We start from the raw sequence: 288358 nt of genomic DNA on the forward strand, positions 1-288358 counted from the left end.
ACATGCCGTCCTCTGAAAGTGACTCCTTAGTTAGAGGAAATTCCTTTAAGCAGACGTACAGTCAGGCTCGAAAGTATCCGAACGACCTGAATAGCATTTCGCCTGATTCCCATGCAACCTACATAACGCATCTGTCTAGCAGGTCCTCCAACCTCCTTGGTACAGTCGTTTCACTATTGAAAATGGTCTCAACAAGTCACCACTAGAAAACACTGCTCTGTATCGCAATAACTCAAAATGTAAAGTAATACCACGATACCACAAATATCACGGAACACCTCATCACAGATAAGACTGTCCTTAAGGCTTGTAAACTCACATTTATTGCAATAAATGACATACCTGAAATGCTAGCACTCTCATTAACACGTCAGATAGGTAATGAACGTAGTAAGTTAGTCGTATTCATGATTTCTCTTCAAAGTAACATACCATACTTGTTATTTAACACAAAATGTCATTAAAAATTTACGTTGTTCACGAGCAGCTAGTTGAGAATATGTATGAACTTAAAATGACGCGACGAACCGCCTCGTTCTGCATATGGATTCACACAAAGGTCATGCAACCTAAGATTTCGTGGCTGACGGAAATTAACAGTCATTACTGACTAGGCATAAAAACAGTGATATACCACATTTTTGGACAGCATCAGTTAATAAATACCAACTTTAAATTACATAACGTAACATTTTTAACGGACGCGATTTCCTACCCAGCATCTATTGTCCCTGTTAACGAACTACGAGAAATGTTAAATATTGCTTCTTCACAAGTAACTTACTTGAAATGCAGTGAGGTAAAGCTTTGAGCTGGACAGGGATTCGAACCCAGAACCTAATCGGATTGTTATCGAAGCACAATCAACTTTGACATATCGGATTTTCTCGGCAGTAGCTAGATGTATTAACTAAAATGACGAGACGAAACATTAATTTTTCCTTCCCAGGACTCCAACACGGCTCGTATCGCGGTTATATTCTAGAGAAAAGGAACGTTAAGTATGGGTTTGTTACACCAGTAGTGACATTTGAGCATGTTTGAACTAGAAATAATATGACGAAGACTTCAGTTCTGACTGAGAATCGAACCCCAAACATATCGTTGTTGACTACACACAAAGAGACGTCAGCTACCGAATTTTTCTCCACCAGCAGCTCGGAATAACATCCTTGAACGTACAGTGATCGCGCAAATAGTTCTGTGTCTCACTAGGAGTCAAAAAAGTCATATATCGTTAGTGTTGACAAGGAATGAAAATGCATTAAAAATAAAAATTGTCATCCACCAGGAGATAGGTATTCACATGCTAGAGCTTAATAATACATAGTGAAAACTTTAGTACTGGGCGACGACTCCAAACCATTCACGCGCAATATGTGGAGATGTTGAGGAATCTGCAGTTTTGAACAAACAACAAGTTGTAGTCGAGCTGTATTGTCACAAAGGGATCAAATTCCGCGTTAAGGGCGTTCTGAATTGCATTCGCAGTTCAGAACCAATTTTATCGACATACAGCAGCTCAAATAAAAGATGTAATAACCTTCCTGTGACCATACACAGGGTTTGTTTCGTCACTAGAAATAAATAACTAGTATAAGAAAAGTTACTGGTGATAGAGTTTCTACATGTCGCCAGTCCTTACTTTATTGTGGTTCCACCTAACGTCTACTTGGTAGAGAAGGAATACCATGTTTAATGTGATTTTCAGACCACAATGCCATTATACTTTCTTCACTTGGAGTAGCCAGAGGAGAATAGAATCTGCCTCTCCCTATATATATATATATGTATATATATATATATATATATATATATATATATATATATATATATATATATATATATATATAAAAATCGGCAGAAGTTGGAAATGAACCCAGACCATCATCATACGAAACTATCATCAGTCCAGCAGACCACCAACCGCTCTTCTCTACTTCCTGGTGTGCACGGAATTAAGCCTCAAAGTACACTTGATTCCTCCTGTCATTTCCATTGCATAACCTGAGTTGTTATCGCTTGAGGTGTGTCGGAAGCTTGTAAATTTACGGTTTTCAGCCCAGCAAAGTCATTGAACGTGGCAATCGCAACTAATCTCGTCCTGTAAATAGCGGTTTAAGAGTTCTAGGCACAATTGGTCGCGTAAGAGGAATGGGCAAACCGTATCTGTCCGCTAGCTCTGTGTTGACGTGCTGACTTGTGGAAAAGCGACTTTTACGATTGGCAGCTCCAGACTCGCTGAATGTAACGCTTTTATCCCTTCTGTTAAAAGCTGCAAGCAGTCAGATCAAACATCGATAAGCAAATCATAAGAAAATACTTTCAGATCATAGTGCAATGGTGAAAATCTTACAATGCTGCACAACAGGTAACGTTTCTTTCAGCTGCTGACAAGAAATTTTTGGTTTTCTAGGAATACATAACTTTATTTATGAAATGCCACATTTGCATACCTGTTGAGTATGAAACAGCGTACCATTTAAACACAGATCCACTCGAAATCTAAGTGAGGAGTATTTTACTAATTCGTGCAGATAGAGGCACGCTTGTGTACAGATATTCAGTTCTGTTAAAACAGACTTCCGTCGTTAAGTTATCGTGGGTAGTTTTATTTCGTTTCTTATAATGCAGTGCACAGTTTTCGTAAGGTTTCTTTTAGTGTTGTTAAAACAAAACTAAACATTGGAGAGAAATTAATCATCAAGGATATATGCGAATTCTATGATTTTATCTATAATAGTCTGACAATGCACATGCAGTTTATTAATTACATGAATGTAGAAAACTTGTTCTGAGTTAAAGCTGTCAAACAAGGTTTGAAGAAGAACAAAATGCCACTACCAGACGATAGCTAATGTAGAAAATACTTTTCTGACTGTTTTGGCACCATGCTCTCTCCCCATACATAATACAAAAGCTTCGAGGCGCATCTGCTGCCTGGCCGTCTATTAAACCTGAAAAGAACAAAATGACGCAGAAGTTAGCCTTTTTTCCACATGCGACTATTTTGGGTTGAGATGTGAAGAGAATTATGTTCGAAGTTCCATTAAATTGATAACTTAAGCAGACAGCAGAATTTCGTTTTAAAAAAATGTTGCAGCGAATGTACTAAAACACGCGACGTCTGATCAACAGCGCGCGACGCATACTGTTACGTTACTAGCTGTGACGTAGCTACAGCAGCTTTGGAAGTGAAGAACAGTTCCTCCAGAACTTCCGCATTCCACAGTGCTGTGAGATAATGCATATGGCTGGATCTAGACTTCTGAGAGACAGACAGCTACAGCATTTTTTTTTTTTTTACACTGCACAACGGTTTCAACAAACAGCTTTTCTTTTGCACTGCACGAAGTTTTCAACAAACAGACAGCGTAAAAGAGTAGCACAAATGGAAAAGGAACACTTCCTATTTAAATTTCTGCATCCTACACTGTTAGCAGTTTTGTGTAGGTGGCAGTTACGTTATTTTATTTCGGTGATTTCGGCGATTCGGTCGTCCAAGTAAATGAATGTCCTGAACATCCTGCAAACCACTACGGGGAGCCTGTGTGTCAGAATTCTCATATTGTGTGCCGCACCGGTGTTATGATAGAGAAATGAGTCGTAGAGAAGAGGGGTTGGTGGTCTGTTGGACTCATGATAGTTTCGTATGATGATGGTGTGGGTTCATTTCCAACTTCTGCAGATTTTTTTTTTTTTATTTATTTATAGGAAGAGGCAGATTCTATTCTCCTCTGGCTACTCCAAGTGAAGAAAGTATAATGGCATTGTGGTCTGAAAATCACATTAAACATGGTATTCCTTCTCTACCAAGTAGACGTTAGGTGGAACCACAATAAAGTAAGGAATGGCGACATGTAGAAACTCTGTCACCAGTAACTTTTCTTATACTAGTTATTTATTTCTAGTGACGAAACAAACTCTGTGTATGGTCACAGGACACTTATTACATCTTTTATTTGAGCTGCTGTATGTCGATAAAATTGTTTCTGAACTGCGAATGCAATTAAGAACGCCCTTAACGCGGAATTTGATCCCTTTGTGACAAGTCAGCTAGACTACAACTTGTTGTTTGTTCAAAACTGCAGATTCCTCAACATCTCCACATATTGCGCATGAATGGGTTGGAATCCTGGCCCATGACTAAAGTTTTTACTATGTATTATCAAGCTCTAGCATGAGAACATCTATCTGCTGGTGGATAATAATTTTTATTTTTAATTCATTTTCATTCGTTGTCAACACTAACGATATATGACGTTTTTGACATCGAGTGAGACACAGAACTACACTCCTGGAAATGGAAAAGAGAACACATTGACACCGGTGTGTCAGACCCACCATACTTGCTCTGGACACTGCGAGAGGGCTGTACAAGCAATGATCACACGCACGGCACAGCGGACACACCAGGTACTGCGGTGTTGGCCGTCGAATGGTGCTAGCTGCGCAGCATTTGTGCACCGCCGCCGTCAGTGTCAGCCAGTTTGACATGGCATACGGAGCTCCATCGCAGTCTTTAACACTGGTAGCATGCCGCGACAGCGTGGACGTGAACCGTATGTGCAGTTGACGGACTTTGAGCGAGGGCGTATAGTGGGCATGCGAGACGCCGGGTGGACGTACCGCCGAATTGCTCAACACGTGGGGCGTGAGGCCTCCATAGTACATCGATGTTGTCGCCAGTGGTCGGCGGAAGGTGCACGTGCCCGTCGACCTGGGACCGGACCGCAGCGACGCACGGATGCACGCCAAGACCGTAGGATCCTACGCAGTGCCGTAGGGGACCGCACCGCCACTTCCCAGCAAATTAGGGACACTGTTGCTCCTGGGGTATCGGCGAGGACCATTCGCAACCGTCTCCATGAAGCTGGGCTACGGTCCCGCACACCGTTAGGCCGTCTTCCGCTCACGCCCCAACATCGTGCAACCCGCCTCCAGTGGTGTCGCGACAGGCGTGAATGGAGGGACGAATGGAGACGTGTCGTCTTCAGCGATGAGAGTCGCTTCTGCTTTGGTGCCAATGATGGTCGTATGCGTGTTTGGCGCCGTGCAGGTGAGCGCCACAATCAGGACTGCATACGACCGAGGTAAACAGGGCCAACACCCGGCATCATGGTGTGGGGAGCGATCTCCTACACTGGCCGTACACCTCTGGTGATCGTCGAGGGGACACTGAATAGTGCACGGTACATCCAAACCGTCATCGAACCCATCGTTCTACCATTCCTAGACCGGCAAGGGAACTTGCTGTTCCAACAGGACAATGCACGTCCGCATGTATCCCGTGCCACCCATCGTGCTCTAGAAGGTGTAAGTCAACTACCCTGGCCAGCAAGATCTCCGGATCTGTCCCCCATTGAGCATGTTTGGGACTGGATGAAGCGTCGTCTCACGCAGTCTGCACGTCCAGCACGAACGCTGGTCCAACTGAGGCGCCAGGTGGAAATGGCATGGCAAGCCGTGAGGCTTGGACGAACGACGTAAGCACACTCACGAATAACGGACCACTCGCCGGCCTGGGTGGCAGAGCGGTTCTAGGAGCTACAGTCTGGAACCGCGCAGCAGCTGCGGTCGCAGTTTCGAATCCTGCCTCGGGCATGGATGTGTGTGATGTCCTTAGGTTAGTTAGGTTTCAGTAGTTCTAAGTTCTAGGGGACTGATGACCACAGATGTTAAGTCCCATAGTGCTCAGAGCCATTTGAACCATTTTGAACAGACCACTCGAGTCTACAACACAGAAAGAAAGAGACTAAGATTAATGAAAATCACTAATAAGTTACTTCTACAGCAAATATCAACATAAATAAACTTTAAAATAAGTAACTAAAGACTAAAACTTCATAAAATATTGACAAGCCGTTTCAACAGCAGTCCAGCAGACGTGACGTGACATCAAAGAAGCCCCTTGAGCGGGACAAGTCCAAGTGTTTCTGCGGCTCGCACCAAAAGCGGAACACCTCTCTCTGTTGCTCAGTCCAGGGAGGCTGCAACAATGGTCGCAGTGCTGAAAGACCCTCCCTAGTGCTCCAGACGTCGTCTCACTCTTTGTATAGGTACCTGTCTTGCAGTAAACAAGCACACTCACTGACTGAAAGTAGATAACGTGTTTTTACGATCCGACATGAGCCAGTGATCAGTAAGTCTATCCTCCAGAGTGCTGTTCGCATGGGGCCGGTGAGGTCCTACATGACGTTGATCCTCCTGGAACCATCGATTCCGCGTTCACATGATACACATGAGATCCTGACCAGTGAGTGCAAAAAAATCACGCAACTATGAACTGAGGTCTTAACAGGCCACACAGTTGTTTCTGTTGAATTCCGACAAATACTGGGCAGATATCGGGTAAACGATTCTCTTTCTTACTTGAGGCCTAACATGGTTCAAATGGCTCTAAGCGTTATGGGACTTAACATCTGAGGTCATCAGTCCCCTAGACTTAGAACTACTTAAACCTAACTAACCTAAGAACATCACACACATCCATGCCTGAGGCAGGATTCGAACCTGCGACCGCAGCTGCCGCGTGGTTCCAGGCTGAAGCGTCTAGAACCACAGGGCCACCGCGGCCGGCTGAGGCCTAACATGGTCGCACAAACAACCAACATCAGAATTTTATACCTCTACGCGTAACCCACTGTGTACTCTTTCATCACATACACCGAGGTGGTAGCAATATGCACATTCACAGACGGTGGTACAGCGTTCAAAAGGTATAAAAGGGCATTGCTTTGGAGGAGCAGTCATTTGTACGAGAACAGATTCCGATGTGATTATGGCCTCACGACGTAAACTGGCAGGCTGTGAACGCTTGATGCTAGTTGGACCTAGGCGCATGGGACATTCCATTTCGAAAATCGTTGTGGAATTCAGTATTCAGAGATACACAGTCTCAAGAGTGTGCCGAGAATACCAGATTTGAGGCATTATCTGTGACCTCGGACAACGCAGTGGCAAATGACCTTGGCTTAATGAGCGAGACCTGCTGCGTTTGCTTAGAGTTGTCAATAGTAACAGACAAGCAACACGGCAGAAAAAACGTCGTGCGATTAGGGCCGCCCGCCGGGTAGACCGCTCGCCTGCTGCAAGTCTTTCGATTTGACGCCACTTCGGTAACTTGCTCGTCGATGGGGATGAAATGACGATGATTAGGACAGCACAACACCCAGTCCCCGAGCGGAGAAAATCTCCAACCCAGCCGGGAATCGAACCCGGGACCTTACGTTTGACAGTCCATCGCGCTGACTACGCAGCTACAGTGGGCGGAAATCAACGCGGGCAGGACGAAGAAAGTATCCGTTTGGACAGTAAGGCGAAATCTGGCGTTAATGAGCTATGTCGGCAGACGAACTACGCGAGTGCCTTTCCCAACAGCACGACATCGAACGCAGCGCCTCTCCTCGGCTAGTGACCATACCTGTTAGACCCTAGACTACTGGGAAGCTGTGGCCTGGTAATATGAGTCCCAATTTCAGTTGCTAAGAGCTGATGGTACGGTTCGAATGTGGCACAGATCTCACGAGGCCGTGGACCCAAGTTGTCAACAGTGCACGGAGCCAGCTCGTACTCGCTGCATAGTGGTGTGGGCTGTGTTTGCATGGAGTGGACTTGGTCCTCTGGTCCAACTGAACTGATCATTGACTGTAAATACGAGGGTAAGTCAAATGAAAACCTTAAATTTGTAATAACAAATCTAAATTTCGCGCCGTTATCCTGTAAGTTGGTAAACGTGTTAGAAACAGCGTGCAGAATGGCCTTTAGGTGGCAGCATAGTGCAGATGCACACATACCGTCGCAGTATCAGTATAAAGATAGCCGCCCGACTTGCGACTTGCACCAGCGAAGAACAGCGTTCCGTTATTCGGTTTTTGCGAAGTGAAGGTGTGAATCTTATTGAAATTCATCTACGAATGGGGCAGGAAGTTCGCAAATGGTGTGACTTCAGTGGAAGACGCTCCTCGTCCAGGTCAGGCACAACTCCACAAAACATTGCAGCTGTTGAAGCCATAGTGAAGGAAAACCGCCGGGTGACACTAAATGACGCTGCAGCATGTTTACAGGTTAGTCATGGGCCAGCACACCACATTGTGCATGATGTGCTCCAGTTTCACAAAGTGTCTGTAAGAGGGGTGCCACGGTAGCTGACTCCTGAAATGAGAGAACTACGTGTTGATGCTTGTGAAGAACTTCTTCGGCGCTTTGAACGAGAAGGTGACGAAGCTGGGGACGAAGCCTGGGTTTACTTCCACCAACCCGAAACGAAGAGAGCGAGAAAGGTATGGCGCCATTCGTCATCACCAAAACCAAAGAAGTTTAGAACAGAACCATCAGCAGGGAAGGTTATGCTCACTCTCTTTTGGGACGAGAAAGGCGCCATTTTGGAGCATTACATACCTAGAGGGACCACTGACACCAGTGCATCATACACAAATCTCCTAAAAAATCATGTGCGGACTGCAATCAAATCAAAGAGACACGCATTGCTGTCAGCAGGTGTCATTTTGCAACATGACAATGCAACGACCCACGCTGCTCGTACAACAGTTGCAACAATCACAGACCTGCATTTTGAGTGTCTTCCTCATCCACCATACTCACCAGACCTTGCCCCAAGTGATTTCCATATGTTTGGACCACTCAAAGACGCAGTGGGAGGAAAGAAGGTCCGTTCTGATGAAGAGGTACGCCACGCGTTGCATGAGTGGTTGCGCGGACTACCAAAAGAATTTTTTTCTGAAGGAATGTATGCACTTTGTAAGAGCTGGAGGACTTGCATTGAGCGTGGGGGAGATTATGTTGAAAAGTGGTACAGCTTTGCACCACTTCTGCACAGTAAATAATATTTTAAAAAATATTTAAGGTTTTCATTTGACTCACCTTCGTAGTTATGTTCGGCTACCGCATACCATTTGCAGCCGTTCATGTTCCCAAACAAGGACGAAATTTTTATGGGTGACAGTGTCCCATTTCACTGGGCCACAGTTGTTCGTGATTTGTCTTAAGAACATTTTGGACAATTTGAGTGAATGATTTGGTGACCCAGATCGCACGAAATTATTCAGATCGAACATTTATGGTACGTAATTGAGATATCAGTTTATGCACAACATCCTGCACCAGGGACACTTTCGCAATTATGGACGGCTATAGAGGCAGCATGACTCAATATACCTGCAGGAGGAATTCCAATGAGTTGTTGAGTCCATGACACTATGTTGGGCCAAAGTAGATCCGATACGGTATGATGAGGTATCCCATGACTTTATTCACCTGAGTGTACATCTACCCCTAAAACTATAATCTTCAAGCCGGCCGCTGTGGACGAGCGGTTCTAGGCGCTTCAGTCCGGAACCGCTCTCCTGGTACGGTCGCAGGTTCGAATCCTGGCTCCGGCATGGATGTGTGTGATGTCCTTAGGTTAGTTAGGTTTATTAAATTCAAAATTAACAGCCACAGTTGCGGAGTTACCTAGATTTACCTAGGTTTCAATTGGGATAACCCAACCGTCTTCATAATTACACTTACTAATGTTTGTCCATAATGGACATTGTCAAACTAAAAATGCAAATACACCAAGTGTCGTCATATTTTATAAACTTAACTGAAGCTGCCTCAGTCCCTCTTCCCGACCGCGATGCGGCAGCCACGAGTGGTTCCAGTACAAACATTAGTAAGTGTAATTCTGAAGAAGGTTGGGTTATCCCAATTGAAACCTAGGTAAATCTAGGCAACTCCGCAACTGAGGCTGTTAATTTTGAATTTAATATTTATACAGTTGCTGACAGGGCCGCGAAATGCTGAAAGTATTGTAGTTAGGTTGAAGTAGTTCTAAGTCTAGGGGACTGATGACCCCATATGTTAAGTCCCATAGTGCTTGGAGCCATTTTTTTATAATCTTCATGCAACCTTATAGTCTACAATGGAGGGTATTTTACCAACCACTATCACTTCCCTTTTTTGCCGACCCCGTCCCTAATGATTCGCGGAAAGAATGGTTGCATGTAAGCCTTCGCGTGAGTTAGAATCTCTTTAGTTATGCTATCATTGTCCTTCCGGAAGATACGATCAATAAATTTCCAGGACCGTGCCTGAAGTTACTTCTACTTCTGTTGATGACTCTTCACCCAAGAAAACGTGCTGCAGTCTCCGCACTTGAAATATTCAATTATTCATCAGTTTTGTTTGATATCCAATAATGACGTCCGTCAATAAACTTTGGCGTGGGACTGAAATAAATGCTTTGCATAACTCAAGAAATACTGTGGCAACCTCGCTACATTCATCCATGGCTTTAAGGATTTCATGTGAAGAAAGCACAAGCTGGGTTTCACATGATCACTGTTTTGCAGTCCATGGTGGTTAGTATAGACGAGGATATTCTGTTCGAGATTCCTTCATTATGTTGGAGCTCAAAATATATTCTAGGTTTCTGCAGAAGATGGCTGTCAATTATAGAATGATATTTGGATGATAGATCTGTGGATCACATATGTTACCCTTCTTGTAGAATAGTGTGACCAAAGCTTTCTTGTAATCACTCTCGGTATAATTGAAAGTTACTTCAGTTGCAAATTAAGTATACAATTTAAAACAATTCCATCAGGTCCTTGATCCTTATGATTTTAGCTGTTCCTAAAGAAATGCAGCTATTTTGTTTGCATTTGCCAAAAACACTAATGCATTTTAAACGCACGCGCACACACACACACACACACACACACACACACACACACACACACACACACACACGCACACGCACGTGTGTTATTTACGGCTCCATTTACACGCCACGCAAACAGATACACACGAGAGCGCGCTCTCGATTGTGTGTGTTTTTGCGTGGTGTCTTAATGGAGCCGTAAATAACTGAAGAGCGCCTAGATGTACTACTGCTTAGTGATGAAACTAAAGAATATAATACAATATTTCTATGAATTGCGAGGCGTCGGCTGAACTATTTAGCGTACCTCTAATATGCTGTATCTTCTACCTCTCGTGGCCTACAGGGATGGGAAGCATCCTACACAATCACGCAGGCTTAAAGGACACAAGGTCACACGGTAGGTAACGTCCTCTTATGAGCAAATGACTAAATCAGACATGAAAGTATGGGCACCGTACCGCAAACAGGCATATTAATTACGGGAGTCACTAGATCATGAAATAAAACTAATAGTCACTACAAAAGATTGGTTTGTTGTAAAAAGACATAAAAAATCATTTATCCGTTGAATCAAGAACACAAACGTGTAACAAGTGGACAAGGATTGCAAACACAAGTTATAGACTTGGCACTCGTTGATGGATACATAAGAGAACGATATAAATTTATGTCATGAATATGGTCAACTACACTCCTGGAAACTGAAATAAGAACACCGTGAATTCATTGTCCCAGGAAGGGGAAACTTTATTGACACATTCCTGGGGTCAGATACATCACATGATCACACTGACAGAACCACAGGCACATAGACACAGGCAACAGAGCATGCACAATGTCGACACTAGTACAGTGTATATCCACCTTTCGCAGCAATGCAGGCTGCTATTCTCCCATGGAGACGATCGTAGAGATGCTGGATGTAGTCCTGTGGAACGGCTTGCCATGCCATTTCCACCTGGCGCCTCAGTTGGAGCAGCGTACGTGCTGGACGTGGAGACCGCGTGAGACGACGCTTCATCCAGTCCCAAACATGCTCAATGGGGGACAGATCCGGAGATCTTGCTGGCCAGGGTAGTTGACTTACACCTTCTAGAGCACATTGGGTGGCACGGGATACATGCGGACGTGCATTGTCCTGTTGGAACAGCAAGTTCCCTTGCCGGTCTAGGAATGGTAGAACGATGGGTTCAATGACGGTTTGGATATACCGTGCACTATTCAGTGTCCCCTCGACGATCACCAGAGGTGTACGGCCAGTGTAGGAGATCGCTCCCCACACCATGATGCCGGGTGTTGGCCCTGTGTGCCTTGGTCGTATGCAGTCCTGATTGTGGCGCTCACCTGCACGGCGCCAAAGACGCATACGACCATCATTGGCACCAAGGCAGAAGCGACTCTCATCGCTGAAGACGACACGTCTCCATTCGTCCCTCCATTCACGCCTGTCGCGACACCACTGGAGGCGGGCTACACGATGTTGGGGCGTGAGCGGAAGACGGCCTAACGGTGTGCGGGACCGTAGCCCAGCTTCATGGAGACGGTTGCGAATGGTCCTCGCCGATACCCCAGGAGCAACAGTGTCCCTAATTTGCTGGGAAGTGGCGGTGCGGTCCCCTACGGCACTGCGTAGGATCCTACGGTCTTGGCGTCGCTGCGGTCCGGTCCCAGGTCGACGGGCACGTGCACCTGCCGCCGACCACTGGCGACAACATCGATGTACTGTGGAGACCTCACGCCCCACGTGTTGAGCAATTCGGCGGTACGTCCGCCCGGCCTCCCGCATGCCCACTATACGCTCTCGCTCAAAGTCCGTCAACTGCACATACGGTTCACGTCCATGCTGTCTCGGCATGCTACCAGTGTTAAAGACTGCGATGGAGCTCCGTATGCCACGGCAAACTGGCTGACACTGACGGCGGCGGTGCACAAATGCTGCGCAGCTAGCGCCATTCGACGGCCAACACCGCGGTTCCTGGTGTGTCCGCTGTGCCGTGCGTGTGATCATTGCTTGTACAGCCCTCTCGCAGTGTCCGGAGCAAGTACGGTGGGTCTGACACACCGGTGTCAATGTGTTCTTTTTTCCATTTCCAGGAGTGTATTTTGTAAAAGGTTAGTGATTTAAAGAATAGTCCCAGAGAAGCAAGGGCGAAGACCAATACATGATGGGTGCAACTGGCTGGCTGTGAAAATTAGATCTACAAAATGAGCAACTGCTGCAAATTAACTGACTTTGGACCCAGTCCTTCTTGTGGGTGCAATGATGGATTATGCTTACCATGCTTAAGCTGTGTGTGAGCAGAAAGTGGCTGCCCTAGGGGTGAAAACACTAAGCCTTTTGTACCCTGCTGTCAGAGACAACTCGTTCTGCAACCCCCTGCAACAACCAGGACCAAATATCATCTACGGCTGCCTCAAAGGAAGCGTTCTTGAGGATATCCCTGAAGCAAGACTGTTCCACCTTTCCACTGCGAAACTAAGCATCTAAATCTCGCTGGCCAATTGCAACAGACCTACAGAGTTACGACGAATGATAATTTAGCGAACAAGTTTAACAATTCACTACTCTTCCAGAGTTTGCCGTGGTTAACCTATAAAATGTATTTCTCCAGTGGCACAGGGAAGAAGGCAGAAAAGTCTCTCCCACTATATGACAGATTCGGAGACGTGAGCAACCAAAGCACTTGCAAGTATGTATACATGGGGACTCGCCCCCTGTTACTCAAATAATTACCACTAGCCAACCGGAGTACCCGTTACTACAATTTTAACCAGCAGGCCGTGCCACGGCTTAACAGCTGCAACGGCAGTAAATGTCTGCTCCTGCAGAGCACCACAACTCTCTTCTCAGCCCCTCTTTCTCCGGCAGAGGCATCTGAGGAATGGATTATTCATGTCGCCCTTTCTGTGAGTGCTCAGCTCTAACTCCCACGCTTTCGGTTCTGCTGAAATTATTAGTACGTTTGTGAGCCAGTACCAGCCAATGAAATGATTAATAATCCGATTGTACATCGTAAACAGTGATCTAATGTAGATATATATCGAAGAAAATTTATAGAATATTAAATGTGTCGTAGCAAAATTATCCCGCCTGACGTTGTATTATTTTAAGTCAGTTCTCTTTGTTTGTAATGGGAACTGGGCTAAGACATCTGCTGAGACTTCTCTGCGTGCTTTATTCACATCCCAAAAATTTCCAGGGTACATTACTGCCGAAAAATCATTAACTATAGTAAAATACGCAGAAGTAACGTAATATACAACAATAGCATACAACTAATTAGGGGAAAATCAGATGCCAATTTGATTTCACTGGAAGAAGTTAAGGAAATACGATTCGTCCACGAAAGAAGTGGCTTACAAAACACTTGTTCGATAACTCCAAATAAATAAAAATGTAAATAATCATTTCGTGGTGTTGTTGTTCTTCTTATGTCTGTGCTTGCTATGAATAGAAGACTATGCAAAACACCTTTTCAGTTTCGCCGGCGAAAACTCTCCCCATGTTTGATATTTCGTTGAAAGCGTGTCGTCAAATCAGCGTATTCATCTCGCCAAAACATATGAGAAAACACTACAACATCAAGGCCGTAAATTACACACACAAAAACAAGAGATATATACTCATTTCCGTTAGTAAATGCATAATAAACAGTAAAATAACAATTACGTTTTGCTGTTTGCAGATGACAAGTTGCAGACTATGTAGCAGACTAGCTACCCAACAGCTTCATGCAAGGTGTGTAAAGTAAGGCATACATCCACTCTTTTCCCAATTAAGCTATAACTAGAACTTTAGACACAATGTAAAAACAACGTACAGTGCATCGTGTCGTTAATACATATCTCAACTGTGAACTGTAAACAAATGATGTGCAATATTTTACAACAATTATTCATTCACAATTGTAAATACTTTGTACCAAATGCTTCTCTAAATGTTAATATGTAACACCAATTTTACAGTGAGAAAATAAAATAACCCACTGAAGATAGAACAAAAAGTGCTGAAACATGTCTGGGTGAAACGTAACTGAAAAGACGTCTTGCATAAGGCGGAATTCGCCCGTCGTTGTAGCCGAGCGGTTCTAGGCGCTTCGTCGTAAACCGGATCCAGCAGGCTTTAAGATGAGTGCATTTCAATTCAAGTAGAGAAACCCCCACCACTGTGATATCTCGCGATTCTCCAGTGACTTGGGTTCGTGTTGATGCTGGTAGCGTCGCCGAGGCTAAGAGCAGGGAGTGGGTGCTTGGGGAAGGCGGATCTGATTAGCTTTCCTCGACTTCTTATTACTACTTTGTATTTACTGCGTTCAACTTGTTACAGTTTGTTAACTTCAACCAGCGGTAATTTTTATTGCCTGGTGGCCGCTAACGTCCCAGTTACCTGCCCTGGGGGTTAGGGTATGTAATGGCAGTGTATGTTTCCTCGCCTTTCGTTGCTGTTCGGTAAGAGGTCTGGTTTTGACAGCTTTCTTGTTGTAGGTCGGTTGGTGATTCTTCTACTCTGGTGGTAGTGATTCCTTTCCCGTTCCGGGCGCTCTAAACACAGTATTCTGGGGACGTAGTGCAGACCGCCGGTTCCGGCTTTGGCGTATTGCTCCATCGTTGCATTTGGTTTATCGGACGTCAGGTAGCTTCAGCTATGATGCACACACTTTCAGACTGGAGAGACAAATGAAAATACGTAGCAAGGCCGGGATTCGAACCCAAGTCTCCTGCACACTAAGCACATGCGCTAACCACCATGCCACCCTGTCACAATGGAGTGCACAGACTGACGTAGCACGCCTCCCTCCTCGGACCAAATTTCCATTCATGCCTCAGACCACTTGCATAATATGTATGCCATATGAAATACCGGACATGAAATTTTTGTTGCTTCCGGAAGGAATCCCGCAACTGGGGCTATTCCAGGCGTTTAGTTCCCGCTGTTTCCCCCGTCAGAGGTTCGAGTCCTCCCTGGCGCATGGGTGTTTGTGTGTCGTCCTTAGTGTGAGTTAGTTTAAGTTAGATTACGTAGTGTGTAAGCGAAGGAACCAATGACCTCGGCAGCTTGGTCCCATAACAACTTGGCGTTGAGTACTATACAGGGTGAATCTTATTAACGTTAAAACCACCGAAGCTACGAAGATGACACTGAGACGAATAATTTAATATAATATACACGAGGCCGCAGATGTCAGGGAATAAAAAAAAATGGATGACAAAAGTTGAACATGTGACGTCACGGGGTGAAGCGCCTCGCCGTACGTGCAGCGGTGGATCCTATCGGTCTGATGCAGCCGATCATCCCAGTCCGACTCAAAAAATGACGTCGGTGAGACGCGGGTCTACGTACGCGACTTTAGTTCTTGAGACTCAGGCTTCGAGCCACGCATCTAGCAGACAGTATTATTTTGCATTGCCCTAGACAATTACCTATTTACGTCGAGGTAATATTCATTATTTAATTTACTAGTCTCGTAGTTTCTGCTGCCTTACCGCAAAGCACAGTACGACAGAAAGCTACCATATTGTGCCACAAGCAAAAAAAAAATAGCCTTCCTAAATAAATCGCTTTGAGTAAATGATCTATATCTTAAAAAAAAGGAAAAAAATACAAATAGAACAGCTTTCGCTTTGTTACAGAGAGGATAATAATTCTTTAACTTATACATTTACCACAAATTATATTTACATAAGTTGCTCGCAGGCGGAGTAGCCGAGCGAAGCGATGTGTAGCACTGCTCCCAACGGGCGAGGGTAGCATCTATACTACTGGCCATTAAAATTGCTTCACCAAGAAGAAAAGCAAATGATAAACGGGTATTCGTTGGCCAAATATATTGTACTAGAATTGACATGTGATTATATTTTCACGCAATTTGGGTGCATAGATCCTGCGAAATCGGTACCCAGAGCAACCACCTCTGGCCGCAATAACGGTCTTGATACGGCTGGGCATTGAGTCAAACAAAGCTTGGATGGCGTGTACAGGTACATCTGCCCATGCAACTTCAACACGGTATCACAGTTCATCAAGAGTAGTGACTGGCGTATTGTAACGAGCCAGTTGCTCGGCCGCCATTGACCAGACGTTTTCAGTTGGTGAGAGATCTGGAGAATGTGTTGGCCAGGCCCGTACAGGGCCTGCAACAACGGTCGTGCATGATGCTGTTGAAATGTACGGTTTCGCAGGGATCGAATGAAGGGTAGCGCCAGGGGTCGTAACACATCTGAAATGTAACGTCCACTGTTCAAAATGCCATCAAAGCCAACAAGAGGTGACCGAGACGTGTAACCAATGGCACCGCATACCATCACGCCGGGTGATACGCTTCCAATGTGCGCTAAGCGCGATGTCGCCAAACACGGATGCGGCCATCATGATGCTGTAAACAAAACCTGAATTCATCCGAAAAAATGACGTTTTGTCATTCGTGCACCCAGGTTCGTCATTGAGTACACCATCGCAGGCGCTCCTCTCTGTGATGCAGCGTCAAGGGTAACCCCAGCCATGGTCTCCGACCTGATAGTCCATGCTGCTGCAAACGTCGTCAAACTGTTCGTGTAGATGGTTGTTGTCTTGCAAACGTCCCCACATGTTGAGACGTGGCTGCACGATCCGTTACAGCCATGCGCATAAGATGCCTGTCATTTCGACTGCTGGCGATACGAGGCCGTTGGGATCCAACACGGCGTTCCGTATTGCCCTCCTGAACCCACCGATTCCATATTCTGCTAACACTCATTGGATCTCGACCAACGCGAGCAGCAATGTCGCGATACGAAAAATCGCAATCGCGATAGGCTACAATCCGACATTTATCGAAGTCGGAAACGTGATGGTGCGCATTTCTCCTCCTTACACGAGGTATAACAACAACGTTTCACCAGGTAACGCCGGTCAACTGCTGTTTGTATATGAGAAATCGGTTGGAAACTTTCCTCATGTCAGCACGTTCTAGGTGTCGCCACCAGCGTCAACCTTGTGTGAATGCTCTGAAAAGTTGATCATTTGCATATCACAGCATCGTCTTCCTGTCGGTTAAATTTCGCGTCCGTAACACGTTATCTTCGTGGTGTAGCAGTTTTAATGGCCAGTAATGTATAAGCGCTGTCACTGCACGTGCGATCAGGTATGTCATCTGGTGTGGTCATATGTTGAACATTTGTCGTCCACCTTTAGGGTGTTTCCCGACATTTGCGGCCCTAAATCACTTGTCTGACCTTCGTCTACACTTCGGAGGTTTTTAAACGTCAATGAGAATGTAGATGGTTAAGCATAAGTATTGGAAACACAAAGACATAAATGCAAAATTTTTCTGATAAATTTGCTTGTGCTGTTACCGTATTGTATTACGTTACTTTACCAAGAGCTTTTGTAGGGACCTTAGACGGTACAACCAGCAAAACTGTGCGTATGTGTGTGTGTGTGTGTGTGTGTGTGTGTGTGTGTGTGTGTGTGTTTGTGGGTGTGTTTGTGTCTGTGTGTGCCGTCGTTTTTTGTGACGTACAGTGAGGTTTGCGACGCCGCCTCATCGCGCTTTGCAGCACGGCAGAAGATGCACTGCCGCGAGGTGGGGGGTTCGGCAGGGGAGTGGTGGTGGGGATAGGGTAGTGGTGGGGGCAGAGCCACGTGCGCGCCGCCGCCGGCCACGTGCGCCCCAGACGGGCGGGCGGGCAGTCCGCCGGCCGCCGCCCCGCGCCGCAGACATGCAGGCTCCAGAGGCGCGCTGCCTGCCACCGCTGCAACCATGGTGACGGCCGCGACGCTGCAGCTGCTGCTGGTGCTCGCGCTGTCCACCCCGCGCTCAGGGTGCAGTCTGCTGCCAACCGCAGGGCGACAAGCCCCGGAGGCACCGCGTAGCTCTCGTGGCGTGAGTACCGCTCATATCCGCACTAAAAATGTTCTGCATGCATACTACGAAAGCCACCTGTCGGTGTGTGGCGGAGGGTACCTTCAGTGCCTCTATCGGTTATCCCTTCTATTCCAGTCTCGTATTGTTCGTGGAAGGATAGATTGTCGGTATGCCTCTGTGTGGGCTCCAATGTCTCTGATTTTATCCTCGTCGTCTCTTCGCGAGATATACGTACGAGGGAGCAATATACTCCTTGACTCCTCGGTGAAGGTATTTTCTCGAAACTTCAACAAATGCCCGTACCGAGCTACTGAGTATCTCTCCTGCAGAGTCTCCCACTGGAGTTTATCTATCATCTCCGTAACGCCTTCGCGATTACTAAATGATCCTGTTACGAAGCGCGCTGCTCTCCGTTGAATCTTCTCTCTCTCTTCTATAAACCCTATCTGGTACGGATCCTACATTGGTCAGCAGTATTCAAGCAATGGGCGAACAAGTGTACTGTAACCTACTTCCTTTGTTTTCGAACTGCATTTCCTTAAGATTCTTCCAATGAATCTCAGTATGGCAAGTTCATATGATCATTCCATTTTAAATCACGCGTTATGCCTACTCGGCAACGGCCTTGTCGCAGTAGATACACCGGTTCGCGTGAGATCACCGAAGTTAACCGCTGTCGGGCGTGCACGGCACTTGGATGGATGACCATCCAGCCGCCATGCGCTGTAGCCTTTTTTGGGGGTGCACGCAGCCTCGTGATGCCAATTGGGGAGCTACATCACCGAATAGTAGCGGCTCCAGTCAAAGAAAACCATCAAAACGACCGGGAGAGTGGTGTGCTGACCACACGCCCCTCCTCTCCGCATCCTCAACTTGAGGATGACACGGCGGTCGGATGGTCCCGATGGGCCACTTGTGGCCTGAAGACGGCTTTAATGCCTTCTCCCAGATAATTTATGGAATTAAATGTTTCCAGTTGCTGACCTGCTATATTGTAGCTAAATGATAAGAGATCTTTCTTTCTGTGTATTCGCATCACATTACACTTGCCTACAATGAGATCCAATTGCCATTCGCTGCACCATGCTTCCATTCGCTGCAGATCCTCCTGCATTTCAGTACAATTTTCCATTGGTACAACCTCTCGATATACCACAGCATCATCCGCGAAAAGCCTCAGTGAACTTCTGATGTTATCCACAAGGCCATTTATGTACATTGTGAATACCAACGGTCCTACGACATTCCCCTGCCGCACACCTGAAATCACTCTTACTACGGAAGACTTCTCTCTACTGAGAATGACATGCTGCGTTCTGCTATCTAGGAACTCTTTAATCCAATCACACAATTGGTCTGATAGTCCATATGCTGTTACTTTGTTCATTAAACGAGTGTGGGGAACTGTATCGAACGCCTTGCGGAAGTCAAGAAACACGGAATCTACCTGAGAACCCGTGTATATGGCCCTCTGAGTCTCGTGGACGAATAGCGCGAGCTGGGTTTCACACGATCGTCTTTTTAGAAACCCATGCTGATGCCCACAGAGTAGATTTCTATTCTCCAGAAAAGTCATTACAATCGAACATAATACGTGTCCCAAAATTCTCTAACTGATCGACGTTAGAGATATAGATCTATAGTTCCGCACATCTGTTCGACGTCCGTTCTTGGAAACGGGGATGACCTGTGCCCTTTTCCAATGTTTTGGAACGCTACGCTCTTCTAGAGACCTACGGTACACCGCTGCAGTATAGTTTTCCGGAATTATTTCAATTGTAATCACATTATAACTCCTAACGTCGTGTCGGACCTGCTTTATCCGGTGTAGTGCAGCTCTAAGTAGCATGGACCCAACAAATCATTGTTCTTCAAACCAATCGAAAAACAAATGTGGCCCGGTCACGTGGAACCTTCTCATCCATAAAAAATCAGTCCTTTTTTGGGATTATGAAGTCCATTAATGGCTAAAAATGTCTCAAAGTAGCCGAACATAGCCATTTTGAGTCACTGCTTGTTTCGCTTGGACCAGGGGACCCAGTCCATTCTATGTAGATACAGCCCACATCATTATGGAGCCACCACCAGCTTTCACAGTGCCTTGTAGACAACTTGGGTCCATGACTTCGTGGGGTCTCCGCCACACTCGAAATGAAATCGGGACTCATCTGAACAGGCCACAGTTTTTCAATCACACAATTGGTCTGATAGTCCATATGCTCTTACTTTGTTCATTAAACGACTGTGGGGAACTGCATCGAACGCCCTGCGGAAGTCAAGAAACCCAGCATCTACCTGGGAACCTGTGTCTATGGCCCTCTGAGTCTCGTGGACGAATAGTGCGAGGTGGGTTCACCATTTGAACAGTCACTCTTGGTCGAAATGATGCTGACACCTCAAATACATAACCTTCGTACATCCATATTTAAACTGGATGAAGGTGGGACACAGTTAGTATAATTTTTATTAAAAATTAAATTCCTCCACCTGTACTAAAGATTTTTTTATTTACTTGCTACTAGTTTCGACGTTGCATCAACGCCATCTTCAGGCCCGTACACTTCGATGAAATCAGTTGTGTGTAGCTCAGTCAAATGAAAACTTTAAATATTATTTAGTGTGCAGAACTGGTGCAAAGCTTTTTCATTACTTTTCAACATAATCTCCCCTACGCTCAATGCAAGTCTCCCGGCGCTTACAAAGTGCATAAATTCATTTAGAAAAATATTCTTTTAGTAATCCGAAAAACCACTCATGCACCGCGTGACGTACCTCTTCATCAGAACGGGACTTCTTTCCTCCCACTGCGTCTTTGAGTGGTCCAAACATATGGAAATCACTGGGGGGCAAGGTCGGATGAGTATGGTGGATGACGAAGACACTCAAAAAGGCAGGTCTGTGATTGTTGCAACTGTTGTACGGGCAGTGTGGGGTCTTGCACTGTCATGATGCAGAAGGACACCTGCTGACAGCAATCCACGTCGCTTTGACTTGATTGCAGGCCGCAGATGATTTTTTAGTAGATCTGTGTATGTTGCACTGGTGGCAGGGTCCATCCAGGCATGTAATGCTCCAAAATGACGCCTTTTTCGACCCAAAAGAGAGTCAGCATAACCTTACTTGCTGACGGTTCTGTTCGAAACTTCTTTGGTTTTCGTGATGAGGAATGGCGCCATCCCTTGCTCGCTCTCTTCGTTTCCGGTTGGTGGAAGTGATACCAGGTGTCGATCTCAGTAACGGTTCTTGCAAGGAAACCTTCTCGTTCAAAACGCCGAAGAAGTTCTTCACAAGCATCAACACGTCGTTCTCTCATTTCAGGAGTCAGCTGACGTGGCACCCATGTTGCAGACATTTTGTGAAACTGGAGCACGTCGTGCACAATGTGGTGTGCTGACCCATGACTAATCTGTAAACATGCTGCAGTGTCATTCAGTGTTACTCGGCGGTTTTCCTCCACTATGGCTTCAACTGCTGCAGTGTTCTGTGGAGTCACAACTCGTTGTGGCTGACTGGACGAGGAGCATCTTACACTGAAGCCACACCATTTGAAAACTTTCTACTCCATTCGTAGACCAGGTGCTGTGACAAACACCGTATCGAACCTTCATTCTTCGATGAATTTCAATAGGTTTCACACCTTCACTACGCAAAATCTGAATAAGAGAACGCTGTTCTTCCCTGTTACAAGTTGCAAGTGGGGCGGCCGTCACTATACTGATACTGCAACGGTATGTGTGCATCTGCACTATGCTGCCACCTACATGCCATTCTTCACGCTGTTTGTAGCACACTTACCAACTTACAGGATAACGGCGCGAAATTTTGATTTGTTATTACAAATTTAAGCTTTTCATTTGACTCACCCTCGTAGAAGTCCGCGGTGAGATTCACGTGCTCCACATTGCTCACCATCCATGTGGAGCACGTGTTGATCTCACCGCGGACTTCTAGACTGAGCCACACGCAACTGATTTCATCAAAGTGTACGGGCCTGAAGATGGCGTTGACGCAACGTCGAAACTAGTAGCGAAGTAAATAAAAAAATCTTAAGTACAGGTGGAGGAATTTCATTATTAACGAAAATATCAAATATATAAGGTACGACCACGGATCTATGGCTGCCGATTTAAGGTTTCAGTCCCACATTCGAGTCACGTGACGGATGGTAAAATCCAATTTCTGCCATTACACAATATGCGACGTGGAGTCGAGAGCTACATTTTCTCTCATTTCTTTATTCACAAAACCATTATAATTATACAATGTAACCCACCACCTCATATCATTAACGGAGTCTTAGTTATTACAAATCATTATAATTGCAGCTAGTTTACATGTTAACAAGTGAATTACAGTCAGTAAGATTTACAATGGGCAACTATAATACTATTGGAATCTACTTTATACAAGGTGAGTTCCATATGTAATGCGACAAAATTCATAAAAAATCATTTATTGAATATATTCGTACAAATAATCAAAAATTTTCAAAATAGCACCCTCTTGTGTCGATAGACTTCTGGAGGCGATGTTTCCATGCCTGGAAGGCATCCTGGATTGCCTTTTCCCGAATGTCCTTTAGAGCTGATGTAACATGCATCTGGATGCTTTCAATCGTGTCCCAATGTTTTCCATTCATGACTCCTTTTCACCGAGGAAACAAAAAAAGTCAGCTGGAGCCGGGTCAGGACTGTAGGGAGGCTGGGGAACCAATTGGTCCTGGCCAGGAGGTCGTTGACAATGAAGGCGCTGTGACTCGGCGCACTGTCGTGGTGAACTTTCAACGTGTCCTGGATGTTGCTTCGGCAGCTCGAGACCCTCCTTTTCAGTCTTTTGAGCACTTCCAAACAGAAAGCTGAGTTCACTGTAGTCCCAGTAGGTACGAATTCGTGGTGGACAATGCCTCTGACGTCAAAGAAGACAAAGACGTCAAAGAAGACAACATGTTTTTCATCCTGGACTTGTTCATGCGTGCCTTCTTGGGGCGGGGCGATGATGGGGTGTGCCACTCTGAACTCTGCCTTTTTGGCTCAGGGTCGTACTCAAAAATCCACGACTGATCACCAGTGACAACTGAGTTTAAAAAAATGAGGATAATTTTCACAAATTTCCAACATTTCTCGGCACCGAAGCACTGCATGTGCTTGTGATCATCGGTCAACATTTTTGGGACAAGTTCGGCACACACCTTTCTCATGTTCAAATCTTCGGTTACAATGCGGAAAAGGTTGTTTTTGACATGTTTAGAGTTTGTACTATCAATTAAAGGCCCAGCCGTCTGTCAGGGTTCAAACAAACGCGCACACGCGTCACATTTTCGTCGACTCGTGCGGTTGATTGCCGTCCACTGCGAGGTTCGTCAGTGATCTCCTCTCGGCCCTCCATGAACGACTTGTGCCGTCGAGAAACTTGTGATCTGGACAAGCAATCATTCCAAAAGGCATGCTGAAGTAATGGAAACATTTCGGCTGCGGACTTCCCAAGCATAACGCAAAATTTGGTAGCGTACCGTTGCTCTGCTGAATGATCCATTGTGCCGTGTTACATAAACTTAAAACTGGGTGTGACGGAAACGCACGCACTGACTATCCGGCAGCTCGCAGGCAAATAAGACAAAGAGCGTTTTGAAGCCAACACCCCCTTCCACTTAGCCCAGCCGATCACAACTCGTTGTAGTGTACCGTTGTGTCAGAAAAAAAATTGGTCGCGTTACTTATGGAACGCACTCTGTAAGCTACAAATATCTAATCACCACTGCCTAGAGCGTCACAGGTGTGTCAGCAAGTACATAAACCTACTATACAGCCTTGCGCATCTAGCTAGCCCAGACGAGCGTGCCCCTGATACTAGGCAAGCCATGGATGTCTAATCGCTGCAAGTACCTATTTTAATTTCCTAATTCTAAGTCCTTCAAACTAAGGTTCTAAACTATGTCATATTTGGTGCATGTCACTATCCGGTGTTATTGTAGCACGCTCCCCCTGGTCCTACACCTGGCGGATTCCAAACAACTGAACGAGTTGTATGAGTACGAGGGCTATTCGTAAAGCAAGAAGCAATCGGGCGCGAAATGGAACTTTGCACAGACGTGTTGGGCAGTGTGCCTAGTATTCCCGTCGACACAGTCTAGTCACTGTTATCAGGTCTGAGAGCACAGCGAGCTTGTAAAGGTGGCTGGAAAATAGTGCTTCCCGCCAAGTATGAGGGCCTGGTGAGAGAATTCGCCTGATGTCACACAGCCCATATCACATAACTGTCATGCGTTTCCTTCAGCATGACAGTTCTCGGCCGCTCTCTGCAAGGACAATGAATACCCTCCTGCAGCGTTTTCGATAGGAAGTGTTTCATCACCCACCATAAAGCCCATAACTGGCTCTCCTTGAGTTTCATCTCTGCTCACCTCAACAGCTGGCTATGAAGACAGAATTTCAGTACGAATAACGAGTTGCAGACAGGCGTAGAGAACTGGCGGAAAGCACAGGTGGCTGCCTTCTCTGAGCAGAGTACTGGAAAGTCGGTACAATGCTAGACAAATGTCGTTAAGTCGCATCGGCAACTATGCAGAGAAGTAGCTGGAAGGTGTATCTAACTGTTGCAGCTAAAACATTTCTGATCTTAGCTCTGGTTTCCATTTCGTGACCGATCGGACCGTATTCTCCAAATAGCCCTCGTATCACACATGTCGCACTACCGCTAAACTAATTTCTCCAAATTTACCATTATTTATGCGAAAGTTAACGTTTTTCCATTTGGCCAGGTGGGAAGGCAACAAACAGTTTGATGCATTGTACTGCGAGTTCTTTCTACAAGTGTCAGAATTATAAATGTTCGGTGAATTCCTGTTTTTGTTCCAGCGACTCATTTAGTTCACTACTTCCACAGGAGTAGAAGATGAAATATCAATTTCGCAAGAATAATTTGGTTTGTAAGAATCTACATCCATTTATATCCATTGTAAGTAGGCTGCTTAGGTATTTACGCGTTTCGCATTAAGGACACCTTTACGTTTTGTGACTTTCGCTTAATCCAGTATAGACGCCGTAGCAATCAAATTAAGAAACGTAATATATTACAAAAAATTCATTAAAGAGAAAACGTTTTTAGTGCGTCAGATATTAACATTCTGTCGTCTCAATGTTTTCGTCATTCATAGAGTTTTAGGTCAGTGGGCCAACGTATTCCTACGAGAGAGAAATGCACGGTCGTCGATTGATGGTGACCGGGCCAAATATCTCACGAAATAAGCGTCAAACGAAAATACTACAAAGAACGAAACTTGTCTAACTGGAAGGGGGAACCAGATGCCGCTATGGTTCGCCCGCTAGATGGCGCTGCCATAGGTCAAACTATATCAACTGCGTTTTTAAAATAGTTACCCCCATTTTTTATTACGTATTCGTGTAGTACGTAAAGATATGTGAATGTTTTAGTGGGGCCACTTTTTTCGCTTTGTGATATATGGCGCTGTAATAGTCACAAACATATGGCTCACAATTTTGGACGAACAGTTGGTAACCGGTAGGGTTTTCAACTGAAAATACAGAACGTACGCTTGAACATTTTATTTCGGTTGTTCCAATGTGATACATGTACCTTTGTGAACTTATCATTTCTGAGAACGCATGCTGTTACAGCGTGATTACCTGTAAATACCACATTAATGCAATAAATGCTCAAAATGATGTCCGTCGACCTCAGCGCATTTGGCAGTACGTATAACGACCTTCCTCTCAATAGCGAGTAGTGTACGTTCGCACATGCACTGACAATGCGCAGACGCATGTTGTCAGGCGTTTTCGGTAGACCACGATAGTAATTATCCTTGTACTTTCCCCATAGAAAGAAATCCGGGAACGTCAGATCCGGTGAACGTGCGCGCCATGGTATGGTGCTTCGACGACCAATCCACCTATCATGAAATATGCTATTCAATACCGCTTCAACCGCACGCGAGCTATGTGCCGGACATCCATCATGTTGGAAGTACATAGCCTTTCTGTCATGTAGTGACACATCTTGTAGTAACATCGGTAGAACATTACGTAGGAAATCAGCATACATAGCACCATTTAGATTTCCATCGATAAAATGGGGGTGAATTATCCTTCCTCCCATGATGCTGGACCATTCATTAACCCGCCAAGATCGCTTATGTTCCACTTGTCGCAGCCATCGTGGACTTACCGTTGCCCAGTAGTGCATATTATGCCGGTTTACTTTACCGCTGTTAGTGAATGACGCTTCGTCGCTAAATAGACCGCGTGCAAAAAATCTGTCATCGTCCCGTAATTTCTCTTGTGCCCACTGTCAGAACTGTACACGACGTTCAAAGTCGTCGCCATGCAATTCCTGGAGCATAGAAACATAGTACGGGTGCAGTCGATGTTGATGTAGCATTCTCAACACCGCCATTATTGAGATTCCCAATTCTCGCGCAATTTGTCTGCTACTGATGTGCTGATTAGCCGCGACAGCAGCTAAAACACCTACTTGGGCATCATCATTTGTTGCAGGTCGTGGTTGACGTTTCACATGTGGCTGAACACCTCCTGTTTCCTTAAATAACGTAACTATCCGGCGACCGGTCCGGACACTTGGATTATGTCGTCCAGGATACCGAGCAGCATTTATAGCACACGCCGGTTGAGCATTTTGATCAGAATAGCCATACCTCAACACTATATCGACCTTTTCCGTAGTTGGTGAACGATCCATTTTAACACGGATAATGTATCACGAAGTAAATACCGTGTGCATTGACGGAGTATTACGTGATACCACGTACTTATACGTTTGTGAACATTACAGCGCCATCTATCACAAAGCGAAAAAAGTGGTCCAACTAAAACATTTGTATTTCTTTACATACTACACGAATATGTAATAAAAAACGGGGGTTACTATTTAAAAAAAAACGCTGTTGATTTCCGTTTGACCTATGGCAGCGCCATCTAGCGGGCGAACCATAGCGGCATCTGGTTTCGGCCTTACAGTTAGACAAGTTTCATTCTTTGTAGTTTTTTCGTTTGACGCTTATTTCGTGAGATATTTGGCCCGGTCACGATCACTGACCACCCTGTAAACGTCCGGAAAAAAAATTGCCGTACCTTCAAACACAATGACGATTTTGATCCGACGACGGCATATGCCACCTGGGGTATGGTAGACATACTGATAATAGCTTCAGCGTCACAGGCCGTCTGTGTCTACGTTTGAGTACGGAGTGCTGACAGCCTGAAGGCTGTGTGTGGTGGAAACGTGTGGAGCAAGCATCCAACCAAGCCACGGAGACGCACTCGTGCTTCCTGCAGCCAACTGAGCGAACATGGAAGGGGTCAGATTGTGGCCTTCCGAGTGGCGGGATGGTCCGTTCGGAGAACTGACACACAAGCTGTGCGTGCTGTTTCAGTTGTGCAGCGATGCTGTTATCAGTGGGCACGTACCTCGTGCGACTCATCAACCAACAACACTTACAAAACTACGTCAGCGGGGCGAGCAGGCGTGGCATCACGTATCCTAGGACGTGATTGGGTATCTGTACGATCGAGTAGATGCTACAGTCAGTGCCTGCACTCTTGCCTGCAGAGGCTACAAAACCGGTTGCACCTGTTTGGTAATGATATCACTCCTTAGCTTCAGCCTTTAGGAAGCTTTAATTGTCGAGTGCTATTAATAGTGTTCCATAGATCTCGTGTTTGTTTTGAATACAGTCAGAGAGAGTCCCTTTAGTCAGCCATAGTGCTAGTAGTGCTAGTGTTTGTTTTGAATACAGTCCAGAGACAGGTAGTGCTATTTTCATTGTTTTCTACAAGAAGTGGTTAGCAATCACAGTTTAGTCAATAATCAACCGCCTTTAGTGAATTAGCAGTCTATTTAAAAGTTTATTAACACTCTATAGTAAATTGATTTCTTAGGATGGATAGGATGTGTGGCTGCTGTGTACGGACGCAGGAGGAGCTGGCCACTCTTCGCGAACAGCTGAGCGTGTTGATGGCCGCGGTCAGCCGTCTTCAGGCTGCTGCCTCGGAGTGTAGCGGCAGTGGGGGGGTCTGGTGCGTCGCAAGGTACACCCCAGGTGTTACATGCTTCACCCACTGTCCCTGCTGTCGAGACATCTTCGCGGGTACCGGGCGCGGTTAGGCCACCCTCTCCCCAAGGGGAGTGGCGTGTTCAGCGGCGTTCACGGCGCACGAGGCGGAGGGTCAATGTGGAGGCTGGCCGTGTGGCATCGCCCGCTCTGCCTGTGAGTGGACATGTGGTTGCTCCTTCAGCAAGGTCCGAGCAGGCACACGGGGGGAGGGGTTTATTAGTTATTGGGAGCTCCAACGTTAGGCGGGTGATGGAGCCCCTTAGGGAAATAGCGGAAAGGTTGGGGAAGAAGGCCAGTGTTCACTCTGTCTGCTTGCCGGGGGGTCTCATCCGAGATGTGGAGGAGGCCCTACCGGCGGCGATAGAGAGCACTGGGTGCACCCGACTGCAAATTGTTTGCTCATCTCGGCACCAGTGACTCCTGCGTCTGGGTTCAGAGGTCATCCTCAGTTCGTACAGGCGGTTGGCGGAGTTGGTGAAGGCGGAAAGCCTCGCTCGCGGGGTGGAATCAGAGCTAACTATTTGTAGTATCGTTCCCAGAACCGATCGCGGTCCTCTGGTTTGGAGCCGAGTGTAAGGCTTAAACCAGAGGCTCAGACGATTCTGCGGAGAGCTGAAGTGCAAATTTCTCGACCTCCGCTATCGGGTGGAGAAATGTAGGGTCCCCATGAATAGGTCAGGCGTGCACTACACGCCGGAAGCGGCTACGAGGGTAGCGGAGTACGTGTGGAGTTCACATGGGTTTTTTTTAGGTTAGAGAATTCCCTCCCTATGCCCGACAAGACGCCGCCTGAGACGCGGCAAGGCAGGACTAGGCAAAATGCAACAGCGAATAACAATATTAATGTGCTAATAGTAAACTGCAGGAGCGTCTATAGAAAGGTCCCAGAACTGCTCTCATTAATAAACGGTCACAACGCCCATATAGTACTAGGGACAGAAAGTTGGCTGAAACCACATGTAAACAGTAATGAAATCCTAAACTCAGATTGGAATGTATACCGCAGAGACAGGCTGGACAGTGAAGGGGGAGGCGTGTTTATAGTGATAAGAAGTGCAATAGTATCGAAGGAAATTGACGGAGATTCGAATTGTGAAATGATTTGGGTGAAGGTCACGGTTAAAGCAGGCTCAGACATGGTAATTGGATGTCTCTATAGGCCCCCGGGTTCAGCAGCTGTTGTGGCTCAGCACCTGAAGAATAATTTGGAAAATATTTCGAGTAGATTTCCCCACCATGTTATAGTTCTGGGTGGAGATTTTAATTTGCCGGATATAGACTGGGAGACTCAAACGTTCATAACGGGTGGCAGGGACAAAGAATCCAGTGAAATATTTTTAAGCGCGTTATCTGAAAACTACCTTGAGCAGTTAAACAGAGAACCGATTCGTGGCGATAACATATTAGACCTTCTGGTAACAAACAGACCCGAACTATTTGAATCAGTTAATGCAGAACAGGGAATCAGCGATCATACAGCGGTTACTGCATCGATGATTTCAGCCGTAAATAGAAATATTGAAAAAGGTAGGAAGATTTTTCTGTTTAGCAAAAGTGACAAAAAGCAGATTACAGAGTACCTGACGGCTCAACACAAAAGTTTTGTCTCAAGTACAGATAGTGTTGAGGATCAGTGGACAAAGTTCAAAACCATCGTACAATATGCGTTAGATGAGTATGTGCCAAGCAAGATCGTACGAGATGGGAAACAGCCACCGTCGTACAACAACCGAGTTAGAAAACTGCTGCGGAAGCAAAGGGAACTTCACAGCAAACATAAACATATCCAAAGCCTTGCAGACAAACAAAAACTACGCGAAGCGAAATGTAGTGTGAGGAGGGCTATGCGAGAGGCTTTCAATGAATTCGAAAGTAAAGTTCTATGTACTGACTTGGCAGAAAATCCTAAGAAATTTTGGTCCTATGTCAAAGCGGTAGTTGGATCAAAACAAAATGTCCAGACGCTCTGTGACCAAAATGGTACTGAAACAGAGGATGACAGACTAATGGCCGAAATACTAAGTGTCTTCTTCCAAAGCTGTTTCACAGAGGAAGACTGCACTGTGCTTCCTTCTCTAGATTGTCGCACAGTTGACAAAATGGTAGATATCGAAATAGACGACAGAGGGATAGAGAAACAATTAAAATCGCTCAAAAGAGGAAAGGCCGCTGGTCCTGATGGGATACCAGTTCGATTTTACACAGAGTACGCGAACGAACTTGCCCTCCTTCTTGCAGCGGTGTATCGTAGGTCTCTAGAAGAGCGATGCGTTCCAAAGGATTGGAAAAGGGCACATGTCACCCCCGTTTTCAAGAAGGGGCGTCGAACAGATGTGCAGAACTATAGACCTATATCTCTAACGTCGATCAGTTGTAGAATTTTGGAACACGTATTATGTTCGAGTATAATGTCTTTTCTGGAGTCTAGAAATCTACTCTGTAGAAATCAGCATGGGTTTCGAAAAAGACGGTCGTGTCAAACCCAGTTCGCGCTATTCGTCCACGAGACTCAGAGGGCCTTAGACACGGGTTCACAGGTAGATGCCGTGTTTCTTGACTTCCGCAAGGCGTTTGAAACAGTTCCTCACAGTCGTTTAATGAACAAAGTAAGAGCATACGGACTATCAGATCAATTGTGTGATTGGATTGAGGAGTTCCTAGATAACAGAACGCAGCATCTCATTCTCAATGGAGAGAAGTCTTCCGAAGTAAGAGTGATTTCAGGTGTGCCGCAGGGGAGTGTCATAGGACCGTTGCTATTCACAATATACATAAATGACCTGGTGGATGACATCGGAAGTTCACTGAGGCTTTTTGCAGATGATGCTGTGGTGTATCGAGAGGTTGCAACAATGGAAAATTGTACTGAAATGCAGGAGGATCTGCAGCGAATTGACGCATGGTGCACGGAATGGCAATTGAATCTCAATGTAGACAAGTGTAATGTATTGCGAATACATAGAAAGTTAGGTCCCTTATCATTTAGCTACAAAATATCAGGTCAGCAACTGGAAGCAGTTAATTCCATAAATTATCTGGGAGTACGCATTAGGAGTGATTTAAAATGGAATGATCATATAAAGTTGATCGTCGGTAAAGCAGATGCCAGACTGAGATTCATTGGAAGAATCCTAAGGAAATGCAATCCAACAACAAAGGAAGTAGGTTACAGTACGCTTGTTCGCCCATTGCTTGAATACTGCTCAGCAGTGTGGGATCCGCACCAGATAGGGATGATAGAAGAGATAGAGAAGATCCAACGGAGAGCAGCGCGCTTCGTTACAGGATCATTTAGTAATCGCGAAAGAGTTACGGAGATGATAGATAAACTCCAGTGGAAGGCTCTGGAGGAGAGACGCTCAGTAGCTCGGTATGGGCTTTTGTTAAAGTTTCGAGAACATACCTTCACCGAAGAGTCAAGCAGTATATTGCTCCTTCCTACGTATTTCTCGCGATGAGACCATGAGGATAAACTCAGAGAGATTAGAGCCCATACAGAAGCATACCGACAATCTTTCTTTCCACGTACAATACGAGACTGGAATAGAAGGGAGAACCGATAGAGGTACTCAGGGTACCCTCCGCCACACACCGTCAGGTGGCTTGCGGAGTATGGATGTAGATGTAGATACATTTACTTGCTTTTTGTGTGTTTTTAAAACACCTTTACCAGATTTTTAGGTGAAATTAGTGTATTGTACATGGTATCACCAACGTAGTAAAGAAACATTTACTAAAAGTTTTACCAATAAGATAGGGCCACTAATCAGCTGATCAAGATGTTGGTGTCAGTATAATTACGTCATGCACCGTTGTATCGTCTACGGCAGTGGTTTCCAACAGGTTGTCCGCGGACCTCCAGGGGCCCGCGAGCTATGCCAGATGGGTCTGCAAGATGCTATTAGAATAAAAATACATTAAATATATTTCGTATGATAACAGATTTTTTGTTTTGGCTGCTTCCTGCATGAGCAGTTTTAAGCTCAATATTTTTTCAATAATGAATATGTCAATGCTTTTTCTAAGTACCAAAAATAGAAAACGTATAAAAAGACTCTTAATTTGGCTTTTTTAGGTACTTGATACTGTGATATGACAAGGTACCAATCGTCCTCGATTAGGGCGTCTTCGAGAAAATTTTGTTGGAAACCCCTGTTCTATGGTCTATGGTCTGAGGTTACAAAAGTCGTGGCCTACCTCCTAAATTCATGTCACACCTCTTTCTGCCCAGCGTAGTGCAGCCTCGTGACGTGGCATGGACTCAAGAAGTCTTTGAAACTCCCTGCAGAAATATGCTGCCATCCTGCTACTACAGCCGTCCATTATTGCGAAAGCGTTGCTAGTGCTCGATTTTACGCGCGAACTGACCTCTCGATTATGGCTCATTAATGTTGGATGATTCACGTCTGGCGATCTGGTTGCCCAAATTATTCGCTGGAACTGTCGAGAATGTCCAGCAAACCAATCGCGAACAGCTGCCAGCCGGTGACATGGCGTATTGTCATCCACAAAAATTCCCTCGTCGTTTGGGAACATCACGTCCATGAATGGCTGCAAATGGTCTCCAAATAGCTGAAAAGGACCATTTTCAGTCAATTATCAGGTCAGTTGGACCGGTGGAGAGAGTTCATGCCTTCTAGACACAGTCCACACCATTACGGAGCCACCATCAGCTCGCACAAAGCCTTGTTGACAAGTAGGGTCCTCGGCTTCATGAGATCTGCGCAAGAGTCGAACCGTGTCAGCAGCTCTTACCAACTGAAATCGGGACTCATCTGACCGGGCCACTGATTTTCAGTCGTTTAGGGTCCAAACAAAGTGGTCAAGAGCCCAGGAAAGGCGCTGCAGGCGATGTCGTTATGTTAGCAAAGGCACTTTCGTCAGTCGTCTGCTGCTATAGCCCATTGACACCAAATTACGCTGTACTAACAGAAACATTCGTCGTACGTTCCACATCGATTTCTGCGGTTATTTCACACAGTGTTGCTTATCTGTTAGCCCTGACAATTCAATGCAAACGCCACTGCTGTAGGTCGCTGCGTCGTCCGTGGTGTGAGGTAATGCCTCAACTTTGGTATTCTCTGCACACTCCAGACACTGTGCATCTCGGAATATTGAATCCTCCAACTATTTCCGAAACAGAGTGTCCTATGCGTCTAGCTCCAACTACCATTCCGCTTTGTCTGTTAATTCTCGTCGTGCGGCCGCAATAAAGTCGAAAAACAGGTACCTTTTCACGTAAATCACATGAGTGCGGATGACAGCTCCGCCAATGTGCTGCCCCATTATACCTTGTGTTCGTGATGCTACCGCTATCTATGTGTATGCTGCCCAACGTCTCTGTCACCTCCGTATATGACACCGTACTGTCTGTACACACTCACTGCCCAATTCATTATACAGTGCTCTCCTGTGGGTACTCCGTACTTCTCCTGGGCACTCTATTCCGTCACGCTGTCGGTATTTGTATTCTTGTTTACTTTAATTATATGGTCATCAGGCACTGGTGCTGGTCGCAGGTTCGAATCCTGTCTTGGGCGTGGATGTGTGTGATGTCCTTAGATTAGTTAGATTTACGTAGTCGAGGGGACTGATGACCTCAGCTGTTAAGTCCCATAGTGCTTAGAGCCATTTGAACCAGGCCGTGCTATAATGCATGGATCTGCGTCTGACGTTCTGTCTATGCTGGAGTAACCGATGCTCTAAAGTATCAGTAACTTCACACTTAAGCAAACTTAGCGAGCCGCCCCGTTTATACGTATCCACGCAAAAGTCGGGGTCGTGATGTTACGACAACCGTTCCCTAAAGCGCTAGCTGAGCGCGCCATGCGGAACTACACTCCTAGAAATGGAAAAAAGAACACATTGACACCGGTGTGTCAGACCCACCATACTTGCTCCGGACACTGCGAGAGGGCTGTACAAGCAATGATCACACGCACGGCACAGCGGACACACCAGGAACCGCGGTGTTGGCCGTCGAATGGAGCTAGCTGCGCAGCATTTGTGCACCGCCGCCGTCAGTGTCAGCCAGTTGTCCGTGGCATACGGAGGTCCATCGCAGTCCTTAACACTGGTAGCATGCCGCGACAGCGTGGACGTGAACAGTATGTGCAGTTGACGGACTTTGAGCGAGGGCGTACAGTGGGCATGCGGGAGGCCAGGTGGACGTACCGCCGAATTGCTCAACACGTGGGGCGTGAGGTCTCCAAGACCGTAGGATCCTACGCAGTGCCGTAGGGGACCGCACCGCCACTTCCCAGCAAATTAGGGACACTGTTGCTCCTGGGGTATCGGCGAGGAGCATTCACAACCGTCTCCATGAAACTCGGCTACGGTCTCGCACACCGTTAGGCCGTCTTCCGCTCACGCCCCAGCATCGTACAGCCCGCCTTCAGTGGTGTCGCGACAGGCGTGAATGAAGGGACGAATGGAGACGTGTCGTCTTCAGCGATGAGAGTCGCTTCTGCCTTGGTGCCAATGATGGTCGTATGCGTGTTTGGCGCGTGAGCGCCACAGTCAGGACTGCATACGACCGAGGCACACAGGGCCAACACCCGGCATCATGGTGTGGGGAGCGATCTCCTACACTGGCCGTACACCTCTGGTGATCGTCGAGGGGGCACTGAATAGTGCACGGTACATCTAAACCGTCATCGAACCCATCGTTCTACCATTCCTAGACCGGCAAGGGAACTTGCTGTTCCAACAGGACAATGCACGTCCGCATGTATCCCGTGCCACCCAACGTGCTCTAGAAGGTGTAAGTCAACTACCCTGGCCAGCAAGATCTCCGGATCTGTCCCCCATTGAGCATGTTTGGGACTGGATGAAGCGTCGTCTCACGCGGTCTGCACGTCCAGCACGAACGCTGGCCCAACTGAGGCGCCAGGTGGAAATGGAATGGCAAGCCGTTCCACAGGACTACATCCAGCATCTCTACGATCGTCTCCATGGGAGAATACCAGCCTGCATTGCTGCGAAAGATGGATATACACTGTACTAGTGCCGACATTGTGCATGCTCTGTTGCCTGTGTCTATGGGCCTGTGGTTCTGTCAGTGTGATCATGTGATGTATTTGACCCCAGGAATGTGTCAATAAAGTTTCCCCTTCCTGGGACAATGAATTCACGGTGTTCTTATTTCAATTTCGAGGAGTGTAGCTTGCAACTCAGTGTTGTTCTCAGATTTAGTCGTGAACAGTTCGTGGAAGCAGACTCAAGTTTCTCGAAATCAGTTGTTGCTATTTATTTTTGTATTTGCTACTGGAAGAAAATGGAGAAGAAGAAGAAATTCTACTCCATTAGATAACGGAAATGGTGAAACACATCCCATGTCGAAGAAAGTTTCTTTACCACATTTATCAATCGTCATTCATTAGATGATGACAGAAAGTTCCGTGAGTTCTTCAGGTTAAATACTTGCCAGTTCAAGTAAATACTAGATCTGGTGACAGATCTGAGGAGGAGTTCACCAAAGTTAGCGAGACTACCAAAGTGAAAAAAGTCCAAATTCGTTTACACGACTGTGATTGTTTTAACATTTATGTTGTTGTGAAACAATGAAAACCGTTCACAATGGAAACCATTTACGTTTGCAGGCGGGGATATTCAGCTGATACATAATTGTTAAAATTTGTGGTGAAACCTTCGGCTGTCCTTTATTTGGCACAATTCGCTATTATTTTCGGTCAATGACCATTATCAAGCTTAGCTGGCATAAATGGCAGGAAAGTTATACAATAATTTGAACAGAAGCAATTTTCTCTTTTGAATCTACCTTAGTAAGTAAAAAAATTCTTACAATAATAACTGTGTATGATAACTGTTGTCTGTAAGCAAGTCATGCTTTCTTAACGAATATTATCGTGCTCAGTTATTATTGTGGGTAATTTTTTATGTTGTTGATTGACGAAAATTAGGGTACACTGTTATTGCTGTGAGAATTATTTGACGTACAATGGTGGGCTTAAAAGAGCAAATTACTTTTTTTCAGATTACTGTGTAATTTTCCTGCCGCTTATGCCAGCTTGACTTGATGGTGGTCAATGACTGAAACTAGTAGCGAATTGCGCAAAGTAAATGACAGCTGAAGGTTTTAACCTTTTGAAACTAACTGAAATGACCGAAAGAACAGACATTATATGTATAATTAAGGCGAGGACAGGCAATGATCTTTCCAGTGCGAAATCACACCAGGCTCGAACTCTTGCGGGAATCGGCGAAATGCCTCGATTAATGAGAATAGTGAGCAAGGGTCACTACATTAGTAGTGTGTGGATAATAAGACGAGGATTTGGGTCTGGCCTGAGGCGTGCTAGGGTAGTCCGTGCAATGTCAAGTGAGTATTAATATTTGGGGATGCTCAACATGCTGACTGAAAAGTCTAGACAAGTTCTTACGATTTTCCAGTTCCAAACCGATCAGCAGTGATATCATTTTCGCTTTTGAGAAGAAGTATGGTCTCTGTGTTTCGAAAGCTTTGAATACAGTTAAATTCTTACCTAATCTCCGGTCAAATTGTCCATCTTTTTCCAGGCACTGTCTTTCGAGTTTTGATATATATACGCACGACTGGCGACATAAAAATACAGGGAAACTTTCGTCTTCTACAGCTATAAAGCGGACCAACACGTTATTGACATGCTCAATCTGTGAAGCTTTTTCTCTCACGTAAATCATCTAGTTTTTCTGAAAGCTTGGTAGCAGACGTTCTCAGTAACTGGTTCAGTAACACCACCATACTACACTACTGGCCATTAAAATTGCTACACCAAGAAGAAATGCAGATGATGAACGGGTATTCATTGGACAAATATATTATGCTAGAACTGACATGTGATTACATTTTCACGCAATTTGGGTGCATAGATCCTGAGAAATCAGTACCCAGAACAACCACCTCTGGCCGTAATAATGGCCTTGATACGCCTGGGCATTCAGTCAAACAGAGCTTGGATAGCGTGTACAAGTACAGCTGCCCATGTAGATTCAACACGATACCACAGTTCATCAAGAGTAGTGACTGGCGTATTGTGACGAGCCAGTTGCTCAGCCACCATTGATCAGACGTTTTCAATTGGTGAGAGATCTGGAGAATGTGCTGGCCAAGGCAGCAGTCGAATATTTTCTGTATCCAGAAAGGCCCGTACAGGACCTGCAACATGCGGTCGTGCATTATCCTGCTGAAAGGTAGGGTTTTCGCAGAGATCGAATGAAGGGTGGAGCCACGGGTCGTAACACATCTGAAATGTTACGTCAACTGTTCAAAGTGCCGTCAATGTGAACAAGAGGTGACCGAGATGTGTAACCAATGGGACTCCATAACATCACGCCTGGTGATACGTCAGTATGGCGATGACGAGTACACGCTTCCAATGTGCGTTTACCGCGATGTCGCCAGACACGGATGCGACCGTCATGATGCTGTAAACAGAACCTGGATTCATTCGAAAACATGACGTTTTGCCATTCGTGCACCCAGGTTCGTCGTTAAGTGCACCATCGTAGGCGCTCATGTCTGCGATGCAGCGTCAAGGGTAACCGCAGCCATGGTCTCCACGCTGATAGTCCATGCTGCTGCAAACGTCGTAGAACTGTTCGTGCAGATGGTTGTTGTCTTGCAAACGTCCCCATCTGTTGACTCAGAAATCGAGACGTGGCTGCACGATCCGTTACAGCCATGCGGATAAGATGCCTGTCATCTCGACTGCTAGTGATACGAGGCCGTCGGGATCCAGCACGGTGTTCCGTATTACCCTCCTGAACCCACCGATTCCACATTCTGCTAATATTGTATCTCGACCAACGCGAGCAGGAACGTCTCTATACGTTAAACCACAATCGCAATAGGCTACAACCCGACCTTTATCAAAATCGGAAACGTGATGGTACGCATTTCTCCTCCTACACGAGGCATCACAGCAACGTTTCACCGGGCAAGACCGGTGAACTGCTGTTTCTGTATGAGAAATCGGTTGGAAAGTTTCCTCATGTCAGCACGTTGTAGGTGTCGCAACCGGCGCCTACCTTGTGTGAATGCTCTGAAAAGTTAATCATTTGCGTATCACAGCATCTTCTTTCTGTCGGTTAAATTTCGAGTCTGTAGCATGTCATCTTCATGGTGTGGCAATTTTAATGGCCAGTAGTGTATAATCTGAGAGTGCACTGATCTCGGAACGTCCCAGCCAACACCGCAGGACGCAGCTAACCAACCACTCCCGATATTTCCAATGGAGAAATTTCGTCGTATTTCTATAACACAACTTGGTTGGTGTCCCAAACACTCGAACTGTATACAAGAGTGGGTCGCATGAATGTCCTGTACGCGATTACTTTTATAGTGCGCTACAGAGTACATTGCCAGAACACCAGAACTTTCCAAACAAACAGTATGTAGAATGAAATATTCACTCTGCACCGGAGAGCTTCTCTAAAGTTTGGAAGGTAGGGGACAAGGTTCCGGTGGAAGTAGAGCTGTGAGAACGGGTCTTGAATCGTGCTTGGGAAGCTCATTGGGCAGCGCACCTGCCTGCGAAAGGCAAAGGTCTCGAGCTCTAGTCTCGATCCGGTACCCAGTTTTAATCTGCCAGGAAATTTCAAACAGCAGGTAATTCACCTTCCCTATAACTGACTTACGTGATACGTCACTTACAATTTCTTTTGGACAGTATGCCTAGTCATTGAATCGAAATGACTTACTGAAGCTGCTTACCAATCGGTTTTCGGTCTCACCAAATAGAAAATCTGTCCAAGCATGAAGGAGTAATCGAATGGGCGGAAATTGGTAGATATTATGTAATGTACAGAAAACAAATATTACAGTTTCAGAAACACTGGATGATTTATTCAAGAGTGTAGGCAACAGAAGTGGGCTGGAGTAGAGATGGACGGTAACTTCAATTGTCTCGCATATGCAGATGACGTAGTACTATTAGGTGAATCAAAGCACGAGTTGAAAGAAATGTACCGGAAAATGGACAGTAATGCGCAGAAAGTAGGGCTCAAAGTGAATCGAGACTAAACAGAGTTCATGCAATTAGGAAGAAGAGAAGAGCACGTAGAATTTCTTGAGATCGATGGCAAGAGGTTCAAGAGAGTAGACCAGTTCAAATACTTTGGATCTTGGTTTACTACGAACGACGTAAAAATGGATATCAAGGAAAGAATAGCGGTGAGCTCGAAATGCATGCATTCCCTCAGAGAGACGCTTGGCTCTAAATCAATCTCAGTGAAGACTAAGATGGAATTCTACAACATAGTGATATGCCCAGCAGTAATGTACGGTTCAGAAATATGGAGCATGACTAAGTGAGAATGGGAAAAAACTATTAATATTTGAAAGAAGAGTAATGAGGAAGATATGGGGACCAGTTCTAAAAAACGGAGAATGGAGGAGGAGGAAAAATGAGGAAATCTACCTTCTGATGTGACAGCCAACTATTCTACAGAAGATAAAGGGGAAAATAATACGATGGCTGGGCCGTGTAGCCCGTATGCCAGATGGAAGACAGGCGAAGATGGCACCAGCGGGGAAGCCAAACAGCAAACGCCCCACTGGACGGCCAAGGCAGCGCTGTATGGACTACCTGGCGAAGGACCTACCAGCCCTGGTAACTGAAGACACCTGGACGAACCGGGCACATAACAGGAAAGAATGGCGGGAGTTTGTGGAAGCAGCGCGTCGTCTGCAGGGCCTATGATCGCCTGTGAAAGCTGAATATCTATCTATCTATATCTTTATTCAAGAGAAAGAGCTTAAAAAATTGAGGAAGCCATTAACGCGTTGGTCCACCTCTGGCCATTATGTAACCAGTCATTCGACTTGGCATTGATTGGTGGACTTGTAAGTCCTCTTAAGAGATATCGTGCCAAATTCTGTCCAACTGATGTGTTAGAACGTAAAAATCCTGAGCTGGTTGGGTGGCCATGCCCATAATACTCCAAACTTTCTCTATTGATGAGAGATCCGGCGACCTTGCTAGCCAAGGTAGTGTTTATCAAGCACAAAGACTAGCAGTAGAAACTCCCGACGTGTGCGGGCGGCCATCATCTTGCTGAAATGTAAGCCTAGGATGGATTCCCATAAGAAGCAATAAATTGAGGCGTAGAATCCGTCGAAGTTCCCCTGTGCAGTACGGGTGCCGCGGACGAGAACCAAAACAGTTGCTGCTATGAAATGAAACGGAATCCCGGACCATCACCCCGGGTTATAGGGCCGTATGGCGGGTGACTGTCAGGTTGGTATCCAACCGCTGTCCAGGACGTCTCCAGACACTTCTTCGCTGGTCATTGGGGTTCACTTCGTAGCAGGACTCATCAGTGATAGCTGTTATACTCCAATCAGTTCCAGGCCGGAGACGTGGCTCGAGACACTGACTGTCGCCCGCCAAACGGCCCGACAACCAGGGAAGCCATGTCCCCGCAACAACCCTTATTCCTTAAGTGCTACTCCTGCAAGGTTCGCTGAAAGGCTTCTCTGAATTTTGGAAGGTAGGAGACGAGGTAATGGCAGAAATGAAGCTGTGAGGGTCGTGAGTCGTACGTGGGTAGCCCAGATGGCAGAGCAATTGACTGCGAAAGGCAAAGGTCCCCAGTTCGAGTCTCGATCCGGCTCACAGTTTTAATCTACCACGAAGTTTCAAGAAGAAGTTCTTTTGCATTTTCCGGCCGGTGTGGCCGAGCGGTTCTAGGCGCCACAGTCTGGAACCGCGCGACCGCTACGGTCGCAGGTTCGAATCCTGCCTCGGGCATGGACGTGTGTGATGCCCTTAGGTTAGTTAGGTTTAAGTAGTTCTAAGTTGTAGGGGACTGATAACCTCAGAAGTTAAGTCCCATAGTGCTCAGAGCCATTTGAACGATATCTTTTGCATTTTGTGGTTCCGAACACGTTCAAATCGTTTCTTCAATTTCCCGAGGATAGCACAATAAGCTTCAGAGCTGATTGTTGCACCAGGACTGAGGGCACTGTACAGAATAAACCCTTCGGTATCCCACGGCGTCCCGATGCTCAGGATGCGACTTTTTATTAGCAGGAGAGGTGGTGTGGCACCAGTCCAAGGATTGCCTTTTTGTCTCCAATTCGAAGTGATGAACCTATGTTTTGTCGCCTGTGAGGAAGTTCGACAAAAAATTGTCACGATCAACCCCATAGCGCACAACCAATTCCACACAGATTCGTTGCTCTTTACGAGGATCCCAACTGGTACACATCTTTCAGTACCTCAATTGCTGTGTGGGCACTGCCGACAGAGACGTCCAGTTGTGCACCGAGGTGTCTGTTTGTAACCAGTCGATCACCTGGAATAAGGGTGTCCGCACGTTCCAGTATTACAGGATTCACAGCCGTGTGTGGCCGGCCTCCACGCGGGAGACCGGACAAGTTTGGGCCGCCTTGATGCTATGGTGACAAACACCTCACACAATTACTCATCGTGCTTTTGTTCACTGCCAGGTCTATATGAATATTCTGCAAGCGCCTATCAATATCTGCGATTCTCTGGTTTTCCGCTAAATGAAACTCAATGACTGCTTTCTGCTTGGAAACCACCTCCGTCATAGAAACCATTCTGAAGGCTATGTACAGGGCCACCACCCATCGTAATGTTATGAGATTATAGCGGACGAGGCAGGCACATTCCATGATGTGCGATAACACATTCTGTATTTTTTTCAACCGAACTTGGACGAGGAAAAAATTGTGTTCTATTATTTAGTGAACAACCCTCATGCAAGGGTCGAGGACAGTAAAAGGTTGAGGGATTAACTCCTCACTCTGCGTACCAGATTTTTTTTTCTTGTAAAAGGCGCAGTGGAGAACTCAAAAGCAGAACGATATGGATAAAAAAATGGTACACATTTTCTTTAACTGTCGGTTATGTACATTTGATAAATACAGAAGTGAATTATACGTTAAGAATAATAAGTTTGTTTATAAATAACTCATTTGCTATCGGTCACGATTTTCTTTATTTTATTTTTCGCACGACGCGTTTAGGGAAATGATTCCCATTTTCAAGTGCGTTTTTTGTGTTTGTTATGCCATTCCTACGTGATGTTGTCGATGTGTGAGATTCTGCTTCAGTTCGTTAACTTCACTGCAATATATAAGAAAACACGCGATATATAGGAAAACACACAATATATAAGTAAACAAGCAATATATAAGAAAGCACGCGATATATTGCAGTAAAGTCAACGAAATGAAGCAGAATCTCACACATCGAAACATCACATAGGAATGACATAACAAACACAGAAAACGGACTTGAAAATGGGAATCATTTCCCCAAACGCGTCGTGCGAAAAATAAAATAAAGAAAATCGTGACTGGTAGCAGATGAGTTACTTATAGTGTTTTCGCAGTCGCAGGATTTCAGAAGCAGTTATAATGGATCAAATGAGCTACAGATAAAAAAAAGATACTGATCTATAAATCAATTAGAGCTGTAGCTGGAAGATGATGGTGCTCCACAGAAACTGGTAGAACGCTTTTCATCTCCCTGGTACGTCATGGTCTGTGTCTTTGGGATGCAAATAGGAGTCTCTTTATTGACTACCTTGCAAAAAGTGAAACAAAACAGCTGGTGAATCCCACTAAGTCTTGTGGACCATCTGGATGGGAAAAAAATGACTAGTTGGGGGCTGTATTGAGAAGGAAAAGTGATAAAACTGGGAGATTGGTATAGTAACGTTGCTACGTTCTCCTGTTCACCAGATTACTCATCTTCTGGCTTTCTCCTGTTCTCACACCTAAAGAAGTCGTGACTGCGTGACGACTTGATTCCTGTAAATACGTCATGACAGCCACAGACAAAATGTTTTGTGAATATTCTAAGACTGTAATTATGGAAGATTCTACTTTGTGTTTGATAGAAAACTGGACTTTGAAGAGAAACGATAACTTTTTTACCTAAAGCTCACAGTTTCACTGCCGGGTCGAGGAGTATTCTGTCTTTTACCATTACACCATTAACAATTGGGGTTGGGGGAGGGCAATTTGCGTAAGCTGCAGATCTAAGAACGTAGAATGCCATATATATAGCGACGGATCATGAGTCGCCATGGGTGCAGGGCTTAGAAACTACGATAGATATACAGTGTGGTGGAAACTGACTTTATGGTTTAGAATTTACTATAGCTCTCCTTTATACACTGACGTGCAAAGCTGAAGGATGAAAGTGGCTTGTGCATGATCTGTCATTGCCAAATAACATTGCTACAATATAGTATAGGAAAGAAACTGAATGACATGCGCAATGATATCAACAGAAATGGAAGTTTCATTCAGACATTAATTGTTCTGAAGCCACGGCGATTAATGATGGCAAGCCTGGACACTAGAAAAGGTGAGACATGGTTGTTAACAGAGATCGTGATAACCACGGACAGAAATTCACGCTCTGCAACGTGCTCCAACATGGTTGGTACGGAGTTCCAGTGGTAGGAGGTTCCATTCTTCCACCAGCGCTGTTGCTGGATGGACGTTGTTACATGTGGACGTGCTGCGAAACGTCTCCCCAATGCGTCCCACTCGCACGTCGATAGGGATTTTGCCATGGGAACGGGCAGATCAGCCCATTCACCGAGCTCTTCGACTTGCGCCGTTTGATGCGACCGCGCAATGTCATCAATAAAAGTGACGTCATGACCGAATACACGCCCGAAAAGACGCACAGGGCGAAGGAGTACAGTGTCACAGTTACGTTGAATGCTGCCGTGTTCAATCATAAGCGGGTTGGAAAGTCATGCAACATTATGCCTCCCCACACCACAACACTTGGACCACCAAAACGATCGTGTTCGACAATGTTCCTTGGTTCATTACGCGTTCACACCTTTCGCCACATGAGGGTACATCCAGAATCACTAGTCAGATTGGATCCTCCCTCATCCGAGAAAAGCACACGATCACACTACCCGTTTGTCAGGCTTCTATAGTCTTGGCACCATCGCAGACGGTGCCAACGATCTGTGGTGTCAATGAAACACAACCTGCCGACCGTCCGGTGAAGTGAGTACTCCTCGCAGTCGCCGTACCACTGTGGAGCTTGCAACTGCATGCAACTGCTTTGCAGTCCTGTTAAATGTGATTGCAATTGCACCCACTGTCTGACGTGAGTACCTTATTGCGTGTTACATAGGTAATTGTCTGTGGTCGACCGCCTCCTGCACTACCGGCAGCAGCGCCTGTGGTTAGGAACGCTCCACATGCGCAAGAAAGAATGCTGTGAAAAATACCGATCCCCTGGGCTACACTCGTCGCATTCTGTCCTCCTTCCAGTGAAGTCATTCAAATGTCTCCTGGCCATACTCTAATGTTGAAAACCACCACAGTGCACCACAACTGCTAGCTGACTGACACACAAACACACAGCCTTTTACCATTCCTTCAAATGCCTCGGGTTGACGCTATAGTCATACTCACGTCACCCCATATTACGTCCAGTTTCCTGTGCGGGATTCACATACTTCCGTCAACGAATTTAAGCAGAATCTCACACATCAACAACATCACAAATAAATGACAAATCAAACACAATAAACGGACTTGAAAATGGGAATCGTTCGAAAAATAAAATAAAGAAAATCGTGACTGGTAACAGATGAGTTATTTATAAACAAACCTATTATTCCAAACGTATAATGGTTCAAATGGCTCTGACCACTATGTGACTTAACTTCTGAGATCATCAGTCCCCTAGAACTTAGAACTACTTAAACGTAACGAACCTAAGGACATCACACACATTCATGCCCGAGGCAGGCTTTGAACCTGCAACCGTAACGGTCGCACGGTTCCGTACTGTAGCGCCTTGAAACGCTCGACCACTTCGGCCGGCTTCCTAACGTATAATTCACTTCTGAATTTATCAAATATACATCAGCGACAGTTTAAGAAGATGTGTACTATTTTTTATCCATGTCGTTCTATTTTTGAGTTCTCCACTCCGCTATCTAAGGAAAAAAAATAGTTACGGAGAGTGTGGAGGTAATCCCGTCAACCTTTTATTGTCTTCGCCTCTTGTGCGAGGGGCGTTCAATGAATAATAGAACACATGTTTTTCCTCGGCCAAGTTCGGTCGAAAAAAATTAGGATTCGTTGTGGTACATCATGGAATGTGCCTGCTTCGTCCGCTATAATTTCATAAAATTACGAGGGCTGGCAGCGCTATACATAACCTTCAAAATGGTTTCTATAGCGGAGGTGCTTTCCAAGCAGAAAGCTGTCATTGAGTTTCTTTTGGCGGAAAACCAGAGAATCGCAGATATTGATAAGCGCTTGCAGAATATCTATGGAGACCTGGCAGTGAACAAAAGCACGGTGAGTCATTATGTGAGTTATTTGTCACCATAGCAACAAGGACGCGCAAACTTGTCCGATCTCCCGCGTGCAGGCCGTTCCCACACAGCCGTGAATCCTGTAATATTGGAACGTGCGGACATCCCTGTTCCAGGTGATCGAGGGGTCTCAAACAAACAACTCGCGGCACAACTGTACGTCTCTGTCGGCAGTGCTCACACACTCGTCCAGCAATTGAGGTACTGAAAGGTGTGTACCAGCTGGGATCCTCGTAAAGAGCAACGAATCTGTGTGGAATTGGCCGAGCGCTACCAGGTTGATCGTGACAATTTTTTGGCGAACATCCTCACAGGCGACAAAACATGGGTTCATCACTTCGAATCGTAAAGAAAACGGCAATCCTTCGACTAGCACCACACCAGCCCTTCTCCTAAGAAAAGTTCAAAGTAGCATCCTCCGCATTGCGACGCTGTGGAATACCGAAGGGTTTATTCTGTGTGGTGTCCTCCCTCATGGTGCAATGATCAGCTCTGAAGCGTACTGGGTGCTACCCTCAGGAAACTGAAGAAACGATTTGAACGTGCTCGGCGCCACAAAAATACAAAAGAACGTCTCTTTGAAACTTCGTGGTAGATTAAAACTGTGTGGGGGATCGAGACTCGAACTCTGGACCTTTGCCTTTCGCTGCCAATTGCTCTACCATCTGAGCTACCCAAGCACAACTCACAACCCGTCCTCACAGCTTCATTTCTGCCATTACCTCGTCTCCTACCTTCCAAAATTCACAGAAGCTCTTCAGCGAACCTTGAAGAACTAGCACTTGTGGAAGAAAGGATAATGCGGAGACGAGGCTTAACCATGGCCTGGGGGGATGTTTCCAGAATTAGATACTCACACTATAGCGGAGTATTCGCCGATGTGAAGCTGTGAGGACGAGCCGTGAGTCGTGCTTGGGTAGCTCAGATGGTAGAGCACTTGCCCACGAAAGGCAAATGTCCCGAGTTCGAGTCTCTGCCCGGAACACAGTTTTCATCTGCCAGGAAGTTTCATATCAGCGCACACTCCGCTGCAGAGTGAACATCTCATTCTGTAACTTCTCCTTCTCCACGACAATGCAAGGCCTCACACAACTCTGCGCACCAGAGAAGAGCTCACAAAAGTTCACTGGACTGTTCTTCCTGGTCTACAGTACAGCCCGGATGTGGCACCTTCCAACTTCCATCTGTAAAACCCAATGAAGGATACAGTCCGCAGGAAGCTGTTCGTGGATGATGGGGACGTTGTCGATGCAATAAGGCGTTGGCTCCGACGTCGAGCAGTAGAATAGTACCATGCGGACGTGGCAGAGCCTCTTAGTAAGACGGAGCAGGGCCGTCACACTGAGCGGAGGTTATTTTGATGAACATGGTTCTGTCGTCAAAAGATTGAGGAATGTTATGGAATTCTAATAAAATCGATCTGCTTTCAGAAATATATATATATATATATATATATATATATATATATATATATATATATATATATATATATATATATATATTTCTCCATGAAACTGATAGGCAGAAGGAGTATTGTTTTTTTTTTTTTTTACATGTCGCAAAGTACTTCTCTGATTCAAATGCCGAAAGAGCAAGGAGACATTGAGTTTAAGGGGACCACACCGTGGTTCAGGTCGAAAAAAATCGATTTTCGGTTTTCATCACATTTCGATAGATTAAAGTTTTATTTAAGTACTCTGAAAAGGATTTCTCTGAAAAATTTTTTTTTCGAGCATTTAAAGAGCATTTTGATACCACGTGTGTTTATGTGCCACGCACACTTTTCTGTTACCCACTGTCAACTCATCCACTGTCAGCACTAAGCCATATGGAGATGCCATTATTAGGAAAGTAGAATGCGTAGGCCATATTCAAAAACGTTTGGGAACAAGACTGAGAAAACTAACTGTTGATATAAGAGGAAAAAATTTAGAATATGGAAAATTGTTGACTGGACAGGGTCGGTTAACTAAAACTGAAATATAAAACTTGCAGGTATACTATGGGCAGGCAATTAGGAGAAATAAAGAAAATCTGTAGGCAATGAAGAGAGATGTTTGGGACATATTCTTCCATAACTCCTCTACTGATGATAAGCCATGTCATTGATTGTGTCCATCAGGAGAAAATTGGTGGTGCAAATAGAATAGGGCTCAGGGAACTGTAGAATCTTATTCTCACCTGTATTCTCTTCCTGCTGCTGTTATTACAGCAATTAAACCTATTTTCAGAGACCTGGCTCATCCTGACCTTGTAAAGAAATGTCTGCATGGGCAGACACAGATCCCAGATGAATGTTCCAACAGCATAATTTGGAACCGCCTTTCTAAAACTGTATTTGTAGGCACGCATACAATGAGTTCATGAGGCTGTTATTACATTCAGTTGTGGTAATATTGGAGAGTGTTGTGTACTGAAAAAGTTCGGAATTAATCCGGGTAAAATATGGTCACTGGGCTGCAACACTTGCGATAAAATGAGGATAGCCGATGCAGAAAACTCTGCATCAAATATGGCCAAGAAACGGTTCAAATGGCTCTGAGAACTATGGAACTTAACTTCTGAGGTCATCAGTCCCCTAGAACGTAGAACTACTTACACCTAACTAACCTAAGGACATCACACACATCCATGCCCGAGGCAGGATTCGAACCTGCTACCGTAGCGGTCACGCGGTTCCAAACTGTAGCACCTAGAACCGCTCGACCTGGCCAAAAAAGCAAGACAAACATCGATGAAGGTGAAAAAGAAGCTGGAAGACCTGCTAGAGGCCAAAGAAGGGCCATCATATGCAGCAGGTCAGATTTAATTAACTGTAAGTAACAAATTTCAAAAGTTTTTTCCTTTAAAGTCATTTTACCGCAAACTAAAATTTTCAGTACATATGCCCCATTATATCAGAAACTATCAGAGATAAATGAAAGAAATTTTCTAAGTCTCTGAAAAGCCATCTCTGGTACTAAATTGATTAATATTTCCCCATTAGGAAGTTCACAAAAAATATTTTCTGCAGAAAGAAGTTAATATTTTTGTTGATAAATTTAAAAATGTTGGGTTGTTTGGGGGCAGAGACCAAACAGCGAGGTCATCGGTCTCATCTGATTAGGGAAGGACGTGGAAGGAAGTCGGCCGTGCCCTTTCAAGGGAACCATCCCGGCATTTGCCTGGAGCGATTTATTGAAATCACGGAAAACCTAAATCAGGATGGCTAGGCGCGGGATTGAACCGTCATCCTCCCGAATGCGAGTCCAGTGTGCTAGCCACTGCGCCACTTCGGTCGGTTTTAAAAAAAAAGATTTCTTAATAGTTATAAAATGGATAAAGTAGATTTTAGTACATTTGGCTCTATTAGCATCATGTAACATACAGTAAAAACATTAAGGTCCTGCATTAAATAGTTTTTTTCAGAAATGTGTCAAATACTTGTCTAAATTAACATGGGTTAGATAGGCAGTGTGTGGTCCCCTTGATAACATAACGGAAACCCCTTGTTTCTCGCCAAAGACTCGTCTGCTGTAGATTCTACGTGCAGATCGAGACGTAGATTCGTTACGTCCGTCGGCTGATCGACCGGCTCTCAGCCTAACTGCGCTGCGCGGGTGATGCGAACGGTAGAGCGCCGAGAACGGCCGGCGCTCATAGCCGCCCTTAAAAGCCGCCCGCACAGTGGAGAACCAGAGAGACGGGGGGCCACTTAAGGCTGCCGGCGACGCCCACTCGTAAACACGCGTCTCCCGCCGTGCGGCGGCGTCACGTCAGCTCTGTCCTCGCAGAACAACACACCACTCCAAGCAGAGCCGTCAGTCCCATTCCTGACAGCAGTCATCCGTCTCCTCCCGGCTTATTCTAATCTGGGCGTATCTGCTGTTGCTGGCGTCCTCCTTGATCAGAAGTACTGGCCATTAAAACCGCAACACCAGGAAGTATAACCAAATAGAAAATTTTTCTTACTGTGGCTATACAGTACAATAAAAAAGAGTACATGATTAAAGTTATAACTGCTTTGGCGGAACTCAGATCGCAAAATTTAGCATTGAGAGCTGCTCGCTCTGGCAAAGACAATACCTGTAACTAGAGCTGTTGATACAGGGTGTTTCAAAAATGACCGGTATATTTGAAACGGCAATACAAACTAAACGAGCAGCGATAGAAATACACCGTTTGTTGCAATATGCTTGGGACAACAGTACATTTTCAGGCGGACAAACTTTCGAAATTACAGTAGTTACAATTGTCAACAACAGATGGCGCTGCGGTCTGGGAAACTCTATAGTACGATATTTTCCACATATCCACCATGCGTAGCAATAATATGGCGTAGTCTCTGAATGAAATTACCCGAAACCTTTGACAACGTCTCTGGCGGAATGGCTTCACATGCAGATGAGATGTACTGCTTCAGCTGTTAAATTGTTTCTGGATTCTGGCGGTACACCTGGTCTTTCATGTGTCCCCACAGAAAGAAGTCACAGGGGTTCATGTCTGGCGAATAGGGAGGCCAATCCACGCCGCCTCCTGTATGTTTCAGATAGCCCAAAGCAATCACACGAACATCGAAATATTCATTCAGGAAATTAAAGACGTCGGCCGTGCGATGTGGCCGGGCACCATCTCGCATAAACCACGAGGTGTTCGCAGTGTCGTCCAAGGCAGATTGTACCACCACAAATTCACGAAGAATATCCAGATAGCGTGATGCAGTAATCGTTTCGGATCGGAAAAATGGGCCAATGATTCCTTTGGAAGAAATGGCCGTCCAGACCAGTACTTTTTGAGGATGCAGGGACGATGGGACTGCAACATGGGGCTTTTCGGTTCCCCATATGCGCCAGTTCTGTTTATTGACGAAGTCGTCCTGGTAAAAATAAGCTTCGTCAGTAAACCAAATGCTGCCCACATGCATATCGCCGTCATCAATCCTGTGCACTATATCGTTAGCGAATGTCTCTCGTGCAGCAATGGTAGCGGCGCTGAGGGGTTGCCACATTTGAATTTTGTATGGATAGAGGTGTAAACTCTGGCGCATGAGACGATACGTGAACGTTGGCGTCATTTGGACCGCAGCTACAACACGGCGAACGGAAACCCGAGGCCGCTGTTGGATCACCTGCTGCACTAGCTGCGCGTTGCCCTCTGTGGTTGCCGTACGTGGTCGCCCTACCTTTCCAGCACGTTCATCTGTCACGTTCCCAGTCCGTTGAAAATTTTCAAACAGATCCTTTATTGTATCGCTTTTCGGTCCTTTGGTTACATTAAACCTCCGTTGCAAACTTCGTCTCGTTGCAACAACACTGTGTTCTAGGCGCTGGAATTCCAACACCAGAAAAATCCTCTATTCTAAGGAATAAACCATGTTGTCCACAGCACACTTGCACGTTGTGAATAGCACACGCTTACAGCAGAAAGACGACGTATAGAATGGCGCACCCACAGACTGCGTTGTCTTCTATATCTTTCACATCACTTGCAGTGCCATCTGTTGTTGAAAATTGTTACTACTGTAATTTCGAAAGTTTGTCCGCCTGAAAATGTACTGTTGTCCCAAGCATATTGCAACAAACGGTGTATTTCTATCGCTGCTCGTATAATTTGTATTGCCGTTTCTAATATACCGGTCATTTTTGAAACACCCTGTATTTTTATTATATTTACAATACTGGCCATAAAAATTGCTACACCAAAAAGAAATGCAGATGATTAACGGGTATTCATTGGACAAATATATTACACTAGAACTGACATGTGATTACATTTTCACGCAATGTGCGTGCTTAGATCCTGAGAAATCAGTACCCAGAACAACCACCTCTGGCCGTAATAACGGCCTTGATACGCCTGGGCATTGAGTCAAACAAAGCTTGGATGGCGTGTACAGGTACAGCTGATCGTGCAGCTTCAACACGATACCACAGTTCATCAAGAGTAGTATTGTGACGAGCCGGTTGGTTGGCCACCATTGATCAGACGTTTTCAATTGGTGAGAGATCTGGAGAATGTGCTGGCCAGGTGTGGTGTGCGTAATGTAAGACCTTCAGTACACATACGATCAGATAATTTGACTTGTCGCTCTAACGAAGTAGGCGAGTGTCAGCAATATGTCTTGTGGTCTTATCGTGGCGTGTTTATCTTCTGCCGTTAGGTGAGACGATAGAAATGCCACTTGCACGATTAGGGTAACAGATTCACGGTGACCAACTTTAAACAGAACTTGATTAATTTTAACACACATTTATTAAAATAATAAATAACATAGACATTACGTAACTTGGATCTGGATGCTGTTTACAATTGTCAATCTGAAGTTCCTTTGGTCTTGGTACGTTAATCTTATTCTCACATATCTCTGATACTTGACAAAAGTGTCTATACATTTCTCTTCATGGCTTTGTATAGGAATATGATAATCTTATTAGGAACAAAGTGAAACATGACTACAGACTAATGCAGACTGATGCAGACTGACTACTCGGAGGTCAGTACACTCGTTATAATGCCTCGCGCGTTCAGGTATCACTGGGTGAGTGTGATCCACGAGGAGAAAAGTTTATACGTTAGCAGCAATCTCATTGGCTGCTTTACATATTAAACACGCGGATCGGCGGAAGCAGAATTTGGTCCGTCTCTAAGACAGCGCCATCTCGTAGTGTGGAGACGGACGAGAGCTGCGCCTGCGCTGTTGTGCATATCGGGGCGCGGTCTAGTGGAAAAGTTGTGTACGCGCTGAATACGCGAAACTATATACACAACACCAGGGCATCAGTCGAACATTTTCCCTATCCAGAAAGACCTGTACAGGACCTGCAACATGCGGTCGTGCATTATCCTGCTGAAAGGTAGGATAGAGCCAGGGTCGTAACACATCTGAAATGTAACTGCCGTTAATACGAACAAGAGGTGAACGAGAAGTGCAACCAGCGGCACCCCATACCATCACTCCAGGTATTACGCTAGTATGGAGATGACGAAAACACGCTCTCAATGTGCGTTCACCGCGATGTCGCCAAACACGGATGCGACCATCATGATGCTGTAAACAGAACGTGGATTCATGACGTTTTGCCATTCGTGCACCCAGGTTCGTCATTGAGTACACCATCGCAGGCGCTCCTCTCTGTCATGCAGCCATGGTCTCCGAGCTGATAGTCCATGCTGCTGCAAACGTCGTTTAACTGTTCGTGCACATGGTTGTTGTCTTGCAAACGTCTCCGTCTGTTGACTCAGGGATTGAGACGTGGCTGCACGATCCGTTACAGAAATGCGGATAAGATGCCTGTCATCTCGACTGCTAGTGATACGAGGCCGTTGGGATCCAGCACAGCGTTCTGTATCACCCTCCTGAACCCAACGAATCCATATTCTGCTAACAGTCATTGGATCTCGGCCAACGCGAGTAGCAATGTCGTGATACGATAAACCGTAATCGCGATAGGGTACAATCCTATCTTTATCAACGTCGGAAACGTGATGGTACGCATTTCTCCTCCTTACACGAGGTATCACAACAACGTTTCACCAAGCAACGCCGGTCAACTGCTGTTTGTGCTTGAGAAATCGGTTGGGAACTTTCCCCATGTCAGCACGTTGTAGGTGTCGCCACCGGCGCCAACCGTGTGTGAATGCTCTCAAAAGCTAATTATTTGCATATCACAGCATATTTTTCCTCTCGGTTAAATTTCGCGTCTGTAGCACGTCATCTTCGTGGTGTAGCAATTTTAATGGACAGTAGTGTATATTTCTTTTCCCATGTGCAGAACTCCAGTACGAAGTTGCAGAATTGTCACGCACTTATCGAGACACATCAAGAACTATACCATCGAGCTAATGCTGTAAGTTTCTGAATGGGCATGATGCACGTTGTGAGCGCATTTTAGCGCAACCTAATCGTGTGTGCCCAACTTGGGGGCACTCCGAAATCGTCTTGGCGCATGGGTTTATCACGTGGTCCCACGCTAATCGTTTACCGTAAGAGCCTCAATCTGATGGTATCACGAGGTCAGAGTCAACCGTCATAACCAATAAAGTGTATATGTCAGTTATTGTGAATGGGGAAACGCATCTTTAGCTGTAATGTACTGTCCTCTAAGATCCACCTTTACTTTCTTAAAAGTGGCGAACATAAAGTACGTGTGTTGTTAGTGCATGACATGGAGAGCTCTGAGTCTTGGAATGCAGCTTTGAGGCATGATGTCGTAAGTAACAAATTATTTGATGCAGACGGTGTCAGTTGTACCGGGTGATCAAAAAGTCAATATAAATTTGAAAACGTAATAAACCACGGGATAATGTAGATAGACAGGTAAAAATTGACACACATGCTTGGAATGACATGGGGTTTTATTAGAACCAAAGAAAAAAAACAAAGTGCACAAAATGTGCGACTGATGGCGCTGGACATCAAAACGTCAGAGAATGCGCATTACAATTGTGTATAATGAGAGAGAGAATCAGATGAGCCAGCTGTCGCAGCATGTTGACGTTACCTGAAAAGGCGCTTTTAGTGAAGCTGTATTATCAGAATGGAGAATGTGGTAGTTCAGCGTTACGATCCGACCGCCATAGGAAGGGGATTCGAACGGGTAACGGTCCGTTGACAAATGCAGCTGTGGTGAGAATGATTTCTAAGTTCCAAGCCACGGGTTGTTTAGACGATAGACCCCGTACTGGCCGACCGAGAACAAGGCTTAATGCTGCTGAGACAGTTCAGGAAGAAATGGAGACAGTATCGGATTCGTCTATTCACGGGGAAGACAGCGCTCGTGCAGTCGCACGAGGCACCGGCATTCCATACACTACTGTTTGGTTGGCACTGAGGCGTATCCTCCGATGCTATCCGTACAAAATCCATCGGCATCCTGAACTGTTACCTGGCGATTTAGTGAAGCGGAGGGCATTTGCGGAGCGGGCATTTCAAAAGATGGCGGAAGATGACGATTGGTTGAGCAACATGTTGTGGACCGACGAAGCTCATTTCAAGCTCAGAGGGTCTGTCAACACCCACAACTGCAGAATTTGGGCTACCTAAAATCCTAGAACTGTCGAGGAAACTCCATTGTACAACGAGAAAGTCACGGTATTGGTTGAATTTACCACATCTACCGTTATCGGCCCTTTTTTCTTCGAGGAAATGCGTGATTCTGGTTTTGTAACTGCTACCGTGACGGGTGAGAGGTACGCCGATATGTTACAGAATCGCATCATCCCCAGCCTGGCTGATAAACACCGGCTGGAACGTACGATGTCTATGCAGGATGGCGCTCCACCCCATATTGCTGGACGCGTGAAAGATGTCTAGCGCGCGTCGTTTGGTGATGATCGTGTGCTCAGCCGCCACTTTCGTCATGCTTGGCCTCCCAGGTCCCCAGACCTCAGTCCGTGCGATTATTGGCTTTGGGGTTACCTGAAGTCGCAAGTGTATCGTGATCGACCGACATCTCCAGGGATGCAGAAAGACAACATCCGACGCTAATGCCTCACCATAACTCCTGACATGCTTTACAGTGCTGTTCACAACATTATTCCTCGACTACAGCTATTGTTGAGGAATGAGGGTGGACATATTGTGCATTTCCTGTAAAGAACATCATCTTTGCTTTGTCTTACTTTGTTACGCTAATTATTGCTATTCTGATCAGATGAAGCGCCATGCCACACTTTGCTTATACAACTGCTGGGCATGGTACCGCTCGGTGTGTGCAGCAACGAACGCTTCCTCCAAGATGGAGTCTCAAATCAACTCATTGTTAATGCGCGAAAACAGCGAGCGGACAACAACTTTGGGAAACATTGGACAGGTTGTATAAGACCTTTCCGAGAACAGCTACACTTCGGTCGTGATGAAGAAGTCAGTGACAGTTGAAATACAGGGGGTGGACAAAAATAACGAAGCAAGAAAAACACAACACATTACCACTCCTAATACGGTGTTGGAAAATCTTTTGGCATTCAAAACAGCTTCCAGTCCTCTCGGAATGGATAGAAACAGGTCCTGTATTGTTTGTAAGGGAACTTTATACTGTTTTCCCCAGAAAATGGTGGATAGCGATTAAGCATCCTTTCCAAGATGATACTCCAGGCGGGTGTAAAAATAAATGTGCGCAAAGCAAAATAACGAACGCTAAAATGAAGATTTAGCCCTGTCTGACTACCCCCTGAAGCAGATCTTAGCATCTCTTAATGGACTTTAACATACAAATTACAACCTAAACATAAGTGAATGATTAAAGGCAACTAATATTACTAAATGATAAACGTTGTTCCTGCTTGTATATTTATTGTAGATTTAAAAAAACTTTTATATTACAAAATTTACATTTCCTAAATAAAATTACTAATCAGTTGCCAAATTCTGCTGTAGCAGAACATGCTCTGGAAAACGAACACCGAATTCCATTCTATGAGACGTCTGTTATTAAACGGACTAATGGCTTCTGGGATAGCGTGACAAACGAGGCCATAGAGATTACAATTTCTGACAACACCTTCAGTAGAGACGGTGGATTGGAGCTGAGTACAGTGTGGGATCCGGTGTCGAGGGAGTTGAAGCGGACCCGGCGGTCGCGCGGCCAAAACAAACAGGCATATAGGCGGTCGTTTTTCCCTCGTTTTGTTTAGGAGTGGAACGGGGAGAGAAGATGCTAGTGTGGTACGAGGTACCCTCCGCCACGCACCGTATGGTGGATTGCGGACTATGTATGTAGATGTGCCATATATGGTGCAGGACCGAGCACCAGTGACGTCACGAGCGACGTCGCGGCTATGTAAGCACGGCAATGACAACCACACGACAGTCATCCACTTGACAATGGCAGACGAGATCGCTGCCGAAAGCTCGTGGACGGTAAACCACTTGACGCCGCTTGAAACCAGAGAATGTTTTATTAACGAATATCGCCCTGAAAGCATGCATTCGTACATCCAGCAACCCAGTCAACCAGTGTCAAGCCGAATAACTGCTCGCAAAAGGACCAGATGTGACCCAAAGCGTTATTGACTTACTCCATTACTGAGGCTATTTCTCCTGACTAAATCATCCATTTTTCTGACATCATAACCTTTTGTTTTGTATGCGCATGTACGAGTACGCAACATCTACCGATTTCCGGCCGATTAGAGATATTCATTCTTGATGTGACTATTTTTATCTTAGAGTGTATGTTCGAAAGGCATTTTAACTGGTGCCCAGATCTCTGTCTTGCCCTCTGTACATCCTTTATGTCTCAGAATCTTACAACGGTTGTTTACTTTCTTAATATAGCGAAGTAATTTTCACAATATTCAGAAAAGGTATCTAATTATCAGCTTCCGTTAGTCTTACGAAATCTTTTACACTACTGGCCATTAAAATTGCTACACCACTAAGATGAAATTTAATCGGCAGGAAGACGATGCTGTGATATGCAAATGATTAGCTTTTCAGAGCATTCACACAAGGTTGGCGCCGGTGGCGACACCTACAACATGCTGACATGAGGAAAGTTTCCAACCGATTTCTCATACACAGAAAACAGTTGACCTGCTTTGCCTAGTGAAACGTTATTGTGATGCTTCGTGTAAGGAGGAGAAATGCGTACCATCACGTTACCGACTCTGGTAAAGGTCGGATTGTAGCCGGTGGTGATTGGGTTCATCGTATCGCGACATTGTTGCTCGCTTTTGTCGACATCCAATGAGTGTTAGAAGAATATGGAATCGGTGGGTTTAGGATGGTTATACGGAACGCCGTGCTGGATCCCAACGGCCTCGTATCACTAGCAGTCGACAAGACAGACATCATATCCGCATGGCTAAAACGGATTGTGCAGCCACATCTCGATCCCTGAGTCAACAGATGGGGACGCTTGCAAGACAACAACCATCTGCACGAACATTTCGACGACGTTTGCTGCAGCATGGACTATCAGCTTGGAGACGATGGCTGCGGTTACCCTTGACGCTGCATCACAGACAGGAGCGCTTGCGATGTTGTACTCAACGACGAACCTGGGTGCACGAATGGCAAAATCATTTATCCGGATGAATCCAGGTTCTGTTTACAGCATCATGATGGTCGCATCCCTGTTTGGTGACATCGCGGTGAACGCTCATTGGACGCGTGTATTCGTTATCGCCATACATGCCAATCACCCGGCCTGATGGTATGGAGTGCCATTGGTGACACGTCTCTGTCACCTCTTGTTTGCATTGACGGCTCTTTGAACAGTGGACGTTACATTTCAGATATGTTACGACCCGTGCCTCTACCCTTCATTCTATCCCTGCGAAACCCTACATTTCAGCAGGATAATGCACGAGCGCATGTTGCAGGTCCTATACTGGCATTTCTGGATACAGAAAATGTTCGACTGCTGCCCTGGCCAGCACATTCGTCAGATCTCTCACCAATTGAAAACGTCTGGTCAATGGTGGCCGAGCAACTGGCTCGTCACAATACGCCAGTCACTACTCTTGATGAACTGTGGTATCGTGTTGATGCAGCATGGGCAGCTGTACCTGTACACACCATCCAAGCTCTGTTTCACTCAGTGCCCTGGCGTGTCAAGACCGTTATTACGGCCAGAGGTGGTTGTTCTGGGTGCTGATTTCTCAGGATCAGGATCACGCAAATTACGTGAAAATGTAATCACATGTCAGTTCTAGTACAATATATTTGTCCAATGTATACCCGTTTATCATCTCCTTTTTTCTTGGTGTAGCAATTTTAATGGCCAGTAGTGTAGATGCCTTTTTGTGACACTGTGATAGCGATTTTTCGTCTTGGTATTCCTGCTTGAGCCTTCAACCAATCAGAAACGCTGGCATCTTGGTGCCCTGTGTGTTTGAAGAGGCACCGTGTTCGAAGCGAGGCACTCCAGAGATGATACCGTCCACGGTGAAGCTTTGTGTGAGATTCACTTATTCTGCCGCTCTTATTAGTAGGAGACCGAGCATTTCAACTGTGTGACGCTAACATTTGTACAAATATTTTGTAATCATGCCGCATGCAAAACTTGTAATGAACAGTTCTGTGATTTAGTATTCAAGTACATGGAACCACAAAGGCTTAGAGAGAACTCTTTGTTTGCAACCTTGAAGCTCATTATTTACTCCATCTAATACATTTTGTAGTCCGTCTCATCATTCTCTCCTATAGTAAGATTAATTTATTACTTTACTGGTAAAAAAATAGCTCAAATGGCTCTGAGCGCTATGGGACTTAACATCTGTGGTCATCAGTCTCCTAGAACTTAGAACTACTTAATCCTACCTAACCTAAGGACATCACACACATCAATGCCCGAGGCAGGACTCGAACCTGCGACCGTAGCAGTCGCGCGGGTCCGGACTGAAACGCCTAGAACCAATCGGCCACCGCGGCCGGCTCTTTACTGGAAGACGTGTAAAAGCAAATTATGTTTTCACGGCTTTTACTAAACCTTCGATTCATGTCGAGTGCATTGAGAATCGATCTACTGTATATTATCCATGTTCACAACTTCACAGTAATACAGTAACTATATTCAGAAGTCCTGTGAATTATTTTTGCTGTTCCCAAACCATTCAGTTATTACTAAAAGGTCCCTTTGAAGGACATTAAGGAGTTGGTATCTGGTTCCTGGTTCATGCCAGATGAAAACCCGGCGAGAGTCACTGTTCAGACTATACTGTTCCAATGACCAAGCACTGTGTTCTTGACACCAGGCTTTACGGGCTCTCCTGTAACTATGTGTCAGTAAAATCCACTTTGCAGGTTTCCGGGCGAATAACCCATGTCTGTTCAGTCGTCTTTAGACTGTGTGTCTGGAGACAACTGTTCCAGTGGCTGCGTACGGTGCCTAGCAAGGCTACCTGCAGTACTCCGTGGCCGTCTGCGGTCATTGATGGTGAGATATCGGTCATCTTGTGGTGTTGTACACTGTGGGCGTCCCACACTGTAGCGCCTGGACACGTTTCCTGTTTGCTGGAATCGTTGCCATAATCGTGAGATCACACTTTGTGGCACACGAAGGGCCCGTGCTACGACCTGCTGTATTTGACCAGCCTGTAGTCGCGCTAGTATTCTACTCCTCATAACGTCACCATTAGCACGTCTGAAAACGTCTGCACACTTACTAGCTGCACCGTACTCTGACGTGCACGAACACACCTCTGCGTATGTGGACTGATGCCAGCGCCATCTTGCGACGACCGCAGGTGAAATGCACCGCATAGTCATACCCCGAGGTGATTTAAAGCCGCAAACCGCCCACCAGAGCGTTGTTTCACCATGTATCAGCATTATCCTTAATTTATGAACATGAGTGTAGTACACAGCTTTCCACTTCAGTAATAGTAAATATCCTGTTCTGTGCATGACTGCTTTGTAGGTGTATTAAGGCGAGTTTGGAACGCTGTATCCGAACTGCTGTTTGATGGAGTACACTACGCGGTTTGTATGTTCATATCGGCACGAGATATTTTGAGAAGTATTATTCTATATTTTATGCATATTTTGTCTTTGAGATTCTTTACGATTGTGTAGGTTTGATGAAGTACCTCAGTGATAGTCCTTTAGGAACTATGTTCAATGATTAGGTTCATGAAGAAACATTCTCATTGCACGAATATATTAACTGAACATAAGGACATTACATAATTCAGGGCTTTATGCAGACGTAACTACTGCTTAATGTTCTAGCAAACAACGATGCAAATTTCATTTAGCGTTGTGTAAATTTAATTAAATGCGTGTGCATTTTACGACTAATTTCTTGAATTAGATGTGGTCGTACGGAGTTTTCATTTAAATATTGGGCTGCGAACGTTCATACATTACAGCATACCTCCATAAATCAGGCCTTTACTTAACTACTCGTGGTAGTTGCTCAATTTAATACTTACCACACACCTTAATAATCAACACACACGAGACAGAGAATCTTCGAGCTAATAATTGTCCATATCCTTCGAGCATAACATTATTTCGTTGTAAATCGTCGAATGCACCACTGACTTGGACAATCAGCGCAGATTTAGTGGCAATTTAATTATTAGGTGCCATATTTTACACATGGCAAAGAATAAGGCAACGCGATTCACATCATGAGAGCGCAGTGACCCAGCATTAAGTGTTAAGTATTTTATTTAAAAAAGATAGTTACAGTCACACGTTATTTCAACAAAATACTACAGGTTTCGATCGTTATCAGCCGTCTCCCGATCATAAGGAAGAGGAAGTCTGCTAGAATTTCTTGCGGCAGCGAACACGTTTCCTCCATATCCTGGAGCTGGAAGCGCCTTTCCTCGGACGGACCTCCATCCCGGCTCCCAATGCATCACTGACTGGGCGCGTCTCCAACAACCCGTTGATGTATTGGAGTGCGGCGCGAACACAATTTTACTGCCGCAGAAGACAAAAGCAATTTAGGAGACAACCAGCAAGCCGTTGAGCTATTCGGACTAGTCTGTGGAACGAATTTAATCAGTATTTCTGTAACCAAGTGGCAACTTCGCGTCTGGGTGTAAAAGTTAATAAGAACAACTTCCTACGGCTGTCGTCCTTGAAGACTTGAGATTAAAAACAAGAATGCGAGTGGAGTTTCTTGTGATAAATTCAGAGTAGCAGATCCTCCGTATAGCTGTTCTTCGAGAATGACTCACCCAGACATTAGACTTTAACCCGTGGTGTGAAAAAAAGAAATGTGCACTGACGATACTCTCCACAATTTTTCCGCTGATAATATGTCCACAATATGAAATTACAGCAAATAAAACTACTATAATCTTTATTTTAATGAAAGAGAAATAAGGCACGAGTAGTATCTACAATACACGTCCGTAAATAGATAACACGTGGTAAACAGAGTTACATAGACATTAATGTATGGCGTTCAATCGGTTAACACATTCAATTAATAGTAACATTGATAAGGTGAAGCAAATTTTTCATTCTCATTGTTTCCCTTTCGCAAGTAGCCTTACGTTAACCATAACACAGAAGGGCTAATACATTTTATTTTCGCATCTCGTCTTATGGTAGGATGCTACGATTTTCTAGTGTAACACAGTAAAAGTCAACGAAGTATTCCTGTGTTTTCTAGAGTTCATAAGTGAGGAGCTACAGAAGCCTCTCGATTACTCCTGACAGGTAACTTAGTTTCCGATGAACATCAATGACGAAGGACAACTCTTAGGAACAAGAGTTACCCGCATAGCAGCGCGCTTTAACACGCCTCCAAAAGACACGGGGAGGCGCACCGGCCTCGAATAGAATCCGCTCGGACGATTAACGATATTGGCCGCTGTGTTGGCCAGGCTGATTGTGACTTTTAGGCGGTTTTCCACAACCGACGAGAGTAATACAGAGTATGAGAGGCAACACTATTGCTGCAAAAAGTCTTCGTAACGAACCGTTCTTTGTATTTGTTGTACAAGTATTTTGATACACGCGTTTTTGTACATCTGCGGTATAATGCAGTAGAGAAACAGCAGTTAAATGATATGATCTGAAAAAGAAACACTGCCCCATAAACCTTTTTCGCTGGTGTAAACAGAATGTCTCTCCTAACAGAAGTCAGGCGCATTTTCTCTGATGTTTCTGCAGATATTTGCAATTTTGTTTTTCATTTTTAGAGGGATTTTACGTGCTGACTGTTACTGCCAAGCATGCAGCGCTACTGAGTTGCTCCTGGAGCAGAAGTTATTCTTCGTATTTTACTGTCCTTGTTAATACAAATCGATAAAACTAAAACCGCATAAGGTTAATTTGGGACCACTTTATCGAACAGGCACGTAAAATTTCGCTTTCTAAAATTATTTTTTTCGTAACGGGGAACAAACTGACGCTTTCCGTCCACTCCGAGCGTCTCATGAAAGACTTGGTGAGTAGCATTCGTTTCCTTGACTCCAGTTACACAGTGCATAAACAGAAGTGCAAATATCTGCTGGAACACCACAGTGAAATCGCCTAACGATTCTTAGGAGACACCCTGTGTAAGGACAAGACAAATTCCGCATTGCACCCCTTTCGGATATAATGAAAAAACAGTCCATTGGATAGCCCGTCAGCAGGCCTTTGTGACAGAGCGGTTCTAGGCGCTTCAGTCTGGAACCGCGCGACCGCTATGGTCGCAGGTTCGAATCCTGCCTCGGGCATCGATGTGTGATGTCTTTAGGTTAGTTAGGCTTAAGTAGTTCTAAGTTCTAGGGGACTGATGACCTCAGATGTTAAGTCCGACAGTGCTCAGAGATATTTCAACCACATTTGATAGCCCGTCAACAACTGAACATGGATCAAGCGTGAAAACAGGAAGAAGGTGTACTGAATTGCGGAAAAAAGAAACAAAATAGAAACAGTGAATGGTCCAAGATCAAGATGTGCAACATCGAGTGAATTGCCAGTGTCACAGCGGCGTGATTGTGTGCTTACGGTGTTGCGGAAAATTCGTATCCAAACCCCTCTCGTGATCGATTTTTCACAAAATTATGAATTTCCTGTCCAGTCATTGACGTATCTGTTGTCCTTCTGTAGCCTTGGCAATTGACTTACTATTAACTGGTTACAGCGTATGAGTCACGTGGTGAGAATATACGAGGCTTGGAACTTCAATAGTGGCAACTATTTAGTTACAGCTCGCACAAAATAGATACGTGTTTCAAAGTTTTACTGACCTTCAAAGTAGTCACCAGCATTGTGTATAACTCGTTGCCAGGGATGTGAAAGTCGTGGGGTATTCTTAACAGTGCCAGTTTTGTTGACAGTTCGAGCGGCGCGGTCTACTGCCCGACGAATCTGTAGCAGTTCTGAAGCGAATGCCGTGAAGTGTTTCCTTCAGTTTAGAAATCGAGCTGAACTCACGAGAGCTTAAGTCAGGGGAGTGCAGTAGGTGGTATAGCACTTAGCAACCCCATCAGTCAAACAAATCAGTAACAGCTTGCACTGTACGTGCTTGAGCATTGTCCTGCAAAATGATGGTCAGGTCATACAGAAAGTGTCATCACTTCTGTCTCTATGCCGTTCATTTTTGGAACAGAACCTACTACCAGCTTCGAGACAGAAGTGATGACACTTTCTGCAGGACCTTACCGTCATTTTTCAGGACAATGCTCAAACACGTACAGCGCAAGCTGTTATCGATTTGGCCGGCCGCGGTGGTCTCGCGGTTCTAGGCGCGCAGTCCGGAACCGTGCGACTGCTACGGTCGCAGGTTCGAATCCTGCCTCGGGCATGGATGTGTGTGATGTCCTTAGGTTAGCTAGGTTTAATTAGTTCTAAGTTCTAAGGGAAAGATAACCACAGCAGTTGAGTCCCATAGTGCTCAGAGCCATTTTGTTATTGATTTGTTTGACTGATGGGGCTGCTAAGTATTATACCACCTACTGCACTGCATACTTCTTTATGTCGAATCTGATTCTGCAATAAAAATTGGGGGTTCCCATTTGAAATGTTAAAGTTGCCTCCCGCCACGTACCCAGGGGGCTGGGGTGGCGGGCTAATTTTAGCACCAGCAGATGTCCCCCTCGAAATTGATCATCGTTGAATACTACAAATTTTTTCGTGTGAAGCTTATTTTTCGAGTTATTCTGGTTTGTCAACTGAAAATTTCCACACTGTATAATAAGCTGTTCCAGAGCATTCATTTTTTGTTGCTTTGTTTGCTTCGATTGCTTTGCTTCTTTGCTGCCTTGCTGTTCGAACTGTTATACAGATCAATGTTCAATTTGTTAGCAACATCAGACGATAGTATTGATTACGTTGCTGATGCTATGATATTGGCAAGCTTAGTCTTACTGGTATTTACTGTATACGAATGATATGCTAGCCGATGGACAAAAACTGTCAGAGGCGTGTAACTTCTGCTCAATGTAAATATACGTTTCACTGTCTTACATACTTTCATTTCAGTAGTAAATAGAGAGAATCTTCCTAGTGGTCGACAGAAACTAACCTGATAAATAACGGATAGAAGCCATGGTGAAAGACAATCAGTGGTATTTTAACTGTAGTGATTTCGAATGGACTTAACGATTTTTCGAAGCAGTTAAGAATGCTGAAGGACTACTTTTCAGAGTGAGATTGATTACTAATCAGAGATGATATTCAAACTGTTGAAGAAGCAAAGCCAGAGTTGTTACTGTAGTGCTCTGGAGGAACTCCATGGTCTGCTTCTAAGGAGATAACGAAGCATTTTCTAAGTAGATTAGTTAACAGAATCATATCTAGGTTCAGGATTATTGAATGAGTAGCTATTTTACCTTTGCATCATCGTAATATTTACCAGATGTGGCAATACAAATAATTAAAGAGTTTATGCCTCTTCATTCATAATCAAATACAAAACCAAAGAGGAGGCTACGTCGTGTTAATATTCACTAGGTGTAACGAGACGGCATAGTAACTGTTTGACCTTATGTAGTCTTTTGCGAGTTTTTTTTTTTTTTTTTCATTCTGGAATCTATTCAAGAAAGTGAGTCTGTTCATATGCGCACGCATGTATCAATCTACAGCACTCAAATTGCTGCAGTTAACAGAATGCGCCTGAGAAACATTGTTAAAACACAGGAAACGATTTTCATTTGTCACAGACATACCCGCCAGTGTAGAAATAGCTGTACAGTGAATGGAGGATAGCCCTCTGGCATGACTGCAAAGAATAATTTGTTAATATAAAAGAAACTGTTAGCTGATGAAAGACCGTGGATATAAGATTTCCGTTGATTAGGGATTTCTCACGTTTGGTAGTGGTGAGTGGTGAAGATTCATTGAAACGGAGAGTGCCAGATGACGTCAAGTTTCTTCTTTCCGTTTTGCACAGCTCGAGCTTTATAGCTGTCTGCACGTGATAGACGTCATTTACTTGCATTTGTATTTCCTGTGTATTTGAACAAATTCTCTTCTGTTACCGGCGACGCCATCATAGCCTAAACGTGGCTGAGAGGTTTCCGTGTGCAGAATTTGAAACTACTAGACGTATTAGTACACGCAACCTGCAGGATATAAGCGCCCAAACAAAAACAACAGCAAGACGAGTGTAACTTTCTATCTCGAATGTTCGTGTGAGTAAAGCTTTGCGTGTGTGTGTGTTTTTGTGTGTACATGAGGGAAAGAGATTGAGAGAGAGGGAGACAGTGATGGAAGGAGGGAGTATTGCCACATATATATGATGCACTGATCACTTAACAGAAAAACTCATTAAGCCAACCCCTCTGACACACGTTAATACTCCCACTATTAGAGCGGTTCTGACATCACACAGAATTTTGAAATGGACCCACACTCCCCCCATCACTGCCCAGCATAGAAGTCAGTTATCCTGGTTTAAGCATTAACGAGGGCTGTCGAATTTTGGGAGGTGCAGCGGAGCAGTAGGTGGGGAACGATTCACTTTTTTATTTATCCATCGCTCCCATAATCTTGTTGGATTACTTTGCGAAGTCTCGTTTACAGGGAAGCAAATGAAAGCAAACATAAGTGAACGAGTCTTTGCGCTCAATTCGCCACTGTTGACTACCATTCGTTTTTATCTGTGAACAAGCTACAAACTCCCCCCCCCCCCCCCTCCCCTCCATGTATTAGCAAGTTACGTGTCTCAGTGTCTGGTTTTAACAGACAAACCGCACACGCGAGGCTTGTGTTTGAAGATGAGTGAATCGGTTAAACTTGGCGAAGTTTCTGTAGAGAACACCTGCCTGGTGACTTCTAAAAGTATCCCTTTCGCTGCAGATGACAGCCCCAAGATGTGGCCACGCTGAGATGTTGTAGAGCTGTCCAAACGGTAGGAAACTGAGGAGCTAATCTGTAGTGAAGAGGACACTATGTATTTCAAGTGATGCCATCTTTTATTATGATCGTGTGTTGGTACATCTACATTTATGCTCCGCAAGCCACCCAACGGTGTGTGGCGTAGGCCACTTTACGTGTCACTGCATTACCTCCCTTCCCTGTTCCAGTTGCGTATGGTTCGCGGGAAGAACGACTGCCGGAAAGCCCTCGTGCGCCCTCGAATCTCTCTAATTTTACATAGGGCGAAGCAATATATTCGATACCTCATGCAGAAACCCTCTCGAAACCTGGCGAGCGAGCAAGGTACACCGCGATGCAGAGCGCCTCTCTTGCAGAGTCTGCCACTTGAGTTTGCTAAACATCTCCGTAACGCTATCAGGCTTACCAAACAAACCTGTGACGAAAAGCGCCGCTCTTCTTTGGATCTTCTCTCTCTCCTCTGTCAACCCGACCTGGTACGGATCCCACACTGATGAGCAATACTCAAGTATAGGTCGAACGAGTGTTTTGTAAGCCACCTCCCTTGTTGACGGATTGCATTTTCTAAGGACTCTCCCAATGAATCTCAACCTGGCACCCTCCTTACCAACAATTAATTTTATATGATCATTACACTTCAAATCGTTCCGCACGAATACTCACATATACTTTACAGAAGTAACTGCTACCAGTGTTTGTTGTGCTATCATATAATCATACAATAAAGGATCCTTCTTTCTACGTATTCGCAATACGTTACATTTGTCTATGTTAAGAGTCAGTTGCCACTCCGTGCACCAAGTGCCTATCCGCTGCAGATCTTCCTGCATTTCGCTACAATTTTCTAATGCTGCAACTTCTCTGTATACTACAGCAGCGTCCGCGAAAAGCCGCATGGAACTTCCGACACTATCTACTAGGTCATTTATATATATTGTGAAAAGCAATGGTCCCATAACACTCCCCTGTGGCACGCCAGAGGTTACTTTAACGTCTGTAGACGTCTCTCCGTTGAGAACAACATCCTGTGTTCTGTTTGCTAAAAACTCGTCAATCCACCCACACAGCTGGTCTGATATTCCGTAGGCTCTTACTTCGTTTATCAGGCGACAGTGCGGAACTGTATCGAACGCCTTCCGGAAGTCAAGGAAAATGGCGTCTACCTGGGAGGCTGTATCTAATATTTTCTGGGTCTCATGAACAAATAAAGCGAGTTGGGTATCACACGATCGCTGTTTCCGGAATCCATGTTGATTCCTACAGAGTATATTCTGGGTTTCCATAAATGACATGATACGCTAGCAAAAAACATGTTCTAAAATTCTACAACAGATCGATGTCAGAGATTTAGGCCTACAGTTTTGCACATCTGCTCGACGACCCTTGTTGAAAACTGGAACTACCTGTGCTCTTTTACAATCATTTGGAACCTTCTGTTCCTCTAGAAACTTGCCGTACACGGCTGTTAGAAGGGGGGCAAGTTCTTTCGCGTACTCTGTGTAGAATCGAATTAGTATCCCGTCAGGTCCAGTGGACTTTCTTCTGTTGAGCGATTTCAGTTGCTTTTCTATTCCTTGGACACTTATTTCGATGTCGTTCGAGCGAGGATTTAGAGAACGTAACTATTTCCAGTCAATGATCGGCTCTATTGGACCAGAGGACCCAGTCCATTCCATGCAAACACAGGCCATACCACTATGGAGTCACCATCAGATTGCACAGTGCCTTGTTGAGAACCTAGGTGCATAGCTTCGCGGCGTCTGCGCCACGCTAGAACCCTACCATCAGCTTTTACCAACAGAAAATCCGGACTCATCTTACCAGGCCACAGTTTTCCAGTCGACTAGGGTATAACAGGAATGGTGACTAACTCACGAGAGGCACTCCAGGCGATGTCGTTGTGTTGGCAAAGGCTCCCGCGTCTGTCACCTGCTGCCATGGTCGCAGCACTGTCCCGTCGGGTACGTTCGTCGTACGTCGCACATTGATTTCTGCGGCTACAGTACGCAGTGTTGCTTGTCTGTTAGTTCTGACAACTGTGTGGAAATGCCGGTGTTCTCGGTCGTTAAGTAAAGGCCGACAGCCACTGCATTGTCTCGCAGCGCTAAGACGTCCGCCCTATTCTCTCTCAAAATTTTAGATAGTTTTTCGCACTTATTTCTGGACAGTCCCTCAACATTCAGTTGCAATATTCTGAGCACGTTCAAGGTTGGTTCTGAACAGTGTCGTTTGTATAGGGTTTCATATTGTTAATTTCGTAATCGCTGTTGGAATTATCTCTAAATCGCCTTCTGCGGGAGTTAGCCTAATTGAAAAGGACCAACTAGTCGCCCAGGGAGCACCAGCAGTGACGAAGGCACATGAAGATGCATTCCAAGGTGCTCACATGGATGTCTCTGGCGACTGAGACCAACTGTTTCTAAAACCGAGGTAAGCCTTTTCCACCTCTCTAATCGCCTTTCATCAGCAAAGAGCAGTTCGGCCCTCTTGGCACAGTTAGATACAATGAAAGCCAGAGAACTTTAATATACAAAAAACACGTTTCCAACTTGACCAAGAAGACACAAACACGAGTGAACCTTGTGAGAAAGCTGGCAGGCAGTACATAGGGAGCAACCGTATCAGTTCTCCGAAGAGCATCCCTTGCACTGGTATACTCTGCAGCAGAATACTGTGCACCAGTTTGGCTCCGAAGAGCCCACGTAGCGAAAGTAGACGTCCAACTGAACTCAGTTATGAGAGTAATTAGTGGTACAGTCCGGTCTACAGCTACTCGCTGGCTACCAATGCTTTCAGACATCTGTCCACCAGACTTCCGTCGAAAGGGTGCTCTTTACAACCTCTGTCAGCAAGTTTCTGAAAACAACTCGAATCCTCTTCATGACGATTTGATATCACTGCCCAGGAAACGCCTCAAATCTAGAAGAGCAGCATATGAAATGGGAGTCCAAATGCTATCCACAGGATTCGCCCAGGACGCAGAGTGGAAACGTGAGTGTCGAGCTACAAGAACCCGAAACCACGAACTTGTAGACAATCCAACAGTTCCAGTTCCAGGCTTCCACCAACCGAGGGAGCTGTGGGTGCAGTTAAACAGATATCGGACTGAAGAGGGTAGGTGCAAATACAACAGGCACAAGTGGGGCTTATCAAGCGACAGTGTGTGTGAATGTGGTGAAACCCAAACAATGAGCCACATTGGGAATGGCTGTCCAATGAGACACTTCCCTGGTGGCATTGAGAAGCTCCATCAAGCATCCCACGAGGCACTCTGCTGGATCGAGTTCATCAACATCCGAGTGTAAGTCTGAGCCGTTTGAAAACTTGTGTACTGTATATAATTTCACATGTTCATTTTTATATCTGTTTCTTTGTTTTGCTAAATGTGTATTACCGTAATTGATGCATACGACAATAATAATAATAATAACTGCCGTGTGTGTGGTGAGAGGTAATACCTGAAATTTGGTATACTTGCCACGCTCTTGAGACTGTGGATCGCAGAATACTGAATTCCCTGATGATCCCGGAACAGAATGTCCCATGCGACCAGTTCTAGCTACCATTCCGCGTTCAAAGTATGTTAATTCCTATCGTGTGGCCATAATTACGTTGGATACCTTTTCACATGATTCCCCTGAATACAAATGATAGCTCCACCGATGCACTGCCCTTTTACAACTTGTGTATGTGAAGTTTCCGCCATCTGTAAATGTGCATGTCACTATCCCACTAATCTTGCCGCCTCAGTGTAATCCAATAGTGGCGAGCCGTCCTTGACAGTAATATGGTCGTCATCGGCGATTAGTGAAAATTTCCTATGCGTGGCGTCGATTAGCTGTGGCCATCACATTCTAGTCAGATCATGACACGTTTAATAATATGATTATCCATAACAATTGTCTACTGTCATCGGTACCGCGACCGTTTACATTGCCCAACACCCAGATATTTTCGTCAATAAACAATTAGTACTATTTTACAACAACTATCAATTTCTACACCGTGGCTATCCACACATGACCGGTCACTGTGGACCCTCCCCCTGCACTGACAATGGTATTCCCGCCTGGCTCGAGCGTTTCCACCAATCACAGTAATGGAGTCTTTGTGCTACTGCAAACAGTGGAGCCTTGCTTAGCCAATAGCAAGCAAGGACGTTGTTTCCAGGTGGTTGAGGTGGGTGACTCTGTGCCACATCAGCAAAATGTCATGCTCAAACTGCCACGTGTCCTGTCCAAACCGTGGGTCTCGTGAAATATTGCACCATGTTACTAATAATCGATATCCACTTTAACATAAGCGTTACAAACAGTTTACACTAGAGGGAACGGAAGATAACACGAGATAAGGAGCCTGTGAACGCTGATTTATGTTTTTCTCTGACGCTAATAAACAACACACAGGATACTAGAGTCACGATGTTAAACTTTGATATTCAGACAGGACTACTTGGCGTGGCAGGTTTTTGACGAAGTAAGCAAAATGGGAAGTGCAAGAATAATGTGGGTGTCTGAATTTGTAGGTAAGTGTGAAACGCGTGGAGGCAGCCACTTATCAGTGAACAGCAGCTTCAGATTTCCTAAGCAGCTGTCGAAAACTTGGCACAATTGTCGGTTCGAACTTTTTGCCGCATCCTAATTACAAATGAAGAGGAAATTTAGAAGCAGGACAGTAATTACTGACGTCCAACATAATCTGAAGAAAGGCTAGCATTGAAACTTTGGTTATTGGTAACTGGAGACGTATAAGTTACTGTAGTGCTTTTTTCGCTTTTCAGCAGCTTCTGTATCTTAGACAGTTTGTGGTATCCGCAGTGAGATATACAAAGCATCTTGAGGATTTTGTTAAGATACGTGTAATGAAGGTAATATACATAAAATAAGATTAGTGAGGTGTGAAATATATATAGCTACTACTTATCACGTGTAGCCTATTGTTGTTGTTGTTGTCGTGGTGTTTAGTCGAGAGACTGGTTTGATTCAGCTCTCCCTGCTACTCTATACTGTGCAAGCTTCTTCATTTCCAAGTGAGTACTACATCCTATATCCTTCCGAATCTTCGTAGTGTAGTCATCTCTTCGTCTCCCTCTACGATTTTTACCCTCCACGCTGCCCCCAACACTAAATTGGTGATCGCTTGATGCCTCAGAACATGTCCTACCAACCGATATCTTCTTGTAGACAAGTTGTTTACCTATCTTTAATCTATCTTCTAAGATAAGTCATAGGGTCAGTACTGCCTCACATATTCCAACACTGCTACGGAATCCAAACTGATCTTCCCCAATGTCGCCTTCTACTAGTTTTTCCATTCAGCTGTAAATTGGTGTCAGTAAATTGCACCCGTGACTTATTAAACTGATAGTTCGGTCATTTTCACATCTGTAAACACCTGCTTTCTTTGGGATTGAAATTATTATATTCTTCTTGAAGTCTAAGGGTATTTCGCCTGTCTCATACATCTTGCTCACCAGATTGTAGAGTTTTGTCAGGACTGGCTTTTCCAAGGCTATTAATAGTTCTAATGGATTGTTTTCTACTCCCGGAGCCTGTTCCGACTTAGGTCTTCCAGTGCTCTGTCAAATTCTTCTTATCTCCCAATTTATCTTCACCTATGTCTGCTTCCATTTCCATAATATTGCCCTCAGGTACATCGCCCTTGTATATAGTCCTTCCACCTTTCTGCTTTCCCTTCTTTGCTTAGAACTGGTTTTTCATCTGAGCTTTTGATATTCATACAAGTGGTTTTCTTTTCTCCAAAGGCCTCTTTAATTTTCCTGTAGGCCGTATCTATCTTACCCCTAGTGATATGCCTCTCCATCCTTATATTTGTCAGCTAGCCATCTCTGCTTAGCCATTTTGCACGTCCTGTCGATCTCATTTTTGAGACGTGTATATTGCTTTCTGCTGCCTGCATCATTTACTCAATTTTTATATTTTCTCCTTTTAATTAAATATATCTTCTTTTACCCAGGGATTTCTACTAGCCCTCGTCGTTTTACCTGCTTGATCCTCTGCTGCTTTCACTATTTCATCTCTCAAATCTACCCATTCTTCTTATATTGTATTTCTTTCCCCTGTTCTTGTCAATTATTCCCTAATGCTCTCTCTGAAACTGTCTACAACCTCTGGTTCTTTCAGCTTATCCAGTTCCCATCTCCTTAAATTCCCACCTTTTTGCAGGTACTCCAGTTTCAATCTACGACTCATAACCAATAGATTGTGGTCAGAATCCACATCTGCCCCTGGAAATGTCTTACAATTTAAAACTGGTTCCTAAATCTCTATCTTGGCATTATATAATCTATCTGAAACCATTCAGTGTTTCCAGACCTCTTCCACGTACGCAACATTATTTCATGATTCTTAAACCAAGTGTTAGCTATGTTTAAGTAATGTTCTGTGCGAAATACTACCAGGCGGCTTCCTTTTTTAATCCTTACCCCAATTCCATATTCACCTACTACGTTTCCTCCTCTTCCTTTTCCTACTATCGAATTCCAGTCTCCCACGACTATTAAATTTTCGTCTCCCTTCACTATTTGAATAATTTCTTTTATCTCATCATTCATTTCTTCAATCTCATCGTCATCTGAGAATCTAGTAGCACATAAACTTGTACTACTGTGATAGGCGTGGGCTTAATGTCTATCTTGGCTACAATAATGCTTCCACTACGCTGTTTGCAGTAGCTTACCCATGGTCCTATTACCCCTATTTGATTTTGTTTTAATTCGCCTGACCAGAAGTCTTGTTCCTCCTGCCACCAAACTTCACAAAATCCCACTGTATGTAGCTTTAACCTATGCATTTCCCTTTTTAAATTTTCTAACCTACTTGCCCGATAAAGGAACCTGACATTCAACTCTCCAACCCGTAGAACGCCAATTTTGTTTCTCCTGAGTAGCGCAGCATGCACTAAGGCAATATCACGGCTGTACATTCCTCTTGCTTTCAGCCGTTCGCAGTGCCAGCACAGCAAGACCATTTGGTTGATGTTACAACGCCACATCGATCATGATCCAGACTGTTGCCCCTGCAGCTATTAAAAAGGCTGCTGCCTCTCTTCAGGAACCATACGTTTGTCTGGCCTCTCAACAGATACCCCCCTGTTGTACGGCACGGCTGGCTTATCTGTATCGCTGAGGCACGCAAGCCTCCCCACCACCGGCAAGATCCGTGGTTCACGGAATTACTGCTGTCGGTATATATAAAAGTCAAAGTACTGACTGGCTGATCATCATCACCCAGGCCAAACTACTAAGGAGAGAAATATGAAATCTGGAGAGAATGCTGATCTTATACTGTAGGCATCGTTTCAGAAGGGATTTTCGAAATTACACTCCTAAGGGGGCGAAATAGAGGATGAAAGGCTTTTTGAAAATATGTCTATATTAAAACAATTCTGAAGCTACAACTACGAAGATTAGCTAGTATTTGGTTTCCCAAAAATAAGACAAAATATCTGTTTCAGGAATTTCGGAATTTCACCTGCTGAGAGGATAAAATAGTGGATGGTTTTTCTTTTGAAAATTACTCGTTATTAAACAATTACTGCAGTATTTTTAAAGCTACGTCTATGAAAATTGGTATTTGACTTCTTGGTTAGAAATTTAAAAATTCGTGTTTCACTGTTTTTGGAAATATATTCCTGCAAAGGAGTAAAATAAGGAACGAGAAGTTGTATGCAAATATTTCATTACGAAAGCATTTTCAAAGCTAAAACTATGAAAATTTGTATTTGGATTCTCTCTTAGAAATAAAATGTGTTTCACTTTTCTTGGAAATTCAACTCGTAAGGGACGAAAGTTTATACCGTTTTTTGGAAATTCAGTCCCTAATGAGATGAAAGATTTTAAGAAAATATTTCGTTTTATTAAAAAAATTAAAACTAAATATATAAAACTCCTACAGTATTTTAGTTCTTCGTGAGATACAAAGAAATATGTTTTAAACGATAAAACGTCGCAATGAAATATCAGTACAAGAATGCAAAAAGTAATCATTAATAAAAACCTTAGTCTCCACCTATCAGAATGACTTTTTGGTCGGATGGACATCCGCAAAAGACCATGCTTCTAAAGGCTTAATTAGCCTGAAAAGTTTAGAAGGTGTTGCAATTCGTGAACAATGAAAAAATTCAGTTAAGGGAAAAGAAAAGACAAAACAAATCTGTGAAGACCAGACAGTCTACGTGATCGAAGCAACGGGCGCTAAGCTAGGCTGCTGTAAACAGAGTGGCGCAGCGAAAAGTAAACTATCTCCCCTTTGCTTGACTGATTGATTAATTGAGAGGGTTATGGGACTAAACAGTGAGGTTATCAATCCCACATCGCCTTTGAATGCGACAGCAGTAGGCCTATTTCGACTTCTGAAATAAACAGTTATAACAATGAACAGTTTTATGCAATAATCGATTGTTAGCATTCTTCTTTCGGCGTTTCAGTTTATTTTGTCAGTGAAGTCAGACGTTCTTCCCTGCGGTTTGCAAAATGACTTTCTTGACAGAAGAAGGAATTGAAATCGTGTAGGCATACGTGCAAATAAGTTCGATTAAGGAAACTCGCGAAATTTTCGAGGTCAAGTATTCGTTTAGAGGACAACCAAACGAGACAGCAATACACAGGCTGTATAAACTTGGAGCACCTACGAACATGTGCGAAATGTAACACGACAAAGGATTCCTTCATTTAGCGCACAAGAGGTTATTGCAGACATTCGCCACTGATTTATTTAGAGTCCAAAGAAGACACGTAAACTGGGCGCATGTAATAGGATGAATTGCCAGCGGATATTGAAAGTCTTGATCTGAAGCAATGCCGTGTGACCGTTGTGCAGCAATTAACGGAGGATGGCAGTCAGAAACGTGTAGATTACTGTACGTTGCATTTGAATACCAGCGATAGCTTGTTAGACCCTTTCTATTACATCACGATTGATGAAGCGTGGTTTCATGTTTCCGGTCATATAAATTCACAGAATACGAGATATTGGTCAACGGAGAACCCTAAAATTGAATGTCAGTAACCACTGCACGATGAAGAAATTGGCGTTTGGTGCGGTGCAACAGGAACGTACGTCATTGGACCGACATTTTTTGACACTGCGCTCAACGCGCGATTGCATGTATGGAAATTTTTTATGCATTTCGTGCTATACTCACTCGATATGAAAAACAATACTGCTTTTCCAACAATATGGGTCGCGTGCCACACGTCTGGGATACCCCTGGAACGAATCCACTATGTCTTCACTGAGGAAATAGCTGTCGACAAATATTAATGGCCACCACGTTCGCCTCATCTAACATGTGGTTTTTATCTGTGAGGACAATGCAAGGTCTATGAAACAAAGCCACACACAATACGGGAACTAAACGGCAACATCAGCCGCGAAGTTGCTGCCATTGACGTCCGAACTTTACGCTGGGTGTATCTGAATATCCTTAGAAGCGCACAGCTGTGTGTTGGTGTTGCAGAGGATCACTTTCAACGTTTATGAATTTATTTTTCACTGAATTTTTCATTGCAAATAAATGGTAGGTTCCATTTCAGCTCCACTCACTCCATTTTCTTTATACTTACACGGGCTACTTTTATCTGCTACTCCCTGTAGTTTGCTGTAGGGTAGACTATGTGATCGGGAGTAAACCACTTTTATTTCTCATCAAAAGATCTGTAACATGGAGGGGACACATCAGCGATGTAGTTACAACTAATACAAAGGTAGCGAACGAGAATAACCAGTTCTATCATATATATTTTTATTTTAACAAGCATAATGCACTGCAAAATTTTAAACACCTGCATTATTTTCTCAGCAATGTTTGGAGTGAAACAGACGTCTGTTCTGCAAAATGAATAATTTATTTAAAAGAAATATACGTACTCTGATGAGCCAGAACATTATGACCACCTGCTTAATAGATTGTTTGTCCGTCTATGGAACGAAATACATCACTGATTCTGCATACTAACGGTCCGACAGCTTGTTGGTAGCTTTTTGGAGGCATGTGCTACTAGATGTCTACGTACGGGTCATGTAATTCGCGTAAATAACGGACCGCTCAATTGCTTACGCGATGATGGTGTCCGATACGGACCCATAGCATTTACATGAGGCGAATCTGGTCGCCAGGAGATCATCGCGAGTTGACTACAATTCTCTTCAATTACTGTAGCGCTGTTTTTGCTCCGAGAGGGACAATTATACTGCTGAAAGATGACATTGCCGTTGGGGAAGACATCAAACATGGAGGGCTGCAGGTGGTTCGCAGCTGTTAGCGTGTCTTCGATTACTACCAAAGGCCCCACGCAAGTGCAGGAGAATATCTCCCATAACATACAAGGGGCGTTTGAAAAGTCCGTGCAAAAATAAAAACCACTTACGTGTTTGGGGTAAACCTTTTCTATTTTTCGACATAGTCTCCTTATAGACTTATAAACTTCGTCCAACGCTATTCTAATTTGTTGATCTCTTCCAAACAATAGGAATTGTCCAAGTTTGCAAAATAGCTATTAGTTGCTGCAATCACCTCCTCGTTTGAATAAAATCTCTGTACTGCCAGCCATTTCGTCAAATTTGGGAACAAATAGTAATCTGGGAGAGCCAAGTCTGGAGAACAGGGGATGGTGGGGAACGAGTTGGAATCCTATTTAATTAATTTTGCAACTACAACTGCTTAGGTGTGTGCTAGTGCATTGTCGTGATGCAAAAGAACTTTTTTGCGGTCCAATCGCCGGCGTTTTTCTTGCAGCTCGGTTTTCAGACGGTCCAATAACGATGAATAATAGGTACCTCTAATAGTTTTACCCTTTTCCAGATATTCGATGAGGATTATCCCTTGCGAATCCCAAAAGACAGTCGCCATAACCTTTCCAGCCGAAGGAATGGTCATCGCCTTTTTTGGTGCAGATTCTCCCTTGGTAACCCATTGTTTAGATTATTGTTTCGTCGCAGGAGTATAGTAATGTAGCCAAGTTTCATCCAAAGTGACGAAACGACGCTTAATGTCCTGCAGATTCTTCCTGAACAGCTGCAAACCATCCTTGCAACACTTCACACGATTCCGTTTTTGGTCAACCGTGAGCAATCTCCGAACCCATCTTGAGGATAGCTTTCTCATGTCCAAATGTTTATGCAAAATATTATGTACCCGTTCATTCGAGATGCCCTCAGCGCTAGAATCTCTGTCATCTGCGTTCTCTGTCATCCATCAGCCTATCCACAGGGCGTCCAGAACGTTCAGCATCACTTGTGCCTATATGGCCACTCTGAAAATTTTGGAACCACTTCTAAACTCTTCAGAATCGAAGGTGCAGAGTCACCATAATGTGTATCAAGCTTCTCTTTAGTCTCCTGAGGCGTTTTGTCTTTCATAAAGTAATGTTTGATCACCACACGAAATTCTTCTACGCCCAATTTTATGACAGTCACTCGACTTCCTTGATTCACACGAATGCCAAACACAAAGAAATATACCAATATGGCAGCAACTTGGCGTGTGTTCTTTCCAAAGATGCTACTAACTAAACATGACCTCGATACTCGCCAGTGGTGCCATCTCTCGGACTTTGCAAGGACCTTCCAAACGCCCCTCGCAATACTATTCCCACCAGCCAGCACGCTCCACGTTTCGAGCCGCCGTTCACCTCGATGACTAGCGAATGTGAGCCGAATACGACCGACTGCAGCTGGCTCGCTCTCGGCTGTCATTTAGTCCAGAGAACTCTCGTCCGCTATTGAATGTTCGTTCGCTTCTGTTCGCGTTGGTGTATACCAGAACTGTAGACAAGATCTGCGTTCAACCGGAACGAATGCTTTTAATTGTTAGTATTTCTCCGTTTATAAATTCCATTACACATGACTGATGTTTTCAGACATAAAAATAACTTCTGTCATTTATTGGCCCATTTCTGTTTACAATATACGCAGGGCGTCTCACCTAAGAGTCATCACACGCATGTTCTCTGTTTTTCTGCAGATGTCTACAACTTCAGTTTTGCAATGGGTGGATGCAGTTGGCCCTAACAGATACTGCTCAATACGAGTGTCATCCAACGCCCTTTGCGACTCAAAGCGTCGGTTCGTTTACCGTTACACACAAAATTATTTTTAAAACGGAATTTTACGTGCCCTTCGATAGAGCGGTTCCAGAGTACTCTAGAGCGGTAGCCGTTTTATGGACAGGTATTAACAGAGACCGTAAAACATGTAGAATAACCATTACCCCAGCGGTGACATCACTGCCCTGGCCTGCTGTGACTGCTACCGTTATGAAGTACCGCTACTCACTCATTGCTGGAGCACTGTTCGTTCTTCGCGTTTTACTGCCTCCCTTACTACCTATCGACAAAACAAATATCGTTCTAGACTAATTTGGGACCGCTCTATCGAATGCGCACTTAAAATCCAGCTTAAAAAATCATTTCCTTTGTGAAGGCAAACAAAACGATGCTATTTGTTGAGACAGAGCGTCGCATGAAACGCGTGCGGAACAACATTTATTACGATCAGCTACATCTACGCATTGCAATAACGGAAGTGCAAGTATCTACAGAAACAGAGAAAAAGTGCCTGATGGCTACTGGTAAGGAGGACTGGTATCAGTGCTGTACCGAAATTTAGGAAGAACTGCTGAGGGTCGTCACTTGGTGCAGTGATTGGCAGCTGACTCTCATCACAAGTATAGAGCATAAACCCCTTGGAATACATGATATCGTTTGATTTCACGAAACAGTCATATCCACAGAAAATTTTGGAATGTGTTTATGAGTGATTATAAGTGCAATGATCACATAAAACCGTTCGTAAAAAAAGGAAGATACCACACTGAGGCTCATTCGCAGATTCCTCTCTAGCTCACCTAGAAGGAGATAACGAAGAGAATTCCCATTTGACGGTTACTTTAGTATTTCTTGCTCCTCATTATTGGACCCTATGCAGGTAGGTTTTATAGAGGAAACACGATTCACAGAAGAGCACCGCATTTTTCCACACATTCGCTTGGTAAATGCGAAAGCATTACATAGACCCTCATGCGACTCCAGGGTTTTATGTTACAAGGCAGCCATTGTGCAACACAATGTGATTTACTGTTGAAGTTTGGAGGACAGGCGTTCCCCAGAAGCGACGTGCAACATATTGATTCCTCTCGTGTATAATTCCTTAAAAGACTATCAAGGAACAATTAGAGAGGTTTGATCTCATATAGAGGGTCCCTAACAGGTGTTCTCCGCACACACTGTTTGCGGATGGATCTGGAAAGAAGGACAGTGGCAATGCTGAACACAGTACCCCATTAGGAACTGTATCAGAACAGGGGGATACGGGCAGTGTTATACACACCACCCCATTAGCCACTGGATCAGGAAAGAGGTGAAGTGGAAGTGCTACACACAGTACCCCATTAGTGACTGGGATCAGGAAAGACGGGAAGTGCCAGTGCCATATGCAGTACCGAATTAGTGACTGGTTCAGGAAATAAGGCAAATGGCAGTGCTACACACAGTACCTCATTAGTGACTGAATTAGGAGAAGGGGATAGCAGCAGTGCTACACACAGTACCCCATTAGCAACTGGATCAAGAAAGACGTGAAGTGAAAGTGCTACACACAGTACCCCATTAGTGATCCGAATCAGGAATGAGGGGAAGTACCAGTGCCATATGCAGTAACCCACTAGTGACTGTATTAGGAAAGAGGGAAGACCAGGTGCTACATGCAGTACTCCATTAGTGGCTGGATCAGGAAAGAGGGATAGTGGTAGTGCTACATGCAGTACCCCATTAGTGACTAGATCGGGAAATAAGAGAATTGGCAGTGCTACACACAGTACCTCATTAGTGACTGAATTAGGAGAAGGGGATAGCACCAGTACTACACACAGTACCCCATTAGCAACTGGATCAAGAAAGAGGTGAAGTGGAAATGCTACACACACTACCCCATTAGCGATACGAATTGGGAAAAGGTGAAGTGCCAGTGCCATATGCAGTACCCCATTAGTGACTGGACCAGGAAAGAAGGGGTGTGGAAGTGCTACACACAATACTCAATTAGTGACTGGAACTGGAAAGAGGGGAAGTGGCAGTGCTACACACAGTACGCCATTAGTGATGTGAATCAGGAAAGAGGGGAAGTGCCAGTAACATATGCAGTACCCCATCAGTGACTGGATTAGGAAAGAGGGGAAGTGTCGGTGCTACATGCAGTAATAAATTAGTGACAGGATCAGGAAAGAGGGATAGTGGCAGTGCTGCATGCAGTACCCCATTAGTGACTGGATAAGGAAAGAGGGAAAGTGGCAGTGCTGCACACAGAACCCCCTTAGTAACTGGATCAGGAGATGGGGATAGCATCAGTGTTACACGCAGTACCCCATTGGTCACTGGATCAGGAAAGAAACGAAGTGGTAGTGCTACGCACAGTACCCCATTAGTGAGTGTATCAGGAAAGAAGTTAAGTGGCAGTGCTGTACACAGTACCACATTAGTGACTGGATCAGGAAAGAAGGGGATGGCAGAGCTATATCCAGTATGCCTCTCCCCCATATACATATGGCATCTGTATGCAAAGATGCATATACGTATGCTATCTGTATTCAAAGACAATATTGCACAAGTATTTATGGTAGTCCCCTGGCGATTACAAAAGGTGGAACTAGTTTCTTAATAGGATTTGTGGTCACCATGAATTTTAAGGCATTGTCTGCAACATGCTCCCATTTAGACCACAAGGTTGGTAAAGAGTTCTTGTGGTATAGCGTTAAATTCCTTAGTCAGCACAGTTGATAATTGCAGGATGGTTCATGGATAATAGATGCAGATGTATACAAGGTACCTGAAACCTTTTGGGACAAACTGAAATATGTGATAGTGGGTCAACAACCAATTATATTGAGATAGCGACTCAATGGTAGAAGATGCGTATTTATTGTGTTATGGACATGAAGAGTCTACACCGCAATAAGAACAACGTAGATCATATCAATCGTTCAAAGGGACGACCACCAGTTTCAATGCATATACTGCAACACTGCATCGAGTTCTGCCACACTCTACCAAAGATCCTGGGTGCTTGTTGCACACTGGAACAGGCATTGCGTGATGAACAGCCAACACCTCTGACCAGTTGGTACTGTTCACAGACTAGGTCTCATTGATCCATGTTGGTGTTTACAACAGCTGTGTCTGGAGTGAGGACAATCCCCACGCCACCCTCATGTCAGTGACCACCAGCAAAGATTCCATGTCAATGCATGGGTGGGCAATGTCCAAGATCACCTAATAGGATACAATTTGCTAACGTCCCATACTAGACGATGTTATTTTCTTTATAACCACTTCAACGCAATAATACTGCTGGTGGCAAAACGTGTTTCACTTATAGACTGATGCTTAAGTCTCCAATGATCTGGAAGATTCACGAAGCTTTGAGTTAATTTATCTGTCGTAGTTATCGCGAGAAAGACTCACAGGTTTGTTAAATCAGTCGAATAGATTTCAAGAACTAACCATTGGAGTCATATTGTTATGACAACGTATTGGTACGCAGAATAACTGCCGTTAGTAGTACACATAACAGGTAGACTATATCGAACTGACTCAGTTACGAAGTATTTACTTCTTGGACTACATTCTGCAACTGTTAAAGGATGTGTGACGATGGACTCTCAACAACCAGGACGGGCCAGATGGCTTAACAGATGTTAATAATGGTTAGAATTGTACACTGCGATGGCTATGGCAAGATATTCAGTTTCATAGAAAGATTCCATCGTCATCTTGGATGATAATAGCCATGAAGCGTAAAGAGGTGACACTGTCCACGAAGGATCGATCTGTAATGCAATAGCTACACAGCGTTTCACACGAACGGTCCTAAAAAAGTGCAAAGTGAATGTTCCCTAGACTGTAACAATGTCACCTTTACCTTAAATACTTCTAAAATGGGTGAATCTCTGCCTTTCTCGATAGAGTTTCATGGGGTTCACACTGATAACCACCCTGTTATAATTCAACCGTCGTGGTAAGACATTAGTACAGCTAAGAACGACTAGCGCTTGGGATCTCGCATGGAGCTGGTCTGGAGCTGCCCAGAAACGTGTCGTCACTGTTCGTGGAACATTGTTGTCCTTGTTAACCGCAGTACTGGTCTCTGACTATTACAGAGACCAGAGTGCGACTGGAGCTAAGTAAAAGGTGCCGTCGCCGCTACTGTTCAAGGAAGCACTCCTAGCACTATTTTCACAATAGGTACACAGTAAGCACGCCGGATAAAAATAATTATTCATCCCCAGCGCACGCCTCTAGCATTAGTCTGGAATCACTCTGGTTTGACGAATTAAACAAAGAAGAACCTTTTCCCTGGTTTAATAATGCTCGTAGGACTTTTTAATGCTCCGAGTGGCATAAGGCGTAGATGCAGATAATACAACGAGTGGAAATATCTCTTCCTCGATGCAGTAAATATACAATGGAAGGAACGACGCACGCAACACGATCGAATTATCCGAACGGGAAGTGAAGCATTACATGGACAGACCCACGTAATTTTATGAAAATTTCGTGTCGCAAAAGCCACGGCACGGAAAGAAAAAAAAAAAAAAAAAAAAAGAAAAGAAAGAAAAGAAAAAAAAAGCGCACGTCTCTATTTATTTATTGTAAATAACTTCAAATATAATATCTTATGTAAATTGATTTTGTGAGATGTAATTATTACTTCATAAATAATATAAATAATATTTCAAAGATATAGCGCCATTCAGCCTGTGGCTGATTGCGATCGATTGTAAAACGTTTTTCTTTTGTTTTAGAAAGTAAGTGAAGAGCGTTGCTGCTCGTATGTGTCTCTCTTGTTGGTTAGCGTTTGTACTGATAGGGCGCACTATAGCTGCGTTTCTTGCGTGTCAGTAACTAATCTTTCTTTTGTGTAGAACCATTTGCGACTAAATTAACGTAAATTAGTTATGTTTCAAGTGTTCTCATTTTAACAGTTCTCCTAACAGATATGTTTTAGTGGTTACAGCCAGCGACCTAACGGATCGTGGCTTGGGGAACCAGAGGCCAAATACAATTAGTATTCTGCCATTTATTCATTTGCAACTTACTACAGCGTTCCCGAGGTTAACTGTTGATTATCACTAAGCGTTTTGCAAACTTGAATGCAAGCGTGGAACCTTACATGACATGGCCACCGTCTCCCAGCTATGATTATAATAACAGATACCGGCCCGCGAAATTGTTGCAGATATTAAAAGATGTAATTTTTTCTAAATTTTACAGCGTTTTTCTAGAAGTCAGCTTGGTCACTACCAAAAATACATCCACCATCATCAATGGCCGTCTGCTCCAGTTAATTTTAACAGTATTCTTTACAGTGACTAATTTCAATTCATACTTAAAAACATAATTTTAACAATCTTGTGTGAGAGGACGAGTCAGACGAAAATGGTAGATACGATTTACATGTACAACGAAAACAAATTATTAGAATTTCAGAAAATTCGGATTTATTATTCAAGAGTAAGAGTCTCACAATTTGAACAAGTCAATAACGCGTTACTCCACCTCTGGCCCTTACGCAAGCAGTTATGCCACTTGTCACTGATTGATATGGTTGTTGGATGTCCACTTGAGGTATATCGTGACAAATTCTTTACAACGTGCGCGTCGGATCTTCAAAACCCCAAGATGATTGGAAGGTGCTGCCAGTAACACTCCAAATGCTCTGAATTGGGGAGACATCAACAACCTTGCTAGCCAAGGTAAGACTTGGCCAGCACGAAGACAAGCAATAGAAACTCTCGCTATGCTGAAATGTAAGCCCAGGATGGCTCGCCATGAAGGACAACAAAACGGGGCGTTAAGTAACGTCGAAGAACCGCTGTGCTCAAAGGGTGCCTCGGATGACAACCAAAGGCCTGTGAAAACGAATAGCATCCAGGACCACCCCTCTTGATTGAATGTATGGGGAGTGACAGTGAGGTTGGTCTCTCGGCGCTGTCCGAGCCGTCTGGAGACACGTCCTCGCTGGTCATTGGGCTCAAGTCCAAGCGGGACTCATCATGGAAGACAGTTCTCTTCCAGTGAATGGGATTCCAGGTCGAAGGCGGGTCTGGAGACTCCCTGGTGCTTGTCGCCCGCCATACGAGCCGACAACCAAGAATCGAGGAATGATCGTCTGGGGTGCCACTTGTTTTCATAGCAGGACCCCTTCGGTTGTAATCTGAGCCACTTTTACAGCATAGCGGTACACCGATGGTATTCTACGCCCTGATTTGTTGCCCTTCATGGCAAACCATCCTGGGCTTACACTTCACCAGGATAACGCCAGCCCGCATACGACGAGAGTTTCTAGGGCTTGTCTTTGTGCTGGCCAAACGCTATCTTGGTCAGTAGGATCGCGCGATACTATTCACAATTGAGAACGTTTGGAGAATAATGAGCAGGGGACGCCAACAACCTCAGGATTTTGACCATTTAAACCCCAAAGAAAGATGTGAAAATTACCGAACTATCAGTTTAATAAGTCACGGCTGCAAAATACTAACTCGAATTCTTTACAGACGAATTGAAAAACTGGTAGAAGCCGACCTCGGGGAATATCAGTTTGTATTCCGTAGAAATGTTGGAACACGCGAGGCAATACTGGCCCCACGACTTATCTTAGAAGCTAGATTAAGAAAAGGCAAACCTACGTTTCTAGCATTTGTAGAGAGAGAAAGCTTTTGACAGTGTTGACTGGAATACTCTCTTTCAAATTATGAAGGTGGTAGGGGTAAAATATAGGCAACGAAAGGCTATTTACAATTTGTACAGAAACCAAATGGCAGTTATAAGAGTCGAGGGACATGGAAGGGAAGCAGTGGTTGGGAAGGGAGTGAACCAGGGTTGTAGTCTCTCCCCGATGTTATTCAATCTTTATATTGAGCAAGCAGTGAAGGAAACAAAAGAAAAATTCAGAGTAGGTATTAAAAATCATGGAGAAGAAATAAAAACTTTGAAGTTCGCCGATGACATTGTAATTCTGTCAGAGACAGCAAAGGACTTGGAAGAGCAATTGAACGGAATGGATAGTGTCTTGAAAGAAGGATATAAGATGAACATCAACAAAAGCAAAACGAGGATAATGGAATGTAGTCGAATTAAGTCGGGTGATGGAGGGTATTAGATTAGGAAACGGGACACTTAAAGTAGTAAAGAAGATTTGCTATTTGGGGAGAAAGATAACAGATGATGGTCGAAGTAGACAGGATATAAAATGTACTGGGAATTGCAAGGAAAGCGTTTCTGGAGAGGAGAAATTTATTAACATCGAGTATAGATTTAAGTGTCAGGAAGTCGTTTTTGAAAGTATTTTTATGGAGTGTAGCGATGTATGGAAGTGAAACATGAACGATAATGGTTTGGACAGCAAGAGAATAAAAGCTTTCGAAATGTGGTGCTACAGAAGAATGCTGAAGATTAGATGGGTAGATCACATAAGTAATGAGGAGGTATTGTACAGAATTGGGGACAAGAGGAGATTGTGGCACTACTTGACTAGAAGAAGGGATCGGTTGGTAGGACATCTACTGAAGCATCAAGCGTTCACCAATTTATAGTATTGGAGGGCAGCGTGGAGGGCAAAAATCGTAGAGGGAGACCAAGAGATGAATACACTAAGCAGATTCAGAAGTATATAGGCTGCAGTACCGAAAGATGAAGCAACTTGCACAGGATAGAGTACCGTGGAGAGCTGCATCAAACCAGTCTCAGGACTGAAGACCACAATAACAACAACCCACTAATTGGGCAGAATCTAGCGAGATATCGTTCAGGAGGACATCCAACAACTCTATGAATCACAGTCAAGCTCCAAGCCGAGAAACTATTTGCATAAAAGCCAGAAGTGGACCAACGCGTCACTCACTTGCTCACTTTGTGAACCTTTGTAATTATTTGTTTGACTGTACATACACATCATAAACTGCCGGTTTCCGTTTCAATCAGATAATTCCATCGTGGTGCATCGGTTTCTTTTCTTTTCCGTTTTTGTTTGAGTTTTGTTTCAATAAAACGAAAAGATGTCCCTCATGGAACACACAGAGAATTAAATCAGAAAATTGCAGGATTAAAGTAGTACCCCTCCTCAGGGTATTAAACCTAGTTTCAGAACGTTGTTGAATAAAATAAGAGTGTATTTTGTAATTGCGATTTTGAAAATTGTAGGTAATTCTACGGTTAGTGTATTGAAACGGGGACCGGAGCTTAACGCTATAGCAACTTGGCGGTACTGGAAACGTAGTTGATGCCTAGTGGGTGATGATATGCATGGAAATTTATCCCATCCCGGAAGGCAAGGTAATGAATGTAGTGGCGCATTAGCAAGGCACTGCCATCATGTTTTTGGGGATGCGCTAATGCAGACACTCTCAGGACTTATATTGCATGCCCGAATACCTGTCGTCCTCGAAGGTCGCTCCTTTGCAGATCCCCCGGAACTGCTTCGCACCTCGACACTTTGAGATACAAACACAGAGGCAGAACCTATTTGGCAGTTAACCTGCTTAGCGGTGATACATTGCTTATGTGGCAAGAACGAGTAGTGTTGGTGCGAATTTTTTAAATATCACAGAAGTTGCACTTGTACTACAAAAATGAAGGGTTGAGCGCTAGTCGAAGTCTCGCCTCATACACGTTCGACTTACAAAACTCGAACGGTAACCACTTCACCGCCATAAATTCTGAAGGATGGGCGTACTCACAGACACATCAATCACACTACTGGCCATTAAAATTACTACACCACTAAGATGACGTGCTACAGACGCGAAATTTAACCGACAGGAAGACGATGCTGTGATATGCAAATGATTAGTTTTTCAGAGCATTCACACAAGGTTGTCGCCGGTGGCGACACCTACAACGTGCTGACATTAGGAAAGTTTCCAACCGATTTCTCATATACAAACACCAGTTGACCGGCGTTGCCTGGTAAAACGTTGGAGTGATGCCTCGTGTAAGGAGGAGAAATGTTTTCCATCACGTTTCCGACTTTGATAAAGGTCGGATTGTATCCTATCGCCATTGCCGTTTATCGTATCGCGCCATTGTTGCTCGTGTTTGTCGACATCCAATGAGTGTTAGAAGAATATGGAATCGGTGGGTTTAGGATGGTTATACGGGACGTCGCGCTGGATCACAACGGCCTCGTATGACTAGCAGTCGAGATGACAGGCATCTTATCCGCATGGCTGTAACGGACCGTGCAGCCTCGTCTTGATCCCTGAGTCAATAAATGGGGGCGTTTGCAAGACAACAACCATCTGCACGAACAGTTCGACGACGTTTGCAGTAGCATGGACTATCATCTCGGAGACCAAGGCTGCGGTTACCCTTGGCGCTGCATCACAGACAGGACCATCTGCGATGGTGTACTCAACGACGAACCTGGGTGCACGAATGGCAAAACGTCATTTTCTCGGATGAATCTGTTTACAGCATCATGATGGTCGCATCCGTGTTTGGCGACATAAGGGTGAACGCACATTGGAAGCGTGTATTCGTCATCGCTATACTGTCGTATCACCCGCCGTAATGGTTATAGGTTGCCATTGGTTACACATTCGATCACCTCTAGTTCCCACTGACGGCACTTTGAACAGTGGACGTTACATTTCAGATGTGTTACGACCCGTGCCTCTACCCTTCATTCTATCCCTGCGAAACCCTACATTTCAGCAGGACACTGCACGAGCGCATGTTGCAGGTCCTGTACGGGCATTTCTGGCTACAGAAAATGTTCGACTACTGCCCTGGCCAGCACATTCGCCAGATCTCTCACCAATTGAAAACGTCTGGTCAATGGTGGCCGAGCAACTGGCTCGTACAATACGCCAGTCACTACTCTTGATGAACAGTGGTATCGTGTTGAAGCTGCATCGGCAGCTTTACCTTTACACGCCATCCTAGTTTTGTTTGACTCAATGCCCAGGCGTATCAAGGCCGTAATTACGGCCAGGGGTGGTTGTTCTGGGTACTGGTTTCTCAGGATCTATGCACCCAAATTGCGTGAAAATGTAATCACATGTCAGTTATAGTATAATACATTTACCCAATGTATACCCGTTTATCATCTGCATTTCTTCTTGGTGTAGCAATTTTAATGGCCAGTAGTGTACATAAAAGACGCGTAATACTTCGCTTGGGTTTCTCTCGGAATTGCCAGAGTAGTAGACCTTAGTACTTGCACGTTGTTTTAATGGCCTAGTAAAGGTGTACAAAATTTGAAGTGAATCCGTGGTCCCAAAGTTGTGACCTCTCCTAGTAAGTAATGATGCAATAAATGGTATGTCGCAATAGAAAGCTCAAGGCAGCCGTGTGTTGTTACCTTGTATGTACTCGCGTAGCTCCTTGATGTGAAGCCAGCATCTAGGGGCGCTTGTCTCTTCCAGTTCATTGACACGAAGATGTGCACGTCTCAGTGGCAACGCCTCAGTGTTACTGAAGCTATGTCGATAGACATTGGTTTGCCCATGTTGCCGATTCGTCTGGCAATACATGATGTGTACAACGTGCACAGCTGTGAGGTACGAACGACATTTGTTTTGGTACAGGAATGCTATGTTGGGTGATTTACAAGATCGTTGTCTATCAAACGCGCGGGTCGCAAACTATGTACATTGAAACTGGTGTAGGCATGCGTATTCAAATACAGAGATATTTAAACAATCAGAACACGGCGCTGGGGTCGGCAACGCCTATACAAGACAACAACTGTCTGAGTCAGTTTTAGATTGGTTACTGCTGCTGTAATATAATGTTATTGAGCTGTGGTAAAATTTGCTGTTTTGAAGAGCGCGCCGCAGCGCGTAGTGTGAAACAGTCGCCCGCCGTTTCTGGCGGTGGCTCCGCTGTGGCAATCGCAGATTTGGTGTCTCCCTCTGATGGGAAAGGGGAAAGGTTGCCTGTTCACGTGCATTTAAGGGGCGCTATGAGGCGAGTCTGGGCGGTTGATAAGCCGGGTCAGTGTGGGTCAGTCAGTGTCTGTCTGTCGTCCGGGGTGCTAGTATGTGTTAGGCTGCCAGTTTGCTCAAGTTTGTTCAGGCAATGATCATTGCGGTTGGATAGATCGGTTGGTCGTTCGCGCACTGAGACACAAGATGACTTGTCCGTCTTGAGTGTCGGCTCATGTGAGGTCGCCACTTCAGTCCAGTGGGCTGCGCCGTATAGCGAGGGGTAGTGGCTTCTTGGCCAACACGAGAACAGCAGGAGTCAACCCACGACATCTGTCTGGCCGGCTCGAGCTGCAACGCCGAAAGACGGGAGATCGGCGCGCCTTCCTGCGTCCGTTGAAGCGGCTGGCAGCGGACGGTTTGGGAGAGCGTTTTGGGGGTGCTGCGCCAGATATTCGCCAGAAATAGCAGTTTAATATAAGTTAAGTGACTGGAGATATGTTGTTTCATTTACTTGTTAAATTCTACTTGTTTTCTTGGTCAGTCTCTCGTTCCCAGGTTGCTCGTCTTTCTCTCGTCCACATTTGTCAGGCAGTTAGGGTCTGTCTGTCTGTCGGTCGGTCTGCCACACGTTAATAGCTACCTCTGTCATGTGTGTCGGATTCGGTGTTAACGAATTTATTGCTTAAGGTGTAAAGACCAAATTCCTGAAATATGCTCTTATCTTGCCTATCACCTTGAGAGGCGGTATATGTGTAATGTAGAGCATGTTTGTATAGTTTATGGAAGACTGTATTTCATGGGTTTTTATTTAAACGGTCATTTTAGTAAAGCTGCCACCCTTCCACCGTAAGAGTTTTCTTTTAAAAACAAGTTGCACTTTTAGTGGCAAGTATTTTTTTATGTGAGTGTTTTGTACCATTTAGATCCCTCCCACTGGGTGCATAGTTTGTGTTCGTGTGAGTTGTTAAAATTTTTAGTTTAAAGTAATCTGGTGTGCTGCAGATTTGCACCAGTGTACTCTTTCATAGGTTGTTGTGAGAGGTCGTGACTACGGCAGTGTTAAAAGGGAGCGGCAAGCTTCTTAGCCCGAAAGCTCATACTGTCAAAAAAATTTTTGTTATTTCTGCCTTTGGATAAATTGTCACTTGGTATTTAGAGGGTGGTTTCTGATTATAATTTTAAATTTCGTTTTTTTTAAGGGAAAGAATGTTGTTGTTGTTGTTGTCTTCAGTCCTGAGACTGGTTTGATGCAGCTCTCCATGCTACTCTATCCTGTGCAAGCTGCTTCATCTCCCAGTACCTACTGCAACCTACATCCTTCTGAATCTGCTTAGTGTACTCATCTCTCGGTCTCCCTCTACGATTTTTACCCTCCACGCTGCCCTCCAATGCTAAATTTGTGATCCCTTGATGCCTCAAAACATGTCCTACCAACCGATCCCTTCTTCTAGTCAAGTTGTGCCACAAACTTCTCTTCTCCCCAATCCTATTCAATACCTCCTCATTAGTTACGTGATCTATCCACCTTATCTTCAGTATTCTTCTGTAGCACCACATTTCGAAAGCTTCTATTCTCTTCTTGTCCAAACTAGTTATCGTCCATGTTTCACTTCCATACATGGCTACATTCCAAACAAATACTTTCAGAAACGACTTCCTGATACATAAATCTATATTCGATGTTAACAAATTTCTCTTCTTCAGAAACGCTTTCCTTGCCATTGCCAGTCTACATTTTATATCCTCTCTACTTCGACCATCATCAGTTATTTTACTTCCTAAATAGCAAAACTCCTTTACTACTTTAAGTGTCTCATTTCCTAATCTAATTCCCTCAGCATCACCCGATTTAATTTGACTACATTCCATTATCCTCGTTTTGCTTTTGTTAATGTTCATCTTATATCCTCCTTTCAAGACACTGTCCATTCCGTTCAACTGCTCTTCCAAGTCCTTTGCTGTCTCTGACAGAATTACAATGTCATCGGCGAACCTCAAGGTTTTTACTTCGTCTCCATGAATTTTAATACCTACTCCAAATTTTTCTTTTGTTTCCTTTACTGCTTGCTCAATATACAGATTGAATAACATCGGGGAGAGGCTACAACCCTGTCTCACTCCTTTCCCAACCACTGCTTCCCTTTCATGCACCTCGACTCTTATGACTGCCATCTGGTTTCTGTACAAATTATAAATAGCCTTTCGCTCCCTGTATTTTACCCCTGCCACATTTAGAATTTGAAAAAGAGTATTCCAGTCAACATTGTCAAAAGCTTTGTCTAAGTCTACAAATGCTAGAAACGTAGGTTTGCCTTTTCTTCATCTTTCTTCTAAGATAAGTCGTAAGGTCAGTATTGCCTCACGTGTTCCAACATTTCGACGGAATCCAAACTGATCCTCCCCGAGGTCTGCATCTACCAGTTTTTCCATTCGTCTGTAAAGAATTCGCGTTAGTAATTTTCACATCTGTCAGCACCTGCTTTCTTTGGGATTGGAATTATTATATTCTTCTTGAAGTCGGAGGGTATTTCGCCTGTCTCATACATCTTGCTCACCAACTGGTAGAGTTTTGTCATGACTGGCTCTCCCAAGGCCGTCAGTAGTTCTAATGGAATGTTGTCTACTCCGGGGGCCTTGTTTCGACTCAGGTCTTTCAGTGTTCTGTCAAACTCTTCACGCAGTATCGTATCTCCCATTTCGTCTTCATCTACATCCTCTTCTATTTCCATAATATTGTCCTCAATATTATGAATGTTAGGAATAAAATTTCCATTTCTTGAAAGAAATTTGTGTCCATCAGTTACCCACTGACAACTACTTCCACGCTCACATAGTCTGATTAAATGTGTTAATGTTCTTGATGAATAGCTAGTAAATAAAGTAAATTCTTTAAAACAAAGATTTTGAAAGTAAATCCACGATTCAGTTACCAGGATTTAAGTGAGTTTGAACGTTTTGTTATAGTCGACGCACGAACGATGGGACATAGCATCTCCGAGGTAGCGATGAAGTGGGAATTTTCCCTACGACCATTTCACGAGTGTACCGTGAATATTAGGAATCCGGTAAAACATCAAATCTCCGACATCGCTGCAGCCGGAAAAAGGTGCTGCAAGAATCGGACCAACGACGACTGAAGAGAAACGTTTAGCATGAGAGAAGTGCAAGGCCTCCGGAAATTGCTGCAGATTTCAATGCTGGGCCCTCAACAAGTGTCAGGATGTGGACCATTCAATGGAACCTCACCAGCATGGACTGTTGCAGTCGAGGACCCACTCGTGTATCCTTGATGACTGCACGACACACAGATTTACTCCTAGCCTGGGCCCATCAGGATCGACATTGCACTGTTGATGACTGAAAACATACTGCCCGGTCGGACTAGTCTAGTTTCAAATTGTATCGAGCGGATGGACGTGTACGGGTATGCAGACAACCCTTTGAATCCATGGACCTAGCATGTCAGCAGGACAACGCGATATCCCACACGTCCAGAATTGCTACAGAGTGACTCCAGGAACACTCTTCTGAGTTTAAACACTTCCGCTTGTCAACAAACTCCCCACACATGAACGTTATTCATCCTACATCTACATCTACATTTATACTCCGCAAGCCACCCAACGGTGTGTGGCGGAGGGCACTTTACGTGCCACTGTCATTACCTCCCTTTCCTGTCCCAGTCGCGTATGGTTCGCGGGAAGAACGACTGTCTGAAAGCCTCCGTGCGCGCACGAATCTCTCTAATTTTACATTCGTGATCTCCTCGGGAGGTATAAGTAGGGGGAAGCAATATATTCGATACCTCATCCAGAAACGCACCCGAGCAAGCTACACCGCGATGCAGAGCGCCTCTCTTGCAGAGTCTCCGTGGGAGATACTATGATCCTATGATCTGTTCAGAAGAGATCTTCACCCCCTCGTACTCTTACGGATTTATGGACAGCCCTGCAGGATCCATAGTGTCAATTCCCTCCAGGACTACTACAGACATTAGCCGAGACCATGCCACGTCGTGTCGCGGCACTTCTGCCTGCTCGCGGGAGCCTTACACGATACTAGACAGGTGTACCAGTTTCTTTTGCTCTTCAATGTATATCAAAAGTGCGACTCCATGTCGATCAAATGAGTCGTCGGTACGAGATATGGGTACCGTTTACAGCGGTCACTAGAGCAACGACAAAAAAGGACGTTCACTAAGTTAATAAACTACAAATTAAAGTAGAAACTTTGCTTACTTTACCCGTCAACCACATTTTCTTCATGCACTCTTTCTCGTGTTGTGTAAGCCACCTGCAGCAATGTTTTTCCCATAACGTGGGTACGCTTCAGCTGTGTGAGTGAGAAATATCGAAAGAGTATCACGAAGGCCAGTTTTTCCAAGCAACCTCAAGTTGTGGATATATAGGTGTTGGAGGAGGTAGAGTTCATCCCTTTCTCCTGGACGCCCCTCTCTTTCTATCGACGATTTAACAGCGTTCCAAAAGCTTTCGATGTTGTGTGTAAGGACAGATGGAACGTCCGATGAAACGAATTCGACAGAATGAATCACAAATTCACGTTGTAATCCTTCTTTCTTTGTGGTGCTGTATGACTTAATGCTGTCTGTTATCACTTCTGTGCCTGCCAATACAAAGAGCTTTATCAGAGAGACTGAAGTTTTTCTCTCATTTGAATGGCGTCTGACTATATAGCACTTGAGGAGGGATTCTTCTTCAATGCCACCAAATACTGAGCCCAGTCAACAATCGTAATAATCTAATATACAAGAAACTATCAGCCTCGATTGCGGTAATGAAACCAACATTTACCTAGGTTTCAGCCCAAGTAATTGAGCCTTCTTCAGAAGATATACCTGATACTATAATATGTCTACGAAGGCATGGTCTAGAAATAAAACTAAAACAGCCTAAATGGGCGTAGTTACATTTTAAAAATGCGGTACATAGGTAAACTTAAGTTACGTCTTAGTACCTATGGTGACTTAGTACCTATGTACCGCATTTCTGAAATGTGACTACGCCAATTCAGGTTGTTTTAGTTTTATTTCTAGACCATGCTCTCGTAGACATATTATAGTATCATGTATGTCTGAAGAAGGCTCAATTACTTGGGCTGAAACCTAGGTAAAGGTTGGTTCATTACCGCAATCGAAGCTGATAGTTTCTTATATATTAGAAACCATAGTAGTCGCAAGTGGTGTTGGTGAACAATTGTGGTTCAGAAGCTGTAGCTTGAAGCATATAGTCTCTCATCCAAAAAGAAACTAAAATGCTCTTCTCCATGGATTTACTCTCATTTGGAAGCAATCCGAAGTCCCAGCAAAATTGCAAACAATTTTTTACGCTATATAACCGATGAATTAGATTTCGCCATGTGAGACTATCGATGCTCAAAACTACAACACTTTCACTCATTGCTATTCTCAGCCGAAAACGATAACTATTTTCCTTTGGCAACGTAATATTTAGCACAATCCACACCATCAGATTCGTGTGATAGACGTTCAGTCGCACGTTCGATGCATATCAATATGTATCGTTAGAGGACCGCGCGTTCGGTAGGCAATCATTCTTGGAAATTACCCTATATGGTTACAAATAAGAGAAATTTATTCGTTTGTTATCACCTTACACGTAATCGTATTGTCGCGCCGTGAGATGAGTACGTACAGATGCAGTGTCCAGGCAGGGCATCTCTGCCTTGCGACATCTGATGAGGCGAAGTTATAAGCGTCCCTATGCAAAGGCCTTAGTGTTGCTGGTGTCATGTTGACGTTTCTATGGCAACTCCTCAGTGTTTCTGGTGCTATGTTGACTGACGTCGTTTTGATTTTGTAGTCGACAGCGCTTGGCCATTGAAGACTTTCCGAAGGACTTTCCTTACGTCGTATCGACTATTGGGGTGTCTTGTCGCCATGGTATAGATACCCGTGATCCATTTAATACAGATATGACCTGTCAATCCACGTCTTGCACCCACGTCTCTCTATCCACCTCCACCATCTCTCTATGTCCTTCACCCCGCCTCTTCTAAGTGGGTAATTTCCGAGAATGATTACCTATCGAAGTTGGAGGGCTCCAGACGGTACATATCCAACGTGCGATTATAAATCGATTACGGAAGTCTCGTGGCGCGCATTATGATCAATTATTTGTGATGGTCATTTTTATTAGTTTTCCAAATTTTCTTCGGTTCGTGTACATTACGTTCCCGCCGTAATTATGTGTGATTCCATTGGCAAATTGATACGATTTCTGTTGTTAGAGAGTGTAATGTCTGTTGCTTCTCGCATTACTTCTGGGGATTGCCTGTCATGTTGTTGTTGTTGTTGCTGTTACGGTCTTCAGTCCTGAGACTGGTTTGATGCAGCTCTGCCTGACATGGAAAACTCTAATTCCATGCATATCCAGCACAGACAAATGTTTGGCTTTTTGCCGCAAATATGGACTTCTGCCGGACGAGGAAAGGAGGGACTGCGTTGACTGTGTTGCTGGGAAGTCTGTAAAACTTTGTAAGAGGAGTGTGGACACTGAGATTCCGATGAAATTTCATTGCGGACTTTGCAGAAAGCGAACCAGCATCAGGAGAAATACGTGGTTCTAGTCCTCCAAATTACCGATTCAGACGAGTGTAATTCTTTTGTCGTGCTGGATTCGAGATTGTACGTTGCAAGCGACAGCATCAGAAACTGAGTTATCGGCAAATACCGTGTGTGACTACTTCGGGTTTTGCCGAGAAGTGTGCTACGTGCTGGTGACAAATGACAGTATGCCAATTCGTGGACCGAATAAAACAGTAGAAGTAGACGAATCTCATGTTGCTAGACGAAAGAATCACAGAGGACGACCTTCTAAAAGTGAAGTAGATCGTATTTGAGTTTTCGGTGGAATAGAAAGAGAGTCCCGGAAGGGTTTCGTTGTGAGGGTATTGTCCCGAGACAGGGTGACTTTAGTGGATCTCATAAAACATTTCATACTGCCTGGAACAAAAGTCATCACAGACAGGTTTCAGTCGTATCAGACTCTAAAAGCTGAAGGGTTCGACCACGAATTCGTGAACCACTCTGTGGAGTTCGTCTCTTCAGATGACGCCAGTGTCCATACCCAGCATATAGAACGGCTGTGGAAGTCTGCCAAGTCTATCATAAAAAGAGAAGGGCGTCCAGGACAGAGGGACGAACTGTACTTGTTCCGGTACCAATACTTCCACAACTTACGTTTGCAGGGGAAATTCGACGCATCCGACACTCTGCCGATATTCCATCTACACATCTACATGACTACTCTGCAATTCACATTTAAGTGCTTGGCAGATGGTTCATCGAACCACAATCATACTATCTCTCTACCATTCCACTCCCTAACAGCGCGCGGGAAAAACGAACACTTAAACCTTTCTGTTCGAGCTCTGATTTCTCGTATTTTATTTTTCCTACCTGTGTAGGTTGGGCTCAACAAAATATTTTCGCATTCGGAAGAGAAAGTTGGTGACTGATATTTCGTAAAAAATTCCTCTGCGGTATTGGCAGAGTTTACCCTGGGTACGGGAAAAAAGGAATTGTCCCTGCAGCTTATACATCACACGGACTGTCACAAGACGATAACACCGACGACGAGGAAGGTAAGTCGTCGTCTTTGAATTTACAAGTACTTCTCTAACGCTTTTCTTTTGTCGTTGATGTAGTGACAACTTGAAACATACTCGTAACGCGCCACGAGACTTCCATAATCGATTTACTATCACACTTTCAATATGTATCGTTTGGAGCCCTCCAACTTCGATAGGTAATCATTCTTGGAAATTACCTCTAAGTCAACTAAATACAGGAAATAAATACCAGTAGGTTGTTTTTGGACTTTTTCACGTCACCCCTTCATATCCACACCCCAGGCCCTAGTGGTAGAGGTGAATCTTACTCTCACGCTATGTTTAAATCAAATACAAGTCGTGTATCTAAGAAATTTTGTTGAAGACGCTCCATGTGTTTATGAGCTATGGTTGACTGTCACCTCTTTTTCATTCCCACATCTACGGGCCGTCCACACAATGCAGCTTTCCAGGCGGTAAGTAACCAACAATCCCTAGATTCATAAAGACTAGAAATCCCTTGTATAAATCCGCTTTAAACTGATGATTGCTTTAAAAAAAGGGTTAATGTGTTAAATATTTGACATTAAGCACATAAACGAGAGAAAAAATGTGGAAAAAGTTAGAAGCCATGTTTAAAGTTCATTGAACGTCGCTAAATGCGCTCATTATCAAACACTGGCTGAGTATAGTCTCGAAAATTTGGGGTCCGCTTTGGGAGAAACTAGTTTTTCACGCATCTCAGTTATTATGACGTCATATCTCGTGAACTATGTGCTGTACAACGATATAAATTTGCAGGTACATTCAGTGTTAAATTACGCCACTGTCTGCGAAATGTGTTGCGAATAGAGTTGGTAATGAAGAAGTAATAAATTAAAACGCCATCCCTGATGCGGCAGTTTTACTCCATCAGCAAGGAAAATGTTGTAAGCGATAAACTTTACGCCTTTCATAATTTTGTGAAGGATTTCAGGGAGAAAAAGTTAGTGAAGGTATAAAATTACGTTTCAAACTTATTGCAAGTGGTGAAGTGTTCTCATTCTCACATACTGAATGGGTATGGTTTGGGTATTCATGCATGGTGAATAACGTTCCTTTTTCACTCCCACTCCCTTCGAGAGGTAGATTCTTAGCACCACACAGATTCTTTCTAGACAGCAAGTGATAAGTCTAGCAAGTTTGATTGAAATTGATCCATCAGGTTAGGAGGAGATGTTGAACACACATGCATACCAGCCGATACATACATAAATAAGTACATCCATTTTTATACAATATAGAGACACAGAAATATTCAAAGATTCCGCAGCAAACAGTCGTTAAACATATTGGTCTGTAATTCAGCAGTGCGATCTTCTTCCCTTCTTATATGAGGCAGACAACTGCGTTTTTCCAGAATGAGATTTTCACTTTGCAGCGGAGTGTGCGCTGATATGAAACTGGCAGATTGAAACTGTGTGCCGGATCGAGACTCGAACTCGGGACCTTTGCCTTTCGCGGGCAAGTGCTCTACCAACTGAGCTACCCAAGCGCGACTCACGCTCTGTCCTCACAGCTTTACTTCCGCCAGTACCTTGCCTCCTACCTTTCAAACTTTACAGAAGCTCTCCTGCGAAGAAAGGAATGCTAGTTCTGTAAGCATTCGTAGAAGAGCTTCTCCGAAGTTTGGAAGGCAAGAGACGAGGTACTGGCAGAAGTAAAGCTGTGAGGAGGGCGCGTGAGTCGTGCTTCGGTAGCCCAGATGGTAGAGCACTTTCCTACGGAAAGCAAATGTCCCGAGTTCAAGCCTCGGTCCGGCACACAGTTTCAATCTGCCAGGAAGGTTCAGGGATCATGTTGACCATTCGAACACGTCTTTAGGAAGTTGTATGTTTCAATTGCCAAGGATTAACTGCTGTCAGGTATTGATACTAGATTTTCGAACTTCATGTGGGGTTGTTGCGAGGTGTTTTGGGTCCAGACTTCCTATTGATGGACAATGCTCGACTTCATAGAGCACGGGCAGCTGATATTTCTTGGAAACGGAAGAATCTGCACACATAACATGCCCCGCTCGCTCTCCCGATTTGAATCCCATAGAGCAAGTCTGGGATACTCTACGGACACAGGTTGCATCATGTCATCGTCCACCAATCATTCTGCACGACTTGCGAGCAGCTCTGCTGGAAGAATGGCCGTTATTGATCAACATGAGATTCATGACACCATTCACAGCGTGCCCCAATGTTGTCAGACCCGTGTTGCTGTCAGAGGTGTTCTCACACCATGCTGAGTACATTAACCAGTTGTTGGAATTTGTGTCCAGATCTGTTAAGTTGGACAAAACGAAGATCATTTTTGTCTATCGTTATACATGTTGCAGTTGTTCACGTGCTGTATTCTTTACATTGTTCCTACTTTACTATCACCTGTTTATACTGTTTAGTGGAAAAGTAAACGCAACTTTGCAAAATTTCTGTTTACTGCCGTAATTATGGACACCAGTATACTAGCGACAGTGTGAACACCATATTTAATTTCAACTCTCTACAGTAACTACAAATGAAATTCCAGAATTCCTAAAACTCTTCGCTCTTGATGAGTAGCATTTTCTGCATTATGAACAACAAAATATTTTGAGGTAGTGATAAGTACAGATGTAGCTTTGCTCCCAAAGACGTCTGGCACACTTATAACAATGATAAATCTTTGTAGTAAGGTGATATGTAAATATAATTATTTTATTTCAGAATTTTTCGGGTATGATTTCCTTTTCGTTACCTTTCCAGGTTTGTTAAGAAAACTTTATTGCGAGTGATATGATTCTCCAAAGCACTGCAGTTGACTGGAAAACGCTTCCTCTGGAGAAACCAAGGTTGAAAGAAAATGCAGTATCAAGTTTACTAACAAACGGTTCCATTAATTTGAGTTCAAGATGTTCGATGAGAAATGCTAAGTCAAAGAAGACAGAGGCTGTAAGCAGACGCTTTGAGAAGAGCTGTATGCGAGAGCGTACAAACACCTTCTGCACAAACGAACAGAAATGCTTTCAAGGTTATCGGGTGTACTGCTACATCCATTCATCGAAGGTCCACGACATTTCGACGAATAACCGTTTCGCCATAATCATGTGGTACTGATCAATATACAAGGTGAAAGCCTCAGACCACATACGATAAAAACAAGTCCGCAAAATTATGACGAATTCGTGAGAAAAAGTGAAAACCTTACAGGCAGTGAACCTTAAATTAAAGTTGTGAGATAAGATTATGTACTGCTCCTGCAATCTAATTTTGAGAACACATTATGTGTCTATAACAGTTTGCAGAAACTTCAGTCTTAAATTGTATATCAAGGGTGCAGAGATTGCTGGCGACACACTTCTCAAGACAGGTAGCAAAGTAGTTGTAAATGAAAATCTGCTCAAATTACGTTCAGGCTTAATTAGTGGCAGAGAGAGAGATTTACGCATGCCAGTTCTGCACTCCTTTCTCCAAACGTTACCACTTAACGAAGAAGGTTGTTTCATTTATGAAGCCACAGACTGCATTGTCTCTTCGATTCAAGGGTCATAATAAATATTTAATCCGTAGCTTTTGATTCTTTGTACTGTATCGTTTACTATGTCCCCACATACTTATAAGTGTTTGTGATCAACTGGTTTTGTCGTTCTACCCAATCCATATTCATTATGGAAGCTTAGCTACAATACACATGTGAATCCAAGTAATCCTAATTTAATAAGCCACTTCAAGCTTATAGTTTCATGTTTGTAAGTACATGAACAGGGCGCGGTCTTGTAAAACCCCTTGTGAATTAGAATGTGAAGTCTGACTTAATCAAGCACGACCTTGAGTTCCAATACTAAATTCAATGTACACGCACGGAATTAGTACCGCTTTAATCTATTGGCACTAGCAATGAATCAGAAGGTGGGAAACTGACATTAAATTTGTCATTTAAAGGAAATAGTTGTGGTAATAAACTCTAAATTTAAGAAACAGTATGGTTTATTATAAAAGGTACATGAATAAGAATGTAGCAAAACGCAATTTTGTTGACAATAACTTTACAAAGATGCAAATGACTATGAGTACTGCAAAGTAAAGCTCCTAGCTGGTCAAGGTACTGAAAGAAATGGACCTGCATAAAAGATCACGTCTAATTCTGTGAAATAGATACGGTAACCAGCCTCAGACGATCACACCCAAGAACTCTACAGATCTGAAGAAGCACTGATGAGTATGAGCCAGTAGCAGCTACCTTGCAATTCAATGACGCTACTCTTATTTGCCCTAACGTGCTGGAACTGTAAGTGATGCTTACCATGACTTTAAATAACTCAAAGTCGACTCAGCGTCTCTGTGACTTGAGAGTGCATCCACGAGTTAGCCTCCGTCACATGTCCATGACTTCTGCCTCAGAACTCCTCCAACTTCCGCCTCTCTTCAAGCTCTGTGACAAACTACACGCATCTCTTCTGTTCTCAAGTATCTTCCCTGAAGCTGGCTCTTGTCTTCTCCCAACAAACTGCGACCACCAATCCTCTTAAAATTTGCTACAGCCCACCTGTGGTTGAGTGTTTCTGTGACAATATTTCGCTCCCAGAGACGGTGAAATGAGAACAAGCAAATCAACCGAATCCCTTCCCATTTTTTTTTATAAAAAGCCCCCCACCGAATGTTATATCCTTACGATTTCACTAGTAACACTCCAATCAGTGCTCATTCAGCCACCAGATAGCCTCGCATTATAGATCCCGTGAAATGTTAAAAAGCTTGGTACGAGGCTACTAGTTGACTTTAATCCAGTGTCCGTCCGTTAAGTAGATCAGTTCTGCCTCGCCATTTTTTTAAGAAAGCCAGGAGATGTTTATCTGGCCAAGTTAATCACTTAACAAGCTCCTAGCGCCCACCAACCTACTAGCAGAGTTCTGTCTTCTGGAACACAGGCGCTATACTTATATCAGCCGCCCACAGACCGTAATATAAATGGTCTGCTTGCTCCCCGTGCAGCAAAAGCGACTTCCATCCCCTGGAATGTATGCAGCCACCGCGCGTGTAATTCTTCTCGCTCTGTTTCTGTGAATATCGCCACACCCACAGACCCTGTGGGTCGTTCCGTCAGACCTCGCAACACGTAGCCAGTCTCACATTCGCAGTGCTCCTCACTGCCAAAGTTAATACATAAAGCAAGTGAATGCACCCAGAACCACCTTAGACTATGAAAGTTTAAGTAGAGGTAGGAAAATCACCTTATACGATCACTATGATATCATGACTCACATTAAACTAATTCAGGTCCCCCCCCCACCCCCACCCCTTCATTTGTATAATTATGTTGTTGCGGTCTTCAGTCCTGACACTGATTTGATGCAGCTCTCCATGCTACTCTATCCTGTGCATTTTCTTCATCTCCCAGTAACTGCAGCCTACATCCATCTGAATCTGCTTAGTGAATTCATCTCTTGGTCTCCCTCTACGATTTTTACCGTCCATGCTGCCCTCCAATACTAAATTGGTGATCCCTGGATGTCTCAGAACATGTTCTACCAACCGATCCTTTCTTCTACTCAAGCTCCTCTTCTCCCCAATTCTATTCACTGCCTCCTCATTAGTTATGTGATCTACCCATCTAATCTTCAACATTCTTCCTGACATTTAAATCTATACTCGATGTAAACAACTTTTTCTTCTTCAGAAACGCTTTCCTTGCCATTGCCAGTCTACATTTTATATCCTCCTTACTTCTACCATCATCAGTTATTTTGCTCCCCAGATAGCAAAACTCCTTTACTATTTTAAGTGTCTCATTTCCTAATCTAATTCCCTCAGCGTCACCCGACTTAATTCGATTACATTCCATTATCTTCGTTTTGCTTTTGTTGATGTTCATCTTATACCCTCCTTTCAAGACACTGTCATCGGCGAACTTCAAAGTTTTTATTTCTTTCCCATGGATTTTAATACCTACTCCGAATTTTTCTTTTGTTTCATTTACTGCTTGCTCAATATAAGAATTAAATAACATCTGGGATAGGCTACAACCCTGTCTCACTTCCCTTTCATACCCATCGACTCTTATGACTGACATCTAGTTTCTGTACAAATTGTAAATAGCCTTTCGCTCCTTGTATTTTACCCTGCCACCTTCAGAATTTGAAAGACATTATTCCAATCAACATTACCAAAAGCTTTCTCTAAGTCTAGAAACGTAGGTTTGCCTTTTCTTAATCTAAGATAAGTCGTAGAGTCAGTTTGCCTCACGTGTTCCCATATTTCTACGGAATCCAAACTGATCTTCCCCGAGGTCGCCTTCTACCTGTTTTTCCATTCGCCTGAAAAGAACTCGCGTTAGTATTTTGCAGCTGTGACTTATTAAACTGATAATTCCGTAATTTTCACATCTGTCAACACCTGCTTTCTTTGGGATTAGAATTATTATATTCTTCTTGAAGTCTAAGGGTATTTCGCCTGTCTCATACATCTTGCTCACCGGATTGTAGAGTTTTGTCAGGGCTGGCTCTTCCAAGACTGTCAGTAGTTCTAATGGAATGTTGTCTACTCCGGGGGCCTTGTTTCGACTCAGGTCTTTCAGTGCTCTGTCAAACTCTTTACGCAATATCATACCTCCCATTTCATCTTCATCTACATCCTCTTCCATTTCCATAATATTGTCCTCAAGAACATCGCCCCTGTATACACCCTCTATACAGGGTGTTACAAAAAGGTACTGCCAAACTTTCAGGAAACATTCCTCACACACAAAGAAAGAAAATATGTTACGTGGACATGTGTCCGGATACGCTTACTTTCCATGTTAGAGTTCATTTTATTACTTCTCTTCAAATCAGATTAATCATGGAATGGAAACACAGAGCAACAGAACGTACCAGCGTGACTTCAAACACTTTGTTACAGGAAATGTTCAAAATGTCCTCCGTTAGCGAGGATATATGCATCCACCCTCCGTCGCATGGAATCCCTGATGCGCTGATGCAGCCCTGGAGAATGGCGTATTGTATCACAGCCGTCCACAATACGTGCACGAAGAGTCTCTACATTTGGTACTGGGGTTGCGTAGACAAGAGCTTTCAAATACCCCCATAAATGAAAGTCAAGAGAGTTGAGGTCAGAAGAGCGTGGAGGTCATGGAATTGGTCCGCCTCTACCAATCCATCTGTCACCCAATCTGTTGTGGAGAACCGTACGAACACTTCGATTGAAATGTGCAGGAGCTCCATCGTGCATGAACCACATGTTGTGTCGTACTTGTAAAGGCACGTGTTCTAGCAGCACAGGTAGAGTATCTCGTATGAAACCATGATAACGTGCTCCATTGAGCGTAGGTGGAAGAACATGGGGTCCAACCAAGACATCACCAACAATGCCTGCCCAAACGTTCACAGAAAATCTGTGTTGACGACGTGATTGCACAATTGCGTGCGGATTCTCGTCAGCCCACACACGTTGATTGTGAAAATTTACAATTTGATCACGTTGGAATGAAGCCTCATCCGTAAAGAGAACATTTGCACTGAAATGAGGATTGACACATTGTTGGATGAACCATTCGCCGAAGTGTACACGTGGATGCCAATCAGCTGCTGATAATGCGTGCACACGCTGTGCATGGTACGGAAACAACTGGTTCTCCCGTAGCACTCTCCATATAGTGACGTGGCCAACGTTACCTTGTACAGTAGCAACTTCTCTGACGCTGACATTAGGGTTATCGTCAACTGCACGAAGAATTGCCTCGTCCTTTCCAGGTGTCCTCGTCGTTCTAGGTCTTCCCCAGTCACGAGTCATAGGCTGGAACGTTCCGTGCTCCCTAAGACGTCGATCAATTGCTTCGAAGGTCTTCCTGTCGGGACACGTTCGTTCTGGAAATCTGTCTCGATACAAACGTACCGCGCCACGGCTATTGCCCCGTGCTAATCCATGCATCAAATGAGCATCTGGCAACTCCGTATTTGTAAACATTGCACTAACTGCAAAACCAAGTTCGTGATGTAGAGCAATGAGTCGCATGTCAACACAACCACCGAAGTCAACATTACCATCCTTCAATTGGGCCAACTGGCGGTGAATTGAGGAAGTACAGTACATACTGACGAAACTAAAATGAGCTCTAACATGGAAATTAAGCGTTTCCGGACACATGTCCACATAACATCTTTTCTTTATTTGTGTTTAAGGAATGTTTCCTGAAAGTTTGGCCGTACCTTTTTGTAACAAATTTTCCTGTAGGCAGTATCTTACTCCTACTGATATAAACCTCTACATCCTTACATTTGCCCTCTAGCTCTCCCTGCTTAGCCATTTTGTACTTCCTGTCGATATCATTTTTGAGACGTTTGTATTCCTTTTTGCCTTCCTCATTTACTGCATTTTTATATTTTCTCCTTTCATCAAGGTTTCTACTAGCCCTCGTCTTTTTACCTATTTGATCCTCTGCTGCCTTCACTATTTCATCCCTCAAAGCTACCCATTTTTCTTCTAGTGCATTTCTTTCCCCCATTCCTGTCAATTGTCCCCTTATGGTCTCCCTGAAACTCTGTACAACCTCTGGTTCTTTCAGTTTATCCAGGTCCCATCTCCTTAAATTCCCACCTTTTTGTAGTTTTTTCAGTGTTAATCTACAGTTCATAACCAATAGATTGTGGTCAGAGTCCACATCTGTCACTGGAAATGTCTTACAATTTAATACTTGGATCCTAAATCTCTGTCTTACCATTATATAATAATATTTGTATAATTTATTGTATAATTAAATGTGAACAAAAATGAAACTAACTCAGGGGCTTGCTACCTCCAAACCTTTGTGCTAGATGAGATCCACATCAAGCCGTATGTAGATTGTAAAGGAGGAAATAATACTGGAATGACCTCGAATACCGCTTATATGTTCGAGTATAATGACTTTTCTGGAGACTAGAAATCTACTCCGCAGGAATCAGCTGTGTTTCTGAAAAGACGATCGTGTAAAACCCAGATCGCGCTATTCGTCCACAAGACTCCGAGGGCCATAGCACAGGTTCCCAGGTAGACGCCGTGTTTCTTGACTTCCGCAAGACATTTGATACAATTCCCCATAGTAGTGTAATGAACAAAGTTAGAGCATATGGACTATCAGACCAATTGTGTGATTGGATTGAGGAGTTCCTAGATAACAGAACGCAGCATGTCATTCTCAATGGAGAGAAGTCTTCAGAAATAAGAGTGATTTCAAGTGTGTCGCATGGGAGTATCGTAGGACCGATGCTGTTCACAATATACATAAATGGCCTTGTGGATAGCATTGGAAGTTCACTGAAGCTTTTTGCGGATGATGCTGTAGTGTATCGAGAGGTTGTAGCAATGGAAAATTGTACTGAAATGCAGGAGGATCTGCAAATAATTCACGCATGGTGCAGGGAATCGCAATTGAATCTCAATGTAGACAAGTGTAATGTGGTGCGAATACATAGAAAGTAAGATCCTTTATCATTTAGCTATAATATAGTAGGTCAGCAACTGGAAGCAGTTAATTTCATAAATTATCTGGGACTAGGCATTAGGAGTGATTTAAAATGGAATGACCATATAAAATTAATCCTCGGATTAGCAGATGCCAGACTGAGATTCATTGGAAGAATGCCAAGGAAATGCAATCCGAAAACAAAGGAAGTAGGTTACAGTACACTTGTTCGCCCACTGATTGAACACTGCTCACCCGTCTGGAATCCGTACCAGATACGGTTGATAGAAGAGATAGAGAAGATCCAACGGAGTGCAGCGCGCTTCGTTTCAGTATTATTCAGCAATTGCGAAAACGTTACGGAGATGGTAGATAAACTCCAGTGGAAGACTGTGCAAGAGAGACGCTCAGTAGCTCGCTACAGGGATTTGTTGATGTTTCGAGAACATACCTTCACCGAGTATACTGCTCCCTCCTACGTATAACTCGCGAAGACACCATGAGGATAAAACCAGAGACATTAGAGCCCACACAGAGGCATACCGACGATCTTTCTTTCCACGTGCAGTACGAGACTGGAATAGAAGGGAGAACCGATAGAGATAATCAAAGCACCCTCCGCGACACGTCAGGTGGCTTGCGGAGTATAGGTGTAGATGTAGAATAGGCACCAGTGCACATGTATTCGTGATTCAGAGTATTATTTCAAAAAGGTTGCACATGTAGACCGTAAAGACACTGAATGCATTAGGCTTGTTTAATGTAGTAAGAACATTAGTAGGCGTAGAAGCCATTGGCTTTCAGATTGTTTCATTTGTTGCAGACAAGAGTGTCATCAATATAAGATTTTGTTAAATATTTTGTAAATCAACCACAAGCCAGTTTTGGGTACCCCTCTTCTACAGATAGTAAAAGACCTTTGTATTTTCTGCATGACACTGTTCAGATCTTTAAGCGCATAAGGATCAACTGGATAAATCTGAGGAACAATAGGAGAACATTTCGTTACTATAGTAATGTAGTATTAATGGCGGTGCGCCTAAATACGTCCAATCTGGACAATACCTACAAAACGAAAGCTGACTCTTAGTCTAATGATATGACGATCACAAAAATCTTCAAATGTTTCCAGCGGCTGCATGCAATATTTATAAAGCCGTGGACTATATCTACGGCGCAAATTTTTCTTTATTTCATTACTTATAATTACGTTTCTTTTGCTAATAAAAGCTCAGGACGCAAATGTGCCTTTAAAAACCGCGTGGAGGTTATGTGTTCTCAGTGTTGGACTGCGAAGCGAGGGACCCGTCTTCGAATCTCCCAAGCGCCCTACTTTCAGAGAATTATGAACTGTCCATTCGATCATTGACTTGTGTGTTCGCTTTGTTCAAATTTATGTCTGTGTCCGTTTGCAACAGTCCTCGAGACGTACGTACATCCTCATCTGTGTACACAAGTCCATATGTTATGATACTTGCGTTCCGTTTTGGAAGTTTTGATTCTTGAATTCCTTTGTTATAACGTAGTTCACAGCCATTTATCTGTAGTTTTTATTTTCATGAGAGGTATATGCGGCACGGCACCTGCTCTCTTTGTTCATCACATTTACTTGCGACGGTAATATATTCTTTCCACATGACTCTTATTTATAACCATTGCACAGTATGACAATTGCCAAGACTACACAAGGAGAACGGACACATCAATAACCGGACGGAGAGTACATAATTTTCTGAAGGAAAAAACAATGAGGGGGCACGAGTGAGATTTAAACGCGAATCTCCTGCGCTGTTGTCAAACACCGTGACGACACAACCACGACATCATTCTTATCTAAGTTTGCTCGATGTTGCACATCTTGAGCTTGCACTGTTCACTGTCTGTATTTTGCTTCTTTTTTCACAGTTAATTACTCCTTCTTCCTGTTTTCATGCTTGATCTGTGCTCAGTTTTCGAGGGGCTATCCACTGGGTCATTTTACCACTGAATCTGAGGATAATGTGATGGTGAGTTTCCCTTGTTAGAAGTAAACGTGCTTCCACAAAAGAGATGCATAGTTGTGATTAAAAGTACTGAAGGGCATGTAATATTAGTGATTCATTTGCTAATTTCCAATGATATTTGATTATATCAAAAGTGTTGAATGTTATCTACCAGTGTTTACATACATCGCTCATTGATAAGGAAACTTCAGTGTACAGAGTTCACATATTTTTTGGCACTTGATAGGTATATGACAGGTGACAAGCAGTTTAATATAATTAGACAGTTGGACAAAGGCAGCTTGAAATTCTCACGTAAATTTCCTGTCACAGTAGTTACATATTGTTATTTGACGGTGTAAAGGTTATTCATAACAACTTCCTTCATGAAGCTGCTGAAACAGAGGGCAGTACCAGCTTAATTCATTCTGAAAATAGTTTTTGGCTAATGATGTGATGTGTAAAAATTATTCTATTCAACACACTACACCAGAAATAAAGAAGAAATTTATCTGGATAACAGTTAATAGCTTTTGCAAAATCAAAAATAATGAAACTCGCGTGCAGTCTCTTGAAGGTTCTAATAAGAGGAAACTTCAAAGACTGTGTCATAATTTTAAATATTTTTTTTCAATTTTCTGTTTAATTTGTGTTGCTCATTACTGACTTCTACATGCCTCCACATATCTCCAGTGACAAATGGTCGTACCCTTTGATGCAGTGATTATGTACTCAGTGATTAGTGTAAAATCAAACGTAAGTCTTGTATAATGTCTTGGAAAAGCTAACAAATAAAAATCTAAATTTTTGGCACAGTTTGACTACATACTTTTAATTACTTAATATGCTACTAACCTCTCACTATTTTCCAGGTGAGCCCACGATAAAAAGCACTTGCACTTTAAAAATTAAATGATTGATGAAGCACGTTCTGTGATCAGTGATAAGCGTAAAATCAAACGTATGTACTGCACAGTCTTTATGAGTACATTCTGATATAAACATTGCTTACTACATGCCAAATATTTGTGCTTCCAGATATACTCAAAAGAAACTACAGTTTTTCTTGAATTTCATGCTGACACGTCCAGGCCAACTTACCGCAGGAGTTTTTTTGAATCTGCATCTACTTCTACATTTACGTGGACACTCTGCAAACCACATTTAAGTGCCTGGCAGAGGGTTTGTCGAACCACCTTCACAATTCTCTATTATTCCAATCTCGTATAGCGCGGAAAGAACGAACACCTATATCTTTCTGTACGAGATCTGATTTCCTTTATTTTAACATGGTAATCGTTCCTCTCTACGTAGGTCGGTGTAAAAAAATATTTTCGCATTCGGAATTTCGTGAGAAGATTCCGTCGCAAGAAAAAACGCCTTTCTTTTAATGATTTCCAGCCCAAATCCTGTATCATTTCTGTGACACTTTCTCCCATATTTCGCGATAATACAAAACGTGCTGCCTTCCTTTTAACTTTTTCGATGTATTCCGTCAATTCTATGTGGTAAGGATCTCACACCGTGCAGCAGTATTCTAAAAGAGGACGGACAAGCGTAGTGTAGGCAGTCTCCTTAGTAGGTCTGTTACATTTTCTAAGTGTCCTGCCAATAAAACGCAGCCTTTGGTTACCCTCCCCACAACATTTTCTATCTGTTATTTCCAATTTAAGTTGTTCGTAATTATAATACCTAGGTATTTATTTGAATTTATGGCTTTTAGATTAGACTGATTTATCGTGTAACCGAAGTTTAACGAGTTCCTTTAAGCACTCATGTAAATAGCTTCACACTTTTCGTTATTGGGGGTCAACTGCCACATTTTGTACCATTCATATACTTTTTCTAAATCGTTTTTCAATTTGTTTTGATCTTCTGATTACTTGACTAGTGCATAAACGACAATGTCATCTGCAAAGAATCGAAGACAGCTGCTCAGATTGGCTCCCGAATCGTTTATAAAGATAAGGAACTGCAATGGGCCTATAACGCTACCCTGGGCAACGCCTGAAATCACTTCTGTTTTACTCGATGACTTTCCATCAGTTACTACGAACTGTGACCTCACTGACATGAAATCGCAAAACCTGTCACATAACTGAGACGATATTCCATAAGCACGCACTTTCACTATGAGCCGCTTGTGTGGTACAGTGCCAAAAGCCTTCCGGAAATCTAGGAATGCGGAATCGATCTGAAATCCCTTGTCAATAGCACTCAGCACTTCATGTGAATAAAGAGATAGTTGTTGTTCACAGGAACGATGTTTTCTAAATCCATGTTGACTTTGTGTCAATACACCGTTTCCTTCGAGGTAATTCATAGTGTTCAAACACCATATATGTTAAAAATCCTGCTGCATATCGACGTTAACGAGATGGGCCTGTAATTTAGTGGAATAGTGAAATAGTGGAATAATTGCCGCACTTATGGTTCCCGTTTTAAATGATTAATGCATCCCGGTCCTCAGAAACATTAGCTGTGTCAGAAAACAGAAAATTTTTCTGTGTTCATCTTTTCTTCCCCTCTCTGATTGCATAGCTAGTGCCTAAAACCTGTAGGGTATTATCGATATCTCTCATTAACAAACAACACTCCATATATGTGAAGTAATTTTCGTAAACCACCAAGTTCATCCCGAAGCAGGGTCATTAAGTATAATTTTTCACTGCTAAATGTAGACTAAAAGCCCAGCGGTCGCGCCCTCCAGTAGCGATTTATTTGCAGAGTTCTGCGACTGAGTAACGAGCGCCAGAAGGCCTCGACATGTACAGTACTGGCCATTAAAATTGCTACACCACGAAGATGACGTGCTACAGACGCGAAATTTAACCTACAGGAAGAAAATGCTGTGATATGCAAATGATTAGGTTTTCAGAGCATTCAAACAAGATTGGCGCCGGTGGCGACACCTACAACGTAATGACATCAGGAGAGTTTCCAACCGAAATTCTCCTACACAAACAGCAGTTGACCGGCGTTGCCTGCTGAAACGCTGTTGTGATGCCTCGTGTAGGGAGGAGAAGTGCGTACCATCACATTTCTGACTTTGATAAAGGTCGGACTGTAGCCTATCGCGATGCGGTTTATCGTATCGCTATATTGCTGCTCGCATTGGTCGAGATCCAATGACTGTTAGCAGAATATGGTATCTGTGGGTTCAGGAGGGTAATACGGAACACCGTTCTGGATCCCAACGGCGTCGTATCACTAGCACTCGAGATGACAGGCATCGAATTCGCATGTCTGTAACGGGTCGTGCACCCACGTCTCGATCCCGAGTCAACAGATGAGGACGTTTGCAAGACAACAACCATCTTCACGAACATGGACTATCAGCTCAGAGACCATGGCTGCGGTTACCCTTGACGCTGCATCACAGACAGGAGCGCTTGCCGTGGTGTACTCAACGACGAACCTGGGTGCACGAATGGCAGAACGTCATTTTTTCGGATGAATCCAGGTTCTGTTTACAGCATCATGATGGTCTCATCCGTGTTTGGCGACATCTCGGTGAACGCACGTTGGAAGCGTGTATTCTTCATCGGCATACTGGCGTATCACCCGGCGAGATAGTATGGGGTGCCACTGGTTACACGTCTCGGTCACCTCTTGTTCGCATTGACGGCACTTTGAATAGTATACTTTCCATTTCAGATGTGTTACGACCCGTGGCTCTACCCTTCATTCGATCCCTGCGAAACCCTACATTTTAGCAGGGTAATGCACGACCGCATGTTGCAGGTCCCGTACGGGCCTTTCTGGGTACAGAAAATGTTCGACTGCTGCTCTGGCCAGCACATTCTCCAGATCTCTCACCAATTGAAAACGTCTGGTCAATGGTTCCCGAGCAACTGGCTCGTCACAATACGCCATTCACTACTCTGGATGAATTGTGGTACTGTGTTGTAGCTGCATGGGCAACTGTACCTGTGCCCGGCATCCAAGCCCTGTTTGACTCAATGCTCAGGCGTGTAAGGCCGTTATTACGGCCAGACGTGGTTGTTCTGGGTACTCATTTCTCAGGATGTATGCACCCAAATTGGGTGAAAATATAATCACATGTCAGTTCTAGTATAAGATATTTGTCCAATGAATATCCGTTTATCATCTGCATCTCTTCTTGGTGCAGCAGTTTTAATGGTGTAACGGCAGAATTGAACGACCGTAGCGGAGTGCTGGCGGGAAATGCAATCTGAGTCGCGCGCCGTGGCGTGTACACAGCCACTGGTTACGAAGAACAAGCAGTCTGAGACGGGCCATTTGCGAACATGTATCCCTCTCGACACAGTGATGACGGGTTACCAGACGCGCGTAATGCATTGTCGCACCGTCTTTATTAATAAATGGTTAAACTAAGTTGTCCGTGTTTCGCATTCTGAACTACCCGGAACTACCGGCCACGCATCCAATCCTAACAGCAAATGGACGCAATAGCATTTTACTCGGCCGTCCAAAAGACCCTGTTGGAATGGCCACTAGTGTAGCAGTTTACGTGAGCTTCCAAGTTGTTAGTAGACCTCGTATTTTTTAAAGTGTCGGCTGGACTGTCTGCTCTGAAACACTCGCGCATTTTACTCTCTGGTCAGATCTGCCACAGATCACCGCCTTCAACAACAGCAGGTTGCATTCTGTCTTGTGGTGGCCAGTAGTCACAATGTCTTGGATCCCCAGTGTTTATTCCCAACAATTAGGGATCTGGCAGGAAATTATCTCCACGTATTCGAGCCTCCACGTCTACCTCAGTCCTCCTACCTTTTCACCTCACACTGTCCTAACCACGCCTTCCTTACCAGTTTCGCGTGCACTTGTCCACTAAGGTGAAGCAGAAAATCGCCTACAGTTGTAGGAGTTACGATCCCCTAAACGGTCTCGAGCATCTTTTGCGACGCCGCTAACGGCGTGCGGTTATTAATTACTCGGACGTAAGCGGAGGCGAGAGTGCGTAGTCTTAAACGCGGACTTTGGAGCGGGTGGGAAGCCCGGCCTCGGGGCTTTAACGGCCGGCTGCGGTGCAACATGCGACTCCCTCCCCGTCCATCAATTATCTCCTTGTCAGCGCTTTTGTCCCGGCGCTGCGGTTTACGGCGATCGTCCCGTGAAAGCCCATTAGCCAGAGCACCGGCCCGCGGCGCTCTGCCAATAAAATGCAGCCGCCGCTTGTCGCTATTAACGCGGACATGGACGCCGCCCGGCCGCGACAAAGCGCCTCTCCTCTCCTCTCCTCTCCCCTCACCTCCGCTGCCCGCGGACGCAGAAAGGGCCGGCAGGAAGCGACGGCGCACGCACGCACGTGCGTACGGACCGTTACGCGCTCCCCAAATACACCCCTTGACCCTTTCGCCGGCTAATGTAAGCTGCGGCGACGGAGAGTCCTCGACGACTAAAGACAAAGCCGTGCCTCGGGGGCGATGTCAAAAAATAGGCGTTCGACACGCTAATAGTGCTGCTGCTCGCCGAGAACCCTTGAATCGTCATTATTGCTTACAGCTTTCTATATACTCAGACTGACTGTACGAGGGGGGCACAGCGTTACAAAACCAAGTCAGGAACTTGTAGGCCGAACATCCGAAATCTGAAGCTACTGAAGTCAAAGTCTTCTGGGTTATTACGCCGCCACATGTTTCCTCTAAAATGTTCTTCGTTTCGACCCCTCTGCTGGGATCGTCCTCAGGATCTCTCTTTTTTTTTTCTTATTCATTTTCAATTCCCCCTCCCCCCCCCCCCCCCCCGAAGGAGGCGGGCTGGCAGCAGCTTAGTACGCTGCTCTACAGATTACAGACTTTTTTTTAAAAACGGAAGAAGAAAGGAAATAAGAAAAACAGGCGATAAAACGGTGACTTAAAGTGTAAAATGGCGGAAAAATTCGGAAAGTTAAAACAGAAAGCAAAAGTGGTTGGCAATGTTAATGAAATACACAACTATCAGACAAGTAACATAGTAGACACCATTAAAAAACATGGCGACAGTCTGGTTTCTGTTCGCAATAGATAAAAAGTCACACCCAGCGACAGTATGATGGCCGTTCGCAACACTTCCCAAAAGACACAACACGGAGCACTCACTGTAAAACACTGCACGAAAATGGCGGCACAAAGATGACACTCCCAAGCCAAAGGCATATGTGAGGGGGGGGGGGGGAGGGAAGGGACCTTGACCTTGAGGAGGGGGAAAAACAAGGAGGGAGGAGAGGAAAAAACGAAAGGGCTGGGGGAATGAAGGAGGAAGAGAGCTCATAAGGGGCGAGAGGGGTAGGGCAGACGCGAGAGGGAATGAGACGAGACAGAGGACGGAAATGCAAAAGGACTTGGGGGAGAGAAGGGGGCAGAGAGAGGGAGGTGGGGGAAAAGGAGGATGGAAGAGGGGAGAGAGGGAGCCTAGTAAAAGGTCAGAGGAAAGGAGGGGGAGCGAGGATCAGATAGGAGGGATAAATGGAGGGACAGACGGCATCATCTGGGAAGGGGAGTTGATGGAAGCTACCTTGGGAAAAGAGATGAAGGGTGTAGAGATGGAGGGTGGGGGGGACACAACAGTGAAGATGTGGCAGGGGGTATCTTTTGGTGTCCATTACTGTTAGAACACTGTCAGAGGCGAGTGTCGCATCCACTTATAAAGGGGGAGTTTTCTGGCATTCATGCTGGAGAAGTGGTAGTATTGGTTAAAATGCATATGGCTGCCATTGGTGGGCCATAGTCATAGGCTAATATTCACGGTCTGATGCAGAAGAAGGGGCGTTGGCTTCTCATCTCCTGTGGGTACCATTGGCGGTCCATCGTCATTGGATAGAAAGGCACTATTCCACACTCATGCTGGATAAGGGTTATTGGTTGAAATGCCTGTTACCGCTATTGGTTGGTCGTCTTCAGTGGCTAGATTCGAAACGGGCACAGCAAGAGAGGTGGAATGTTTACCCAAAATATTATTGTCCACCGAGGTGACCTGCAGCGCGTTGCTTATGCCGCTCACACACCGCGACCGCATATTTACTTCCTTGATGCTGGAAACCTATAGCCGTCCTCTCTATTGAAATTAGGTGCATTCTTAGAAGTTTCAATCACTTCTCGGACCTTTCTTCTATAGATGTTTGTTTTTTTAGCCAGTACAAGTACGTTATTAATATCGATGCCAGAGCCACCGATCTCGTGATGTTCCGCTACTGCCGATTTTGCACTTTGTTTTTGCCGCATGTGCTGTTTACGTTCCTTAATGTGTTCTTTAACAGTGCTTCCTGTTTCGCCTATACACACTTTGCTGCAGCCACATGACACTTGTTAGACGCCGGTATTGTGGACGTAATCCGGTGCATCCGTTTTTCGTCGGAGAAAGACTTTTATTTTGTTTTGAATATAGAAAGATGTCTGAATACCATTTTTCTTTAAAATTCTGCTTATGCAGTCAGTGACCCCAGAAACGAACGGTAACCTGACGCAGTGAGAAGGAGGCTCTTCGTCATTCTTATTAGCAATATAAATATTCTTTGTTGATTGAATAACTATCACACCCATTTGCCTTCAACGTCCTCTTTAAAAAATCGAACTCCGATTCCAAGTTGTCGTCATCGCTGATACGGAAGGCAGGTGAAGACAGAGTGTTGAGTACTGCTCGCTTCTGAACTGGGTGGTGGTGCAAAGTGGCATCTAAATACCTGTTTGTGTTAGTCAGCTTTCTGAACACTCTGTGACCTGGAGTGTTATCAGATCTTCTGTATACCAACACATCTAGGAACGGGAGACCGACCTCACTCTCAACCTCCAAGGTGAATTCGATTTTGGAGTGAATCCCATTTAAGAAACTGTGGAACGCATGAAGTTCTTCTTCGCCTTGTGGCCATATAACAAATGTATCATCCTCATAGCGGAGCCAGCAAGAAGGCTTCAAAGGAGCACTACTTAACGCTTGTTGTTCAAAATGTTCCATAAAAAATTCAGCTGCAACTGGCGAAATGGGTGAGCCCATAGCAAGGCCGTCAGCCTGTTCATAGAATTCACCATTGTATTTAAAATAGTTCGAACGAAGACATAATTCAATTAAGACAGAAACATCTGGAGCAACATTCTCTCTCATCATCTCCATTGTATCTGATACTGGGACGTTAGAAAATAACGATGTCACATCGAAGGTAACAAGAATATCACCTGCAGATATCCTCAGTGTGCGTATAATTTCTAAAAAAATGTTTCGAATCTTTTATAAAAGTATTTGTTTTACCAACTAGATGTCTCAGTTTGCCAGATAAATGACGTACTAGGAAATAAGACGACGAGTTAATCCCACTGCCTATAGGCCTCAAAGGAACCGATCCTTTATATATTTTCGGTAGTCCGTACATTCTGGGTGAGAACAATGAATCTGGTCAGCCGGCCGGAGTGGTCTAGGCGCTTCAGTCCGGAACCGCGCTGCTGCTACAGTCGCATGTTCGAGTCCTGCCTCAGTCATGAATGTGTGTGATGTCCTTAGGTTAATTTGGTTTCAGTAGTTCTAAGTCTAGGGGATTCATGACCTCACATGTTAAGTCAGACAGTGCTTAGAGACATTTGAACCATTTGAGCATCTGGTTAAAAACATTCTTTCGGCTGCTTGTAAAAATTAGTCTGCAAAATTGGGGAGCTGGGGGAAACAAAATTCCAAAATTGTCATTTCTGATGTTACTGATTCAGTAAATTGGAAGCTATGCTGACTCAAGAAATAAATTTTATAAGCAATACACTAAACTTATTATACACTCAAACAGCGAGAATTACCCGCGGAATATATTTTTCAACATAAAATACCCTGAAGAGCCAAAGAAACTGGTGCACCTTCTTAATATCGTGTAGGGCCTCCGCGAGCACGCAGAACTGCCGCAACACGACGTGGCATGGAGTGGACTAAAGCCTGAAGTAGTGCTGGAAGTAACTGACTGCTAATCCTGCAGAGCTGTCCACAAATCCGTAAGAGTACGAGGGGGGGGGGGGGGGGGGGGAGATCTCTTCTGAACAGCACGTTGCAAAGAATCCCGGATGCGCTTAATAACGTTCATGTCTGGCAAGCCTGGTGGCCAGTCAAAGTGTTTAAACTCAAGACACTCTGCAGCAAATTCTGAACGTGTGGGGTGTCGCATTGTCCTGCAGGAATTTCCCAAGCGCGTCGGAATGCACAGTTAACGTGAATGGATGCAGGTGATCAGACAGGATGCTCGAGTACGTGTCACCTGTGAGAATCGTGTCTAGACGTATCACTCCAACTGCACATGACCCACACCATTACAGAGCCTCCACCATGTTGAACAGTCTCCTGTTGACATACAGGGTCCGTGGATTCATGAGGTTGTCTTCATACCCGTACACAGCCATTTGCTCGACACAATTAGAAACGGCCAGCCGCAGTGGCCGAGGGGTTGTAGGTGCTTCAGTCCGGAACCGGGCTGCTGCTACAGGTGGCAGATTCGAATCCTGCCTCGGGCATGGATGTGTGTGATGTCCTTAGGTTAGTTAGGTTAAGTAGTTCTAAGTTCTAGGGGACTGATGACTCCAGATGTTAAGTCCCATAGTGCTCAGAGCCATTTGAACCATTCTGAATAATATGAAACGAGTCGTCCGGTCTGCAACATGTTTCCAGTCACCAACAGTCGAATGTCGATGTTGACGGGCGCAGGTGAGGTGTAAAGCTTTGTGTGGTGCAGCCATCAAGGGTACAGGAGTGAACCTTCGGCTCCGAAAGCTCACATCTAAGATGTTTCGTTGAATGGTTCACACGCTGACACGTGTTGATGTCTCAGCATTGAAATCTGCAGCAATTTTCGGAAGGGCTGCACTTTTGTCATGTAGAACGATTCTCTTCAGTCGTCGTTTGTCCCTTTCCTGCAGGATCTTTTTCCGGCTGCATGTAGACCGGAGATTTGATGTTTTACCGGATTCCTGATATTCACGGTACACTGGAGAAATGGCCGTACGGGGAAGTCCCACTTCACCGCTACCTCGGAGATGCTGTGTCCCATCGCTTGTGCGCCAACTATAACACCACGTTCAAACTCAATTAAATCTTGATAACCTGACAACGTAGCAACAGCAACCGATCAAACAACTGCACCAGACACTTGCAGTCTTATATAGGCGTTACCGACCGCACGGGTCGTGTCTACCTGTTTACGTATCTCTGTATTTGAATAAGCATGCCTATACCAGTTTCTTTGGCGCTTCAGTGTATGATCTGTTGGGAAACTACCGTAGAAGTGTCGAAACCACGTATATTTATTTTAAGGAATATAAAATATGCCTCTAAAACTATAAACTAACGAAATGATACAGTCTGTCGATAAACTGAAGAGCTAGCAGGCCAGCCCACACTCTCGCTAACAAACTATCTCCAGGATACGTTCAAGGACCAAGCGACGCACGTTGACGCTTGGAACGGCTAGCAGAGAGGTGCGCCAGGGGCTTCTAGTTGCAAGTTTTATATCTGTGTGCTTCACAGTTAGTACCGAAAACTGGCACGGGTGAAAGTGTGTGAGGGAGAAAGGAGGAGACGGTGGGCGCCAAATGATAGGGGAAGTGCATCTAAGAGTGCGTAGTTAAGGAATAAGCGCAAATATCTGGGTTATTATAAATAGGGAAACAAAATCATTTTAGGTTTATATTTATTGACACAAAATATGCATGTTCAGAAATCTACAGCAGCACAGTCGTAAGACTTCCATTGAACTTTGACCGAGCGAGGTGGCGCAGTGGTTAGCACACTGGACTCGCATTCGGGAGGACGACGGTTCAATCCTGCGTCCAGCCATCCTGATTTAGGTTTTCCGTGATTTCCCTAACTCGTTCCAGGCAAATGCTGGGATGGTTCCTTAGAAAGGGCACGGCCGAATTCCTTCCCCGTCCTTCCTTAATTCGATGAGACCTCGCAGTTTGGTCTCTTCCCTCAAGCAATCCAATCCATTGAACTTTCCAAAAATACAGTAAACGAGAAATGCGCTCTCTTTCGTTCACGTGTGCCTAAGAATATACAAAACATGCCCGAAGAGCACGTTTTTAGCAAAACCACATATCTACGTCTACATATATACTCCGCTAGCCACCAAACGGTGTGTGGCGGAGGGCACAATTCGCGCCAAAGTCGTATTCACCCACCTCTGTTCCACTCGCGGACCGCGCGAGTGAAAAACGACTGTCTGAACGCCTCAGTACGACCTCTTATTTCCCTTATCTTTGATTGGTGATCATTGCGCGATTTGAAAGTTGGTGGTAATTTAGTGAGCAGCCCTTTCCGTTTAGCGCGCTGTCTACCTGCAAGTGTTCCCACTTCAAACATTCTACGAGATTTGTAACGCTCTCGCGATGGCTAAATGTACCAGTCACGAATCTTGCCGCTCTTCTTTGGGCCTTCTCAATCTCTTGAATAAGACCCAACTGGTGAGGGTCCCATACAGACGAACAGTACTCCAAGACTGGACGAACTAAGTATTGTAAGCTTTTTCCTTTGTTGAAGGACTGCATCGCTTCAGGATTCTACCAATAAACCGCAATCTAGTTCGCCGTACCCGTCACTTGTGTAATCTGATCATTCTATTTGAGATCATTTCGAATAGTCACACCCAGATACTTGACTGATGTTACCGCTTCCAAAGACTGGGCATTTATTTTGTACTCGTACATTAATGGGGATTCTCGCCTTGTTACACGCAGCAGGTTACACTTACTAATATTGAGAAATAACTGCCAGTCATTACACCAAGCATTTATTTTCTGCAAATCCTCATTGATTTGTTCACCACTTTCGTGTGATACTACTTTCCTGTAGACTACAGCATCATTGGCAAACAGTCTAATGCCGCTGTCAATACCATCAACCAGATCGTTAATGTAAATCGTAAAAAGCAGCGGACCTATTACGCTCCCCTGGAGCACATCTGGAGTTACGCTTGTCTCTGTTGAAGTCACCCGTTCAGGACGACATACTGCTCCCTGTCTGTTAGAAAATTTTCTATACAACCGCATATGTCACCGGATAGACAGTAAGCGCGCACTTTTTGTAGCAAGCGACTCTGCGGAACTGAGTCGAACGCCTTTCGAAAGTCGAGAAATATGGCATCAACCTGTGAACAGGTATCTAGAGCCTGTTGTACATCATACACAAATAGGGCCAGCTGTGTCTCGCACGACCGCTGTTTCCTAAAATCGTGTTGGTTTCTGCAGATGAGCTTCTCAGAGTCTAGAAAGGTCATAATGTCTGAACACAAAATATGTTCCACGATTCTGCAACAAATCGATGTCAGTGGAATTGGCCGGTAATTATGTGCATCCAATTTTCTACCCTTTATATAGACTGCTATGACCTGGGCCTTCTTCCATTCCCGTGGAACTTTCCGCTGTTCCAATGATCTCTGATAGATGAATGGATAAGAGTGGTGCTATATTTTTAGCATAACATAAAATCTTACGGGGATACCGTCTGGGCATGATGCCTTCCAGGCTTCTAAGGATCTTAACTGTTTTACAATCCCAGTTGCACTGAACACTACGTCAGCCATCCTTGCGTTTGTTCGATACTTGAAAGGGGGAATGGTGCTGCAGTCCTATACCGTAAACGATGGTTTGTAAGTTGCTTATCATCAAAAGTTACATTACCCGTAATGTCAGCAAGAGAAGAGACTGAATTATTTGCAGTATTCATAGATTTTACGTACGACCAAAATTTTTTGAGGTTAGTATCTCCAGATAAAATGGCACAAATGAACGCAGTGTCACCCTCAATGGAAGACAGCTGTTGGTGCTGCCATCTTACACACTCAGTGCACTGGATACGGTCCTCTGGAAACGCCAAAATCTGTGTTCTCTACTCACAGCTTTCAGTCTTTTCGTTAAAGCAGAGTCTTTCGTACCAAGAGCAGCGGCAACCGTTGTTCGCTTCCTCCACTTTCATATCGTTGTCTGCCTTCACTGAACGGCTCTTCAGTTTAGATGAGCTTCCTGTCCGATTTTCATACTTAATCTGAAGTCAATCGGAAATAAAACCTATCCTTAGAACGCAACCTCGCAAATTTCCAGGTCTACCCTAAAGAAAGACCGAACGAGCTGGCGCAGTGGTTAGCACACTGTAGTTGCATTCGGAAAGACGACGGTTCAAACCCGCGTCCGGCCACACAGATTTAGATTTTCCGTGATTTTCCTAAACTGCTTCAGGCAAATGCCGGGATGGTTCCTTTAAAAGGGTACGGCCGACTTCCTTCCCCATCCTTCCCTAATCCGATGGGACCTCTCTGTTTGGTCCCCTTCCACAAATCAACAAACCTGTCCTAAAGAAACGTAGACACTCTTTGGGGACGTTCGTTATACGCGCGCTCTTTCGTACAGAAACAATGATTCCAAGCGATGTCAACAGACGGAAGCAGACGTCACAATTGCCAAACATGTGGATGAAGTACGGTAGTTTGCAAGCGGATCTATAGAAATACAATCAGGATTTAAAGGCTATTTCTCGTGTGTTTTGTGTACGTCTTGTGCAACGCAGTACCAGAACTATTTCAAGAAAGCTGAAAGGTGGTCTTCACCTGTTTCAGTTCGGAAGCATTGGATTTCTTTAGACAACTTCTACGACATGTTTTTGATGCCAGTCTGAAAATAACTACGTCAGTGGCGAGCTGATCAGTTTAGTCAACCCTGAGGAACATAAGCTGCGCTCTCTTTTGGACTGCGCACACTTTGGTACAGCTACCCTACGTCTCTTGTATGGAAACATGTTCTCGAACTTGGCCTGCATATTTCAACTGAACGCTGTTTCACAAAACTGGCCCTTCTAATGCGCGCCTTTTTGTATGTTTGGCAACACGTTCTTCAGATACACCTGGGAGTGTACATTTTCCATTAAATAATATTATATTATGCGTAGTAAATTTAATATGCGGAATACAAAAATTGGTAAGTAACATATCCGACGTAAGAAAAAGAATCAACAAATTCTATGTAAATTACTGCACACTACTCTACAATGGTAAATAAGAAAAACTCCGTCTTCAGGACACGAGTGGCCTCCTGGGACCATCCGACCGCCGTGTCATCCTTCGAGGAGAATACGGATAGGAGGGGCGTGGAGTCAGCACACAGCTCTGCTAGTCAGTATTCTATTTCGCTAATTAAAGCACTCCCTCTTCAGGCCACAAGTGGCTCATCCGGACCATCCGACAACCGTGTCATCCTCAGAGTGAGGATGCGGGTAGGAGGGGCGTGTGGTCAGCACACCGCTCTCACGGTCGTTATGATGGTTTTCTTTGACCAGAGCCGCTACTATTCGGTCGAGTAGCTCCTCAATTGGCATCACGGGGCTGAGTGCACCCCGAAAAATGGAAACAGCGCATGGCGACTGGATGGTCACCCGTCCAAGTGCCGGCCACGTCCAATAGTGCTTAACTTTGGTGATCTCACGGGAACCGGTGTATCTACTGCGGCATGGCCGTTGCTCCTCCTGTGGTAAATGCCAAACCGATTCTAAGTCACGTTGCGCAGCAGACAGGCATTCTTCCAGTAAAGCCACTTCCCCGAAATGCCACTTTCCCCACCACAACCGCTGCTCATTCTTCAGTTTATCGACAGACTTTCGCTCATGTCCCGAAAATGACAAAATAAACTGACCGATACCGCGCCTCGAGAATAAGTGATAAACGAAACGTACGCGATTACAATGTATACTACCAGATGCGTGGTGTAGAGAGACACGTGGACGATGAAGCCGTCGCTGCCCTGTCGCAGGGAGGTGACGACTGGCTGCTGCGTGCGTCGCGCCCGGAGCAGCGTCGCGGTGGCGTGGTGTCGGTGCGCCTCTGGTGGCGACCTCCCGAACCACCACCTGCAGGGCGCGGCGCCTTCCTGGTCACGTGGGAGGTGGCCGGCGGCGCGCTGCGCGGGAACCTGGTCACCGACGCCCGCTGCGCCACACTCTCCCTACAGCCCGCCACCGTCTTCCGCATCCAGGTGAGCTTCATTCCCCACTACTGGTTTGATACCGCTCTCCATGCTACTCTGACACCTGTGCAAGCACCCTCATCTCCGAACAACTACTGCAGCCCACGTCCATCTTAACCTGATTGCTGTACTAAACTCGTGCCCCTCCCCTCCCCAGATTTCCTTACCCCCCCCCCTTTTCCCCCATTTGTCTTTCCTTACCCTTCCCCGTTTCCCAACAACCCACATACTGTACCTGCACTGTTGCTTGGCTCATGGAACACCCCGCCCCCTCTTGCGCTCACCAATCACCATCAAATTACACTTCTCCCTGTCCCTACGATGGAAACACCTTTCTGCCAGTAACCCTACCAGTCAGACCCAACCACATACCAATGCTGAATCCTGCCTCATTCAGATCACTCCTCCATCCAACCATGATCCACTCCCATTGCCACCAGTCGCAGTTTTAGATGTTTTTAAATTTGGGCTCATATATCTATAAACTTCTGTTTCATTTTTCACCTTGCAAGAACCCCCCACTCGTACTAATCTTAGAGAAATATGTCAGTTTAGCCGGTGAGTCCTTAGTTGGTGGTATAGGAGATGTAGAGAATAACTGGCCACCCTTTCCCACCCGAGTTTTGCGATGATTAAGCCACATCGTCCTTGAACTGATTTAGTCAGCCACTGAACAGGAATTCTTCCCACCTGTTACCTCGTGGCTTTATATCCCCTTGCAGAGCTTGCAAGATCCTCTCGCTTCTAAACTGATACTGTTATTACTCAGCTTAGCCGCGAGTCCGTAGAGAGTTATATATATGAGACGTACAGTATAACGTCAGCATTTCCACCCGGAATTTGCGGGTGTAAGTCGCACCTTCCTTGACCCGCCTTGGTGAGTCGTGTCGTCGGATTTCCTCCTACCTGTGCGCGGTGCAGCTCTCGTAAATGTCGTCCCGAGCAGATTCTTCATTGGCGCATTGGATGTCTCTGTCGGTGGAAGGTGATTATCTGAAATTGCTGTCGATCAACTTTGGGGTATCTATTTACTCGAAATCAACATTCAGAATGCCGTAATATCATTTTTATTCCTATTAGATCAATAAACTACTCGTAACCGAGAGCATGGCTACCATCAAACAAGACAGGAAGAGCTCTTAACGCCGCCTGCCGACTTTGGCGCACAGTCCGTATCTCTTAGTAGTTTCGTCATAGTTCGTGGATTTCCGATCAACTTCGTACTTACTAAGATATGCATTTGTTAATGAACGGGTGTGGATTTTAACGAGGCAAAATTATTATAAATTGTTTTACACATCCAGAGGCTACTCCTAGTACTCATGCTGTCATAAATGATTTTAATTATTAAATATAAATAAACAAAATCGGTGACTTTGGTGCCAAGATGGCGGTACTTCCCGTCGTGTACTTTTCCCAGGCTGACACTTGCTGCTACGGTCCAGCGCCGAGCCCCACCCCACTACGCGCGACATATGGTCGCTTCGTCACCTAGCAAGCCAGCGTGGGAAATGCTCTCCGATTCATGGCCGGCTACGGACTACAGCACTTCCTAACTATCGTGAATACATCAATAACACACAATCATTTATTAAAACTGGTAAAAATGTCTTCCTCGCGTAAAAGGCACTTTACAAGCTGCAGCAGAGTCGTCGGATTCTGAAAGTGCAACAATACTATGTTGTACATAAAGAAGTGGAAAGAATTTTTTGACGCAAATAATTTTTTGCCGTAATGGTGCGTTTATTTACGAAACACCATAAAATGAATTTGTTCACACTGATCATGTTGTTGTTGTTGTGGTCATCAGTCTAGAGACTGGTTTGATGCAGCTCTCCACGGTACTCTATCCTGTGCAAGTTGCTTCATCTTTCGGTACTGCAGCCTATATACTTCTGAATCTGCTTAGTGTATTCATCTCTTGGTCTCTCTCTACGATTTTTATCCTCCACGCTGCCCTCCAATACTAAATTGGTGATTCCTTGATTCCTCAGAATATGCCCTACCAACGTATCACTTCTTCAAGATGTGCCACAATTTTCTCTTCTCTCCAACTCTATTCAATACCTCCTCGTTAGTTATGTGATCTACCCATCTAATCTTCAGCATTCTTCTGTAGCGCCACATTTCGAACGCTTCTATTTTCTTCGTGTCTAAACTATTTATCATTATGTTTCACTTCCATACATGGCTACACTCCATACAAATACTTTCAGAAACGACTTCCTGACACTTAAATCCATACTCGATGCTAACTAATTTTTCTTCTTCAAAAACTCTTTCCTTGCCACTGTCAGTCTACATTTTATATCCTCTCTACTTCGACCATCATCAGTTATTTTGCTCCCCAAGTAGCAGAACTCATCAGCTACTTTAACCGTCTCATTTCCCAATCGAATTCCCGCAGCATCACCCGGTTTACTTCGACTACATTCCATTATCCTCGTTTTGCTTTTGTTGATGTTCATCTTATATCCTCCATTCAAGGCACTGTCCATTCCGTTCAGCTGCTCTTCCAGGTGCTTTACTGTGTCTGACAGAAATACAATGTCATCGGCGAACCTCAAACTTATTATTTCTTCTCCATGGATTTTAATTCCAGCTCCGAATTTTTCTTTTGTTTCCTTTAAAGCTTGCTCAATATACAGATTGAATAACATCGGGGAGAGGCTACAACCCTGTCTCACTCCCTTCCCAACCACTGCTTCCCTTTCATGCCCATCGACTCTTATAACTGCCATCTGGTTACTGCATAAATTGTAAATAGCGCCGCGGGGGATTAGCCGAGCGGTCTCGGGCGCTGCGGTCATGGAATGTGCGGCTGATTCCGGCGGAGGTTCGACTCCTCCCTCGGGCATGAGTGTGTGTGTTTGTCCTTAGGATAATTTAAGCTAAGTAGTGTGTAAGCTTAGGGACTGATGACCTTAGCAGTTAAGTCCCATAAAGATATCACTCACATTTGAACATTTGTAAATAGCATTTAGCTCCGTGTATTTCACCTCTGCCACTTTCAGAATTTGAAAGAATGTATTTCGGTCAACATTGTCAAAAGCTTTCTCTAAGTCTACAAATGCTAGAAACGTAGGTTTGCGTTAATCTATTTCCTAAGATAAGTCGTAGAGTCAGTATTGCCTCACGTGTTCCAACATTTCTACTGAATCCAAACTTGTCTTCCCCGAGGTCGGCGTCTACCAGATTTCCCATTCGTCTGTAAAGAATTCGTACAGCCGTGGCTTATTAAATTGATAGTTCGGTATTGACATCTGACAATAACTGCTTTCTCTGGGATTGGAATTATTATATTCTTCTTGAAGTCTGAGAGTATTTCGCCTGTCTCATACATCTTGCTCACTAGAAGGTAAAGTTTTGGTAGGCCTGGCTCTCCCAAGGCCATCAGTAGTTCTAATGGAATGTTGTCTACTCCAGGGGCCTTGTTTCGACTTAGGTCACACTGATCATAAATTAGCTATTAACGGTACGAGTGCATGGTCTACCAAGTGACTACATCGAAAGGCATCCTGTTGACAACTGCCAACTATGGCGCTCAGTCTGTTACTTGAGCGTGCAATCGATAGCTCGTATAGTGCGGTAAATCTTCGATTGTGCCAAAGTTATCCATTTATTTATCAATATCAACCTTTCCTGGCATTTTAAAATTACTGGAAGATATTATTTATGACCCGTAGGCTCCTCCTGATGTCTGAGTGGCAAAAGGCAACTTTTGTCAGCAAATATCTATTAAAAATTACTTGATTCACGCCAGAATAAATATACTTTCTCTACGTATCTCTCTGCTGACATGACGAGCGATTTATGCATCCGCACCTCATCCCACTGGCTATGAGACCGCCAGATGTTCACTCGCCTATGCTAGGCAGCGTGGGAACCTAGCGCTCGCTCCTTACTCCGTACCTAATGACCCGACAGAGTGATATTCTTACTGCAGTTTACCGGTACTTCACGGATCTGTACTCGCAATGCGATACATATGGTGATGACGGCGGCGATATCGTGAGTGTTATGGCCACCGTAGTCACGCCTGCGGACAACTCGGCGGTCGTACACGATTTTGCTCCAGACGAAGTCCTTGAACTGAATTCTGGCTCGCCATCGAATAAATCCCCTGGCCCTAATGGTTTGCCACGGGAATTTTATGTGCGCTTCTGGCCCATAATCGGACACGCATTTACAGATGTTTTCAATGAAGTGATGCGAGGGAGTGACGTGCCTGTCGAAATGAAGGAAGGCGGAATTGTATTGATACCAAAAAGCAAACACCGAAAAACCTTAGATAACTTCCGACCTATTACTTTACTCAATTTTGATTACAAAACCTTCGCCAGAGCACTCAACAGCAGATTGTCTCTGTTAATGAAGCAAGTGATTCACAGCCATCAATCATGCATCCCTGGTCGCACTATTATGACGCCTCTTTGGGAATATAGAGATGTAACAGCCATAGCGTCAGTCACTAACGTGAATCTCGCATTGCTGTTTATCGACTTTTGCAAGGCTTTTGATCGCGTCCGTCACGAGTACCTCCTACAGCTACTGCAGCGTTGTGGTTTCGAGCAACGGGTTATAAATGTCGTGCAACATTTCGCCACGGGCATTACAACCAGAATCAGCGTAAATGGAGAGCTTACTCAACCCATCGAGGTCCAAAGAGGAGTGCCGCAGGGTAGCCCTCTCTCCATGATGTTATTTGTTTTATCGCTCGAGCCGCTCTTACGCTCTATTCATGACACACTTGCAGGCCTTTCGATCGCCGGGACGTCCTTCGTGGTTCGTGCTTACGCCGACGACGTTGGAGTGTTAATTGCGCAACGACGGAGACGTATCAACCCTCAAGACTGCGGTAGACGAGTACTGACGTGTTTCCGGTGCAAAAATCAACGCCGGTAAATGCACCTTTGTCAACATTCGAGGATTCGACGCAGTTATTATACCTTGGGCGAAGCGTGTCGTAACCCACACCACTCTGGGGATGATTATCGACAAATACCCGCTAAAAATGAATGCAATAAATTGGAAGCAGGTGACCAATAAAATGCAAGGTGCCATCTATGGAAACAATTGGCGGTCCGTTAACATTCTCCAACGTATACGACTCCTCACCTGTTATATATTCAGTAAAGCGTACTATATGGCCCAACTATTTCCAATCCCCAGGATGCACCGACATCCTGCTCTGGCCGGACGCGAAACATTTTTCCGTCACCAAGAACAACACCGTGATGTGGATGTTAGGACAGTTTGTGACATATATCATCATCCACAATAGTGAAGATAATCTCATTAGTTTCGAGGCTTACATGAGACTGGCACGCTGGAAGATGAAACGTTACCCAAATTTCAGGAAGATGTTTGCTAACATGTTAGACATAATTTTTGAGAAACAAGGCGTAGGGTAATTCTCGATGCCGGTAAGGACACAAGTCACATGCAAGACTATGTAGCGAACAAAATACACAACGAATAAGGGGTTATACCAGTTCCTAGGACTACTCCCGACTTCTCAATGGTGTTATTAACTTCATTATGACGTTTTCATTAATTTATGTTCCTGAGCATCTCTTGTTATCCGTTCGTGAGCTTAAAATGACCTTGAGTTTGGACGGTTATGAATCAAATGACAGAACTGTCATTCCAGTTAAGAGAATCAATTATATATATGTTTGCGTTTCGGTTCTATGTCTCTGTCTGGGCTGAAGAGGCTATTGTCAGTTTACTATTTGTGTGCTAATTTGTAATCTTACAAATGGCACTATATTGAAATATGTTCTCCAGTCTGTTGTAGGATACAATTCGTGTTGAATCAGTTCCAGCACTTCAATATTTTGTTTTTTGCTTATGTACATATATGGTTGTTTTAATAAAGGAAAAAAGGTAAAAAAAAAAATAATGCAGCGCTGATACATTCACTTCATGCAACTGAAATAGTTGAAATGGATGTAAAAAGCGCTCTTATCTGCAAGTAAGGTGTACCTCACAGCCTCTAAAAAGTTTTAAATTCAATAAATACCTCTCCTATCCGTTTCTTCATCTCATTTAATTTTTATTGTCAGGTGGCTGAACAGCGGGTTGTCTGTACTAGTAACAGCCCACTGCCCACCTATATGGCGCTTCGAGGGATCAAATCACAAAAAATAAATAAACAAAACTAATCTCCTTGGTCACCCTCTACAGTTTGTACCCTCCCCTCTCCCCCCCCCCCCCCCCCCCCCCTCCATTGCCAAGCCGATATTCCAGTACCAAAATGTCAATTCCCTGTCGCCTCAGGATGTGCCCTATAAACTTGCCCCTTCATTTAGTCAAAATGGGCCATAAATTTCTTTTCTCGCCTGTCCATTTCAGCACGTACTCATTAATCACGTGATCGATTCATCTAGTCTTGATCATTCTTCTGTAGCACCACATTTGTTGTGTGAACTATTTATCGTCCACATTTCACTTCCGCACAAGGCTACAGCCTCGACAAACACCTTCAAAAAAGATTTCCTAACACATGTTAAGAAATTCCTCTTTTTCTGAAATGCTTTCCTTGCTTTACAGGGTGGTCCATTGATAGTGACCGGGCCAAATGTCTCACGAAATAAGCGTCAAACGAAGAAACTACGTAGATCGAAAATCGTCTAGCTTCAAGGGGGAAACCAGATGGCGCTATGGTTGGCCCGCTAGATGGCGTTGCCATAGTTCAAACGGATATCGACTGCGTTTTTTTAATTAGGAACCCTCATTTTCATTACATATTCGTGTAGTACGTAAAGAAATATGAATGTTTTAGTTGGAGCAGTTTTTTCGCTCTGTGACAGATGGCGCTTTAATAGTCACAAACGTATAAGTACGAGGAATCACGTAACATTACGCCAGTGCGGCCGGTATTTGCTTCGTGATACATTACCCGTGTTAAAATGGACCGTTTACCAATTGCGGAAAAGGTCGATATAGTGTTGATGTATGGCTGTTGGGATCAAAATGCCCAACGGGAGTGTGCTATGTATGCTGCTTGATATCCTGGACGACATCATCCAAGTGTCCGAACCGATCGCCGGATAGTTACGTTATTTAAGGAAACAGGAAGTGTTCCATCACATGTGAAACCTCAACCGCGACCTGCAACAAATGATGATAGCGACAGTGGTGGGTTAATGTATGGTGCGGCATTATGGGAGGAAGGATAATAGGCCCCCATTTTAGCGACATCAATCTAAATGGTACACTGTATGCTGATTTCCTACGTAATGTTCTACCGATGTTAGTACAAGATGTTTCACTGCATGGCAGAATGGCCATGTACTTCCAACATGATGTAGGTCCGGCACATACCTCGCGTCCGGTTGAAGCGGTATTGAATAGCTTATTTCATGACAGGTGGATTGGTCGTCGAAGCACCATACCACGGCCCGCACGTTCACCGGATTTCTTTCTGTGGGGAAAATTGAAGGATATTTGGTGTCGTGATCCACCGACAACGACTGACAACTTGCGTCAGCGCATTGTCAATGCATGTGCGAACATTACGGAAGGCGAACTACTCGCTGTTGAGAGGAATGTCGTTACACGTATTGCCAAATCCATTGAGGTCGATGGACATCATTTTGAGCATTTATTGCATTAATGTGGAATTTACAGGTAATCACGCTGTAACGGCATGTGTTCTCAGAAATGATCACAAAGATACTCGTATCACATTGGAAAAACCGAAATAAAATGTTCAAACGTACCTACGTTATGTATTTTAATTTAAAAAACCCAACTGTTACTAACTATTCGTCTAAAATTGTGAGCCATGTGTTTGTGACTATTACAGCGCCGTCTATCACAAAGCGAAAAAAGTGGTCCAACTAAAACATTCATATTTCTTCACGTACTACACGAATATGTAATAAAAAATGTGGGTTCCTATTGAAAAAAAACGCAGTTGATATCCGTTTGACCTATGGCAGCGCCATCTAGCGGGCCAACCATAGCCGGCCGCGGTGGTCTCGCGGTTCTAGGCGCGCAGTCCGGAACCGTGCGACTGCTACGGTCGCAGGTTCGAATCCTGCCTCGGGCATGGATGTGTGTGGTGTCCTTAGGTTAGTTAGGTTTAATTAGTTCTAAGTTCTAGGAGACTGATGACCACGGATGTTAAGTCGCATAGTGCTCAGAGCCATTTTGAACCAGGCCAACCGTAGCGCCACCTGGTTTCCCTCTTCAAGCTAGACAAGTTTCGTTCTTTTCAGTTTTTTTCGTTTGACGCTTATTTCGTGAGATATTAGGCCTGGTCACGATCAATGGACCACCCTGTATAGCGAGTCTGCATTTCTTGAGGGTGTGCCTAAAAATAATGCCTTCCGAACCTTTTTTATTCTGCTGTCAATAATGTTCGAGGCAACACAGGCCATTCATATTACTCGGCCGACTTTTCTGCTTCGCTGGCGCATGTTGCAACCCTCAGCCGCTAGAACGCTCCGAATTGTAGCGTGTAACGCGACGGTGTATTAGGTAACAATGTCGGTGCACGATAGACCCTTGGAAAAGTGAAAGCACGAATTCGAAAAGTTCCTCCTCACACGGGTCACCTCCTCCTTCAGCACGACAATGCCACTCCACACACAGTTGCTGCACCTGCAGCAATCCATCTTCTTGCGTTCATGTCATCAGTCATCCTGCATACAGTCGTGCCTGACCCCATCCGATCTTCATCTCTTCCCAGAACTGAAAGAACACCTTCGATGCAGAGAAAAGTGTGGCTGGGCCTCCTTCTACATCTACATCTACGTGATTACCCTGCTATTCACAACAAAGTGCCTGGCAGAGGGTTCAATGAACCACCTTCAAGCTATCTCTCTACCATTCCACTCTCGAACGGCACGCGGCAAAAACGACCACTTAAATTTTTCTCTGTGAGCCCTAATTTCTCTTGTTTTATCGTGATTATCATTTCTCCCTATGTAGGTGCGTGCCAACACAATGTTTACTCAGTGGGAGGAGAAAACTGGTGGTTCAAATTTCACGAGAAGATCCCGTCGCAACGAAAATCGCCTTTGTTTTTAATGATTGCCACACCAATTCACGTATCACGTCTGTGACCCTATCTCTCCTACTTCGCGATAATACAAAACGAGCTGCCCTTCTTTGTACTTTTTCGATGTCATCCGTCAGTCCCACCTGATGCGGATCCCATACCGCACAGCAGTACTCCAGAATAGGGCGGACAAGCGTAGTGTAAGCAATCCCTTTTGGTAGACGCACCTTCTAAGTGTTCTGCCAATGAATCACAGTCTTTGGTTTGCTCTACCCACAATATTATCTATGTTATCGTTCCAATTTAGGTTATTTGCAATTGTAATCCCTAAGTATTACTTCATGAGTATAAACAGATAATTGTGTTTCACGACAACGATGTTTTCTGAATCCATGCTGACCATATGTCAATAAATCGTTTTCCTCGAAGTACTTCATAATGTTCGAATACAGTACACCTTCAACAGACTTAAACATTCTGCAATGTCGGTATCAACAAAATGGTCTCCTCTTGGGAAAAATCCATTCGTAGTGGGAGTGGCTATGTTGAGAAATAAATATGTAGAAATGAGGAATAAAGATGCAGACTATTAATAAAGATCGTTTTATTCCAAAAGCTGTAGGAGTATTCATGTACAGTATTTGGAGGTGTTACTTCTCATCACGCCTTCGTAAATTTTGTGTGCTGCCGCCATCATCAGTTATTTTGCTGCCCAAATAGCAAAACTCTCTCACTGCTTCTAGTGTCTCGTTTCCCCGTATAATTCCCTCAGCATCGCCTGATTTAATTCACCTACATTCCATTACCATTGTTTTATTTTGTTGATGCTTATCTTATAACCTCTTTTCTAGACACTATCCTTTCCTTTCACGAGGTCTTCCAATTCCTTTGCTGTCTCTTAGAGACTTAAATTGTGATCGACAAACCACCAAGTCTTTATTTCTCCTTCCTGAAACTTAATGACTTTTGTAAATTTTTCTGCTTGCTCAGTCTACAAGATGAATAACATCGGAGGGGGGGACCCTTTTCACTTCCTTACCAACTGCTTCCCTATCATGTCCTTCCACTCTTATAACTTCTGTCTCGCTTCTTTACGAATTGTAAATACCATTTCTCACTCTGTATTTTAGCCCTCCTATCTCCAGAGTTTCAAAGAGTGCGTTAATGTCAGCATTTTCGATAGAATTTTCTAATTCTATAAATAACAATAGCTGTGATTTCCTTTAACTTAAGATATACTGTAGGGCCTCGATTGCCTCCCGTATTCCTACATTTATCTGGAATTCAAAGTGATCTTCTCCGAGGTCAGCTTCTATCAGTTTATCCATTCGTCTGTGTAAAATTCGTGTCAGCATTTTGCAAACATAACTTACCAGATTGGTGGCTCTGCAGTATATTCACGCCTGTCAGCACCTGCATTCTCTGGAACTGCAGCACACTGTTCGGATGCCAATACTACCGTAACAATCTTAATTAACTGAGTGACCAAAAATCACGAAAAGCATTATCCTTATTGAGTGAAGATACACTGTTCATGATGCCCAAATATTGCAGCTAGATGAGGCACACGGCACAAGTGTCCACACGATGTCTGAACGGTCTGTTACATTTGAGCGTATGATGGTCATCAGTGGAAAACGCATCGGTCGTATCATGTCGGAAGTCACACAAGAAATAAGAATTCCGGGATCAACAAGGTTTGGGGTATATCTTCAATATCGCGGGAACAACGTTTCTGACCACAAATGATTGACGTTCGAGTGTCATGTCGCCTCCACAGATCGATATGGAGTGATCCGTCGTCTAATGTCACATCGCCGCCGATCTGAATATGGGACACCAGGAACTAAGACTCGTTCCCGTTTGCTGACACCCTCGTGAATCGGACGTTGCGCGCGCGCACACACACACACACACACACACACACACACACACACACACACACACACACACACACATTACTTAAGTGCACTTGCTTTTTACTGTAAAACCACACGGAACGTACACGAAAAGAGTGTGAGCGCGCTGGATATTACCCTTCGCCACATCGCGATATTTACATACCCAAAACGGTAAATAGGAGTAATAAGATGAATTACAGGCCTATATCACTAACGTCGATTTGCAGTAGGGTTTTAGAACAAACACTGTGTTCCAACATTATGAAGTACCTCGAAGAAAACGAAAAAAATTGTATGAAATCTTATGGGACTTAACTCCTAAGGTCATCAGTCCCTACGCTTACACACTACTTAACCTAAATTATGCTAAGGAAAAACACACACACCCATGCCTCTAAGAAAACGGTTTATTGACATATAAACAGCACGGACTCAGAAAATATCGTTCTTGTGAAACACAAATAGTTCTTTATACCCATGAAATAATAAGTGCTACCGACGATGGATGTCAAATTGATTCCATATTTTTAGATTTCCAGAAGGCTTTTGACGCCGTTCCTCACAAGCGTCTTCTAACCAAACTGCGTGCCTACGGAGTATCGCCTCAGTTGTGCGACTTAATTCGTGATTTCCTGTCATAAAGGTCACAGTTCGTAGTAACAGACGGAAATTCATCGAGTAAAACGGAAGTAATATCCGGCGTTCCCCAAGGAAGTGTTATAGGCCCTCTGTTGTTCCTGATCTATATTAACGACACAGGAGAAAATCTGAGTAGCCGTCTTAGATTGTTTACAGATGATGCTGTCATTTACCGTCCTGTAAAGTCATCAGATGATCAAAATGGCTTGCAAAATCGATTTACATAAGATATCTGTATGGTGCGAAAAGTGACAATGCGCCTCAATAAAGAAAAGTGCGAAGTTATTCACATGAGTACTAAAAGAAATCAGCTAACTTTCGATTACGCGATAAATCACACAAATCTGAGGGCTGTAAATTCAACTAAATACTTAGGGATTACAATTACAAATAACCTAAATTGGAACGATCACATAGATAATATTGTGGGTACAGCAAACCAAAGACTGCGATTCATTGGCAGAACACTTAGAAGGTGCAACAGGTCTACTAAAGAGACTGCTTACACCACACTTGCCCTCCCTATTCTGGAGTACTGCTGTGCGGTGTGGGATCCGTATCAGGTGGGACTGACCGATGACCTAGAAAAAGTACAAAGAAGGGCAGCTTGTTTTGTATTATCGCGAAATATTAGAGATAGTGTCACAAACATGATACGTGAATAGTAGTGGCAATCATTAAAACAAAGGAGTTTTTCGTTGCGAAGGGATCTTCTCATGAAATTTCAATCACCGGTTTTCTCCTCCGATTCTGAAAACATTCTGTTGGCGTCCACCTACATAGGGAGAAATGATCATCACGTTATAATAAGATAAAGCAGGGCTCGCACGGAATAATGTAAGTGATCGTTTTTCCTGGGTGCCGTTCGAGAGTGGAACGGTAGAGAGACAGCATGAAGGCGGTTCGTTGAACCCTCTGCCAGGCACTTCATTGTGAATAGCAGAGTAATCACGTAGATGTAGATGTAGATGCATTACATTACGGAATACCTTACTTGCAACCATAGGTAAAGGACATTAAGTGAAGATTTATAGGCTCCACGTGTGTCCATTCATTGCCAATATACATTGAAGCGCCAGAGAAACTGCTATAGGCAGGCGTATTCAAATACATAGATATGCAAACAGGTAGAATGAGGCGCTGCAGTCGGCAACACCTGTGTAAAACAAGTGTGTGGTGCAGTTATTAGATCGGTTACTGCTGCTACAGTGGCAGCGTATCAAGATTTAAGTGGGTTTGAACGTGGTGTTATAGTCGGCGCAAGACCGGTGGGACACAGCATCTCCGAGCTGGCGATGAAGTGGGGATTTTCCCGTACGACCATTTTACGAGTGTACCGTGAAGAATAGGAATCCGGTAAAACATCAAATTTCCGACATCGCTGTGAAGATCCTGCTAGAACGGGACCAACGACGGCCGAATAGAATCTTTCAACGTGCGGCAGATTTCAGTGCTGGTACATCAAATGTCAGCGTGCGAACCATTCAACGAAACATCATCGATATGGGCTTTCGTAGTCGAAGGACCACTCCTGTGTCATTGATTATTGTACAACACAAAGCTTTACGACTCAACATGGTCCGTCAGCACCGACATTTGACTCTTGATGACTGGAAACATGTTGCCTGGTCGGACGAGTCTCGTTTCAAATTGTATCTAGCGGATGGACGTGCACGGGTACGAGACAACCTCATGAATCCATGGACCCTGTATGTCAGCGGGGGACTGTTCAATCTGGTGGATGCTCTGTAATGGTGTGGGGCGTATGCAGAAGAGTGATATGGCACCCCTGTCTGATCACGTGTATCCACTCATGTCCATTGTGCATTCCGACGGACTCGGGAAATTCCAGTAGGACAATGCGCCACCCCTACACGTCCAGAATTGCTACAGAGTTGCCCCAGAAACACTGTTCTGACTTTGAACACTTCTCCTGGCCACCAAACTCCCCAGACATGAATTTTATTGAGAATATCTGGGATGTCTTGCAACATGCAGTGGAGAAGTGACCTCCACCACTTCGTACTCTTACGGATTTATGGACAGCCCTGCAGGATTCTTTCACTTCCCTCCTGCACTACTCCAGACATTAGTACAGTCCATGTCACGTCGTGTTTCGGCACTTCTACGTGCTCGCGGGGCCCCTACACGATATTAGGCAGGTGTACCAGTTTCTTTGGCTCTTCAGAGCACATCTCACACGGATCAAACGACTTAAAAATAAAGAAATAAAGTGAAATATTTATCTTCTTCTACACTCATAGTATTAGGCGCCTGCCTGTTACAGTGCCAATTTCTTACTTGACTTTCCAGACTTCTTCGGTCAACCAGATTATAATTTTCAACATTGTGTGGTAGTCTACCTCTCTTCATTCTGTCGATATGTTCACTCCATTTTCTACAAAAAGTACTAGTCAACGCACCAATGCTTCGTAATTGCTACATATCTATGGGAATTGGATATAGATCCTAAACTCCATGCCCTCCCCCCCCCCCCCGCCACCCTCTGTCCTCTTCCCTCTCTTTGTCCATCGCCTCCTTCTTACCCCCACCCTCTCTCTCCTTGCATCACCTTCTCGACTCTCTCTCTGTCTGTCTCCTCCTCACCACCATTCCACTTTCCATCTCTTTCTCCCTCTTCTCTCTGTGCATCTCCTCCTTCCCCCTCTTTACGTCCATTTCATCTCCCACCCCTTTCTGTCCACCTGCTCGTCTCCTCCCTCTCTGACCTTGACCCTTTTTTTATTGTTATTGCAAACGAAACCTCGATTAGGAATTGAAGTCCCTTAAAATAAATGCGTTAATCAGTTGAGGTCATTGATATATGGGATTTGAGACAGACCTCTCCAACTGCTGGATCTGTGAGGATAGTAGCTTCCGTCGCAGTATTTCTAAGCATGGGCAGGATTACGTAGTTTTCGACGATTCAGATTCCATAGTAGCATGCTCATCAGAACATGATAAACTATAAATACAACTTTCCTGTGTAATGTAGAACTGACGGCGAGGAAGCAAACAATAGAAATTCTTCCAATCCATATGTGGCATACAGCAAACCACTGCTTAACAGTATTGGTTAAAAACAGTCTTTGTTGCAATTTTAATTTTCTTTCATTTTTCAACGACGCGTTTCGCCTTGTTTAGGTATCTTCAAGTTATATTTTATAGATGGACGCTAGAGGCATGAAGATCTGCATTGCGCGTTCCCGTTCACAGGAGCGAGTAACAGAGTAAGATGGGCGCTCAGGTAGTAAGCATAATGCTAAACCTTTCTGGCAGATTAAAACTGTGTGCCCGAGTTCGAGTCTCGGTCGGGCACACAGTTTTAATCTGCCAGGAAGTTTCATATCAGCGCACACTCCGCTGCAGAGTGAAAATCTCATTCTGGAAACATAATGCTCACTACCTGAGTCCCCATCTTACTCTGTTACTCGCTGACGGCAATCTACAATACAATGTTTGAAGCGTTATTATACTGAGAATGTTGTCGGCTTCTAGTTAACCCTACAATATTTTCCGCGTGAAAATTCCGGGACCTCTGAAAAGCTGTGATAAACTAATCAGCAGTTTCTTAAATACTGTAACATGAGTGGGCCTCAGTATGTAAAACTCGACTCTACTTAAATTTCTTTTAGAAATTACGGGGAAGTATAAAGGCAACCCTCCATTACTGTAATTAATGTGGAAGCTGGTCAGTCGATACAATACCCGAATGACCCAGGGCGCTCGGCGCTGTACAGTCAAGTCATATGGATACTGTATTATGTTACAACTGATGCTTATTCTTGGCATCTGCTGAAATGTGTAGTTATCGAGGAAATAAACGATATCGGATAGTACGCTCAGATGAAAAAGTGTTCATATAATAACGACGTTCAGTTCTCTCGATAAATAAGTAAAAGGTTTGCTTATACCGTTAGAAAGAGTTATGGTGAGAGCAGTAGCTGCAGAGCCCTTACATGGATTAAGGGTATTGTGTACACTTATAATGCAGCATCTAGCTACACAGGCCCTAATACTTTACACGTTAACTACTGCATTATAAAACAAATTTGATTTTTGCACGCTAGTCTGTAAAATTATGTAATAGTAAATCCAGTTCTGTGTTTTTTCGTCTACATTTAGTTATTAGTAGGTGGACCGAAATTTCTATTTCATCTTCAAATCTTACCCTTTCCTTAAGATTCACATATAAATACCGAACGTTTCTTTTTTATGTGCTATACATTCAAGTTATTATATCGTAGAACGACTGTTTAATTTTACCTTTTAACTCATCTCTGTAACAGTACGTATTAATTTCCAATGTATGCCACGTTCGCTTCAACTTTTAGATCTTAACACATCTCCTTTATTTTCATTTTCAGCGGTTTCATGTAAAAGAACATATTAAAAGTGGATGTAGAACAAAAATCCGTTGTCTCCTACACGCTCTACTGAATTTTTAGGCCATAAAAGGAAGTTATTTTTCTTGTGTTTGTTTCTGTTATCTTTCGATAGAGGAATGTGTTAACACAATGCAGCTTCTAACAACCCTACCACAACAAAGGTCAAAAATTAATTATGATTGTAGTGTTGCTCACGCTGCTAAATATTGCATTTTCGGGCAACAACAAAGTTATATCATGTGGCAGGTGTCATTAGAGCACAGTTAATAAAGTCAATTCTTGAAATATTGGATAAACTAGGCACTCATCTTTTCATGTTTCCCACTCTGGTCTCGTTGTGAACTCAGGACTCAATCGTCGAAAATCTAGGTAGTGATGATTCCAAGCTCGGATGCAAAGAGGCCTAGGTGTTATTCTGCGATATTCAAAAGTTTTATAGATGTGTTTCATAAACCATTCTTGAAGATTAAACTTTTGCAAGTTAGGACAATGGTGATGTAAAAAAGTAATCAGCACTCCGAATTTAAGTTACTCTTTTTTTTTATTACATTTGTTGCAGTATCACGTAACTCGTTCCAAAACAACACTTCACAATATAAAACATTCTTGTAAATATCTTCCTCACTATTAAAGTTCACATTTCATAAACTGACTACAATTTGCGTCTTTTTAACATGATGACCAAAGCTTGACTCTCTGATAATCGCTTACGCACCCAAAAATCAGAGTTACAAGTACGTGAAAGATCATAGTGACAAAAGAAAGAATACACATAAGAATAATATCATTGCAATATAAACATATCGAAGTACCTCTACATTAACGAAATCAAATCTGAATGTTGTCACAGAAATATGTTAACTATTTTACAGAAACACAGTAGAATATTGCGGGTAGTAAGAGGTTGAGGTGAGGTGCCGTAATGGTTACGTAATAGAAGTAGCATTACAAGTTTCAAGTTTGTTTTTTCCGCTGCCGTGCACCAAGTACAGTTGAGGAACCATATTACATTTTGAATGAGAGTCAATAGACCGCTGACGCGTCCTTCAAAACAACGAATAGCAGAGTACGCAAACAGCTCACAGCGTCCCCACCCAAAACAGGAATTGTGAAGTCATCGGGTAATACTTATTATTTAAAACATGATTTTTCTGGGGGGTGAGTATATAATATGGTGCGCCAAAGGGCACAAAATTTTTAAATCCGTCACTGTTCATCGCTACCTCGGAGATGTTGTGTCTCACCGATCGTGCGCCGACTACAACACAAAATTCAGACTCAGTATAGGGAACATTTTCTCAGAAACTAATGGAGACAGAGAGATAACATGTTTGCTGTTTGTGGATTGTCAAAGTATTTTCTTACAGAGATACTTTACATTTATTTTTAAGTAAATGTTTTCCATCACTTTTTACTAGATTATCACCCCTAAGACTTTTGTAAATCAAGTAATTAAAAAATTATTGTTTCAGTGTGTAAAAGAAACCCATGTGACTAACAAATTTTCAGACTTTTAGGTTCACCAGTACCTGAGATAATGTTCCTAGAAGAAGTACGCGACGAATACTGCCTTGACAGTGATATCGTGAGCGAGCAAGTCACCAAATTTGGAGACACCCACCAGCCCACGTAAGACGGAAAATATCCACTGTGCTTCAGTTGACGTGGTCATGAAACAGCGATCCGTCATTGAGCGGCTGTGCAAATTTAGTCCGGCAATGAGGAGGAAAAATTCGAAAAGTCTTTGAGCCTAGCAGAGTGACGAGTAGTCAAGTACGCGGTCTGCGAGACAGCGCGGAAGCAAGAGAACAGGAATTCTCTTCTACCCTTCAGCTTAATCCGCCACGCGACACGGTGGCAACGCATGTTTCGACCACCCAACACAGGGCAAGCAGTCAACGCGGAGACCGTACCTGGGCGTCCTCGTAAAGCCGCTATGAGACGAAGCGCCGTACCGACCCAGCGTCTGCCGCCGTCATCTCCACACGACGAATGACTACGAACAGTACTGAGATGATTCAGTCCCCTCACCTCCCCCCCTCCCCCCCCCCCCCACCACCTGCTTCCCCTGAAAAACTGAGTAGTGTTCATGCCCAGTAAAATCGTCCCTGAGATTTGTATATTTTGTGCAAAAGGTACTGAAGGTAAATGCAATCCTTTCATATTTTAATCATCCAAACAATCTGTTCCAGTCATACATCAATCCCATAATCTCATTACCTTTTGCTTTTTGATTCCACTTATTTACTGATGCCACTTAATTATTGGCTCCAATGTGGGATAATAAAATTAGTATTTTCGGTATGTCCATTGTGGATGGCGAACTGCGACTGTGATTTAAATTGGACACTTAGCTGGTAATACACATGCATCCAGTCGTTTTTTTTTTTAGTTTTTTGATGCGATTTATTCTACCATAAACGTGTTTTCGAGCACATGCAGGCTCATCACCGGGTGGAGGTGTTACAAGAACGTTATGTTTTGGACCAAGTGCCCACAGCATCTAGCTACGCTTGGTCCACAGCACAATGTTCTTGTAACACCTGCTGTGACTCGAAAACACATTCATGGTAGTATAAGTCGTATGAAAAATCTAGAAAAAGGGCCTTGTTGCATTTTTATTACCAGATAAATCGCCAATATAATTAGTAATCTGTATGTCATTTTAGAGGGAATTAGATTAGGAAATGAGACACTTTAAGTAGTAAAAGAGTTTTGCTATTTAGGAAGTAAAATAACTGATGATGGTCGAAGTAGAGAGGATATAAAATGTAGACTGGCCATGGCAAGGAAAGCGTTTCTGAAGAAGAGAAATTTGTTAACATCGAATATAGATTTAAGTGTGAGGAAGTCTTTTCTGAAAGTATTTGCATAGAGTGTAGCCATGTATGGAAGTGAAACATGGACGATAACTAGTTTGGACAAGAAGAGATTAGAAGCTTTCGAAATGTGGTGCTACAGAAGAATGCGGAAGATAAGGTGGATAGATCACGTAACTAATGAGGTATTGAATAGGATTGGGGAGAAGAGAGGTTTGTGGCACAACATGACTAGAAGAAGGGATCGGTTGGTAGGACATGTTTTGAGGCATCAAGGGATCACAAATTTAGCATTGGAGGGCAGCGTGGAAGGTAAAAATCGTAGAGGGAGACCAAGAGATGAATACACTAAGCAGATTCAGAAGGATGTAGGTTGCAGTAGGTACTGGGAGATGAAGAAGCTTGAACAGGATAGAGTAGCATGGAGAGCTGCATCAAACCAGTCTCAGGACTGAAGACGACGACAACAACAACAACAACAACACATGTCATTTTACGCAAGAGGTCAAAGAAATTCCCTGTCTCTACACTATGTACTTACTCTATGATACGGAAATCATCTTTGTATCACTGCAAGCTGGAGTACGTATTTTTACTTCTGAGTTGTGATGGCAGATAAATCTCAGGGAATTTATAAAATATATGATGAGACACTCCCTCTCACCGCACGCACAAGAGGTGGGGGAATTGTATATATCACTGCTCGCAGCTCACCAGAGGTGGGACTGCTCCAGCGCCGCGAAATACACTACTGGCTGGATCCAATGGCTCTGACCACTATGGGCTTAACATATCAGGTCATCAGTCCCCTAGAACTTAGAACTACTTAAACCTAACTAACCTAAGAACATCACACACATTCATACCCGAGGCAGGATTCGAACCTGCGACTGTAGCGGCCGCGCGGTTCCGGACTACAGCGCCTAGAATCGCATGGCCACCGCGGTCGGCACACTACTGGCCATTAAAATTGCTACACCAAGACGAAATGCAGGTGATAAACTGGTATTCACTGGACAAATATATTATACTAGAACTGACATGTGATTACATTTTCACGCAATTTGGGTGCATAGATCCTGAGAAATCAGTACCCAGAACAACCACCTCTGGCCGTAATAACGGACTTGATAGGCCTGGGCATTGAGTCAAACAGAGCTTGTATGGCGTGTACAGGTACAGCTGCCCATGCAGCTTCAACACGATACCACAGTTCATCAAGAATAGTGACTGGCGTATCGCGACGAGCCATTTGCTCGGGCATCATCGATCAGACGTTTTCAATTGGTAAGAGATCTGGAGAACGCGCTGGCCAGGACAGCAGTCTAACGTTTTCTATATCCAGAAAGACCCGTACAGGACCTGCAACATGCGGTCGTGCATTATCCTGCTGAAATGTAGGGTTTCGCAGGGATCGAAGGAAGGGTAGAGCCACAGGTCGTAATACATCTGAAATGTAACGTCCACTGTTCAAAGTGCCGTTAATGCGAACAAGAAGTGACTGAGACGTGTAACCAATAGCGCCCCATACCAGCACGCCGGGTGATACGCCAGTATGGCGATGACGAATACACGCTTCCAATGTGCGTTCACCGCGGTCGCCAAACACGGATGTGACCATCATGGTGATGTAAACAGAACCTGGATTCATCGGAAAAAGTGACGTTTTGCCATTCGTGCACCCAGGTTCATCGTTGAGTACACCATCGCAGGCGCTCCTGTTTCTGATGCAGCGTCAAGGGGAACCGCAGCTATGGTCTCCGAGCTGATACTCCATGCTGCCGCAAACGTCACCGAACTGTTCGTGCAGATGGCTGTTGTCTTGCAAACGTCCCCATCTGTTGACTCAGGGATCGAGACTTGGCTGCACGATCCGTTACAGCCATGCGGATAAGATGCCTGTCATCTCGACTGCCAGTGTTACGAGGACGTTGGTATCCAGCACGGCGTTCCGTATTACCCTTCTGAATCCACCGATGTCATATTCTGCTAAGAGTCATTGGATCTCGACCAACGCGAGCAGCAATGTAGCGATACGATAAACCGCAGTCGCGATAGGCTACAATCCGACCTTTATCAAAGTCGAAAACGTGATGGTACGCATTTCTCCTCCTTACACGAGGCATCGCAACTACGTTTCAGCAGGCAACGCTGGCCATCTGCTGCTTGTGTATGAGAAATCGGTGGGAAACTTTCCTCATGTCAGCACGTTGTAGATGTCGCCAGCGGTGCCAACCTTGTGTGAATGCTCTGAGACGCTTATCATTTGCATATCGCAGCATCCTCTTCCTGTCGGTTGAATTTCACGTCTGTAGCACAGCACGTCATCTTCGTGGTGTAACTATTTTAATGGCCAGTAGTGTATTGCAAGCAGGAGTACGTAAATGTAACACTGAACTGTCAGGGCAAGTAAGTCTCAGGAAATTCCTACGAAACATGTTCAGACGAATCGTTTGGGCGGTCTCAACAGTTACAGGTAAACTACCAAAGTAAAATAGTTGTTATGTGAATAAAAGAGCAATACGAGGAGATCTCCTGACAAAGGGCCACCAAGTAAATGGGCACATTTTCCGGAGATATGCTGTAATGAACCATCATATTTTAATTTTCATTTCCTGAATGTTTCGTTTTGATGTGTCAGCATTGCTCGAAGTTATTCATTTGCTTGAAACGTCGTACCCATAAACATCTTTTGGCACTGGGAGTGTTTCATGGTTAATTCTGCAAGTTAGTACATTCTGAGTCATTATATTATATTGTAAATTATTGTATTATATGTCTTGTATTACTGGATATTGTATTTTTATTATTGTACATTGTTTTATTGTACTGTATTGAGCATGTTATTAAGTAAGTTTCTCGAACTGTGTTTACCATTGTTTTAGGATTTCATGTAATGAATACTGATGAAGAAATGATTAGAAGCGAATTGCTCCTCATGAAGAAAGCGGGTATGAAACGAGAGGTAGACGAAATAAATCAACAAAATGAAACAGGACACACTTCGCGATCTGAAATAGCTGTAGCTGGCAAGACTTTCAAAGCATTAAAGAAATGATGTTTCAAGGAGTGTTCTGAAGCTCAAGCACAAAAGTTTAACTATTTTTACTCGCACAGTAAAACAGAGCAGGGGCAATCATGGGTTAGTGTGTGAATAAACTAAAATCTGAAATGAAAAGGACAGTGAATCCAAAACATATACCCCAGCATACATCGGACTACGTTATAGTAAACGAAGGGAAACCTCTTAAAGTATGTAAAACTATACAGGCTTTATACCAAATTTCTGTTAAGTGAAGTGTCTAATGGCAGTTCTTTTGTGGGAAGAAGAGGCCCACGTACCAATAGGACTCATGAGCTGGACCGTGAGGTGTTTGATCCACTACAGGCCCATGTTAACATCATCCCAAGCAAAACAAGTCATTACTCACAACAGAAATCGTAAGGGAAATGATTTGAAAACCCCAAAGTTAACAAAAAGAAAAGGCTGTAGTAAGAGCAGTTTCAGAAATATTACAAAGAAAATAGAAATCAATGTTTAAAAATAGTTTAAAACGTATATTCATTACGTTAAGTCAACATGTATAGTTTCAGTACCCAAATAACTGATGTCGGTAAATTTGTACAGAGTGTAAGCCGAAGTTAACAAATGAGGCTACAGACCGCTGTCGAACAGTGCATTTACAAAGCCAACGCTAAGTTGAGCTGTGTAAGAGAATACGAGAAAATATGTTAAAGCGAAGTAACAATGATCACACTTGTAATGTTGTTGAGTTTGATTACGGTCAAAATTTCCCCGATACGACATTGAATGTGTCAGTGCAGTTTTAGAACTGCCTCCTCTGGTGTTCCGTTCTTAATGTTGACGTTCATAACAATGGATCGCTCAATATGCATAGCTTTATGGAAAGGCAAGACGAGAAAGGAGGTGACTGTGTTATTTCAGTTCTGTTTCACTGCTTAATGAATCAGATGATTAGTAATATAAGCTCAATAGTTTCTTGTCCGACACCTGTGAGGAAGAGAACAAAAATATTTGCGTGCTGCAGTCTGGTATGTGGTACGCCAAAAAGTTTAATGTGCACATTGACCACGTTTTCCCAATCAGAGGACATTCATTCAATCAGTGTGATAGAAATTTTGGCCTTCTTCAATCTGTCATGACGAAAAAGACAGTAGTTGACACTGCTAAACCTTATCTGGAAGCCAAGATCGAATGTCGTACTAACTCATCTTTCAGTGTTGTAATGAACTGAGAGATTACAACGAATTGTATGGAAATGTTGCAGCCTCTATTTTGGGGAAAACCAAAAACAAAGAAGAATATATTCCAGATACAGAACTACACTCTTGGAAATGGAAAAAAGAACACATTGACACCGGTGTGTCAGACCCACCATACTTGCTCCGGACACTGCGAGAGGGCTGTACAAGCAATGATCACACGCACGGCACAGCGGACACACCGGGAACCGCGGTGTTGGCCGTGGAATGGCGCTAGCTGCGCAGCATTTGTGCACCGCCGCCGTCAGTGTCAGCCAGTTTGCCGTGGCATACGGAGCTCCATCGCAGTCTTTAACACTGGTAGCATGCCGCGACAGCGTGGACGTGAACCGTATGTGCAGTTGACGGACTTTGAGCGAGGGCGTATAGTGGGCATGCAGGAGGCCGGGTGGACGTACCGCCGAATTGCTCAACACGTGGGGCGAGAGGTCTCCACAGTACATCGAGGTTGTCGCCAGTGGTCGGCGGAAGGTGCACGTGCCCGTCGACCTGGGACCGGACCGCAGCGACGCACGGATGCACGCCAAGACCGTAGGAGCATACGCAGTGCCGTAGGGGACCGCACAGCCACTTCCCAGCAAATTAGGGACACTGTTGCTTCTGGGGTATCGGCGAGGACCATTCACAACCGTCTCCATGAAGCTGGACTACGGTCCCGCACACCGTTAGGCCGTCTTCCGCTCACGCCCCAACATCGTGCAGCCCGCCTCCAGTGGTGTCGCGACAGGCGTGAATGAAGGGACGAATGTAGACGTGTCGTCTTCAGCGATGAGAGTCGCTTCTGCCTTGGTGCCAATGATGGTCGTATGCGTGTTTGGCGCCGTGCAGATGAGCGCCACAATCAGGACTGCATACGACCGAGGCACACAGGGCCAACACCCGGCATCGTGGTGTGGGGAGCGATCTCCTACACTGGCCGTACACCTCTGGTGATCGTCGAGGGGACACTGTATAGTGCACGGTACATCCAAACCGTCATCGAACCCATCGTTCTACCATTCCTAGACCGGCAAGGGAACTTGCTGTTCCAACAGAACAATGCACGTCCGCATGTATCCCGTGCCACCCAACGTGCTCTAGAAGGTGTAAGTCAACTACCCTGGCCAGCAAGATCTCCGGATCTGTCCCTCATTGAGCATGTTTGGGACTGGATGAAGAGTCGTCTAACGCGGTCTGCACGTCCAGCACGAACGCTGGTCCAACTGAGGCGCCAGGTGGAAATGGCATGGCAAGCCGTTCCACAGGACTACATCCAGCATCTCTACGATCGTCTCCATGGGAGAATAGCAGCCTGCATTGCTGCGAAAGGTGGATATACACTGTACTAGTGCCGACATTGTGCATGCTCTGTTGCCTGTGTCTATGTGCCTGTGGTTCTGTCAGTGTGATCATGTGAGGTATCTGACCCCAGGAATGTGTGAATAAAGTTTCCCCTTCCTGGGACAATGAATTCACGGTGTTCTTATTTCAATTTCCAGGAGTGTATGTGCCATTGAAATACACAAAGGTTGGTTCTTTGCTATATTCTACAACTTAATAACTTGATAACAACTTAATAACTTGAATGAGGCCTCAGATAACGGCATTAAATCAATAAAAGTAAAAGATGTCACAAATCTTCTTGACTTCATGCCAACCGCAGACAGGAATTGGCTTGAAGCTTTTACAGAAGAAATTCAGACGAATTCCTTGTAAATGCGTTAGAACCCACAAGTTTCGTTTCTTTGAATTTATTTATTTTCGTAAACATAATACATGGAATCTTACTACTATTTTTCCCTTTTTGGGAGGAACATTTAATGTTCTTCGGAAGAAGGACACTTCAGTACAACAACGAAATTATGTTGTAATATGTTGAAATAGGTGTGTGTCGTAAGAATGACTTAATACACACTTTGTGAAGGTGTTCATTATAACAACACTTACTCGAATTTGATGTTTACACTAATGAGCCAAAATATTATGACCACCTACTTAATAGCTTGTTTGTCCGTCTTTGGAACGAAATACATCACTGATTCTCCATACCATGGATCCGACAGTTTATTGTTAGCTGTGTGGAGGTACGTGGTACTTGATGTCTACGCACAATTTATGTGATTCGCGTAAATAACGGGGCGCTGATCTCCGTACGCGGTGATGGCAACCGATAGCGACCCAACTGGATTCCATAGCATTTACATCAGGCAAATTTCGTTACCGAGAGACCATTGTGAGTTCACTACAATTCTCCTCAAACTACTGTAACACGGTTCTGGCTCCGAGACACGGACAATTATACTGCTCAAAGATTACTACCACAGGCCCCATTCAAGCGCAGGAGAATGCCTCCCGTAGCACAATACTGCTCCCACCAGCCTGCATCGTTGTCACGCTGCAAGTTTCCACCTCGATAACGCCGTTTGTGGAGACGACCATTGACCTAGTGCAGCAAAAACGTGATTCTACCGGAGAGCTGACACGTTTCCATTGCTAGACGGACGAAATCTCGATGGTTCCGCTGCCACTTGATAGGTTCCATACCCTCTTTTGCGTATCTCCTCTCATTTCATCAATTTTATTAATGTTCTATGTCATAGCACGGTAGTAACAGTCCGAATAAGGTTATTGTAATGAGAGTATTTGTCCTGAGAGGTCAAAAAAATACTTTTCACTTAATTGCTATACATGTTGGGTTACTTCCTTGGGTGGCTTGTGCGAAGCAAGCATCGGAGGACGCGGCACACGGCATTTCCGGTTGGGGGATAAACTTCCCTGAATTCTGAGGGGTTCGCACAGTAGGCTTAAGCGCCTGGCTGAATGACTGACGTCGGTCGAGTTTCGCCTATTGTGCGCAGGGCGAAACTCCTTCGAGACGTCCGAATGTCACCGCAGTTTATGTGTTTACCGTCCGGCGAGTCTTGAACGAAGATTCCTGGCACCGACTGACTGCATTGTCCTCTTGATTCAGAGAATACTTGTGGACCGTGCCCTGCTGGGTGCGAGTGTCTGGCGCCGGATGGCCGCTGGTCTCGCCATGTTGTTTTCGTAGCCAGTCAAACGGCAACTCCAGTGCCCTCAGCTGAATAGCAGAGGCATGATTGGTCTACATAAACTGAGGCTGGGTGACGTCATAAATCCCTGCTTGAAATTGGAGGGAACGGTCGCCATTGGCACGAATGATGTTCCGAGACAGTGTGGGGAAATTTTGGAATCAGCACTGAATGCTGAATCGCGGTTTTCGAGGAGAATAGGGAGGTTGAGCAATGCTGGCTTCGCTCTTGCACAGCATCACAGAGGGAAATTCCGGATCTGATGTTCGTCGGAGTCTGACAGTCTTGCGACTTGGTCGCTCTTTTTCGGAAGAACTTAGAATTCTCGGACAGCGTTTTAGGCCAGGGGTTGACACACAGCTGTTGCACAGAAGACGTCGGCGCTTACATCATCAGGACGCTGATTACTGCGCCTCCGGCATTGTAGGACCTTATCAATTTCATATCGAATCCCTCAGTACCACGCGCGCTCGCTTTGCTACAAGTTCACTTCGCTTGTTTCTCCATGTGATCCCATTTGAGCTCCCACTGCTAATTACGATACTGCTATATAGTCAGGAGGTTAATATTTGATTCATTAGGACCTCCCGTCATTATCGTCAATCTATTGCATCACAGAGAGTAGGAGCCCCTTGTTCTCGAGCCATCTCTTACTCTCATAATATTTCAGTATACGCTATCCTTTAACCTACTGTTTGTGTCGGTGATCATGTGGATTTATGTTCTCATGTATGATAAATCTCATTGTAATATTTAATCCACATACAGTAGAAGAAGAATGGGTAGCTTTGAGGGATGAAGTAGTGAAGACAGCAGAGGATCAAGTAGGTAAAACGACGAGGGCTAGTAGAAATCCTTGGGTAACAGAAGAAATATTGAATTTAATTTGGTTAAAGGGAAAAATATAAAAATGCACTAAATGAAGCAGGCAAAAAGGAATACAAAAATGAGATCGACAGGAAGTGCAAAATGGCTAAGCAGGGATGGCTAGAGGACAAATGTAAGGATATAGACGGTTATCTCACTAGGGGTAAGATAGATACTGCCTACAGGAAAAGTAAAGAGACCTTTGGAGATAAGAGAACCACTTTATGAACATCAAGAGCTCAGATGGAAACCCAGTTCTAAGCAAAGAAGTGAAAGCAGAAAGGTGGAAGGAGTATATAGAGGGACTATACAAGGGCGATGTACTTGAGGACAATATTATGGAAATGGAAGAGGATGTTTATGAAGATGAAATGGGAGATATGATATTGCATGAAGAGTTTGACAGAGCACTGAAAGACCGGAGTAGACAACATTCCATTGCAACTACTGACTTCCTTGGGAGAGCCAGTCCTGACAAAACTCCACCATCTGGTGAGCAAGATGTATGAAACAGGCGAAATACCCTCAGACTTCAAGAAGAATATAATAATTCCAATCCCAAAGAAAGCAGGTGTTGACAGATGTGAAAATTACCGAACAATCAGTTTAATAAGCCACAGCTGCAAAATACTAACACGAATTCTTTACAGACGAATGGAAAAACTAGTGGAAGCCGACCTCGGGGAAGATCAGTTTGGATTCTGTAGAAACACTGGAACACATGAGGCAATACTGACCTTACGACTTATCTTAGAAGAAAGATTAAGAAAAGGCAAACCTACGTTTCTAGCATTTGTAGACTTAGAGAAAGCTTTTGAGAATGGTTACTGGAATACTCTCTTTCAAATTCTAAAGGTGGCAGGAGCTAAATACAGGGAGCATAAGGCTATTTACAATTTGTACAGAAACCAGATGGCAATTATAACAGTCGAGGGGAATGAAAGGGAAGCAGTGGTTGGGAAGGGAGTAAGACAGGGTTGCAGCCTCTCCCCGATGTTATTCAATCTGTATATTGAGCAAGCAATAAAGGAAACAAAAGAAAAATTCGGAGTAGGTATTAAAATCCATGGAGAAGAAATAGAAACTTTGAGGTTCGCCGATGATATTGTAATTCTGTCAGAGACAGCAAAGGACTTGGAAGAGCAGTTGAATGGAATGGACAGTGTCTTGAATGGAGGATATAAGATGAATATCAACAAAAGCAAAACGGGGATAATGGAATGTAGTCGAATTAAGTCGGGTGATGCTGAGGGAATTAGATTAGGAAATGAGACACTTAAAGTAGTAAAGGAGTTTTGCTATTTGGGGAGCAAAATAACTGATGATGGTCGAAGTAGAGAGGATATAAAATGTAGACTGGCAATGGCAAGGAAAGCGTTTCTGAAGAAGAGAAATATTGTTAACATCGAGTATAGAATTAAGTGTCAGGAATTCATTTATGAAAGTATTTGAATGGAGTGTAGCCATGCATGGAAGTGAAACATGGACGATAAATAGTTTGGACAAGAAGAGAACAGAAGCTTTCGAAATGTGGTGCTACAGAAGAATGCTGAAGATTAGATGGGTAGATCACATAACTAATGAGGAAGTATTGAATAGGATTGGGGAGAAGAGAAGTTTGTGGCACAACTTGACCAGAAGAAGGGATCGGTTGGTAGGACATGTTCTGAGGCATCAAGGGATCACCAATTTAGCATGGGAGGGCAGTGTGGAGGGTAAAAATCGTAGAGGGAGACCAAGAGATGAATACACTAAGCAGATACAGAAGGATGTAGGTTGCAGTAGGTACTGGGAGATGAAGAAGCTTGCACTGGATAGAGTAGCATGGAGAGCTGCATCAAACCAGTCTCAGGACTGAAGACAACAACAACAACAACCATATCGTAGATATATGCAGAACCCATTTCCTGTTGTTTATTAAGGTAAAGTTCTGTTTTTTTCTGAGTATATTACGATTTGTATTAAATTTTTGTGAGTGTGCACTCCTTATTTTATCAACTAGCAGGATCCACCATCACTTTCTTCCATTGCCATTGTGCACATAATTAATTAGGTGGTAGATAAGGAGGGGGTCGAGTGCATGTCTCGTTCTCATGCAAAAATTTGTCTGAATTGAAGAGGTACAATCTCTTCTCCACCCAGGCACCTCGCACACTGTAATCGTAATCGACGATGTTGTTGGTTCACGTAGAGGTGGTCTGCTTCGGAGCTCTGTGTTCAAGAATGTACGATGGAAAAGTGCTCCAAAACACTTGTGCTCTTTCGGCAAGGACGCCACATCACCATCTATCCTACTTTACACAGTAGACAAGCCCCCGAACCCTATGTTCGATGAAAAATTGTGGATGCCCAAACCATTTCGCGCTTAATGGTAGTTTAACTGTCCTTCTACCTCTTTGGCGTTTTAGAGGTACTCGTTCACAGACTCTGCACAACAATAATCCGCCCTTTATCAAAGTCGTTTATCTCAATAGACTGCCCCGTTGCAGCCCATATATTCTTTGTCTGTTTCGATTATACAGGGTGGTCCATTGATCCTGACCAGGCAAAATACACTCCTGGAAATTGAAATAAGAACACCGTGAATTCATTGTCCCAGGAAGGGGAAACTTTATTCACACATTCCTGGGGTCAGATACATCACATGATCACACTGACAGAACCACAGGCACATAGACACAGGCAACAGAGCATGCACAATGTCGGCACTAGTACTGTGTATATCCACCTTTTGCAGCAATGCAGGCTGCTATTCTCCCATGGAGACGATCGTAGAGATGCTGGATGTAGTCCTGTGGAACGGCTTGCCATGCCATTTTCACCTGGCGCCTCAGTTGGACCAGCGTTCGTGCTGGACGTGCAGACCGCGTTAGACGACGCTTCATCCAGTCCCAAACATGCTCAATGGGGGACAGATCCGGAGATCTTGCTGGCCAGGGTAGTTGACTTACACCTTCTAGAGCACGATGGGTGGCACGGGATACATGCGGACGTGCATTGCCCTGTTGGAACAGCAAGTTCCCTTGCCGGTCTAGGAATGGTAGAACGATGGGTTCGATGACGGTTTGGATGTACCGTGCACTATTCAGTGTCCCCTCGACGATCACCAGAGGTGTACGGCCAGTGTAGGAGATCGCTCCCCACACCATGATGCCGGGTGTTGGCCCTGTGTGCCTCGGTCGTATGCAGTCCTGATTGTGGCGCTCACCTCCACGGCGCCTAACACGCATACGACCACCATTGGCACCAAGGCGGAAGCGACTCTCATCACTGAAGACGACACGTCTCCATTCGTCCCTCCATTCACGTCTGTCGCGACACCACTGGAGGCGGGCTGCACGAAGTTGGGGCGTGAGCGGAAGACGGCCTAACGGTGTGCGGGACCGTAGCCCAGCTTCATGGAGACGGTTGCGTATGGTCCTCGCCGATACCCCAGGAGCAACAGTGTCCCTAATTTGCTGGGAAGTGGCTGTGCGGTCCCCTACGGCACTGCATAGGATCCTACGGTCTTGGCGTGCATCCGTGCGTCGCTGCGGTCCGGTCCCAGGTCGACGGGCACGTGCACCTTCCGCCGACCACTGGCGACAACATCGATGTACTGTGGAGACCTCACGCCCCACGTGTTGAGCAATTCGGCGGTACGTCCACCCGGCCTTCCGCATGCCCACTATACGCCCTCGCTCAAAGTCTGTCAACTGCACATACGGTTCACGTCCACGCTGTTGCGGCATGCTACCAGTGTTAAAGACTGCGATGGAGTTCCGTATGCCACGGACAACTGGCTGACACTGACGGCGGCGGTGCACAAATGCTGCGCAGCTAGCGCCATTCGACGGCCAACACCGCGGTTCCTGGTGTGTCCGCTGTGCCGTGCGTGTGATCATTGCTTGTACAGCCCTCTCGCAGTGTCCGGACCAAGTATGATGGGTCTGACACACCGGTGTCAATGTGTTCTTTTTTCCATTTCCAGGAGTGTATTTCACGAAATAAGCGTCAAACGAAAAAACTACAGAGAATGAAGCTCGTCTAGCTTCAAGGGGGAAACCAGATGGAGCTATAGTTGGCCCGCTAGATGGCGCTGCCACAGGTCAAACTGATATCAACTGCGTTTTTTTAAAAATAGGAACCCTCATTTTTATTATACATTCTTGTAGAACGTAAATAAATATGAATGTTTTAGTTGGACCACTTTTTTCGCTTTGTGATAGATGGAGCTGTGATAGTCACAAAAATAACGCTCACAATTTATACGAACAGCTGGTAACAGGTAGGTTTGTTAAATTAAAATACAAAACGTAGGTTTGTTTGAACATTTTATTTCGGTTGTTCCAATGTGATACATGTACCTTTGTGAACTTATCATTTCTGAGAACGCATGCTGTTACAGTGTGATTACCTGTAAATACAACATTAACGCAAAAAATGCTCAAAATGATGTCTGTCAACCTCAATGCATTTGGCAATACGTGTAACGACATTCCTCTCAACAGCGAGTAGTTCACCTTCCGTAATGTTCGCACATGCATCGACAATGCGCTGACGCATGTTGTCAGGTGTAGTCGGTGGATTGACGATAGCAAATATCCTTCAACTATCGCCACAGAAAGAAATCCGGGGACGTCAAATCAGGTGCGGGCCATGATATGGTGCTTCGACGGCCAATCCACCTGTCATGAAATATGCTATTCAATACCGCTTCAACAGCATGCGAGGTATGTGCCAAACATCCATAATGTTGGAAGTACATCGCCATCTGTCATGCAGAGAAACATCTTGTAATAACATCGGTAGAACATTACGTAGGAAATCAGCATACATTGCACCATTTAGATTGCCATCGATAAAATGGGGGCCAATTATCCTTCCTCCCAAAATGCCGCACCATACATTAACCCGCCAAGGTCGCTGATGTTCTACCTGTCGCAGCCATCCTGGATTTCCCAACAGTGGATATTCTGCCGATTTACGTTACCGCTGTTGGTGAATGACGCTTCGTCGCTAAATAGAACGCGTGCAGAAAATCTGTCATCGTCCCGTAATTTCTCTTGTGCCCAGTGGTAGAACTGTACACGACGTTCAAAATCGTTGCCATGCAATTCCTGGTGCATAGAAATATGATACGGGTGCAGTCGATGTTTATGTAGCATGTTTTTGAGATTCCCGATTCTCGCGCAATTTGTCTGCTACTTTTGTGCGGATTAGCCGCGACAGCAACTACAACACCTGCTTGGGCATCATCATTTGTTGCAGGTCGCGGTTGACGTTTCACATGTGGCTGAACACTTCCTGTTTTCTTAAATAACGGAAACTATCCGGCGAACGGTCCAGGCACTTGGATGATGTCGTCCAGGATACCGTGCAGCATACATAGCACACATCCTTTGGGCATTTTGAACACAATAGCCATATATCGACCTTTTCCGCAATCGGTAAACAGGCCATTTCAACACGCGTAATGTATCACGAAGCAAATACCGTCCGCACTGGCGGAATGTTACGTAATGCCACGCACTTATAAGTTTTTGACTATTACAGAGCCATCTACCACAAAACGAAAAAAGTGATCCAACTGCAACATTCATATTTGTTTACATACTACACAAATATGTAATAAAAAATAGGGGTTCCTATTTTTAAAAAAACCGCAATTGGTAACCTATGGCAGCGCCATCTGGTTTCCCCCTTCAAGCTAGACGAGTTTCGTTCTTTGTAGCTTTTTAGTTTGACGCTTATTTCGTGAGATATTTGGCCCGGTCACGACCAATGGACCACCCTGTATACTCTTCTTACCGCGTCACGCGCCACCAGGTAGCATCCAACGTTGCGGTGGTCAGTGATCATATGTTTTGGTTTATCGATGTAACTTGACAGATGCTAAATAAAACTGGTGCTAAGTTTCAGTTGCGTTCTTCTCAAAACGATCTGTTGAAATAATGTTTTTAGTATATCATTTCTCGCTCATATTTCCTCAGCATCGTGTTATTTTCTACATCTACATCTGTATGGATACTCTGCAAATCACATTTAAGTGCCTGGCAGAGGGCTCATCGAACCACCTTCACAATTCTCTATTATTCCTATCATGTACAGCGCGCGGAAAGAACGAACACCTATATCTTCCCGTACGAGCTGTGATTTCCCTTATTTTATCGTGGTGATCGTTCCTCCCTATATCGGTCGGTGTCAACAAAATATTTTCACATTCGGAGGAGAAAGTTGGTGATTGGGATTTCGTGAGAAGATTCCGTCGCAACGAAAAACGACTTTATTTTAATGATTTCCAGCCCAAATCCTGTATCATTTCTGTGACATTCTCTCCCATATTTTGCGACAGTACAAAACGTGCTGCGTTTCTTTGAACTTTTTCGATGTACTCCGTTAGTCCTACCTGGTAAGGATCCCACACCGCGCAGCAGTATTCTAAAAGAGGCGGACGAGCGTACTGTAGGCAGTGTCCTTAGTAGGTCTGTTACATTTTCCAAGTGTCCTGCCAATAAAACGCAGCCTTTGGTTAGCCTTCCCCACAACATTTTCTATGTGTTCTTTCCAGTTTAAGTTGTTCGTAATTGTAATACCTAGGTATTTAGCTGAATTTACGGCGTTTAGATAAGACTGATTTATCGTGTAACCGAAGTTTAACCAGTTCCTTTTAGCACTCACGTGGATGACCTCACACTTTTCGTTATTTAGGGTCAACTGCCAATTTTTGCACCACTCATATACTTTTTCTAAATAGTTTTGCAATTTGTTTTGATCTTCTAATGGCCTTATTAGTCGATAAACGATAGCGTCATCAGCAAACGACGTAAGACGGCTGCTCACATTGTCTCCCACATCGTTTGTATAGATAAGGGGCAGCAAAGGGCCTATAACCCTCCCTTCGGGAACGCCTGAAATCACTTCTGTTTTACTCGTTGACTTTCCGTCAATTACTACGAAGTGTGACCTCTCTGACAGGAAATCGCAAATCAAGTCACAAAAGTGAGACGATATTCCATAAGCACGCAATTTCACTACAAGCCGCTTGTGTGGTACAGTGCCAAAAGCCTTCCGGAAGTCCAGGAATACGGAACCGATCTGAAATCCGTTGCCAATAGCACTCAGCACTTCATGTGAATAAAGAGCTAGTTCTGTTTCACAGGAACGATGTTTTTTAAACCCATGATGACTGTGTGTCAATAGACCGTTTTCTTCGAGGTAATTCATATTGTTCCAACACAATATATGTTCTAAAATTCTGATGCATATCGACGTTAATGATATGGGCCTGTAATTTAGTGTTTTTTTCCTACTACCTTTCTTGAGTATTGCTGTGTTCAAAAATGTGCGTGAAAGCTTATGGGGCTTAACTGCTAAGGTCATCAGTCCCTAAGCTTACACACTACTTATCCTAAATTATCCTAAGCACAAACACACACACCCATGCACGAGGGAGGACTCGAACCTTCGCCGGGATCAGCCACACAGTCCATGACTGCGAATTTTGCTGTGACCTGTGCAACTTTCCAGTTCTTTGGTGCGGATCTTTCGTCGAGCGAACGGTTGTATATGATTGTTAAGTATGGAGTTAATGCATCAGTGTACTCTGAAAGGAACCTAATTGGTATACAGTCTGGAGCAGAAGACTCGCTCTTATTAAGTAATTTGAGTTGCTTCACTACTCCGAGGATATTTACTTCTACGTTACTCATGTTCGCAGCTGTTCTCGATTCAAACTCTGGAATAATTACTTCGTTTTCTTTTGTGAAGGCATTTTGGAAGGCTATGTTTAGTAACACTGCTTTGGCAGCATTGTCTTCGATAGTATCTCCATTGCTATCGCGCAGAGAAGGCACTGATTGTTGCTTGCCGCTAACATATTAGGCATCCGACCAGAATCTCTTTGGATTTTCTGCCAGGTTTCGAGACAAAGTTTCGTTGTGCAAACTGTTACAAGCATCAGGCACTGGAGTCCACGCTAAATTTCGAGCTTCTGTAAAAGATCGCCAATCTTGGGGATTTTTCGTCTGTTTAAATTTGTCATGTTTGTTTCGTTGTTTCTGCAACAGTGATCTAACCCTTTTTGTGTACCAAGGAGGGTCAGGTCCGTCGTTTGTTAATTTATTTGGATACTAATTGTTTGAATTCAAGCCACATCTCGTCAACACTTGCATCGTTAATTTGGATTGGGTGGATATTGTCTCTCAGGAAGGCGTCAAGTGAATTTTTATGTGCTTTTTTGAATAGGTATATTTTACGCTTGATTTTGGAAGATATGGGCATTGTGTGTGTGTGCGTGTGCGTGTGTGCGTGTGCGTGTGCGTGTGTGTGTGTGTGTGTGTGTGTTGCAGTCTTCAGTCCAGAGACTAGTTTGACGCAGCTTTCCATGGTACTCTATACTGTGCAAGCTTCTTCATCTCCCAATACGTACTGCAGCCTACATCCCTCTGAATCTGCTTAGTGTATTCATCTCTTGGTGTCCCTCTACGAGTTTTACCCTCCACGCTGCCCTCCAGTACTAAATTGGTGATCCCTTGATGCGTTTCGTTGTGGAAAGTGTTACACGCGTCTCACGTTCAACTCGGCGCTAAGTTTCGAGCCTCGTTTTACTTTTGTCGATGTTCATATTAGAACCCGATTTCTTCTGTGGGGTGTTCGATTTTTGTGATCCTAAAGTGGTCTTGTGTCACATCTGTCTGACTTGAGCTTGTGTTGCGTGATGACTGTGACGTGCCGTGTCGTCACGTAGGTGTCGGTGTTGCACGGGGTGTCGGCGAGCAGCAGCCGGCCGCTGGTGGTGGACACAGGCCGAGCGCTGCAGCTGAGGATGCACCACCAGCCAGAGGCGGGGGCGGCTGGGGACGGGTTGTGGCCGGGCGCCGTGCAGCTGTCGCCGCCGCCCGCCGCCCCCGCGCCCTCCCCCGCCACGCTGGCGGCCGTGGCGGCAGCCGCCCTGCTAGCGGCCCTCGGGGTCGTCTTCGCGGCCCTCCGCTGCCTCGGCAGCAGCGCCTGCCGCGGGCCCAAGCAGGCAGACCCGTGGCCTACGGGCAGCGAGATCTGCGCGGAGTCTGCCGCTCCGGAAGCGCTGCCTCTGCAGGTCAGGAGCTCCGCCCCAGAGACCGACCTGGAGGACGGCCCGGCGCCGACTACTCTGCCCGCCACCGCGACGGCGAGCCGAGACCAGCCGTCGACAAGTGGCGTCTCCTGGCTGCCGGTGGTCGAACTAAACATGAGCAGCGACTGGCTCAACACGCTTTAGCAGACGCCAGGGCCAAATGGGCCGCACCCCAACTGTGCGACTCACCGCTGTAGGGTCACGCATCCTGGTGCGATAATCGTGGCCAATGGGCGACGTCGCTCTGGCTGTACACAGTGCAGCTAATTGGACTGTGTGCTACTGCTTTGATACTGCCGTTTGGTATGACATTCACGTCTGCGTCGGCCTGCCTTCAACGGTGATGTCATGCGAAACAGTATTGGGATTGTGAGACCTTAACTTTTCCCGGCGAATTGAATGTTCGAACAACTTACGGGTTTGCTGCCGGGTGACGTCGCCGACCACCGCCGATATTTCGACAGTAGCACACCCTGCCATTCTCAAGGCACAAATGCAAGGAGGAAGAAATGTGCAAGGAAATTTAATACCTCGGTTCACGGAGGAGAAACCAGGAAGATACCGCACACAGAACGAGTGTCAACACAAACAAAGATGACCAACACCAGAAATATCGATAGTGGCTAATCAACAGGTGAGGTAGCACTAATACTGTCCCTCTGTTTTTTGATGAGAGACAGAGCCGGATTCCAAGCAGCATTTAAACAAAATCCACCTTCTCTGTTAATAAAGTTGCTTGAAAGCAAGCAAGAGACAGACCCGGATTCCAAGCAGCATTTAAACAAAATCCACCATCTCTGTTAATAAGGTTGCTTGATAGCAAACAAGAGGCAGAGCCGGATTCCAAGCAGCATTTAAACAAAATCCACCTTCTCTGTTAATAAGGTTGCTTGAAAGCAAGCAAGAGACAGACCCGGATTCCAAGCAGCATTTAAACAAAATCCACCATCTCTGTTAATAAGGTTGCTTGATAGCAAACAAGAGGCAGAGGCGGATTCCAAGCAGCATTTAAACGAAATCCACCATCTCTGTTAATGAGATTGCTGGAATCTGGCTCTTTCTCTCATCAAAAAACAGAGGGACAGAATTAGTGCTACCTCACTTGTTGATTACTCACTATCGATATTTCTGGTGTTGGTCATCTTTGTGTTGACACTTGTTCTGTGTGTGGTATCTTCCTGGTTTCTCCTCTGCGAACCGAGGTATTGAATTTCTTTGCACATTTCTACCTCCTTGCATTTGCGCCTTGAGAATGGCAGGGTGTGCTCCTGTCGAAATATCGGCGGTGGTCGGCGACGTCACCCGGTAGCAAACCCGTAAGTTTTTCAAATATTGGGATTATTCCTCCTAGTGAACTGCGTGTTTGGAGGTTACTGTTAGAAACTAGAGGTTCGACAAGGTCTGGACAGCAGCTGATGAGCTCCGCCCTGAATGGTAACGCCTGCTGGCTCCAGGTAGTGGAACTAAACACAAGCAGCGACAGGATGAACGCACTCTAACAGACACTGGAGCCAACTGGAGCACACCCCAACTGTGCAACTCACCACTGTTGGATAACGCATCTTGATACAATAATCGTGTGGCAGGAAATAAAATGACGGACGAGGCCGCTCTGGCTTCACACAGCGCACCATTGTATTGGACCATCTGGTGCTTCTTGTGATACTGATGTCTGGAATGACGCTCACGTGGGGGGGGGTCTACATGTCTCGAATGGTGACGTGGCACGAAACAATACTGGTATAATCGCTGCTTGTGAACTGTACTGTTGGAGATGACTATTAGCTGCAAGAGCTTTGGCAAGGTTTGGGCAGCAGCGGATGAGCTCATCTGAATTTTTTGGTGCACGTGTGCGTCGCCCATCACCACGTGCGAACCAGGGCCCCATTACAGTGCTATGATGCACTACCTTGCTCAGACTATTATGTCTGGCCAGCGAGCCGTGGATGGTTGACGTTTGCTGAAACGCAAATACTGTTCAGCGTGCAGGATCTTCACACACCTGCTATTGTACGTTTCTCTCTAGAAGCGATTTGTGAGATCGATGATGAATGAAGTGTCCGACTGGCGCACACCCCAGCTGCATACATTCTGGGATGCAATAGTTTGTTACGATATCGCTGTCGCAAGAAACTGACTGATGAGCGAGGCAGCACTGGCTCTACACAATGTACCTTTGTAGTTGACTGTTTTGCGCTCCGTCCTCCTTTTTATACTGGTCTTTGGTATGATCCTCACATATGACTCTTTTGAGTTGCTTCTCTCATCAAAATGTCTACGACATATTTCCAATGCTGATCTAGCCCACAACAATATTGGTCTACTTCTTTTTGTGAACTCCGCTCTGTGGATCACTGTTTGGGACGACAGGTTCAGTAAACTGGCCAGCCTCACCTGACTTGTTTGGTACACGTATGCATCGACCATCTGCACGACTTCTGAAAGCACTGTGCATTGAAAGAAAATTAGTTTAGGGAGAAATATGTTACAGACTATGCGCTACTCTGGACAGTCTGTTTATCGCTCTATGGGCAAATCTACCATGCAAGGTTGATCTTCGTTGGGAAACAAGTAATTTCCTAACTTTAGGCTCTTCACATATGAGGTGTGACAATAAAGTAATGAGACTGACGTGAAAAAAATGTTGCTTACCGTTTTAGTTAGGTTTAGTGTTGTCTCCTTCAAAGTAGTTCCCTTGTGATTGCACACACTTTTTCCAGCGCTTCTGCCATTGATGGAAACATTTCTGGAACTCATCTTCTGTAATATCCTCCAAGACCTTCGTCACAGCTTTTTGGACATCTTGTGTTGTTTGATAATGGTGTCCCCTGACTGCCGTTTTGATTCTTGGAAATAGAAAAAAAGGCGCACGAAGCGATATCTGGTGAAAAAGGTGGCTGTGGTTGTACTGAAATTTGTTTTCAGGTTAAAAATTGCTGTACTGACAGAGCAGTATGGTGCAGAATCCAATCTTTCTCACACCAAGATCTTCAGTTATTATTAGACGAACCATGTCTCGATTGATGTTCAGTTCTTCTGCAACCAATTTCACGGATAATCTTTGATCAGAACGTACTAGCCGGCCGTGGTGTCCGAGCAGTTCTAGGCGCTATAGTCTGGAACCGCGCGGCCGCTACAATCGCAGGTTCGAATCCTGCCTCGGGCATGGATGTGTGTGATGTCGTTTGGTTAATTAGGTTTGAGTAGTTCTAAGTTCTAGTGAACTGATGACCTCAGAAGCTAGGTCCCACAGTGCTCAGAGCCATTTTATGTTTGATCATACGAGTTCACGCACCGTGGCCAAGTTTACATCCGTCCGCGAGGTTAATAGTAGTGCACTGCGGTCTTCATCTACAACATTCGTTCTGGCTTCACTTAACATTTTATGCCAACGAAAATTTGAACTCAAAGCTCCTCTCCAAAAGCATTTTGAAGTTTACTGTAAGTTGTTGTCGCGTTTTCGCCCAATTTAACGCAAAAAGAAATGGCTTACCATGGCGCAATATTATGCGGTTCCATTTCCGTGACGAGAGACACAAACACGTGTTAATTTATTACAGCACCACTCATGACTGAGCTGTTGCTTCAATGTGTCGCTTGGAATAGAAGCAGTTTATAGCCCAATGTCAAAGATATTATGCCTACACAAGCCTGCAGGGTTGCCACATCTTGCAAAGAAAATCAGTCTCATTACTTTATTGTCACACCCCGTATTTGCTATCGTTTGTTAGTCTCTAGTAGATTGCCTTTATATCCTCAAATGCTGTGGGTTATTGCAGGCCAGTAAAGTGTTAGGTATGGTATGCAGCCAATGCTGATCTGTCCCAAAGCGTAATTGGTACTGTTCTTCTTGTGAGATAAGTGCTCCAGTGTTTGAAATAAAGCTCATTATCGTCATAACCGGACTTAGCAATCAGCAGACTGTAATTGTAAACACACTTGACTCCATTAGTACGACTGTGCTTCAGTCCTTTCCATCCGGAAAAGTGCGCCATCGTGGACAGACTGGGGATTTCTTCAGCTACAGAATCTCTTTTTCACAAAGTGTCGGCTGCTGGGCAGTCGCATTCCGTTTCCTGCACGCTAGAAGACTACAAGAGAAGGCTGGTGGTCGAACTGCTGGTCTACAGCCCCAGAAGGACGACATCTGCTCAAGAGGGACCCGTGCTCAAACTCTGGACTCTTCACACACATGCGATTCGGATTTCTCCTCATGGGTGCTATGAAGTGACTTTTGACGCGGCAGAAATAATCATGATGCCTGTGTGAACACTTCTGTGGATATTGTGAGAAACTGTATATACGCATTTGTTGCAGACGTGTATTTTTACACCAGTTTGTTCACTCTGTTTGTATCTTTGTGCATAGACTGCCAAGACAGCGCCAAAGAATGTAACGAATATTAGTAGACTTTTCAGGAATGGACAAATGCTTCTGAATTATTCTTGTACTTGAGCACACATTGATCTACAAATATAAATTTTATTGACACACTGCAATGAAGTATTTTAATAATTATTAATTCAAAAATGTATCGAGCACCTTTTTAATACGACGTTTATTTTCAGTCTTCGTCAGAGAACAAGAATTTTCATTTTTACAGGTTATGCCTGTGCTTGAAACTTCGACTCACTGCGTGTGTGACTATAAGGAGAGAAATAAGTTCGGAGGTTATCGTCACGTCGACGATGAGATGATTAGAGACAGAGCACCATTTTGTATTATAGCAGAGGATAGGAAACGAAATGGGCAGTTTTCTTTGCAGGCGAACTGTCTTAGTATTTCCTTTCAGTGACTTGGAGAAGCCACAGGAAACCTAATTCAGGGAAGGCCACCGTCGGCAAAACGAGTCCAGCGTATTACCATTTTGTCACTTCTAAAAATGAAGTACGAGGGCTGTATGGAAAGTAAGGTCCAATCTATCGCGAAATGGAGACCACAGTGAAAGTCTGACGAGGCTTTGCACAGATGTGTTGGGCAGTATCCCTCGTATGCCAATCCACAGCGTCACATCGCCCTTTTCAGTTCAAAGGGCAAAGTGAACATGTACAGTTACGTGGGAAATATGTCTCCTGGCAAGTATGAGGATCTGGAAAGAGGTTCCGCCTGATGTCGTGCAACCCGCATAACATAGCTGTCATGCGTTAATTCTTCATGACAATTTGAGGCCACACACTGCAGGGGCAATGAAGAGTTTTTGATTGCAAGTGTTTGAACAGCTACAGACCATAATTGGCTCCCCCTAAGTTCCATCTGTGCTCACATAAATTGCTGGCTCTGAAGACAACTAGCTGTGGACCATCGTAGAGAATTGGCCTTGTATGATGAGGTATATGAAAGTTGGTACAACGCTGCGACAGATGCCTAAATAGGAGCGGCGACCATGTAGAGAACTAGCTGGAAGATGTAGCTAACTGCTGCAAATACAACATTTTTTATTTTCATAGTGATTTTCATTTCCCGACCGATCGGACCTTTCTTTACGGATAGACCTCCTATATTTCAGTTAACCATGTGAATTCGTTAAGGTCTAAAATGGACCCAGCCAACCAGTCACTCTCAAGGTTATAAAAATTTAAGTAACAGTATACAAGCAGTGCCATACCATGGGAGCGGTATGCTGGTACTCGCCCGAATATGCAGTAAGTTTCACGTGTCTTAGTCCTCCGTCTAGTGGACGAACATTGATACGCCTATTAATATTAGAGACTTGAAGGTGTGGCGGGGGGGGGGGGGGGGGGGGGGTTCGTACCTCGCCTGGACTTCCCTCGAAGAAGAGAAGGCGTGGAGGCAGAAGGAAGAGCGCCTCTTGGTATTCTGAAAATAGTTTAATGGATATTAACTGTGTATGTTCTTTGAATACAAAAAAAATGTAGTGCACTGAATATCACACTTTAGAATCATCACTAAACACTTCCGGGCTGAGATGCCATGGTCCGTACATAAGAGTCTCCCCTGACGTTTCGCCTTCGACTGTGGAAGGCATCCTCCGAGGACAACGACGAACTGCAACGAGATCACGAGTGAGCGCCGTATATGTAAGCCATCCAGAGGGCGCCGCTGTCAGTCACGTGACGTCGGCTGTGCTATGATCTCTGATATTGGCAACTTTCTCAATTGAAATTAATCGATTGTCACGCTGTTGCTGCAATGTTGACATCCATATCTTATCCAGCTTAATGCCTTCGTCATTTCTATTAAAATTATTGCACTGTTTGGAAATCTCAATGGCCTCTCTGTACATTTGCACATAATAATGCGACGTCTTTGCTATTACGCTCGAACTGTCAACACAACTGGCACTGCTAAGAGTATCCAACAGGCTATACACAATGCTAGTGACTACTTTGAAGGTCAGTAAAACATTGAAACATGTATCCATTTTGTACGAATTGTAAATAAATATTGCCATTATTAAAGTTCCAACCCTTGTATTTTGCCTCAAATTGTCATTTTCCTCTATGTGAACGTTTCTCATCCTTCCAAATTTAAATGAATATTACATAATCTTAAGTTTTCTCTTGATAATTGCCGACTAGTTCGCAAATGAAATCCAAAGATGTTAGTCATTTCTCTTGGAAACAGTTAACTCTTGACAATTGAAAAACTCTTAGATGTAAGATCCCTCAAATAGTTTTCGTCCCGCAGTATTAACACACTTCACAGTGAAACACGTCTAAAGGACCGGGCTGCGTGTGTCTAGCTAGAAATATCTCAAGCATCATTGGCTTAAAAAAAGTATTTCTCCTCTTTCGTATACATCATTACTCTGCTGAAATAGCTGTTGACATCTTGGATCTTTGCCGTTACACACCTTCGATAACTTTTCTCGTAGCTACGTGGAGGAAAGTCATTTGACTTCAAAACTATCGATTTTTTAAACATAGACGAGAAATCAGATACAAAACACAACACGCAAGACCCAAGGACGAGTTACAAAAGCAAGAAGAAATGAAACACTGTCTCACATAAGTATAAACACTAAAAAACAAGACACTAGCGACCGTTTCGCGTTCCTTAGACTTCGTTATTCTTAGTCCTTTTGATACTTCTTATTTCAATATTAATTTTATGAAGACTATTGAAAGCTTGTCTCATGAAATAAGCTAATTGCGCAGAACCGTGACATTTTTCTGCCATTACAGCACACTTCTTCCGCCGTTATCCAGAACATGTTCCGTAGTCGATCAAATCTGGTGCTGTTTGTGCCCCCCACAATCCGATCACACAATTGATGCAGGCTACAGATTTTAACGGAATCGCGTGGTCTGCTTTCAGCGGACCCCCCAACCCCTCGTCCAAGATGTTCCCTAGTAAGCATACTTCCCCTTTGACAAGGTGCTGATATTTCTTCTTGTTGGTATCTCTTTCCCACATACAACTCTGCAGTGTTATACAATAGCTATTCCTTCTTGTACAGAAGATCTCAAAGATCTGTGAAACAAGACTGTTTTCACGAAATTGAATCCTTACACTGGGGCACCCTGTCTTACGCCAGCTAACAACAGCATGACAACATTAGAAATACGATGGTGAGTCAAATGAAAACCTTAAATTTGTAATAACAAATCGAAATTTCTCAGCCTCATCCTGTAAGTTGGTAAGCGTGCTACAAACAGCGTGCAGAATGGCCTGTAGGTGGCAGCATAGTGCAGATGCACACATACCGTCGCAGTATCAGTATAAAGATGGCCGTCCCACTTGCGACTTGCACTAGGGAAGAACAGCATTCTGTTATTCGATTTTTGCGTAGTGAAGGTGTGAAACCTATTGAAATTCATCGACGAATGAAGATTCAGTACGGTGATGCACGTTTATTACAGCAGCAAGTCTACGAATGGAGTACGAAGTTCTCAAACGGTGCGACTTAAGTGGAAGATGCTCCTCGTCCAGGTCATGCACGAGTTGTGACTCCACAGAATATTGCAGCACTTGAAGCCATAGTGAAAGAAATCAGCCGAGTGACACTGAATGACATTGCAGCATGTTTACAGACTAGTCATGGGTCAGAACACCACATTGTGCATGATGTGCTCCAGTTTCATAAAGTGTCTGCAAGATGGGTGCCACGGCAGCTGACTCCTGAAATTAGAGAATGACATGTTGATGCTTGTGAAGAACTTCTTCGGCGCTTTGAACGAGAAGGTGGTGCCTTTCTTGCAAGAACCGTTACTGGGGACGAAACCTGGGTTCACATCCACCAACCGGAAACGAAGTGAGCGAGCAAGGAATGGCGTCATTCATCATCACCAAAACCAAAGAAGTTTCGAACAGAAACATCAGCAGGGAAGGTTATGCTCACTCTCTTTTGGGACGAGAAAGGCGTCATTTTGGAGCATTACATGCCTAAAGGGACCACTGACACCAGTGCATCATACACAGATCTCCTAAAAAATCATCTGCGTACTGCAATGAAATCAAAGCGACGTGGATTGCTGTCAGCAGGTGTCCTTTCGCAACATGACAATGCAAGGCCCCACACTGCACGTACAACAGTTGCAGCAATCACAGACCTGCATTTTGAGTGTCTTCCTCAACCACCATACTCGCCAGACCTTGCCCCAAGTGGTTTCCATATGTTTGGACCACTCAAAGACGCAACTGGAGGAAAGAAGTTCCATTTTGATGAAGAGGTACGCCACGCGGTGCATGAGTGGTTGCACGGACTACCAAAAGAATTTTTTTCTAAAGGAATTTATGCGCTTTGTAAGCACTGGAGAATTTGCATTGAGGGTGGGGGAGATTATATTGAAAAGTGATGCAGCCTTGTACCACTTCTGCGCAATAAATAATATTTAAATACATATTTAAGGTTTTCATTCGAAAATGATTGAAATGGTTCTGAGCACTATGGGACTTAACTTCTGAGGTTATCAGTCCCCTAGAACTTAGAACTACTTAAACCTAACTGACCTAAGGACATCACACACATCCATGCCCGAGGCAGGATTCGAACCTGCGACCGTAGCGGTCACGCGGTTCCAAACTGAAGCGCTTAGAGCAGCACGGTCACACCGGCCGGCTCTACTCCAGCAGCAGATGACAAACGAGTACGTCTACATCTGCAACTACATGCTCACACTTCAAGCCTTCGAATGATGCTTGTACCAATACCGGGCATTTCCTTTCCTGTTCCACTCGCAAACGGAGCTAGAGTTATACGACTGTCTGTCTAATTGCCTTCGTTCGAGCCCTAATTTCTCTTATCTACGTTGTCATTACGTGAAATGTACATTGGGCGCAGTAGAATAGCTCTGCAGTCAGCAGCAAATGCCAGTCCTCTCAAGTTTCTCAACGGCGTATCGCTAAATGAACGTCGTCATTCCTTCAGGGATTAACATTTGGGTTCACGTAGTACCTCCGTAATACTCGCTTGTTGATTTAGCTTACGGGTATTAAACGTAGCAGTACGCCTCTGAATTGCTTCGATGTGTTACTGTAATCTAAACAGACTGGTATCGCAAATACTCGAGTAGTTTTTTAAAAAAAATGGTTCACACAAGTGGTCTCCTCTAAAGATTGTAACGCCCCCTCTGAAAAATTTAAAAATGACAGTGATGGAAAACCTCTTACGTTATTTGATTTTCAAACATCTGAGCAAAACTGAACATTTCTCTCTTTACTTATTCTGATCATCAATAAACTAACACAAAATATTTTGGCGCAACGCAATCTGACTTTCAATAATCGCTACAAAAGAATGGCCCTGACTAACAATAACCTATACCTTTCATGAATCACTTACCTCACAAAAGTCTTCCTTAGTCGAACTACTGCATTGCAGCGAGCGCCAATACTGCCAGCTAAATAAAAGATTCAAACTACTGAAGTCACTAACTACTGATAGGCATAGTTAGCAAATGAAAGAATTTGAAAGAGAACAAACAATGTATTTACCTTGATAGTGTCCAGAAGTCATAATACATACATCAGTTCATGACATCCAGTCTTACAAATTTCCTTTTTCTGACGGACACACGTCCAGATCGTCCGCTCTGAAGACTCTGCCATTTCTCTACCCACATCCACCACTGCTGGCGGCTCACCTCGAACTGCGCAACGCTACGTGTTATTCACGTCCAACAGCCCAACAGTACACAAGCGAATATTCCAACAATGAGTCCAACCAGCCTCAGACTGCACGCAGCGCAGTCAGTGATTTTCATACAGAGCGCTACCTGGCGTTACCAACATAAAAACCTAAACAGCCTACTTACAAAATGAGTTGGCCGTTCGTCTTCCCTGTTGCCGTCCTTACGTGCTCGATCCGTTTCGTATCGCTTTGTTACGCTTCACCTATATATTTAATCGACACGACTGTGACAAGGAGCATACCATTTATTCCGTATTTAAGTATCACAGGAGTGTTTTTCCTACTTATCTGTATTAACTTAAGTTTTTCTGCATTTAGAGCAAACTGACACTTTTACGTCACCAAATAGAAATTTTGCCTAAGTCGTTCTGTACCTTCCTACAGTCACTTAGCGACGACATCTTCCCCTACAGTACAGCAGCGTCAGAAAACAGCCGCGGACAGCTGCTCACCTTATCCCTCAAATCAGTTATGTGCCGGTCGCTGGTGGCCGAGCGGTTCTGGCGCTACAGTCCGGAACCGCGCGACCGTTACGATCGCAGGTTCGAATCCTGCCTCGGGCATGGATGTGTGTGTTGTCCTTAGGTTAGTTAGGTTTAAGTAGTTCTAAGTTCTAGGGGACTTATGACCTCAGCAGTTGAGTCCCATAGTGCTCAGAGCCATTTTTTTCAGTTATGTATTCATAGACAACAAGAGAGGTCCTACGACACTTCCCTGTGGCACTCCTGACGATATCCTTGTCTCTGACGAACACTCGCCTTCGAGTACAACGTACTGGGTTCTGTTATTTAAGGAGTCTTCGAGCCACTCACATATCTGTGAACCTATTACATACGCTCGTACCTTCGTTAACAGCCTGCAACGGGGAACCGTGTCAAATGATTTCCGGAAGTCTAGAAATATGGAATCTGCCTGTTGTTCTTTATCCATGGTTCACCGGATACAGTGCGAGAAAATGGCAAGCTGATTTTCGCACAAGCGATGCTTTATAAATTCGTGTTACGTTCAATAATTCTGCAATAAACCAATGTTAAGGATGTAATTTTTGCGAGTCCGTTCTTTTTCAATTCTTACATACAGGGTGACCGAGAAGGAATGGTCAGTAATCAGGGATATAACAGGAACGATTACTCGAAACAAGGAAGTCTAGTAAACAGGGGCTCTTTATTGCACACTTTAACAGCTATGAGCACTTCTTCATCTTCGGTAGAGTTAAATGTCGTGTGACTGGGGCCTCCCGTCGGGTATACCGTTCGCCGGGTGCAAGTCTTTCGATTTGACGCCACTTCGGCGACTTGCGCGTCGATGGGGATGAAATGATGATATTTAGGACAACATGACACCCAGTCCCTGAGCCGAGAAATTCTCCGACCCAGCCGGGAATCTAAACCGGGCCCTTAGGATTGACATTCTGTCGCGCTGACCACTCAGGTACCGGGGGTTCAAATGGTTCAAATAGCTCTGAGCACTATGGGACTGAACATCTGAGGTCATCAGACCCCTAGAACTCAGAACTACTTAAACCTAACTAACTTAAGGACATCACACACATCCATGCCCGAGGCAGGAGTCGAACCTGGGACCGTAGCAGTCGCACGGTTCCGGCCTGAAGCGTCTAGAACCGCTCGGCCACCAAGGCCGGCGCTACTGGGGGCGGACAAAATGTCGTGTGACTAGGGCCTCCCGTCGGTTAGACACCACTTCGGCGACTTGCGTGTCTATGGGAAAGAAATGACGATGTTTAGGACAACACAGCACCCAGTCCCTGAGCGGGAAAATCATCGACCGAGCCGGGAATCGAACCCGAGCCCGTAGGATTGACATTCTGTCGCGCTGACCACTTTTTTTTTTTTATTATTATCAGATTGACTTGGTATATTTCACGAGAATTCAGACAACCATAGTCAAATCATCATTTAATATTAGCTGCAAAAAAGAAAATCAACAAATTAGGTGAAACACAAATAAAACATTTCTTCTGAAGGGGAAGACCAACCCGTTACCCACCCGTATGAATTTTGGGTGTATATATATATACATGCAAAAGAGAGAGAATAAAAAAAAATTACAAAAAAATACAACAAGGGAGGGGACTCGAGCTCAGGGAAGAAACAGGAATCACAGGGGAACTTAACCAACACCTTGACGGTTAAACACAAGAAAAAGCATATTCGCAAAAAGCGTTCGGTATTGTGGTAACCGCTGCCATTTCCAATGCGCAGTTGACAAATAATGGTGAAAAACGCGGGGATCTGGGTCATTACCGCCTTCAATGACGTAATGGACATAGTAACCCAAGAGCCAGACAATAGTGTTCGTTTTCGTCTGAGGAAAATAAGAGATGTCCGGATGTAAGAAGATGTCGTCTGGGAATGCGGTTTCAGGCCCTCTAGTAAGAAAAGCTAATTGACGGCGGACCCAGAGCCAATGATCCCGTCCGCAAGCAACTAGCCTGTGAAGTAAGGTGTCAGTTTGATGACATTCCTCACACTGATCAGTCGGACGAAGGCCAATACGAAAAAGACGATCACCAGTAGGTATCAGACGGTAAATGACCTTATACCACGTTGAAACAATCTCCATCGGCAAAATGGGAAGACTAAGATGAGACCAGACCGTTTTCCATGACGTTGACGGGGAAGCAAGTTCAACAGAAGAAGGGAAACGTGCTGTACCCCAACGGATTTGTAGCATGTTGGTAGTAATATGCGTCATAGAAAGTATATCAGCACCCAGAATACCGACAAGTACAAAGTATTCACGAATGTGCCGCAATTTAGGATTAATCCGTCCAACATCAACAGGAGGGGTCAGACTGGCCGGCCGGAGGCGGGAAAGTAAACGAGAGGTGACTGAATGCGGAGCCCGCGCACAGGTTAAAACATTGCGGCGGGCAAATAAGATGGACGTCTTCACTTTGATATCTGAAAGACCCAATCCTCCAAGCTTCCGAGGCCTGGCCACAACTTCATACCGGACACGGAAGACATGGCGGCGCCACAGAAATCGACTAGACAGCTGTTTCAGCCTGCGGGCCATCATCGCGGGAAGCGGGAAGACCAGCGCAACGTAGTATATTTTACTGAAGACATAGGTCTCTAAAACCCGTGCCTTGTGAAGGAGGCTAAGGGAACGGCGGTCATGTTCAAGGATCGCCCCGTGAACACGACTCGTAACCTCACGCCAATTTAGTGCCGCCATTTTGATCGGATTACGATCCACTATGATCCCCAAGGTCTTATGGCGATCGACAACCGTCGCCCAAGGAATGACGACATGATCAAAGCCTCTCAACGGCAGGAACGTGCATTTGCGATCATTAATGCGAGCACCAGCAAGACCACAAAATGAATCCAAGGTATCCTTAAGCCGCGGTATGTCCTCGGCATGTCGTACTAAAACCATGACGTCATCGGCGTATGCACGGACTGCAAAAATTTCCCCCAATATATTCCAGCCAAGTAAGTGCATGGTGAGATGGCGGAGTAAAGGTTCTAAGGATAGAACAAAAAGTGACATGGATAAGGGGCTTCCCTGAGGTAACCCCCGTCTGATCGATATCCGGGGGGTAGGGTGACCGTTCACAATCACCGAGACACTGATACCGGTAAAAAGATTAGTTAAGACTTGTCGAGCATCATTATTAAAGCCGACAGCGGTGAGCACTCTCGATAAAAAATCATGGCTGACGCGATCGAACGCTTTTTGGAAATCAAGAAAAAGCAAAGCCCCTGGGATATTAGCGGCAGCCGCCACCGACATTACATCGCGACATTCGAGAACGGAAGTCAGTATCGTGCGTCCAGGCACACAGCTTTGGTGGGCGGCAATAATGGTATCGAGCAGCTTAGAGAGACGGATATTAATTGCTCGAGCGACAAGTTTATAATCAAAGTTAAAGAGAGTAATAGGACGGAGGGAATCAATTGCAGGTCGACCTGTGGATTTCGGGAGGAGGACCATTCTGCCTTCCTGAAAAGGAGCAAGAAGTGAGACTCCCCGCATCACTTCATTTACCATTGACGTTAAGGTGTCACCAATGAGCGGCCAAAATTGAACATAGAACTCCTTAGGAATACCATCTAATCCAGGCGACTTGCGGGACTGCGATCCTGCAACAACATCATATATGTCATCCTTCTGAAAGGGACGCAGAAAGGCGTCGTTTAATTGAGGAGTGACGACGCGAGGCAGCAAGGAGGTAAAGTCGTCAAGAGAGGTTTCCGCCGGGACATGAGTATCGTACAGATCAGTAAAATAGGTGTAAACGAAGTCAGAAATGTCACGGTGAGAGGTGAACACGCGGCCGTCAGCGGTTGTGAGGGAGGCAAGGCACCCACGTTTCCGGCGCGACCGTAAACGGACTAGATGGTAGAGTGACATCAGTTCCTCTTGTAGAAGGGAACGTGGTTGAGACCTCGTCCGCAGGCCCTCCATTTGAATGCGTTTGAGCTGCAGCAATTTGGCTTTGATGCGCTGTATATCAGTAACCCGGAGGGGAGCATGCGTAGCACTATCGTACAGTTGACGTAAGACAGAATAGTAAAATTCTTGCGTTCGTCGATCTTCTGCCACCTTCGCAGCCCCAAAACGCATGAGAGCCCTACGGATGTGTGGTTTTGCATACAGTGTCCACCATGCCACGATAGACGGGTACCGGTCCATAGTACGAGAACAACGAGTCCAAATGTCCTCCAGGACGATACCAAGGGAGGTATCTTGCAAATACGCGATATTGAGCATCCAAGGAGGACGAAACAATTTTACCGGTTGTCGCTCGTAATTAAACGTAACGGCTACAGCGCAATGATCAGTAAAACAGGCTGGTATCACATCAACAGCCAGAAGTTGCCCACACAAGGAATCGGAAAGGTAAAAGCGATCGAGGCGACTGCTAGACGTGGGAGTAAAGTAGGTATGTCGCACAAGTGTAGGATAGCGAGAAACCCACACGTCACGCAGGTGCAAGGAGCGCACAAGGTCGTCGAGTTCTTTACTGAAATTAAAATTAGGAGACTGATCTACCGGCCGTAGAACACAATTGAAGTCCCCACCTAAAATTATCTTTGTCGGGGATTTACGAAGCAGGTAAATGACTTCTTCTTTATAGAAACTCGAGCGTGCGGTAGTACAACCCGAACCAGAAGGGGCATAAAGAAGGAGTAAACTGAGATCATAAAACGTGCACCCGATCCCCCTTCCACTGTCGAGTACTTCGAAATTCATCAACGGAATGCCTTCTCTATAAAACAAGGCAGTGCCCGTAGAAAGTTCGGAAGCGACATTAAAAAACGTCGAGAACCCAGGAATGGAAAACTGGTCGAATAGGACTTCCTGTAAAAAAACAACATCTGCCCCAGACTGATAGATAAACTGTCGCAAAGCGGCGAGCCGAAGCTCAGAACATACTCTGTTAATATTCAGAGTAAGAAATGTATATGCTTGCATGGAACTTCAACCTAGAAAGAAAAACAAAGATCGGTAGAGAGCCGTCAGCTGACGGAGCAGCATACAAGTAATCATACCAGAAACAAGCGCTGAACCACAGAGAGAATAACTACGAAACAGAACCCTCATCTTCCCACTGCTTTTTCTTCGGCCGTGACGCGGCTCTCCGTGGCTGTTTACGGATTCGACTGCGGCTCCGCGGTGCCGACGCTGCAGCGTTCGGCTGCGTAGGAGCATCATGTAGACATTCCGTGTCAGATTGCGAGAGAGAGGCCTCTACATCCCACTCGTCCGCCGACATGGGTTCACGGTGGGACAGTTGGTGAATAACAACGGGATCCACTGGCTCTGGAGAATCAATCAGTTGTTTGATGGGAGGAGGCTGTGACCCAGAGGGGGCGACAGAAATTCCAGAAGGGGGATGCGAAACAGAGTCAATAGGAGAAGTGTCAGAGAGCACCGGAGAAGACACGTGGCAACCAGAAGCAGGTTCCGTCACGGGCGTCTCCGAAGAGGCTGCCGCGGTAGCAGGAACAACGTCAGATAAGGTGTCAGGGAGCTTCTGCAAAGGCATGATAGCACCTGTGGCTTCCTCATCCACGATTTCCGACTGAGAAAGAGAGTCCTTTACCGGAGGCCCATCGGAAGGGCGAGCCAATAAGGAAGATTCATCAGCCGCATCATCCTGTGTTCGCCGACGCTTGTTGTGAGAAATCAGCGCGGGAACATCGGAATTAAGGGCAGCAACATCCCTACTCAAGGACAACGGGGGAAAATCACGGCCGTTGTCGGGCAACGGATCACTGCGTCCCTCAGTAACAGTGAGCGATTCAGTCCGAGATCCTTGCGGGAGAAGATCAGCTAGTCAATTTTTTACGCTGTTCGTATGTAGGTTTTAATACCACCACACGCCGCGGACAATTAGTACGGAAATGACCAGTTTCATTACAATAATAACATGTTCCTTCCTGGCCACTGTACGTGATATGGACCCCATAACCACATACCTGTAGGTGAGAAGGAATAGGTTTTTTGACCACCATTTCCACCGACCGAATACCACTATATACCTGTAAGCGGTGCTGAGCAGACCAGCGTTCCTTTCGAATATGGCGTACGTCCCCATAAGGAAGCAAAACGGACTTCAGAAAAGAGTCGTCAACCTCGGGCGGAAGGTTAAATACCCGAACATTCGTATATATCACTTCTGCATTTGCCAAGAGAACCATACTAGTGGAACCATCACGGTGCGTAAAGGGTACCTGAGAACCATGACGAGAAAGTAGCCTATCAACCTGGAGCGGGTCAAGAAACTTAACAAAAAACACATATAATTCGCTGTCGAAATATGCGGTATGCACCTGATCAGTAGTGACCTTAACTGTATCGACTAACCAGTCATGTATCTCCAAAGAACCGGGCTGGACGTGACGCGTGGATTTGTCAAAGGTAAAACTGACTGTACCTGTACGCGGAACTTTCGTGGGAACCATGGTGGACATCACGGCGAGAGACGACGCCGCGACAGGAAGGGCCGCACGAACACCAAACACCAGCCGACAACCAGCGATGCGACGCGCACGGAGACCAACACGGCACTAAACTGACAGGAGGAAAACACGCTGCGCTACGGTAGAGGCGGAACTAAGAGCACGACCTAGTCGCCCGACGCGCGAAGCGAGAATGACCACTCAGCTACAGGGAGCGGCCTTCGCTACAGTGAAACACATCTCTTCTGCTGAACAAGTGCTCTTGCTTTGATCCATATTACCTCCTCTCAAAATACATTAAGCAAATAACTTGGAATAGAACAGATTTGTTCCACGGTATCGAAGTTGAAGAAGTGCTCACAGCTCTTATGGTATGCATTTTATAGCCCATGTTTACTAGACTTTTTTGCTTTGAGTGAACATTCCTATCATTTCCCTCAATAATGACCATTTCTCCTGCGACACCCTGTATAGATGTCACCTGTGCGTGAGATTCACAATAAATGCAAGCTAATTAAGGGTCCAATACTGTAGAGAACTCTCTGTAATAATATCATGCTAGTCATAATGCTACCTTCACAGTCACCTTTATTTGTCACCATGATGGACCCTGTTGTAGTTCTTGAAATGCATATTCTGTAGATTTATCTGTGATTGTAAGGAAATTTCTGCAAAGAAAAAACAGCATAACAACTGAATGGCCACACAGGAGACCTTTTCTGATCTACCCGATGTTGCCCAATGTCGTGCGTCAAAAATGGTTCAAATGGCTCTGAGCACTATGGGACTTAACATCTTACGTCATTAGTCGCCTAGAACTTAGAACTACTTAAACCTAACTAACCTAAGGACATGACACACATCCATGCCCGAGGCAGGATTCGAACCTGCGACCGTAGCAGTCGCACGGTTCCGGACTGCGCGCCTAGAACCGCGAGACCACCGCGGCCGGCCCGTGCGTCAAAACCAATCGATTTTGTTAATACAGGGTGAGAAATGAAAGATCACACACAGAGACTATACATGTAAATCTTCATTAGTATATCACAACCCAAGATATGCTGTGTGGCAGTGTCGATCTATACCACCAGCTCTTTCCCCTTTCTTGTTCCGGTCGCGAATAGTGTCTAGGAAGCACAAATGCTGATGAGCTTCTGTATCAGCTCGAATTTCTCAAATTTTATGTTGTGGTCTCTTCACGTGTTGAGCGTACTTTGACTGAGTCTTCTACGAAAGTAAGCTCATGGAATTTTAACGTTAAACGGCACGTGACAAACACCTTTGTTGTAAGGACTGCAACTAGAGTTGGCTGCAGATCTCTCTGACACTCTCTTACTTAATAATCGAATCAAAATTAAGCCATAAATTCAGGTGATACAACATCTCAGCATTACTCAATTCCTGTAAGTTTCTTTAAAAGTCCATGTATAGAATACTATTCTATGCTTGTTTCGGAACAAACCTTTGATAAAAGCTACAAATCCGCGTAAATGACTACAGCTGTTTTTTATTCTGCTATGCAGGAAGATTTCTTGTTACAGCACTCTTGCTTTGGTCATCAATTCCATTTTTCTTTGTTGGCCCACTTATCATTTTGAGTGTTGTTGGTCAATGGAACGAAACAAAAACATTTGAGCGTTAGTTTCAAATATTTTACTGTCTTTATTTTTGAGTTAAATTCTTGTTATTAATATTGTAGTTCTGAAGTTACAGTACTGAGTTCTTTTGGACGCCGCTAGATAAACAATATCTCTCCTTCCTCACTTTCATTTTGTGCCTACGTTTTTGACGTAGTAAACAAAATCTCAAAATATTTTTGTGCACACCTCCTCACATTGTGAAACTTTTCAACATGTTTAACGACATAAAACTACCCCCACACATAGCTGGTGTACGAAATCTACTTGTTTTCAACATAATCTGGAATGTTTAATAGCCAGTGCTATATTTATATAAAATGTCTCCGTTGAGAATACAGTGCACTGTGAACTTGCTGTTCAGTTCATTTTTTAACAGTTCTTTTACTGTAGACCTGGTGGAATCTTCGTTTTCCATATCATTCATACCTTTCGTAATAGATTAGGCACTCACTTTAGCAAAATCCTGCCATCCTATTTTCACTTCTCAAGCTGGAGGACATCATAGATAAATCTTGAATGTTTTCCCTTTGAAGTATACGTTGCTGGGAAGTGACGGAAGACGTCCTAGTGACAACTACAATGTGATATTGATCAGTTACAACACTCATACTTCCACAACCACAAGAGCTAACTGCAATGCCGCATAAGAGCACACAAGGCTTACTCAGAACTGCAGAAGTCTCATCTGTTAATCCCCTTTTTACGTAATACTAGTGTCGATCGTCAATTAAATCTCATGGTGTTCACATTTGCTACTAGAAGTTAAAATCCGAAACGTGATGATTTTTCTGTTATATAATTATTGAGAAGCCACATCAGTCACTGTAATTTACGACGAGTTAAATAAGTAGTGAAAGATAACTGAGGGTCACTGTAGACCATTTTGATAGTTTTATCTTTTATTAATCTTAACGTAAACCTAGATTACAGATGTGATATGGCATAGGTCATCCTTCGATCTATTATAGAACTTGGAAACCCATTCAGGGAATATTCGTTCACATTTTTGTTGAACGTAGTTGGTTTTTATCATCCTGTATTAAAATATTTCCTTTTATCAATAGTGCAATTTATAAACAATGTTTTGTGAGTAGAATAAAAATTCCAATGGTAAACGTAACTGCTTTTTTGACGTTATTTTACCAGCTAACTAAAAATAGGAAAACCTTGAACCCTTTCCACTAAATTTAGTTAGTATTAAGATTCTTTTACAGGGAGTGCAGGTGAGCTGACACTGAAATCATTAAGTATTTGATTATATCGTCGCTAGTCTCACTGAAATTTTCTGAACTCTACATGCCATGTGTGGTCTGGCGTCTCCTTACCAGCAACAGGTCCCAGGTTCAGACTAGTCAATTCCCTAAAAAACATGCTCAGAGCGTCGTTGCGCGAAAGTGGTTGGGAGACACGACTTAGAACAAACATACACCACGCAGAATGTTAGTAAACCAATGCAAATGTGAAATGATGGTACATTAATAAACGGTGTAACCGCCAGGATGTGGAATGCAAGCATGCTAACGTGCATGCATTGTGCTTTATATGCCGGATATCAGTTTCTGGAACGGAGTTAGATGAATGTTGCACTTGGTCGCTCAATACAGGGACGATTGATGATGTTCGTGGATGACACTAGAGTTGTCGTCCGATGGTGTCCCACATGTGCTCGATTTGACACAAATATGTTGATCGATCAAGCCAAGGCAGCATGCCGACACTCTGTAGACCATGTTGGGTTACAGCAGCTGTATGTGGGCGAGCATTATCCTCTTGAAAATACCCTGGAATGCTGATCGTGAATGGATGCCACGATAGTGCCGTTCCTTACATACGAAATCGCACGTTAGGTCCAGTGTGTCCAACACACAGAGAAGTTGGCAGCAGGCCCTCAACTGACCTCCTTTTATCAACACACGGCCACCACTGGCACCGAGACAGAACCAGCTTTCATCAGAAAATACAACACATCTCCGCGGGCTAGTCAATGGACTTTCGCTTGACTCCACTTAAGTCGCAAATGGCAGCAGCTTGGGGTCTATGGAACGCACGCTACTGTTCACCTGGCTCGCAGCTGTCCTTGAAGTAAACAATCTGTAACTGTTTATTATGTCAATGTGGTGCCAGCTGCTGTTGAAACTGCTGCTGCAGATACAGTACGATGCGCCAGAGGCGGTAGTGGCACGTGGGCGTCTGGAACCCGGTCTTCTTGAGACCGTACGTTCCTGCCAAGACTTTCTGCAGTATCGCAGAAGGAACATCCAGCTTTTCGTAGTTCTATCACACGACCTCGCTCAAATTGAGTGAGACGTTGATCATGACATCTTTGTCGCCTTAAAGACATTCTTGACTAACATATGCTCATCACGTCCAACCTCAAAGGTATCTCACGCGCACGAACGTTTCAGTGTGTATTTACACTCCTGGAAATGGAAAAAAGAACACATTGACACCGGTGTGTCAGACCCACCATACTTGCTCCGGACACTGCGAGAGGGCTGCACAAGCAATGATCACACGCACGGCACAGCGGACACACCAGGTACCGCGGTGTTGGCCGTCGAATGGCGCTAGCTGCGCAGCATTTGTGCACCGCCGCCGTCAGTGTCAGCCAGTTTGCCGTGGCATACGGAGCTCCATCGCAGTCTTTAACACTGGTAGCATGCAGCGACAGCGTGGACGTGAACCGTATGTGCAGTTGACGGACTTTGAGCGAGGGCTTATAGTGGGCATGAGGGAGGCCAGGTGGACGTACCGCCGAATTGCTCAACACGTGGGGCGTGAAGTCTCCACAGTACATCGATGTTGTCGCCAGTGGTCGGCGGAAGGTGCACGTGCCCGTCGACCTGGGATCGGACCGCAGTGACGCACGGATGCACGCCAAGACCGTAGGATCCTACGCAGTGCCGTAGGGGACCGCACCGCCACTTCCCAGCAAATTAGGGACACTGTTGCTCCTGGGGTATCGGCGAGGACCATTCGCAACCGTCTCTATGAAGCTGGGCTACGGTCCCGCACACCGTTAGGCCGTCTTCCGCTCACGCCCCAACATCGTGCAGCCCGCCTCCAGTGGTGTCGCGACAGGCGTGAATGGAGGGACGAATGGACACGTGTCGTCTTCAGCGATGAGAGTCGCTTCTGCCTTGGTGCCAATGATGGTCGTATGCGTGCTTGGCGCCGTGCAGGTGAGCGCCACAATCAGGACTGCATACGACCGAGGCACACAGGGCCAACACCCGGCATCATGGTGTGGGGAGCGATCTCCTACACTGGCCGTACACCTCTGGTGATCGTCGAGGGGACACTGAATAGTGCACGGTACATCCAAACCGTCATCGAACCCATCGTTCTACCATTCCTAGACCGGAAAGGGAACTTGCTGTTCCAACAGGACAATGCACATCCGCATGTATCCCGTGCCACCCAACGTGCTCTAGAAGGTGTAAGTCAACTACCCTGGCCAGCAAGATCTCCGGATCTGTCCCCCATTGAGCATGTTTGGGACTGGATGAAGCGTCGTCTCACGCGGTCTGCACGTCCAGCACGAACGCTGGTCCAACTGAGGCCCCAGGTGGAAATGGTATGGAAAGCCGTTCCACAGGACTACATCCAGCATCTCTACGATCGTCTCCATGTGAGAATAGCAGCCTGCATTGCTGCGAAAGGTGGATATACACTGTACTAGTGCCGACATTGTGCATGCTCTGTGGCCTGTGTGTATGTGCCTGTGGTTCTGTCAGTGTGATCATGTGATGTATCTGACCCCAGGAATGTGTCAATAAAGTTTCCCCTTCCTGGGACAATGAATTCACGGTGTTCTTATTTCAATTTCCAGGAGTGTAAATCAAACCTGATAAACTACTAGGGCCACTCTTGTCCGACTGGCACGAAATCTTAATAGACATCAGCTATCAGGTACCAACTTACATTTATGTCGCACAAGTCCTTCTTGGCGTTGCGGTATTTTTTCCGTCGGTGTTAATAGTGTTTTTCTTTTATTATGAACTGAAATTATGTTTTGTTCAGTAACATTGTTTGGTACTGTACGATCATTGTTCTTCCATTATAGAGCCGCGCGGGGTTAGCTGAGCTGTCTAGGGCGCTGCAGTCATGGACTGTGCGGCTGGTCCCGGCGGAGGTTCGAGTCCTCCCTCTGGCATGGGTGTGTGTGTTTGCCCTTAGGGTAATTTAGGTTGCGTAGTGTGTAGCTTAGGGACTGATGACCTTAGCAGTTAAATACCGTAAAATTTTCCACACATCTGAACATTTTTTTCTTCCATTACATAAGATTGGTGAATTTAAATTCCCCTAAAACTATTGATGATTCTATTTTCAGTATTAAACCACGTACTGAATACACTGTTCAACGTCCTAAGCAACTCTTATTTTTTATTTTGTCACTATCGCTTTTCCTTGACATTCTCTGATCGTTTTTTAATAGTGTACTGACACATGCACATCGGTATCATCCAAAACATACCCTTCCGAGACAGAAAAGTGTTACAACCATAACAAGATAATGGGATATTCAAGAATATTCTAGAACATCCCGGAACATTCTAGAACCTTTTAGGAGGTTCTCAGACATTCTGAAACATTCTCAAACATTCGTGAACATTCCAGAAGGTATATTTAACCAGCCTCGGCCATTTCGGTGATCGATTCCCAGCTGCTCTAACGCTTCCCCCAAAAAGTCTCTTGGTGCGTAGGCTTCTTCATGGATGGCAGATGGAGGGCTACCATACCATATAACCCCATGGGGTTGCGGAGATGGTTGTGGAGTTATAGCTGAACGCACGGACAAACGACAGTTATTTTATTTCAGTGTCTGTATTTATTCCATAAGGCCCAGATAACGCCACCTCTCTGTGTGTAAACTCCCATCAGGTAGTGGTTAGCACAGCTTTGCTAGTCAATAACAATGCTTCCCACGATTTAATTTATCTTCGTGTTGGTCTTCTTACGACTTTATAACGCTGTTTGGGTCGTAGACTTTCCAATATGTTTCCTTCATTCTCCACTCTTCAGTGCGGTACTCTTCTAAAAGTTTTTGGTATTTTCTTCACCGTCATCTATCCAAAGCTTCCGTGGTCTCCTCGCCGTCTCTTTCCAGTTATTTGGATTCCATTCATAAGCCTTTCTTATCCTTTTTCCAGCATCTATCGGAAGAAATGCGTAAGCCAGGTTATTCTACTAATTTTTAGGACCTTACGAAGACAGCAACTTGTATGAGGTGATACAACTCAGCATTCGCTTTAGACTCCGATGAAATTTTATTGAGCTGAACTACCTCGAAGGTCTTACGTTGAGACGTTCTGAGCTGCTGTTCAATAGTATCTCACTCCTTAGTCAAATGGTTCAAAAATGGCTCTGAGCACTAAAGGACTTAACTCCTGAGGTCATCAGTACCCTAGAACTTAGAACTACCTAAACCTAACTAACCTAAGGACATCACACACAGCCATGCCCAAGGCAGGTTTCGAACCTGCAGCCGTAGCGGCAGCGCGGTTCCAGACTGTAGCGCCTAGAACCGGTCGGCCACTGCGGCCGGCCACTCCTTACTCTCTGGGTTTCACAGATGATGTGGAATTTCTCCTACTAATGTGGAATGAGTTATTTTATCTGTCATACAAAGAACAGTAATTCACTTGTGGTGTGATCTGAAACCTAATAACTTCCTCCATGGACAGTTGATAACGGTTTCTCTCTTGTGAGCTTTCAGTCTAAAACCCGGCCCCAGCTGTTGTTGTTGTTTTGGTCTTCAGTCCAGAGACTGGTTTGATGCAACTCTCCATGCTACTCTGTCCTGTGCAAGCTTCTTCATCTCCCAATACCTACTGCAACCTACATCGTTATGAATCTGATTACTGTATTCATTTCTTGGTCTCCCTCTACGATTTTTACCCTCCACGCTGCCCTCCAATCTAAACTGGTGATCCCTTAGCGCCTCAGAACATGTTCTACCAACCGATCCCTTCTTCTAATCAAGTTGTGAGCCATACTCCTCTTCTCCACAATTCTGTTCAATACCTCCTCATTAGTTATGTGATTTACACATCTAATCTTCAGCATTCTTCTGTAGCACCACATTTCGAAAGCTTCTATTCTCTTCTTGTCTAAACTATTTATCGTCCAAGTTTCACTTCCATACAAGGCTACACTCCATACAAATACTTTCAGAAACGACTTCCTAGCACTTAAATCTATACTTGATGTTAACAAATTTCTCTTCAGAAACGCTTTCCTTGTCATTGCCGGTCTCCTTTTTATATCCTCTCTACCTCCACCATCATCAGTTATTTTGCTCCCCAAATAGCAAAACTCCTTTATTACTTTAAGTGTCTCATTTCCTAATCTAATACCCTCAGCATCATTTGATTTAATTCGACTACGTTCCATTATCCTCGTTTTGCTTCTGTTGATGTTCATCTTATATCCTCCTTTCAAGAGAGTGTCCATTCCGTTCAGCTGCTCTTCCAGTTCCTTTGCTGTGTCTGACAGAATTACAATGTCATCGGCGAACCTCCAAGTTTTTATTTCTTCCCCATGGATTTTAATTCCTACTCCCAATTTTTCTTTTGTTTCCTTTACTGCTTACTCAATATACGGATTGAATAACATCGGGAATAGGCTACAAAGCTGTCTCACTCCCTTCCCAACCACTGCCTCCCTTTCATGCTCCTCGACACTTATGACTGCCATCTGGTTTCTGTACAAATTGTAAATAGCATTTCGCTCCCTGTATTTTACCCATACCACCTTCAGAATTTGAAAGCGGGTATTCCAGTCAATATTGTCAAAAGCTTTCTCTAAGTCTACAAATGTTAGAAACGTAGGTTTGCCTTTCCTTAATCTATCTTCTAAGATAAGTCAAAAGGTCAGTATTGCCTCACGTGTTCCAAAATTTCTACGGATTCCAAACTGATCTTCCCCAAGCTCGGCTTCTACCAGTTTTTTCCATTCGTCTGTAAAGAATTCTTGTTAATATTTTGCAGCCGTGGCTTATTAAACTGATAGTTCGGTAATTGTCACATCGGTCCACACCTGCTTTCTTTGGGATTGGAATTAATATATTCTTCCTGAAGTCTGAGGGTATTTCGCGAGTATCATACAGCTTGCTCACCTCATGGTAGAGTTTTGTCAGGACTCGCACTCTCAAGGCTGTCAGTAGTTCTAATGGAATGTTGTCTACTCCAGGGGTCTTGTTTCGACTTAGGTCTTTCAGTGCTCTGTCAAACTCTTCACACGTTATCATATCTCCCATTTCATCTTCATCTACATCCTCTTCCATTTCCATATTATTGTCTTCAAGTACATCGCCCTTGTATAGGCCCTTTATACACTCTTTCCGTATTTCTCCTTTCCCTTCTTTGCTTAGAACTGGGTTTCCATCTGAGCTCTTGATATTCATACAAGTGGTTCTTTTTTCTCCAGAGGCGTCTTTAATCTTCCTGTAGGCCGTATCTATCTTACCCCTAGTGAGGTAAACGTCTACATCCTTACATTTGTCCTCTTGCCATCCCTGCTTAGCCTTTTAGCACTTCCTGTCGATCTCATTTTTGAGACGTTTGTATTCCTTTTTGCCTACTTCATTTACAGCATTTTTGTATTTTCTCCTTTCATCAATTAAATTCAATATTTCTTCTGTTGCCCAAGGATTTCTACTAGCCTTCGTCTTTTTACCTACTTAATCGTCTGCTGCCTTCACTACTTCATCACTCAAAGCTACCCATTCTTCTTCTACTGTATTTCTTTCCCCCATTCCTGTCAAATGTTCCCTAATGCTCTACCTGAAGCTCTGTATTATCTCTGGTATAATCAGTTTGTCCCGGTACCATCTCCTTAAATTACCCCCTTTTTGCAATTTCTTCAGTTTTAATCTACAGTTCATAACCAATGGTCTGAGCCACATCTGCCCCTGAAAATGTTTTACAATTTAAAACCTGGTTCCTAAATCTCTGTCTTACCATTATATAATCTATCTGATACCTTCTAGTATCTCCAAGGTTGTTCCATGTATACAACCGTCTTTCATGATTCTTGAACGAAGTGTTAGCTATGATTAAGTTATGCTCTGTAGAAACTTCTAGCAGGCGGCTTCCTCTTTCATTTTTTACCACCAATCCATATTTACCTACTGCGTTTCCTTCTCTTCCTTTTCCTATTATGGAATTAAATTTTTGTCTCCCTTCACTATGTGAATGATTTATTTTATCTCATCATACATTTCATCAATTTCTTCGTCATCTGCAGAGCTAGTTGGCATATAAACTTAAATTACTGTAGTGGGCGTGGGCTTCGTGTCTATCTTGGCCACAATAATGCGTTCACCTTGCTGTTTGTAGTAGCTTACCCGCACTCTTATTTTTTATTCATTATTATACCTATTCCTGCCTTAGCCCTATTTTATTTTGTATTTATAAACATATATTTACCCGACCAAAAGTCTTGTTCCTCCTGTCACCGAACTTCACTAATTCCCACTCCATCTAACTTTAACCTAGTCATTTCCCTTTTTAAATTTTCCAATCTACCTGCCCGATTAAGGGATCTGACATTCCACGCTCCGATCCGTAGAATGCCAGTTTTCTTTTTCCTGATAACGACATCCTCACGAGCAGTCCGCGCCCGGAGATCCGAATGGGGGACTATTTTACCTCAGGAATGCTTTACCCAAGAGGACGCCATCGTCATTTAATCATACAGTAAAGCTGCTTGCCCCCGGGAAAAATTACAGTTGTAGTTTTTCCTTACTTTCAGCCGTTCGCAGTACCAGCACAGCAAGGCCGTTTTGGTTAGTATTACAAGGCCAGATCAGTCAATCATCAAGACAGTTGCCCTGCAACAACTGAAAAGGCTGCTGCCCCTCTTCAGGAACCACACGTTTGTCTGGCCTCTTAACAGATACCCTTCCGTTGTGGTTGCACCAACGGTAAGGCCATCTGTATCGCTGAGGCACGCAAGCGTCCCCACCACCGGCACGGTCCATGGTTCATGGGAGGGGGGGCTATCTATTAAGAGAAATTTCTTACACTGCCATGAAGCTCTGAGTACGTACTGGTGTGTCCTCCGCAAAGGCTCTCTTCTGTAACTTAGAGTGAACGTGAATTCGCAGTTACTCCCCTCTCCTGTGCGGCTAGTCCCGACGGAGGTTCGAGTCCTCCCTCGGGCATGGGTGTGTGTGTTTGTCCTTAGGATAATTTAGGTTACGTAGTGTGTAAGCTTAGGGACTGATGACCTTAAGTCCCATAAGATTTCACACACATTTGAACATTTTTTGAACTCCCCTCTCATCCACGCTATCTCCATGAAACCGTCTTTGCGCAGTACTCGATGACGTCACCAATCTATTGGTGGCGTGTAGCGTGGTACAGGACAGCGGTGTAGTACCTCCAAGTGCTCTGCGACGTCGCAACATTCTGTGGCCCCTGGGTGGACGTTCTGGGCGGGGACGCCGTGGTTACAACTTGTTGTCACAATAGACGGGGAACAGGATGACGAGCAATTAACCACTTGGCCATCTCTGTCCGAGTCTGGCGTCCCTCCAACTTGAAAATAGCTCTCCATCTCGGGTCGTTATCTAAGTCATGAACCGATGCCTTTCGATCAGTTTAGCATTTAGCAGCTGCCTTCTCCCATTTTTACACCACCCTCTCTACCTTCCTACGCTCAGTTGTCTGGTGTACTGAAGCGCCGCTTATTTCCATGTGATAGTTTCTCGTGGTGCTACTATTTTGACATCTTACTATGTTTCTTCTGAACTGCTCTGCGTTTCCCGAATTACTCCTTTCTAGATGTTTTTTCCTAATTTATGATACTGAATTTATAGTTTAACAGAACAGACATGATGTACGGTCTGAGGCTGAAAACTAAATCGAATGTTTTAGAGACGGGTGAAAGAGTAACGAAGTTGTCTGGCATTTAGCGCAAACGCTACAAGCCATACAAAATGAAACACACACAAAGAAAGCGTTGCATTGCTTACGGGAAGCTCCACACATATGTGTGAAAGTAAAATCATGGTTGCCAGCAACGTTAGTCATGTACATGCACTGCTGACTGGGCTCTCTTCTGTAACGTAGAGTGAACGTGAACACGCAGTTACTCCTCTCTCATCCGCGCTACCTCCATGGAACCGCCTTTGAGCAGTATTAGATGACGTCACCAATCTACAGATGGCGCGGGAATGGCATATAGCGTGGGATAGGATAGCAGTGTAGTACCTCCTTGTGTTCTGCAGAGTCACAACATTTTGTGGCTCCTGGCTGGACGTTCTGGACGGAGACACGGTCTTCAGGTACCGTACATGGATCTGTGTTACTGCACCGTCTCTATCGCCGTAAAAAAATCTTCCATTACAACGCTTTCGGGTGTTCTTTTCTCTCTTGAAACCCAGGAAAGAATTTCCTTGGTTCATCGGCTACAACCTATACATCATTTCCTTACAATCAGTTTTCACTCCGTATATTTCCTCATCAATTTGACTTTCCGTTTTCCTCCCAAAAATTTTTGTCTTCCACCTCTCTGCTGTACGTTGAGTTTTTGAGAGTATTTCCTAATTACAGTCTATGTATAACTTGTCATAAATGAAAACAACAAACACACACCCATTCAGACATATCGGAAGTTAGTTTTGAAAACTTGTTTTTTTTTCCCAAACGCACTTCAGACTATTCTCCCTCTTCTTCCTACTTCTTTTGCTGTTGATCTAAATACAAAAATTCTTTACTGATTCTATGAATTCATTGTTAATTTCTGCCATTTTAGTTTTCTTTCTCCCTAGTATACTGCTATCTGTTCTACGTTGAACATGTCTCCACATTAACGACACTAATACCCATTTTATTCGTGCCCTTAAGCTTGTATTCCCAAATTCTCGCTTTTGTCTCTGGTGTTCGGGTTAACCGAATATGTTGTTAATTTAGGCTGAAGGCGAATTTCCTGCGTGGTTACCAGCATCGTAACAGACTGGCGGTTCTGTATGCATGAAAATAATGTGTATTATATATATTGATTAAACCGGGTCGAAATGCGGCTAGGACTACTAAAAACACGATATTACCATTATTTTGCAAAAATAAAAATTGAATAGAATGTCATTGTTTTCCACATCGAATGACAGAATTTGATGTAGGGCATATGAATCGGGAATTATATTTTTTCTAGCAAAGTGAATCAAAAGTAATTGGTGTTAAAGATGGTTCATATTAACTAAAACATTGTCCTCTCTCTGAGACTAGGTGTCCGTTTTTGACCTCCTGCTGCGATTGCGGATGTTCAGTTACTTCTTAACACTGCTCAAGAAAGTGTCTACAACTAAGTGGTGCAAAAAAAGCGACACCTTACCGTCAATGAAGGGCGGTTAGAACTGTAAATAAATATTAGCAATGTTAGCCATTGTTTCGGAAAATGATACAAAAAGTATAACACTTAATCACACGATGACAATTGGTAGAAGAAATGCTTGTAAAACGATTGGCATGAAAAATATTGCAGTTTTTAAGGAATTTTATTTTGTATTCGAAACAAATGTACCCTGCAGCAGCTTTCCAAGGATGAAGAGATTTTTACAGGATAATCGTTTTAAGATCCATTATGCTAGTCCTTGGGCTGAAAACTTCTACCAATTTTACAATACTGCTTCTGATGGATCATGTCAATACTCCAGAATTTATACATTTCCTGTGCTGAATTTAAGAGAAACAGCCACCATGCTGACTAAAACGTAAACTGGAACATCTGAGTTCCAGACGTTATTCGTGTAAAACAACTGACGGTCGGAAAACTGATTTACTACGGGGCTAGCGAATTCAGTTCAGTCACTAACAAGTAAGACGACAGCTAAAAACTGTGCCTTAAATTTCGTTTTTTCCTCAGAAAGGTACGTCGCATGTAAAATGTAGAACCAACAATTAACATTCAGAAGTTTAGGTTGGAGGAGGAAAGCTTTTAAGTCAGACTTGCTCCTTCAGAAATGGCGACCGAATCTTCGTAAATTATTGTTAGATTTCTGAGGGGAAGACATAAGATGATTTAAAACCAGTTTTTTCCGAGGCTACCATACTTCTACAGTGCTGACTGGAGTCAACTGCAAAAACTACGACTAAGGTAGGTGGTGATAAAACAATGAAATGTATAAATTTGTGTAACGTGATTATGAACAGGAAACTGTAATCATCTTCGTGCTATGATTAAAATTTCAAGCTATTTTGGATTACCTTAGTTAAATATAAATTCCGTTAGGACATATAGGGCAAAATTTATATAAAAAATTAATTGAAAGGTGGTCAAAAGCCTACTGCCGTAAACATAAAAGTTAGGATGGTATTGTGAAGAGTGTTACGCCAGTGCTCCATTGAGTGAGGTGAGAAGTTGTAGCATCAGAGACGTTGTGCGTGGCTAACAGCTGTCTTTCTTTTTTTTTTCGGGTCGGGCCCGCCATTGCTAACAAAAAACGGAGGAGATAGCATCCGATTGTAAGTGTACATTCTGCCAACGAGCTGTGATTTCCAGTCTGTACGTTCAATTCCTTATTGCCTCAAACATAGTTGAAAGCAAAAGCAATAAACGCAGATAAATTTTCACTTAATATATTTCGTGGTTAAATTTAGATTCCCAGCTACGAAATAATCAGTGATTCGTTTTTTTTCTACTTAAACAATGTTCAGCGGTCGTTTAGATCGTGTACACGGTTAAAAGGTGCGACTGGTTCCGTTACAATCCATAGGAGCCGTCACACTAATACGGTGTAGTAGTCTCGACAATGGCCTAAATTCAGCGATCAAGATAGTCCCCAGTTTCTTTAGGTATGACGTATTTAGCAGAAGCCATTCATAGATGATTACATCTCACAGAGCAGGTTTTGATAGCTGCATTTCTCCCTCTGTTTCCAAATATCCTGCAACATTTTCTGTTGGATTGAGATCGGGTAATTCGGCGAGCAAGTCGAGATGCGGTACGATAACCGAGTGTTTCTGAAACGAGGAATGCATGCCTGCAACCTATAACATTATGTGATTGCGTTATCATTTTAAATCATTCACTAATCGAGCAGTCGCTCGGCAACAGCTACAGTTAGCAAATAATGTTGCGAGAATGTAAAAGGTGAACGACCTGTGACGTAACTTGTTTATTGTCGAAGCGCCGTCAGAGATGCAGTGACTTATTGACTTTGAAAAGCGCGGCGCGAAAAACGGACAGAAGAAGAACACTTTTACACATTTTCTTTTTTTTATTTACGAGATATTCTCGATGAACAGTTACTCATTCTTCTCTTGTCTCTTGTAACTTGTGTCGGACGTGCATGTCTTGCCGCCGTTTTATTATCGTTAAAAATAATATTATTTTAGTGTAAAGTAAACGTGCAATACTGCATAGCAGTAAATTTATTGTGCGACGTGTATGTGAAAACGTCAAAGGAATTATTGTCATTACGAGAAGTGCCAGTCAAAACGCATCCATGTTAAAATTCTTCATTGTAGTTTAAGTTCATCTATTAATTGCCATAAATTCAGATTTAAATGGAATTGGTGTATGCACTATTTATTTAGTGTAGAATCTATGTCTCACTCCTTCATGAAGTTATTTAATTTTCTTTATGTTTCTGCCAAATAGAGAGTTCACAGTCACAAATTCTTTCGTCGAAGTCGGACGGAAGTTGTATGCGGCGAATTATTTTCTCCGCTCCACATTCTACTGGTAAATGCATGATAAACTACGGTCCCTTAGGAAATTCATGTTGAGCTATCCAAAAGTAATTAAATTTTGAATAGGCATTTACTCTCCTCTGCAATGCAACTTCCGACTGATCAGACGATCCAACAAGAGGCAGCCGCACACGGTCGGCGTTCGCAAATATATTTCCACCGCTGATTATAGCTATATGTTGCAGCACAAAAGAAACATATTGTTATAATTAGCGACTACGAACGGGGACGTTTATAACGTATGTTTATGGATACACATTACGTAAACATATCGTTATAAACCCTGTAACACGAACGCTGTCATCTTGGAAGACGGAAGCGTCCACAGAAAAGCAGAAAAGTCGATACTTGGCAGCCGTTCATGTTGATCTAAGTATCGTGGTTTATGTTAATGGTAACCCGAAGGACTGGAGAACCACTATTGCTCATAACTCTCTGCACACACTGTGGGCTAGACTGCTTATTGGGCTGTTGGTAGACTCGATGCCTGGAACTGTAGTGTACGTATGAAAGTAATGAAGTTGCATTGCTCTGTGGTGTGGTGTAAATCTTTCAACTGGACGTCACTTTGGCGATCTGCGTGCACCTGCACCAACAGCACACTCTGTTCATGCACTGCCACCCATCCTTCTACTAACAGGGTCCGAAGTTGCTTAATTTGGTGATTGGGCAAGAACCGATTGCTAGTGGGCATCTGTAATTTGTAAAATTCCATCGGCTCATGTACTTTAATGCAAACCGCATAGAACAGATTAAATTGATTAGAAAAGGGTGTCCGTCATGAAACGTAATTCAAGAATCAACCACATAACAATACATAACAAAAAAGGAAGATCGTCTGAGTACGAAATGAAGAAAGGTTCTCAGTCCTAGCAATTTATCACAGTAATTCTGCTAATTAATCCTTTGAGTGCCAGAGGTTTCTTCTTGAAAGCGCCATTTTATTATTATTTTTAAGTACCAGCGCCTTTCGTATGAAAGAAATGACGATATTGCAAGGCAGAGCCATCTAGTAGCACACTGACGTACTTTTACGAATGTAGTGCCCTGTAGCAGTTAGCAGTCGCAGCGCTCAAATCAACAGTCGGTGCAGAGACTTACAGCAGATTGTGACATGTCGTCGTTTTTTGTAGCGACCATATTGAGGAGATCATTGACGGCGAAAGTAAGTATAGCTAAAGTTACTGTGATGTAAATTTGAGTCTGTACTAGTGCTGCTATGACTGGTTCAGAAATGAAACCACTAAGGCGGTATGTACTTCTGTTAAGAATTTACTAAATTTTAGGCTCAACTTTTTCTTGTTATTTGAGGCTATAATTTTTTTAGGCATTAGGGTTTCATGGAAGTTTCGAGATGTGGGACTGTGTCTAGGTAAAATGTGAAATTGGTTTCAAATATATTTAAAAAATGATGGGTGGCTGATAACTTTATGTCACACCGGTCCCAAAGAGAAATCACAAATTTAGTACAGTTGTTTACTTTGTACAACCTTCTTATTGCATTCGTTGCTCACCATGAAAATAAAGCTTAAGTCTGTGAAAAATTATTAAATTATTTTCCTCAGTGAAACAGCCTGTGACTATTTACTTGCTGTCAATTTGTTCTTGTACTCGTTGCTTACTATGATGATAAAAGACCATTCTGAAAAAGTATAAAATTATTTTTTTAAGTATCGTTGGGACTCAAAGGGTTAAGTACATAAATATAAATTGGGTAACAAGATATAACGTAAGTTCGGAAGTACCAAGAACACAGAATGAATAATCGCTGAACATGAGAGATTCGAATGCCTCGGCAAAGACCAGAAGGTAATGAGAACAAGTGAGGTGGCCATAGAATAAATCAGCTTTGAAAGTACGAACTCGCAGTGCTTGCTCAGTGATTCTATTATTACAGTGAACGAATGGTTAACTGAAACGTGCATACTATGTCAAAGGATGAGTTATTAGTGACCCCTCAAACTATCCAAGAGATTACAAGGTTCATAACACTTGCTCGCTTCTATCATTATGCCTACAAACAGTCTCTGAATTCGCCACCTTTTACTTAAACTTTTATAATATCAGCAAATGCTACAAGTCGAGCAGAGGACGGCGTGTGACATGACCTGCTGGTGACTGCTGCTGGCAGTGACTAAGTCCTTCCGCATTCCTCACCGGAGAAGAAGTCTTTACTCATTGCTAACTAACAGAGGAGTCGCTACTCACTGCCCATCACGGAAGAAAATGTGATTCAGTCTCGCTCTCTAGACTAAGTACCCCTTCCGAGCCTACACGACTTTCTGTGCCATAAGTTTATTTTCTTAGAATTGTATTGCAAATAGATAAATGGTTTCTCATAAGTAATCAATTAATCATCGTTTATTTGATGGTCAAATAAGAAACAAATAGTCTCTGTTGAAATTCTAACAAATCAAATTCGACAAAGGAATGCACGCTGATGTATTCAAAATTATACAACAAATGATTGCTTGAACGATGCTCGCCTGAGGCAGACTGTTCTGCTAACAAGTGTTGGATACCTCTAATTGAAAAGAAAACTGCTGTGGAAACAACATTAACTTTCCAAAATTTGTACAGCTTCCAAACAAAAGTCAAAACTGTTCGTCATTTGTTATAAATTGTTTCGTTTCGTTATTTCTTCTATTAAAATTTACAATTTTGTAATGAGCGACGAAGGATTAATGGAACCACTGAGGGAGCGGTCTGTATTGTGCAACGGGCGTTACTCACAGTCTGTTAGGAAAGAAGCATTGTGGAACAAATGACGAACGTGTGAGGACTGATTCGTAAACGTGTTAATCTTCAAATTTGTGTTGTGATTATCGTGTGCAGAAATGGATTTTCAATGGCACTTCCAAATTACGTGCTCTCTGCTACATTTATAAAGTTGGTTTTATACATACCGTTATTTAATATCTTACAAGTGCAAATGGCTGCAACTTGAGGTGAGAAAGGTATTGTGTGTGGAGTCAGATTGATTATCAAGTGGAATTTATTTGTATGTTGCCAGGAATTTGCAATGTTAGATAAAGAAATGGACTGAAACCTTCAGACACTACAGTAGTGGCAAAACGCTTTTTTTCGTGAAGTATACATCAATTAACGTATTAGAGTTGTTTGTTTAAATAAGTGTTTATGGCCGGCTTATAAATTGCTTAGTAGCTCTGTGAATTGTGTGTACAATAGTTCTGGTAGCATCAGTGGTCAGTATTTAAGGGGTTTCGCTAGCTAACCCCGTTACAAGTAAGGCACTTAAACTGTTAAAAGGCAAATACAAAAGTAAAGATAAACTATAAATCTTGAAGGGAAAGATATTGAGTGAGATACGCCTATTGCTCAATAAATTGCACTGACAATGCCGGCCTTTGTGACCGGGGGGTCTAGGCACTTCAGTCCGGAACCGCGCGACCGTTACTGTCGCAGGTTCGAATCCTGCCTAGGGCATGGATGTGTGTGATGTCCTTAGGTTAGTTAGGTTTAAGTAGTTCTAAGTTCTAGGGAACTAAAGATCTCAGATGTTAAGTCCCATAGTGCTCAGAGCCATTTGAACCTTTTTTTTTCTTGGGACTGGCAACTAAACTTAACCTTGAATAAACCAATTTTTCACGGTATGTGATGGCAGCTCATAGCACTGTGTTCCTTTTAGTAATTCTGGGTGCAGTTTAACGAAACAAATGAAAAAAACTGGTGCTTCGACATTGTAAAGTATTTATAAGGGAAAATTCCTATTTCTCGAACTCCTCACATTTTATGTGAAATTCCCCTTCTGTACACATCATTGTTTGGACCCACGCTCTCTTTTTGCGTTTTTTCGCACTTCTCTGTTGCTCCTATCATTTGTTTATTTGTCCATAGACCATTTAGTATAGTAGTATCGGACATGTCAGAATCACTAAAGAAATAATATTTACATATAAAACATCAACAAAATTTGGATGCTGCAAGTTGTATAAGTCCAATAAATGTCATTTTCGTACAAATATAGACTCCGCATCCACGCAAATAAGCTTCTGGGTTTTGTATGTGCAATTCCCGCGTTAAAAACAATAATCTCCTTGCAACGACGGCAGTTCCCGCGTAAAAACAGGTGAAGACAGCCATGCGAGTTGAGATCACGTGATGTGTATTTACTTAACGTGACAGACAGCGTGAATACATCGTGACGTGACGATCCGGTGATGTGACGTTGCCGTGACGGCCAGTGTGAATTGGCCTTAATATAATTTCTCCGTACTTCACCGTTTCAGCGCCCCTTAGAACTGAGGAATGTATGACTTATTGACTTGCTTAATGTGACTCATGTGGTAAGAATACACCAAGGCGGTTCAATGAAGAATGATCATAATTTTTTTGACAACATGATGATTGAGCAAACATTGTACCATATTCTTTTTAATTTCCCACTACGCATAGTCATTGCTCTAGCTATATTGTTAACATCAGTTCGGAACTGGCGAGCTATTCCTTCCGTAGATTCCATGCAATTTTTGACGGACACCCTCCCCTCTGCTCAACGGCACGGTAATGTGAGTTCACGAGGTCTGGCTGGTCTTGTTCCTTCACGTGTCCACTTCACCATCATATCACAGACAGTTGGCTTGGGCAACATCAGAATAATTGAAATTTCACTAACGGACTCGTTACTCACAGGAGAAATTCCCTATCGCACCCTCTCTCAAATTTAGTGGTAATACGTCCCAGTGGATAGCCTCTCAAAAACTGAACTCAGATCAGGCACGTAATCAGGAAGAAGCTGTACTGAACTGTCAAAAAAGAAGCAAAATATGAACAGTGAACGATGCAGGCTTAAGTTGTGTAACACTGAGCGCAGTGCCATAGCCACGGCGTCGCGGTTGGGTGGCGACAGAGTTGGATTACAAAGCGAGAGATACATGTTCAACCAATTTCTTTCACAAAGTTATGAACTGACCATCTGGTCATTGACGTGTCTTTTCTCCTACGTTACACTGTTTGCTTAATGTGACCCATGTAAGAATAGACGACGGCGGTTTAATAAAGAATGATCATAGTTCTTTTGACAACATGTCTTTACTCATCATCATAATTTTGACGATCCTTCTCAAAGTAGTCGCTGCCAGTCTTCAAATACATTCTGAGAGGTCCTTCAAAATCACTTCCGGAGCCTTCACCACTGCTTCTTATGATTGATAATGCCCCCCCCCCCCTCCCTCCACGAAGGCGTTTCTTCATGTTAGGGAATAGAAAAATGTCGCACGGGGCTGAATCCTGACTATATGGAGAGTGACGGATGCGCTTCACGTTGATTTTTGCAAGATATTCAGTAACAACATTGGCAATATACGGCCACGCATTATCGTGGTGCAGTATCCAGCCTGCTTCACGGAAATGTGGTCTTTTGTGCCTCATATGGACTTGCAATGTTTTCAGGACATCCCTGTAGTACTGTGCAGTTACTGATGTGTGTCCAGGTACAACATGCTGATAAACCATTCCATGAAAGTCAAAGAATGAGATGAACATAACTTTCCCAGCAAAAGTAACCGCTTTTGCTTTTTGGGGCGTTGGTGATGAAGGTGATTTCCACACTGAGGCCGGCCGGAGTGGCCAAGCAGTTGTAGGCGCTACAGTCTGGAACCGCGCGACCGCTACGGTCGCAGGTTCGAATCCGTCCTCGGGCATGGATATGTGTGATGTTCTTAGGTTAGTTAGGTTTAAGTAGTTGTAAGTTCTAGGGAACTGATGACGTTAGATGTTAAGTCCCATAGTGATCAGAGCCATTTGAAACATCCACACTGAGCTTTGCTGTTTTCTTTCAGGATGAAAATCATGTAGCCAAGTTTCATCAGCAGTGATTGCATTTGAAAGAAACTCCGGATCTTCCTCTAACATCGGCTTTAAATGCATGCAGACCTGCACGTGAATGTCCTTTTGTTCAGGAATCAACAGCCTTGGATCCCATCGCTCACAAACACGTATCATGTGTAATTTTTCTGTCACCAACGTGTGGGTGGCACCCAGTGATATGTTCAATATTTCAGAAAGTGATATTAAGGTAATTCGTCGAATCTCTCTGACAATGACAGCAGCAGTGTTGATGTTTTCTTCTATAAGAGCGGTAACTGGTAACTGGAGCAAGGGGCCCACCTTCCTTTGAAATTGATTATCTCTCCTCTTTAAACATTTTACACCACCTTCGAGCTGTGCTGTAGGGAAGAATACTCTCTCCATAGGCCTCCTGTAACACTGCGTAGGCCTCAGCTGAAGAGTTTCCTTTAATTTACGTCTATGGTCACAATCTTTTCTTTTTAACAGCTTGCCGGTTTCGGTCTTTAATGACCATCATCAGATCTGTCTCATAAAGACAAAGTCCTAATGCACTGCAGCCATAGTGGCATAGTCAACTGTTAAATGCGGAATCAGCACCAGCATGTGCTGTGATTTATATGTATTTGACGATGCTGGTGCTGATTCCGCATTTAACAGTTGACTATGCCACTATGGCTGCAGTGCATCAGGACTTTGTCTTTATGAGACAAATCTGATGATGGTCATTAAAGACCGAAACCGGTAATCTGTTAAACAGAAAAGATTGTGACCATAGACGTAAATTAAAGGAAACTTATTACATATACGGGTCACTGTGTTTTTTCGCGACGATGTCGCAGCTTGTGAAACTCAGCTAAAGATTTTTTGAGGCGAAAGCAGAATTTCAAAGCCACCTATTGTTCCTTGCGTGTTACCTCCATTGTAGCGGTAGGCGATACTGCCTCTCACAGGTGGAACCAGGAGTCCCAACAATGAAACTGCTACGGCGTGTCTGTTGCACATTAAGCTAACAGAATATAGTAAGATTAAATTTTAGCGCGAGAAAGTATGACCATAAAAAATTATGATCATTCTTTATTGAACAGTCCTCGTATAACTGTCGCAAGTAAACGTCGGGAATAGTGAGAGCAGGCGAGATGCTGCATTGTTCTCTCACAGAAATGAAAACAACAAATAAACGGGTATAGCTATGTTACAATAAAGGAATTAAGGAGTCAAAACTTCCAAAACGGAAAGTAAGAGTCATAACATGTCGTACTTGTATAAAACAAGTAGCAGACACGTACGTCTGGGGGTTCCTTCCTTACACCTCGCTGTTGCAAAAGGACGTCATATCACGACACAGAGAAAAAATTGTATATACGGTGAACAGGAACATCAATGACCAGATGGACATTTCATAATTTTGTGAAAAACAGTGTGTACAAAAAAGAATCATCCGATTTGGCACGTCTGTATTTCTGAAACTAATAAACATATACAATGAATTTTGTTTTTTGATGAACGGGAAACTCAAATAAGTTTTTTTGTCATATCTTTTCATAGGTGTTCATATGCTCCCACTGAGATACACGGCGTATATAAATGAGGTATTCAAATTGTTGCCACATTGCAGCGAGCATATCTTGAGTTAGAGCTTCCACAGTTGTTGTTATGCGGTGTTTCTGTTTATTCATTGTTGTTGGTAACGGAGCACATAAATAAGAGTCTTTTATAAGCCCCAACAAGAAATAATCACATACTGTCTGGTCTGGTGACCTTGGAGGCCAGTAATATAAGGCTGAATCATTTGGTGCAGTGCGACAGATCCAACGTTTAGTAATCCTTTGATTTAAAAATTCCCGTATTGCCAGACGCCAGAGTGGCGGCGCCCCATCCTGTTGGTAAATGAAGTCTTTCGAATCGGTCTCCAACTGGGGGAAAAGAAAGTTCTCAAGCATATCGAGACATGTGCCTTCTGTAACATTCTCGCCATAGAAAAATGGACCATACATATTTTCCCATGAAACTGCACAAAGAACATTAAATTTGGAGAGTCCCTCTGAAATTGCACAACTTTATGTGGTTGTTCTGTACCACAAATTGTCACATTAAGACGGTTCAACTTTTCATTTAAATGCAATGTTGCCTCGACACTAAATATAAAGCATGGAAGAAAACTGTGATCATCCATCTTGCCAAGAACGAAATTACAGAACTCCACACTTGTTTTTTGTCACCTTAACGAAGAGCTTGCAGCAGCTGAATTTTGCATGGTTTCGTGTGTAAAAGTCGATGCAACACACGCCAGACGGACACCGGCAGGATGATGAGCTGTCGAGTTGCTCGGCGAACGGATTTCAACGGACTCCTCGTGAAGCTATGGCGGATGCTTTCGACATCAGTGTCAGACACTCGGGGATGGCCCGGCGATTTGCCTTTAACACAAACAATACATTTCTCGGAATTGTTCATGCCATCGTCTAATGCTCTTTGCTGTAGGAGGATCCACGCCATACCTAGTACGGAAGTTACACTGAAGAGTTATTACGGTTGTTACTGGCCCACACTGCGCAAAACATAGAGCACAAAGCTCTCTCTGTTCAGCCGACACCATTTTTACTAAAAAATTAAGTGGGCTCACACTGCTGCTACCTAGCGTGAACCGTGTAAAACTCGAGAGTTTGCTCTTTCCAACAGTGCGTTGTTCACGCACGTATCTCAAATAACATATTGGTTATGATTTTTGTAAACCGGATGATTCTTTTTGATAGACCCTGTATAAGGGGCACGAGAGAGGTTTGAATACGGACCTCCCAGTTTACAATCCAACACCAAGCCCAGGTAAGCACGACGTCGCAGCGCTCGTAGTTGCACATCTTGAGCTTGGACCGTTCACTGTTCTATTTTGCTTCTTTTTTCACAGTTCAGTGCACCTTCTTCCTATATTTCATGGTGATCTGTGTTCAGTTTTTGACGGGGTATCCACAGGCCCACCTTACCACTTAATCTGATGGGGGTACGATGGGGGGTCTCCCTTGTCAGGTGACACGCAATGACTAGTCAAGGTTGGAAGTAGTTGAAGCTCTCCTGTCGGACAGATTCTGCTGTTACTGCTTGTCTACTGATAATATACACTGAAGCACCACAGAAACTGGTACATGGAGGCGTATTCAAATACAGATATGAAAACAGGCAGAATACGGCACTGCTGTCGGTAACGCCTATATAAGACAAAAAGTGTCCGGCGCAGTTGTTAGATCGGTTACTGTTTCTACAATGGCAGGTTATCAACATTTAAGTGAGTTTGAACGTGGTGTTACAGTCGGCGCACGAGCGATGGGACACATCATCTCCGAGACGGCGATGAAATGGGGATTTTCCCGTACGACCATTTCACTAGTGTACCATGAATATCAGGAATCCGGTAAAACATCAGATCTCCGAGACCGTTGTGGCCGGGAAAAGATCCTGCAAGAAAGGGACCAACGGCAACTGATGAGAATCGTTCAGCTTGACAATAGAGTAACCCTTCCGCAAATTGCTGCAGATTTCAATGCTGGGCCATCAACAAGTGTCAGCGTGCGAACCATTCAATGAAACATCATCGATATGGACTTCCGGAGCCCTAGGCCCATTCGTCTACCTTGATGACTGCAAGACACAAAGCTTTATACCTCGCCTGGGCCCGTCTACACCGACATTGGACTGTTGATTACTGGAAACATGTTGCCTGGTCGGGCGAGTCTAGTTTAAATCGTATCGAGTGGATGGACGTGTACAACATCATGAATACATGGACCCTGTACGTGAGCAGGGGACTGTTCAAGCTGATTGAGGCTCCGCAATGAGGAGGGAGGGAGCGTATGTATTTGGAGTGATATGGGATCTTTGATACGTCTAGATACGACTCTGACAGGTGACACGTACTGAAGCATCCTGTCTGGCCACCTACATCTATTCATGTCCATTGCGTAGTCCGACGGACTGTTGTGAAGTGTATTTCACACTTTATTAAATATTCTGCCTATGTTCTTTTAGTATAAACATGTGTTTAAAAGTCTAAAACATTCCCAGTATCAACATGTTTTGTTAAACGGATGTCATTAAATCACAACTTACATACTGAAGACCTCAAAACTTTCACATTAACTTCAGTAATGGAGGGTTGCCTTGATACTACCCCGTAATTTCTACAAGAAATTTATATAGAGTCGGGTTTTACATACAGAGGCCCACACATGTTACAGTGTTTAAGAAACTGCTGATTAGTTTATCAGAGCTTTTCAGGGGTCCTGGTATTCTAACGGGGAAAATATGGTAGGGTTAAGTAGAAGCCGACAACATTTTAGGATAATAACGTTTCAAACATTGTATTGTAGACTGCCGTCCTGACAGCTTACTACAAAATATTTTGAACAATCCTGAAGATGATACCAGACAGAAACCCAATGTTAAATTTCCATTCAGTCATGAAGTAAGCTATCTATATTTCCAAGTTTGTACTGTAGAATTTCGTTCTTAAGGCTTATTTCAACTAGCAAGTTATTTAACAATATTAAAAAAAAATTGTCGGTTGTAAGCGCAGTTATTTTAAAACGTAAATGAGTGCAGAGCAAAAAATGCTACACCTTTTAATGTCCCCCCACCCCCCAAGGCCTGTGCCTTGTGGGCCTATATGCAAATCCCCCACTGGCGAAGAAGTCGGGATTTTGGCGTACGGACATTTCACGACTGTTCCGTGAATATCAGGAATCTGTTAAAATATTAATCTACGACATCTCTGCAGCCGCAAAAAGATCTTGCAACAACGGAATCAACGACGATTGAAGAGAATCGCTCAGCGTAACAGAAGTGCAACTCTTCCGCAAATTGATGCAGGTTTCAATGCTGGGCCATCAACAAGTGTCAGCGTGCGAACCATTGAACGAAACAACATCGACAAGGGCTTGCGGAGGTGAAAGTCCACTTGTTTACCCTTGATTACTGCACGACACAGAGCTTTACGCCTCTTCTGGGCCTGTCAGCATCGACATTGGACTGTTTATTACTGGAAACATGTTCCCTGGTCGGACGAGTCTCGTTGGATCGACGTGTACGGGTATGAAGAAAACCTCATGAATCCGCGGATACTCCATGTCAGCAGGGGACTGTTAAATCTGTTGGAGGCTCTGTAATGTTGTGGGTCGTGTGCAGTTGGAGTGATACGTCTAGATACGATTCTTACAGGTGACACATACTCAAGTATACTGTCTGATCACCTGCATCCATTAAGGTCCATAGTGCTTTCCAATGGACTTGGGCAATTCCAGCAGGACAATGCGACATCCCACACGTCCAGAATTGCTACAGAAAAGCTGCAGGAACAGTCTTCTGAGTTTAAGCACTTTCACTGAGCACCAGAGTTCCCAGGAATGAACATTACTGAGCGTATCTGGGATGCCTTGCAACGTGCTGTTCAGAAGAGATCTCTACCCCCTCGTACTCTTGCGGATTTATGGACAGCCCTGCAGGATTCATTGTGTCAGTTCCCTCCAGCACTACTTCAGACATTAGTCGAGTCCATGCCGCGTCGTGTTGCGGCGCTTTTGCGTGGTCGCAATGGTCCCTACACAATATTAGGCAGTCATACTAGTTCAGTTCTGTAATGTAATACTCCCTGTCTTCTTTTGTACTGACAGGTCAGCGTCTTGTGGCCTCTAGTGGTGAAGTACGCATTACATAGAAATGTTGGGACTCTTCACATTCCTTTTTAACAGACGACTAATACGTTAGCCTGTGAGGTTTTTACAAGTCCACTGTAATGTAACTGTAGTTCGTGCTCTCTTATTTAAACTGCAGGCGTTATGTTACGTTATCTCATTCGGGGTGCTGGCAAATTCCAGAGATAGTTGTCTGGCTGTTATTTTCGTGCCTCGGCTCCCTCCGAGTTGGGGGCGTGTGGGTAGGATGTCAGGCTCTCGCAACCCGCCTCCGCCACTGTGACGGGCAGCCGCGGTCTGTGGGGGCGGACAGGCCGAGGAGCATCCGCGCTGGGGGCGGCCGAGGGCGGGGAAGGGGTGAGTCACGCCCCGCCTTGATTTACAATTCTAACAGGGGCGGCGCCGGGGGATGGGACGCGAATTTAATGGAGGCGAGGCGCTAGATCGTTTTACGGTACGAGGAAGTGCTTTATGTCCTGTTAATTGAAAAGTAAATTGCTTTTACTGCGTTTGAGCTCTGCCGTAATGAAACCGCAGCGGACGTCCCATCAGTCGTGCGGGCGGCTGAGCGAGGGTGCAGGCGCTAAGGAGAGGGTGCCAGCTCGTCTCGGCGGACACGCCGAACTTGGGGAGCCCGCGAAATAAATCCTATAATCTCGGTGTAGCCGCAGGCGACGCCGCAACCGTTTCTGTCCCACGAGAGTAAGCGCGCCCTGGGGGTGGATGCAGCACCGACAGCGGTCGACGAGTAGACGTCGGAATCCCATTAGTCCGCCGCTTTTATCAACACGTTTACTTGTTAAAGAGACGAGGAAAATTTCGTTATCTACTACAGGCATTAGGAAGTGTGTTCTGTCATCAGAAACTTAAATGCACTGCTTTTTTTTATGTAGTCATCCTCTCCGCCCCTTGTCACCTCCACCATTTGGTTGCAGTTGTGCAGTTCATTCATCTGATAACATTTTGTAATATGAATGTTCTGGACCTTAATTTTGAATATTTTTACCAGGATTTCTCCTTCTGAGGTGCTTTTTTAATGAAGCTGTATTAATTTAGTCTCCTCTATATCATGTTAATGTCCTTTCCTGTTTAGTTTCATTTACCTTCTATTTATTAAATTTTTTGTGGTCTTTCGCCACATCCACATCCGTCTCACCTCTAACATTTTCTTTTCCTTGTTTCCCCTGATTTCCTTCTTCACGTCCATTGCTTAAAATGTTGCAAATAAGTCTTAATGAATTTATTCTTGCTTCTACATTAACATGAGTGTTAGTTAATAAAGTGCTCTTATCTCTGAACACTCTTTTAGTCATTGGAGTCCTTCTCATAATACACAGTGTACTTTCGTTGTCATCTTTAATTTTATTTTCCAAATACCAAAATTCGTTTAATTGCGTCCTTATGCTGTTTCCTACTAGCTGATTACCACGCTTTTCCCGAGTTTGCGATCAGACGAAAAAATAAAAACCAGCAACAACAAATAATTTATGTACAGTTAAGTAATTTCGGAAATACATATTTCCAAGTAACGTACTTAAGCCGTTAACTTTGAAACGTCCCCTTAGAAAAACTGTGCTGGTAAACCTCTTACATTATTTGATTTTCAAACAGCTGAGCAGAACTGAACGTACTCAGACATTTCGTTCTTTACTTATTCTGATCAACACTAAACTGACACACAATATTTTTAGCGCAACGCAATCTGACTTTCCATAGTCTCTACAAAAGAATGTCACTGACTAACAATAACGTATACCTTTCATGAATTACTTACCTGACAAAAATCTTCGTTACTCGAACTAGTGCAATACAGCGAACGCCAATACTGCTAGCTAAATAAAAGATTCTAGCTTCTGAAGGCACTGACTAATGATAGGCATAGTTAGCAAATGAAAGATTTTGATAGAGAACAAACAATTATGACTTTTGAACACTATTAAGGTAAATACATTGTTTGTTCTCTATCAAAATCTTTCATTTGCTAACTACGCCTATCAGTAGTTAGTCCAGATCATCCGCTCTCAAAACTCCGCCATCTCCCTGCCCACATCCACCACTACTGGCGGCTCACCTCCAACTGCCCAACGCTACGTGCTGTTCACATCCAGCTGCCCAACACTACAATAGCAAATATTCCAACAATGCAAACCAGACACAGACTGCACACAGCACAGCCAGTGATTTTCATATAGAGCGCTATGTGGCGTTGCCAACATAAAAACCTAAACAGCCTACTTACAGCTTCCAAGTTCACAGCATAATGTAAGCATAAGCGAAGCCACTGAAAATATGAAATATTGGTACATTAATAACCAGTGTAGCCACCATAATGTTGAATGCAAGCATACAATCTTGCAGCCGGCCGGAGTGGCCATGCGGTTCTAGGCACTACAGTCTGGAACCGAGCGACCGCTACGGTCGCAGGTTCGAATCCTGCCTCGGGCATGGATGTGTGTGATGTCCTTAGGTTAGTTAGGTTTAGTGAGTTCTAAGTTCTACGCGACTGATGACCTCAGACGTTAAGTCGCATATTGGTCAAAGCCATTTGAACCATTTTTTTGCAAACTTCATTTATTATGTCGTACAGGCGCCGGACTTCAGATTATGGGGTAGCGTTTCATGACGGTTGCACTTGGTCGGCCGTACGGAGAAAGTTAACGCTGTTTTTGGAGTTGTCGTCCGATGATGTCCCATATGTGCTCGATTGGAGACAGATCTGGTGATCGAGCTGATCAAGGCAACATGCCGACAGTCTGTAGAGCATTGTTAAGTTACAACAGGGGTATGTGGACGAGCGTTAGCTGGAATGCTGCTCATGAATGGCAGCACAAGAGGTCGAACCAGCAAATTTGCAGTCCGGTGCGCGGGATAACCACGAGTGTTGTTGCTGTCATACGAAATCGCTCTCCAGGCGATAACTCCAGGTGTAAGTCCAGTGTGTCTAGCACTCAGACAGGTTGATTGCAGCCCTTCAATTGGCTTCCTTCTAACCACCACTCGGCCGTCACTGGCCCCGAGGTAGAACCAATTTTCCGCGCGACCTCTACAGTCGCATGTTCGAATCCTGCCTCGGGCATGCTTTTTTGTGATGTCCTTAGGTTAGTTAAGTTTAGGTAGTTCTAAGTTCTAGAGGACTGGGACTGATGACCTCAAATGTTGAGTCCCATAGTGCTCTGAGTCATTTGAACCATTTAGAAACAGCTTTCACCAGAAAACAGAACAGACATCCATGCTGCCCTCTAATGAGGTCTCGCTTGACATCACTGAAGTCCCAAAAGGCAGTGGTTTGGAGTCAGAGGAAAGAACTGATGGGACTTCCGGTTCGGAGCTGTGCTTGAAGTATCCGATTCGTAACGGTTTGTTGTGTCACAGTGGTGCCAACTGCTGCTTAGTTTGCTGCTGCAGATGCGTAAGCCGCTCCAGAGCCATTCGCGAACACGATGGTCTTCCCTGCCGGCCGGCCGCTCTCCGACTTTCGTACGACCATACATTCCCGCGGCCACGTCTGCCACCAATCGTGTACAGTGACTACTACACCCCTGCCAAGTTTGTCTGCAACACCGCAGAAGAAACATACAGTTTCACGTTGCCCTATTACATAATCTCGTTCAAACTCACTGAGGTGTTGATCATGGCGTCTTTGTTGCCTTAAAGGTATTCTTGCGTAACTTTGCCGGCACGATAGCTCAGCGTGTTCGGTCAGAGAGCTGGTTGGCCTCTGTAATAAAAAAAAACTGGGTCCAAAGATCAACAAACGAACTTTAACGGATGTCATGTGACGTCCGCAACGACGAAACACAACGATCAACAACGAACAAAATGAAAAAAAAAAAAAAAAAAAAAAATTAAAAAAAAAAATAAAAAAAAATTAACTCACCACGCCCTTTCTCGAAGGTGACTACCGCGCATGACCGTTACAGCGTGTATCTAAAGCAAACCTTATTTGCATCCTCGTAGTGGCGCTACTAGTGCCGCTCTTATGCGACTGGTACGAAATTTCAACAGACATCACCTTTTAAGCAAAGAAACACCTTACCAACTTTTGTTTATAATTCCTTCTTGGTGTTGTGATTTTTTCCCGTTTCATACGGGATACTCTACCTGTGGTGCTAGAACATGTGCCTTTACAAGTACGACACAACATGTGGTTCATGCACGATGGAGCTCCTGCACATTTCAGTCGAAGTGTTCGTACGCTTCTCAACAACATATTCGGTGACCTATGGATTGATAGAGGCGGACCAATTCCATGGCCTCCACGCTGTCCTGACCTCAACCCTCTTGACTTTCATTTATGGGGGTATTTGAAACGTCTTGTCTACGCAACCCCGGTACCAAATGTAGAGACTCTACGTGCTCGTATTGTGATCGGCTGTGATACAATACGACATTCTTCAGGGCTGCATCAGCGCATCACCGATTCCATGCAACGGAGAGTGGATGCATGTATCCTCGCTAGCGGAGGACATTTTGAACATTTCCTGTAACAAAGTGTTTGAAGTCACGCTGGTACGTTCTGTTGGTGTGTGTTTCCATTCCATGATTAATGTGATTTGAAGAGAAGTAATAAAATTAGCTCTAACATGGAAAGCAAGCGTTTCCGGACACATGTCCACATAACATATTTTCTTTCTTTGTGTGTGAGGAATGTTTCCTGAAAGTTTGGCCGTACCTTTTTGTTGTTGTTGTTCTGGTCTTCAGTCCTGAGAATGGTTTGGTACAGCTCTCCATGCCACTCTATCCTGTGCAAGCATCTTCATCTCCCAGTACCTACTGCAACCTACATCCTTCTGAATCTGCTTAGTGTATTCATCTCTTGGTCTCCCTCTACGATTTTTACCCTCCACGCTGCCCTCCAGTACTAAATTGGTGATCCCCTGATGCCTCAGAACGTATCCTACCAACCGATCCCTTCTTCTAGTCAAGTTGTGCCAGAAACTTCTCTTCTCCCCAATCCTATTCAATACCTCCTCGTTAGTTATGTGATCTACCCATCTAACCTTCAGCATTCTTCTGTAGCACCACATTTCGAAAGCTTCTATTCTCTTCTTCTCCAAACTATTTATTGTCCATGTTTCACTTCCATACGTGGCTACACTCCATACAAATACTTTCAGAAATGACTTCCTGACACTTAAATCTATACTCAATGTTAACAACTTTTTCTTCTTCAGAAACGCTTTCTTGCCATTGCCAGTCTACCTTTTATATCCTCTCTACTTCGACCATCATAAATTATTTTGCTCCCCAAATAGCAAAACTCCTTTACTACTTTAAGTGTCTCATTTCCTAATCTAATACCCTCAGCATCACCCGACTTAATTTGACTACATTCCATTATCCTCAATTTCCTTTTGTTGATGTTCATCTTGTACCCTCCTTTCAAGACACTGTCCATCCCGTTCAACTGCTGTTCCAAGCTCTTTGTTGTCTCTGACAGAATTACAATCTCATCGGCGAACCTCAAGGTTTTTATTTCTTCTCCCTGGATTTTAATACCTACTCCGAATTTTTCTTTTGTTTCCTTTACTGCTTGCTCAATATACAGATTGAATAACATCGGGGAGAGACTACAATCCTGTCTTATTCCCTTCTCAACAACTGCTTCCCTTTCATGTCCCTCGACTGTTATAACTGCCATCTGGTTTCTGTACAAATTGTAAATAGCCTTTCACTCCCTGTATTTTACACCTGCCACCTTCAGAAATTGAAAGAGACTATTCCAGCCAACATTGTCAAAAGCTTTCTCCAAATCTACAAATGCTATAAACGTAGGATTACCCTTTCTTATTCTTTCTTCTAATATAAGTCGTAAGCTCAGTATTGCCTCACGTGTTCCAGTATTCCTACGGAATCCAAACTGATCTATCCCGAGGTCGGCTTCTACTAGTTTTTCCATTCTTCTGTAAAGAATTCGTGTTAGTATTCTGCAGCAGTGGCTTATTAGACTGATTGTTCGGTAATTTTCACGTTTGTCAACACCTGCTTTCTTTGGGATTGGAATTATTATGTTCTTCTTGAAGTCTGAGGGTATTTCGCCTGTTTCATACATCTTGTTCACCAGATGGTAGAGTTTTGTCAGGACTGGCTCTCCCAAGGCCGTCAGTAGTTCCAATGGAATGTTGTCTACTCCGGGGGCCTTGTTTCGACTCAGATCTTTCAATGCTCTGTCAAACTCTTCACGCAGTATCGTATCTCCCATCTCATCATCATCCACATCCTCCTCCATTTCCATAATATTGTCCTCCAGTACATTGCCCTTGTATAGATCCTCTATATACTCCTTCCACCTTTCTGCTTTCCCTTCTTTGCTTAGAACTGGGTTTACATCTGAGCTCTTGATGTTCATACAAGTGGTTCTCTTTTCTCCAAAGGTCTAATTTTCCTGTAGGCAGTATCTATCTTACCACTAGTGAGATAAGCCTCTACATCCTTACATTTGTCCTCTTGCCATCCCTGCTTAGCCATTTTACACTTCCTGTCGATCTCGTTTTTGAGACGTTTGTATTCCTTTTTGCCTGCTTCATTTACTGCATTTTTATATTTTCTCCTTTCATCAATTAAAATCAATATTTCTCCAGTTACCCAAAGTTTTCTACTAGCCCTCGTCTTTTTACCTACTTGATCCTTCGCTGCCTTCACTACTTCATCCCTCAGAGCTACCCATTCTTCTTCTACTGTATTTCTTTCCCTCATTCCTGTCAATTGTTCCCTTATGCTCTCCCTGAAACTCTGTACAACCTCTGGTTCTTTCAGTTTATCCAGGTCACATCTCCTTAAATTCCCACCTTTTTGAAGTTTCTTCAGTTTTAATCTACAGATCATAACCAATAGATTGTGGTCAGAGTCCACATCTGCCCCTGGAAATGTCTTACAATTTAAAACCTAGTTCCTAAATGTCTGTCTTACCATTATATAGTCTATCTGATACCTTTTAGTATCTACAGGGTTCTTCCATATATACAACCTTCTTTCATGATTCTTAAACCAAGTGTTAGGTACGATTAAGTTGTGCTCTGTGCATAATTCTACTAGGTGGCTTCCTCTTTCATTTCTCTCCCCCAATTCATATTCACCTACTACGTATCCTTCTCTCCCTTTTCCTACAACCGAATTCCAGTCACCCATCAATATTAAATTTTCGTCACCCTTAACTATCTGAATAATTTCTTTTATTTCATCATACATTTCTTCAATTTATTTGTCATCTGCAGAGCTAGTTGGGATATAAACTTGTATTACTGTAGTAGGTGTGGGCTTCGTATCTATCTTGGCCACAATAATGCGTTCACTATGCTGTTTGTAGTAGCTTACCCGCATTCCTATTTTCCTATTCATTATTAAACCTACTCGTGCATTACCCCTATTTGATTTTGTGTTTATAACCCTGTATTCACCTGACCAGAAGTCTTGTTCCTCCTTCCATCGAACTTCACTAATTCCCACTATATCTAACTTTAACCTATCCATTTCCCTTTTTAAATTTTCTAACCTACCTGCCCGATTGAGTGATCTGACATTCCACGCTCCGATTCGTAGAACGCCAGTTTTCTTTCTCCTGATAACGACATCCTCTTGAGTTGTCCCCGCCCGGAGATCCGAATGGGGGACTATTTTACCTCCGGAATATTTTAATATTTTACCCAAGAGGACGCCATCATCATTTAATCATACAGTAAAGCTGCATGCCCTCGGGAAAAATTACGGCCGTAGTTTCCCCTTGCTTTCAGCCGTTCGCAGTAGCAACACAGCAAGGCCGTTTTGGTTATTGTTACAAGGCCAGGTCAGTCAATCATCCAGATTGTTGCCCTTGCAACTACTAAAAAGGCTGCTGCCACTCTTCAGGAACCACAGTTTTGTCTGGCCTCTCAACAGATACCCCTCCGTTGTGGTTGTACCTACGGTACGGCTATCTGTATCGCTGAGGCACTCAAGCCTCCCCACCAACGGCAAGGTCCATGGTTCATCACCGCATATACCCGCGGAAAAAAATCACAACACGTATATAGTAAGTATTGATCTTAATTATTGTTCTTTGTTGTCTTTGCAGCTCTTCTAATCACCATTCCCTTGGGCTGGTTTGTGTTTGTTTTCAGTGTGTGGTTGTACAAGACGCCCCTCTCAATGAAAGGAGTAAATACTAAAAGCGACTAGGTAGTGCGGAAGATAATAAAGAAGTTAAGTAATCTCTTGTTCTGTGGCTTAAGTCGTCGACAATGAGATCATCAAAGACGGGATATAGGCTCGGATTATATGAAAAGGAACGAAATCAGCGACGCTTTGTAAAGAGAAACTATCCCCATATTCACCTGCAGATGTTAAGGAAAACCATGGCAACCATTAATCCGAATGTACTGATGGGAGTTTGAATTCTGCTCCTCCGAATACCTGTCCAGCGTCTCGGTATACGGCATTTGGGGAATCACATTTAGTTACGCAGTCAATGAAGGTATGGAGCCCTCTGGTGGCAGTGAGTCGGAGGTAATGGGCCCCCGTATTCAGCTCATGGCGCGATCTCTTCTCTCTCGTGGTCGGGATACCCACAGAGAAGAAAGACGGGATTGTTAGTCATAGGTAGGTCAGATATTAGGGGGGTTAAGGCACCACTTGAGAAAATGGCCTTACTGGAGAGAAACGAGCCAAATGTGCACTCAGTGTGTATCTCGGAAGGAATTGTCCGCCACGTGGAAGAAGCCATCCAGGGAGGAGTTGAGAGGACAGGTTACAGTCAGCTGCAGCCGACTGCTCACGTTAGCACTATCGACGTCTCTCCCCTGGTTTCTGAGACCATTCTCAGCTCTTACCGGAGAGTGGCAGACGCGATGCAGAGACTCACTCGTATGGCCTCTGCACAATCAACAATTTGTAGCGCTCTTCCAAGGCTGGTCGTGGCCCACGCTACAGACGAGTTGAAGGTCGAAGGCAGCGTCTACACCAGTTCTTTGAGGGGATTGGCTGTAGATTCCTGGGCCTGTGCTACACAATGGAGTGGAGTGCTTACAACGGCTAGTAGAATCATTACGTCCATGAAGCTCCAAAATGAATCCGACTGCGAACTAAAATGAATAGGAGTAATCAGTACCTGTGGACTTAGATTAATATCCGGGTGTTTATACGGACTACCAGATCCATACACATCATTCTTAGAGTCATTAGAAGATAGCTTTAGGTCGACAGCATGGGAATTCCCCGAACATAACGTAGTACCAGATGATGACTTTAACAACCTTAGTATCGACTGGGAAAGCTAAGCATAAGGAAAAGCGTCTGATAAAGTAATAATGAATACACTGCCTGACAGATCTCCTGAACAGATAGTCTGTCATCTCACACGTGAAAGGAATATTTTGAAGCTTTTGCCTCAGAACAGAACTGATCTTTTCGAGAGTGTGAGAGAGGAATTAGCGATTATGATGTTATTACAGGAACGATGGTCGCCAAAGACAAGAGGGCTAGAAGAGTATTCGTGTTTGTTCCAACAGAATGATAGTCACTACAGGCTTACTCAAAGGATGGACTGACAATATTTAGTTCAGATCTGACAAACACCGAACAATTGTGGTTAAAGCTGAAAGATGTTAAAAACCACAGTGTAGGTAAGTGAAAGAGACTACTATATCCTCGCTACAAGAGAAATTGCAAGGAAATTAATAAAGGAAACTTAATAACCACTACAGTGCCATTCACAAGAAGGGTCATGCATGAAGCCAACAATAATATTTAAATCGGATCCTGGCGAAAAATCTAGCAGAAAATTACAAGTAAAGTCAAAGAACGGTGCCAAACCTCGTACTCTTCTGATGTTGAAACTGAGAACAGCGGACAGGAAGAAGAAATATCAAAATCCTAATTCAAAAATGTGTTTACACATGGGGCTACTATGGAACCAATGCTTGATTGCCACACAAATGAGAGATATTAGCATCCCTGGAAATGAAAAACAGTGAAGCCTATACTTAAGATGAAAGAGGCACCAGGCCCAAGTTTCAGGTGTTTTATTGAACATGGTAAGGAATTATCTCTTCTCCTCTCGCACAGGGACCAGGAGAATTAGATGACAGAGACCAGAGTGCTTACAGGGGCGTATGGATTGTCATCTTACCCTCTTCCAGATGCGAATTATGTAGGATTGTGTGTGTATTGTGTATTAAACTGGGGACCTAGAAAGGAGGCAGAGGCTTCGTCCTGTCGTAGCCCTCTGTGGTTCACAACCACACAACAGGACACAGCAGTCCACCCACCCCACCGCCGTCCCACGCCGAACTCACGGTTATTGTGCGGTTCGGCCCCCAGTGGACTCTCCCGGGAGCGTCTCACACCAGACGAATGCTGCCTCAAATGTTTGCGTGGTAGAGTAATTATGGTGTACGCGTTCGTGGAAACAGTGTTGGCGCAGCAATCGCCGACATAGTGTAACTGAGGCGGAATAAGGGGAACCAGCCCGCATTCGCCGAGGTAGGTGGAAAACCACCTTAAAAGCCACCCACAGGCTGGCCGGCACACCGGACCTCGACACTAATCTGCCGGGCGGACGCACACAGTCACACATCGGGAGTAAAGATGTCAGCTTCCACGCTGGCTGAAGGAGCCGCTGGGCCATATGGCGTTGCCATGGGACGGTAGTGTAGGGCGCTGCTGCTATAGTCCGTTGATCATGACAATAAACCTGATGTAAACAAACACATACGAGATGATTGGTCAGAAGCCGTAGCACTGGTGTCGTTACACTCTAGGAAATACGTCCTACTTATCTATTAGATATATTATTACCAAGTTACGTTACAAGAAACTTTAAGATATTCAAACGTATTAACAGCCATCAACGTTTTTCTTAATCACTCTTTCGTTATGTAGTTTTTATTTCAAAAATCGTGCATAATCACAGCCTCTACACTGTTGTGCCCAGATTGTAGCACTGTTAATACGTAGTATGAAAAGGGTTGAGGCTGCTTCCTGTTCGTAGTGAAATACGCATGTGGAACACGGTTAAAAAGTGCCAAGAAATAGGTTGTTCTTCATGTTTGTCATAAATTTACAGAAATAACCGGTTCTGATGTTTTCAGAGAGCCTCTATTAGATACAGTTTGATGCAAAATGCACATTCGTTTATAGCGGAATCGGTAGTGTAGTAGGTTGTTAAATCGTTGAATCAATTTTAATATATAGTTCGCTGATGCAAGTCTCGTCAGCGTCAATTTGAAATAATTGTAAGATTCATCATCATTTTTTATGAATAATATTGTGTTTAATTACATATTGCACGCGAAATTCCTGTTTTCATTTCAAATATCAATTCTCAATTATTGATATTTTATGAAACAATGTTAATGAACGTTGCTTAAATTAAGAAAACATAATTTAATTTTTTAAGGCAACAATGAAAAACAAAGTACTCTCTATTTGGATTATGCCCATTGTTCTGTACCGCAGATGTAGGTACGTGTCGTAGAAATATGAAAAACAATCATTTTCACAGCACTGAGCAAACAATACAAATGTTGCTTTTTTACATTTGCGCAATATGAACGCAACAGAACCTATCTGGAGCCAAGTTAGGGGATTTGGCCCGAAAAATAACAGGACTATTAAGACGCCTGACGTACTGGAAGTAACACATGCACGTTTTCAACATGTCACAGCTGAACATTAACGGGATATAGAATGACACCCCATAAAAGAAGAGGAGAAAATGCGCCGCCTGGGTGACTTTGTGGATTCTGTTGTTGATCTACTTCTGAACTGCAACTGGTCACATTATTGCAGGCTAGTTGGGCCGCTGATTGGCCAGTGCGGTCCACGTTTAATACGCCGGTTAATCTGCTGTCCCGTACATTATCGCTCAGTCTATGTGCGCGTAACACAGCATAAAACGCATCCTTATGATCGAACTTGATTGTACTGGTCGTAACTTGGCTTCTGCCCCACGTGAAACGAAACCCAATGAGATTCAAGCAAACGCGGAAGAATACATGGCGTAATGTTTACATTAGGTTTATTCTTATGATGAACGCTGTTTAGATATGAGGAAGTCCGTTACTTCATCAGCTACGTAAGTCGGGAAAGCATAGTTACTCCGGCGCGAACTAAAGTAATCTTGCTTAATAAATATTTGCTACTAACAGTCGCTTTTTCCAGTAAGGAGAAGCCTACAGATCACAAGTACCTTCTTACAACTATATTGCAACGCCAGCAATCGATCCGTTTAATAAATAAATGAATAACGTTTAAGCTATTGAAAATGTACCCACGCCTACGATATATCACGAGTGTAAGTACGAGCCATAGCCGTCATTTGCCGATACGATACCTTCCGATCTAGTTCGTGCTCTCACGAAAGTGTTAGTTTTCAGTTAATTATTATTAACTGTGCCGATATTATCACTTTATGGTGTTAGTAAATAAATGCATCGTAATTGTATCCCTTCTGAACATTATTCCGAATAATACGTTGAGGTGACAAAATTCATAGGATACCTCCCAATATTGTGTCTGACCCCCTTTTGCACGGCGTAACGTAGCAACTCGACACGGCATGAACTCAACAAGCCATTGGAAATTCCGTGCAGAAATGAACTATGCTGTCTCTACAACCGTCAATAATTTGCGAAAGTGTTGCCGGTGCAGGATTTTGTGCGCTAACTGGCCTCGCAATGATGTCCCATAAATGTTCCATGGGATCTATGTCGGGCGGTCTTGGTAGCCAAATTGTTCACTAGAATTGTCCAGAATGTTCTTCAAACCAGTCGCAAACAATTGTGGCCCGGTGACACGGCGTATTGTCATCCATAAAAATTCCATCGTTATTCGGGAACATGAAGTCCATGAATGGCTGCGAATGGTTTCGAAGTAGCCGAACATAACCATTTACAGTCAACGATAGGTTCAGTTGGAACAAAGGACCCAGTCTATTCCATGTACACAAAGACTGTACCATTATGGAGCCACTACCAGTTTGCAGTGTACCTTGTTGACAGCTTACGTCCATAGCTTTGTGGGGTCTGCACCACACAGCTCTTCAACTGAAATCGGGACTCATCTGACCAATCCACGGTTTTCAAGCCGTCTACGGTCCAACCGATGTGGTTACTAGTCCGAGAGAGCGCTGCAGGCTATGTCGTGCTCTTAGGGCACTTGCTTTGGTCGTCTGTTTTTGCAAATTTGTGGTAACGTCTTATGGCACCAAACTGGTGAGGTCATCGGTCCCCAAGCATACGCAATACTTAATCTATCTGAAACTAACTTACGCTTAGGACAACACACACACCCATGCCCAAGGGAGGACTCGAACCTCCGACGGGGGGAGCCGCGCGAACCGTGACAAGACGCCATAGAACGCGCGCCTACGCCGCGCGGCTGTCGTCTGTTGCCATAGGCCATTAACGCCGAATTTCGCCGCATTGTCGTGGGTCCCACATTGAGTTCAACGGTTATTTCACTCACTGTTACTTGTCTGCTAGCACAGACAACTCTATGGACATGCCACTGCTCTCGGTCGTTAAGTGAAGGCCGTAGGCCACTGCATTTCTCTGTGGTGAGAGGTAATGCACGAAATTTGCTGTTCTTGTCACGCTCTTGATACTGTGTATCTCTCAATACTGAATTCCCTTACTATTTCCAAAATGGAATGTCCCATGTGTCTAGCTCCAACTACTATCCCGCTTTCAAAGTCTTATTAATTCCCGTCGTTCGACCATAATCACGTAGGAAATTTTTTCACATGAACCACCAGAGGACAAATGACAGATTCTCCAATGCACTGCTCTTTTACACCTTGCATGCGCTTAAGACAAATGCCGAAATGTTTCCTTAATAAACGACAGGGTCGATTTCCTTCTCCAGATCGTTGGCTGTGCCTCTAATGACATCGTCGCTGACTGTACTTTAATCACTAATCTTTTTTCCTCTTTTACACTGCAGTGGGTGGGTGTGATTCACTAAGCGGTTCACAGCTGATGGAGTCCCAACTCATTTTACGCAGCTTCCTCGTTAGCACCTTCGTCACACTTCTCTGGAAGACTGATACGAAGTGGTGTTTAAGTTTTGTGGCTTGCTAATTCATATGACCTTACCACTGTTGGTTTTTTCATGTGAGCAGTGTGGTGCAGGAAACACCTGTCGATAATGAAGATAATTTCTTCTTCTTCTTCTTTCGGAAAGGTTAAGCTTTTCTCTACAGTCACGAATTTCTCACTTCAGCAGTTCTCTTCATCTGCAGGATTTTGGAACATGTTCGAACATTATGAGTTATTTCGAAGAAAATTATTTATTGACAAACAGCCAATAAGGATTAAGAAAATATCATTCTTGCGAAACACAACTAGCTCTTTGATTTCACGAAGTGCTATTGACAGGGGATGTCAAACTGAGTCCATATTTTTAAGTTTTGCAGAAGGCTCTTGACACCGCTCCTCAGAAGCGAATTCTAATTAAATTGCGTGCCTATGGACTGTCCTCTCAGTTATGTGATCAGATCCGTGATTTCCTGTCAGAATGGTCACAGTTCGTAGTAACTGACGGAAAGTCATCGAGTAAAACTTAAGTAATATCTGACGTTCTCCAAGGAAGCGTAGTAGGCCCTCTGCTGTTCCTGATCTATATAACCTATTTAGGAGACAATCTGCTGTGGGTATCGCTCATAGATTGTTTGCAGATGGTGCTGTCAGTCATCAGATGATCAAAACAAACTGTAAAACGATTTAGACAAGACACCTGCATGGTGAGAAAAGTGGAAAATTTACTCTAAAAAATGAAAATTGTGGCCATCGCATGAGTACTAAAAGGAATCCGCTAAATTTCAGTTATACGATAAATCACACAAATATGAAAGCCGCCAATTCAACAAAATACCTGGGGATAACATTTGCGAAAACCTTCAGTTGCAGCGAACACATAGAGAACGTTGTAGGTAAAGCAAACCAAAGACAGAAATTTATTGGCAGAACACGTCGAAAATACTACAGGACTACTAAAAAGACTGTTTACTCGACGCTTGTCCGCCCTCTTCTAGAGTACTGATGTGCGGTGTGGGATTCTTACCATATAGTACCCGACGGAGCGCATCAAAAAGGTCCAAAGAATGGCGGTTCGTTTTGTATTATCGCGAAATTTGGAGAGAGTGCCAGGGATATGACAGGAAAATAGTGGTGGGACTCATTAAAACAAAGGCGTTTTTCGTTGCACTAGGATTTTATCGTGATTTTTCAATCACCAACTATCTCCTCAGAGTGTGCAAAAATATTTTGTTGGCGCCCACCTACACACGAAGGAATAATCATCGTGGTAAAATAAGCGAAATCTGCGCTCGCATGGAAAGATTAAAGTGTTTGTTTTCCCGTGCACTGTTCGAGAGTGGAACAGTGAGGTAGTAGCTTGAAGGTGGTTCGATGAATATAAAGACGAGCCACTTAATTGTGAACTGCAGAGTAATCATGTAGAGGTAGATGTATGAATAAAATCTCATCTCACTGATCGTATCTTTTAAACAGGATATTCTCGGTCGTCCCTTGTTTCCTTCCCTTCCATATTGCCTTCGAACTTTTTGTGAAAGAATGTCTTGTCTAATTAAACATTCAAACAGTTTAGGTTTGCGTTAGCTTGTAAATTTCAGTAGTTCTTTCTTCTCACCTATTTCTTGTAGAACCATCTCATTCTTCTTTCTGTCTAGGGGAGCTTTCACATCTACATCAACATGACTTTCCTGCAATTCACACTTAAGTGCCTGGCAGAGGGTTTCTCGAACCACTTTCAAGCTCTTTCTCTAAATCTTTCTTGGCGAGCTCTGATCCCTCTTATTTTATTACGATGATCGTTTCTTCCTATGTAGGTGCACATCTATAAAGTATTTTCGAGTTCGAGGGAGAAAGTCGGAGACTCAAATTTCGCGAAAATTATTAGCCGCAACAAAGAACGCCTCCGTTTTCATGATTGCCACCTGAACTCGTCTCCCATAGCGATTATCCACTCCCCTGTTTTGAGATTTCACAAAACGAGCCTTGCGTCTTTGAACTTTTTCGATGTCTTCCGTCAATCGTATACGGAAAGGATCCCATACCGCACAGCAGTACTCTAGCAGAGAATGGACAAGCGTTGTGTAGGCAATCACTTCAGTAGACTTCTTGCATCTTCTAAGTGTTTTGCGAATAAAAAGTAGTCTGTGGTTAAGCTTCCCCACAACATTATACACAGAAGAGCCAAATAAACTGGTATCTGCCTAATATTGTGCAAGGCCTCGTGAGCACACGTAAGTCCTGCAACAGATACATGGTATGGACTCGACTAATGTCTGAAGTAGTGCTGGAGGGAATTGACACCATCAATCCTCCAGGGCTGTCCATAAATCAGTAAGAGTACGAGGGAGTGGAGATCTCTTCTGAACAGCACGTTGCAAGGAATCCCAGATGTGCTCCATAATGTATGGGGAGATTTGTGGCCAGCGGAAGTGTTTAAACTCAAAAGAGTGTTCATGCAACCACTCTGTACCAATTCTGGAGGTGTGGGGTGTCGCATTGTGCTGCTGGAATTGCCCAAGTCCGTCGAAATACACAATGGTCATGAATGGATACAGGTGACCACAAAGGATGATTACGTACGTGTCACCTGTCAGAGTCGTACCAGGGGTCCCACACCACTCCAACTGCACACGACCCACACCATTGAAGAGCTTCTATCAGTCTGAACAATCCTCTGTTGACATGCTGTGTCCATGGATGCATGACCATGTCTCCGTACCCGTACACGTCCATCCACTTGTTACAATTTGAAACGAGACACGTCTGACCAGGCAATTTATTTCCAGTCTCAACAGTCCGATGTCGGTATTAACGGATCCAGGCGAGGCGTAAAGCTTCGTGCAGTGCTGTCATCAATGGTCCACGTTCTGTTCCGAAAGCCGATGTTTCGTTGGACGGTTCGCACGCTGACACTTGTTGATGGCCCAGCATTGAAATGTGCAGCAACTTGCGGAAGGGTTGCACTTCTGTCTCGTTGAACGATTCTCTTCAGTTGTCGTTGGTCTTGTTCTTGTAGGGTCCTTTTTCGGCCGCAGCGATGTCGGAGATTTCATGTTTTAGATATTCATGGTACGGTCGTGAAATGGCGGTACGGGAAAAATCCCCTCTTCATTGCTACCTCGAAGATGCTGTGTCCCCGTCGCTAGTGCGCCGACTGTAACACCACGTTCGAACTCACTTAAATCTTGATAATGAGCCATTGTAGCAGCAGTGATCGATCAAAAAACTGCACCAGACACTTGTCTTATATAGGCGTTGCCGACCGCAGCACGGTATTCTACCTGTTTACATATCTCTGTATTTGAATACGCATGGCTACACCAGCTTCTTTGGCACTTCAGTTTAAGTCTTCCGTAACTGTTATAGCTGGGTATACAGTTGCACCGATAGTCTTTAGAGCTGTGTTATTTATCGGCCGGCCGCTGTGGCCGAGCGGTTCTAGGCGCTTCAGTCCGGAACTGCGCGACTGCTACGGTCACAGTTTCGAATCCTGCCTCGGGCATGGATGTATGTGATGTCGTTAGGTTTAAGTAGTTCTAAGTTCTAGGGGACTGATGACCTCAGATGTTATGTTTCATAGTGCTGAGAGCCATTTTTGTGATTTATCATGTACTAGAAATTTAGCGGATTCCTTTCAGTACTCACGTGGATGACCTCGCAGTTTTCATTGTTACGGTCAATTGACACTTTTCGCACCACAATGCAAGAGGGCAACTCAGATTCTCTCCTCAATCATTTAGATTTATTAGGAAGAGCAGAGGACTTATAACACTTCCTTGGGGAATCCCAGACATTTTTGTTTTTCTCTATGACTATCCTTGAGCTACTACGACCTGTGATCTTCCAGGCCGGCAATCTCGAATCCAGTCGCATAACTTGACGATACCCCATAGGCATGCAGTTTGATTATAAGTCGCTTATGAGGTACGGTATCAAAAGCATTCTGCAAATCTCCTGCTTTGCTGATGTTCAGTTTTCAGAGCCGTACGTCAGGACACTCCATACAAATGTTCTTATAAATCTCTTCTCAGTGTAGATGCTGGTAGACTAGTTCAGCAGAAGGTTGTTTTTCTTTCCCCAGCTCTGCTAGGATTTCGTGCAGCGACGACGTGAGCAGCCTCGTCACTCATCCTGCCAGACCTTGGGACCCGAAACCCATGATAGGTAAGGATACGTCCATTATTAGATTCTGCCATGATTGCTACACATAGGATATCCAAATGGATCTTTAATATGATAGTTTTCCGTTGGTCTACACAGTTCCATGCCGTTGGCCTTGGTGCCTCAACCGCCTCTGGGATAGTTTCCCATCAGAAGGGCAACGGGTGCCCAATCTCCGTCCGCTTATCCACACTCCGAGGAGACCGTTGGCACTTGATACAGATAGAGCCCTCGTTCCGGGAGACATTCGGTCCCCATCTACGTTAGCTGCCTTAAGCGTTGCCCGCTCTCCACCACTTTGAGGCGTAGGTTGGATTTTTCCCTTCAGTGAGGCTGACACCATAAAACATTCCTCATGCCTCTCCAATACTTTTGGAGTAGAAGAGGATTTCATAACACAAATTTTCGTTGTCTGTGACTTTGTTCCAACAGTGGTTGAACGGATACAACAACGATTTGCCTGTGTCCACATAGAATATGGGTGTGCCGTTACGAGCAAGAGTTGTGTGTAGCACATTGTATAAATAATTTTCTTACAGATATGTGTTTAGTTGGGTTTTATAACTGTCTGCAGACTGTCTGGAAATTCTCTCATTTTTGCTTTCAGCTGCCGATTAAGTCGTTTCCGGACCACAGTTCATTGTATGAAATTGATAAATCAACCGGGAAAGTTGGTCTAATCATTAAGGAAATACCTTTCGACGCAGGACAAACAGTTCGTACTACACTCATGCTCATAAATTAAGGATAATTGCAGAATGTGGTGCCACACAATGTGCCACTACACAACTGGCGCTAATAACATAGGCACATATGGAACGCACACGCCACAGATCTGTAAGTCCACGGTATTTGTCATAATTTGAGAAAACAGTCCCGAAACACATGTGCTACAAAGTGCCACTGTTTCCTGCGCATGTTCCCCGACATCAATATGGGATATGGTCACCATGCACACGTACATAGACCGCACAACGGGTTGGCATCCTCTGGATCAGGTGGTCGAGCAGCTGCTGGGGTATAGCCTCCCATTCTTCCACCAGTGCCTGTCGGAGCTCCTGAAGTGTCGCAGAGGTTTGAAGACGTGCAGTGGAAATGTCGACCGAGAGCATCCAGGACGTACCCGATGGGGTCTAGGTCTGGAGAACAGGGTCACTCCGTTCACCTGATATCTTCTGTTTCAAGGTACACCTCCACGATGGCTGCTCGGTGGGGCCATGTGTTATCATCCATCAGGAGTAAGGTGGGACCCACTGCACCTCTGAAAAGGCGGACACACTGGTGCAAAATGACGTCCCCACACATCTGACCTCTTAGAGTTCCTCTGTCAAAGACATGAAGGGTTGTACCTGCACCAATCATAATACATCAAACCACGACCTCCATACAAGTCCCTTTTAAGGAAATTAAGGAGTTGGTATCTGGTTCCTGGCTCACGTCAGATGAAAACCCGGCGAGAGTCACTGTTCATACTATACCTGGACTCGTCTGTGAACATAAACTGTGACCATTGTTCCAATTACCATGTACTGTGTTCTTTACAGGACCAGGAGTCAGTGGAATGCACCTTGGAGGTCTGTTCAGTCGTCTGTAGATCGTTCCAGTGGCTGCGGTAAGCTCTCGTGCAAAGCTACCTGCAGTACTCTGTGGCCGTCTGTGGGCATTGATAGTGATATATCGGTCTTGTTGTGGTGTTGTACACTGTGGACGTCCCGTACTGTAGCGCCTGGACACGTTTCCTGTCTGCTAGAATCGTTGCCATAGTCTTCATATCACACTTTGTGGCACACGAAGGGCCCTGCAGTCATGGACTGTGGGGCTGATCCCGGTGGAGGTCCGAGTCTTCCCTCGGGCATGGGTATGTGTGTTTGTTCTTAGGATAATTTAGGTTAAGTAGTGTGTAAACTTAGGGACTGATGACCTTAGCAGTTAAGTCCCATAAGATTTCACACACACACACGAAAGGCCCGTGATACGATCTGCTGTGTTTGACCAGCCTCCAGTCGCTCTAGTATTCTATCCCTCATAACGTCATCAATATGTGTTGTTTGAGCCATTTTCAACACACAGTCACCATTAGCACGACTGAAAACGTCTGCATACTTACTCGCTGCACCGTACACTGACATGCACCAACACACCTCTGCGTATGTGGACATCTGCCAACGCCACCGTGCAACGACCACAGGTCAAATGCACCGCATGGTCATAGTCCGAGGTGATTTAAACCCGTAAACCAACCATCAGAGCGTTTTTCCACCATGTATCAGCATTATCCTTAATTTATGAGCATGAGTGTACATGACAGCACTGGACAGAGAGTGAGTAATTCTCCAGTTTCTTCCGGCGTATTTCTTGCTCGAGCAGTCCACGGGTGCACTGCCGATCCATAGTGTCCAACGGGCACAATATTTCGGCGATCAGACATGACGCCATCGTCAGGTGCACTGACAAACTGAGCTCCTGAGGGTGGGCAGCCGTCTTAAATACCATCTCCTCGCGAGGGGGAGACATTTTCACTGCACATACCGCAAATGTTTCCAACTGCTTCTGCAGCTGTCACCCCTCTACTGAACTCAAACGGAGGAATCTGTCGGAAATGTTCCGATTTCTCTCCTTGGTACTCCCGTTCCTAGCGTCCACAGCTCCACTCATAATCTCCAAGTGACAAAATGACAATATGCAAACTCAAACAGCACCAATGAACTATAAATAAAAATAGCAGTAGATAAAAAAACCCATAGCAACCGGAATACCAAGTTGAAAAACTGAAGCATTTCGAACTTATTCACTAACCTGACATAATATTCTTTGACAGCAGTTTTTTTGTACATACATACTTTGTTACAGTGACAATAATAATAATCACCAGTAGCACGAAAATTTAATATAATGAAACATATTTGTTTCCCTTAAAAATCTTTGCAATTCTTTTTCAGTTGCTACTGTGATGCTGAGGGAATTAGATTAGGAAATGAGACACTTAAAGTAGTAAAGGAGTTTTGCTATTTGGGGAGCAAAATAACTGATGATGGTCGAAGTAGAGAGGATATAAAATGTAGACTTGCAATGGCAAGGAAAGCGTTTCTGAAGAAGAGAAATTTGTTAACATCGAGTATAGATTTAAATGTGAGGAAGGCTTTCCTGAAAGAATTTCTATGGAGTGTAGCCATGTATGGAAGTGAAACATGGACGATAAATAGTTTGGACAAGAAGATAATAGAAGCTTCCGAAATGTGGTGCTACAGAAAAATGCTGAAGATTAGATAGGTAGCTCACATAACTAATGAGGAAGTATTGAATAGGATTGGGGAGAAGAGGAGTTTGTGGCACAACTTGACCAGAAGAAGGGGTCGGTTGGTAGGACATGTTCTGAGGCATCAAGGGATCACCAATTTAGTATTGGAGGGCAGCGTAGAGGGTAAAACTCGTAGAGGGAGACCAAGAGATGAATACACTAAGAAGATTAAGAAGGACGTAGATTGCAGTAGGTACTAGGAGATGAGGAAGCTTGCACAGGATAGAGTAGCATGGAGAGCCGCATCAAACCAGTCTCAGGACTGAAGACCACAACAACAACAACTGGGGAAAACTTGTTCACTATGTGATCTGATACATATTTCAAAAAACTTTTACCAGCATTATAAAGGCAGACTCCACTTGAGAAATGGTGTGCAATCAGCCCATAGACATGTGCCTATAGACACACCTACTTAAACTATGATAAGTAGTCCATACTGTCCTGCATACACTAACTCTCTCTCTTTCTCTCTCTCTCTCTCTCTCTCTCTCTCTCTCTCTCTCTCTCTCTCTCTCTCTCTCTCTCTCTACACCCCTCCCCCTCCCCCCACACAAACTTTCTTTACAAATAAATACATCCACTCTCTTATCATCATCTGTGTGAATAGTGTGAATATGGGAGAAACTTGATGCCATTCTTACTCGTGAACTGTTTGTCATGATGGCACAACAGACAAACATTTAGCTGAAAAACAGTGTGTACCGTAAGGTCTCATATGTGGGACTGTGTCAGCACCACTGAGCAGGCAGTTCTTATAACCATCGATCAAGAGTGTCATCCGGACCACAGGATGGATACCCTTTGTCTGTCTTTCGGTATCACCAATATCTGTGCAGTGTGCATACATTTTTGAGCTGAGGCCTACAAACTCCACAGTCTGTGACACACTCCTCTCACTTTTCAGTAGGCAGATAATCTTATTGTTTGCAGATATTGTGCTATAAGGATTATTGTATGCATATCTAGATGTGCCAACTCTGTCAGTATGACATCATATTACTTATGTGGATCATTCACTTCACCCAACATGTAAAATTATCTGTGTCCATATAATTGTAAAAGTTGAGTTTTCAAGTCTAATGTTACATTATATGGGCAAAGATAATTTTACCTGTTGGGTGAAGTAAAAGTTGAGTTTTCAAGTCTAATGTTACAACTCCTAAAGAAATTGGTACATGTGGAGTTCAGGTAGTTCTAATGTACACATCACAGACAGGTTTAATGAACACTACTGAATGTTTTCCACCCTCAAAGTCAAACATCCTTTGTTGAAGGATAGAAGTTTCAATATGGCCTGATGATATAATTCCTAGTGTTGCTTCCAGCAGTAAACATTACGAATTTCACAGTGTTTCTCAAATTGTCAAAAATTGCATTGTTCATTAACTTAAAAAATCATTTTCAAAGTCATGTGTCATGAGAGCCCTCTCTTCATTACTAATATCAATATACTCATTCAACCAGCATGAGTAATTGAAGGAGATGGTGTGGGTGACTCTAAACACTTCCATTCCCAAACTGTAGCAGTGTTGGAGGTTTCTGTAGTGCATGACATATCTCTGTTAACACCCCCTCCCACACAGCATGATCAGCTTAGTCACTCAATACGTAGTGGCTGTGCACATCATGCAAACTACTGGGACATGCCAGTTCTGCTTCCATGATGTATCCTACACCAGAACCAGCAGCCAAATCTGAGAATTCACCTAATTTAACAATTCGCTTATCATTAGCCATCAAAGCCCTCCAACCAGCAGAGATTGTAGCATGGTGTGCTTATATATGTTACTATATCCACGTTAGGATGCAGCTGAAATCATCAAATGCTATGAACTTCACACCCGTTATTGGGTTATGTACCTCAGCATTTTCATGTACACATTGGCAAAGACATTCACAAATTCCACATTTGCTAAAGAGCAGCAAGTCAACATCAGTGAATAGTTTGCATTTGACACGTGTCTTTTTCAACATAGAGTCCAATGAAATAGCTAGTGTGGTGTAACAGACAGCAAGATCCATCATGTATGTGGTCATCCATGCAGTCCCAAATTTCTCAAAAAATCTGCAACAAGACATACATCAGTGACTATGTATAGCTTTGCATGTTACCCTAAATCAGAGATGTTGTATGCTTGCCAAACATTCATCACATGCCCATACCCTACATCCGTTACTGGATTACTCATAAGGTTACTAGTGAATGTGGTTTCATTGAGTCTCTCCACAAAATACAGATACTCATGTTGGAAAAACCCCTTCTTCATTACGAACTGAACACTTGCTTCATCAGGACATGCAGCTGTAGTGAGGTGCACGTTGTCCTGATGCAATATGTCAGCAAGTTTCTGAAGCAGCATGTGCCTGAATCTAAGTGAATTTCAGAAGCAGAGTGCACTTTTCTTGACGATTCATTTGGAAAATGAAATCTATTTTTCAGTGCTCTCAGGCAGGACACTAACTTTGGAATTTTATAAGCCATAATACCCCAGATGCTCAACAAGGAAGTGAGCATCATACCTCTCAAATTGTGGAAGAAATCAGGTATGTGTCATTGTAGTTGGTATTCCAGGTCGTATCGTGGGATCCACCACAGAACTTTCCCATTTTAAACAGTGGTCTCTGTGTGGATTTTCCACTTATCTATCCCACTGTGGCCCAGAGATATGACAGGCAACTGCTTTTTCATATAATTTGTCATTCTCCTGTGATTTGGTCATGGGAATGTTGCTGCAATAAATTCAATCAACAGTCCCCAATATACGATTTGAAATTATTGAGATTTGCATCATACATGTGTATAACTGCTTTGCTGAAAGCTATTTGAAAGTAAACAAGTTGAATCAGTTTGAACAATAATGTCATGCACCATTATGTTTACTCAGTTGAGAAGATAGTACTTTGGACATGTTTTTGACCCACACATAGTGTTAATTCCTACCTCTTGGAGATTAACAACAAATCCACCCACTACTGACACTGATTGGCTACCTGTGAGAAGTAGATATATCTGACAACTTTATACTTTACCTCTTTCCCTTTGTGCATATCATGATCTTGTTCTGACTTGCTTTATTTTTCCTTCTTCAGACAATAAATGTAGGCTGACTTATATTTGGATTTTGCCTCACATTTAAGGTACATCCTGAAATTTAACAGGAAACTTGTTGCTGTAAAAGTTATAATACCCATGAATTCATATTTCAGATTTTGGAGACTAATATAAATCATTTTAGCAGCTATATTCTTTGGAAGAGGGAAACAGCTGACCCCACAGTGCTTCAGCTTTTTAATTGTCTCCATCCAGCACAAATAATATGAATAAAAATGTATGTAAAGACATAAATGAGAATAAATAAGCCACTGTGGGCCAATGACTTACCACTATAAGCTTATAACAAAAATATCTAATAAATTGTATCATCTTTTTCAAATTGTTTCACTTTTCTTGGGTGCACATCATTTGTTTCATTAATTATTCTGTCTTCTTCCTTCCCTTGGCGCCAAACTGTCCATATGTATGTATTACGTAAGGAGCTTTACATTAATAATACCAGCATTTTAATTATCAGTATTATGAAAAGAATAATTATTATTAACCACATAGTGGAAATGCTGAGTTGTAGATAGGCCCAACAAAAAGACTGTCGGAAAGCGAGCTTTTCGCCAGCAAGGTCTTCATCAAAATAGACCACTCATGCACTCATGACCACAGTCTCTGACATCTGAAGCCAGTCTGCATCTGCATGAGTTTTGTGTTTGTTGTTGTGATTCGAGAATTTCTTCATAAATTCCAGAACCACTCGGCCTTCCATTGTCTCGAACACACAATATTTGAGATGCGAGTGGCAAAAAGGAACCCTAACTACTGCAGATCACCTGTCTGTGTGTGCAGCTCTGAAGTTTGTTGTGAGAAGACTGTGGACACGGCGGTTGAATATCACCAACAAGTACTTGGCAGTCGATCCATGGAAGTCATAGTGAAAGCACTCGGAAGAACCAAGGAACTTCTGTGTTACTCTGTGCTGATTTGTAATAGTGACTATTGTTAGTGACAAAAGAACTGTTCAGTTTAGAAAGACTTTTAAGTAACTCCCAACTGGCACTTGCTGGAGGAAAGACGTTTATGATTTCTGTGGCTGTTAAACCAACTCTGTTGTAAATGTATCTTAATTGTGTCTAATTTGAGATGACATGGGTGACTTACAAGTCCAACATTTATCTGAGGAATGATAATTTTTGTTCTTTGTGGAATATGCCGAGAGTGAACTAAAAGTATTTTTCGAGTGCCTACTTATTTCACAAGTAAAGAGAGAGTCTTATATGTTCCTTTAACTAACATCATTCTTCAGAGAAGAAGTTTTTAGAGATTCCAGTAGCCGTCTAACAAACGGAGAAGATCAGCTGCACATTAACAAGTCAATCCAACTTCACACATTCTTGTCGTCCAAAATGTGTGTGTGTGTGTGTGTGTGTGTGTGTGTGTGTGTTGTCTATTTTCAATGAAGACCTTGCTGGCAGACACCTGGGACTCTGCATCTCTATCCTTTTCATGATATTGTTACCTTCCATCTTGGAGTTTCCAGCATTTTAATTAAATGTGTTTAAAGAAATTCATCATTATATGACAGATATCCTGTTAATATATTTAATATTCTTAGCCATATAAAATTTGAGACTGGATTGTTTTGTTGTTAAAACAATCATGCACCAGTTGCTTGCCAACATTAAACAGTTTCTTATTTTCCATGAGGGGCCCACTTTTACATAATATGAAGTCCAATTATATTTCAGTTAGCATCAGCTCACAGAAGAATTTCAATAACTTATGCACACAGTTGCCGCTGAACATTAACAGGAGCCAAGATTTCACATTGGCCTAATTCAAATGATATTATGTGATTGAAATGAATTTTAGAAAATCACTTGTTAAGTTAATTTCAGCTTTATTTCAATTACTATTCTGGTTTCCATCACTTTGAGAGGTTGAGGATAAAAGGGAGCAAACTGCATAGGTCATCGGTCTCCATCACATTTGTAATGTGCCTAGTCAATGATATGACTTATAGATACAACATATTCTTTTCGATTATATTCTTTAGACATTAAATGTACAGTCATTATACACTCCTGGAAATTGAAATAAGAACACCGCGAATTCATTGTCCCAGGAAGGGGAAACTTTATTGACACATTCCTGGGGTCAGATACATCACATGATCACACTGACAGAACCACAGGCACATACACACAGGCAACAGAGCATGCACAATGTCGGCACTAGTACAGTGTATATCCACCTTTCGCAGCAATGCAGGCTGCTATTCTCCCATGGAGACGATCATAGAGATGCTTGATGTAGTCCTGTGGAACGGCTTGCCATGCCATTTCCACCTGGCGCCTCAGTTGGACCAGCGTTCGTGCTGGACGTGCAGACCGAGTGAGACGACGCTTCATCCAGTCCCAAACATGCTCAATGGGGGACAGATCCGCAGATCTTGCTGGCCAGGGTAGTTGACTTACACCTTCTAGAGCACGTTGGGTGGCACGGGATACATGCAGACGTGCATTGTCCTGTTGGAACAGCAAGTTCCCTTGCCGGTCTAGGAATGGTAGAACGATGGGTTCGATGACGGTTTGGATGTACCGTGCACTATTCAGTGTCCCCTCGACGATCACCAGAGGTGTACGGCCAGTGTAGGGGATCGCTCCCCACACCGTGATGCCGGGTGTTGGCCCTGAGTGCCTCGGTCGTATGCAGTCCTGATTGTGGCGCTCACCTGCACGGCGCCAAACACGCATACGACCATCATTGGCACCAAGGCAGAAGTGACTCTCATCGCTGAAGACGACACGTCTCCATTCGTTCCTCCATTCACGCCTGTCGCAACACCACTGGAGGCGGGCTGCACGATGTTGGGGCGTGAGTGGAAGACGGCCTAACGGTGTGCGGGACCGTAGCCCAGCTTCATGGAGACGGTTGCGAATGGTCCTCGCTGATATCCCAGGAGCAACAGTGTCCCTAATTTGCTGGGAAGTGGCGGTGCGGTCCCCTACGGCACTGCGTAGGATCCTACGGTCATGGCGTGCATCCATGCATCGCTGCGGTCCGATCCCAGGTCGACGGGCACGTGCACCTTCCGCCGACCACTGGTGACAACATCGATGTACTGTGGAGACCTCACGCCCCACGTGTTGAGCATTTCGGCGGTACGTCCACCCGGCCCCCCACATGCCCACTATACGCTCTTGCTCAAATCCGTCAACTGCACATACGGTTCACGTCCACGCTGTCGCGGCATGCTACCAGACTGTGATGGAGCTCCATATGCCACGGCAAACTGGCTGACACTGACGGCGGCGGTGCACAAATGCTGCGCAGCTAGCGCCATTCGATGGCCAACAGCGCGGTTCCTGGTGTGTCCGCTGTGCCGTGCGTGTGATCATTGCTTGTACAGCCCTCTCGCAGTGTCCGGAACAAGTATGGTGGGTCTCACACACCGGTGTCAATGTGTTCTTTTTTCCATTTCCAGGAGTGTAACTTATAGACAAAAAGATATACTTCAATTGGTGACCATGACAGGATGTGAGTGTGAAATAACTGAAACATTATGTATGCATTTATAATATGTGTCTTCTCTTTTTCATGTTTGGATGCAAAAATATCATAAGAAGAAATTTACAATACCTGGAGGATAAGAAAATCATGTAAATTACAGTTAAAAATACTGTCAAGAAACTAGCAAAAATTCTGAATAAAATTTCAAATTATAAAACATTTCTTGTATATAAAAATTCCATACCTATAACAGAGATAATGATATCCTTGTCTGATATCACACCATTGTGTGGCATGAGTCTTAAGTCATTACAGTAGAATGTTGTGACACAAATTAATTTGTTCAGTTTTAATGTTTGAAAATTTTAAATGCATTAATTGTGTGGTACTTAAGAATTATGTAGACAAGTTGGCCTTTGTGTAGCATCAAGATGATGAGGTGTTGCTAGACTGTTTTATAATGTCATGTGTTACATTTTGCAAGTTTACTTCTTGAATTATTATTATTATTCACATTCTTCTTGTAGTAGAATAAGCAAAGTGAAATTTTTAATATAAATTTTAACTGTTGTCTATGACAATGCTCTGAATAACCGGACATCACCCATTGGTATTTTTTGTGATCTCTCAAAGGCCTTTGACCATGTAAATCATGGAATTCTTTTAGATAAGCTAAATCATTATGGTTTGAGGGGGCAGTGCACAAATGGTTTAATTCATACTTAACGGGAAGAATGCAGAAAGTTGAAATAAGTGGTTCATGTAATGTTAATACAACAGCTGATTCCTCAAACTGGGGGGGGCTATCAAGCACGGGGTCCCACAGGGTTCGGTCTTAGGTCCTTTACTGTTCTTGATATACATTAATGACTTACCACTCCATATTGATGAGGATGCAAAGTTAGTTCTTTTTGCCGATGATACAAGTATAGTAATAACATCCAAAAACCAAGAACTAAGTGATGTAATTGTAAATGATGTTTTTCACAAAATTATTAAGTGGTTCTCAACAAACGGACTCTCTTTAAATTTTGATAAAACACAGTATATACAGCTTCGTACAGTAAATGGCACAACTCCAGTAATAAATATAGACTTTGAACAGAAGTCTGTAGCTAAGGTAGAATTTTCAAAATTTTTAGGTGTGTCCATTGATGAGAGGTTAAACTGGAAGCAACACATTGATGGTCTGCTGAAACGTCTGAGTTCAGCTACATATGCTATTAGGGTTATTGCAAATTTTGGTGATAAGAATCTCAGTAAATTAGCTTACCATGCCTACTTTCATTCACTGCTTTCATATGGTATCATATTCTGGTGTAATTCATCATTGAGTAGAAAAGTATTCATTGCTCAAAAACGTGTAATCAAAATAATTGCTGGAGCCCACACACGGTCATCTTGCAGACATCTATTTAAGGATCTAGGGATTCTCACAGTAACCTCACAGTATATATATTCACTTATGAAATTTGTTGTTAATAATCCAGCGCAGTTCAAAAGTAATAGCAGTGTGCATAGCTATAACACCAGGAGAAAGGATGATCTTCACTATGCAGGGTTAAATCTGACTTTGGCACAGAAGGGGGTAAATTATGCTGCCACAAAAGTCTTTGATCACCTACCAAACAGCATCAAAAGCCTGACAGATAGTCAACCAACATTTAAAAATAAATTAAAAGAATTTCTAGATGACAACTCCTATTCATTGGCTGAATTTTTAGATATAAATTAAGGGAGGGAAAAAAACTAACTTAAGCTTTAGTGTCATGCAATATTTTGTGTAATGTAATATCTTGTTCAGACATCTTTCATTAACCTGACATGTTCCACATCATTACGAAGTGTCGTATTCATGATCTATGGAACAAGTATTTATCTAATCTAATCTAGACATTTTAAAGTTTCAAAAACCTGTAAAAATGGATCCTGTAAATAACAGTGAAATGGAATCCTATGTCAACGGCAATGGCAGTAAGATAGCTCATTTGACAATGCAGATATAGGCCCCTAGTTGGTAGAAAATGACACAGAAACATGACAAATGACCAAGGAAGCAATATGTGATACATTTACAGAACTATATCGAAAATTTGCAGCTATGCTAAATGTGCACAATAAAGAATGGAATGCCTGAATGAATGAATGAATGAATGTGATTAATAATTTGTTACTCAAATAAACAATAGTTTTACAAATATTTCAAATGAAATCTCAAGACTGAAGGAATCCTGTAGAAGTGTATCTGAATCTATTATGAAGCTGTTAGCTGATGAGCAAACTCTTGACGGCAAAGATGTTAATAGAAAATGCTGTTCAGCAGTTACCAGAAACCATCAATAATGGGAACCTTGGGCAAAAGCAATGTTACAAACGTGCTTTGAGGTCCAAGGAAAGAGATTTTCTGATGGCTTTATAAAATGGGTAAATGAATAGGCTGGCCAACTTAATGAAACATTAGTCACAGAATAAAAGACGCAGAACAAAGAGGTAGCACAAAAGTATCACCGGGACGAAGCACTACCAGTGATGACATTAGCCATGTTTTGAGTCAAATAAAATATATTTTAACGAAAGGTATCATTGAGTGGACAGAAAACATAGCTGCTCAGGTTAATGCTCTATTCAGGACATCTCCAGAGTTAAAAAGAATGTTCATGGTGCAGTGCTTTATTATTTACTCAATCAGGTGAAATTTATACCACCACAATTCTATAAACAGAGAGCACAGAGTCAATACAGAGTAATTTAATCCATTAACTAACCACTTAGCTTGTAATATGGGGGTGGTACCCTATTTACCAATAACACTTTTGGAGGAAAGCTTGCTGAAACACTGCCAATGTCATGCATTTGAGGGTGACAGCAATAATATAAGAGAATCTACTCCACCCAACATTCATTCTAAAAATCAGGTCAGAAATGACTATTATTTCAGTAACTGCATGGTTCCACCACATGAACATATAACACAAGACCAGCCACCAAACAGTCAAAAATCTTTATCCTTTAATAGTTGGTGGCGACATTCAGTTTAATGACCTCTGGAAAGCCGTATCTTTCCAATGTTAAAATATTGCTTATAAATTACATGTTTTCTCAGAAAGTATTTGAGTTAGGAAGTTGAAATTTTCACAGGTTATTTATCAGAGTACTGCTTACAACTTACTGTAGGGATTCTTAAACATCTCAGTTTAGTTGTTAGAGAAAATTTTTTTCGATTGTAATGAAAATTCACTTTTTTTGTGCCATTTTTTCTTTATAAACCCACACTATACAGGTTTTTGTAAAAAAACTAAGTTAAGTTATGCAGATGGGACTGTGTAATATTTTCTGAAAATTTTAAGCATGTTGATTTGGTAGATACTTTCAAAAACATGTAATTCATATGAAAAATAAAACTTTGAGGAACTAAGTGACAAGGTTTTGATTGCCTTTTTAGTGCATTCTGGGTCCATATTATTGATTATCTTCATCTTCTACAAACTCCTCCTCCAGCTTCCTCCTTGCCCTCATCCTGTCTACACTAGCTTGTATTTTTAGGCTATTTACAGCCTATTTACAGCACAAAGACATTCCTTGTATAAAGCAAACATGGTTTGTACCATGCTGAAACATGTCTTCATTCTCATATCTTAAAATACTTTGCACCTTACTGATGTGTCAGCAGAGCATGGAATTCAACCTTTACACAATGACACAAGCTCATCACAATAGGCTGTGGGGTGGTAAGACTGGACCAAGTGACACATCAGGCAATCACCATCAACATTTGCACCGAACATTTATTTGGCACATTTAAATAAGGAAAATAACAAATGAAACCATCAACACATTTTTAAAATTACCATTAGGTGAGAGCAAGTTACTTCAAAATTTAAACATTCATGAACCATGGCACTTATGGCCTATTACACATTTAATGAAATGAGTTAAAAATTCTTTACTCAAAATCTGTTACTAAAATTTGTGATTAAATCAGAATTAATTAACATATCCATATATATCTATAGCAATTGGCCAGCTTAACTCCATCATGTGATATAAACACAATAACCAGGCGGCACTTAGACAAGGAGCAGCCAACCTGTTTTCAATGGTGGTTAACACTGATAGTAACAATCTACAAACAGAATGTATCAGTACTCCAGGCCCTAGAAACTGTTAATCATCACATCACATACAGCTCTCACTACAGTCTTGCATACTAAGCAAGTTCAAATTAACACATTTGAGGACAGACTCAGTAGGAGTAGCAACAGCTGGCCAAGAAAATGAAGTCAGCAGCACTGCACCCAGTAGTCGATTCCGGCCGCAATTTACAGGACAAGCAAGGCCTTTACCCTCTTGCTTGTTCAATGAAGCCAGCCGCCACAGATCCCAGTGCCTGGAGACATGCAGGAAGCGAAATATAACAAAGACTTCCCAGTAACATGAGTGCTTCCATGCCGGCAATATTTGTTATGGCACTGTCACCTGGGTAAACAGCCCCTTTTAGATGTGCTATTCTTGGTGCCTCACACAGCGCCTATACTGTCTGCCAGACTTCCCAAACATTGTTACAGCTAGTTATCTTAATCAAAAATCCTCACTACTTGCTAGAACTTACACCTTGCTCTCCGATTGGCCCTGTAGGTGGCACCTCCACACTTTCTGTGCACACCACTGAAAGATGGCCCATAATTCTGGTGGGAATATTGCTGATCGAGCCACATGACTCACTTACAACACTGCCATCATTGAAAGTAGTAATAGCATCATTCACACAAAAGTGAAGTGTTTCTATTCCAACAAACACATCTTGGGGATTCTTGGAGTTTTGAGTTTTTCCATGCACACACTTTTTCAACAGTTCAGGTGCTGCCAAGTCTTTGACAATAGGTTTTATCACCTCTATTACCACATTAGGGAGACTTTGTTTATGAGTGTACACTTCACCAGTTAGCAATTCCTTGTTGTATTTACACCAACAGTTTTCTTCTTTGGGACACTTTCCTCGGATGAAAATGTATGAAAAAGAGGGCCCAAACAACCTTCTTCATTTCATCAACACTGTTTATTTTGCTTAAGGGTACAGGGTACTTATAAACGATGAAAAAATAGAAATTTTTTATGACTTTATTAAATTCTATAGTCTTTCCTGATTACAATGATATATACATTGTAGCATTTCACATGAAAAATTACCTACATATACAAAGTTTTAAAGTTACAGTCATGTATGCTGCCATGCCCCCTTTATTTCTGTTACAGAAATCAGTATTATTTTGAAAAGCACTGTGAACTTTCTGTTTCCAGTGATTACATGATGATACATTGTATTATGTTGGTAACAGTGAAGGTTTCTAGTGTCTGTAAATGATTATGTTTGCTAGTATTTACATTTGTTTCACTGAAGCAGTTTGTTCACATGTTAGTTAATGTTTCTTGCCCAAGTGCTACATATATCTGTGGAAGTACATATCATTCATTGTGCAATAAATACGAACTAGGCCACACATCAAGAAATTCAATAAAAGGAAATTCCATAGTAATCAGTTCACAAACGAAGAAAGCCACACTGTTGAAAGTAACCTATGTCTCAGTCCTTCAGGAAAGAAACTCCCACATGGCACACTTCCTGGTGATTCAGATTTTTGTGTTAACAACGGTGCTGTTTGTAGTGGTTATTTTATTGTTGATGTGGGCATCTTATCTTCTTTGACAAAGGAAGTGGTGAAATGTAAACAATGTGATGGTGTAGGCTGTCTGGAAATAACTGAACAACAAAGTAGCAGGAAGGGTTTAGCGTCAAAATTAATTGTTCTGTGTAGATCCTGCAATAAATCTACTGGTGCCTCAAAAACGACTTTGAACATTGTGCACAATTCATATGATGTGCATTTGAAATAAATGTATGCAATGCATGCAATAGGAAAAGGATAAAAGTCTGCTCAAACGTTCTCTTGTTTGATGAAAGTTCATGCTCCTCTCAGTAGGTTCTGCAAGTACATAATAATACTTTTAGGTGCCTTGATGGTTGTGTCTAAATCATCTATGCAATGTGCAGTAGAAGAAACTGTAAATGTTAGTGAAACCAGGGACATTGCTGTTGCACTTAATGGGACGTGGCAATCTTGAGGACATTATTCCTTGAATAGTGTTGTAAATGTTACTTCTCTGGAGAATGGAAGAGTTGTTGATGTTGAGTGCTTATCTAAGTACTACCACACCTGCCATGGTAACACCGAAGGTCATACTTAAATCAGTGTTCTAAGAATTATGATGGTTACAGTGGAGATATGGAAGGGTGATGGAGCTCTAAAAATATTTCAGAGGTCAGTGCCCATTTAAAACATTAGATATATGAAGTACCTGGGCAATGGGGACTGTAAAGCTTTCAATAAAATTAATGAGTTCAGTGTTTATGGTGATACCTTGGTGACAAAACTGCAGTGTTGCAGACATGTGCAAAAGAGAATGGATGCTAGATTGAGGAAGCTATGAAGAGAAATGAAAGGAAAGTTGTTATCTGATGGAAAATCTCTGTCTGGCCGAGGTAGATTGACAGAAACTGAAATAGACCTTCTTCAGAGTTATAGACCTTCTTCAGAGTTATAGACCTTCTTCAGAGTTATTATGGCCTGACCATTAGATGAATTGCACCTCTGAATGATGTTAAGGCAATGAGAAAAGCTGTATGGGTCACCTACTTTCATAAGTTGTCCACAGATGATCACCCTGTTCATTGACTTTGCCCTAAATGAGCAAATTCTTGGTGTTGTTACAGATTCTTGGTGGGGTTTCCAGGAAGCAAAATAAAATGGTCAAATATCCTTTCCTGAGCCTGTTATGAATGGAATAAAACCAATTTTTAGAATCCTGAGGGACCCTGTTTTGCTTAGTAAATCTCTTCTTAACGTTTGTGGCAGACGAAACTGTTAAAAAGATGGAATTTTTTGATGGATTCAGTTAACTGAATGAGTTATGTGTTAATTGTAATTTCTGCAACTTAAACATTGACTAAAGTATAGTTTCAGTGCCTATTATTGTGAGGACATATAAAGGTCTGATTTTTGGTCCCGAGCCAGTCAGTCCACTGCCAATTTTCAGACCGGAAGTCTGTATCAGCAACAATGCATCAACTTAACAGTGGAATTAGTATAACACAAATAGGAACTGTGTTAAAACTATTATAGTGTCTCTTCAATTTATTTGAGAAATAGTCTCACATGGACTTTATTATTCTGCAAGAACTGTGAACTGTGTGGTTAGGTAGTTGCTCATAGATGTTCAACAGCAAACTATTGTAGCAGTATGCTGATGTTTGCCTGCAACCTATTAATGAGGCTTACCAAAATTTATCAGTAGCGAACTGGCCATATAACTGTAATATTGTGGAGTTGTGAGCAGTTAAAGTAAAGAACTGTGAAATGCAACTGTGTAACTGTCGGCTACATCACTTACAGTAGTCAATGTTGAACTTCCATCCCCCATTTCTCAGCCAGTATAACAATGGAATGCATCGAGACTGAGGATTATCAATGAAGAAATAAAGCAGGTGAATATCACAAACTAGCAAATAAAAGTATATTTACCTTCGTTATTTCAACAGACATAATGAATAACTCAGTAAACATGACGTGTAAATTGTACAAATATTCACCCAATGTATACCATATTCTCTGAATTCTATAAATAACAAATATGGAAGTGTAAAGGCCCCACTCTGGTTTTTTTTTCTCATTTTTCAGTGAACCCTTGTCCTAATGGAGGGGTCAAAATTCATGAATATTATTCCAAACTCTGATTATATTTCAATTAGCATGTCATTGCATGAGAATTTCAATAACTTATGTGGTTAAATGCTACTAAAATCATTTTTAAAGTAACTTTCCTATATTTTAATTAAATTTCAGGTTTTCATTGCTTTTGAAGTGTGCCTTTTCAATGCAATGACTTATAGTTATGATAACTTCATATACATTTTTATATTCTTTACAGTTTCATTCTTTAGAGATCAGATCTAAGTTCACTATAAATTATAGACAAGAAGGTATGTTTCATCCCACCTACCCCCCTCCCCCCCCCCCCCCCCCCCCACCCAATGGCCATTTTAATGGATCATAAACAAGTGAGTATACCCCTCAGTATAGTATATGGCTGGGTGTCTTAGCAGGCTCCTTTCCTGCATACTGGAAAATTTGTCCATTATTACACAACTTTAAAACAGTTTTGATTCATTTTCATATTTTTATCACTTTCATAAGTGTTATGAGAAGTCTCAGTTACCACATGACTTTTAGACATTACTACCTACCAAGTCAAGGTTTCACAATTATACTGATCACATGCCTTTCCATCTGGGTTTACAATTCTGTGAGAAACATTGCACATGTTTTCAAAATATTTACCAAGCCAGTGCAATGCACAATAATTTTTTTTTAGCATTTCTCATGTCACAAATGGTTTCTTTGCTAGCTGCAAACACACTTCAGCTGCTTTCTGTATATCTACATTAGAAACTACCTTTTTAAGTACTCCTTACTCACTGTCAACATGGAATAGTTTGAAAAAAGCTGCCACCAGTAACTTAGTAACACTTACTTCCATTATTTGTTCATATTTCATCAGATTACTTAAATTAGCTTTTACTAACTGCATTCTATTTAGCTTATTACTTATTACACAAGTCCTACTCTTTCCTCCAACTGAAAGTTAATCATTGCATTTACTGTCAGTCATACTCTGTATCTGAAGAACATCATCCATTAAGCGCACAGACTCTGATTCAATGTCATCAGGTGCATCAATTTTCACATTAACAACTTCCTTCTCAACTTCCTGATCCTGTACATCAACAGTATTTACATGCTTTGTATCAGATACAATGTCATTGTCTTTCCTATCAACACAAGTCCATCCTGTTACATTTAATTCATCCTGACAAAAATCAACAGTTTCAACTTCCATCTGAACATTAATCAGAGTTCCTGCTCATCTTCACTGCATAGTGAATAATCTAATAATGATCCCGAACAATCTGTAATCTCATCTTTTCTGTTTTTTATGCACACTTGGATTGATTGTAATTTATTACTTAAGTTCTGAAAGCCCCATTTAGTTTCACTCTTAGTGTCACTGTGACTTTTGTTCAGTTCTGTCTTGTCTGTGAAATATCCTAATGTTGAACTAATGTCTTTGTCCCCATATTTTTTCTGTCAACTTTGCTTTTGTTCAGTAACTACTAAACAATTGGCAGCATGAATCCTTTTACCTTAAACTGTCTAAAAGTCATTTGCTTTTGCCATGAATAACTATTATCTGCTTGTCAATCCTTCTCTGCCTCCACTGTAGGCTGATTTCTTTGCTGCTGTGCACTGATTGGCTGTTCTTTGCTGATGATAACGTCAACCAGCCTTCCCCCCTGTTGGCTGAAAAAAAGTTGCACCCATCATAGTGATATTCATTTATTGTTTTCCTAAACAAGTTTGAAGTTAATCTTGTCATTAGTATTACGTACGCTGTTCTGCACACTTTTTTATTCCAAAAATGTCAGATGGAAGTTTTGTAGCCTGTTTACTACCATTACCACTGTTCATATGTATTGAACGTCTGTTTATTGCCATAGAGGCACATCTGCAGGTGATAAGACCTGCACACATCATAATTGATGTGGATAGTGCCTGTTGTCTAGGAGAATGTTCCACATGGTCATCTGGCTTACACCAGTCCCTTGCCCTTGGCTAGCGAGGAGAAGTCATCCATTCAATGATCAGCCTATTGTTATGGGTTTAAAGTGAATATATATCATGAGGTGACACATTTTGACTGTGTGAGTGAAATATTTATTCTATGACTAAGAGTTTCTCCATGGCGAGAGAAGAAAAGTAAGAAAATCGGGATGTGACAGGACTTTGTTACAAGACAGGATAACAACAGGATGTGTAGGAAGCGTGTATAATGAAACAGTCATTGTTTATTGCCATATTGTATAATTTGTGGTTTTTGAGATTTACTGCCAATATGTAATGTTAATGTGGAGAATAGTAAAGGTCATAATACAGTCTGTTGTATTCAAAGGCAATTGTGCATATTTAATTTTGATCAATGGCTTTTGTGATGAGCTATTATGTACTACAAGCTTGTGTAGGACTTTGAACATGTGATGGTCAATGTTTGCTGTAGAACCTGCTTCAGTAACATAGTCAAAAGCGTAGAGAAGGTTTTCTCTGCTAAAATGACCTCACTTCACTCATAGACAATCATCAAATGACCAAATTCAAATGGCAGTGTACCAATTCGAGACAATCCTATAGACTTTTCTTTCTCTTACATTTCAAGAATATTACAGGCATCCATTGGAGCTGGCAGCTGCTTCTCCACCATGAGAGAAACTTGTCTATGTGTATGAAAATGGCCAGCCAGAATGGCCGAGCGGTTCTAGACGCTACAGTCTGGACTCGTGCGACCGCTATGGTCACAGGTTCGAATCCTGCCTCGAGCATGGCTGTGTGTGATGTCCTTAGGTTAGTTAGGTTTAAGTAGTTATAAGTTCTAGGGGACTCATGACCTCAGAAGTTAGGTCCCATAGTGCTCAGAGCCATTTGAACCATTTTGTATGAAAATATGTATGCTATGGGAATTGGTGATGCCGATCGAGATATTGCCCTTCACAGGCATACAAACAAGAGACACTACACCCACTAGTCCAATAACAACAAATTTAATGTTACCAACTTGAAACATTCATTTCTTCTTTTCAGCTGTAATATTATGAAAATGTCTACCATGACAGGACCTATAAGGAGGGGTATCTGTTGAGAGGCCAGACAAACACATGGTTCCTGAAGAGAGGCAGCAGCCTTTTCAGTAGTTGCAGGGGCAACAGTCTAGATGATTGATTGATCTGGCTTTGTAACACTAACCAAAATGGCCATGCTGTGCTGGTACTGCGAACGGTTGAAAGCAAGGGGAAACTACAGCCATAATTTTTCCCAAGAGCATGCAGCTTTACTGTATGGTTAATGATGATGGCGTCCTCTTGGGTTAAATATTCCGGAGGTAAAATAGTCCCCCATTCTGATCTCCAGGTGGGGACTACTCAAGAGGACGTCATTATCAGGAGAAAGAAAACTGGCATTCTACGGATTTGAGCATGGAATGTCAGATTCCTTAATTGGGCAGGTAGGTTAGAAAATTTGAAAAGGGAAGGGGATACGTTAAAGTTAGATATAGTGGGAATTAGTGAAGTTTGGTAGCATGAGGAACCAGACTTTTGGTCAGGCAAATACAGGGTTGTAAATACAAAGTCAAATAGGGGTAATGCAGGAGTAGGTTTAATAATGAATAAAAAAAAAAGGAATGCGGGTAAGCTACTACAAAGAGACACGAAGCTCATGCCTACTTCAGTAGTACAAGTTTATATGCCAACTAGCTCTGCAGATGACGAAGAAATTGAAGAAATGTATGATGAAATGAAAGAAATTATTCAGACAGTGAAGGGAGACGAAAATTTAATAGTCATGGGTGACTGGAATTTGGTAGTAGGAAAAGGGAGAGAAAGAACCGTAGTAGGTGAATATGGATTGGGGGTAAGAAATGAAAGAGGAAGCCGCCTGGTAGAATTTTGTACAGAGCACAACTTGATCATTGCTAACACTTGGTTCAAGAATCATAAAAGAAGGTTGTATACATGGATGAAGCCTGGAGATACTAAAAGGTATCAGATAGATTATATAATGGTAAGGCAGAGATTTAGGAACCAGGTTTTAAATTGTAAGACATTTCCAGGGGCAGATGTGGACTCTGAAAACAATCTATTGGTTATTAACTGTAGATTGAAACTGAAGAAACTGCAAAAAGGTGAGAATTTAAGGAGATGGGACCTGGATAAACTGAAAGAACCAGAGGTTGTTGAGAGTTTCAGGGAGAGTGTAAGGAAACAAATGGCAGGAATGCGGGAAAGAAATACAGTAGAAGAAGAATGGGTAGCTTTGAGGGATGAAGTAGTGAAGGCAGCCGAGGATCAAGTACGTAAAAAGACGAGGGCTAGTAGAAAACCTTGGGTAACAGAAGAAGTATTGAATTTAATTGATGAAACGAGAATATATAGAAATGCTGTAAATGAAGCAGACAAAAAGGAATACAAACGTCTCAAAAATGAGATTGACAGGAAGTGCAAAACGGCTAAGCAATGGATGGCTAGAGGATAAAGGTAAGGATTTAGAGGCTTATCTCACTAGAGGTAAGATAGATAGTGCCTACAGGAAAATTAAAGAGTCCTTTGGAGAAAAGAGAACCACTTGTATGAATATCAAGAGCTCAGATGGAAGCCCAGTTCTAAGCAAAGAAGGGAAAACAGAAAGGTGGAAGGAGTATATAGAGGGTCTATACAAGGGTGATGTACTTGAGGACAATATTATGGAAATGGAAGAGGATGTAGATGAAGATGAAATGGGAGATATGATACTGCGTGAAGAGTTTGACAGAGCACTGAAAGACCTAAGTTGAAACAAGGCCCCCGGAGTAGACAACATTCCAATAGAACTACTGACGGCCTTGGGAGAGCCAGTCCTGACAAAACTCCACCATCTGGTGAGCAAGATGTATGAGACAGGCGATATATCCTCAGACTTCAAGAAGAATATAATAATTCCAATTCCAAACAAAGAGGGTGTTAACGGATGTGAAAATTACCGAACAATCAGTTTAATAAGTCATGGCTTCAAAATACTAACACAAATTCTTTACAGACGAATGGAAAAACTAGTAGAAGCCGACCTTGGGGAAGATCAGTTTGGATTCCATAGAAATATTGGAACACGTGAGGCAATACTGACCCTACGGTGTATCTTAGAAGCTAGATTAAGGAAAGCCAAACCTACGTTTCTAGCATTTGTAGACTTAGAGAAAGCTTTTGACAATGTTGACTGGAAAACTCTCTTTCAAATTCTGAAAGTGGCAGGGGTAAAATATAGGGAGCGAAAGGCTATTTACAATTTGTATATAAACCAAATGGCAGTTATAAGAGTTGAGGGGCATGAAAGGGAAGCAGTGGTTGGGAAGGGAGTGAGACAGGGTTGTAGCCTCTCCCCAATGTTATTCAATCTGTATATTGAGCAAGCAGTGAAGGAAACAAAAGAAAAATTCGAAGTAGGTATTAAAATCCATGGAGAAGAAATAAAAACTTTGAGGTTCGCTGATGACATTGTAATTCTGTCAGAGATGGCAAAGGACTCGGAAGAGCAGTTAAATGGAATGGATAGTGTCTTGAAAGGAGGGTATAAGATGAAAATCAACAAAAGCAAAACAAGGATGATGGAATGTAGTCGAATTAAGTCGGATGATGCTGAGGGAATGAGATTAGGAAATCAGACACTTAAAGTAGTAAAGGAGTTTTGCTATTTGGGGAGAAAAATACTTATGATGGTCGAAGTAGGGAGGATATAAACTGTAGACTGGCAATGGGAAGGAAAGCGTTTCTGAAGAAGAGAAATTTGTTAACATTGAGTATAGATTCAAGTGTCAGGAAGTCGTTTCTGAAAGTATTTGTATGGAGTGTAGTCATGTATGGAAGTGAAACATCGACGGTAAATAGTTTGGACAAGAAGAGAATAGAAGCTTTCAAAATGTGGTGCTACAGAAGAATGCTGAAGATTAGATGGGTACATCACATAACTAATGAGGAGGTGTTGAATAGGATTGGGGAGAAGAGAAGCTTGTGGCACAACTTGACTAGAAGGAGGGATCGGTTGGTAGGACATGTTCTGAGGCATCAAGGGATCACCAATTTAGTATTGGAGGGCAGCGTGGAGGGTAAAAATCTTAGAAGGAGACCAAGAGATGAATACTCAAATCAGATTCAGAAGGATGTAGGTTGCAGTAGGTACTGGGAGATGAAGAAGCTTGCACAGGATAGAGTGACATGGAGAACTGCATCAAACCAGTCTCAGGACTGAAGACCACAACAACAACAACATTCAGTTATGTGTAATTAGTGTATATAATGTGATTTGTTGTGATAAATGTGTATTTTATATTATGCGCATATACTAATGTTTTGCTTTATATAATTTCATGTATGACTAACGGAATCATTCTGTGTGAGCTACATCTGACATCAGGCAGCCATGACAATGGGGGTCCATCACATATGAACTTAATGTGGTTCTACTCTGCAGTAAAGGTAAGCACAAGAATGACATGCTAACTCATTGCACACATTAGTCTGGTCTTTGTAGTGAAGGATTGGGTTTGGAATATTTGTAGCTTTAGTTATTATATGTTTTGTATTGGCAGAGTAATATGTATTTTTTTGTTGATGTGTTCACAATTGTTCAGGGATATTCTGGGATGTAGAATCTGATGTGTGTTCTTAGTGGGATAAAGCTGAATAGTGTCCAGAGTAAAGCAATTAAAAGTATAGTTAACAACTGAATTCTTGTCACAGTTTAAAATGCACAGGGAATAGGAAGCGAATTTGCAGCCCAGTGGTGATGAACAAAACCCAGGGCAAACAGTAGATGCTGGCTGAGCAGAATCCGAAGATCTTGGGGCTGAGCTCATAAATCAAATAAAACTTTAGATGAATACCGTAGCTAGTTTAGCTGATGAAGAGTCTTACATGTCTGCTACTCAAGCAAATATGCCAGCTGTGCAGGTGGCTATTTCTGCAAATGTAGAAACCATAGCTGTGGAACAGGCAAATATAGTGGTTAGAGTAACAAATCTGACCTCCAATGTGAGCAGCTTAGTTACAGAACAGGCAGAGATAGTTGAGAAAGTAAAAGATATAACAAATAACTGCTCACAAGGGTAGATTTTGTTAAAGTATTAGCTGATGTGAGTACTTTGACAAATGAACAGACAGAAATCTTGAAAGAAAGAAATAGTATGAAGCAAACCCACGAACAATTTCCAATTGAAATAAACAGAGTACACAGTGAAATTGAATCTGTGCGGGAGAGAGAACAAATGGTAGAAGTGGAGGTACGAAACCTGGCCTCAACAGTTAGGGAATTTGCATCCAGTTGTGAGGTGTGAATGGAACAAAAGTTCCAAGAAAAGAACCAGCAGTTTAAGCAACAATTACATGACTGTGTCATGGGTAAGGAACAGCAGGTGATATTGTCTGTTAATATAGGTATCAGGAAAGCAGTAGACAATGTAGTGAGTGAAGGCCTACTATTACCTCATCAAATAGATCAAAAGTTGAAGGAAGTTCATGAGCAGATAGGAACCAAGTAACAAAGATGAAAAGGAGAAGTTACACAGAATTTGCAAACTTGCACGCACAGGATAGAAGAACTGCAGGGGTGGCTAAGGAAGAAAGAAAGGAAGCCAGCCCAGAGTAGAGATCTAAATGTAGAAATCAGGGCTCAATGTATAAAATATGGGGTTGATGAGCAGTACCCAGATACAAGCCCAAACAAATAGATGAATGGAAATATGTCACCTATGAGTGATTATAACAGACCTACCTTAGAAGAGAAAATGTTAAAGCATAGGCAATTCCAAATATTTTTTCCGGAAAAGAAGACATTAAATCTGGTTGTATTTAACATACCATTCAGAGGAATGTTACCATAAGCTTGGTGTGATAGACAGAAAATCGAATATGTATCATTATACATCCAAGGCAATGGTGGTCTGTGGGTGACTGACATAATAGACAAGACCTAAGAAGAATTTGAAAAGGCATTCTTCAATAGATATTGGTCAACAGGCATTCAGGAGAGACTGAAGAAGTACATAACCCCTAACACTTCTGTCTCTAAGCTGGTCATAGGTTGTGCGCTAAAAATGAACAGCATAGAGACAAAAGTGATGACACTTTCTGCAGGACCTGACCATCATTTTTCAGGACAATGCTCAAGTACATACAGTTCAAGCCGTCATTGATTTGTTTGACTGATGGGGCTGCTAAGTGCTATACCACCTACTGCACTTCCCTGACTTAAGCTCTCATGAGTTCAACTTGATTTCTAAACTGAAGGAAACACTTCACGCACTTCACGGCATTCACTTCAGAACTGCTACAAAATCATTGGGCAATAGATCATGCTGCTCGAACTGTCAACACAACTGGCACTGCTAAGAGTATCCTATGACTTACTCATCACTGACAGAAGTAAATATTTTGACTGTAAATGAGTCTAAGTAACTCTGGACATTGAACTTCATGCACTTGTCTGAGAAGTATGCTAAGGCAGAATAATTTTTCTGGCGGTATTGAACAACTAAGAGATAGGGTGTGCATGTCATCTAGTGGTTGGCTTTACTACAATAAAGTGGCCCATTGATATATAACTGAATTGTCAGTGTCATGTAAAAGCTAAATTAATGGTGGCTGAGCTTAGTTATGTTAGATTCAGATTGTAGCAAGAAATTGCCATTTATTAGTGGTGAAATGTCTGTATTACTTGAGCAAAATGGACTTCCAGTGAAGCAAGCAAAGTAATATATCATTGTAAATAAAGAAATACATGGTAGATTAAATTACATATGAATTTATCGAAATATATTTGCAGTGTAATTGTGCATGCCCATACACTGTTGATAGGGTACAACCAATGCACCACAATGAGGGACATTATGAGCATATTGTGCTGAGACTGATCCATAGTGTAATTCAATGAAAGTAGGATCTACAACCAGTGACATTTAACAGAAGTGTTATAAATTTGAAAGAATGGTGAAAATTGAACAAATAAAAATTCGATCTGAATCTATCATGCCAGTGCAGAAACATGTTGGCAAACCAATCTACTTACAATTTCAGGGCCAAGAAGAAATTCAGAGTAAGGGGTCAGAAGGCTTAGATGGGTCGTTCTGTTTCATGTTCACCACATCCAATTCCTGAGCCTGATGTGAGCCTGTAACTCCTTGTCCACCACGAGAGACAACTTGATACCTATCAATTGACTATGAATACCAATAGCAGTCGTGGGAGAAAGAGTCATCATTCAAGACCAGCCTTCCCTGCAGGGCCCAGTGTCTCTGCAAGATCAACTGACGGCACCCATCTTCTCTGCAATAACAAATTGTGAAAAAACTGAACAAGAATATTGTACTTTAAATTAAGATATTTCATTTAAAACTACCAAAATTTAAAATGGGAGTTGGAAACCAGGCTATCTGAACTCACTCCCAGTTTTCCATGGTTTTCCATGGAGGCTTTGCCCAGATGGGGAGGTCCAAAATCTAAAAAGGCCATGGCCCTACTAATCACCTATTGTCAACTGTGTCTGGTAAGCATAGTCCTACCTTGAATATGGATAGTTGCATACATCTAGTACAGAGTGGGTTCGCAAAAAGTTGTAAAGAAAATTTAACTCCCACTGGAAGCCATATAATATCCCTTGCTCCATGATAGCGAGTAGAAGTCATCAGTTCAATGACCTGCCTATTTTTTGTTTTGTTTAAAGTGAATATATATCATGAGGTGGTGTGTTTTGCCTATACGAGTGAAATATTTATTCTGCGACTTAAGAGTTGCTCCATGGTGAGCAAAGGAAAGTAAGAAAATTGGAATGTGATGGGGTTTTGTTATGAGACAGGATAATGAGAGGATGTGTAGGATACTTGTACTATGAAACAGTCATTCTTAACCACCATATTGAATAATTTGTGTTTTTGAGATTCACAGCTGATATGTAATGTTCATGTGGAGTTTAGAAAAAGGTCATAATACAGTCTGTTGCATTTCAAAGGTAATTGCATGTACTTCATTTTGATCAAAGCATTCTGTGGTGAACTATTATGTACTACAAACTTGTTTTGAACATTTGGTGGTTGATATTTGCTGTAGAACCTGCTTCAATAACATGGTCAAAAGCATAGAGAAAGTTTTCACTGCTAAAATGAACTCATTTCACTTGCAGACAACCATTGAATGACCAAATGCAAATGGCAGCCTTCCAATTTGAGAAGATCTTATACAAGTTTTCTTTCTCTTACATTTCAACAATTTTCACAGGCAACCATTGGAGTTGGCAGCTGCTTCTCCAACATGAGAGTAACTTGTCTACGTGTACGAAATTACGTATATTGTGGGGAGTAGGCGACGCCGATTGAGATATTGTCCTTCACAGACTTACAAACAGAGGCACTACACACACTAGTCCAATAACAACAAGTTTAATGTTACCAGCTTAAAACATTCATTTCTTCTTTCGAGCAGTAGTATTATAATACCAAGGCCACTGTCCCACACCTCTCCTGCTCTTTATTGTGTCATGGATAGCTTCCCGCAGCTTGTCATCATTCAGCAAAATCACCCCCTAAATAAAAAATTTTTTAAAGAATTATGTTTATAGATAAATAAATAATAAATCTTGTGTGGCTCAGACCTTGGTGCAAATATTTTCATCTGATGCTCTTTCAGTGATGTGTGGTGGCAGTTTAAACTGATGCTGTCACTATAGCAGAATCTACTCCACAACATTATTTCTCTTTCATAGCACACACACAAATTTATGTTATCCTTTTCAATCACACACATAAAAATATTTAACATTTTTATAAACTTTCAGCTACTTTCAAGAAAATTTCCTAAAATTTAGCTAATTACAGGTGAGTTTTCTCCATGTGTAACATACAAGTTGCACTGTTAAGTAGTCTCTTATGTTTAACAAAACAATATAAACTAGATGATACTCTTTTGTATTTTTTCCCACTTTTTCCAAGGGAAAGTGAAATAATATGCAAATTATAAAATTAAAAAGTTACTAAACTATAAAATTTACAGAAATCTTATGTTTTAATTCTTTATACCCACTTTAACAAATAGCACATTATAACAACATTATAGTATCTTTTTTTTGTTTTTAGCAAAGGACCTAGTACACATACTAGGATCACCAGACTGGGGTGGGGCCAGTTTAATTCCAAACAGTACAAGTTCCAAATGATGGCAGTTACCTGTTAGTATATTCCACTAACAAAAAGATTAATGGGCTTCATTCAGCAAGAAACCTTAATAAATACATTTCCCAAGTACATGTAAGCAACTATAAGATAAAAAGCAAATGACAAACTCAGGAATTGCACTCTATTATCTGCTCAGTTGGGCACCACTGAACACACTCTACCTATGACTGAACCGAGGTAAAATAAAAGCCTTACTGTTGTATAATGAATAACATTCAATTTTTTCTCTGAGATACTCTGCCTATGTTCCTTTATTCTGGTATCAATACTATTTTATTGGTAACCAGGATACATTAATGGCTAGTACAAGCTGCTGATAGGTATGCACTTGTTGTAGTGAGTAAAGACAGGTACACGACCACTGTAATTTTAGGAAAGGTTAAAAAAAGGGAAATGGAGTCAATTTAAATGCCCAAATAAATAATTAGACACAGTTTTCTCAGGAGTATGGAATTTTTGGACAGGATGAAAGAATCAGTCTTCCATAAGGAATGGAATTTAATCTATGGGCAAATAAAGAGATGTGTAAGAATTTTGTGAAGTATGTTTGTGCTGTCTCATCTACAACAAAAGGAAAAATGGTAATATCATCAACCTTAGCTAAAGAATAAACAGAAGTGTTCTCAGGATCTGTATGAATGAGTCATGCTTAATATTTTGAAGAAAGTGCAAAGTTTTGAAAAGCACATGATAACTGTGCTATCTTTCATTTCTATGAATTTTTGTTGATGTGTATATATCTATTTGCAGTTACTAAGTAAGTATTCTCACACCAAAATAATTGTGAAGATATTATCTGACATGTGACCATCCTAGTTGGAGGAACGAAGTTATGACTTTAAAATATCAGCTGGAAATAATCAGATAAATAAAAAATATACATTTATAAAATATGTCATCCTTATTTTCATGGACAAAAGAGTGAATGTAAGCTATTATAGGATTCTGTATACAAAACTCAAACGACACTCCATGACCAAGTCAAGGGAGAGCTTGACCATCTCATGGCCTCTGGGGTCTTCCATTTAACTGCATCCAGCAAATCAGCTACTCCCTTAGTCATTGTCAAGAAACCATCGGGATGGTTATGGCTTTCTGGTGATTTCCAAGTTTCTGTCAATGATCAGTCTATCATTGAACATGTATACCTCGCCACATCCTAATGAACTTTTTGCTACATTCACTGGTGGTCAGTATTTTTCCAAGGTCGACCTCTCTGATGCATATTTGCAGCTCCCCATTGATGCTGACTCTCAACGGCTCTTGGTAATTAAACACCTTTTGGCTAATTTTAATTCTTTCAGTTACCAATGGGAATGGCCATCACCCGGCAGCTTTTCAATGGTTTCTCGAACAACTCATAGGGTCTGTTTCTGGCTGTGCCAGCTATCTTGATGTTATTGTAGTCTCCAGCTCTCCTACTGCTGAATATCTCAGCAACTTACATATGTTCTTTTCAGTGTTATAGGCTGCCGGGTTAATATGCAATTTGGAAAAGTGTTGCTTCTTCCATTGTTTATCTTGGGTTCCAGGCCTCTAGTGATGGTCTCAGACCCCTTCATCTGAACGTCTCTGCCATTGCGGCTCTTCTGCATCCTTCATCAATCAAGTAACTCCAGGTTTTCTAGGTAAGATTGCATATTATCATCAGCTTTTGCCAGGAGGCATTGTCAGTTACACAACTGTTACATGCCTTGTTGCATAAGGGGATGTCTTTCCTGTGTTTGCAGGTGTGTGAAATGGCATTTTTGACACTGAAGTCTATGTTCCAATCTGCACCTTGCCTCATAACCTACCATTCGAATCAACATTTAATGTTAGCAACAAACATGTCCCAACATGGGATTGTGGCACTGTTACCTCATAGATATTCTGATGGCTCTGAGCGGCCTATTGTTTATGCAACAAAAAGATGCTTAATTTGGCTCAGATTACACATTCAAAAATAGATAAACAAGCCCTCACCATTGCTTATGTCTGAAAGAACTTTAATGTTTTCCTGTATGGTGTAAAATTCCATCTCATCATGGATCACAAGCTATTACTTTTGCTGTTTAACCCATCACTGTCATTACCAGACAAAATAGCACATTGCCTTCAATGTTGGGCACTGCCCCTCTCTCAGAACAATTACAAGATTCACTTCCACCCCATGGTTAAACACATGAATGCTGGTGCACTCTCCTGTCTTCTGGCCAGTCTGGACCCAGTTTTTGATCAGGAGGAATGACTCTGTTTCCACATTGATGAAAGTGCTCAACAAACAGTCGAAGGTTTTCCAATCACTTGTGTTCGGGTCGCATAGGCTAATGCTATCAATCTGATTTTATGGAAAGTGATACAGTGACTGCAACTTGACTGGCAACAGGCATCACCATTGTGGGCATCCAAGTGTCCTTTGTAATTACCATTTGTTTTGGCATAATTCCTCTGTCATTGATGGTGTTCTACATCTTGATACTGACTACTCAGCTCCTTGTGCACTGGTTCCCTCAGCTCTCCATTTAGAGCTCCTGCGATTGCTACACACTGATCACTGGAGGTGTCACACACCAAGACGTTAGGCCACCATGATGTTTTGTGGCCTTGTTTGGATGGCAACATCACTCATTTGGTTTTGGCATGTTCTGAATGTCAATCACAGCAAGCTGCCCCATGGACAACATTGTATCCATGGTCAGAGCCTTCACAGGCCTGGAACCATCTCCACATCAATTTCATTTGCCTTTTCCTTAATACATACTGGCTGATACTAACTGATGCATTCTCTCAGTCTCAATATGTTGCTTGTTGCCCATCAACTTCAGCCTCTGCCACCATGGCAGTTGTGTCAAAAATTTCTTCCATCAAAGGACTCCGGGCAATGTTTGTCTCCTTCTGCAATACTGCAGTATTTGCCACATTTTTGCCAACCCGGCACAACTTCTCCAATAGCACTATGCATCAACTGTTCATACTGGAGCTGTCTCCTCTGCCTCAGCCACCAACTGCAGGGGCACCACCATCACCAGGCCGTAGATCTGGTGTGGACATGGAGCTTGTGCTGACATCACCCATCCTACCATACTGATTGGCATGAGAAGGCAAACTGTGATGATCTCTGCATCCCAAGTACTTCCAACCATACACCCCAGGATGAGCATGCCAGCTCAATCAGAGCCACAAGGAGAAAGATGTCCTGGACATCTTACGAATCTGAGCTGTTCCCAAAGGAAGGCAAAATGAAGTAATGTGCAAACACTTAAAGCCATGTGCATTAGCTGTGTGTTGTCATTCATGAGAGTGCACCACAAATGAACAATACTGTGAACTTTTAATATAGCCCACCATGGGTGAGTGCCTATTTAAACCCTGCCATGTTACACTCTCATTCAGTTATCATGTTATTACTGCTTGCATACATTTGCCTTATCTTATTGTGTTCAGTGTATGTTATGGTGATTGGCACACAACATGGTTCAAATGGCTCTGAGCACTATGGGACTTTATATCTGAGATCATCAGTCCCCTAGAGCTTAGAACTACTTAAACCGTACCAATCGCTCGGTTCCAGACTTAAGCGCCTAGAACTGCTCGGCCACTCCGATTGACATACATGCCACAGGCTAATAAAGTTGTACTAAGGTTCTTGGTTGTGTTGTGTGTCCAAGTCACAACAAACACAAAGCATTTTGTAAGTAAGGTATGGAGGAAAGAGTGAACATGTTTGATCCAGTCTAAGCAGTTACTTGTAGTGTTTGCATCTAGACTTATTTATAACAAATGGAAAGTGGAAAAGCAGCAGGTTTTGATGCAAAATCACTGTCACCTACTGAATATACTATGTGAGAATAAAAGCATGTTTCACTTACCAGTGCTGCAATAATTTCGGTGGGGCGGGGCCGGTCATCTGCATTTTTGTTAACGCTATGGTTCAGTCCACCTGCCTCGACAGGATTCTTGCCAATGCCCCTTCACTCTGTGGTAGCAGATATGTGCTAGACAGTTTTAAACAGCATTGGTGAAACCACCACCTAATTCTTGCCACACACCACACAGAGGCCACGTAACTAGTTGAAAATCAGTTCCTTAAAGTTTATGATTAAAAATTCGTGTGTTCGAGAACTTCAGTCTACTTCCAAAAAAGAATTTAAAATTACATTTACTCTGATTTTATTCATATTGAAACACATGAAATGGCTATCAAGTCCATATTTAATATGGTAAAACATTATCATTCAAAGTTCACTGTCTATATAACAAATATTCACTCAAAAAGCAGCCAGAATTTTAGTAAGTCTGACCCAACTAACATTCACATTCTACCAGTCACAGTCCCACAACTATTCATGAGTTAAACATTCAGTCATTTCAGAGCATGAAACATGCCATGCAGAGTTGTTACTATGACCTGAAAGTTCACATGCTCATATCTCTCAAACTATTTAATTTAGAAAAACAAAACTTTCATTAAAATGTTTGTAACTCCAGTCGCTTCAGCCACAATATGTTCAAACCTAAATTGGCTCACTATTTCCTCATCTTACAGAGTATTTTTAAGGAGAGGTCTGACATCGTGTTATCCATAGCCCAGCTAGCAAGTGACTATTTTCAAGGTACTCTCCTATACGCTCACTCCTCTTTTTATAAGGGAAAATTTTGATTCACTGTTGTTCTAAATGACCAATCAGAACATTCCTTCCAGATCATTCTTGTGGCAAATCTTGCCTTATCCAATGACTAATTTGATAGTAATTGATGTCAGAAAAACTTCAAATTCTTAAACTTTGTTTAATCTAAGTAAATGAAGTGCAAAATATTCTTCTAATTGATATATAAACTTATTCTGCCTCTAACTTCTATTCTGGCAACTTTTATACAAAAGTAAGCACATACCAACATATGTCACCTGATTCATGGTTGCAACATAACTTTCCCACAGTTTGTGTGTACAAGACTTTAGGTAAAATGAAATATTAAATTTTGACATATGTCCCACATAACACTCTCTCAATCATTCTCATGCAATGACATGGCAAAATATAATCAAGGAATAATGTTGACCGATTATTGTATTGCCATATGTAATGCACAGTGATAAATGATTTTCATACCCTAATGAGTTTGGAAGGCTTCAAATGATAACAAAAGTCAATCTGTTTTGTTCCTAACTTGGTTTTTAAAAAAACAATCGTAGGTTTTAGGAGTTTTGGGTTATTCTCTTTATCTCCAAAACAATAATAAATAAAAATCTGAAATTTTGACAGGATCATTCCATTAATAACAAAAGGGTGTGTAACAAAGTTGAACAAAATCAGATAATAACTAATATGAATTACTTAGATTTGTAGAGGGTATGAATCTTTGTATTGACCAAATGTTACACAATGCAGTTCTAATGGCAGGCAGCATCAGCTGTGCTGTGCGCAAAGCGAAAAAGAAACATTGTCATCCTGCAGTCATCGTACTTGAATCCATGAGTCCATAATGTTTAAAATTCAGAGGAATAAGCTTCATGAGTATATTACTTTCCATCTTTTTTCTGACGTACTTCTTTCATCACATCCTTCATTACCTTTCATCCTCTTAGCCATGATCTATTAAGATGCAAGCTCCTATAAGTGATAATAATTTTTCATCTTCATTCAAGCACTGTCTGATGCTCTTTTATTTGCATCTACTAATCTCATTAATAAGTTATTTACAGATTATAAGCAGAAGTGTAGTGAGTTATACTGTATGAACAGCAATAACCTGCTCAGGCAATATCTGTTTAGCTGTCATTTCACTGAGATAACAATGAATAGAATAGCATTTCATTTAATTAACAAATTGTCCAGTGTGAATAAAATTGGTGTACTTGGAGAATCCAGGATGGAATTTAACAATTTATGAAAAGGAAAGTTGCTACACATCATATAGGGGAAATGCTGAGTCACAGATAGGTACAACAAAAAGACTGCCGCAAATGAAGCTTTTGGCCCATAAGGCATTCATCAAAAATAGACAACAGACAGACACACACACACACACACACACACACAAATGCAACTCTCACATACATGATTGCAGTCTGAAGCAACTGTAGTGTGGCTACAGTTGCCTAGATTGCAGTCATGAGTTGCATTATTTGTGTGTGTGTGTGTGTGTGTGTGTGTGTGTGTGTGTGTGTGTGTTTTGTCTATATTTGATGAAGGCCTTACAGGCTGAAAGCTTTATTTGTGACAGTCCTTTTGTAGTGCCTATCTGCGACTCAGCATCTCTGCTATATGGTGAGTAGCATCTTTCCTTTTCGTAATAATGGTGCACTTGAGATATTAAAAACATTCACAGTCTAAGCCAGGCAGACTCGCAGCACTGGTTTGTGTTTATTCTTATGCTTCTCCACAGCCACTTCAAACCAGTTATATGATGGAGTCCTAGCTGTATAAATTAGTGAAGATGTTATTGTATTCTCATCATATTCTTCCTGCACTGCTTCTCATGCATCCCATGTTCACCAGAGAAACACACCCATCACCACATTCACACCCAGTGAAACATTTTCCTCCTGAGTATAGTAGGTGTCAAGAGTGGGATCCCACTTCTGACACCGAATGTAGAAGATCAAAATGTAGCAAGTCTGATGTAGCTGTGGAGATACAAGAGCAAAATATAAACAGTTCTTGCTAGTCAGGATGTGCTTCAGTCTTCCTGGTGCATTATAGACAGTTAGGGAGACAGATGAGACATAGGGGGAAGCAGCAGGCAAACCAGCAGTGGACATAAACACAGTCCTGTATTTAATCATTCAACTTGATTCCACCATCAACATAAACAGGTCTTTAACTAATCCATCAAACTTGTACAATCATCTGAGTGCAACCAATTTCATGTAATATCATGCTGGGGTAGTGACAGGATAGCAAATGGCCAGAAGCATAGGGACATGATGTGCTTACTCTGCACTATGCTGACTCAGCAAGCTGACTTGATGGTAACAGCCCAGGGTATCACATGTGGCTCTTTGCAGCGCAGCGCAGGGCTAGGTTGTGGCAGTGGCATACAGTGGTACGTTGGTGTGCAATTCAGAATATAACTCTGGACTGCTGAATGGAGTGCTGCAGCAGGTTACTGGTGGACTCTGGCAATGGTGTGTGATACTGTGCAGGTGGAAGCAATGGTCTTGCTGCCACAACAGGGGCATCCCGGTAGAGGTCTGCCACTCATGGGCCAGCAGCAGCAGAGTTATAGTGAAGACTTCAAGGCTGCATCACTAGAACTTGTATGATGACTAACTCCTCATAGACATAGTGCTGCTCCAGTTGCTGATTTTTCTGAGAGGTTCTGAAAAGAAAAAAAATATGTATACCTTACATTATGGAGCACAATGTAGGATACAAATATTTCTTTTCTTTTCGGATACACTTGAAAATGGCTGGGATGTGAATGCCACAATAATTCATGAATGTACACAAAGATTATTTCAGTGGCAGGGGTGGGCTTTCATTAATTAAGCAAAGCATATTAACAACCTTGTCTGAGGGTCCACACAGTGAAACAGATTTATGAGTGCAAACCGGGGACAACTGAGTTTTCTGGTTAACTTATCTATATCCTGGTGCTATCTCAGGTTATTAGACATCTGGATGCATAGGAACTTCACACACTGAGCCTGATCCAGTGTATGCCCATGAATCTCTACTTTTTGTACATCATTTTGATTCATCTGGAATTTTACAATATGAGTTTTTGTAAGATTAAGGGGGTAGTTCTCTCTGAATGCAAGAATAATAGGTGTTTTGGTAATTTTTTTCCTTTCAAGTAAAATAAAAAGTAATACTAAATGTGAAGGTATAGTTTAATTTGTAACACTTTTGTCTTTCATAAAACGTTTTTGTGTCCACACCAACTGCTCCCTGTAACCACTCCACCAAGTGGAAGAACCTTTTGCAGCCTGAACATTGGACATGTTGCAAATTCCCAAAGTCATCTAATTAGACCTGTAACAAAATAATTTTGTATAAGTCACTCTAAATATATTTTCTGTCACAAAATTAGGATAACTGAAAAGTATTAAGCTCTAACAAAATGCTGACATGCTGAAATAATTGTCATTTCTTTCACCCAAAAAATTGAGACAAAAGTGTGTGTTCCAAAAATAGACTTTTGAAAATATCGTAAAATGGCTACATGTGCTGATAGAGAATATTATTTAGAATTGTGGCATCAAATTCTAATCAAAGTCATATGTAACATTCTCTAATCACATTTCCTGCCAATATGAAAAATATGGTTTTGAGGGAAATATGTTTAAATCTTTGGATTACATTTTTTGTTGTTATGTTAAACATACCTCCTACCAGTGTTTTCCGAACCCTACAGCAATCGTTCTAGATCCAATAGGAGGTCCTACTTCACTTGATTCATATCCTTGGTGGTTCTGCAGACCTCTTTGGGAGCTTCTTTCATCTGCTGCTCTGCTCACTTATCATCCACATTTGTGAAGAAGTTTAACATGCTGGTGCAAATCAGGTTTGAGCACTTTCATAATTTCCAATATGCCTGTTAGGTCACTGTTGAAATTACATGCTGCCACATTTGACACAATGTTAACTTTTTCTCCACCACTATCAATGGTTTTCAAAAACATTTTTCCACAAACTACCCTGTAATTGGATAACAGAGTTTCTGGCAAATTTGGGATGAACAATAGAATAAAGCAGACATACCACAGAACATTTTAAGACAAACAAAATCAACCTTTTGAAATTTTCAGAGGACTGCCCCCTTATGGGGAACTAAAGGCTGTGATCCAGTTGTAAGCCTGTAGCATTATTCTCTTGGTTATATCTTGGACTGATGTGTTTGGACCTCTTCTCAACATAGTTGCATCATCAGTGAACACAACAGCTTTTGAAGAGTCATCTAATGTACCCAGTAAATCATTTATATATACCAACAACAGGAGTGAACCAAGCACTAAACGATGTGGCATATCATACTTAATGTTCCCATCTTTGAATTTACTCTTATTCTTTTTGTATCCATTTACTAATGTGACCCTCCATTTTCTGTTGTTAAGGTATGACTTCAGCCATGCAAGGGAAAGACCTTTAATACCATACAGTTTTAGTTTCCCTAGCAGAGTTTTATGGTCTACAGAGTCAAAGCCTAAGCAGCATCATAGAAAATGACTATAGTGTAATTTTTGTTGTATAATTGTACTAGAATAGAGTACCATACCAGTATTTGAGTCATATATTGTATTCTCAGCAGAGGAGCCTTTACAGAAGCCAAACTGCACTGTTAAAGGATTGCTCTTAGGGAAATAATTCAGTTTTCTATTGTAAGATACTTTTTTGAAAAAAAGATTGAGAACACTGGAAGTAAGGAGATCAGTCTATAATTAAAGCCACTTGATCCTTCTCTGACTGCAAAAATATTTTCTTGAGACATACATAGGGAGAAATGACCAATTTTAATAAGTGCTCACATGGAAAGATTCTAGTATTCAGTTTTTCTTCCTGCATTGTGAGAGTGGAATGGAAGAGAAATAGTGTGAAGGTGGTTGATGAACTCTCTGTCAAGTATTTAAATGCGGGCTGCAGAGTTGTCATGTAGATGTAGAGGTCAGTTGCTTATCTCAGCCTTTGTACAATGGTGTTACTGCTATGTACTTCTGCCCTTCAGGAAACACTGCTTGACACACTGGCTGATTATAAAGATAAATTCAAGGCATCATAGCCAGAATTGTTACATTTTCTTTTTAGTGATGCATGGTGTATCAAAGCTCATATCTGATGGTGAAGTGTTGCTTGTCTGAGTATGTTTTTAGATCTGCTTTCAATGAACAATTTTTGTCCCTGTGTTTTTGGCTGCAACTAGGCAAAATTCATTACATTTACTTAGGAGTTAATGACATGGGTTTTATATAATCTATCTCACTGCTTATGTTACCTGAAAGTTCAATATCATTTATTTTGCTGGGTTTATTCATTTAATGTCCATTAATACTCCCTGTTATTCTTGTCTTGTTCTTATAATTTTGAATTTTTTGTTTGTAGCACATTTCTTTTGCCTTTTTGATGATATTCTGAAGAATTTTGCATTATGCTTATAGAGCATTTGTGAGTTGTGGCCAGAACCAGTACTTAATACAAACTATTTTTCTATCTTCCTAGTAGAAGATATTTTGATTCCTAACGTTACCCACCATTTTATTGGCTTCCACTGAAAATGTCCGTGATGCAGTGTAAAGGAAAACTGGATTAATATCTATTAAGAATATATGTACTTTGTATCCTAGGTAACTTCTTCCCATTTTTCATTGTATAAATTCTCTCAGAACCATGTAAATAAGTCAGCTTCTACAATTCTCTTAAATTTTACTATTCCTTTATTAATTAAACTTGATTGACAGGGATGTTTTATGGCTGCCATTTGACCATCATGTCAGGATAAACCATTTGTTATGGGACTCATATCCATTCAACTAAATACAAATAAAATAGAAAGAAACTTCCACATGGGAAAAATATATTAAAAACAAAGATTCCAAGACTTACTGGGAAAGCGCCAGTAGACAGGCACAATAAAATAACACACACACAAAATTACGAGCTTTCGCAACCTGCGGTTGCTTTGTCAGGAAAGAGGGAAGGAGAAGGAAAGATGAAAGGATGTGGGTTTTAAGGGAGAGGGTAAGGAGCCATTCCAATCCCGGGAGTGGAAAGACTTACCTTAGGGGTAAACTCTTTGCCTTTAAATTTGTCTGCTTGTGTCTGTATATGTATGGATGGATATGTGTGTGTGTGTGTGCGTGAGTATATACCTATTCTTTTTTCCCCCTATTAAACTGCTGGTTTTGATATGTCTTCTTCTGTGATTGGTTAATGATATAAAAACTGAAATAAAATATTGTGTGCGTGAGTATATACCTATCCTTTTTTCCCCTATTATGTCCATCTTGTAAGTTTCACAGGAGAACGTCTGTGAGGAATCAAAATATCTTCTACTAGGAAGAGAGAAGATAGGGGCAGAAGTAAAGCTTTGAGGATGGGACATGAGCCGATGCTTGGGTAGCTCTGTTGGTAGAGCACTTGCCTGCAAAAGGCAAATGTTCCAAGTTTGAGTCTAAGTCTGGCACATAGTTTCATAAGAATGGCACATAGTTTCATAAGAATGCATGTGCTGCTGCAGAGTTAAAATTTCATTCTGGCAACAGTTTACTTAGTTTTTTCCATCTACCACATTTTCATTTGACTGGCTCTTATACAGTGAACAGTTACATATATGGTACAAGGAAAAGAATGACACAAATATTAGAAGCAAGAAGGATCTTTAACAGGCCATGGCTTACAGGACATCTAAAGAGACCACAGATATTCATTTGAATGCCCTGAGAAAGCCTAATAGTTAGCTACACCTTGTGCCTTCTTTAAAAATGAGTCTTTTGAAGCTCTACCAAACTCTGATTCTAATAACTGATCTACTGTGGCTTCCACACAGAAGGATACCATTTTCTCCTGATATAATGTCAACAGACAGTTCTTCCCCTCATGGAAGCCCTCAGTATAATTTTTCCATGTACCCCCTTCCTCCTCTGAATTTAACAGTGGAATTCCTTTTGTACTTCTGGTTTTGATGCCAAAACTTTCAGTTTCATTGGAAGTTATTTTGAGTTTTTTATGTGCTGAAGTAGTTTTCCAGATGACCGTTTATTTCTCAATTGCTTCACATTTTCCCCAGAGTCATTCTGTCTTAGCTTCCATGCACATCTTACTGATTTCATTTTAAGTGATTTATATTGCTGTATTCCTTTGTCTTACCTTTTTGTTGTGCCTGTCAGCATCTCAACATCTCTGCTGTGTGATGCATAGCAATCTATTCTTTTCATAAATTGGCATTATTCCATACTAAATTTTCCACTGTTTGATGTCCTTTCTTGATGATTTTTAAAATTTTCTGCTTTTGTTGATCAGCTGAAGTATTTCTTCTGTTACCTATGGTTTCTTTGCAGTTGGCATACTTTTACTCATATTTGTGTGTCCAAATTTGTGATTTCCCTTTTTGCGGGTGTACTCTCTTCTTAAACTGAATTATCTGCAATGGTATCCATTATAAGAGTATTATTGCAGAATAAGCAGAGTAGCACAGTCACTGTAGTGTACTGGTTGTGATACTAGACTGTTTCATGGAGGGTTGTGAGTTCAAAACATATTTGAACTGTAAAATTTTAATTTCTATATTCAGTTCGAGCACATTCTAGAAGTATCCACAAATGGCAAGAATCATTGTACTGGAATGTTGTGTAGCTGTATATATATCATATGTGTTATGGTCAGAGGCAGTTCACTGCATGCTCTTGAATGTGCAAGTCCTGAGTACACCTTCATTAAGTGAAGTTAGTGTTCATCATTCATATACTTACACCTTCTTCTACGTGATGTTATTTTGTATGCATATCATTTCTTCAGTATCCCAATTCTTTACATATAAATTCTTGCTGATGATTGTCTAAAACATCAGGCAACTGTTCACCATCTGTAAATTGTGATCTGATGAAATGTCTGCTTCTGGATAAGCTTTACAACCCAATATTTGATTTCAAAATCTCTGTCTCACATGATCCATTAATACCCTCATATAATCTTGGCATTTGTTTATCTTCTGTAGGTGATGTTGGCATATATAGCTGAACTGTTGTGGTTGACATTGGTTTGCTGTTGATTCTGATGAGAATTACACTAACACTGAATTGTTGTCAGTGACTCAGCATTTCCCTGCCTTCCTATTCATGAAGAATCTTACTCTTTTTATACAATTTCCTTCTGCTATCTGGCTAGAAATCCTTATCTTCTTTCTCTTTCATTCAATTGACTTGTACTGTCACAAATTAGAGAATTCTGACATTCCTCTTGCCAGCTAGTAAATTGTTATGGTTTCACTAGATTCTCAATTTTTCTCATTGTCAGCTCTCTTATGGTTCCTGCCAGGAACCTGAATGAAGGATTAATGCAGTATCATTTGTTAGTAAGGAGATCATTATGATACTTTTCAAATTATATGCTTGGTTGCAGGTAGCGACTCTCTAATGCTGTGATTTCTATTGCCATCTACTGTTGATAATTGCTGAGTCTTCTACCTTTAGAAGTAGTTTTCACTCTAAGGACAAGAGGGTACCCTGAACCTCTGCATTCTCTTTTGCCCCACAGAGAAGATCATTGTCAGAAGAGATGTTTGGGCCCACAGACTCAACATTATTTGTGAATGAGTAAAGAAAAAAAAATTGTTGAATTCTTTATAAAAGATGACCTTTATTATGTCATCTAGAATATTAAGTTGGCCAAGGGCCTTACCACAGTGGTAGCACCAATTCCCACCAGATATTTAAAGTTAAGCATTGTTTGTCTTGGCTAGCACTTGGGTGGGTCACTGTCCACGTCTTCCAAGCACTGCTACTTGACTGAGAAGTAGTGGCTCTGGCCATGAAAACTGACAATAGCTGGAAGAGAGGTGTGGTGACCGTGTGCCCCCCCCCCCCCCCCCCTTTCTGCATGTCAGCAAAGGATGACATGGCAGTTGGTCAGGACCATTGGGTCTTAAGAGCCCTATTTGGATGGAGTGGTCAGTTAGGTAAACAGTCATGCTGAGATGGATACACCAGTTCCTGTCAGATCACCAAAAATAAGCACCATTGGGTGTCATCAGTAGTTGGATGGGTAACCATTTGGGTATGCTGCATACTGTCGACAATTTTCCCTTTTCCTTTATGGCACAGAGAACAAGAATAGTTGTGATTCAAAGTCCCTGATTGTTTGTCTTTGTGTCAATGTCCTGGATTATTTATTTATTTATATCCCATAAATCCAATACTGCAAGGCATTCACATGGATGTAGGATGTGTCAGAATTATTACAAATAATAGAAAAGGAATACATAAAAGTATCTCTTGCAAGAAGATACCTGGTATAAGACAAAATACACATTAATAGGTATAGAAAAAATTACATTAAGAATATGGTAGATCTTAATAGCTAAATGAAAGTCACAGTAATGTTAACAGTTAGTAAATGAAAAAAATCAATTACACTTGACCCTACTGAAATATTCTTCTACCGAGTAGAAGGAATATCTAATAAATACTGTTTGAGCTGTTGTTTAAATTTGGGAAGCTCATTCATAAGTAATTTCAGTGATGATGGGAGGGCATTGAACACCTTGCAGCTCATGTAATGGACTCTTTTTTGTACAACAGTAAGGTTTTTTTATTCATAATGGAGGTCCATCTTCCTCCTGGTATTGTGGGTATGGTATGAATGATTGGTTTTGTACAATTGTCCATTTTTACCAATGAAACATAACAGGGAGTAGATATATTGGCCTGCAGTTGTCAGTATCCCTAATTTTCTGAAAAGGTTCCTACAAGAATGTCTAGGCTGGACTCCACTCATTATCCTAATAACTCTCTTTAGGGCAATGAATATTTTTTTGGATAGTGGCTGATTACTCCAGAAAACTATGCCATACAGGAATAATGCATGGAAATATCTAAAATAGGCAGTTTTTGTGGTGTCTTGGTCACATACAGTGGAAATAATATAAATGGAAAATGTTGCTGACCTGAGTTTTTTGTGGAGGTGCAAAATATGTTCAGACCATTTTAGACTGTTGTCAATGTGTACACCCAGAAACTTGGTTGACTCAACTTGTAGTAACTCATACCATTCAATGCAATACTTAATTGATCCTCAACTTTTTTCCTTACTTATAAATGTACAAACTGGGTCTTATTAACATTTAGTGATAACCCATTATTTACAAACCAATTACATTCTTCACTAAAGACAATATTGGCTGATTCCTCAAGATTGAGGTTGGGAGTTTTGTTGATGAGGATAGAGGTGTCATCAGCAAAGAAGTAAAGTGAATTCTAAAGCTAATATGCAAGGGAGGGTCATTAATAAAGATGAGGAAGAGAAGGGGGCCAAGTACAGAGCCATGAGGAACACTACAGCCAATAGAGCCTCAGCTAGATGACACAGAGTACCCCTCAGAGTCATTCAACATGACCTTCTGCTTTCTTCCAGCTAGCTAGGATTTAATCCATGAGCCAACTGAGCCACTTATACCATAATATTCAGCCTTTGCTAAGAGGATTTCATGATTAACACTATCAAAGGCCTTAGAAAGGTCACAGCAAATACCAACAGGAGATAATTTATTATTAAAAGACTGTAAGATTTGATGAGCAAAGGAAAAAAATAGCTTGTTCTGTTGATACACCCTGTTAAAATCTCAACTGGCTACTGTTTAATACCTTATAAAGCATGAGGTGTTCAATAAGTCTTTTCTGAACCAATTTCTCAAGAATTTTAGAAAAGCTTGTTAAAAGGGAGATAGGCCAATAGTTGGTAATGTTGGCTTTATCGCCTCTTTTAAAGAGAGTTTTCACAATAGCGTAATTTAGTCTCTCAGGAACAATCCCATGCTGCATGGATTCATTGAATATGTGGCATAGTATTTTGCTTATCATCTTATAGCACTCCTTCAGTAATCTTGAAGAGATACCATCTGGCCAACAGAATTCTTGCTCTTCATCTCTCTATTTATATTCTCAATTTCATGTACTGTGACAGGAGACACTTTAATCTGCTTGTTTTTTTGTTAATAGCTTTTTGAAGGGATAACATGGCTTCATTAATAGAACTTGTTTTTCCAGTTTGTATTGCTGATGCCAGAAAGTGGTTGTTAAAAATGTCAGTGATTATTTCAACATTGTCATGAATGGTATCACTTGTTTTAATTTCTATTGTGTTTTCTGCAAGAGGGATTTTACCTGTTTCCCTTTTTATTATGCCCCATATGGTTTTAATTTTGTTATTAGGGGCATCAGTTTCTGATTTTATAGAAATCCTCTTTGCCCTTCTTAGAACTTTTGTAAGGATAGAGCAGTATAGTTTGTAATGTTTTTCTTTTTCTACACTATAACTGGATTTGAATGAGGCATACAGATTCCTTTTCCTTCTGCAAGACATTTTAATGCCCAGAGTTAGCCAGTTTTTATTAGAGTAGGTCTCGCGTTTGGATTTGACAGCTCTTTTAGGAAAGGCAACTTCGAGTGGGCAGATAAATTCATTTAGAAAAGCATTGTAATTGTCATTAACATTGTCAAAGAGCTCCATCTGGTCCCAGTCTTCTTCTTGTAGGGAATTACTGAAGCTATTGATAGACTGTGTGTTAATTACTCTGAAAGTTTTGCCCCAGGAATTGTTCTTACAAAGAGGGCTAACATTATTAATTGGAAGTAGTTGACCATCATGGTCTGAGAGCTCATTCAGTATACATTTTACAGTTATGTTTAGAATTCTACTGCTGTCTAAGAAGTTGTTGTCAATTTGACTTGTAGGATTAGCTGTGATTCTAGTGGAAAAATCCACCAGTGCTGTTGAGTTAAAAGAGTTCATTAAATGTGATAAATCATTTCTTCCCATGTTAGCTGTAAGAAAGTCAACATTAAAATCATCTACAATTATAATATCTTTTGTTTTTGCAAAGAGATGAGTTAACAGAAATTCTGTTTTAGAAAGATACAGATTTTGCCTGCAGGAGCCCTATAAAATGAAAGGACAGTAATTTCAGAGAAATCAGTACAGATTACAACTCCACAAACCTCACAGTATTGATCAATGCAGTATTCATTCAAGTCTAAAGATCTATAAGCTATTTTGTTTTTAACGTAAATCACCACTCCACCCTTACCTAAAGAGCTGCTAGGTTATAGTTATTCAGTTGCAGTGTGTCACAACCAAGTTTCATAAAGTGTTCACTAAAACAGATTACATCAGCATTATTAAAGTCCTTATCTAAAATGTTAATGGATAGCTCATCTAGTTTACTTAATAAGCCTTGACTGTTCTGATGATAAACAGCGTATTTATTAGCACTGGATGGACATTTGAGGTGGTTGATTGGGTTAGGCTCTCTTAAAGTATTAACATTAGGCTTACTCGGAGGTATAGTTATGACACAATTTTCCTTTCCTTGTGATGATACCATAAAAAATTCTCACTACGAACTGCGGCTTTTTTGGACCTCTGGCTCCTCCTCCTTGCAGGTGGCACTTCTCCTAGGGTTGGTGAAGAATCCTTGTCTGTTAGCTGCTCTGATGGTTCTGCAACAGCTGTAAATGATACTCTGGGTGCTGGTGATGCTTCATCTTTTGGCCTTGGAACTATTCTTGATGCCAGTATATCTTCCGGAGGTGATGCTGGGAAAGCCTCTTCTGCTTGTGTGAGTGATGATATCCCCTGATCTTCATCTGAAATTGTTGGTAGGTCTATTCTGGATTCTGAAGCGATTTCTTGAATGACCATTGGAGCAACATTATTTGTTGATGCTAGTATTACTGTAGTAACCACTTCTGATGAGGGTGATTTTCCTTCAGTTGATTCAGGTTTTGCTGCCCTTGGTGAAGTCTCTGTTGTGTTAGCAATTAATCGTGGTAATGCTGCCACAGGTTGTTGGCTCTCTTGAATTTGCCGATGATGGTGAATTTATTATGCTATTAATAGTGGGTCCTCTGTTGGGAGTTGAGTTGTTGCAGTAATTTTGGAAAGTTGAGCTGCTGCATATGGTGGTGTTTCCTGGGGTACTGGAGGTTGAACTGTTCTAGATGAGTACTTTATTTGTTTGGCACTCACAGGAAGCATTTCCACAATTTTTCTGCAGAGAAGTTTCTTGCCCTTTCTGTTAAGGTTCAACCCATGTCTCGTGAAGCTGTATCTAAGTAGGAAGTCAACAGACAGAAACTGAGTATTTAGATACAGTTTACATATATTTTTGAACTGTTTATTAGCATTGGTTATTTCTTTGATTACACACAATTCAAATGCAGTGTCTCATGAAGTGAGGGCACGTGACACTGTTGATGGTAAGCCATGTGTCAGATGGAGACATTGAGTTCAGTGGCTCCCTTGGTGCTCTCTGAGAGGGGTAGTCTATGTGCTGGCAATGGGTTTCATCCTCTCGCTTCTCTCAGTGTCTCTGACATGAACACGTCACTACCCTACACGCACAAACATTGCCATCACCCACACTTAACAGATATTTAAGCACACAACTCTCATACTTCATGAAGAAAAGGTCAGGGGTGACTTCTGCATAAAAGCACAAGAACTCATGAACACCCTAACTTTTTATACCTTGCAGATCTATTGATTATTTTTCTTTGGATGCTGTTAAATGTAATGTAGATATGGTAATCTGAAATACACAGCACTAAATCCACCATGCTGCACTATGTATTGCTGCACTAGACTTGATGAAACTTGGTGTCAGGGTCACGAGCACCCCTTTATCTGTGCACATTTTAAGGAGCGTCTGCACATGCAAAACTGGCATGAAGTAATTGCTTTATGGTCCAAATACATATGGATTTGATTAACAATGTTCAATGTTCACTGTGTGCACTGCTAGCTCTTACCACTCAACTATAAGTTTACATCAACGTCACCGCATGGTAGCACACAGCAGCAGATTCTTATCTATGTTTGCCATAAATCCCACTAGGTGGTAGTGCACTCCATAGTTATGCAAATCCACACACTACATACCAAAATCAGATTGCACATCAGTATATGTACCAGTTATACAGAGAGAAAAACCTATTTTGTGGGATTCTGAATGAGATATGGCAAATAAAATCTTGGATTTTATCATAGAGTATCCATTTGAGGTGCTGAGAACCATAAACTCATCAATTGTGAAACTATAGCATTTATTTGTCCTTCTGACATCTGTTGATCTTATGGTTTATCTGTACTGTAGGCCCACATGGTACATATACCTGTATTTGAACATTAAAAAAAGCTGTCTCACCGGTTTCTTTGATATTCACTTAAATAGTTGTGTGTGTGGGGGGGGGGGGGGGGGAGGGGGGGGGGGGGAGAGGGGTTGGCCCTTGTGGTTCTCAGCATCTCAGTTGTATTCTAGTCAAATGACATTTTTGGTAGACAGTACTTGAATTTAATCATTTACACAAACAGCAGTTTGTGTTTGGAGTTGGTTGTCTACTGTGCACAGATCGGTTTTCCTATTGAGTGTCAACAATGAACTCTGTTGAACCTGTATTAAGAGTTAACAGAAAAGAAAATTATGAGTAAAAGTTAGCCACAAAGAAATTAGGGCATTACTGACCAGATTCGTTTTCTAAACAGTGACGAAATCAAGTATGCATGACAACAAGTGAATATTTAAGAAAGAAGTGTATAATAAGTGAAAGTCATTAATGTGGGTGCAACATAAAAATGCCTGATTTTCAGCCCAGAAGTTAATTCATTAACTGATACATCAATCAGGGATGTTTTACATTTGTCCAAAAAAATAAAAAAAGCACAAAAGCTTCCACTTACACAAAAATGCAAAACAGAGAGTAGCAAAAGCTTAAATATTATTGTGTAGAAAACAAAAAAATTCCATAAAAACAATTCTTCCTTTTTTCAGACAAGTTACACATATTATTATTATTAATATTATCATCCTCGTCATCATCATCATCATCATCATCATCATCATTACTGTTATTATTATTGCCAATGGCTGTAGTTGTATAAATATGTTGATGAGCATAACTGTTATACAGCAGATGATATTCATTTTCTACTCCCATATTTATCTCCATTCTAATTTTGTGAATACCCTGAATGTATATCTACAACCCGCCACCAGGAAAGGTCCCTGCAGGTTCAACAAAAGGAAAAATCTTTTCAATTAGGCGCTGAACCTGCCTTTGGGGTCTCCCAACCATTCATGGCATACAACTTTACTTTTTACTGCCCACTTTCAGCCTGTGACTGTTCTCTAATGTTTGTAATAACAATACCAATTAAGTAAACCACTTATATCACATTGTTACACTGCTGTTATATTACTTACAGTTGTGTTGGTGATATATGTGTCACATACAAAGACTGGTTTACCTTTTTACTTTGAGGTTACTATTACAAAGGCTCTTGAAATTGGCCACTGTTTTGCCATCAAGCATTTTATGCTCACATATATGAGAATACTTTTTTCATTCATATTTCAGTAGTTTTTTTCACAATAGCTGCTAACACAAGAAAGAACATGCTGAACTGACTGCATTTCACTGGAAACTTTTAGGGCACACTTGTGCACACTACTGTCATACTTCATGAAGGAAAGATGCCTGCAGGTGCGAAAGATAGGAAAAATCTTTGCAATTAGGCTACTGAACTTGCCCTTTTAAATGAAAGTTCTGCCCTTTGGCTGTACAGATCGTTCATTTTGCTCTACAGTCATCATAGCTGATTTTAGCCATTTCAAGTACCACAGTGAAAATATTGCATGAAAGTACAGTAGACCAGAAAAGGTGTAACATTAAGACAATACACTTTAGGGTTGAAAAAAATAATTTTATTAAAAATTAATTTTTTTTTTAAATTCTTGAGACTGTGTTACTTACATATCGGTCATGATCAGGCTTTTTAAAATTAAGTCATCATCAACTGTGACATACATAGTCACCAAGAGCAGTTGTTACATGAACAGGAACCATCATCTCATGCCACATTGCCGAATTTACTAATGTGATGGAAGCCAAAGATGAATATTGTAGGCTGAAGGCTGTCAGTCTATATGGCATAGCCTCCAGAGAAGTGATGAACACACTAAACCAGAGTTACATAAATCAAACAAAGTTCATATAACTTTCAATGCCTAAGCCACAAATATATAATGTAAACAAATCCACTTATGCCAGGAAATTTAACAGTCTTTTATTATGTGGCATATGAAATACAATCATCCCTAGTATATCAGGGGTTAGATGTAAAGGAAATTTTAATAACCATCTTTTAAAGTGTATTATGAAGTGGATCTTTCAATTGTCTAAACATTCCATATTATCAAGTAAAATGTACTGCAAATCAGTTGTGTACATACTTATACTAGGCCAACTGTCGTATGAGGAAACAGAATTGGGGGGGGGGGGGGGGCGGGTAAGGGGTTATCATGGAAGGAAGCCTTGGGTGGGGCAGGGGAGGGGGGATGGAAGTGCAGAATAGCTGGTGGAAAGGAGAGTAATAAGATATAGATGTAAATATAAAGGAGCTGGAGGGGAGCAGTGAGGAGAAGTAGTAGAATAAAATTGTAAATGAATGTGCAGATATAATGGTAAGGGTTGGGTATTAGGGATGAAGGGGACAATGAGGAGGAATGGTAGGAGAAAGAAGAAGAAAGTGTCAGAGAATAGAGTAATTTAAATGAATACTGATATGAGAGTAGGGGGGAGGGGGTCAGAGTGCGAGAGGATACATGGTAAAATAGAGTATTAGAAGGTGATAGAGTAGTGTAGGGGGGATGGAGGAGGGAGAGGAAGGAGGAGGAAAGGTAGATGAAGAAGGAATAGGGATAATAATAGGGAATGTAAGAAAATTAATTGTCGATATACAAAATGTAATAGAGATGTAAAAGGGGTGGTAAGTAAGGAAAAGGTGCTTTGAAAGGGTGGTAAGTAAGAAAAGAAGACTATGTAGGAAAATGGGAAAAGGGAGGAAAACAGAGCTATAACTTGAATACTTGTGGAAATGCTAATATATTGCAGTAATCATTAGATGTAGTTATATAACTTCTTAAAAAGGCAATGATTCCAAAGAATAAAACCAAATAATAAATACAGCAATCCATTCATGTCATACTGTGGCTAATACTGAAATCAGATCATAAAATAACTTAAGTGAAACCAGGAAAATGTACAACTGACATAAAGGCGTATCATAGGAGGGTGAATGCGAAGAATGGATGTGTGATAAACATAACAATCTCTTCAGTTCAAAGTGAAAGTGTAGGATTTTACTAACAGAGGTATTAGTGGTACAGGTGGATGATGGTGAGGGGAAGAGGGGGGGGGGGGAGCAGAGAGACAAAATTTGGAAAACTGTATACAGGAGGGAAGAGAGGACAGTAGGGAGGAAAATTTAATACAGGCAGCAAACTGTTCACGTATTATTGCTGTATGAATTAAATTTTCCACTCTACTGTATTCTCTTCTTTCAAGTATGAAGCTATAATACCACATTTTCCAAATTCCTTCTCACTTCTCCCCTCCCACCCCCTTTCTCTGGTTTACTTAATATACACCTCAGTCCTCTCCCCTCCCCCCCTCTTCTACCTTTACCATTAGGGTCTCTGTTTGTAAAAATTTGTAATTCCTTTTTGAATTAAAGAGATTGTTGTATTTATGATGGTCCCATTTCTTGCAGTCACCCTCCGTTGATATGCATTTATATCACTTATAAATTTTCCTGGTTTGATTTTTGTCATTTTATTACCTGGCTTTACTGTCAGGCATAGTATAACATGAAAAGATTGATATATTTATTAAATCATTTTATTTTTTGTAATTATTACCTTCTTCATGAAATTAGGTAACTACACTCATGGAAATGGAAAAAAGAACACATTGACACCGGTGTGTCAGACCCACCATACTTGCTCCGGACACTGCGAAAGGGCTGTACAAGCAATGATCACACGCACGGCACAGCGGACACACCAGTAACCGCGGTGTTGGCCGTCGAATGGCGCTAGCTGTGCAGCATTTGTGCACCGTCGCCGTGGCATATGGAGCTTCATCGCAGTCTTTAACACTGGTAGCATGCCGTGACAGCGTGGACGTGAACCGTATGTGCAGTTGACGGACTTTGAGCGTGGGCGTATAGTGGGCATGCGGGAGGCCGGGTGGACGTACCGCAGAATTGCTCAACACGTGGGGCTTGAGGTCTCCACAGTACATCGATGTTGTCACCAGTGGTCGGCGGAAGGTGCACGTGCCCATCGACCTGGGACCGGATCGCAGCAACGCACGAATGCACGCCAAGACCGTAGGATCCTACGCAGTGCCGTAGGGGACCGCACCGCCACTTCCCAGCAAATTAGGGACACTGTTGCTCCTGGGGTATCGGCGAGGACCATTCGCAACCGTCTCCATGAAGCTGGGCTACGGTCCCGCACACCGTTAGGCCGTCTTCCGCTCACGCCCCAACATCGTGCAGCCCGCCTCCAGTGGTGTCGCGACAGGCGTGAATGGAGGGACGAATGGAGACGTGTCGTCTTCAGCGATGAGAGTCGCTTCTGCCTTGGTGCCAATGATGGTCGTATGCGTGTTTGGCGCCGTGCAGGTGAGCGCCACAATCAGGACTGCATACGACCGAGGCACACAGGGCCAACACCTGGCATCATGGTGTGGGGAGCGATCTCCTACACTGGCCGTACACCTCTGGTGATCGTCGAGGGGACACTGAATAGTGCATGGTACATCCGAACCATCATCGAACCCATCGTTCTACCATTCCTAGACCGGCAAGGGAAATTGCTGTTCCAACAGGACAATGCACGTCCGCATATATCCCGTGCCACCCAACGTGCTCTAGAAGGTGTAAGTCAACTACCCTGGCCAGCAAGATCTCCGGATCTGTCCCCCATTGAGCATGTTTGGGACTGGATGAAGCATCGTCTCACACGGTCTGCACGTCCAGCACGAACGCTGGTCCAACTGAGGCAACAGGTGGAAATGGCATGGCAAGCCATTCCACAGGACTACATCCAGCATCTCTACGATCGTCTCCATGGGAGAATAGTAGCCTGCATTGTTGCGAAAGGTGGATATACACTGTACTAGTGCCGACATTGTGCATGCTCTGTTGCCTGTGTGTATGTGCCTGTGGTTCTGTCAGTGTGATCATGTGATGTATCTGACCCCAGGAATGTGTCAATCAAGTTTCCCCTTCCTGGGACAATGAATTCACGGTGTTCTTATTTCAATTTCCAGGAGTGTATATTGCATGGCTGCTGCAATGCATAAGCATTTATATAAGTGTTCAAATTCCAGCTTCGTGTTCCTTCCTTTATCCCTTTTTATATTTAGTCTCTTTTTCTTACTGCTCCCACCTTCCCAATCCAAAAGCTTCCATCCGTTTACATCTTAGTTACATTATGTATATTCATTAGTAATTCTCCCTCCCATTCCCTGACCTTCTAATATCATCTTTTATCACCTCTAACACCCCTATCCTTGTATCTGTATATTCGTCTTCATTTCTCTATTCTGTGATATTTTTCTGTAATACCTCCTCCCCCCACCCAAGGTTTCCTTCAAACACACACACATACACACACGCACACACACCATCTCCACCCTTCCCCCCATCAAGTTTAATACATTTTGATGATGACTTCATTTATAGAAGTCTGGTTGTGCCCAACATTTTAGTAACACAGTCTCAACAATGTTCTGAAGCCATTTTTATTTTTAAGAAAATTAATATTTTTTGGATTCCAAATTGTATTACATAATGTTACAGATATAGCCTTAGTGTTTACCGTGGGATTGAACTATAATTCTAAAACAGACTTACTCAAAATCGTTGTGAGAAATCACAATTATGATCCCTTGGGATGTGCAAGTGACTTGAATTACTTCTTGCATGAGAATCAGGTACCTCTGACGCATTACGTAGAGAGGAAGAATGCATGGTGCACTCAAATCACCAATGATGCCAGAGGTCTACTGAAATCAGTTTCAGGTGAACTATGATTTCCAAAATCACAATTCTGTTGTCACAGTGCTACGACGTTTAACAATGCCGCCATGGCAGTACACGCAAACGGCGATAGAGGCGCTCCGCAACTCGGCTGAGCGCAGAAGTGCCACCTAGCTATGAACAGCGCTGGCCACATGTCACGGCACGGCAGTTGAATAAGAGATACTGAGTTGTTATCGTGTAACCAGCTATTGTTTCTAAGTGAGTATGTTTGAGTATCCACACAATTCTTGGTGATTGAAGGTTATAACACTTTTTGGCGACGAGGTCGGATATTTTCACTGCGTTGTGGATTTGTGTGTTTGTGATGGGGCAGACATGGAACAGCTTATGCAAGCGCTCATTGAACAACAAACACAGCTGATGGCTGCTATTCAGGCACAACAAACACAGCTGACAGCTGCTATTCAGGCGTTGTCGACGTCGCTTACTCATCGTCTGTCTTCCTCTTCTCCGCCTCCATTCCCTCCTTACGACGAGGCCGCTGAAGACTGGGAGGATTATGAGAAGCGTTTGCGGCAACACTTCTTGGCTTTCGGCATTGTCGACGCTCCTATGTGTAAGTCGTTATTTCTATCTTGGATTTCCCCACGGATCTATCAGCTGCTGTCGCAGTTAGCCCTTCTGCGGGAACTTGCTTCCCTGTCCTTCCAAGAAATGTGTGACTTATTGTCCATTACCGAAAAAACACCCACGTCATTGCCGCCCGCGTGCCATTCTACCGGTGTCGTAAACAGCCCCATCAATCTTACCGGGCATGGGCGGCGGAACTACACGGTCTGACTAGGAAATGTCAGTTTGTCACGGACACTCGTCATGAGTCTTATGCTGATTCAATGGTTAGGGATGCTATTCTATGGCTTGCTCCTGATAAAGAAGTTCGGCAACGTGCTCTACAACTGCCAAATCCATCATTGTCCGAAGTTCTAAGCATCGCTCAATCCTTTGAAGTGTCTCACTCTGCTGGCGCGCATATAGACGCGTGGTGTGGTGTAGGCGCTGTACAGTCACTTTCGACACGGACAATTTGGCTGTTTCACAGGAGAACGAAGATGTGGCGGCAGTTCACTCACGTAAACAACGTCGCGTTGGGCCGCAACGCTCGCAGCGAAAACAGCAACCACAGAAGCAGGTTCGTTCCGCACTTCCTTCTTGTCCACGTTGTTTTGTACAGCATGACAGGACCGCGTGTCCAAAACGTTGGGCCACGTGTAATTCATGTAGGAAAAAAGGCCACATTGCTTCTGTGTGTCAGTCCCCTAAAGAGCCTGTCGACGAGGACGAGGCATCGGACATGGATGTTAACTGTGTGCTTTCTCAAACAACTAAGTTGTTTGTTACTGTCCGTGTTCTGGATAAAGACATTTGCATGCAAGTTGACACTGGCTCTGCAGTAACTCTCATTAATTCTCGCTCGTATTTGGAGTTGGGCTCCCCTCCCTTATCTCCAGTTACGCGAAATCAAAGAACTTATAATAAACAGAAAATTCCTATCATTGGCCAGTTTGATGCTTCCACTGCCTACAAGTCTGTTGTTAGGCTCCTCACGTTTTATGTGGTGGATCGTGCGGGCACTGAAAACCTGTTCGGTTATGATGCTTTCCAGTTGTTCGGGTTCTCCACTAATGATGATGTGCACCTCATATCTGAGGATATTCCGTATCAACAGCTGGATGGATTGTTTTCTGAATTTTCGTCTGTGTTCTCTGCTGGTCTGTGTCGTGGCAAGGATTTTGAAGCCCACATTACTCTTAAACCTAGAGCTCGCTCTAAGTTTTTCCAGGCACGCCCTATTCCGGTAGCATTGCGTGCACCTATCAAGGCTGGGATAGACAGGTTAACAGCTTCAGGGATTCTCCTTCCTGTTACCTCCAGCGAATGGGCATCGCCAATCGTGGTGGTTTCTAAACAAAACGGGAGTCTGTGATTGTGTGGTGATTTTAAAGCCACTGTCAACGCTCAGAGCCTCATTGACACTTATCCTCTTCCCCGTCCTGAGGAGTTATTTACCAAGCTCACTGAGGGCAAGTTCTTTTCCAAACTTGACTTATCGGAGGCGTACCATCAGTTGCCGTTGGATGCTTCTTGCAAGGAATTTCTCGTCATCAACACTCCTTGTGGGTTGTATCAGTACCAGCGGTTACCATTTGGCGTCGCTAGCGTGCCGCTCATTTTTCAGCGGATTTTGTAACAGCTCACGGCTTCTGTTCCCGGCTGCATAAACTATCTCCATGACATTGTTGTCAAGCGGGCCTCCACTGAGGAGCATTTTCGCAATTTGCGTTCACTGTTTCGGGTTTTGCATTCGGCTGGGTTGATGTGCAATCTGGACAAGTCACAGTTCTTCTAACCCTCCATTGTGTATCTTGGTTTCCACTTGTCCCGTGAGGACAAGCACGTTGCGGCTATTAACGCTCTACCCCAGCTGTATACGGTCAAAGAACTTCAGGCGTATCTAGGCAAGATTGCTTATTATCACAAATTCATTCCATCCGCGGTGGCGGTAGCTCATCCTCTGCATCAGCTGTTACGCAAAAACGTCCCTTTCTGTTGGTCAGACGAGTGTGAGCATTCTTTTGTCTGCCTGAAGGCTCATTTGCGGTCGGCGCCTTGTCTTTCCACATTCCGTCCAGGTCAGCACTTGGTTCTGGCGACAGACGCGTCACAGTATGGCCTAGTGGCTGTTCTCGCCCATCAGTATGAGGATGGGTCGGAACGACCCATCGCCTATGCTTCCAAGACCCTCAACAATGCGCAACGGCGTTACTCTCAAATCGAAAAGGAGGCGCTCGCTATCATTTATGCTCTAAAAAAGTTCAGCGTTTTTTTATATGGTTCTAAGTTTCACCTCATCACCGACCACAAGCCGCTGGTCTCTCTGTTCAGCCCATTGGCGTCGCTTCCGTATAAGGCAGCTCACCGTTTGCAACGTTGGGCCCTATACTTGTCTCATTTTCACTATGAGATTCACTATGGCCCACGGCCCAGCACGCCAACACTGACGCATTGTCGCGATTGCCAATGGGCCCCGACCCGGTTTTCGATTGTGATGAACTACTCTGTTTCCACATTGATGAGGAAGGAAGAACGTCATGCGGTTGAGAGTTTTCCCCTTACAGGTTCGCAGGTCGCGTCGGCTACTGCGCGGGACCCAGTCCTGCGTCAGGTGATCGGTTTTGTTCAACGGGTTTGGCTGGAGAGGACCGAGGGCCGGGCATCGGATCCCCTTCGCAACTACCATACCTTGCGCCTTTGTCTGTCTGTTCGTGATGGTGTTGTTCTTCTGGCCATGGATGGCGCATCTCCATGGTTCGTGGTGCCAGCCTCTCTTCACAAAGATGTTCTCAAACTGTTGCATGAAGGCCATTGGGTATTTATCGAGGCCATTGGGGTATTTCTCGGACTAAGTCCCTGGCCCGCAGGCACGTGTATTGGCCCGGTATTGATTCATACATCGCCCACATGGTTGCTGCATGTGGTCTGTGTGCTCAACAACTGGCTGCACCTCGCGCAATGCCCTCTCCGTGGCCTGATCCAGCGCAGCCATGGGAACGGGTGCACGCTGACCTTGCCGGCCCCTTCATCGGTACTTATTGGCTATTGTTGATTGACGCCTTCGCAAAGTTTCTGTTTGTTGTTCGATGTCCGTCACCCACCACTGTGGTGACGACACTGGCTTTGTCCAAAATCTTTGCGCTAGAAGGTCTTCCGTCCATGATCGTCACAGACAATGGCCCTCAGTTCTCTTCGCAGGCCTTCTGTGATTTTTGTACTGGACAAGGAATTCATCATGTTGCAGGGCCACCCTTCCATCCGCAATCGAATGGAGAGGTCGAGCACCTTGTCCGCACTTTCGAAAGCAGATGAAAAATTTCCTTAGTGATTTTTCCACAGATGATGCTCTGCTGCAATTTCTGAGTTCTTATCGCTTCACGCCTCTGGGTGATTGCAGCCCTGCTGGGTTATTGCATGGCTGCCAACCACACACTCTACTGCACCTGCTTCACCCTGTCTGGCCTTGTGCTGTGTCCCCTAGTGCGGGAAAATACTCGGTGGGCGCCGACGTGTTGGCACGAGGGTACGGATCTCCCCCTAAATGGATTCCATGGGTGGTCAAGGCTCTTCGCGGCCGCCGGCTTTGTGAAATACGTATGGACGATGGCATGGTTGTTCGCCATTATGACCAGATGCGCCTACGAGTGGTGGCCACACCGGTGCCACCGTCCCTTCCTTCGCCTCCACCAGCCCGAGAAGCCAGTCCTGTCGCTGCTGCTGATCTACTGTACATATTGATGCAGCCGACGACATTGCTACCGCTTCTGAGTATGCCAGAACCAGGACCCATCTCGCTGGACCACAATCCGAGGTCCACGACACCTATGGATGCTGCTCCGAAGTATTCACGCATCATCTCGTCCGTCCAGGAAGCATGTTCCACACACAAGCTTCCGTCCTGGACATTTTCGACCATATTCTGGTGTCTCTCCGCGGGATCTTCTCGGGGCCTCACAAGAGGCCATGGATGTCTCCGCACTGTCCATGTCTCCAAGGAAGTGAGTGTTTTTTTTTCAAGGGGGGAAAAGTGTTGTGACAGTGCCACAACATTTAACAGTGCCGCCACGACAGTATGCGCAAACATTGATAGAGGCGCTCCGCAACTTGGCTGAGCGCGGGAGCGCCACCTAGCTACGAATGGCGCCGGCCGCAAGTCACGGCACGGCAGTCGAAAACGAGACACTGAGTTGTAATCATGTGATCAGCTATTGTTTCTAAGTGAGTATGTTTGAATATCCACACAATTATTGGTGATTAAAGGTTATAACAAATTCAAGACAGAAAACTAATTTTCTTGAAGACTTTTATTCATTACCTATGGTTAAAAGTGGAGTTATGTAGTTAATTTGAGAGGTATGGTATTCAAAAGATCTTATCCAACATAAAGAAAGAAATGGAGGATTCTACAAATTACAAAATCTTGTCTCATTAATCACTAATACAAATTATCTGATTACCTAGACCCCCAGGACTGAAAATAAAAGTATTGTAAAACTACATGACAGGCAGTATACTCTGATTGAACTTATTTTAATTGAAAAACTGCAGTGGCAGGGGGCAATGTTGTCAACCTACAACCTGTCAGACAGCCAGCTACCCTGGAAGTTGCTGCATGTAACCTACAAAACAGGCAACACTGACCATTTAGCACTGAAGAAAGAGCTACAATGGAATTGTTGCTGGCCCTATTAATTGATTCACTAAAATGTCCATCAGAAAGTAATTATAACTGAAATATAATGTGTTATAAACAGGCCTGTACAACGAATATTTTCTTTGAACAGTTGCAATGTATTGTAATCAAGTAAACATTAAGGTACCAATAGAATATAAACATCAGCTATTTTGATGTAACTGAAGAAGCAGGAGCAGCTTCTTTTTCAAGGTAGAGGCTTACCTTCCAATTTACTTGTGTAAACTAAATAATATTAGGCAATACAGTGATTCCTTGATGTTAATAGTGTACAAATGTTTTTATGATAGGATTATCAGTCTTTAATGTATAGGCCTACCTGTACTTCTTCTGTTAATTGAATTTTCTTCTTCTTGATGATGTTTACAGAATGATTAATGAAGGAACCACATTGGCTTCAAAGTCAACACTGTGCCTATATTCTGGAGCCCAACAATTTGTCCAGTTGACTATGAAAGTCCCTGTTTCCTTCATCTGTTGTTCTACTCTAGCAAAATTGTATGTGATGGGACAAATGATGTAGAAAGAGTACATTGTGAAAGCATTGAGCATCTTACTCCTAACATTGTGCATCACTATAAACTGCTGCATTTGGCTGTTCCCTGACCATCTGTAATGAGACATATTAACTGCAGTGTCAGATTACCTTCATTAGTAATCGAGCGGCAAATGATGACTGAAACAATGAGGCAGTTTTTAAAAAAAGTACCAGGTGATTATGTTGTATAAACAACAAAAGAGGAAAGCCTTCTATGAAATCAAAATTCCAGTCTGAGAATTAAAAAGTGTCCAGTTTTGCTTTTTTATGTACTACAAAAACAGACTGAATTTGAATGTATGTAGCTGTGGAAAACTTTATCTTTTAAATCCATTTTACAACTTCTAAAAGTGTTTAAAAGGGAATATAGAACAAAATTATATTCTGATTCATTAATTATTTTTTGTGATTCCTATGAACAATTACTTTATTTGATTACCTGTTGCACAACCTGACTAAAAGAAGGGATCAGTTGATAGGACACAATCTAAGGCATCACCAACTTAGTATTACAAGGAAGTATTTGTGGTGAGGAGGGAATGGGTGGGGGGGGGGGGGGGGGGGGCAGGGTAACAACTACAGAGGGAGACCAACAGATGTTTACAATATGCAGATTCAGAAGGATGTAAGTTGCAGTAGTTATTTGTCACTGACAGGCTTACACGGGATAGAGTAGCATGGAGAGCTGCATCAGACCAGTCTTTGCACTGAAAATCACAACAGCAACAACAAACCTTGAAATTTGATCTTGTATTTATTTGACATAATCACCTTGGTCTTATGTAAACAAATGAGCACTTTTCCAGTATATGCAAACAGTAAAAATATTAGCATTGTTGATACAGTACTAGTGGTACTGGGTGCATATTTCACACATGCACTGAACTTTATCTGAATGGTCCAGGAAAGTGTAGTGTGACAAAAGTTAGTGGAAGAAATCGAGGGATCCAGTAAACATCTGCAGCACCAGTAGCATTACCAGTGACATCAGCAAAATCAGTATCAGTAAAGAATAACACAAGTAGCAACACTAACAGTGATGACGACGACAGAAGCAGCACCAACAACAAGAAAACCAACATCAAAAGCAGCAGCACAATCAACACAAGTAGTAGAATCATCAACAGTATCCAAACCATCAGGAGCAGAAAAACCAACAACAGCAACAGTAGCAAATCCAACATCATCAACAACAACACAACCAACTGCAACAGTGTCAGTAAAAGAAAGAAAGACAACTACTGCATAAAGCATCATGTCAGTGACAGCACAGCAGCAGCAACAGCAGCAGCAACAACAATTACAACAATGACAACAGCAGAATCAGAACCACCAACAGCAGTAGAAGCATCACAGCACTGCTTAATGAGAAGCAAAAATCTGAGTGCATCTACTTGTCTTAAGGATTTTTATAGCTTCAAATGAGGAAAAAAAGTCTGTAACAAGTAATTATATGAGCTTGCAGATAAGTGACAACAATCAGGAAAATAGTAACACACTACAAAGTAATTACAAAAGTAAAAATTCGTGCAAAATATTTGGGATAATGTGTTAGAATATTCAGTGCCTCAAGAACAAATCAGAAGTACCATTAAATAATTTTTCTGCTATCTCTTGAATTTGTTTATCTGCACATTGGTGCAAGACTAATGTATTAAGGCTTATAAATACAAGAAAATGTAAATTAGCATCTCATTATTGCCACAATATTTTTTAAATGGTAGAGTATGCATTTACACAAGAATAGGATTAGAATATAAAGCAAAATCAGAAGTCACCAAGCTAAATGTTGAAAAACATTTTGAATCATATGCTACAGACATAAAAACTGAAGAGGTGAGCAAAAAACTAATTTTCTTCCAGATCATAGCTCACCACTAAGTGATAAAACATATTACAAGAAAAAGGAGGCAGTGCTATGCACTTCTGATAATAGTGAATTGTAATTATTATTAATTAGGGATTTTAACAATAAAGTGTTGATCAAAAGTTAAGAAAAACACCATTTTGGAACCTCAAGAGTTTTGACATGGAACTGCTTTGTTTGGACCTCATTAGGACTACAGGGTTTTCATCTTCCCTATTATATAATACCAAATCTGGCATCATTGAGAGTCTACACATAATATTGCTATTCACTAATAACACTTAAAATTCTCTTATATCCTAGGTAGTAAAAATTAGTGGAAATATAAAAGGCACTTCTACAAATTTGTACTCAAATCTTAGCAAAAGAAACCTGAGAGAATGTATTTTCAAAACCAAAACGGATGAATCATTCAAAACATTTTCTAATTCATTCATTTCCCTATCTGAGGTGTGTTTTACAAAAAACTGACAGAAATAAATCCCATCCCAAAGAACAACAGCCAGTGGATATCTCCTGCTACCTTGTCAAACTATAAATCTTCCCTGTCAACTTGAAACTGACAGCAAACATCAACAGTTCACTGAATGTATTATGAAACATAATAAAATTTGTAGGAAGGTGATTTAAAAAGCTGACAATGGACAATGGTAAAGCAGTTATAGGGACAAACCAAAGGCAGTATGATATGCAGTAAAAAAAGAGAAAGAAACAAAAATGTTAAAAATAAAGATGGTATTGTTTTGAAAGGTGACCATGGAGCATTACTCTGAACTGTAACACTAGCAAATTACATACATGACTTTACTTGGTTCATTGAAAAACACTGAAAAGGACCTTGATAGAAACAATACGATTATACTTAGATTTATCAAAGGCACTCTGTGCTATCAGATAAATTAGAAGCTATTGGTCTATAAGGAGTAGTGAAGAAATGTTTTCAGTCATATCCCCAAACAAGTGGTACAAATCACTTCAACAAACATTAAAAACAGAGCTGTAAACACTGTTTACAGATCTGAAAGTGGGGTTGTATCAATAGGAGTACACCAAAAGGCAATGTCTCTTTGTCAATCACTCAAATGTTGTTGTAAATGGTATAAACCACATATTGCCATTAGCTGCATCCAGAGTTTGTTTGAACTTATTATTTTTATTACAGAAAAAAGTTGCATCATGACATGGACCAAAGAATTCAAAATAAACAAACTCAAAAGATAGCTGTTCCAAATTTAATAGGTGTTCTTATTCACTAAAATTTAAACTGGAAAGACCACATTCTTCAACTTACTAAGAAACTAATCTCAGCTTGCTTTGCTTTCCTTGTATTTAGAATACTTTGTGTAGTAGGCAATGTTACAAAATTGTCTTTGCATACATCGATTCTATTATCACCTATGGCCTCAACTTGTGGTGTCATAATAAGACAAGCCTCACAATCATATTCACAGCACAAAAATGTGATAGTAGAACAATTACCAAGAGTTTTCGGCTAACACACTTCAAACAATTTGTAGAAACTGCTTTGTGACACAACAAAATCGCACAGTGGACTTTGGCATTTATTCTGTGAAGAATATTATTTATGATGTGTTTATTCTTTGGTTTTGTTCTAGCGCTATGCCATCTCTTTTTATATATCTTGGCTTTTGTTATTGTTGCTGTGTTCAACGACATTCCAAAGTAAAGTTATATTTTTGAATGCATTACTCTCTCTCACAAATAATTATTAATTAGCCTCAGTGGCTTTAGTGGTGACCCCTAGCACTGAACATAAAGAAAATTCCCCTAGCACTGAACATAAAGAAAATTACGATGTTCGAACAAGAGAATTCAGCGACCTCAGAAAGCTCACAGAGGAATGAAGAGATGCAGCTGATGGACCTTCAGGAATAGACACATGAACAACTTGAAGCACTGAAGTTAGCATTGGAGATGCGTATTACTCCAACATCAAACACGCATGCGGCCATACAAAACAACAGCCAGACAGAAAACATGCAGCATGCAACAATTCAAACAATGCAGTTCCTGCTGGACTAACTATAGCTATGGTTTGCAATGATTGAGCTCACATTTGCCCAAAGCAAAATCCATGATGAGCAGACAAAGTTTGCGATAACAGTGAATGTGCTGAATGCTAGAGCAGCAACCACAGCAGAAGATGTAATACTCCGACCTCCAACAGAACGACCGTATGTGGCACTGAAAAATGTATTACTCACCAGAATGCGTAAACCGTTAAATCAACACATATGGCAGGTGCTTAAAGAAGAATCTATAGGTGACAGGACACTGTTGGAATTTTGGAAGCATTTGTGCGGTATCATCAATGCAGAAGAATTGTCAGATGCGATGCCCAAACACATCTGGCTAAATCAATTATCTAGCATGGTAAAAGCTCCACTAGTAACTTGTGAAAAAGACAACATGCAGAACCTCGTGGAGATAGCAAACAAAGTCCATGTGACCATAGACAATCCACAGATGGCCTGCACGGCAATCTTTAATGGGGAAGAGGCATCAGAAATGATAGCAGCAATACAGAAGACACAGCATATGGACATCAACAAACTGCTGCAGGAATTACCATGACAGATGACATTATTGCAGCAACAGGTCTCACAATTGACACAGAGTGAAAACAGCAAGAACAACAGCAAAATTCAACAAGGACAGGTATATTGGTACCATCAGCACTTTTCGGATAGAGCAACAAAGTGTTTGCAATCATGTGCATACCTAAATATGAGCAGCAGCCAGCAGTAGGCACAGCAGGCCACGGTAGCACAGAAAAGCACCTCCAACAATGAGGTGAGATCGACACAAACTATGGATGGGTGAGTAATGTCAATAATTTTCTTACCACCTCCAAATGACTTTATGTCAGAGAAATCAAGTTGAGCCATTGCTACCTAATAGACACAGGATCTGATGTGGGTGTGCTCCCTTTCATGAGTATCAAGGAATGGATAGCACTCCATTGATGCAATTAACTGCAGCAAATAAGTCTCCCATTGTTGCTCATGGCACACGTAAAATAGAAGACACTTCAGGTTTCTCACAAAGCTGATAGTGGACCTTCATTCTGGCAGAGGAGTCAGAGGCAGTATTGGATGCAGTCTTTCTTTGTGACATGCACATTGCCATAGATCTTGCTAATGCACAGATTAAATGAAATCAAGAGACAGTAGATGGCATCACAGAACGTGACACTTATCGTGCTTGCAAGCATAACTGTGACGTGGTGCCACAAGCCATAAATGATAACACAGTCATCTGCAGTAACTCACAAAACTGTACATCGCATTTACACCATGCTTGGTCAGCCAATACATCAATGACTGCACAGGTTCGAACCTGATCAGTTCCAGCAAAAGCAGCATTCGAGGCATTACTGGCATCAGGTGTCACACGTAGATCAGACAGGCTGTGGGCATCACCCATACATTTGGTAAAGAAAAAAGATGGGCCGTGGAGACCATGTGGCTATTACAGGAAGTTAAACGCACATACTATTACAGGTCATTACCCAGTGCCTAATATTCATGATTTCACAAATCAATTAGCTGGGGCAACGTCACCAGATACAGATCACAGAAGAAGACATATCAAAAACAGCAGTTATAACACCTTTCGGTTTATTCAAATATGTCCAAATGCCTTTCAGGTTAAATGCAGCTCAAACATGGCAACAATTTATTGATGAAATGTTGCACAGGGTGAAAGGATACATTGCGTGTCTTGATGACACATTAATCTCATCAACAGCAGCAGAGGCACACAAGAAGCAACTGTCCACAGTGTTTGCCAGCATAAACCAGTATGGAATAATAATCAAGAAAGCAAAATGCGAACTGCAAAAATGGCAAGTGATGTTTCTAGCATATGAAGTTTCAGTGGAGGTCATATGCCCATGAGAGGACAAGCTAGCAGTAATCGACAACATGAGCCACCTCAAGACTTATCATCAACTCAGAAAAATTTTAGTAGCAGTAAATTTCTATAGGCAGCATTTGCTGTGAGCTGCACTAGTACAAGTGCCCTTGAGAAACGCTCTCGCAGGTAAAAATGCAAATTGCAAATGACTGTTGCAATGGAATGTGAACATGGAGAGGGCATTTCAATGCATAAAGGGCAACTTATGAAAAGCAGTACTCATTACTTATCTGGTACCAAAAGCACCTCTGTCAATAGTAGTCGATGTCAGCCAAGACGCATTGGGAACCGCATTGCACTAGAAAGTGACAGATGGCAGCCTTTGGAATTTTTCTCGTGAAAACTTACAGACCCAAAAAGGAAATGGAGCACATACAACAGAGAATTATTAGTGAAATATGAAGCTATCTGGTACTTTTGCCCATATCTAGAGGCAAGAGCATTTACTGTATACACCGACCATAAACCAATAACCTTTGCATTCAGTAAGTCGCAGTATAACTGTTCTCCATGTCAATTTCGCCACTTAGAATAAATCAGTCTATTTACTACAGATATAAAGAATATAAAGGGAGCCAAAAACATAGTCACCGATTTCCTGTCATGGGTCCCGGTTATTTCACAAGCCACAGACTACGATAAATTGGCCACAGCACAAGCTAATGATGCACAACTCCCACAGTACTTACAGGACATAACAACCAGACTTCAGTTAAAATTAATACAGCTGGTGGCTGTGAATGTGAAGATGTGGTGTGACATAGCTATGAACAAACCCAGGCCTTTCATTCCAAGGCAACTACTGAAAGAGGTTTTCGACAGCATACATGGACTCAGTCATCTGGGTAGCAGAGCAACTATCAAACTACTCACAGAACATTTTGTCTGGCCTAGTATAAGGAAGGATTGCCATGGTTGGGTAACAACGTGCATGCTGTGTGAAAGGAACAAGATTGGAGGAAATGTACATAAAGTAGTTGGAGATTTTCCCCTGGTAATAAAGAGGTTCTCCCACATTCATTTGGACATTGTGGGCCCTCTACCACCTTCTGAAGGCTACAAGTGTTTCCTGACATCAGTGGACCCGTATACAAGATGGGTAGAAGCTTCTCCACTATCAGAAAGTATTTTTGGCTTCTTGGATGTCCCATTTTGGATGTCCACTCTACATGACAACTGATCAAGGATGCAATTTTAATTCACTTTATTCCAACAATTAGCCAAGCTCTGTGGATTCCGCCATCACCACCGCTTATCACCCAGCAAGCAATGGCATGGTTGAGTATTGGCACAGGACATTAAAGACAGTGCTGATGTGCCATTAGGACAGCTGGACTTCAGTGTTGCCAGAGGTGCTGCTAGGTTTCTGAACTGCATGCAGATTAGACCTAGGTGCATCCATGGCTGAACTGGATTACAGAAAGAACTTCAGGCTGCCAGTAGAACATTCCATTGAACCAACGGAAGCAACAGCGGGCAACATGCCTTACACCTTACAACAAGTCCACAGCCATATGGCACAGCTACAACCAACACCTGGTTCTTGACACGGCACCAACACACCATTCATTCACAAGCAGCTTAGTAGTTGCTCTCATGTGTGGCTGAGGACAGACGCTGTATGAACACATCTTCAGCCGCCATATACTGGGCTGTATAAAGTACTCATGACAGATGAACATACGCTGCAGATAAATCATGATGGAAAGCAACAAACAGTCTCTTCGTAGGCTTTCCCGGCGTAATAAGTCTTGATAATCTCTTCGGGTTTGCTGCCGGATCCTA

At 43.1% G+C, this 288358-nt stretch overlaps 1 protein-coding gene across 1 annotated transcript; it reads left to right on the plus strand.

Moving 5' to 3' along the window:
• Window positions 1–18354: 18354 nt before the first annotated feature.
• Window positions 18355–221609, plus strand: LOC126355768 (uncharacterized). The gene is made up of 3 exons (XM_050006172.1): window positions 18355–18531; window positions 123340–123561; window positions 221546–221609. The coding sequence occupies exons 1-3, from the start codon at window positions 18409–18411 to the stop codon at window positions 221552–221554; spliced, it is 354 nt and encodes a 117-aa protein (XP_049862129.1). The 5' UTR covers window positions 18355–18408; the 3' UTR covers window positions 221555–221609.
• The last annotated feature ends 66749 nt before the right edge of the window (window positions 221610–288358 follow it).

Source organism: Schistocerca gregaria, chromosome 3, assembly GCF_023897955.1.
Source record: "Schistocerca gregaria isolate iqSchGreg1 chromosome 3, iqSchGreg1.2, whole genome shotgun sequence".
Lineage (NCBI taxonomy): Eukaryota > Metazoa > Arthropoda > Insecta > Orthoptera > Acrididae > Schistocerca > Schistocerca gregaria.

Bases quoted from the DNA above. Each gene is read 5' to 3' on its own strand.
- LOC126355768 (XM_050006172.1), top strand. From the start codon at position 18,409: ATGGTGACGGCCGCGACGCTGCAGCTGCTGCTGGTGCTCGCGCTGTCC. The intron at 18,532-123,339 runs GTGAGTACCGCT...GCCCTGTCGCAG, and splicing joins CACCGCGTAGCTCTCGTGGC to GGAGGTGACGACTGGCTGCT.